This window comes from Meles meles, chromosome 6 (genome assembly GCF_922984935.1).
Source record: "Meles meles chromosome 6, mMelMel3.1 paternal haplotype, whole genome shotgun sequence".
In the NCBI taxonomy this organism is placed as follows: Eukaryota; Metazoa; Chordata; class Mammalia; order Carnivora; family Mustelidae; genus Meles; species Meles meles.
Genome location: NC_060071.1, coordinates 105,729,757 through 106,018,114, shown reverse-complemented (window position 1 = coordinate 106,018,114; position 288,358 = coordinate 105,729,757). Strand labels below are relative to the sequence as shown.

General features: G+C 38.8%; 2 pseudogenes; both read right to left on the bottom strand.

Annotated features, from left to right (window-relative positions):
- Positions 1 to 85,406: 85,406 nt before the first annotated feature.
- Positions 85,407 to 85,570, bottom strand: LOC123945265 (annotated as a pseudogene).
- Positions 85,571 to 226,080: 140,510 nt separating this feature from the next.
- On the bottom strand, positions 226,081 to 229,841 carry LOC123943657 (annotated as a pseudogene).
- Positions 229,842 to 288,358: the final 58,517 nt, after the last annotated feature.

The window sequence follows — 288,358 nt, the reverse complement described above, 5'->3', positions numbered from 1 at the left end:
TGTATCTTCATGTAAGCAGAAAAAGTTAGGAAGCAACCCAGATTCAGCCATATGACCATATTAATGGCAAATCTATCATTTTGAGATGGAGGCTGACATGTTACGTCCCTCAAAATAAAAGCAGCCAAGAAATTGATTTCACGTGCTTAGTAAATGAATGATTAGAGTGGGAAAATTTTATTTGCTGTCATCAGACATTTCTCCTAACACTTCTTTTTAAACTCGAGAATTTTAGGTGAAGGAGCTAGTTCAGTCACATCATGGCCGGCAACACCCAACTATGGGTTGTGGTAAGGAACAGCCTTATTATGACTGTTCTGTCAGTCTTCCGTTTCAAGGGTCAGAGCCTTTTGTTATGCTGCTCTTTATTGATATAGTTACACACATACTTCTATTTTTTAAAATTGGGATTCACCCACTTAGCTACTAAGCAAGCACTGAACTTTGTCCAGCGGGTTCATAACTTGAAGTCAAGCTGTAGGTGATGTTTGTAATTCTAAAAATGCCAACATTTGTCATTGTGAATTATGTTTCCTTTAGGAAATTCCTTTACTAAAGAGAGGCAGTCATTTTTGACACTAATCAGATGCCTCTGTGTTGACCCTCCCGCTGAATGAGACCAGGCTCTCTAGGTTATTAGTATTTAAAAAGAAGTAACCATTCAGTGTAGCGTTTCAGTAAATAATGACCCCCAAGACTCATTAGACATATTCCGCCAATTTTCCCACCCGCAGCAATGATTAACTCTGAAAAACGTGAAGGCGTTTTTCTGTGTCAGCTGAGCAGGGTCCTTAGTTCTTCATTCGCATTTTTCACTTAATCCGATGTCTTTGAATTCCTTTCCTTGTAAGTTCCTATATATAAAGATTAGAAACTGCTTTTGGCTATGCAGAATTACATGCTTTTAGATGAAATCCAATCCTTTGTAAAAGGTTTTGTTCAGAGCAACACTATTTATTCCTTGTTGAATTTGGATGACACAGAGAAGAACATTAGTTAACTGGGAACCGAAATTGTGTTACCCAGTTTAAAAGAGCTGTAGCAATAATTTTGGGAAGGACTAGAAATATTAAACATCGGTGAGTTTATTTAAGCCTTTTAAGGAAAAAAGGAAATACCGGAAGATAATTAAAAGTGCAGGGTTAACTTTTCCTCTGGAATGCCTTTGACTTGCCTGCCTTTTTTATATGTTATATCATAAGGAAGGTTGGGGATTGAAAAAAGAATTTTTGGTATTTAAAGAAGTGATGGGATTTAGTGGCTCTTAGTACTCATCTTTGAGTAAAATAGGTTAAAAAGAAATCTTTAGGAGTGAAAAAGAAAAAAAAATATTTGGATATCATGAGCTATTGGAAATGGTTTTCTTTTGACTATTTTCCAAATATAATAGGTTAAAAACTTGGAAAAACACTGAAAAGTGATTACAGTCTCCCAAATGATTACTCTCTCTGACCACTTATAGACCGGAGGGGAGGCTCCGATCTGAACTTAAGATAATATCCTTAATATTTGGGTGTAGAATTCCAAAGAAACAGAAACATGGAGGTGAGGAGTGGGGTCGAGGATTGGGAATAGAAGAGGTGTCTGCATCTCATTCATGGGGGAAAATACTAAACAAATATATAATTTGTTCACATGGCAGGATTAAAGTTTTGTTACCTGTTAAGTACAGGTAAAAATTCTTAGACAATCTCTCAAAATTGGTTGAATGATCCCTTGAACTTAAAGGTAACAAATTCTTGGGATCTCTGAGTTATACATTTTTACTTTATACCGTCTCAGCAAACAGAAAAGGCAAAAACCCTCCTCCCCAAGGGCCCCGTTTGTTGTTCTGTGTGTCCTTCTCTGCCATTTGCATCTTATTTTCTTCCCAGATGCATTTAGCAGATTTTTGTTTTGGTTCGTGTAAATGAGCTTCATCTCAATTAGCCATGTCCCTCCCATTTCTGAATCCACTCTTAATGGATAACCCTTACTTCCTTGTTTCCCAATCTGCCCTCTTGAAACATTTGCTGCTCCACTGTGTTTAACATTAGCATTGGATGGTTCTCAAGATTCATTCAAAGATGGGAAATGAGGTTTAGTGATTGTTGTTGCTGTTTTTTTTCTTTTTAATTGACTTGGCTGGAAGGCACTCATATACAAAGGATGCCGGGAAAAGAAAATGAGCAGACATTCTAAGGAAGTGAGGTAATTGCACTGGGCACAGGGCAGTTCCGGAAGGTCCCACTCAGAGTGGGCTTCAGTGTTACCACTCTTCCAGTTCCTGCCTGGGTGCCGTGTGATGGAAAGGGCCTTGTAAATATTTAACATCCCTCTCAACGAATAGCTCTCACCCCCAGTGAGTATTATTGACTGATCAACTATTTGCTCCTGGAAGATTCCTTCATGTATTTTTTTCTGTTTTGGAAACTAACCAGAAAAAAAAAAAAAGAAAAAAAAAAAAAGACCAGAACACCATGACTTCATTGGATTGAGACCCAGACTTCTCTGACAAACCTCGTTGAAGAGGAAACCGGAAATGCTTGACTGAAGAATGTCGATGGCTGTTTCATGTGTACCCAACTCATAATATTTATCTGGGGAAAAGCCCCAAAGTCAGGAAAATTGATATCACTAGAAAGAACACAGAACAGTAAGGTCTGAGAAGGCCGGGTCCGGCACTGTCATGACCACCACCACATCTGCAGGTGGTGGGTTCCATGTGCAAGATGGCAGAATGAATGAGTTACCCTGCAGGTTGCAGTTGCCAAAACTTGGTCTGTTCCTTTTTGATGTCACGTGTATTAGGCCTAAAATTTGCTTTGAAATCACAGGAAGAAAGACTCTATATAAACCAAATGGCCATTGTTTTTGTTAATATGATGTCACACCCAGTCCCCAACTCCTCGCAGACAACAATTGAACCAAAGCAATATCTGTCACATGATGCCTGAGGTCAAGTGAGTTCATCTCTCTGCATCTAGCCTGGCATTATGTAAACCACTGAAATAAAGGCAATGAAGTCTAATATTTCTCCGTAGGTACAAACTTAATAGAAACATAATTTGAGGTGAGAGAGCAGAGAGAGGACTTTGTTTGACTTCCTCCAAAGGAGTAGGTTATGCTCAGACACAGAGCCAGTCTCCTGCAAATTCCTCTTTTTTTTTTTCTTGGATGAAGTTAATGGGAGAAGGATTTTGGCCTTCTAGGTTGTTGTGGGCAGGGAAAGCTTGTCCTCACTGGCGCAGGGTGATTTCTGTCTCGTGGTAAGTCTAAAGCTCAGACACAGCAACAGAGTTTACGTGAGTGTATGTTGACATTTTGGTAATGGTAGGGCCAAACAGAGACCATACATTTTGAGCTTCATGAATGTATCCTAGGATTGCTGACATCTCCAAGTTCATATATTTTAGAATTTACAGTGAGAAAGGAAGTTCGCTTGCAAGTCCCCAGCATGATGGAAAATGTACTCAATGGTATGTCCCTCAGTCTTCATGTTGTTCAGTTATCTCTGTAGCAGATATTTATTTAGCATCTGTTATGGGTGAGGCTGTGGCCAGACAGGCACGATCCCTGCCTTCCTGGAGTGTCTATGTTTAGCACTGAAATAGTTATCAATGGATGCATATTTTACTCACACTCTGAATGAAATACTATATTCAGAAGCTGACGATCACTTAACAATAATAATGAGGAGGAGGAGAAAAGAAAGGGAAGGAGGAAGAGAAGAAAAACCAAGAAAATAAAGCATAAGGCAAAACCCAATAACAAACCAAAAAGAAATCCTGTGTTCATCAGTAGCAGAAAGGTCAGCCCAGATCCACAAATCTACCTTGCCACCTTTAGAAATCTTATCAAACACTATTTGTTCAATGGACACTACAGAGTGGGGGCCAGCAAGAGAGGCAAGCCTTGGGTCCATCTGCAGACGTTTGTTATTCTTCTGAGAGTTTCTCCCTGATGCAAAGGTAACTGGGACTCGTGGCTGCCCCAGAGAAAGCAGAGAAGAGGACTCCCATTCATCTTGCAAGGCCAAGTTCAGGCCACACATTCAGTACTGCTTGCCTTGGTAAGATGCCTCCAATGGTGAGGATAAGCCTATTTATCTTAGTTACCTAGTGCCCGTGGTGAGGGTCCTCCTGCTTTCCTCTCTTTCCTGGGTCTGTGCCCAGCAGTCAGGTGGGTAGAGGCCACATACAATGATGGCAGAATGTCCTTTTCTGCCCATGTCTTGCTTCTTGCAGATGCATCTACAAGCAATGCTAGGGACATGGCAGGCCACAAAAAAATGTGTTGTATAAATTAATGAAAATATTTTTCAAGGAGTAGGCCGAGTGCCTTACCAGGCAGGTGGGAAACACAAAGAACAGAATGGCCAGTGTGGTGAGTGGTACTCGAGCTACGGACCAAGCAGGCAACAGGGCCCCACTCCATGGGTAGCAGCAGCTTAGTTCCAATGGAGTACTGCCATGATGGGAACATGGGTCCAGTGTTGTTCAAGCTTCTGATTTTTCAAGAGAAGCCAGAAATCTAGACTTCCGTGTGAAATCTCATTAAAAAAACAAAAAACAAAAAACAAAAATCCAAAAAAAATAAAAACAAAAAATACAAAAAACCCTTATTTTTAAAATGTTGCTATCACTATTTTTTAAAACACGATGAGGACCAAACAAACATCTCTCTGGTCCAGGTGCAACCCTGGTCTGCTAGTTTATGGCTCTAGCAGAGATGAAAACAAAGAGGATTCTGTTGGGTCAAAAGACCCTGTGAAGGTAGTAACTTTGAAAAAAGTTGTTTAGAGTCTGTATTCATGAACTCTTTTGGTTTATATTACTTAGAGAATGTGCTAGAGACCGTGAGGTTCTAGGCAAACTCATTAGGGACTCTCTTTGGCCTCTGCTGCTTTTTCAGAGCAGGTTTCTGGAGTCCTTTCATTAGTTCCAGGTTGCCAAAATTCTCCTCAGGGCTACTGTTTGCAGTTAACCTATCTGAGTTAATACAATGAATTTAAAATACTTTTGTGTGGGCCTTTCTACCTGGTGATCGATGGAGGTACCAAGTTGGCCCAGGCTCTGAGAATGATCACAGCAAACACCAGTACTTGAGCCAAATATATTTAAGGATATGTTTTTGGGGAGGGAGAGAGAACTGAGGCCTGATATCACTCAGGGAACAAGAGAAAATGGACTTTTTTACCCTCAACGCAAAGCAAATTTCCAGGGTGTGACCTGCAAAGAACATCTGTGACCTTCTTTATTTCAAAAATTCTAGGAAGAAGTTATAGTTCTGGCTGCCACCACTGGTCGAGCTGGTCATCAGGAAGCTTGGCCTGCCAGAGAAAAGGGGAGGGACAAGAAAACCCTTTCCCCTCGCCCACCAATTTGTCCACATGCCTCAGAGCCTAGAACTGATTGGCCAAAGAGAACTGATTTTAATGAATTTATTTTTACTAGTCTGTATTAGATAGGGTAGTCTACCTGATGCTGTAACAAATAAAGCCCCAAGCCCCAGTGGTTTACCACAATGAAAATATTGTTTTGCATTGGCAAAGTCTACTGGTTTCTCAGAGGGTGGTTTTTGTGGGACTCTTTTCTAAGCATAGATTCTGGAATCCAGCTCCTTCCCTTCAGGACCTCTGTTGTCCCCTGGGTAGCCTTGAGCCCTTCTCCTGGGATAAGCAAAGAGAGAATAGATTGGCCTGTTTTATAGCCAGGCCTAGGAGTAGCCATCTTTACTTCTGTAATATTTCATTGCCCACAACCTAGTCACATGGGAAGCTGACACATTGCCTGTTGGCCATCTGAGCTAAGGATTGAGGAACATGCCAACATGTTCTTTGCTCCTTCCCTTCATTTCTCCCTCTCTTTCCTTTCATCTCTTCCCCCTTATCTTTTTTCTCTCCCTCTTGCTGATAATGACTGGCCAACTGCAAGAACGGTGAAGCCCAAGTGATAACAGGCTGGTAACCTGGCTTCCTATGAGGTTGGACTTTAAAAATCAGGGAAGCATGATGGTCTCCTTCAGATAGCACATAGCTAATTTGTCTCTAATTAGCTTGCTACTGATTTCTCACTCAGTAGAGCTGTTTTCATAGAACTCATCTCCTTTTCCTCCTTGGTAATTCTATAAACTTATAAGAGCACATAGACTAAGATGTATGCAGACCCTTCCATTTAATATACACAAAGGATCCCTTACTTGATTTCTTCTATTTCCATGATGGAGAAATATCATATTAATTATTCATTCTTTGCACTTTCAAAGTGACTTCCATCAGAGGACATAAGGACACCTCACAAATATTTAAGTTATTAACATTCAGCTGAACTGAGCTTCAAACTTCTTTAGTTTATAGGAGAGAAACTGAGTCACAGAAGAGTTAGGGATTTGTCCATGATCACTCTTTTTTTCTTTTTAAAGATTTTATTTATTTATTTGACAGGCAGAGATCACAAGTAGGCAGAGAGGCAGGCAGAGCGAGAGAGGGGGAAGCAGGCTCCCCGCCGAGCAGAGAGCCCGATGCGGGGCTTGATCCCAGGACCCTGAGATCATGACCTGAGCTGAAGGCAGAGGCTTAACCCACTGAGACACCCAGGCGCCCCTGTCCATGATCATTCTTAAAAGTAATCATTGTTGCCAGAAGTTTCTAAGACTTTTAATCATCTAGTTTCCCAAATGAGATCAGAATTTACATTTAAACCACTTATATTACTCTTGAATAAATTAAAGGATATTTTTATTTTATGGATTTTTAAATATGCATTTTTTTAAAAGATTTTATTTATTTATTTAACAGAGAGTGATCTCAAGTAGGCAGAGAGGCAGGCAGAGAAAGAGGGGGAAAGCAGGTTCCCTGCCGAGCAGAGAGCCCGATGTGGGGCTCGATCCCAGGACACTGGGATCATGACCTGAGCTGAAGGCAGAGGCTTAACCCACTGAGCCACCCAGGTGCTCCTAAATATGCATTTTTGAATCATTGCCTCTAAAATTACAGGTCCTTTCTCCTGATTCAGAAATGGTTGGGTCATATATTTTAAAAGTTCACTCGATCAAAAATAAAATTTTGAAAGCCACAAGGTCATGTTAAATGTCCAAGCACAGAGGTCCCTTTGGTTTGTGAATCTGGCTTCCTGGTGAACCTGTGTTCCTATGAAAAAGCCTAAAAACATGCCTGAACTTTGAGTGCAATTTACAGAGTGTTGGTAAGAGGTGGTGTTCACAGTACAAATAGCTTACGTAGGGAGGCAATGATATTCTAACCAAGTTAAGTGAGAAATGACTATTTAATGCACTGAATTTAGAATTGTTAAATAAAAAAGATAGACTTTTGAGTAGGCTTAAAGTGACACTTTTGGGGAGGGTTTATTGGCCAGATGCAGTGAATCTGAGATCAATTAATTTTGCTTTGAAGTTTGTTCTTGATCCAGATCTTCAATAAGAAGGTAGTTTCCAAATCACTGGTCTGTGAACACTGCTTGTGATTAATTACCCTTTTATAATCTTAGGAATTCTGTTCTTTGCTATATTTTGAATAACTCTGACTCCATGGGGAGTTATATTTTGGCTGGTATATTTGGAACTGCTAATAAACACCTACTTCCTGTTTTTCTTACTACTGTGTATAGCAAATTGTAAAATTACTTCTATTGCTTTTTCTGTTTCTTGTGTGCTTAATCAGCCCTGATTTATGTTTTAGGATAATCTGCATCAAAGAGTCTTTGCCAACACATTTCTCATAGCTTCAAAATGTAAGATACTGTATCTTCCTATTGCAGTACAGACTAGAAGGATGATAGGAGAAAGTATTCCATTTCATCAACACAGAAAAATTGGATTGTAGTATCATGAGTGCCAAATAACTCTTGGAAAGAAGTTAGTGCATTCTTCACTTTATTTTCTTACATATATTTTTGAGGTTAGCAGTTTATGCTTTTAGGAAGACATATGATGGGAGAGAAAGTGTTTTTCTGTTTTCCATTGAGGTGTAATATTTCTTGGTAAGGTCTGAACAGTGCATTCAGTTAAAAATAAGAACTATTTTTATTATTACTCATCTAAGGCTTTTAATTTGCAGAATGCTCTGTTGGCTCATGCTAGCCTGGCCAGCACTGGGACCTCTGGCTTGTGTTGGGTGGGCTGCAGGTTCATGTTGAGGTTCAGGAAGTTGCTGATCTATGATTGGTTGGGGCTTCCCATTAGGACATGAGGCACCTGGAAGGCATTGGCTCTGGGTCTAGCACTGGCCCCAGGAAGAGGTGAGGCTCTTTGCCTTGCATGTCTAGACTGTTACTGAGTGAATGATCCACAGCTATTCATTCTCTTTTGCTGATAGAAAAGCATAGAGTTAATGAGTCACTGGTGCCCTAGAATCTCTATCCTTCTGCTCTTTCACCTGGGCTCCACCCCATGTTCCTGGTGACCCAAGTGACAAAAAGCTTGAAAATGGTAGATATTACTTAGGGACTGTCTACAAATCAGGCACTGCATGGACCATGGAGCAGTACTACCCTTAGAGGTGGACAACTGGGTCCCTGTTCTAGATCCCCTGCTATAGAGGAAGCTGTTAAGACCCTTCTCTGCTTTGCATCTAACCAACGGAGCAAGAGATTTTGGGGGGTTAAGGAGTATCCACCCAGAGCTCACAACCAACTCCTTCACAATCTGGGTACCAGGAACTAGAGAGTTCTTGCCCAATGATTTGATACATCTTCCAGGGCCCATGAATGCCTTGGTCCTCATTCATTCTCCTAAAGGGTGGCTGGTATATATGTGTGTTGGGAGGATGGAGTTTGGACATGAGGAGTGGGGCATCTAGAAATATGCACCCCAGACCCTTATAATGTAGGATGGAGCTGGTGATAGGAAGAGAGGGGGCAGGCCAATATCAGAGGCCTCCATTTATTTTCTTGTCCTGGCCAGGAGATGTTAAGGGAAGGTCTGTTGTGCAGGATTAAAGGGAAGTAGGAGATTAAAAGCCTGCCTGGTGTTCCCCATGTTTCTTTCCTCTCCTTTTACCTTCTTTTAAGTTCTTAATGGAATTCTCACATCATCACTTCTCCCCTCTCCGCAGCTTGCTTCCCAAACCATCCTTCTAACCTCTCTTTACCAAACTCCAGACTCCCACCTTCAAGTACCTCCTTGTCTTCTCTCCCTGGAGGTCCCATCAGCACCTTGACTGCAGCATGTTTAAAACCAGAAGGAAAATCAGAATCTCCCATGACCAGCTTCTGTTTTTGAGATCTTTGCTCTGGCTAGTCAAACAGGCTCCATAATTAGCCAGGCAGCTGTATGCAGAACCAATTTTGACTTCTTGCTCTCCTCTACTGCTCTCATGCAATAGATTCAAAACTAATTAGTTAACTCTAGATGTGAAGTGGAGTACCACCGGGCTGAACCTCTAGCTTGCCTCCCTCCTCACTGCTGCTGCTTCCTGGGTCAGGGGGTGGGGTTGGATTCATGGCTGCTCACCTGCTCACCCAAAGGACCTCTTAGACTCTGCCTTCTCCTGCTCTGCTTTAACTCCCTACACCACCTGGCCAGGCCTGTGTTCCCAGAGGAAAGCAGAAACACTCATATCATTCCCCTGCTCAAAGAATTCTCATTTCCTGATCAAATTTAGCAAAAACTCCTTAGCCAGTTATTTAATTCATTTGTTCCCAGAAATAAATATTTTATATATCATATCAAACCATTATGATCATTAAGATCTAAAATAACACCCAGAAACTGATCTTGTGTTCTCAACTGTAGTGTATATGTTTTTCTTTTCTTTTTTAAATGTATTTTTTATTGTATAATAATTCAGGGCAGACAAGAATTGTGAATAATATGATTTGGCTTTACCAAATCCTAAGACCATGCTGTATTTGTTTCAGACATTTTTTTTAAAATTAAGAAGTATAACTTCACCAATATTGTAAAGGCTTCAGGGTACCCCAGTTCCATCCTCCTTTTGACCCCAGAGACCACCATTACTGTGAAGTCAGTGTTTATTATTACCATATATATATTTCTGCAACATACTTATGTATCCCCAAATATATGTTATTACTTTTCAGGTTTATAAACTTAAAAGTTATAATTTGAAAGCTATAAAAATTGAGCGGTGACTTGTTCTACATATTGGTTGGCAGCCTTATCAATGTTTATTGCATTTAATGACTGTAGGTTATGCCACTGTATGAATATTTCAAATTTATTTAGCCATTTCCCTTTGATGGGCATTTATGTTGTTCCCAATCCTTTGCTCTTTATAAACAGTAAGTACATGCTTTGTTGCACCTACCTCCTTATATCTAAGTGCAGGAGTTTCCAAGGGTTTAAAAGTGGAATTTCAGGGTTACTGGTGTGACCATCTTCAGCTTACTAAAGAGCTCTGCACATTGTATCCATTTATGTTCCTACTGACAAGATAGGAGGGTTCCTGCTTCTCTACCTGCACTTGTGATCATCAGATTTATACAGTTTTGTGAATAGTGTCAGTATGAAATTGGATCTCATTTTTGTCTTAATTTGCATTTCTCTGATTTTCCATAGAAGAGGTTTTCTAGATAAGACACATGAAGTACAAGCATGAAAGACCTGTGAAAGAACCATCCATTTCAGAGTCCAAGAAGAAAGATACTGTAGAATTAAGAGAAAAGACACAGACAGGAAGAATAGATATGCAACACATATCACTAATATACAAAATTAGCACCCAGAACATGTAAAAGAACTCTTGTGAATTTTTAAAAAAGACAACTCTATAGAAAATGCACAAATGTTATGAACAGGCGATATTCAAAAGAATAAATCTCACATTGTCCTGGAACTCAGTACATATTCACTGGTTATAACACGGTGGTCTCAGGAGGAAATGAGGAATGCAGGATTGGGCAGAGTGAGAAGTTGATTTGGGAACTCTGGAGCAGGGGTCCTGAACTGAGGCAAGGGGCTAGGCCTCTGTGTCCTTGCATCCACCAGTTACTGGTTACAGGCCTCCCCAGGGAGGGGCAGTAACCTTTGGTGAGGCAGACCCCTTTGGCAGAGAGACTGTCCAAGGAGACTTTGTCCAAGGAGAAACTCAGCTGTGAGCCATCTGTAGCCTATGTTCGTGGCAGCTGGGGGAATGAGGCAGGATCTGGGTGGGACACAACCACAACATCCACTTCATCCACTGTTAAGATCCAGTGAATTAATCAAAGTATCATGATGAAGAATATTGGCCGAGGAGCCGGAGAGCACAGAACTGAGACCCAGATCCACTACCTATCCAGCTGGGTAACCTTGGGCGAGTTAATTCTTGTTGCTCTCAGTCATGAGATTCTTCCAACAAATATTGAGTATCTGACAGCACCTTCCTTGTGTTGTGGGGTGGTGGGGTAGTTGGGGTAAGTGAATGAAGACTCATTAGGAATTTAACACAACTCCTGGCACATGTTTAATGCTTGATGAACAGTAACTATAATTTATTGTCATTAATAATACTTGCGAGTAGAAGCCTGTGTTTCTTTTGCCCTGTCAGTGTAGTACAGCAAGAAACTTTCTCGGAATGTGCTTCTGTGGCTTTCTGAGATAAATGGAATACTCATGAGGTTAGTGGGATTTATAACAGGCTTATTCTCTGGTCTAAGCTGGTAAGTGCCTTAGCCATTTAATAAAACATTTCCTGGATTCATATTTAAAACTCAACTGACTACCCATTCCTCAAGGCCAATTGTTATGTTTCTCTTCCTATTTTCATATGACTCAATTCCTATAACAACTGGGCAATCTCAGGCAAGAGAAATGATTCAAATGCTCCATCTCCACATTGACCCTATCAGGTCACTATGGTAAATAGCTTTAGACATTAGAAAATTATTTCCTTGTTAGAGTGAGATAGAATCAGATAAATAAATTTCAGAGCCAGAATGGACCATAAGCCTTAAAGATTATTCAGGGTAATGGTTTCCTTTTCTTCTCCTTCCTTCCTTCTTTCCTTCCTTCCTCCCTCCCCCCCCTTCCTTTTCTCTTCTTTCTTTCTTTCTTTCTTTCTTTTTTTTTTTTTTGATTATAAATTATTTTTTTTCCATTTTATTTATTTTTTCAGCGTAACAGTATTCATTCTTTTTGCACAACACCCAGTGCTCCATGCAAAACGTGCCCTCCCCATTACCCACCACCTGTTCCCCCAACCTCCCACCCCTGACCCCTCAAAACCCTCAGGTTGTTTTTCAGAGTCCATAGTCTCTTATGGTTCGCCTCCCCTCCCCAATGTGCATAGCCCGCTCCCCCTCTCCCAATCCCACCTTTCTTTCTTTCTTTCTTTCTTTTTCTTCCTCTTCCTCTCTCTCCCCTTCCTTCCTTCCTTCCTTCCCTCCATCTTTCTCAGTAGTGGGAGTCTACCTCCTCTTGCCCTTTGCCACCTTTTTAATAAATGAAATCTTAGGCAACAGCCAATTATTTGGAGTAAGAAAACAGATCAGCTCTGGTTGGAGTGGGGTTGAGGAGACAAGAATTTGTCCCCTCTTTTGATCCTTGCAGTTCACCTTTTACTATAGCTGTCCCTGATGTATCTCTTGGTCATGGCTAAAAAAATAAAAATAAATAATAAATAATAAGTGAAAAATCACTTGTAGCCCAACAAATTCATTGTAAAGTTGAAGAAATGCCTATTTTCCTCCTCCCTCACTGGCTACTTCTGAATCTCCTTTGCTGAATCCTCCTCTTTTTCCACCTTTGGGGCTTCTCAGGATTCCATTCTTGGACCTCTCCTATTTCTGAAGTCACATTTTGATGATTCTTTCCAATCTCATGGCTTTCAATTTGTTCTGTATGCTACTGGTTCCCACATTTATATCTCCCTCCCTAGACCTCTCTTCTCAACTCCAGACATAGTCCCAATTGTCTAATAGACACCTTTCTTGGATATCTCAGCCCCAAATTAACACATCCCAAATGGGACTTCTGGTCTTCTCATGGAAAGCCTGCTCCTTTTTATTTAATACAACTCTGTCCTTCCAGTTGCTTCATCCTCAAAATCTTAAAGAGTGATCCCTAGCTCCTCTTTTTCTATCATGGTCCACATTGAAAACTTCAGGAAATCCTGTGGTCTCCATGTTCAAAATATATTTTGAATCAGATCACTTCATTGCTAGGAAACTGTCTCGTGCCATCCTCACGTCTCATCTGGATTTTGCAATACTATGGCCTCTTAATGAGAATGATAATATAATTTATCATCTGAATTGGGACACTTTGAAGACTCACAGGGGAGAGACATTAAAAGTTGTACTGAGACACATTGCCTAGGATTGTTTTGGGCAAACAGAAGGTATGGTCACCCTACTCTTTAGATCACACTGTTCTAATCCCTTCTATGGACTTCATTTGATTTAAAGTAAAAGCTGAAGTCCTTCCAAGTTTCTGCACCATCCGCTGCCCTCTGACCTCATTTCCTACTCTTCTCCCCCTCTGTCTTTCTCTCCAGTAGCTTCTTTGCTGTTTTCCTATCATACCAGGCATGCTCCCACCTCAGGATCTTTGTCTTGGCTGTTTCTCTGCCTGGAATGCACTTCTCCTAGACATTTGAATGACTGCATGCCTTAGCTCTTTCACAGGTCTCTTGTCATTGAGGCCTAAACTTATCACGTTCTTTTAAATTATAACCACCCTATTTACTCCCCATTCCTCTTTCTTTGCTTTAGTTTTTTTCATAGTACTCCTCTAACACTGTATATAATTTACTTATATTTATTTTCTCTTTTCAGCCAATAGACTATTAGGGGATTTTTCCCCCCTTGGTTTCTGCTTTACCTCCTGAGCCTAGAACAGGGCCTGGAGTGTAACTGGAAATCGAAAAATTTATTTGTTGATAGCTGAGTGAAGAACGCAAAACCTCAGAAAGTTAAAGAGCCTTGTTCAACCCCTAGACGAGCTTGCGGGAAGTCCAAATCTGGAGCTAGAGTCCTCACCTGCCCATCTCAAGGGGTTTGGTTGGGGCTATAGGACCATGACATGCAGTAAGGGAACAAGGCCGAACTGCTGATCACTCAGCAAGGCTCTGTTATAACAGGGCACTTAATCTTGTTCAGCTGTGGATGTGATTTCTGAAATCTAGCTACTAAAAATGACATTAGAAACAGATCAGAAAAATTCATGAAGAACGAATCCTTAGCAGAAATAATTCTTAGTTCGAAGAGCAGTGAGGTGAAAATAAATGAAATCCTATTTAGAGGTTATTCTGAGAAGGATTTCTGCTTCAATCCTATTGAACTGGAGATTTAAAATAGCACTTTTCATGACTGTCTCAAAAGACAGAATAGTCCTGGGATACTGACTATGTTAATAGAGGAAAATGGCAGGCTAGCGGCTGAGCTCAACAAATGCTTGGAAATCTAGAAATCTCGGTGGTTGTACTTCCATCCTCTATTTCTTTGAAAATATAAATCTTGCCTTCCTGCAAATAGTCGGGTGATGAGTGAGTTGACTTTTCAGTATTAATATGTGAAATGCTGCTGGTAATGTGTGACTTCTTCCATTTCTTATGTCTAAAATGTCCTCCCCATACTCTTTCCTAAGTTCCTTCCAAATAAGAATCCAAAGGTTAGCTATTTCCAATAGTTTGAAATATTTACATATTGCTTTGTATGTTGTATGTGCTTTTAAAATGTTGTTAAACTGGGGCGCCTGGGTGGCTCAGTGGGTTAAAGACTCTGCCTTCAGCTCAGGTCATGATCTCAGGGTTCTGGGATTGAGCCCCACATCCGGCTCTCTGCTCCGCAGGGAGCCTGCTTCCTCCTAACTCTCTGCCTGCCTCTCTACCTAGTTGTGATTTCTCTCTGTCAAATAAATAAAATATTTTAAAAAAATGTTAAACTATTTTCATGAGAGTCTGTCTTGTGTCTCTAGTTAAACTTAAAATCTTCTGAAGGAGAGGAGGGGTCGTTATGTACTTTTTTTTTTTTTTAAGTTTCTCTTAAATAAGGCTATGTATCATATAAGGGCCAGGAAAAGAAGGAGAAAAAACTTAATCCTACTCTCAGTTTTCCTTTTATTACCTATTTAATCTTTCTGTAGTTTAGTTCCCTCCTTTGTAAAATAAGTAATTTTACTCATTTCACAAATTTTATGCTAATAAGAGTAATAAATAAGTATAAAAAATAAATAAAAAATTTTACTCTAATAAGAGTAATAAAACTTCAGTGGGTAGGGCAAAATATGGAGTCAGCAATGGATGTATTTGTATCCATTGCGTTGCCTGTCCTGGATTCTCACTTTTGGGGTAATTGCCCCCTCCTCTGCCTGGCGCCCTCCCATCGGTACCGTGCAATGGCTGCAACACTGTGACAGCAGCCTCCCTACCTCGTGCGGTTGATAAAGGATGCATAGGCACCTGACCAAGGAGACTTTTTTTTTTTAAGATTTTATTCACTTATTTGACAGAGAGACACAGTGAGAGAGGGAACATAAGCAGGGGCAGTGGGAGAGGGAGAAGCACGCTTCCGGCTGAATGGGGAGCCCGATTTGGGGCTCGATCCCAGGACCTGAGCCGAAGGCAGATGCTTAACCAACTGAGCCACACAGGTTCCCCTAAGGAGGCTCTTTAAATACTGGGAATTAAGACCAAGAAATTCCAGTCTCCTATGACCATCCTTTGAATCAGAGAAGAGGCAAACTCAGAAGTTTTGGTGGGTGACATTTTCCCCCACCATTCAGTGGAATCAGAGAGAAAGCAGCTCTATAGCTAAAGAGAGTAAAATTAAAACAAATGAAAGAGGGGCGCCTGGGTGGCTCAGTGGGTTGGGCCTCTGCCTTCGACCCAGGTCATGATCTCAGGGTCCTGGGATGGAGCCCTGCATCAAGCCCTGCATCGGGCTCTCTGCTCAGGGGGGAGCCTGCTTCCCCTTCTCTCTCTGCCTGCCTCTCTGCCTACTTATGATCTCTCTCTCTTTCTCGAATAAATAAGCAAAATCTTTAAAACAAACAAACAAAAAAAACAATGAAAGAGAGGATGTGGGGGGTTACCTGAACTGGAACATTCTCCTTCCTCATTCTTCAGGCCCAGCTGCTTTCCTGCCCCGAGGTCAGTGAGAAGCCCTGCTATCCACATAATCAATTACTATTTATTATTATTTGCTTTATTTAGCTGGTGTTGGTTTCTGTGACAACCAAAAGTTTGCTGGAGAGTACATTATATGTGAAAATGATTTGGAATCAGATGTAATGGATTATTACCAAGAACCTCTTTTTTACCATGTTCCACATGCTCTTTTGATGCTCGAGTCGTGAATGGCAGTAGAAATATACTAAGGTTTTGAAGCAAATCTATGCCTTCACCTCCACTTTCATCCCTAGCAGGCCCTAGCAGCCATCTTGGGTTACCAGTGGCACCAAAGAGCATTTCCTTTGAATTAAATCAAGCTGATACATCTGTGCTGTGGGCCAAGAGAGGAACAGGCATTTCTGCAAAGCTGGAGTCAGGGAAGGAAGAATGTGCATACCCTGGGAATGACCATTGCAACAGAAAGACTCCCTAGAGCACAATTTTTGTGGGAGATGGGGGCAGGGGTAGGGGTAGGGGGGTCCAGGCTCTGGTGGGCTGGAGATCTACCCACCCCTGAAGCTGGGTGATACTACTTCATAGTTTGCTTTCAGAATCACTCCAGGCTAGAACTTGCAGGAAAGCCAGGCTGTGCGTCCTATTGAACACTTGTACATGGCCTGTTTTGGTTTTGCTCCTGCCACTTCATAACGTGACCTCGAAGAGCTAAAATAAAATGAGACCGCTGTGCTGCAGGGTCAGATGCAAAGATTTGTCCATTGAACTCTTTTTTTTTTCTTAAAGATTTTTATTTATTTATTTGACAGAGAGAGAGATCTAAAGTAGGCAGAGATGCAGGCAGAGAGAGAGGAGGAAGCAGGCTCCCCACTGAGCAAAGAGCCCGATGCAGGGCTCGATCCCAGCACCCTGGGATCATGACCTGAGCCGAAGGCAGAGGCTTTAACCCACTGAGCCACCCACGTGCCCCCCATTGAACTCTTTTCCTTTTCATTTCATACTGAACTTTTATAGACTTTCAAAGAGGTCATAACACAAAAGACCCATTCAAGGTTTCTAGTGGAAAAAACTCTGTAGGGAAGTTGGAAACATGCATTTACAAGCATCTTGGCTGTTTGCTAGCTTTGGAGGATGCCGTTTAGAGCACTGCTGAGCCTTTCTCCACACCTCCCACCTGCAAAGTCAAGGGGATGCAGTTTTGAAACACAGGTGAGGTTCGGTGGGGTGAGGTCCGGAGCCGGTGACCAAGAAAGAATTCATGAGATGTCTTCAGTGCAAAATGGTGGTTTTATTAAACTATAGGGACAGGACCCCACCTGCTGCTTGATGCTCCTTGCTGCCCCTGGATTATGACTGGCAACTGAGTATATGCTTTGGGGTGGGGGGAAAGTAAAGATAAGCGAAGTTCCAAAAGGATTTTTATATGCTAAAGAAGAATCGCAAGATACAGGAGGTCTTTCTATAGTCAAACTAAGATTGCTTTTCCCTCCAGCAAGGCATTGACATTAAGACAGTTGGGAGTTTTCTTTTTTTTTTTTAAAGTTGATGGTATTTTTTTTTAAAAGATTTTATTTATTTATTTCACAGTAAGAGATCACAGGTAGGCAGAGAGGCAGTCAGAGAGAGAGGAAGGGAAGCAGGCTCCCCGCTGAGCAGAGAGCCTGATGCAGGGCTCGATCCCAGGACGCTGAGATCATGACCTGAGCAGAGGCTTTAACCCACTGAGCCACCCAGGCGCCCCGGCAGTTGCGAGTTTTCTAGAGGAACATTATTCTCTGCCTGCCTCAAGGATTTGTCAAAGGCTGCAGGTAGTAAGGACATTTAATTTGATCTGCATTTCCTTCTGCCTTTGTTTCCTACACCAAATGAATGAGGTTAATTACAGGCACTGGCATTGGGGATAACTTGGGAGTCAAGACCCTGGTGAGCAACCTTGCCCTCTATGAGGAATATGCCACTGGGCACGGCCAGTGTCACAGATGCACTGAGCAAAACCACATTTCTCCATCATCTGTTCTTTTGCTAAGACCTAAGTGCCTTGTTTACAAGTTGAGCTGGATCTGTCTCCCATCACTAGAAAATGCATAGAGGGTCTTGAAAACCGGTACTGTGATTCTTCTTAGAACGTGGAGAAATGGATATGACGGAAGAATGGGTGGCAGAGTATGGGGTACTCTGACAGGATGACTTAAGCCATCTCCTGCTGAGGGGTGGCCCATTAGCAAAAAAAAAAAAAAAGGAAGGCAAAGCAGAATCCTGGTCAGAGTTAAACTGAATGACCCAGATGAGAGCCACAGGGATGTCCTTAGTTGCAATTTCACTGTGAGAGAGTCCTACCATCTCCTTGGGGTGTGCAGAGGAAATTTGCTCTCCTCCAAACTTAGTTTCACTCCTATCCACACTCAATAATTTTTTTTTTACATATTTTATTTATTTATTTGACAGACAGAGATCACAAGTAGGCAGAGAGGCAGGCAGAGAGAGAGGGGGGAAGCAGACTCCCCACTGAGCAGAGAGCCCGATGCGGGGCTTGATCCCAGTACCCTGGGATCATGACCCGAGCCGAAGTCAGAGGCCTTAACCCACTGAGGCACCCAGGCGCCCCCACACTCAATAATTTTAACAGATTTAAAATATCCTGAAAAACAGATGATCAAGTGGTTTTCTCTCTCCAAACTTCTCTATGGCATGTTCTCTTTTAAATTTTTTTATTACTAATTGTCATTCTATAAGAGTTTCCTACCTGCCAATTTGGAGACACCAAATAGATAAAAATTATACACAATTACATTAAAATTCAGTGACTTATGAGTCACTGAATTTATATATAAATTTATATAATTTATATATAGACCAACCAAAAGAAAAATTTTTTTTGGTTGGTCTATATATAAAACTACAACAGCAGAAAAGGGTATGTACTATTAGCCATTCCCATACAGCATCAAATCCCAAGATAAGTGGTAATGCTCCTGTATTGATTTCTTTGCAAGTAATGAGTTACTACACAGTTAAAGGAGTTAGAACTTTGGGATTAGATTTGGGTGTGGATCCTGGCTCCTCCACAGGAATGTATCATTTTGGGCAATTTAAATAAACTCTTAAAACCTCAGTTTCCTTTTTGGTAAATTGAGAGTAAAACTCACCTTCCAGAGTTGTGATAAAAATGAATGAAATAATAAATATTAAGTACCTGGAGTTCCTATAAGCCAATGACTATTACTACTTCTTACCTTATATTTATTCCCTCTTTTCCTCCAGGTTACATTTGCAGCTAGCACACACTACATCATTTTAATTCCTTCTGGCCCTGCCCCCCATTTATTATTTAACTGATTTTCTCTTCAAAGGAGACATTACAAAACAACAACAGAACTAGTGGAAACTAATCCCTTAGGAATAAGTTGATTAATTACTGCCAATCATTCTCAGTGTTGAGGGCAGTACCTCACTTTGGTAGGTGCTCAAGGTTTTGATTAATTGATTGATTGTACACCAAATGCATTAATTTAAAATTTCAGGCTTTATTTTTGAAGGAGCAGCCGCAGTTGCCAAGCAAGGAATTAAACCTTTCTTTAAAAAAATTTCCACGTCTGAAAGGGTACTGTGATTGATTCCAAAGAACAGAATTAGGGACAGAGTTGGTCCTAACAAAGCAAAATTCAACTCAATTTTAAGAACTTTTTAACAATTAAAATTGAGGGGTGCTTGGGTGTCTCAGTGGGTTAAGCCTCTGCCTTCGGCTCAGGTCATGATCTCAAGGTCCTGGGACGGAGCCCCTCGGTGTGCCCTCTGCTCAGTGGGGAGTCTGCTTCCCCCTCTCCTTCTGCCTGGCTCTCTTCCTACTTGTGATCTCTCTCTCTCTCTCTCTCTGTCAAATAAATAAATAAATAAACCTTAAAAAGAAAACTCACTTAAAAAAAACAATTAAAATTGACCTACATTGGGTATATTAGATAATGAAATGATCTTAAAAAACTCTCTTTCCCTGAGTGCCTCGCTCTACATATGTTATAGCCTATATTGATGTTATTTTTTTATTCATTGAAATCATAAGAAGTTATATTTATGAACCAGGTAATGTGAGTGAACTTTAACCCGTCACTATATACGAAGTCTTGGAATGTCAGGGGGACGTGCCATTCTGGACAACACTGTGAAGGTCTGGTCTTATCCTGGGAGAATATAAGTTGTAGGGAATGTGGATATAAAGTAAGTGAATAAGAATTATGTTCTACCTCTGCTTGTGACTCAGTTTTGAAAGGATCAAGAAGCAAGCATTCAAAATTTAGCTGTATGCTGAATCAGGTAGCTGGGATCCAAAAAGTTGTTTTTTGTTTTGTTTTGTTTTTAACTTGTCCTGGGCATTCTTATTGAATGTTCTCCAGATAATTCACTCAGAACTCTCCTGGGTGACCAATGAAGCCTCTAACATTGGTAGCAAGCTATGGCCAGTTTTATGACATTCTCTGTCCTTCAGATGGACTTAATGAACCCAGTGGAGTCCCATCCTAGGGATGTCCCTGTCTCCAAGATTGAGAGGTAGAATTCATAGAGGGGAAAGAAAAGGCTAAATTGAATTAGCTTTTCTATTTATCTTTAATCTTCCATCTGTTTTAAAACAGAAGCTGAATTAATCAGTCTAATTCAGGTTGGGAAGGAAATTTGAAATCCTAGTGAATTCTGAGAGCTGTGTATCTATTTACTTGGCCCAGCCTAGAACCATCCAGGGAGGTAGTAGAAAGTCTCACCCCTGCAGAGCTCTTTATAGAGGGTCAGTGTAGTAGGCGTGGGGGTGGGCAGGTCAACTCTAAGTTCTTTTGCAATTTGGAAAATCTATGAGAATTTTTAAGACAAGGTGGAATGATTTCTGCTTCTAGAGGTGAGAAAGTTCTGGACTAGAAGATTTTGCGACGTGATTCTGCCTGTAGACCTTCTGTTTGGTGGGACTATTAGAAAACCAGTGAAGTTGTCTGATGAAATCTGCATTTTCTCCAGCACTACTTTCACAAAGAGGTCGACCAGAACTCTTACCTCTTGGCCTAATTTTTAGCTGCTCAGAAGGAAGCTGCAGAAACACCTTGGATTTAATCACAGCAAATGATGTGTTTACCTCAGAACATTTTAAGTTAATGAAAAACCTGGAAAATACCAATTTGGTCATAATGCAAAGTCCAGAAAGCAGTAAATAATTCTGGCACCTTTCTGTGTCTGTGAAACACAAAACTAGCTTTGTTTAATTTTTTTCTATTTTAAATCTATTTTCTGTTTTAAGTCTCAGTGGGATATATTTTCAGCTTTGAAAGGCTCATTAAATCACAGATCCTTAAATTAGGTGCTTTTCAATGGGTTTGAAAAACACAAGCACCCATAAGTTTGGATTCATATTGTCCTGAGTTGTCTGGGTGGACACATTCACATTCAGGGAAAACTGGTCGACCTATGAATCACTACATGGTAAAACCATTTTAGTTTATCAATGTATACTTGACGAAATTTACCCATATCTCCACTGGTTTCTTAATCCATATTTAGTTTATCATCTTCACTGTCCAATTGGCAGATTAAATACTCCATTTACATACTTTGAAAGTACATGAAGTACATTCTTCATGCTAAAAATATTTCTTCCCAGGGCACATGACTTGGGTAAAAGGAAGAAGAGTTTAGGGATTGGCATGGTGCAAGGGTTGTTTGTGGAGGCCAGGCATTTCAGTATAGGTGGTGCAATGTGTTCACTCAGCCAAAATTTACTGAATACCTGCTATGTGCCAATTCCTGTGTTGGACACTCTGGATAGCACCATCTACCTTATGGGCTTAAGAATTTTGTTCATTGCCTGTGATTGTTAAGGATAACATACAAGACCTGGATGAAAGGATGCAAGAAGCCAAGTCACAAGTACTGATTGGATTGGGATTAATCCCAGCATAATCCAAGGAGGATAACCTTGTCCTCTCCTAAGCATGGGCTCCTAGAGTCAGGTTCCCAGGAAGCTTGTTAGTCAAGAAGCCAATGGTAAATCCTTAGATTGGAGGGCCATTCAAGAGTAATTTTTATGTGTTATACCATAAATGCCTTAGCAGAAATTCAGTTCAAGCCAGTGAAACAAAAATAGCAAGTGAATGTAATATGCCAGAAGACTAAAAAATGTTTTTTATCCTATTGCTTACCTTGTAAAAAGGAAAAAGCAATGTATTTACCGAATCAAAAATAGCTAGCATTATTGGGTTCTTATTATACACCAGGAGCTCTACTCAGTATCCCACATACATAACCTCATATAACCTCAACATCAGCTTTATGAAATGAACAGTGGTATTATCTCACCTCTACCATTAGGGAATTGAGGCTCAGAGAAGCTAACTAACGTGTTTGATGTCATGTGGCTATTGAACGGGAGGGAAGCTACTGAATCCTAATCTCCGACTTCAAAGCTGATGCTCTTGACTGGTCATTATTGAAGGTGCATGCAGAGAATCTCAAACCGATTGTTCCTCCTGTCTTCCCCAGCCTAGTACTGACCCTGTTATCATCCTATGCCCGAAACCCAGGAGCCACCTTGAACTCTTTTCTTCCTCTTTTGCCCTTTCCCCTCACCCAACATTATATAAGTCCTGGTCATTTTAATTCTGAGTATTTCTTGCATCTGCCTATATTCATCATTTTTTTTTTCTTTTAACCGGGACAACTAGAGTGATTTCCCAGCCAGCACCTCTCTCTTGCTCTTCCCACCCAGTCCCTATAGGACTGCCAACACCAGACAACAAAGAGGTGCACGCCACATCTCTGCTTAAAAACCCTCTGTGGCTTTCCGACCCCTCATGATCTAGACCCTCTACTCCTTTCTCTCACTGTGTGCTCCAGGGACCTTAAACTTGTTGCTGTTGACTGACCGTGCTGCCTATCCTTTTCTCTAGGACTAAAAGGAACTCCTCACGGTTTCCTGCCCAATTAACTGGCTCTATTGTCTCTCCTGAGAAACCTGCCCTGTCCCTCCCAGACAGAGGATGTTATCTGCTTCCAGTTGTACCTCCTCAGTGTCTGTGTGATACAGGCACCACTTTGAGCTGCAATTTAATGCTGCATGTTTCCCCCCGCTCTACACAGTGAATGTTTCAAGGCGGAGAAATGTAACCTATTAGACAGACATAGTGTATGAGGAGGAGCTGTCCACACCACAAAGACACCAATAACAAGCATCTTAGAGTATTCTAAGTCTCAATGGGAGTCCTGTTCAAGGTCATCAGAAGAGAAGCTTTCCATATAGGAATCCCTGACACTTGGACACCTACTTTGCTAGTGTGATCAGCTCAAATGTCAACACCACCAGCACGGTCCCTCTGTATTTCTCTGCTGGAATGTACTAACTTAGGCTTCCTGCTCCCATCCTCAGCTAAGCTGTCCTCTAAGTTTGCAGGAGGGAAAGTTTTGCCAGATCTGGTATTCCTCCTTACTAACTGGGCATAGTTCCCTTGTCCCTGTATGCACAGAGACATTGCAGGAACACAGTCTCTTTGTCTCCTTCCTAAACAATAGCCTCTCCTCTACCCTTCTCTGTATTTCTTTGCACAGCAGTTTTTGTTTTTGTTTTGTTTTAAATAACTGGAAGCCTGTCATCCATAAGTTTTCTTTGAAGTAATATGTGAAATGGGGCTCTTGCTATTGTAAAGTGATGTGTACCTCATTTGCAGCTGGGTTTTTATTTGAGTTATTACTAAAGCCACTGTCCTCTTCCATGACTCCAAATCCTGGCAGGTGCACAGCCTTTCCACAACTCCCCACTGCCCATGGAAGACATCACAAACAGATCATAGCATTCTTTCCACTAAGCCAGAATGCAGCCTCAGGATCTTTCCTAACCCAGTATCTCAGATAGCTACTACCAATCATTTGGAGTTGACACCTGACGGGAAAACACTTTAATACCTTCAATTCACAGGGTCAATTTGACCTGTGCTCTTATGTTGGCTGTATAGCCTACCTAGTACTTCTTGGAGAAAATGGAACTGGAGAAAATGGACCACAACATGACTTTTATTAATTTTTATCTGGTTCCCATGAAGCTATTAGGTCCTTGTGGATGAAAATCGAAGAATCTGTGAAAATCTTCCTTGGTATAGTATTAAGCACATGAAACCCAGACTCATTTGAAGTTACCAGGCAAGGGGCAGCTGGCATCTGCTCACAAGGAGAGTACCTCCTTAAACAGTCAATGCATTGCATATTCACATTCAGCTCCAAGGGTAGAACTACTGATAAATCTAATGAGATAATGTGCCTATGGTATGGGAAACACAAGAATTTGAAAAGCTGTCGAAGACAGTTTGACTTTTTAAAGGTAAATGAACAAAAGTAAGTGAACAACAATGATCACAGATTTGAATGTTACTTCTGTACCGAAACAAACACAATAATACAAATTACTGAACAAAAATGAAAATTTAAGTCTCAGTTAAAATCTATCAAGATCGTTCAGCAAGCAGACAACTAAATATTATACTTGTTTTCATTTCACTTTTTTGGCCTCAGAATAATCTTAAATGACAAGAAAACCCACAGGCATGTCTGTAAATATTCAGCTGAATGAGGATGAAATTTAGCTTTAACATAATAGCATATGAAAGGCCTACAGAGAGAAGATGAATGTCTAGTAGGAAGGAGGCTGAGCTGGAAGTCGGGGAGATTAGTTTCTTCTGTTCTCTGCCTAGTGCCAGCTGCTGCATGGTGCTGGGCAGATTTTTTAATGTCTCTGACCGCACTCTCTGCATGTATAAAATGGAAATGGTATAATAACCATGTGAACATATAATGCTGAAAAGTACTTCGAAAGTCTGAGTTATAATCAGTGCTCAATCAGTGGGGAACTATGTATCAAATGGACCTATAATAAATAAAAATGCATTGTATTATTTATTTATTTATTTATTTGTATTTATTTGAGAGAGACAGAGTGAGCATGGAAGGGAGAAGTTCAGAGGAAGAAGCAGATCCCCTGCTAAGTAGGGAGCCTGATGCAGGACTCAATCCCAGGACTCCAGGATTATGACCAGAGCTTAATGAAGGCAGTCGCTCAATCAACTGAGCCACTCACGTGCCCCTGCCTTATATTATTTAAACTGTAGAGAGATTGCTTCTGCTTAAGGTAATCTTTTACTGCTCTGATAGATTTGTCACCAAGAGACAGATCAACTGAACAGCAGACTTGAGTTAGAGGGGAGACTGGCTCTGAATAAACGGATCCAAATCTGACATGACCTTCAAGGCAGTTTTGACTACATTTGCTGTAGCTAGCCTGGCTCTGCCCCAAGGGCAGCGAAACTTCATTTACTCTATGTCCAGGCAGAAAGGGGCTGGATCCCTCCAGAAAAATCACCTCTGTGGCAAAGAATGACAAGATGAACCTGGCTCCTAACATGGGAAATCCTTTACTGGTCACACGATTCAGCCTTCAGCAACTGTACCAAAAGCAGCTGTAAATAGATCCAGAGAACTTACCTGTTACCCCTTCGCATCTGAACGGACATACACTCAGAGCAAAACCAGAAATGATTATCAACTGATCCTCAGACCCAAGTAGTACCTCTTATGGGCCAAACAGAGTTCTAACTTTGACAATCCACACTGCAGCTCCAAGGGAAATCAACATCGCCCCTCTTATTTTATAGGCAGAAAACCCAAGGCACCAAGGGATTAAGTAATTTGTATTGGAACGAGATTTTACTAACTCCATAGAAAATTGACCTAAAACTTAAACATGGATAAACCACATCCTTTATTTAAACAATATTTTACAGTCTATGATGAAAGAATACTTAGAGATGGAATTTCCAGATTGGCTGTCCATGAACTCACAGAAATATTATGCAACTTTCCATTCATTCAGCAAACATTTATTCAGTACATACCAAGTGGTAGGCATTGTGATAGGTGCTGGGGATATAAGCTCATAGAAGATCATTACCGGCCCCCAGGGAACTCGGGAGGAGACACACGTGTAAAGAAATACAATAAAATGGTATGGACTTCATGATAGTGACAAAAATCTATACGTGGTCTGGTAGAGGCCTAAAGAGGGGGCAAGTCCTGAAAGATCACTCTTGTTTGTTTTGCCCCAGGGTAGGCTTGGCAACAGAAAGAATGCTACTGAACCCTAAAAGAGTGCAGGTCTTGCCAAATTTAAACCCACAAATAGGCGAACATAATATACATCCAAGTGCTAGAAGTCACGAGGGCATGTACCCAAAGAATGTTATCTTTATGTTTAGTATCTGAACTGAAATTGTATTTAGTTTCCAAATCCTGAAAAACTAGGCTTTCAAGTCTCCTACAATTTGACCTTTAAATAATAATTTCTTGCGAATAGCTATCTTGCCAAAGTAGAGACTTACCACGGGGAGGGCTCGAAATCAACCCAGAGGTTTGACGGTTGGAGTTCCAGGCCCTGCCAAAATTAAACACAGCTTTCGAGCCACTTACACACTCTCTTCTGGAAACATTCCCTTGCATTGACTTTGGCAACACCCCATTTTGCTGGTTTCCTTCTAACTTACCAGCACTCCTTCTCTGTCTTCTTTGCTGACTCACCATCTTCTATCTTGAATGAAGGGGTTTCAGCTCCCTCTTTTTTTTCTCACTATACTCCCTCCCTCGGTAATTGCATATTCTGCCATGACTTCTATCTCGGTGTAAATGTCAATCACTTTCACCTATCTCCAATTTAGATCTTTTCTGTATCTTCAGACATGTATGTCCAACTCCAAACTTGACGTATAACTTGGGCTCCTCAGACAAGACCCACATAGGATGGAAATTCATGGAATTTCCCTTCAAACTCCCTTCCTTCCATGTGTTTTCTACCTTGGGAAGTCTTGTCCACCTAGTTCAGGGGTTCTCTACCCTGACTTCATATTGGAAACATCTGAGGAGCATAGAAAACATACCGGTGTCTGGACCCTTTGCTTAACCAATGAAATCAGAATCTTGGGGATGAGGGTCTTTAGGTGAGTTTAATGAGCAGCCAGGTTCAGAATCACTGGGATTATCCTGACCTCTCTCTTTTCCTTATCCTTTCATGCTCAGTCACCTGCCATTTTCTCTCCTAAATAGCTCTGACTTTATCTACCATTTTCCATCATCAGAGCCACCACCCTAAACTAAGATATCATCATCTCTTGCCTGAAAAAACCTTCTAGTTGTTCTCCTTGCCTTTATTCTTGTTCCCATTCATACCATTATTCACAGCGCAGCCAGGGTAGCTTAAAAAAAAAATCTGATCACATCGTTTTCTCATTTAAAATATTGAACTGGTTTTCTGCTTGCTCTTAGAATAAGCCCCAGGTCCTTATGGCCTTTAGAGATACGGATATAGGGGCTATTGCTTTTTTGTTTTGGTCTGATCGGCAAACTTACCCATCTCCGCTCTTTTTCTTCTTCTTCTTTTAAAGGATTTTATTTATTTATTTGACACAGATAGACACAGTGAGAGAGGGAACACAAGCAGGGGGAGGGGAGTGGGAAAGGGAGAAGCAGGCTTCCTGCCAAGCAGGGAGCCAGACATGGAGCTGGTTTCCAGGACCCTGGGACCAGGACCCAAGCCGAAGGCAGACGCTTAACTACTAAACCACCCAAGTGCCCCTCATCTCCACTCTTTTGATCACATGTCTTCTTGACTACCAGCACACAGGGTGGGCTTATGATCAGAAGTTTCAGGGGTGGGCTCAGTGATTGAAGTTTGCCAGATTAGTAAGGATCCTCCTTCCTTACAATTTTTGGGGCTAGAGTAGAACCCCCTTACCTTGGCTTTGTAGTAAAGAGGTATGGATCTGTGGGGGGTCTTAGCCTACATCTTTCCTCCCCAAACTTGAGTGGCAACCTTGTACTCCTGGCAGCAGAGGGAAATCCTCTCTATGATTAATCCATCATTTGAGTAATCTTTTTTTTTTAAAGATTTTTATTTATTTATTTGATAGAGATCACAAGTAGGCAAAGAGGCAGGCAGAGAGAGAGGAGGAAGCAGACTCCCCGCGGAGCAGAGAGCCCGATGTGGGGCTCGATCCCAGGACCCTGGGATCATGACCTGAGCTGAAGGCAGAGGCTTAACCCACTGAGCCACCCAGGCGCCCCTGAGTAATCTTTTATTTACTGTCAATCTTTCTTGCTCAACTGTTAGCTCCATGAAGGCAATAGCCATGCCATTTCCACTTACTGTGGTATCTTCATTCCCTAGCACACAGGAAATTATCATTCCCTAATGGATGAATGGATGGACGGATGGATGGATGGATGAATGAGTGAGTGAATGCCTAGTCTTGAAGACATGCACTGAAAAAAAAGTCAGCTTAAGGAAAAAGATGTCAAATATAAAGTTTATAGATCCATTTTACTAAATTTCATGGTATTGACTCAAGAAAGGGGTCCTACAGTGGAGGGATGTATGATATGTGAATGCTACTCACCTTGGAACAATCTGAGATTTCTTTAGCATTCTTCCACCAGAAGATGATTCCGTGTCATTTCTAGGCTTCTCTTCCCTAGTGAAGTGAAATTTCTGCCCCAAAGCACCCTGGAATGAGAGAGTTACTGTGGGCTGCTTTATTTTATAATCTGACATCAGAATGATAGGGGAGAGTATGCTTTTTAAGCTCCTTAAAATTCAGTTCTATTGAAAATACCTGTTGAGACACTTCCCTAAAAAAACTGCCAGAGAATGATAAGAGAGGTGGTAGAGTTTAGAAATGTGTTGTGATGTTCTACCCAGAAATATTGTGCAATATGGGGATAAATTTGTTTTCTTTCTTTCTTTCAGAAAGAGATTGTGGGAGTGGGTGGAGACAGAGGGAGACAGAAGGAGAGAATCTCAAGCAGGCTCCATGCCCACTGCAGAGCCCAATGTGGAGCTCTATCCCATGACCCTCAGATGATGACCTGAGCCAAAATCAAGAGTTTCACACTCAACCGACTGAGCCACCCAGGCGTTCCTTAAACAAATTTCTTCTTTAAGAATTTAATCAAAATGTATATCATCCTCTATGATTTTTGCTTCATAACTTAATTCACTAAGATTCTTGATGCTTGGATGTAGCCATTTGATTCAGTGATATTGAGGGGAAATAGTTTGACATAATCTAAAAGTAAACCCTAAAGTGTATCTATTTTAATTATGGATAATACACAAATCAAATTTATCTTATCTTTGAACTTCACTCCATCTCCAACCTGTACTTCCTCAGGTGGGGATTAGGAATGAGATGAAATTAAGGGTGGGTTAATGTCAGGGTTGAAGGTTGGGGGAAGGATGGTAGAGAAATATGGTCTCAAATGGGTGTCAAACAACACAGAAAGAACAATCAAAGTCTTACTACATTTGCCAATCTCAGAAAGGGTCACCCATCACCCTAGGTTAGGAGGCTACTTATTTTCTGAGAATGCATAGGCATCATCTGTATCTCAATATCTTGGTGTATCTCTGAAATGACAGTTGCCATTATCATTTGCTTTTAATTTATAAATAGATGGGCTCACTTAACTGAAGTACTCATTCCATCTTTTCATTTGAAAATCTATAGGATGAACACCATTAAGTTGACTTATTAATTCTATAACCTTATTTGAGTGGGTGTATCTTATCTACTGAGCAAGGTGAAGGTGGGAATCAGAAGAGGATATTTGTAGGACAATAAGATCCCATATTCTTCAGACTTCCCAGAAAACACTTGGTTAAATTTCTAATAATGGTTTTCTCAGTGGTTCATTCTGTGTAGGAACTTCTAATTAAGCTCCTTCAAAATGGAGGTTGGGGAACAGATGATTAGCCTTGATCAATCCCAACAGACTTTGACCTGATTTTAAAATCAAAGCTCATCCATACAGAATAACATATTCTGTATACAAATAAAACAGAAATACAAGATTAAGGGGTGCCTAGTTGGCTGTCTGTTGAGTGTTCAGCTCTTGGTTTCACTCAGGTCATGATCTTATGGGTCATGGGGTGGAGTCCACATAGGGCTCTGTGCTCAGTGAGGAGTCTGCTAGAGGCTTCTCTCCTTCTGCCCCTCCCCCCTGTCTCTCAAATTAATAAATCTTAAAAAAAAAGAAACCCTCAAGCTTGAGGTTAAGGATGGAATAAAAGTCAGCGATCAAAGCAGATCTATTGCAAAATGTTGAAGCATAATGTCAAAGCCCCTCTTTTGCTTAGACCCCTTCAAAAGCCCTGCCAGGGTCCTAGTAATATGTAGATAGAGCTATTTGCTTTTACAAAATGTGTAAAAGTAAAATAACTTAACTTCCATTAATGAAGGCTGCTTTCTCTTTCCACCCTCACCTCTTCCGGTCACATTGCCCTTCCTGTCCAGTGGCACTGGGGTTGCCGCAGGCCTTTAAGAGCACAGACTGCAGAAAAGTTGAGTTGGGGATTCATTTATAAACATCAATGTTTATGTTGGCCTGAGGGATGTATTCACATTGTTTACGGTCATATCCACATAGAACTATTTAACTTCCTGTTTTGGTATAGAAATTGCTACAAGGCTCACCCCTGCCGTTCATCGCTTCCACTCACCAACATGACCCAGAAGTGTAAAGCCAGAGCTCATGTGGTAACGTGGAGTGGGTTAGAACATATGTGGATGCTGGAGGAGAAACATGGTTTGAATTCCATGGATCCAGAAGCCCATCTGTGGAAAATTCTTCTAGTCAGGCAGGCAAAATTGGGACAGAATCATTCCATTCCCATCAAGGTCCCATCAAAACTGAAGATCTTTGCTGCCAGGAATATACTTGATAATAGAATTGATACATTTAAAAATATTTTAGAAATCTTTAGACAGGGAATTTATCAGAAATGCTATGTTTATAGGACACACATATATAACACTGTGATGGACTTTGTAGTACTTTATATCTTGATGACATTGTATGTTTTATGCATTCCAACATATCGTTGAATTACATGGATATAACGGAAAAATATTTACAGTTCTGACTTAAAATGAAATAGTGACACCGAGAGTGATAACATAAAACTTGCAATGTATAATTATTACAAGTTCATTGACTGGTTATTACATTCTGTTCATTCAAAGAGTATTTAAGATTGGTCACTGCACAAGAAAACTCAAGGCCCTGAAATCTTACAGGTCATCTCTGAAAGAAATGGAAGTTTTCCAGAATTTGATAAAAATCCTAAGAATGTAGTATATTTGCCAATAACAATTTGTGGTGCTAAACTATCAGTAACTATCAACAGCTTTTCTAAATTGTTAATAATTAAATATAAATTTTGATCCATGATGTTAAGACAAATAGAATTATCTTCCTCTTCTCTCTAAGGACAGTTATTAAAAAATCATTGGCATCTGAAGGGATGACCAAGAAGCATATAGTCAAAAAATATAGGAAAACTTCTTTAAAGGTGTATCAGGAGTTAATAAAAAAATTTTATTTTTCTGGGTTTTTTTATTCTTGCATTTTGCAGGTTATTAAAATGTGTTAACACGTTGTGCTTTTTTTTTTCTTCATTTGGAATAAATACTGATTTTTACACCAAATTTATTCTTTATCCTTCAGGTATGACTTGGGCCTCATAAGGCCTGAATCCTATTCTGGTAAGGAACATCTCTTCTCTGTTTTTGAAAAGACAGTGACTTCAGATGTTGAAAAGGTGGTTTGACATGAAACGGCTACATCAAAGGGTTAGGTCAAAACACCCTGCTTTGAACAGGGCCCATCTGCTGGTGGAGGATGGAGTACTGCTGGCTCAAGCCTCACACTCACAAATCAGGTCTTGACTGTTATCTGCAAGCGAGGTTATACTTACAGTTACCAGGACATGAGGAACCGAAAGTAGAAGTTATTCATGACACACCTTTCTATGTACGACTGTTATCAGGCTCTGGAGCACACTTTGAACTGATGTTTTAAAATATAATTATCTATGGCTAGTGCAATGGTGGTGCATTGGATTTTTTTCTTTCTTGTTCAAGGTATTGATTTTTTAAATGTAAAACATTTAAAATAGGCCACAGTTTCTGTAACCATGCCTTGGGAGGGTTCTGCCACACTGCTGGCCTTGGTCCTTGGGCCATGAAAGCTGTGCTGAACCTGATATTTTCCTTTCATGTCTAGCATATAGTGGGCCCTCAAATATTAGTTTTTTGCATCTTTCCTTCTTTTACTTTTTTCCATGAGATACTGTTTTTTCTTTTCTTTTTGTTTTGTTTTGTTTTGTTTTTGGTCTGTCAGGTGTGGGGAAGCTTTTATAAAAAGAAAACATACCTAACATATTCCAGTTGTATTACCAAATGATTACCTCAACTAAGCTGTCTAGTGTGACAGAGTCCAGTCTATGACAACATAGTACGTAGGAACTGTCTTTACACCTGGCATAATTTTTCATTGTGTCATACAGGACTGCAACTAACTAATCAACCACAACGAACTAGAACTAAATGTATTTATCAAGATGAAGATTTATGCTTAGCTATGAGATGATACCCTTGAACTCTACTCCTTATTCTGTGGACAGAATAATAGCAACTAACAATAACAACAAAAATAATACTATGTTTTAAACCCTTTCAGGAGGATAGGGCCCTTCCAAATTCATCACTACATGAAATCCTTTTAACAGCTTTGGAAGGTAGGTACAAATTTTACCTAATTTTGGAGAGAACAATGCTGTGTGGGGAATTAAGTGAATGACTCAGGGTTATCTTGGCCAATGAGTGGAGAAGTCAGAACTTCGGTCTAAGACAATATGAACTCTATGACTCCTGAATTTGTATGACATTATACTAATGATGTTCAAGGACAGTACCTGCCTTGTTGACAGCTCCCTGTTGTCCTCTGAAACTCCATCAAGATGGAAGCCATTGCAGAAAAAACTTGGATGTTGTTCAAAATAGTATCACTTCAGGAAGTCTTCCGCCGCCTCTGGGGCTAAAATCAGAAGGAAACAGCAGAAACACCAAAAAGGGCATAAAAACTCTGAAACAAGAAGGAGCTTGGCATTTGGAAGAAAAGGAAAAGAAGACAGTGGGTAGGAATGTGTTACCCTTATGGAAGGCTTCACATAGGATTTTACCTTTTACTCAACATTTAGCATTTCGTATGTGCCAGACCCCTTTACACTCCCATCAGTTCTGTGAGGTAGAGCTCTTTATTAATCACATTATTCAGATGGTAAAGCTGAGGTTAAGCAGCTTGCTAACTTGAACTCGGGCAATCTGGGTCCCGAGTCCACTCCCTGGTGGAAGGGTAGTTTATTACGGAACTTCCAAGTGGGATGTCTCTGGCTGGTTGGGTACAAAGCCTGAAATATAGGGTTGGGGATGGGATTGAAATGGTGTAGGGTGTAATCAATGACCTTACATCGCTTTTGTTGATTTGTTTTGCATGAGCATTTATTTTATTTATTATTTATTTTGTACCATTTAAGGATGATGCTGTTTCTTGCCGGTTATGTTCTCAGTTGAATAAACTTCTGCATGGGTTGCAGCGCTTGGTTTTAAGGCCTCGTGGTCTGCCATGGATTTCCTTGGGACTAGATGTACTGAGATCACAACACACTTCCTCTCATTTATTCTGTTTTAAACATTTTTTAATTAAAAAATACTATGATTTAAGTAGTACTAATTGCTATATTAATAAAATAATATTAAAATACTGTTATTACCAATCACCACTTAATATTAAAATACTGCTATTACCAATCACCATACATAAAATAAAGCAGAGTGTGTACCTTATTTTAAAAACTGATATGCTGTAATTAATGGACAAATCCATATTTAAAACATCTTTATTAAACCTGGTTTCATTCAATTTTGAAGAGAATCTTTCTCCCATCTTATGCTGGATTTGGATATTGTATATAAAAATGGTTCAGGGGTACCTGGGTGGCTCAGCTGGTTAAGCTTCCGATTCTTGGGTTCGGCTCAGTCATGATCTCAGGTCCCAGATGGACAGTGTACTCAGCAGGGAATCTGCTTGAGATGTTCTCTCTCCCTCTTCTTGCGCCGCCCCCCCACTCTCTCTCTAAAATAAATAAAGAAATCTTTAAAAAATGGTTCACAGATATATTTCTGATGTTAGTATACCAAAACATCATGGCAGAATGTTTTCACAATTCTTGCTTTAACTTCATTGGCAAAAAGTACCCATCTTTATTACAAATTAAAAGGGAGACATTCGTTCACTTTTGCCAAGACTCCTTTTGGTTCAGCATTGTGCTAGAAACAGTATGCAAGATCATGAGCAAAAGGTGTTTCTGTCTCTGGAAAAGTTTACCGTCCAGCATAGCATGGGTCATATAAACAACTGACTATAATGTAATGTGTACAGGGCTGTAAAAGGCACAGACGAGATGCACTGGACTCAATGGCCAGAGGAATATACATGTAGTCTATCCCCACATTAGCGTTAGGAAACTCCCCACTAATGCCCAGTTCTTAATTTGCATAAACTAGGATGGCAGCAGTTAACACAGTCACTTGGAATGATTATACATTAACTCTGTCTGCATCTTCAAGGCACTCCTAAATTTATAAAGCAAATATACCTGAAGTTTAAAGATTTGAGTGAGGTATAATGAACTCTCACCACTGTGCTAATGTGTTTTTCCATTTTTCATCCCAGTTATCTGACTTCTTTAGTTATATCGTCTCTTTAATGTCAACTGTTTTGAAACATATGTTCTGTTGTAATTAAGTTCTTGTCCTTCAGATCTAAATAAGATATTTCATATCTTTTAGCTACAGTTTGGGCCTTGAATTAGACTCTTGTTTGGAAAGGATTAACCAAAGAGGAGGCTTTCTTCTTTTCCTACACTTAATCTATTTTTATTTGATTGTGTGACACCTGCAGGGATGCATAGAATTATATAATCTATTAATTGTTACTCATGAGGAAAATTAAAAGCAGATACTATTGAATCAGATGGAATTTTAAAATTCACCTATGGGGGCATAGACTATTTCTTTGCCTGAGATTATTTAAGGGATTGATTTTTTAAAAACATATTTTATTTATTTATTTGACAAAGAGATCACAAGTAGGCAGAGAGGCAGACAGAGAGAGAAGAGGAAGCAGGCTCCCTGCTGAACAGAAAGCCCGATGCAGGGCTTGATCCCAAGACCCTGAGATCATGACCTGAGTGGAAGACAGAGGCTTTAACCCACTGAGCCACCAGGCGCCCCAGGATTGATTTTTTTGTATTAAAATGGAATTACATGCTTAAATTGTTTTCCCTTTTGTCTGTCAGGTGACAGACTTGATTATAAATGAACTCAAGCATTATGAATTATGTGCCGGCTATTTTTCCAACTCTCTTGGTTGTATGTGAAAATGTATGATGTATGTGAAAATAAGATGTTTGCCAGTATGTATGTATGTGAATGTATGTGAAAATGTGGATGTATGTGAAAATAAGATGTTTGCTAGTAACAATAATTTCAGATAGACTTTCTAAGTTTGCCCACTAAACAACAGGCTAAATCAATTGCCTAATTTAAATTTTGAGTCAAAATTCTAGACTAGTTAATGCCTCTTCCTGCTGAAGATTGTCCCAAATACGGTCTATATTGAAACGGTTTGTCATTTTCTGTTTCTATTCTAGTCTCCTTACCTCTTTTAAAAATGGAGCCCTTCCTACCTCTCTCTCCCCATGCCTTAGTAGACTAGGGAAGTGTTTGCTAAGTCTCTGTTTCATATTTAAATTTTTCCTTCTTTCAGAAAGGAGGGGTGCATATTCCAGTTTAATTTTCTCCTGATGAATCTCATCTTTATTGTTTCTAGCTTCACTTTTTAAAAAAATTATTTTTGAAGGTCTTGTCCCAATATCTTTAACCCTACCCATGGATTAAGGACCAATCTTTCTTTCCCCATCCTAATTCTCTCACTATCCATGTCCTGCACCCACAGAATCAGTTCACATTAAGTGTAAGTTTGTGACAAGAGCAATGGCTTTTGAGTTACATGTGGTTCTCAAATAGTTAGGATTTTTTTCCCTAAGTGAGAAAAATCCTAATTTAAATAGATTTGGATTAAAAAAAATCATTGGCTCACATACCTGAAAAGACTAAGAGTGAAAATTTTGACCTGGCAGCATCCAGAAGAGCACAGAATGAATATAGCCAATATACTCCCTAAAGTGCGCCCTAGAAAATTTAGCTAAGCCCTGGCAAATTTAAATTTAAAAAGTTTAAAAAGAATTAAAATTCATTTAATACTAATAACAAACCTTGACTGCAGAGTAATTGAACAATGGTTTAGATTTCCACATTTTTAGACATGTGGCAGGAAATCATATCTGCTATTTGTCTCTCTTTACGGTTACTAATAACAACTTGGGGCAATAAGGAAGGTTCTTGGCAGAATAGGTGATAGGACTCTCTTGCTGACCCCACATTTCTGAGCCTGATACTGGGTGTACCCTTTGGTCTCAGAATTTGGCTCCACTCCAGGGCACACGTGATACTGACCTGGCTCATCTCTGTCCCATGTAGGACAGGCTGTATGGCTCGAAGTTTGGATTCTGGCTATCTGAGTAGGATACAATTGGTTGCCTAATGTGTGTCACGTGACTTACTAGCTGTGTGACTTCACTCTGGGCACTTAACCTCACTGACCTTCAGCTTTCCTACTAAATTTCTACTTCATAGGGTGATCCTAGGCTCTTTCAAGTCAGTGTGAAAGTAGCGTGGCATATAGGCAGTGGTTAGTAAGTGCTTGTCGTTGGAAACTTTCATTGGAAATGGACCAGCTTCCTGCTTGGACTTCTGGCTTTGCCCTTTTAAAATTTTTCCTGTCTCATTTCCTCGTTGCATCTGCTTCATCTGTTCACATTTGGTGATTTTTTTTTCCTTCTCTTTCGAATTTCTTTTCTTGTGGAAAAAATATTCATCATGAGATTTACCCTTTTGACACGTTAAAAAAAAGAGATTTATTTATTTTAGAGAGACAGAGAGAGGGAGAGAACACATGAGTAAGGGGAGGAGCAGAGGGACAGAGAATCCCAAGCAGACTCCTTAATGAGCGCCAAGCCTGACGTGTGGCTCAGTCTCACGGCTGTGATATCATGACCTGAACCGAAATCAAGAGTTGAAAGCTCAACCAGCGGAGCCCCCCAGACGCCACTACCCTCTTAACCATTTTTTAAGTGTGTAATACATTTTTATTGGTTACAGTTGGTGCATTTTTCATTCACTTATTATAACTTGTATTGCATTTATTGAGTGCTCAATGTATGCCTAAGCGTCTTAGACTGTGAATCATGTTGTTCCCTCAACAAGACTATAGGCAGATAGTATTTATGGTTTTCCTTTGACAAATGGGGAAACTGGGGTTTAGAGAGGCTGGGCAGCAGAAGGGGGCAATTTACCATAAAGCTGTGGAGACAGGCCAATCTGACACTCTTGTTCTCATCTAGTGAGTGATTCGGAGATTTCAGTGTGCAGAAGAGTCACCTGCAGTGTATTCAAAGTGCAGCTTCCTGAAGTTCATCCTCAAAGACACTGAGGGGTTGGCTCTGGAGTAGGTGAGAGAAATATGCATTTATGGTAAAACCTCCAGGTGATTCTCCCACAGGTGGTCTGCAAACCACATGTCTACAGGTGAACTTCAGATGACTGAACTCCCTTCCTGTGGTTTTTCACCTCACCCACCTTCTCTGGTGGAAGGAGAGAAATGCTACCCGAGGGTTCTGGCATCTGTCCTGCTGCCAGGAACATGGTTGCCCTCTCCTGGCTTCCTGCTCTCAAAAACAATCCCTTAACTCTTTGAGCACCCAGTTAATCTGAGAGCCCCCTTTGAGCCATTAGCGCTTGAGCATACATTGAGGGTTCAGATAAGTATCTGCTGTACACTATGCATGTAAGAGAAGCTCAAAAAATGTTTCTTGATTGATTACTTATGTATTATGTAACATTCCCTTTGGGCCTTTTCACTTTGCATGTTCCCCTTTCCTCAATTAAGTTGTAATATGCTTAGGAGAAGGTACTAACTTGTCTTCCATTGTCTCTGTATTACCAGAGACCTCTCCACATTTTGTAGATGCTCAGCAAATACTGCTGACTCATTCAGTTATAGTAAAAGATGGGTAATACATGTTTGTTGAGGGGCACCTGGGTGGCCATTCGGATAATCGTCTGCCTTTGGCACAAGTCATAATCCCAGGGTCAGGGACTGAACACTGTGTTGTGCTCCCTGCTCAGTGGGGAGTCTGCTTCTCCCTTTCCCACTCCCCCCACTCATGGTTACGTACATGCATGCTCTCTCTCTCTCTCTCTCAAATAAACACATAAAATCTTTAAAAATAAATACATATCTGTTGAGTTAATTATCCATTCAAAGGTGCTGGTTACCACTATTCTTTCATAGATGATGAGATATTCATGACTGGAAAACTTTTGAACATTTACACTTGGTTTTCCCCCTTAAACATTCAGAAGGGAGGAAAAAAATAACTCAATTTTAGCCTCAGAGGTAAAATATTTAACTACTCAACATTCTTTGTTTTGCATAAAGAAATGTTTAACCAAAATTCCTCAGGTTACAGTCAGATGCCAAAGGTTTAAAAACAAATGTGCACACACAAATATGCAGGCAGGACTTACCTCAAAATTCAATGGCTTGAGGACTATGTTTCTACTTTGATTTCTTCGTAGAAGAAATCTCAATATTTTTCTAAAAAAAAAATTTCCACTTTTTTCTAAAGATTGGATCTGTTCAAATAAATGGTTTTTCCTTGGGCATCAAATTCCTCATCAAAGATAATTGTTGAGATACCCAAAGTCTAATGACAGCACCAGGAGTTCGAGACAGAACTATAAAGTAAAATGCCTGGTATATGACATGGTGACTATAGTAGATAACACTGTATTGTCTAATTGAAATTTGCTGAGAGAGTAGAACTTATAATGTTTTTATGGAAAAAAAGGGTAAATATGTGAGGTGATGGATGTTACTTCATTTGAAGGCAGGGGTGGGGGGCGAATCTTTTCACAGTGCATGTTTCATTCAGAACATCATGTTGTACACTTTAAATATCTTATAATTTTGTAAGTTATACCTGAATAAAACTGAAAAATATACCTGAATAAAACTGAAAAAAAAATAAAAATAAGATAAAATGCCTGCTTTCAAAGATTCTATAGTTTAATTAGAGTGATAGTAAATGTGCATAATAAATAACTGAGAGTAAAAGATTATTGTCTATGTTAAGGACTTCCAGGATTTTAAAGATAATCTGGTTTTAAATCCCTCACATTTTAGATAAAGGGGTTGGAAGAAGAGATACAGAGATGTAGCAAGGTCATAGAGATTGTTAAAGGCATAGCCTGAACCAGAGCCCTGATCCCTTTTCTCCAATCTAATCCAAACCACCATCAAACCTAAACTTCTCAGAAAAAGAAGTTTACATTTCGCTAGAGTATTAGCAACCTGATGAAGGTGGTCAGGACCAAACGGTTTGTCAAACTAGAGGATTATTAGTTATATCAAAGAATAAATATCACAGGATTGCAATCAGGAAGCTAATTAGCATGGGGACAGCAGTGTGGGTCATACAATTTCAAATGGGTGGGCAGACAACAGGGTCTAGAGCAGTGTTGGGTGGGAAAAATAAAATGTGAGCCAAGAATGCAAACCATATGTATAATTGCAAAATTTCTGGTAGCCACAATGAAAAAGTAAGAAGAAATTGGTGAGGTTAATTTCAGTATACTTATCTTCACCTTGTATATTAAAATATTATCATTTCAACATGTAACTAATAGAAGAATAAGGTATTTTACATTTACTTCTGTGTATTAAGTCTTTGAAATCCATCGTGTGCTTTATACTGATAGCAGATCTCAAATATTTAAAAGCCATAAGTGGCTAGTGTTTTCTGTACTAGACAGTGCATGTCTAGAGGATACTCACTGTTGGGAAGGATTGGCAGAATAGAATAATGCTGGGTAGACTGATCTGGTCTGAACCCTCCTAGAGAATGCTTCTCAAACTTTACTATGCATAGAAGTCACCCGGGGATCTAATTAAAATATAGATTCTGATTCACCTTGTCTAGAATTCCGGGGTAGGTCTAGGATTCTGTATTTCTAACAAGCCTTCAAGTGATGCTCATGCTGCTGGTTTGTGATCCAACACTAAGAATAGCCAGATATATTTAGGTGATCAACCCTGGTAGAAAGAAAAAAACCAATGAAGTGGGCCAATCAGAATTTTCTCGGGAGGAGAAATTCCTCACTGAGTTCCTTGCTCATGAAATCGGAACTTGTAGAATACTGCTCTCCCAAAAGAGTAGAGGATGATTTTTCCATCCTTTCTATGGCTTCCTCTCTCATGTGGTTTTGACTGAAACGTGTTGAGGTGCGCTCCCATGAAAGAAGAAAGGACAGTGAAGTGTTAGAAGTTCCTATTTTATACCATAAATGTGATATCTCTTTTAATTCATATAGGTCTCAATTAATGTATTTTAAAATATTTTATGATTTGTTCTATAAAGACCCTGGAATATATTTTGATATATTTATTGCTAGGCATTTTTCCCTAGGCAAAATTTATCATTTTTATTGCTGTAGCAAACAACATTTCAGAAAATTACATATATATTTTCAGTTTGTGGCTGGTGTCTAGAGATGCAGTTAATTTTGATTTTATATCCAGAAATCCCACTAAATTTTCATATAATTCTCATCATTTATATGGAAAATATTTTGGATTTTCCAAACAGTCATGTCATCTATTAAAAACTTTTTTTCTTTCTAAATCCTATTCCCTTATTTCTTTTTTCTTGTCCATATTGTACTATCTAGGTTTTTTCAGTGCATTGCTGAATTGATGAGGTGAGAGTAGGTGTATTTGTATTTGTTTTGAAGCTTTAATATTCACCATTAAGTATGTAGTTTATATTTATTTTTGTAGTTGTCCTTTATCAGTTTAAGAGCATTTTATTCTATTGTTTTTCTTGTTTTGAATCATGAAAAATCTATGCTAAATTTTATCAGATAATTTTTTTGCATCTATTGAATTTGTATGTTTCTTCTCTTCTAAGCTATTAATGTGGTAAATTATACTGATAGATTTCCTAATATTAAACCAACATTTCATGTCTGGAATAAATCCTACTTGGTTATGAAGTATATGTTTTGAATATAGTCTAATATTTGTATACTAGTGTTTTGCTTAGAAGTTTTGTATTTTGGGGTTTTACTAAGATTAACCTGTGATATTCCTTTTTATACACTTTTCTGTTCTGATGTCACAGGTATATAAACCTCATATAATGAGTTGGGGAGTATTGAATCCAAGAGTTAGTAACTTTCAATGGTTTTTGGAAATTCTCAGCTATTGTTTCTTTGAAAGTTGTTTCATCCACATTCTCTCTGTTGTCTTTCTGGAGATGAGACACCTATTAGATTTTCTCACATTATTTTCCATTTTCCCTTCATTTTTCTTTTATGTTTTCCTTCTTTTGGCCTCTCATTTTGTATTTCTTTATATTTATCTCTCAGGTTAGTAGTTATCTCTAGTGTTTTATCATATGCTGTTTCAATTTTGAATAGAGTTTTTACTTCTGTTTTTATAATTTCTATTTGTTCCATTTGTTTCTTTTTCTTTTCTTTTTTTTTTTTCCATTTTATTTATTTTTTCAGCGTAACAGTATTCATTCTTTTTGCACAACACCCAGTGCTCCATGCAAAACGTGCCCTCCCCATTACCCACCACCTGTTCCCCCAACCTCCCACCCCTGACCCTTCAAAACCCTCAGGTTGTTTTTCAGAGTCCATAGTCTCTTATGGTTTGCCTCCCCTCCCCAATGTCCATAGCTTTTTCAAATTCTTTTAAAACTTTAAAAATTATTTCTTCATCCTATTTGCATCTTAATGCCTCTCTTTTATATCTTTAAACATATTAAACACACTTATTTGTTATTTTGTGAGAGTTACTGTATATTTCTGGGTCTGATTTTGGTCTCTGTTGTATCTATTTATTCTTTCCAATATTACTTTTTTTCCTTCTATGTTTTGTATTTTTGAAGCGTTGGGATTTTGTAAGGCCTGGATTGATACTGATTTTCAATAGTGTTTGTTAGTTATATAGGTGTTTCTGCTGATGTGTGACCTCCAAATTAAATTCTCCATTTAAGGTTTTTTTGAACTACATAAGTGGATAAAATTGGTCTGGGAACCAATGTGTGAGAGAGAGCTTATAGTTATGAATTATTCTGGGTGATTTGTGCCCTTCAGCCAATGTCAAATTCCCTTGCTATCTTCTTCCTTGTTACCTTCTACACAAGACAAAGTGTAGATAGTTAGATAGTGTGTAATACAGTGGGCTTACTTCTATTTGTTTTTGTTTTTGTTTTTGTTTTTACACAATAGGCCTATTTCTAGAAGTCCTTTGTAGTCCTTCGGAGTCTCAGCCTCTCTATCTTCAGCACTTCCTAGGCTTCTCCATGTTCCATTCCCATGGTAGCCATTGTCAAGAACTGTGAAGCCCCTGAGAATTTTTTATCCTGCTGTTACTCTAACTTCAAGAAATCAAGTTTCATGGACTCTGGTTCAAGACTTGAGACTCCTGAGTCATGGTGAAAGGAAGTTTATTTTCCTTGCAGTAGGGGTAGCTCAAGTATCAACATTTTGCACTGATTCCCCAAGATTCAGTTCCTACAAGGTGACATGAAGAGGTGTCGGATGAGATCTATACATGCAGGGGGTTGTATTATTAAGTAGCAACCTTGAGCTTAGGGAACCTAAATTTTTATAACAGGTGCTTAAGCATACCTGGTTTTTGAACAAAACCTTTTTCTCAGATTTCTAATCTGTGATATTGTTGGAAATTGAAGTTGAAAAGTTAATTTATAGGACTTAAAAATAAGCCAACTACTTATCTTAAGCTTATTTCTTCCTATGATTTTTTAATTGTCTCCAATATCGGAACTAGAAGCAGTTCCTTTATAGTTCCTTTTTTACTTTTGTATTATGAAATAGAGCTTTCCACTTAAAAAAAGAAAAACTTAACATGCAAAGGAAGATCCTGCTCTTGTGTTGTATACAAAAATGGTTTTCCATACTATGCAGCCATCAAAAGAAATGAAATCCTGCCATTTGCAATGACGTGGATGGAACTAGAGGGTATTAGGCTGAGTGAAATAAGTCAATCGGAGAAAGACAACTATCATATGATCTTCCTGATATGAGGATGTGGAAAGGCAATGTGGAGGGTTTGGGGGTAGGAAAAGAATAAATGAAACAAGATGGGATCGAGAGGGAAACAAACCATAAGAGACTCATAATGTCATAAAACAAACTGAGAGTGCCTTGGGGGAGGGGGTAGGGAGAGGGTGGTGGGCTTATGGACATTGGGGAGGGTATGTGCTATGGTGAATGCTGTGAAGTGTGTAAACCTGGCGATTCACAGACCTGTATCCCTGGGGCTAATAATACTTTATATGTTTATAAAAAAATAAATAAATTTAAAAAATGGTTTTCCACATAAGCATTCATAATCTCTTTCTTGCTGTCGGAACAGAAGAGAAACCTTGTAAGTCCCAGTGAAGAATAACATCTCCATGGATGATGGAGTTAATCTTCAAAAATAAAACTGTATTAGATCAGTCTCTCATTTGAAATGGTTTTCCTCAGTTGATTGGGAATACTTTGGAGTTGCAGATATTGGCAAAAATTTATTTCTATTTCTTTTATGTATGCTTCAAATTCCGATGCAGATTATTTCTCTGGAGCTTTTTGTTATGGCCATTGGTATGTGGCCTGCATGTAGATGCCAAGAAATAAGGGTAGTTTGTCCTCTGTACTTTGCTATCCATAATGTTAGTTATTGGGAGTGAGAGATAGAATGTGCACCATGAGAAGACATTTATGTAAGAATAGAAAATCTTTCAGAGAGAATTTGTCAGAATTGATATTTTCCTACCCAACCTCTGAAGATATCTCTTGTCACTGTTGGTGAGGTAAAAGGATATCTAAGAGGTCACTGCCAGGTGCTTATAGGTCACTCAGACTACAAAGGTTAGTCCAGTTTCTGGATTTCCATACTACTTTGCTTTGTGTGCTAAGAATAGGGCCAATTTCCACATTATAGGTTAAACATCAAAGCCCAGAGCAATAAATTATTTTAGTGTCAAGAATAAAGAATTGGATAAGAATTGCTAAGAATAAAGAGTTGGATAGAAACCTAAGCCAAAGTTTTTCAGAATTTGATGCTTTTGACATGATACAAATTTTTCCCAAATTGTTCCATGGAATCTTTTTTTTTAATGAGATGTCAGTAAGTGTTTTGCTAAATCAGAGTCAAATCATTTAGAAAGTGCTGGATTAAATAAAATTTGGAGTATTTTTCATATACTTTGGATTCTAATCCTTTATTAGTTATGTTTCTTGCAAATACCCTTCATTATTTTAGGCTTGGTCCTTCTGCTTTTAAAAATAGTATTTCTTGGGGTGCCTGGTGGCTCAGCGGGTTAAAGCCTCTGCCTTTGGCTCAGGTCATGATCCCAGGGTCCTGGGATGGGGCTCCGCATCGGGCTCTCTGCTCTGCAGAGAGCCTGCTTCCTCCTCTCTCTCTGCCTGCCTTTCTGCCTAGTTGTGATTTCTCTCTGTCAAATAAATAAAATATTTTAAAAAAATGTATTTCTTGATGAATAGAAGTTTTAAATTAAGGTATAGACTAAGTTATTAATATTTTTTCATTGTTTAAGCTTTGGAGGTTTCGTTTTTGGAATGATTCTCTACTCTAATATAGTCTCATATATTTCTACTAGAAATTCAATGTTTTGTTTTCTACATTTGAGTATGTAATACACCTAGAACTGATTGTATAATATATCTGGAAACATATGTTGTGAGGTAAAGGTGTAATCTATTTTTTTTTTCACATTGATAAATAACTGTTTCTGCACATTTGGTAACCAATTTTCAAGAGTCACTATCAGGGCTAAAATTTCCACACATGTGTGAATCTGTTTCTGGCCTCTCTTCTGTTCTATCTCGTTACTCTGTCTATTTATACATTAATACCAATGCTGTTTATAACTATAAAAAAAAATCAAAAAGTTCAACAGGTAAAGAAACTGGGATATATTCACACAATTGAAAAGTATTCAGCAGTGAAATAAATGAACTAAAGCTATATATGTTAAAATGTCATAAATATAATGTTGAGTCCTCCCAAAAAGAATTATCAAGATAATGTCTAGAGTATTATACCATTTTTAGAAAAGCTAAAAACATACAAATAGAACTACTCATTATTTAAGAATATATGTAAATGTAATAAAAAATTAATAAATACATGGATACAATCTACATTTTAGTATTTTATTCCTTCTAAGAGGGAAGGGGTATGGTGGGGGACAAGCACAGAGGGGGTTCAGTTGTATTTGTAACATTTCTTTCTTAAGCTCCTATGTGGGTACTTGGATTTTGTTATTATTCTTTATACTTTTTTATCTCTATTTTTTTCTAATAAAAAACAATAGAAGATGCCTTTACTGCAGTAGTTCTCAGAGCCTTTAGTTTGCTAATAGGCCTTGTCTTTGTCCCCAAAAGGGGGGGGGGTCTTCTGAGTATTTCCCGAATTTAATTGACCATGGAATCTTCTTTCCCAGGAACACCTATTGATACCTTGGGAATTGGTCTGTTTTATGGATCCCGGATTCAGAATATGTACATTAGCCCAAACTGCTTATAAAGATGAGACGAATCCAAGGTCTAGGCTTTCTTTAGCGTGTCATCAAGTTACAAGAAGTTCTTTGAACCCAGCAGGATATAAAGGGAGGTGTTGTTCATGTGGTTTTTACCTTAGCGTCTTTCTTCAGGTTGCTGGATATTCCTATGGCTTTAATTTGTTGGGCACATCCTTCTCCCATCCCACCCTGTGGGGGCAGTTGGAATGTTTAAAATAGAGAAATCAGCCAAGTATAATTTCCACATGGTCAGAATACAGCTATAACACGGCCTCCTCTTTGTTTCCAGAGAGCAATGCAAATAGCACGCAGGGTAGGGAATGTCTGCTACATGAATAAGGGCCACCAAAGGCATTCACTGGTCAAGAATCAATTGTTACAGAGAACTTATTCTCACACTAACTAATAGAGTGTTTTTATGATGGGCCATCCTCATAAGTAACATTGCTAAACAGAGCGTATCTTCTTTGTAATGGGAGTTATGGTAATGACACTTTGTTTTAATGAGTATTTTTTTAATATTATAAAAATGAGGCTGATTCTTCTTTTCTTCTTCTTCTTCTTCTTCTTCTTCTTCTTCTTCTTCTTCTTCTTCTTTTGCAATAGGAATGCTTTATTTGGCAGACTTTGTATATAAAAAAAGAATGTAAAAATAAAGCAGCTGATTTGACCTGGCAAGCTTCAATTCCAATTCAGCGTACTTTCCCTATTTATAAAGTGCAGTAAAAATGTTAGCCTTTAGAAACTGATATTCCCTGGGTGTGCAAGTGTGGCAAGGCTTTTGTTGTTGTTGTTTTACTGCTCTTTAAAAAAAAAAAAACAAAAAACAAAACCCTCTAGCAAAAGCTCTAATAGGGAGACTCCAAATAAGGGCGAAGGCAATATCTGTATGCAGAGTTTAAAAAGGAACAAATTATCTTAAGATGACTTTTTAAAGACTGTGGCCCCAAATGGTGACGGCAGGCCTTGGGCAGGCTAGTGTATGTGCTGCTATAATCTTGCTTGAGGCTCATAAATCTTGCATTATTTGGATTAAGTGTAGACACTCCAAAATGAATTTAGAGGCAAATGTGGATGTGTTTCTGGGCACAGTCTGGGTGGAGAGAACGCTGTGATCATGTCTCAAAAAATCCTAATCATCTGGTCTTCTAATGAATGGATTAGTTCCTCCCTTCTGCCAATAGAACTTGAGCATCTGAGAACTTTGAAGTGCGGAGGCAACAGCAAAGAAAACAAGAAAGTGTGCATCTGAGGCTGGCTTGATGCTTGGTGATTAAGAGATGAGGACCCCGCGGGTCAGCTCCCCATAGGTACAAACAGATGTTTGCACTGTTTCACAGCTGCTAAATATGATATAAATCCAAAGAATTTTTCTTGTTTTTATAAAGGAAAAAAATACCCAGACAGCAAATTTTTGGTCATTCAGATACTCTTACCAAATGACATCTGGTTTCTGTACTGCTTATTTAAGCAATCCTTAAAAAAAATGTTTGCCAAGGGGAGTAACTCTAAACTTTCAGTCCTTCACCGTACATAACAGTACAGTTTAAATTACAGTGTAGCATGCAGAGTTTATTATAAGCAATGCCGTTTTTTATTTCTTAACCAGCAACTTTTGCTTTTAAGAAAATGGGTTAGATATTATGTAATTAGTTAAGGGAAATCTATGATGAAGTTACATTTAGAATATCTGGGATTCCGATCCTAAGGATGGCAAAGAAAATGAATTAATTGCTTCCATATGTTAGGAATGGTGGCGAGCAAAGTTAAACTATACAGTTAACCTAAAATAAAATGTCCAGCAATACAGCAGGACAGGATTTTGACTTGCATCAAGGTGAGAGAACATGAAAGGCAGAAAGGAAGCAGCGACAGGTTGAAGGTCAAGATGGAAATGAATCTTAATAAAAGACTTGGGCAAATCTTTACAGAGGAACCAGATTTTTACCATCTCTACATCCAGCATGTCTCTGAGTCTATACACAGAAATTATTTCGTTAAATTACGCTCAGTGGCAAGTATGTTTATGTTGACCATTCCCTTCGAAGATGTCTATTTTGAAAGGCCTAATGCCCAAGTTTACAGGCTTGTTTTCTGAATTTTCTTTACCTCAATCTTTGTGATCTATGGTTCTGATGGGGCTTTTATTCAGTGGATCTCCCGGAACTTAGCCCTGAAACGGAAAATGTGATAATTCCATAACAAATTTGGCAATTAGAAAATTTTCTTTACCTCAATCTTTGTGATCTATGGTTCTGATGGGGCTTTTATTCAGTGGATCTCCCGGAACATAGCCCTGAAACGGAAAATGTGATAATTCCATAACAAATTTGGCAATTAGCAGCATTCTTCTTTCTGGGTTTTACATCATTACTTGGCTGATACTTTACCTCCAGTCTGATATTAATAAAGGGTAAGTAAGTTGACAAGCCTGGCTTTGTTGGAGACTCGGCACCCGAAAATTTGCTAGGTTATATCGTATTCAAAAACTAGTCCAAGGGGACTTGCTTAAAGGAAAGATAATATACTACACAGAATTTTCTTTGTGTCCTGTTAAAACGGATTTGTGTTTTGGGTACTAGGTTCTTGCCATGATCGGATAGTGGGTCTACCAGAATGGAATTTGCAGGAGGATAATAATTTCCCCTATTACGTTTTGCGTTCTAAACTTCAGATGCGAGTTTAGACTTGGCGTACGTAATGATCTTCAGTTTCAGCATCGGGTCTAATTCCCCGGTTCATTTACTCCTTCTTTTTCAGTCTCTAGCAGGAATTCGCCTTCCTCTAGATTCATGATGAGGTTTACCCTACCCTAGCATCCATCACTTCTGTGTTTACTAACCTCGAGGGCCTCTCCTGTCATACTTTCTCATATATACCATCTGCGTATGAACGTCCCAGGTGGGGGCTCAAAAAGAGTTTTCATGAAATCATGGCTGAGTGGTCCCTGACTCAGATCGACGTCCCGCTGTGCATGGCTAACTTTCCCACCCCTGTGCCCCCAGTGACAAGTTCTCCTTATCACCCACAGTTTCCTCCTGATGCCAGTGAGATGAAATTTGCCAAGGAAATATGAAGCTCTTCATTCCCTGAGAACTAGGATATTTAGGTTGTGCAAATCCCTGAACCCTAAAATGGATTTAATCAGCCCAATTCACATCATAAATATCATGTTGCAAGGACACACATGTGCTGGAACAGATAGGGAGATTTCATTTTAACTTTCAAATTTGCACAATTATGCCCTGTGGGCCATCAGTTTTTCTTGGACACTCCAGGGACTTCATGCCAAGAGGAATTCTTGAGGGACTCCGTGCCAAGAGGAATTCTTACTCATGCTCAGTAAGTTCATGCTCTTTATTGAGAAGGAAGCCGTTTTCTCTGTTATCAGAGATACCATCTTTGATCTTCTATTGGAACCTCTGAGCCGGTCTCCCCACCCCCCGTTTTCCCCAGACTATTCCAAAGAATGGCCAGGTGATCTTTTGCAAGGTCTACTTCTGTGTCTTCTCTTTTCTCCCTCCCATCCCTCCTGTCCCAACCTCCCTTACTTTGTTGCTTCCCCCCTCCCTCCCTCCTCCTTTCCTTTCTTCATTGCTCCCACTCCCTCTCCCCTTCCAAATAGCCTGTCAATATTTAGTGATTCCCTGTGGAATCTCATCTGAATACGGGAGAATAACTCATATTAGAAATTGCTTTTGAATTAACCTTTTTATTTTGAAATAATTATAGATTCATATGCAGTTGTAAGAAACAATACCCAGAGATCCCCTGTACACTTTACCTTGTTTCTCCAGTGGAAACATTTTGCAGAACTCTCATATAATATCACAATCACTGTTTTGACATTAATACATTCAAGATACAAAATATTTCCATCTCCACATGAGTCCTGCATTTTGCTCTTTTATAGCTATAAACTACTATCTTCCCACATCAACTCTGTCCTTAACCACTGGCAACATTAACTGAGTTTTATAATTCTGTCCTTTTGGGAATATTTCATAAATAGAATCATATACTATTTAACTTTGGGGATTAACAGTTTTTGTCCCCACTCAGCACAATTCTCTGGACATTGATCCAAGTCCTTTCATGTCCTAGTAGTCTGTTCCTTTTTATGACTGCCTGATATTCCATTGGATGGATATACCATAGCTGGTCTAAATATCCACCCAGTGAAGGTTATCTGGGCTGTTTCTGGTTTTTGGCAATTGTGACTAAAGCTGTTATAAACATTCATGCATAGTTTTTTGCATGAACATAAGTTTTTATTTCTTTGGGATAAATGCCTAGGAATACAATTGCCAGGTCATATGGTAATTGTATGTTTAGTTTTTAGGAAACTGCGAACCTTCTTTCCAGGCTGGTTGTACTCTCATCCATTCCCATCAGCAAAGACGTGTAGGTATGCAGTGTGTCTGCATTTTGTGTTGTCACTGTCCCTTATTTGGCCATTCCGATAGATGTGTAGAGGTTATCACTACCTCAACACTCATGTGTAGAGGTTTGAACCTGCATTCCCCTGATGGCTAATGAAGTTGAACATCTTTCTTGTGCTTATTTGCCATTGGCAGCTTCTCCTCAATGAAATGACTATTGATGTTTTTTGCTTGTTTTGTCATTGGATTTATTTTAGCTGTTGAGTTTTCAGAGTTCTTTCCATTTTCTAGACACTAATCCTTTGTTGCATATATGGTTCGCAAATATTTTTTTCCCCAGTTTATAGCTTGTCTTTTCACTCTCTTAACAGGGTGTCAAGCAGAGCAAGTTATCCTTTTTGATGAGTTCAACTCATCCACTTTTCCTTTCATAACTTAAGCTTTTAGGGTGAAGTGTGAGAACCTCACGTTCTGAAGATGTTTTCTCTACAATTTTTCCTAAAAGTTTCAAAGTTTATAAAGTCATAATTTATATAGTTTAAGTTATATACATAACTTGATATGTGTATCTTTTCACCCTATGTATCTCTTATACAACTTAACGCCACCGTCTATGGCTGTCGACATTTTACAAGTTCTAATGAAGTACAGAAACATCACCTCCCTTTACATTGCTTACCCTACCCCATTTACACTGCAACTGCCTTCCAGAGTTCCTCTTTCTTAATTTAAAGCCGCATCCATCAATGTTATAACTTTTGCTTTCATCATCAAACACTATTTAGAAAACTCAAGAGGAAAGACGTCAAGTGTATTTATCAATGTTCTTGCTTACTGTGTTCCAAGGTTCCTATTTTTACTATTTTCTTCCTGCTTAGAGAACTTTCTTCAGTCACTGTCTTAGGGTAGGTGTGCTCACAACAGATTCTCTTCGTTTTCTTTCATCTGAGAATGTCTCAGTAACTGACACAATAATGACTCCTTATACAAACCACTGGGGCGGGGCGTCTGGGTGGCTCAGTGGGTTAAGCCACTGCCTTCGGCTCGGTCATGATCTCAGGGTCCTGGGATCGAGTCCCGCATCGGGCTCTCTGCTCGGCAGGGAGCCTGCTTCCCTCTCTCTTTCTCTCTGCCTGCCTCTCTATCTACTTGTGATCTCTATCAAATAAATAAACAAAACCTTTAAAAAAAAACAAAAAAAAAAAAAACAAACCACTGGGGCTTATCAATGAGACAAAATTAATGGGGCATTTTCAGTCTCAGCGACTGAAGAAACTACTTGCCTACTTACTTAGGACCAGGAAAATGTGTGGTGGGTAAGCAATACAATCTGTGTTGCTCAGATTATGTAACTGGGGAAAACAGAAGACTGATACAACTTTGCAGCTTCATGTGGATTCATAATTTTCGTGTGACTGCTCAAGAATGCATTTTAATTACTAAACATAGATGATGATGACAGAGGGTGGTCTACTGGGAATGGAACCCTGAGCCCCACCATTCCTTATAAGCTATTTTTTTTTTTTTTTTAGAAAGAAGAAAAATTTTATCTTTTTTTTTTTTTTTTTTTAGAAAGAAGAAAAATTTTATCTTTTTTTTTTCCCTTTTTATTAATTTTTTCAGCGTAACAGTATTCATTCTTTTTGCACAACACCCAGTGCTCCATGCAAAACGTGCCCTCCCCATCACCCACCACCTGTTCCCCCAACCTCCCACCCCTGACCCTTCAAAACCCTCAGGTTGTTTTTCAGAGTCCATAGTCTCTTATGGTTCGCCTCCCCTCCCCAATGTCCATAGCCCGCTCCCCCTCTCCCAATCCCACCTCCCCCCAGCAACCCCCAGTTTGTTTTGTGAGATTAAGAGTCATTTATGGTTTGTCTCCCTCCCAATCCCATCTTGTTTCATTTATTCTTCTCCTATCCCCCTACCCCCCCCATGTTGCTTCTCCATGTCCTCATATCAGGGAGATCATATGATAGTTGTCTTTCTCCGATTGACTTATTTCACTAAGCATGATACGCTCTAGTTCCATCCACGTCGTCGCAAATGGCAAGATTTCATTTCTTTTGATGGCTGCATAGTATTCCATTGTGTATATATACCACATCTTCTTGATCCATTCATCTGTTGATGGACATCTAGGTTCTTTCCATAGTCTGGCTATTGTAGACATTGCTGCTATAAACATTCGGGTACACGTGCCCCTTTGGATCACTATGTTTGTATCTTTAGGGTAAATACCCAGTAGTGCAATTGCTGGGTCATAGGGTGGAGAGGATGTGGAGAAAGGGGAACCCTCCTCCACTGTTGGTGGGAATGCAAGCTGGTGCAACCACTCTGGAAAACAGCATGGAGGTTCCTCAAAATGTTGAAAATAGAACTACCCTATGATCCTTATAAGCTATTTGAGGCTATGCCTCTTCAGATAATTAGAGTGGATTGCAAATTAGAGGCCTTTCTGAACCATCATGGATTTTTATCCTTTTCTTTCAAAACCAGATATTTCTTTCCTGTAGATATTAAAGACTATTAACCTATCATTCTGGAAACTGAATTTCTGGAAATACAAACTTTCAAAGACAATGGAAAGATAATCAAAAGGAATGAGCAGTGGTACCAGGAATGCTATGAAGAATTAACTCACATTTAGAAAACTTACTTTGTGTCAGGCATGGGGCTGGGAGTTTTATGTACACACATCATTTTGTTCTCCAAAAAAAAAAAAAATGCTCCTGAAGTTCACACAGTTATGAAGAGATGGATTCTGGGTTTGAATCTGGGTCTGTGTGGCCCTGAAGCACACATGCGGTTTTCTTCCACACTCTCTTACCATCCTCCAGCATTTTGCCCACTTACATATCAAAGGTTATCTTCTCCATGTCCTGTTTCTTGATGACTGGCCAGCTTCAATGGCTTTTGTTGTTACTGTCGGAGTGGGGGATCCCCACTTTACCACCGCAGGGCCAAGTTCTAGACCTATTCAAGATGCCTGTGCATGTACCAATGGCCACTGGACTCGCTTTGTCCCAAATCAAACTCGGTGATTTCTACCAATGAGAAAGCAAACCCTCCTCCTGACTTTCTTCTTGCTGGCAATGGCACCGCCATCTCTCTGTCATCAACAACATTCTTCCTCCCTTCCTATCTCTCTGTTCCCTCCTGCTGGGTCTCATTTTCCCAGATGCTGCTATCTGTAGTGCTCTAGAGCTCCCTAACAGTCCATCCCTCCCACCCTGCTCTCCTCTCTGCATGTCTCTCAGACACTGGGCCAGAGGCGTCCTCAAGTTTGGGATGGATCTCACTCTACTGACTTCAGTAGCTCCCCTCTGCTTTTTGATTTATGCACAAAACTCTCCGTTGGCCTCAAGGCCCACCATAAAATGGTATATATTTTTTTGGCCTAATCTTCAGCCTCGTTCTTACTAAACTGTTTGCATTTCCCTCTATGATCTGTAGTTTCTGCTTGACGCCTCCTCCATGCTATTCCCCTTTCATTTACTTTTCAACGAGGGATTCCATGTCTCCATGAGGGCTCATCTCAAATGCAGTCTCTTTAAAAAACTTTTCCTGATTCTCCTAATGGGGTCATCTTTCATTCCTTTAAAGACAACTCTCTCATAACACCCATCCTACCTTGTCATTGTGTGGCACTCATGAAGGTAAGAACAGTATTGTCCATGTGCCCCTACTTTGCAAGACAGTGCTCTATTCATCATAGGTCTTCAATGTTTGCAGATTTGGGTTTTATAAATGAAACTTTTAGAATTAGGGGTCCTAAAAAAGCTGGTTCTAAATTGTACTATATTACTGTATTAAATTATTATTGTATTATAGATTCTTATTGTTATAGATTATATTATTATTGTTGTGTTGTATTATACTGAAAGGTAGACTCTTACTAAACCCTCCCCTATATTTTGATTCATCTGGATAAAACACATTACTGATCTTGACAAAAAGGATGATAAACACCCATTAAATGCTCTTCTCTCACTTGCCATCAGATGACTGAAACCTGGGGAGGATTAGCTTCTAGAACTAGTATTCTGAGCATAAATCTGTTACGAATAAGATGCCACAAGAATGTTCCACAATTGGGGATGAAAGATAAACAATATTCTTTGAAATGTGTTGGAGTATGTAGATCTATTGTGGATGTGTTATGCCTTAGTAGAGGATGAAATATAGCTGAAAAAAAAATCCCATAAAAAAACTAAGTATTTCAAAAGTTTATAAATAATAAAATCTGTTAAAATGTGTAAGTAACACTTGTCAGTTTTTGAGGCTTAATATGTGTTCCGTTAGATTTGGAAACTTTCAGTCTGAAATCAGAGTGTAAGACTGGCTTTTTGCATTCTTATCAAGGAGGTTTCTGCGTGTTCTCTGTGGAGGCACCATGGATGATGCACATTCTGGGCCAGCAGGTCCTGAGTTCTCTTGTGTACATTTCATTTCACAGAACCATGTCTTTGTGTGTGTGTGTTTTTTGTTTTGTTTTTTGTTTGTTTGTTTTTTTAGAATACAAGAATGTAGGTATGGGGCCTGTATAATTTAGTAATTATACCCAATAAATGAAAATGACATCATGTAACTTGGACTTGGGAGTCTGAAATTGCAGAAAGATGCTGGGGAAGAATGTTCACGGGGAAAATGAGGTTCACTAGTCTTCTGTTGTTGAGCTTGGAGCCTAGATGGCAGTGCTGTGAATATAAAAATCCCCAGCGTTGAAAACAAGCAATGCCCCCACACCTTTTTTAAAGTCCAGCATCTTCTAAATACCCAGTATCCCAGTTATAACTACCACAGTGTAGATTCAAACTTCACTCATTCTCTTTTATTCATTTTATGTTCTCCTGTCCTAGATATTTCCTCCTTCCCATTTGTTAAGATTTACTAATCATAGTTCCATGCTAGAAGATAGGGCTGCAAGGTACCTGGTTAAGATAACAGTTTAGAGTCAGACAACCTGATTTAACCTGGCTCTAAAACTTTCTGTGTTCCCTTGAGCAAATAATTTAATGGGGTTAGGTCCCAGTTTTCTCATATGTAAAATGGGATAGTAATCACATTTATCTCATAGGGTTCTGGTGGGATTATATGAAATAATGTATAAAACTTCCTTTGGCACAGAATAAGTACTCAGTATGTGACAGCTGTTATTATTATCTTTTTCCCCCAAGAGTCATTCATTTATTTGACAAAGAGAGAGAGAGAAAGAGAGTGAACATGCATGTGACTGGGGGTGGAGGGAAGGGCAGAGAGAAAGAATCTCAAGCAGATTCCCACAGAGCCAGTAGATACTGATGTAGGACTTGATCCCATGACCTTGAGATCATGACCTGAGCTGGTGACTCAGATTAAGGTCCCATTTGATCCCATAACTGAGCAATCCGGGTGCTCCACCGTCATTATTATTATTAGCTATCAGCTTTACATTTGTAATTGTAAGAAATTTGGAATTGGAGGTACTTGGGTGGCTTAGTCAGTTAAGCATCCAACTATTGGTTTTGGCTCAGGTCATGATCTCCCAGTCATGAGATCAAGTTCTGGGTCTGGCTCTGAGCTCTGCACAGTGCTCCCACTCTCTCTCCTCTCAATAAAAAAATGTAAAATAAAATAAATATTTTTTTTTTTACATTTTGGAATTAAAAGTCATTGGTTTGGTCTTCAAACCTAAGGATCTTCTTACATGATGTAGTTGGAATGTCCCTAAAATCTGAAAGAATGAAAGTACCACTAAAATGCATGAAAATTTGGCGTACATAGCAGATGGTAGAGACCATATATATGATCTTCACAAAACAGGTTACCGATATTCTGAGCACACAGATACCGCATTCATTTAGCCAATATTGCCTGAGTACCTACGATGTGCTAGCCATGGAGCTGACACTGAGAAGCCCTGGTTTTGTTCACAGTGCATTTACAAACCAAACCCACCCATTTGAATTGTTCCCTTGTTCTCAGATAACAATAGATGAATCTATATGAGGTATCAGCTAACTGGAAATATCAGTAAAGTGTTCTGCATATGTATGATGTTGCTTGGACTTGGAGGTCAAATTTAGAGTCCCCCCGGGCCTATGTCTGCTGGTGGGAGTCTCAGTCACCAAAAAGTGAAGCCCGTGCATATGGTGGCCACTATGAATAAGTCTGGCCCCTTTCCAGAAAGAGGCGTGGGAATTCCCCTGCGGACCTCCTCAGAAATGCATGGTCTCACGCCAGAGTTCCCATGTGTGCATCCTCCCGGGACACATAGGCATGGCTGGGGTGGGATGCGTCGTATGTGCTGAGTGTCTCACGTTGCGCGGAGAAAGGGGATGGTGAAGTGTTCGTTAGCCTGGGCGCAGATGAACAGCCAGCTGCAGTGTCATTGCTGTCACGTGTTAGACTTAATCTCCTTCATCTGTTTTTATTTTGTTTTCACTACATCAGGCACCACAAAGTAAGTTTACTAATTGACTGTCCCACTCTCCGACTCTAAAGGAAGGCACTTGGAAAATGGAAAAGTGGTCATTTGCAGGGGGTGGGGGCGGGGAGCCAGAGAATAATTCGAATCTTGAAACTTCTGCAGTTGGAATAACAATAAAAAGAGCAGAAACGGCTATAAAATAGTCTGTTCTTGGCATTGCTTAATTGGCCTATTTATTTTTCTGTCTCTGAAGCTGTCTTTAGTGACACCTACTGATAAGAGCCAATCGGAACCATGGCCGAATTCCTTCGGGCTGGACCTGCCAACAAACTGCTCAGCCCTCCAGATGTTGCTGCTTTGTGAGAAATGAGAACTCAATAAACCAGGCTCACCCTTTCTCCTGGGGTGAATGCAAAGACAGGCAGATATGGAAAATCACTGCTCAGCACCATGAACAATGCACTCAGATGAGGGGTTGGGCCAGTTCTTATTTGTCTTGGTGGAACAGACAGCCATGGAGCCTAATGCAAGAATTTTAGCTGGCAACAGTTCAAAATGTGACTATACGTTGAAATTGCTCAACAAAAGGAGGCCTTTTAGCTAGGGAAAAGCCCAAGAGTGGGTTTAAACAAATAGCTAGAGGAACTTGTAGGTAGGGTTAAATATGTATCACACATGACTTTATTATGCTGAACATTTCTCCACCTTCTGTGTTTTCAGATTCCATTCTTTTGTGTTATGTAACAAATCAGAGGGTTGCTCGAATAAACAACCTCACAGCACATCCTAACCATCAGTGAATAATAGTCAGGGAGCACTTGTAGTTCTGGGAATAGAACAACATGAACTAAAGTAAATTCGTTCTTGTCCTTCTGACCAGAATGTCCCAATCTCTCTTAGCACAGGACAGACTTGTTACCCTGCTAAGAAGCAGTGAGAAAATATATCACTGTTTTTTTTCCTGAATCAGTTCTTCCACTGGCTATCGGTCCATCCAAACCTTCTAGCTCCACCCATAATCTACGCGCTCCTGCACGCCATAAATGTCCCCAATATAAGGCCGACCTCAATACGTGGGGAGACACCATTTCTCTCATTATGTAATTTCCCGGAAAGCCTTTGACTAGCTTACATATGGCAAGTGTAATGGATACTGATGCATCAAATGTTTACTTGTAATATTTGATTTATTAATTTAATCTCACATATATACTTATAATCATGTTTTATGTATACTGATATATTATTTTAGAATCCATGTTTTGAGCTCACATCTGACGTAACAATTTTTATTTGGACTCTTTACAGGGATCTTGGAGACAGCTGAGATGCAGCTGAGTTTTCATCATCGCTAGAGCTGTTTCTTGAATCGCCCAATAGAGTTTTCTAGACTGTTGCCATCACATCTATTTCATTTTTCCAATCTGAATGTGTAATACTGTACTGCAAATTTTACTCCAGCCATTTGCCTAGGGTTAGGATTAAAAAAAAAAGAAATCACCCCGTGGTTTGCACAACAGAACCACCTAAGCAAACCTTGAGAGTTTCATGAACATGGTAGCCAACACGTGAAATTGTCAACTATCCAGGAATAATGACTAAATCTGTGGGAGTTTTCTTTTTTCTTTTAAAAAAGCTGCTCATATCAGAGAACTTCTCCAAGCTTCCAAAACTTGTGTCGATTCAAACTATTTCAGTTTCTAACTATTTCTAATAAACCTCCATCCGATTATTTGTTGCCCAGAATAAAGTCATTGAGAAAGCATTTCCGTGATATAAGATAATTGGCAAGTACTCCATGTGAGGTGACTCTCTTTTTAAGAGACAATATTTGGGGGAGAAACTGCCTAATAATGAGATATATTCAGGTATATTCAGATATTGCCTTACCTTGTGCCATCTCTTCTTCCTGCCATGTCTACCGCCTTGTCCACAACCCAAATCCCTACTCAGAAGTTGGCAGAAGGAAATGTTACTCAGGATGACTTCATGCTTCACAGAGTTAGGAGACCCCAGTGAAGAAACAATACCATAGATGCTCACTGCCTCATATAGATGGTAGTCTCCATCACAGGGCAGATGTAGAGTGCAAAAAAGAAGCAATGGTGTGGCAATAAAGTGGTAAGCTTCCTAATCTCAAAATTCAATATTTAGATGAATTGCTGAATGAAGTGTTCCTGGTTTCGAGTGGATAAATGTCTGAGTAGGTTATTGGATCTAGGGAAAAATACTATCTTTTTAGTTTAGCACTGGAGGACTTCATGGAGGAAAAGGAATTTGGGGTCTTTTATTTGAGAAGTCTGATTGGGTACCTTATTGTAGAATAGGTCATGTAGGAGGTGGTATTTGTGAATGGATAGGGAAAAGGTCACATGAACTAAGAAGGGGGTTGGTTAAACAAAGCAGAGGCTGTGGAGAGAAGAAAGAAAGCTGATAAATTGGAACTGGTCATTGGTAAGCAAGTCAAACTAATAGAGAGGGAAATGGGAAAATTTATTAGCTTAGAAAAGAAGGGGAAGTGAATTTATAGTGATGCTCAAGAAGAAGGATGGTTACTGTGAAATAATGTGATGTTGACTAAAGGCAAGTGTTTACAGAGACCTGAAGGCCTTTGGATGGTACAGAACAGCCATCCAACTTGGAAAGAGATGATGAGTTAGGATGTCAAGGATTCAGACTAAGGCTCCCCCGCCCCAAGATTTTGACCTGAGGAAAAGCATACAAGGCAATGCTATGAGTGATATTTATGTCATGAAATTAGATTGTGCTTTTCACATACTTGTAATACTAAGTTAATTTGAATTAGATCTATTTAGTTGTAACTACTTTGGAGATTAGATGTTCAAGCACAGAATGTTGTCAGACATCGGCTATTAATCATTTTCTTAGTCATAAGGCACTTGGGAGATACTCAATAAATATTGGCTAAATTTAACTGTATGCCTGGTTCTATACAGCCCCAAATATCATATACAGCAGTCAATATTGGTATTGCTGATTAATGTGTTGAAGTAACTTCTTATTCCCTGCATGTGGATTTTCCGCATATGTAACCACTACTATTACAGATAAGGAAAGCAAGACACAGAGAAGTTGGGCAACTTGCCAAAGTTTACACTACTGATGTGTGGAGTTGGAAAGTGGAACCCAAGTCATTCTAAAGTTGATGTTCTCCAACCTCACCCTGAGTTGCTTCTATAATTCATATTATAGAGATATGTATTATATTGTAACTTATATGGAGAGAAAGACCTTTTTGAAATAAGAACTCAATCAAAATGAGCTTTTACAGAAAGAATTATACAATGTACAAATATTTATTTCTAATTAGGCAAATTATATATTATTCTTATTTTATGTAACAATGTCATCTATTTTCAGGCAAGCAGTTTGATGAAAGGAAGAAGCTGAGGTTTGAAGATTAGGACATAATCCTGGTGTCCTACAAGATAGGAATACATTCCTGTCCCTCTATCACTTACCAGATTAGTAACCCTAGGAAAATACTTAACCTCCAAACTTGTACTTGTAAAATGAACATCATGATATTCACTTACAGCAATAATGATATTTACCTTATAGTAAAAGAAAAAAGGCTAGGTGAAAGATAAAATAAGAAAACAATTTACAGGAATTGATAGATTTAGCCAGGGAGGGAAAAGGAGCATGCAGTAATGATTCTCAGGGTTTGAATGCATATGACTGAGCAAACGTTTGTCCCACTAATGGAAATATAGAGAAACCAGGAGGTAAAGGAGGAATTGGCATACCGAGATTCCAAAAATCCATATAGATGGGACTGCACACCAAGCAGATGAAAATGACTAACAAGCTTTATAGACGTGTCAGAACTACAGATATACCAGCGTAGAGTTGAGGGTTAGATTTACTGGCACAGATGACATCTCTACAGCATGAAGATTTGAAAAAAAGAAAAAAAGAACAAAACCTTGGAGAACACATTCATTTAGAGAATGGAGAAGAAAGAGAAAGGCAAAGAAGCAGTGGTCGGAGTGAAAAAGAAACAATCAGAAGAATGAGCACCATGATTCTAATCTAAACCACTTTAGATTTAAAGAGGCTTGAGTCAGCTATGTCGTGTGGCCGAAGGGTTAAGAAGAATGAGAAAAGTCCAGGGTGCTGGATATTAAAGTCACTGAGGGCAGTGGCCTGGACTAAGATGAAGAGGAAAACCTATTCAGGTGCAAGCAGCACTTTGGAGGATGAGATCCTATTGGGAGATTGGTAGAAATCTGAAATTCATGGAGAAGATGGTATAAATGGCTATATTTCACTAGTGTTTTCCGAGTGGTAGTGAAACCAGATCTGAGGCTCTATGGAGGGAGGTGGGAGTAGTTGGAACAGACTGCAGGTAGAAGCAGCTCTATCTAAGAATTCTGGGAGAAATGATGTTTGCTAAACCAATCAGCCTGAGATAGTGGGACCCACTTTAGGAGAGTGGACAGCTGCTTACTCAGTAGGAACTACACAGGATGCAATGACCAAGTGTGGTAGAGGGTTGAGTACTGAGGAACAGGCCAGGGGAACTATCAGGCTAAGCTTCATAGAACTGATGTTGCAGGAGGAGGTAGTAGTGAAAGGTCACCCAGGACACAGGTATGGATCACAGCTGTGATGGAGGCAGATGCTGGCAAACTAGCCCAGGGCTTGCATTTAGGAAAATGTGCAATGTGACTTGTTCTAATATTAGTCAAATTTTGAGACAGCCTTATTCTGCAAACTCACCTTTCTATCTATGAAGTCTTCCTGTAAATGGAATTTACATGGCACAAGAAATGTAGGGAGGGAACAGTAGTTGTCTATGCTGCTAAAAAATTTTGCTTTTTCTGGGCACAGGATTTAAAATGGCTCTTGAGGAATTTTGGTAGATGACAGGTTAGGGGGTTGTTTGAATAACTTATTTCCTGGTATGATTGCAGAAGGTCTAGCAAAACTTGGAGACAGACAGGATAGAAAGAATGAAGAAAATAGGGTGGGGTGTGGTTATTTCAGGGACGGAGAAGTTAGAGGATGTCATTGGATCTAATAGGTAAGGTAAGAGAATGTAAAGACAGAGCAAGAGTGGAAGATACTTAGGAGTTTGGGAGGGTCATTTCCTTTTTGACAACAGAATAAGATGTTCTACAACAGTTTTTATAATTTGAATATCACTTTTGCAATTTTTGTCCCATATCTCTACTTTTATTTGCTTAATATTTATTTGATGGATCATTTTTCTAATCCTAACTGGTTCCTAAGCCACAATATCCATGGAATCTTGAGTTTGATGTACGATTTACATGTTTTCCTAAAATTCATGGATATCAACCTAGGAATTTTAAAGATGTTTGTGTACGACCTTTGGCAAATTGTGTCTTATCAGGTTGAAGAGAAGTTTGAGATGGTACTTTGGGTCTGAGTGACAGTTCAAACATCTTTGGTAAGAATTAAACTGTTAACATTCCCAACAGAGTCAGTATAGAACCAAGGAGTCTATAAATAAACCTCACATGGATTCCTAAGTCAGCGATCAGAAAAAAGTGGGTTGCTAGAATAAGAAATAGTCCAAGGATCTGCAGGGATAAAAGGGTGTGTTGGGGGGGGGGTGGTCAATTTTATCTGGAGACATTTTTGGAATGGTTTTAGAAGGGTGATGTGAAAACAGAAACCAGATCAGGGTGATCAGAGAGTATAGCACAAAGTAACCAAACAGTAGAATTAGACTCACCCATCCGGGGAGTTGAGTTTTGAAGGTTAGTTTCCAGGGACAGAAATACTGAACTGGAAGTACTCTTGTGAGGATTAAATAAATAATACATAAATTTCTTAGCATAGTGCCTGGTGCGTCATCATCCATAAATGATAGATGATGAAAATGAGGATGATGATAAAGTTACAGTACTTTTTAAGACATTGAAGGACATGAGTACATGTTCTAGAGCCAAGAAAAAAAGGAGCTGGAAAAATTGCTGCCAGGGAAAGAGTAGAGGGTAAAAAGGCCAGCCTCCCCTTGGGAGAAGGAAAGAGATTCACAACTAGAGTAGTAATGGAGGTCAGTATTTCTGGAGATATAAACATCGCCCTTTCTAGAACTACAAGGAAGACAAGGTAAGAGATAAGGTAAGGACTCTGTTGAAACAGTGGTAGGAGCAGCTTGGGGAGACGGTGCCTGAGATAAATCTCTCGACTGAGGTTGGAATGAGATAGAATGAGAGTTTAGCAAAGAAGGAATGGTGCTCGTGTACACTGAACACCCTAGATATGTTCTTTGTGGGGAGTGGTACTAGGCTAGAGTCTTAAAAATATGCCCCTAATTCAGATTTGGTCATTTGAAAGCAGTCTAGTGTGTTAAGACCTTGAAAAGCAAGGATCATAATTTCAAATGTAGGACTGTTTGAAAAGCCACTCACACAAAAATGAACTTATGAGAATAGGTATGTATTTTGGCTCAAATCTCATGGAATTTATGGTTTTAACTTTTATTTTTTAAAGATTTTTGTTTGTTTATTTGAGAGAGAGAGAGTAAGAGAGAGCATGAGAGGGGAGAAGGGCAGGGGGAGAAGCAGACTCCCCATGCCCGACATGGGAGCCCGACATGGGACTCGATCCCGGGACTACCGGGATCATGACCCAAGCTGAAGGCAGTTGCTTAACCAACTGAGCCACCCAGGTACCCTGGTTTTAACTTTTATAAAATACTAAATAACCTTGATGCCTTTAGGAGTACATATATTTGGTGAGGTTGGAGATCTGCATTACATATGCCAGAATCACCCAAACTCACAAAACGTGACTTAACCTCCCCAGAACCTGAGAAGTCTTTATATCACTGGACAAATGTAAACTGGTTCTCCACTCTGTGTTGTCTAGGTGAAAGTTCCCAGGGGCTTGGTTGGATTTCCCAAGTGTCTAAAACTCCTTGAGAGTCAAACCCTGGGGATAGGTTCCTTCAAGGTCATTTGCTACATTTTCATTCCAAAGATTTTCTTGTTCTTGAAAAGGACCAGCCCAAAGGAGGAGCCTCTGATCTGGAGCATCTTTCCCTTTGGCCCAGGCACCCATCACCCCATCATTTTGATTCCTGCTCTGTAACCACAAAGGCAAGTATGATGGATCGATCTCCTTTTGGAACACAATGCAGTTTGCTTGGGAAAACATCCATTTTAGACAAACAGTAAAAGCATCTCGAGTGGGGCCTTGGCTGCTCTCCTGGTGTTACGCTCATGCATATGCCTCTGGTGCTTGGCAGCAACATTTTCTGGTCGCACAGAACAGCAGACGACCTTTTGGGAATACCCATCCCCTGTCCTTGTTGTTCAAAAACATAACTCAGAATTTTAGTTATCAGCCCAAAACAAGATGCAAATTTGACTTTCTAAGTCTCAATTTCTATGTATTGTAAAGAAGGTTTTTTTTTTTTTTTTTTTTTTTAATCTGCTGATCTCTGGGGGGAAGAAGGCTGGGGAGATGATGCAACAGATGTTGTGTAAACAAAGTTCTCTTCTGTTGAAAGATCTATCAACCCACGCAGCAGTTACTGATCCCCTCTGTTGGAAACCATCTCTCTTCTCCTCCCAACTCCTGCTACACTTTATTTCTTGTAATGATAGAGTATTTACCAGATTCTATCTAGTATTGTAATGACTCAAGTGCATGTCTTTGTTTCCCTTCTAGTCTGTAATTTTCACACTGCCACGGACTATATCTTCTTCGACATTGCTTTCCTAACAAATACTATATGAATATTTTTGTAATCAGTCTATGCCCATGTAACCTCTTGTGTTGGTAGACTCATTCTTTCATTCAAACACTGACTGAACATTAATGATTTTTGGTTCCTGAAAATCAGCTAACATTTTTAATCATTGTTCTAAATACTTTATGCTTGTTTAATTCCAAAGTAATAGCCATTATTTTTATCCTCTTTTTAATAAATGAAGAAACAGAAGCATAGAAAGCATAAGCAATTTTCTAAAGGTCGTACAACTTGTAAGGTGGCTGAGCTGGATTCCAACCCACTTGGGGCCAGAACCTATAATCTTAACCACTGGACAGTAGGACCTCTGGGTGTTTTCTCCTGAAATAGGATTGGGTAAGCAAAGATGAAAAACATCTGACCCCTAAATCAAGCATTTCACATTCTGGTAGAAAAGGCAGACCTGTGAAAATGTCATAATTATATGGAGTGGCTGGGTATGCTGATGGTGCCATGTGGAAAGGGTGTAGGAACAGAGGAAAGGCTGCCTCTAGGTACCTTGGGATAGGGCTTAGGTTGATTATGGATTTCCTTCACATAACAGGACCTGTCTTATCATCAAAAATAGCTCTCTTAGAAGGAAGGATACTTAGATTTTTAAAGACTGTCTTCCAGTTTACTCCCTTTATTGGAAAAGAGCAAACTCTTTTCAGTCAGCACACACAACTAATCAACTGCCCATCCAAGACAGGACAGAAAAGGCAAACTGTCAAAATCCTGTCATAAACAAATTTTCTTGAAGGTTCATTTGGAAGTAAAAGCAGCCAGAAAAAAGCCAAAAAATGGAAGTCAAAGAGATGTAAGAAAGCATGGTGCTCTTAAAAGACTCTTTTGAGGGGCACCTGGGTGGCTCAGTGGGTTAAAGCCTCTGCCTTCAGCTCAGGTCATGATCCCGGGGTTCTGGGATCAAACCCCACATCGGGCTTTCTGCTCAGCAGGGAGCCTGTTTTCCTTCCTCTCTCTCTGCCTCTTTCTCTGCCTACTGGTGATCTCTATCTCTGTCAAATAAATAAATAAAATCTTTTTTTAAAAAAAGACTCTTTTAAGATGTAGAAAAATCAGTGAAAAAACAAAAGCATCTAGAACCTCAAATGCTGTACTGGTATGTCTTCGTTTGAAAAAAAAAAAGGAATAAAAATAAGACTCTCCCTTATCTTTGTTCCCTATTTCTTTACCCTATTACTTTAAGCTTCTGATAAGAGAACTGTGAAACCATTAGACTTGGTGGTCTATGCTCTGGACTCCAAATATGGTTGAACGGATTGCTAGTTTTCCCAAAGAATATAAATCCAAGTGCTTATTGTACTTTCCAAAGTTCACCTCTGGCTTTCCCTCTCTAATTTGGTTACTACAGCTGTTATTTGGCCAGGCAGAATATTATAAAAACCAAGTAACTCTAGTGATTTAAGTTATAACCATTTAGGTAAATTTCCTTGATTTCCCATGTCCTAGGTTAATTTTGACCCCCGCCTTATGCTTCTGCTTTTTTCTCTGTCTAGATTTCCCCCTCATTTCCATCCATTTAATTCTTTGTTCCTTATAACACCCGATAAGAATGCCACCTTTCCCACTGAAGTGTGTCCAAGCTAGAGTTCCCAAAGTGGGTTCTGTGGAACATGATTCCCTGAGGAGATTCTTAAAAGCTTAGTTGTATCACCAGAGGAGGTTGAGAAATGCCACATACTATCTCCTTTTAGATCTATGGAATTTTAAATTTATGCCTCAACATTTAATGTTCATTTATTGCATATGTAAGAAATGATTCAATATCTATCATGGACCAATCACACACAGTTCTGGACATTGGAGTTACAATTGTTCCTCATCCTAACTAAGTCTTGACCGTTTACTCAGATTTTATACTTTTAGAAAATAAGGACAGGTCTTATTATGGTTTTACACTCTTATTAATCTAGAGTACAATGGTATGGAACTAATAAAGTCTTGATAAATGATTACTAGTCGGTTCTCTAACCAAATGGGAGTTAACTCTTACCAATGAAAATGTTCTTGAAAAATACTTTTTGAGAGAGCCTACCCTTGACCCCACTTTGCGGTATTTCCAATAACAAAACCCTTCACAGAATGTGTGAAATACATATTTGCACAACAGGACAGGCCCAGATTAATGCCTAACATAAGAAAAATTCCAATTTTCTGATAATTGAGTACCTACCAGAAAAAACAACAACTATAGACAATAGGTGAGAATACCATCATCATCCTCATTTCTGTCCCCACCATGGATGTTTGTCCTCTGTCACTTGTCTAGCTGGTCCTAATCACATGTGCCATGAGTGAGCTCATGACCTGAATCAATCTCATTAAATTCCTAAATAGGGGAGAATATGTTTTCTCTTCTGACCAGCCTTGACTGAGGGGCATCTTAGAGTGAAGACAGTGCAAAAGACAAAGAAAAATGAACCATACCATCTCCCGTCACTGAGATACCTGCCTCGGAATCAGATCAAAGCTCGATGATTCGCACTGCCCAATACAGTCCTTGTTGGGGACTGGGTGTCAGGAACAAAGGAATTATTACACCTTCAGATGCTCATGTACCAACTCCAGGCACAGTTGGGGTTAAGACACAACTGAAAATACTTGGTGAGAATATCCCGTTTGTCCTTAAGGGAACTTGTCAATTATTAAATTAAGTGAAACAGGAGGTTTTTATGGTTTTTCTCCCCTTCTTTAAGTGGGATGTCAGTTATGTTTCTGGAGTTATGCTACCAAATTTGAATGTTTGAGTGCAGCTCTGTCTTTAAGTATTTGTCTAGGATAAAAAAGAGAGAGAGAGAAAGGCCATTTGAGGCTTGGCAGAAACTTCATATACAAAGTACGAGAGAATAAACTATGTCCGAGTTGGACCATGGAGAAGCTGAAAGGATCTACGGAAGACCTTTCAAACTGTTATCATAAATCAGAATTCAGACCACTGAAGAATTACTATAAAAGCTTGATTCAGAGCACACTTGAATTTAGTATTTTCCTTCCTATGGCTTTTCTTGGTATGTCACTTAACACCGTATAAATGGTTCTCTCCTCTCCAAGGGTGGTGCCTGATGTTTCCTATTGCTGTTGAGTGGAGAATTAAAAGCAAAAATGGCTCCACATCTCAAGCACACAGTGACTGGGGAGGAAGAACTTCCTGCTGGTGGGGGGCATTAAGCAGTGGAATGTGCTGCTAAGGATGGAGTCAGGGAAGCTGGCAGCGTGGGGAGACCTGGGATGGGATATATGGAGTTACTGGTCTCCATCACCTGAGCTGCTCTGTCTTCTCCTCAGCCGCACCCGGTCCCCCGTCCTCAGTGAAAACCTCCTAGATGGCCAACCCTAAAGGCCGAGGACAGGAAGCAAGGATGGATGTGGATGTTTCCCCTCTGTTGGTTTTTTCCCCCTTCACCTTGAATAAGCCACTGAGAACGGGAGTCAGGTCCACACTGCAGCACGGAGCCTTGGACCACCTGCATCAGCATTTCCTGACAAGCCTTTAAAATGCATATTCCTAGGCCATATGTCAAACCTTCAGAATAGGAATGTCTGAGGTTGGGCCTGGGAATATGCATTTTAACAGATTTCCCAAGAGATTTTTATACACTGAACTTCTGACTTAGGATTTGACTTATTTGTTCCCTTCGCAATGGCAACTGTCTAGTGCCTTCTAGAAGATGGAGTGGTGGGGCAGGGAGGAGGTGTTGGAGGAAGGGACATAGCAACCGTCTGTCACCAGATGGAGGGCCTGGAGAGTAGCTGTAGAGCAGAGACACTGGTGCCCTGCATGTATACGGTGTTTGGACTACATGGCATTGAGGGTTAAAAAAATCAGAATGCCTTGGGTGCCTGGGTGACTCAGTTGGTTAAGTGTCTGCCTTCAGCTCAGGTCATGATCTCAGCGTCCTGGGATCGAGCCCCGCATCAGGCTCCTTGCTCAGTGGGGAGTCTGCTTTTCCCTCTCTCTCTGTTCCTCCCCACCACTCATGTTATCTCTCTCTCAAATAAGCAAATAAAATCTTAAAAAACAACAACAAAACATCTTAAACAAGTTAAAAAAAAATCAGAATGCCTTTACAGGGGGCCAGTCCTCCTCAGGATCTCCTTGCCTCTGAAGGCACTTGGTCACCCACTCCTGGGGAGGGTAGAAGATTTAATATGAAATGGCCTATTGTTGCCTTGTTTTTAAATCATGAAATATGAACTTATTCATAAAAGCTGGTCCTTAAGAGAATAAGCAGGCTTGTTTCTTTGATTTGTCTCTAGGCCAAGGTTACCTGTACTTATTTTCCCCTGACTTGCTGGAAGGCACCAGTGAAAAAGTATCTAGCAAAGTGTTGGAACGTAGTGCATGCCTTGATAAATAATTTTTGCATGAACAGAAGAGTAATGTGATACAGCTGATGATTTATTTTCAGGCTGTTTTCTCTTATTCCTCCCATCCCCTGTCCCCTTCCGAATGGCAGTTTCCCCCTCCGCAAATGGTGGAGGTGGATTTCTACGATCTGGATCTTTCATTCACCTGTTTTGGGTGGGACAGGTGCAGCCCAGATTTTTCTCCACCTTTGTTTCAAATTCCCCGTAGAATAAAAGCACAGACTTCAGATCTGTCCCTGGGCCTTTATATACTGTTCATTCCTGAATGTTTTCATGTAAACATTTTAATTCGTGGCAAATCTGTTTGTTTGCTGTGCTTGTCAAGTTAATGTAAACTGTAGTCCATTAGGCCTTGAGATGAGTCTACTAAATATTTTCAGATGTTTTTTATTTCCTCAGCTAAGAGCTGGATTTGAACCAGAGCTCAGAGGTGAAAGGGCAGTGCGTAATATACTGAGACATGAAGTTCGACATATGAAATAAAATAATGTAATGTTTTTAATATTTAAGATGAAAAAAGCAGCAATAAAACATTGTGGAAGGAGGAAAACATGAATACCTGTATATTTTAATTTTAAATGCCTGCAGATGTTGAATTTTAATCAGAGCATGTCAGATTCTGACTCTGACAAAGGCAAAAATGTGAGATCTGTTTTCTTGAATTGCTTCCACATTTCATGCTTCAGATTTTTATTACATATAGCACTGCATCATCATATATTTATGTAAGATGCCAGCATCCATTGACTTAGCATGTGCATGATGGCTAACATATAAAACAGTACACGGCAAAGGAAAGACCCCTCTCTCTCTCCCGGCATAGATTCTCCCTGTGACCTTGTGGTAAAGAAAGCATTTAACCCTTCTGGGCTTCAGTTTCCCTAATCTCAAAATAGGAACCACCACTCTTGTTTCTAAGCTCCATGGATGTAGTGAGACTTATTTGAAATAGTAATTGGTCTATACAGTTGTTATAGAACATAACATCATATGTTATGCAGTGTATGTATATATATATTTACTTAGAGAGATTGCAAAAGAAAAGGAAAACGAGTGGACCAACATGTATTCAAATTTCAAGGTAAAGTACTTTCAGACTTGGGGCACCTGGGTGGCTCAGTGGGTTAAAGCCTCTGTCTTCGGCTCAGGTCATGATCCCAGGATCTTGGGATCGAGCCCCACTTCTGGGTCTCTGCTCAGCAGGGAGCCTGCTTCCCTCCCCCTCACCGCCTCCCCCCCTGCCTCTCTGCCTACTTGTGATGTCTGTCTGTCAAATAAATAAATAAACTCTTAAAAAACAAAACAAAACCCATAGTTTAAAAAAAAGTACTTTCAGACTTTATGAACATTTGTGAGAGAAATCCTTTCTACTTCTCTGTGTTTTTGCATCCTATTCGCTAGAGCAGTGTGAGAGCCAAGCACCTTAAATTTCACACTGCAATCCTATATTGAAAACAATGGATCTACATATACATAGTAAAGTCCAAAGAAATATCTGTAAGTCCCCGTTACATTTTTTTTCTGAACAGTTTGAATGTTCTAGGATAAGTAGAGGACAAGTAGTCAATATGGTTAAAGATCTTCAGTATAAGATCTGTCCTAATTCTGCTTTTTGCTGTTAGGGTCTTTCAGGCTAACTTGAATCTACATTCTTGGTCCTTTAAATCTTTCCCCTTCTGGTCTTTTTATCCCTTTGGGCGTCCTTCTGCCTTCCCAGGGGATTTGTGTTGAGTGGTAGGAAATAGCTGGGGGACTTTTGAGAACACTGAAGAGGGTAAGTGTTAAATTTTCCGTGATGTAACCCTTTCTTGTCATTCTTCAATGTTCAGAGAAGTCTGTCGGACACACAAATGTTTGGGGAGAAGGACAAGGGTGGCATTTTCATGTCCAGAGCGGTGTGGTATAAGACATATAAAACATACTCAGAACAAGACAGTTCATCAGCTGAACTAAGTCAGTGGAAACAGGGCTCACAACCAGGAGTGAAGGGGAAAATTTCAGGGTCTCTATCAATCCCCTCTGCTAAATAATCAATAGATTATGTACATTTTTATATATAGCATTTATTTCATTTTAGTTTAAGCAGCTGCATTTATTTGACCCTTCAAATGGCTTGTATTATATTGCATTAGAGAAGGTTTCCGTCCCCGTCCATGGGTTGAAAGGTACTTGAGAGGTAATGGGTCCAAACTGTCAACCCCCATCTAATGATCTCTTCTTCATTCATTTACCTAATACCGACTCTCTGGTCCCTAAACCATAGTAGACATGACATGTAAGAAAAATATATGCTGAGAGCTATTGCAGAAAAGCCACATCTTCCTGCAGATAGGGACCAGAGAATCCTGCTCTCAGGCAGCTCCTAAGCAACCCAGGTGGATCCTTACGCACATCCTTGATCAGTGCACTGTCCCTTTCTCCATAGGGGCTGAATCTCCCATCACTTTTTAAAAATTTCTATAACCATCCCTGCTGCCATATTGCTCTTTTAGGAGTTTGAAAAAATAACCTTTGGTGATTTTATGAGGATCATGAATGTTATGCAGTCACATCATTTGCAGGTGAAAAAAACTCTGAGGTTTAAAGGAGTTACATGGCTGGTTCGGGGGTTAGATTCTGCAGCAGACTCTGCAGGCTCCACGAGTCGAATCTCCTCCCAATCTCCTGTCCATGAAGTCATTCTGACTGAATAAATGTGCCCCGCTTTAAAACACTGACATAGAGAACATCAATTTTATGTCATAGATTAAAGCCTGTTATTGATTTAGAGTTCACACACTCACAAAGGACTACTTCTGTTTACGTTGCCCTGCCTTTCCCAATGGAATTCATTATAAAGGAAAACTTTCAAATGTTTGGGATGGTCTTAGGCTTAAAAGTGCAAAACAAAGACACAGAAGTTAATCATAAAGAAAGAGTCTTAAAATATCTTCTACCTGAAGGACCAATTTTCATATCGTATTTCTGAATTTCATATCACAATTCCTGAAATTCTACTGAAGTTCCTATTATAAGAATTAATATGTTCATAAAGCACGTATCTGGGGACCTCCTCTTCCAGCCAAGATGGAGTATCAGGGGCTAGATTTACTGTCCTTCCTCAAGCAACCAAAAAAATGGACCACAAATAAAGGGCAAGAACACAGCATCATATGCCTGGGGTTCCTTCCTAAATCACTCAGAGCTTTCACCATGTTTGTTCCATTGTCAGTGACAATTACATGCCCTTCTTTTCAACTGATTGTTTCAGTCTCTAAATATTTCTTCAATCAAATTCACCAAGTTTGCTGTGTGACACCCAGGAATCTCTTGGCAGTCAAGCAAAGCTGAAGCAGAGTTGAATTCATCATTAATCTCTGGGTCTGTCAAATTTTAAAAAGACTTCTGGTATCGTCTGCCCATCCTAAAGCTGATGAACAAAAATATACAGAAGCGTCACGTTGAATAATATTACTAACCTTTTTGTGAACAGCGGAAGTGTAGTACAGAAACCCCTTTATCCCCAACACCTTGCTTTTCAGAAATAACTTTATTTCCTAGGATACATAACTTGGGCAAATCTCCATACTCGGTTACTTTCAACTATTAAGAAATATTAGTAGAGCACAGAGCGGCTTGGTCATTCCTTGGAGGAGCTTCATTCATGCTTTTGCTCGGTGGCTACGGCTCTGCTTCGGGCAGCAGAAGTCGTCCAAGACTTTGGCACCAGGCGAAAGAAACAGACCAAGGTAAGCCAACTGCGCAAGAAAGGGCCACGTGAAGAGCTGCCCACTGAGGCTGCGGGGGAACGCGCTCCCTCTACCGGTGGGGAGGAAAAACCTCTTCGCTGCCGCCAGGATTCAGTGCTTCCAAAGACTCGTGGTTACTGGAAAAGCGCTGATCTTCTGATCCAGAAGCTGCCTTTCCAGAGGCTGGGGAGGGAGATGGCCCAGGCTTTCAAAGCTCCAGGATTCAGAGTGCCGCCACTGGAGCGCCTCAGGAGGCTAGTGAAGGGGACCTGGCAGGTGTATATGAAGATCTAAAGTTGTGTGCGTCATGCTGAGTCACCATGATCATGCACACCCAGTTGACTCATCTGATGCGAGAAGAGAGCTTAAGTGAAGGCAGTTTTATGGTGTTTTGTAGTAAATTCTGTAAAATACTTTATGACCTTCTTTTGGTAAGAAACTGTTTACAGTACATTGCATTTGTACTTGTCATTCCACCTTCCATTGCAAAGAAGTGCAAAGAAGTGATCATGCACAAACCTCAGGGATGTGAGCACGGTTGCTCAGTGGGGACAAGTCACTAATATGCAGAAGCAGTGGGTGGTGTTTTTTGCTTTTCACGATGCATGTTTCTATGTGTTAATGACCTGTTGGGTAACTCTCAAAGCACGTGAATTGATAAATGTGCACATGGTCCTTTTCAATAAAACTGGTTATGACATGAGAAAACATAGGAAAAAAATAGTAGTCGAAGAATAATACAACTTGGGTAACTCGTTTCTGAGTTTTGTAACTTTTCGTTTCTGAGTTTCGTAACTTTCACTAACATTTTCGTCTTTGTTCCTTATTTTCTAGACTCCTTTTAGATCTGATCAAAGTTGAGTTGAATTTATAAGGTTGTTATTAAAGAGCTTATCCTCCTCATGAAAATTTGCGTTATTTCTTACTTTGAAATAACCATAGTTAAGAAATTGCAAAGAGAGCACAGAGAGGTCTTTTACCCTTTGCCCAGTTTCCCTCAATGCCCACATCTAATATAAGTAGAGTCCAGTATAAAACCCAGGAATTTAGTATTGAGTGTGAGTGTAGATCTGGGTATTTTATCACATGTGTAGATTTGTGTAATGACCACTACAGTCAAGATACAGAACTATTGCACCATGATAAAGATTTCCTTATGACATCCACTGTCCTCCTCTCCTTCCTCCATCCCAAACCTTGGGCAGCACTAATTTTTTTCCATCTCTGTAATTTTATCACTTTAAATGTTACGTAAATAAAATCATATAGTACATAACCTTTTGAAATTGTCTTTTTTTTCCACTCAGCATGCTGACCTTGAGCTCCATCAGAGTTGTTGCATGTATCAAGAGTTTGTTCCTTTTTATTGCTGAACAGTATTCCCTAATATGGATGTACCACAGTTTAACCATCCATCTACTGAGGATATTTTGACCATTACAAATAAATATGCTATGAGCAGCCATATATAGATTTTTATGCAGACATCTTTTTATTTCTCTGGGATAAATGCTCAGGAGCACAATATCAGCCTTATATGGTACATGCATGTCTAGTTTTTAAAGAAACTTCCCAACTCTTTCCCAAAAGAAATGTATGAGAGATCCACTTTCTCCACATCCTTGTCAGTGTCTGGCATTGTCAATACTTTTAATTTTAGCTGTTCTAATAGATATGTGGTGATATCTCATCATGGTCTTAATTTATATTTCCCTAATGACCGGTAATAAACATCTTTTCATGTGTGTATTCATCATTCATATATCCTCTTCAGTGAAATATCTCTTTCTGTCTTTGCCCATTTTCTAACTGGATTGTTTGCTTTTATATTGTTGAGTTTGAGAGTTCTTTATATAGTCTAGTCCTTTGTCAGCTTTTATTTCCAAATATTTTTTCCTGATCTACAATTTGTCTCTTTATCCCCTTAATGAGGTTATTTTGCAGAACAAAAGACTTTAATTTTGATATAGTTTAATTTACTGATTTTTTTTCTTTAATGGATCATGCTTTTGGTATTTTGTCTAAGAATTCTTTATCAAATCCTCAGTCTGAATGATCTCCCATGTTATCTTTGAAGAGTTTTATGGTTTTACAATTTTATTTAAATCTATTGTCCATTTTGAGTTAATTTTCATGTGACGTCTAAGGTTTAGGTTGGTAATATATGTGGAATTCTACCCCAGCAAACAGAGAATACTACTTGTCTTCAAATGTGTACATCTTTTATAGGAGTCTGAAACCACTGAAAAGCTTCAATAAATCAATATCATGTGGAAAATATTTGTTAAATAAACTGCAGTATAATTAGAAATTAGCAGCAAAAGACTAGCTTCCAACCCCTTTAAGCTTCAAAACTAAATAACAGACAACTGAATAACTCTTCAGAATGGGGGATATAGTCCTTTTCTCTCTTCTTTTTCATAGTTTATCCTTTTCTCTCACGATTTCCCATCCCTTCATGGTCTAGTCAATGGGGTGCAGGCACGATCTTAAATAATGAAAGCTATTGGTAAGAGGCTGTCTGAGTGACAGAGAGTAAAAATTAAGATATCCATTCTTTACAGTTTGCTTAGAACAGTGCTGGCTTGTGTTTATTGTCTCAGAATAATTATTAGTAGCTTCCATTTTCACTTTTAAAAAATGCCCTAGTTAAAGCTAACTACCTCTTTTGGAACCTTTTCCTAGTTCTTCAGAGATTCCTGTCCCTGAAGACTATATTCAATTCTATTTGGGTTGGTTATTTGCAACTACTTCCACAGCTTCTAGGAATCCAATTGTCTGTCTTCAGCTTCCTGACACTCAGACCCTCTGTCCCTCTGGATACTTTTACTTTAAAGGACCCAAGACCAGCCTTTGTTAGCCGGCTCTCACGTGTGATTCACCTGTGGTCCATGAAAAATACTCATACCTCTTTTTTTCCCAACGAACTCAAGGACAATTAGACAAATTCCAAGGCAGCTATCTCTACCTCACTGTGATACGGTTTTTGACACTCAGTGTGTGTTAGTTACTAGTCCTCTGTGTTCCCCAAAGACAAAGAATATACTCAAAGCTGAGTAATCCCATGGGAGTCCATCTTCACGAGACTGGAAGTGAAGAAGGTGGCCTTTCCTAGCTCCTGCTTTGAGGTAGGAGAACTTCAAACACTGAGACAGCTCTCTGCAGTTATCTTCCAGAAAACCCCCTTCCCTGTCCTGACCCCTTCATATTTTCTATGTGAGTCAGAGGTCCTTTGACAAGTGACCTAGAATTGTAAAACTGGTATTTAACCATTTCATTTCTAAAGTCAGAAATTATGGAGGCTTGTCTCCTACTCATCCTGAATCTGTCCTATTAATGCCTCAATCAAAACCAGCACATTGAGACTATCTACCATTTTAGCAACCTGTTACCTACAATACATTTTTTGTGGAAAAAAGATTACTTATTTTAACAAAGTGGGATTATCCTGTGCATATTTCTTTATGATCTGCTTTTTTCAGTTATTATTTCTCCCCCAATATTATTATCTAAATCTATGCCTACTGCTTTCACTCACAAATCAATAGATATTTTCACTTTCCTAAACCATCAATTTGAGTCACCCAATCAATTCAAAGGTAATAACCCCCACTCCACTTTTTTCTCTTTAGCCTCAATGAAGCCCCACAGGGGAACTACAAGGAACACTGTGTCTGTGGCCCATTTCACACAGAGGGTGATTTGAAAAACCTCATCTCATTTCCATTACTGAAATCGTGGAGGTAGTGGCTGTTTTTCCCTTAGCACCCAGCGGAACCAGTTGCTATGCTCTGATTCTCCCAGCTGCTGGCTTGGTACTATCTGAAATATTCAGAGGTGGGACTGGGGAGAGGATTTGGGAAAGAAAGAGAACAATGGGAATCAACCAACAACAGTATATAGCTTTGTCACTGTTAGAAGATTATTTGATATTTTTACTTGGAATAAAACCACACCTGTTTCTATTAAGAAGAAAACTGAGATGTAATTAACAAAATCTTGATCTGATAAGCAATGTTATGGAATTTTTTATTATTTTCTTGCCGAATTGTTCTCTCTCACCACCATCGTCCTTTGTGTGGACTCTGGGTTTTACAAGAATGTATATCAGGTTTCATATTCTAAAACCAAGTTAGAAAGGTGTGCTTTGGAAATTTAAAAATAAAGACTTAAAATTGATGCCAAATCAACCACTGGCAGGAAATGTATTTAGTTACATTTAGTTATGTTAGATCATCTTGCCCACCCCACCCTATCTTGCACACACCCTGAATATCACTTACAGTCCGTGTCCTCATTCTGTCATATTTCCTAGCAACCATTTGGTCCAAAACCATGTGTAAAAAGCACCTCTATGATAAAAAAAAAAAAAAAACCAACTTCTTTTTTTAAAATTTATTTGACAGACAGAGATCACAGTAGGTAGAGAGGCAGGCAGGCAGAGAGAGAGGAAGGGAAGCAGACTCCCTGCTGAGCAGAGAGCCCGATACAGGGCTTGATCCCAGGACCCTGAGATCATGTCCTGAGCCAAAGGCAGAGGCTTTAACCCACTGAGTACCCAGGTGTCCCAAAAACTGAACTTCTAAGTAATTATTCTATCCACTCATTTTATAGCACCAACTCAGGTAGTTCCATACCTGAGTCAGGAACGACTCATGAAGTTTTCTTTCTCTTGGTTCATTAAATCTAGAAACAAAAGTTTGTAAATTCTTGTTAGCTTTCTATCTTCCCAATTCCCCTCTTGAGAGGTTTGTCTCTCATCCTGCTTTCCTTCTTAAAAAAATATTTATTTATCCATTTGAGAGAGAGAGAAAACATGTGCACAGAGGGGAGAGGGGCAGAGGGAGAGACTCTTCAAGCTAACTCTGCTGAGCATGGAGCCTGGCGTGGGGCTTGATCTCAAGACCCGTGATGAGATCATGACCTGAACCGAAACCAAGAGCCAGATGCTTAACCAACTGAGCCACCCAGGCGCTCCCTGTATTCCTTTCTAAAACCAGATTTGCCCCACCTTCAGGGGCTCTCTGAAGACCTTTCTATCAAGCTAGCTTTGCTTATGTAACCTATGTGTATGAGCTGATGAATTATGAAATTATGAGTCAACCCAATGTTTTCACCAACAGCTGATTTGATCTACTTCCAATCATCCTCCTTGTGTGCCTGCTCCACTAAGGGACCGAAGCAAACTGCAAAGTGAAGGGACAGGGAGATTACAGGATCTGATCCCACCCTCTACTGCCAATGGGCAGCAAAGTGTTCTGATCATGAGAAGAGGCTCCTCCACATTAATCTTGTACCAGTGACTTTTTTTTTCGGGGTGTCTTTAGCATTAAATTTGCGTCTGTAGATTACCTAGAAGTAGTATTTCCCTGTCTGAAAGGCCCATGAGCTGTGTTTAGTTCAAATTCCTCAGAAAGCATTTTCTTTTCAATGAATCAAAAATAATTTAGTTTGATCATCCTCTAAAGTAGTTTAGGACCACAGAGTAGGGAAAATACTGAATGCCAGTATATGTGATTTTAACATAGGCCTGTGTTGTTGCTGTTTTTTGTAATTATAATTTTGCAGATCACTGGCTTTCCTCCTTTAAAAGATGTGATTGGTGACCGGTCACATTTCTTTGTACAAAGTTTCATGCTTTTTAAAACTGAGTTTCTTGTAATACTAGTTGCTCGTGACACTCATAGACATTATATTGAAAATTGGCTCTGTGGTCATGTCGTTTTGGAAAATAATTGAAAAAATAGATTAAGTAGGTTTAAAAAGTGTCTTAAATACTAATATTCATTGGATCATGGTGGTTGGTGTATGTGTGGGGATGCTGGGGAGAATGTGTAACAGTTCTCAATTTTTTCTAATTTTTTCTCCAAAAAGCCCCCTGGGGGTTTAGCATGCCATGGACCATACTTTGGGAAACACTATCTTGCATGTGCTCATGTACCAAAAACATGAGAATAAATATGTTCAGGTAAGCGAGAATTACCCTACCTTAATGATGTTAGATTAGAGCATTTGTGAAAGTGCTTGGTGTTAACTTGTTTATATTGTCTATTGTTCTTCTAAGAATTCAAATTTCAAGTGTTTATCACTGTTTCCCTCCATATGTTTGGGTGTGCATTGGACATGTTCCCTTTAAAACAGAGCAGGTGAATGGTTTCCTTCCCCAGAAACAGGCTCTATGTTCCTCTAAAGGGAATGCAGCCCCTCCCCATGTCTCAGGAGCCCTCCTTCAGTAGGCGTGGGCATCAGTACTCCCTTTGATTTAGCCCTCATGCCTGGAAATCTGGTTCAGTAGGTCTGGGATGGAGCCTGGGCATATGCATTTTACAAAACATCTCTGGGTTTTTTTTAATGTGTCCTTCTGTCTGTCTAGATATTTGAAAAATTATTAAGTGACATTAACTGGGTACTCTCAATCCAGTGAAATGTAGGGTTTACACTTTTTTGATGCAGCCAATAAATTTCTATGAAAACGCAATGCAAAGGTATTTACTTAGAAATAGTCATTTTCTTTATCCATTCATCTGTTGATGGACATCTAGGTTCTTTCCATAGTCTGGCTATTGTAGACATTGCTGCTATAAACATTCGGGTACACGTGCCCCTTCGGATCACTATGTTTGTATCTTTAGGGTAAATACCCAGTAGTGCAATTGCTGGGTCATAGGGTAGTTCTATTTTCAACATTTTGAGGAACCTCCATGCTGTTTTCCAGAGTGGTTGGACCAGCTTGCATTCCCACCAACAGTGGAGGAGGGTTCCCCTTTCTCCACATCCTCGCCAGCATCTGTCATTTCCTGACTTGTTAATTTTAGCCATTCTGACTGGTGTGAGGTGATATCTCATTGTGGTTTTGATTTGTATTTCCCTGATGCCGAGTGACGTGGAGCACTTTTTCATGTGTCTGTTGGCCATCTGGATGTCTTCTTTGCAGAAATGTCTGTTCATGTCCTCTGCCCATTTCTTGATTGGATTGTTTGTTCTTTGGGTGTTGAGTTTGCTAAGTTCCTTATAGATTTTGGATACTAGCCCTTTATCTGATATGTCGTTTGCAAATATCTTCTCCCATTCTGTCAGCTGTCTTTTGGTTTTGTTAACTGTGTCCTTTGCTGTGCAAAAGCTTTTGATCTTGATGAAATCCCAATAGTTCATTTTTGCCCTTGCTTCCCTTGCCTTTGCCGTTGTTCCTAGGAAGATGTTGCTGCGGCTGAGGTCGAAGAGGTTGCTGCCTGCATTCTCCTCAAGGATTTTGATGGATTCCTTTCTCACATTGAGGTCCTTCATCCATTTGGAGTCTATTTTCGTGTGTGGTGTAAGGAAGTGGTCCAATTTCATTTTTCTGCATGTGGCTGTCCAGTTTTCCCAGCACCATTTATTGAAGAGGCTGTCTTTTTTCCATTGGACATTCTTTCCTGCTTTGTCGAAGATTAGTTGGCCATAGAGTTGAGGGTCGATTTCTGGGCTCTCTATTCTGTTCCACTGATCTATGTGTCTGTTTTTGTGCCAGTACCATGCTGTCTTGATGATGACAGCTTTGTAATAGAGCTTGAAGTCCGGAATTGTGATGCCACCAACTTTGGCTTTGTTCTTCAATATTCCTTTGGCTATTCGAGGTCTTTTCTGGTTCCATATAAGGAGCGGGCTATGGACATTGGGGAGGGGAGGCGAACCATAAGAGACTATGGACTCTGAAAAACAACCTGAGGGTTTTGAAGGGTCAGGGGTGGGAGGTTGGGGGAACAGGTGGTGGGTAATGGGGAGGGCACGTTTTGCATGGAGCACTGGGTGTTGTGCAAAAAGAATGAATACTGTTACGCTGAAAAAATAAATAAAATGGAAAAAAAAAAAACCCTTCATGAAGACGTAAAAAAAAAAAAAAAGAAAAAAGAAATAGTCATTTTCACCTGTACCCCTGAAACAAATAATCCATTATATGTTAATAATTAAAAAAAAAGAAATGGTCATTTTCCTTTAGATAATTTGTGTTTTTATGGGGAGGGGGTAATTTTCTTTGTCTTAATATTTCTTATTCCCCCTGAACGTTCTCTTCTCTTCCCTGGATCAGTCTGCCGTCTGCCTCTATTCATTTCCCTGTGATTGTGTGTGTGTGTGTGTGTGTGTGTGTGTGTGTGCATGCACACATGCATGTGCGTGCTGCCTTTGTCTCTGTGTGGTTCTGCCTCTCCAGCCGTGTGCATGTGGTGTCTCCATCAGCTCAGCTGGGCTCCTCTCAGCTTCCTGCAGTTTACACAGGTGTCTGGCTCTTGGGGCCAGCGTGGTCTGTTTCCTCCAATCCTCACGGGCTTCCCTGGCATGCATCGCCTCCTCCAGCCCATGCATTCTGTCTGTCTTTCCTCTGTCCCACGAGGACAGGAATGCCAAAGCCTGGGCCAGACAGATGGTCTGAAGCCCTGATAATGGGTGTATCCATGGGGAGCAATCTCCCTAGGAGAGTCCATGGCACTTTCCATAATAAGGACAGACAAAATGATTTGCATTGCTTTAAAAAGTCCTCTTGTCACCCAACCCTATCTCCCCTTCCAACCCTCCCCTTGCCTCCTTTTATGCTTTCCTCATATCCAAACAACTTTCTCCTTCATTCTGTTGCCTTGGGCTTTTTTCTCTATTTTCTCCTCTTCCTCCTCCTTCTTATCTGTCCCCCTCTTCTTTTTACTCCAAGTGTTTTTCCTCTGTGATGAAACCATTCAACTGGAAACGCATTGCTGGGAGAGACCTGAGGATGTCAAATTTACACTGGGATGATTTCTCTGTTCTTCTCCCCAAAGAGTCTAGAGGCAGCCAGGTTTGGAGAGGTCTTTTCCTATGTCAAATGCATCATTTGTATACAAATAACATCAATCTCAGCACGGCTGTTTTAAAAAATTTACTCCTGACAAAGCACAGACATGAATTTGTGCTATGGGGCATTGGATATCACACTAGGAAACGGAGTACTTAGGGAAGAGAATAAAAGTCTCTAAAAATATTTCTAGACAAGGATGCTGCTGAACTCCAGAAGACTTTTATTTGGGGGGACACGCTATGTGAATGAGATGACCTACCTTTTGGAGGGATTGATTCTGGGGTATTGAGCTCAGCTGGGTTTGCTTTGCCCATACAAACGGTCACCCAGACAAATTTAATACACTGCCCTCTCTTATCTCTACATGTTCAAATTCTGCCTATCACTCAAAGATCAATTTAAATAACCCCTCTTCCTCAAAACCTTTCTTGACCCCCCATGCCCTTCACTTAGCTCTCGAATGTTATATTTGTCTTTCTTGCCACAATCATCCCTGTCACCTCTGTCTCATCAGAGTAAATGTAGGCAGCTTATTTGTTCAACCAGACCATGTATGAGACCCTTTGGGGCAAAATCTATGTCAAACATGTCTTTCTCTTCGCCCAAAGCATCAAATAAGATATGTTATACCAAACAAGCACCTTTCAGTCTCCCATTGAATCTACTTGGACAAATTGAATGGAGATGGCACGAGGGTCTTTGGAATCCTTGTGAAGTTTTTGGTTTAGGAACAATTGAGAATTCTAGACCTGAGCAAAGATAACTATAAAGAGAGCAGGTGAAACGTCAGCACATCAAGGCTGACAGCTTCACAGAAGCCTGACGTTCAGGGAAGGCAAATCTCTCGGTGGAAATGTTAAATATCTAAGAGAGACACAAAAATTGGCTCTGGAATCACAGCTCATCTAAAGGAGTGTTTCAGGTTCTCCCCTCCCCCACCAAGGTCAATTCTCTCCTTTCCCTCTTTTCTGCAGATTATTCCCTTGGCCCCCAGGATTTTGGCATACATGATTTTTGTGCCTATTACCCTGAGTTAAAGAACTGCACTTTAGATCTTTTTCCAGGTAAAGTCTTCACCTATGGGGGGCATTTAGTTGTCAAAATTGCAGTTTTGTGGAATTCCAACTCTTAGTTAAATAATATCTTCAAGGTTGCAAAATGTTGCTACTTGCCAATTCTAAAATTTAATGTTACACTTTCCTCACTTGGCTTTTATTTGCTTAGGATTTCAGATGAAGCCTTCCTTTGTGTGTGCTCATGTCTGGAGGGCAGCTCAAGGAGGACTTCCTAATTCCGTCAGGATACTGGCAAGTGCTCTGTTAGGACAACAGGCCCTCAAAGACTTCTCTGCCTCATGGAATTCTGTTGGATGCAGTGCACGCCATATTCTTAGCAATTACAGATAATATTTTTATTTAAACCCTTACCTCTTCTACTGACTGAAACTGTATTGAGAGTGGCTCCCAGATATTTGCTTACGCTCCAAGGGTTTTCACCTGCATAATCTGCAATTCCAATGAATCATTCCAGAACTAAAACTTCCAACTTCAGCGAACATTACTGATGCATGAACATCTAGAAAGAACCTTTAATATTAGATGTTTTGAAAGCTTTTCCGCGAATACTTCTCTGAGAGCAGTGGACCCAAGTAGTGAGTTTTCGAAGAGCAATGTCTGAGGACAAACCACAGGAAGTTGAAAAGTTTAGAGTAGGTCACACACTTGGTTTTACCATCTGAAGCCTAGCCAGTTGGACAGAGGTCAGAGTTTGGCTGGTCGACAGCTGAGAACAGTGATTCAGGATGTAGCACACTGAATCAGGCTATCTGGAGGTGGGACCCAGCAATCTGTGTTCTAACAAGCCCTCCAGGTAGTTCTGATGCAGACTCAAATTGGACAGCCACTGGCGTAGAAGACAAGAGCGCTTACTAACACGCATTTTGAAGGTTCTTTGAAGAGCACTGGGCAGGAACCATTTTGATGAACTTTGAAAGCCTGTCCCGGAGTTCCAGGCCACCTCACTGTGGTCTTTCCCTCAGATTTCCAACTTTGCTGGAGTTGCAAAAGTTAGGTGTTTACATTCCAAGCACTTGATACTGGAGAATACCTGTGTCCGCTCATGACAGAATGAGAGAAAAGCCCCATGAGGAAGATGGTTTTGCTTTTGAGTACCTCCTGAAGTGTGGAGCCCCAGGTTTCCTGGGAGCACACATGGAGAATTGTTGTTTTGTACAAAGGGCAATTCATATGTAGCTCCATTCACTGCTCGTTCAGGCAGAATTTAGATAATTATTCTCAATGTAATACTTAATCATTTCATATATATTAGTGTTCTTTGTTAGATTATAAACTACTGTTATGTGTATGTATGTTGTCCATAGTGTTTGATTTTAGGGCTAAAGTCCATGTACTTACACAGAAGTGCAGAAATAGTAACTTAATGATTATGGTTGGATTGATATTTCTGAAGTCTATAATTTTGTCAGAATGAAGGAAAGCAACATTGGGTCATTTTCTGGTCATGCTATGGGCAGAATTAACCCAGAAGATCGATTAATAGAAAATCTTGAAACAAAAATTTATTTTTTGTTTAAACAACAGAATTTTGAACATAAACATTTTTATACTATATTTATTCAGATTTTTAAAACATTTAATCATTGAATAGTTGGCATTTCACCTGGTGACATTTCTTTAGCTTAGCAGTCAACCCTTCTACATGGGTTTGAATCCCAATTCCACTATTAATTGGCTGGGTCGACTTGGATAGGTTTTTTTACTCCACATTTAGTGTCTTTACACATCACATGGGAAAATAACAATAACCCTTTCATAGGATTGTTGGGATGTTGGAACAGAATAATGCTTTAAAGGAACTCAGTATAGCTTCTGCTCAATCGATACTTGCTGGACAGTTATTGAAAGAACTCCCATTAAAACCATATTCTTTTGGGGCGCCTGGGTGGCTCAGTGGGTTAAAGCCTCTGCCTTCGGCTCAGGTCATGATCCCAGGGTCCTGGGATCGAGCCCCACATTGGGTTCTCTGCTCCGCGGGGAGCCTCCTTCTTCCTCTCTCTCTCTGCCTGCCTAGTTGTGATTTCTCTCTGTCAGATAAGTAAAATATTAAAAAAAAACCCCATATTCTTTTGTTGATTACTCTAAGTGTAATTAACATTGACTATATTACAAAATCATGTTCGGAAGACTGGTTCTGTGTCTTTTTTCCATTTAACCATCTACTATTACATTTGCTTCAGTTACTTTTTATATACTTCCCTAAGTGTTTCACATCTGGGCCTTGGAATGTGTATATGATGTGTTTTTCAGGTAAAAACATCAATTATCTGAGCAATGTGTGCAGCGCCCTACGCTCCCCGCACTTACATTCTATTCTGAGTTCCCAAATTAAGTAAACATATTGTGATATTATTACAGCTTCCTCTGAGTTATTGCTTTCTTATATTAATAATAATCTTTTGGGGATTGTGACCCAGGTTTTTCACAAAGCACCCATTTTGGAGATGTTTTAGGTACTAAGTTTGCCTTAAAAATTTTCCAGTCTGTGTCTTCACTTTAAAAATGAAAATTAGCTAACAGACTGTCATGAGACCTTTCCCTCTTCTATAACTGTTCTCACTCTCTCCACACCTGACGTTAGGCACATGTGCCTGAGAATGACCCTTGGTTTCTTCTATGACTCATTGTTAATCATTATAAGGAATAGCTCCATCAGTTCATAAATTTGAAGTAAACTCAATTTCCCACACAGTCTGTCAAATGATCATCAGCAAGCTGTTTGGGATGATTCATAAGCTCTCAAACTCCTATTATTTGGAAGAGATTGGGGGTATATTGACAAACACATTTGCACATCTAGGTTTATTCAAACAACCTCTAGCCTCCAGAATATATAAGTCACATTCTGAGGGCATCTAGTTCACAAACTAAATATTTAAAATCCAAGTCCATCAAGTAAATGCACTTTATCTACATCTCATGTTGCAATGAGAGCGTGAAATAGAAAGACTCTTCCTCAGTATAAGGTCAGTAGATCCTCCTAGGAATCTATTGAAACCAAGATCACTTTGTTAGGGGTTGCTATAAAATATATACAAATCCACCAAACAAAGGCATATTAAATCACAGGGAGTTGACTAATTTAAAAAATTCATAGCCTCCTTTCCCTGTGAGGCAGAAACCATTTACCCAAGCAATTCTTGACTATCCCTATATATTTATTTTGTCTAGAAGAACTTTAAGATTATATTATAATTTTTTTAAAATATGATTTTTATTGTAACTGTGCATCTCGACATTTGTCCTGTCTTGCCTCAGGTGGGTTCAATTAGCAATAATCGCGCCTCGGATAAACCTCATTGGCTACGATACTGCCACTGCGCAAAGCTTCCTCAGGTGGGTTCAGAAAGACTTTAGCATGTAGGTTGTTTTTGCCCTCATGTATGGGACCTTAACATTATGCTTTTGTGGGGTTTTTGGGTAATATCTTAAGTTTATTTATTTTCTTCCTGAAATAAAACACAATCATGCTGACCATATTAAGATGTGGTTCAAGTTAATCTGGTAAAAACTCAATCTTTTCTCCCCTTACAATTTTTTTTTGAGATTTATTTATTTATTTGAGATAGAGATAGAAATAGAGAGAGAGAGAGAGAGAGAGAGAGCGCATGAGGCAGAGGGAGAGGCAAAGGGAAAGAAGCAGATGCAGGGCTCAACCTCAGGGCCCTGGGATCGTGACCTGAGCCAAAAATGGAGAGTTGGATGCTTAACCGACCGAGCTAACCAGGTGTCCCTCTGCTTAAAATTTTTTTAAACCAATGTCATACATGCCCACAGAAATAAGAGTATAGAAGAGTATAGAAACAATGTTCTATGACTCTCAGGTTTGCTTCTAGAGACATTCACTTTTATTCTTCAGAGTCTATTTTAAGGCATAATTTACATATAGTAAAATGCACCCGGCTTAAGTATAGTTTGATCAGTTTCAACAAATACCGCAGTCATACAACTGTCATTGCAGTCAGGATACAGAACATTCCCATCACCCCAAAAAGTTCCCTTGTGCTCTTTTGCAATCATTTCCCTCCTCTGCCCCCATTCCTGGCAACCAATCACACATCTCCTATCATTCTTTGTTCTGTTCCAAAATTTCATATAATAGGACCCTATATAGTATGTAGTCTTTCGTGTCTGGATTCTTTTGCTCTGCATAAGGATTTCAAGAATCATCCATGCCACTGTGTCTATCAGAAGTTACTGATTTTTATTGCTGAGTAAGTATCCCAGCATGTAGATACGCCACAATTTGTGTATCCATTCAGTGGTTGATGGACATTTGCATTGTTTCTAGTGTTTGATATTATGAACAAACCTCCTATGAATGTTCTTGTACAAATGGTTCTGTGGGTATGTTCTAATTTCTCTTGGATAGACAACTACACATTGGATTTCCAGCTCATACAGTAAATGAATGCCTAACTTCAAAGTTTTCCAAAGCAGTTATACATTTGACACTCCCACCAGAAATACATGAGAACATCAGTTCTTCTCACATCTTTGTTAACACTTGGCCTGGTAGACATTGATTTGATACCTCCTAGGGTGTGTAGTAGTACCTCATGGTTTTTAATTAGCATTTTAAAAAAAGATCTTATTTATTTATTTGACAGACAGAGATCACAAGTAGGCAGAGACGCAGGCAGAGAGAGAGAGAAGGAAGCAGGCTCCCTGCCAATGCGGGGCTTGATCCCAGGACCCGAGATCATGACCTGAGCCGAAGGCAGAGGCTTTAACCCACAGAGCCACCCAGGCACAACTTAATTTGCATTTTCTTAATGACCAATGATGTTGAACATCTTTTCATGTGCCTATTTGTCACTCATCTATCCTTTTCAATGAAATGTCTATTCACATTTTTAAAAATCAAGCCTATTTTTATTAGGTTGTCTTCTCAGTATTGAATCCTAAGAGCTATTCATATATTCTGGATAGAAACCTGATATACATCTTGACATATTTTTGTCAATATTTTTTCTTAGTCCATGGCTTGTCTTTTCATTCCCTTGCCATCATCTTTTGAAGAAATCTTTCATGTTGATTTCTATTCTCTGTTTTTTTCCCCCCTCTGATGGATTGTGCTTCTCTCTGTTGTATCAATAAAAATCTTTGTTGTAAGATCACAAAGATTTTCTCCTTTTTTTCCCCTGGGAATTGTTAATTTTAGCTCTTAACTTTATTTGATGATTCATTTAAGCTACTTTTTGTGTATGCTGGTGGAAAGCATCAAATTATTTTTCTATATAATTGTTTCAGTACTGTTTATGGAACAATTCTCTTTTGCCCATGGAGTAATCTAAAATCTTTGTTGAAAATCAGTTGACTTGATACATGAGAATCTATGTTTCTGGGCTCTCCTCTGCTTCATCTTTCTCTATGTCTCCCTTTATGCCAATACCACGATGTCTTCATTACTGTAGTTTTCCTTTCCAGAAGTTCCATTTTTCCTTTTTCTGTATTTCCTGTTGTTCTTCACATGACGTCCAGCTCTCCTCTACCTTCTTGAACAAATGGGACATATTTATAACAGCTCTTCAATTCCTATAGCTCCATAATAAAATTTCTGTTCTTTCTGGGTCTTTTTTGATCGATTGCTTTTTCTCCTGATTATGAGTCATATTTTACTCATTTTTTGCATGCATGGTAATTTTTGGATTGGATGCCAAACATAATGAACTTTTCATTCTTGGTTGCTGCATTTTGTGATATTTCTTTAAATAGTTGATTTTGTTTATGCACATAGCTTATTATTAATTATTTGGAATTCATTGGATTATTATGAGCCTTTTGAGGATTTGTTGAGTCCAGAGAAGGTTTTAGTGTAGGGCTCATCGAGTCCCATTACGCCTTCTGAGGGTTTTACCTGTTGCTCATGTATTACAAGATCTATCCTTTCCAGCAGGTAGAATTGGAATTATTTTCATTTCTGTCTGAACCTCAGGAATCGTGCTGCTTATTCCTTTTAGTAGTTCTTTCCTCTGTCCTAACACCTGGAGAATAAGCACTTAACCTGTTCTTTTAAGTATTTCCCTAAACCTAAATAATTATTATACAACTTTCCCTTAATATATCAAGATAGAATATTATCTGTTGGTTAAAAAAAAAAGTCTAGATAAGCCAAAGTTCCCTGTTCTTTGTCCTACTCTAGAGAAGTAACTATTTTATTTTATTTTTTATTTTATTTTTTTAGATTTTTATTTATTTATTTATTTGACAGAGAGAGATCACAGGTAGGCAGAGAGGCAGACAGAGAGAGAGGAGGAAGCAGGCTCCCTGCTGAGCAGAGAGCCTGATGTGGGGTTCTATCCCAGGACCCTGAGATCATGACCTGAGCCGAAGGCAGAGGCTTAACCCACTGAGCCTCCCAGGTGCCCCAGCTATTTTATTTTAATTTCTTTAGTGGTTACTTCCATTCCTCTAAATGATATATCTCTGTTTCTTGACTTAACAACATTAGACATGTGCTGTTGACTACTTGCTATGATAGATATGGATTTGGTCCTTTTATACTAACTCTATCTTCCCCTTCTCTCTCTTGATAATAGACTTATATCACAATTTTTAATTCCTTCATTTTACTTCAGTCTGTGTTTTTATTTATTTATTTGAGAGAGAGAGAGAGCGTGTGAGCTGGAGGCAGAGGGAGAGGGAAAGAGAATCTGAAGCAGACTCCCCACTGAGCACAGAGCCCGACTTGGGGTTTGGGGGTTGGAGGAGACTTGATCCCACCACCATGAGATTATGACCTGAGTTGAAGCCAAGAGTCAGCTGCTTAACCAACTGAACCACGCAGATGCCACTTGTCCTATCTATCACTGACATTAATGCTCAACTACCCCATATTTAGGAATGGAATGTTGTCACCCTTATCCTTCCTACAAACCCTTCCACATTTCACTTCTATCTTCTCTCCAGTATATTTTGGAATTGTCAAAACTGATAATTACACTCTGTTTTGTAAGCATAATTCTTTTCTATGCCTCACTGAAAACTCAGAACTTCAGATAAGTTGTTTTTATATAAGTTTTATTCACCACAGAGCCACTATTATCAGATGGTTTTACTTTTGTCTTGGATGTTTTTCAGTGTCATGGCTCCTGCTTCTCAAAGGAGACTATTCTTAGCATCAGATTCTCTCTGAAAGTTTCCTGGATATTGTCTTTAATGTTGGCATTTTGAAAATGCCAGGTAGTAAACCTAAATGTAGATCTTTTCTGTTTTATCTTAGAACTTGGTGAATCATCTTACTTTGATGCCAGGCCCTTTAGCGCTGAGAAATTCAGTAATATTATTCCTTTTATAAGTTCCTCTTCTTTGAGTTCCTTGCTCTTTTTTTTTTTTCTTTCTTTTTTTCTGGATTGGTTTTCTATATATCTGAATTGAACTTCAATGTCATCTCTCTACTCCTTGCATATTTCCTGCATTTTTATCTTTTACTTCTGCTTTTTGGAGATATATTCAACTTTATCTTATAACTTGAAATTATTTTATTTCAGCATTCATCTTGTTAAACTTTAAATGGTCTTGGGGCACCTGGGTGGCTCAGTCAGTTGAGTGCTCAGCTCAGGTCATGATCTCAGGGTCTTGAGATCAAGTGCCAGGTGGGGCCACATGGTCAATGAGGAATTTGCTTGAGATTCTCTCTCTTTCCCTCTCTTGCATCTGAGTGCATGTGTCTCTCTCTAAAATAAATAAATAAAAACTTTAAAAGGTCTTAAATTTTCTGATTGTTGTTACTTGTACACTTTTTCAATTTTCCTCTAAGAATGTTAATTAAAGTTAGATTTCTCTAATTATCTGCATTTCTCCACTTCTCGAGAGTTCACATCTATTTTTAACTCTTGGTCTTTCTCTTTGATGTTACAGATTCTCCTCAAATTTCTGGTGATACTCGGTTATCCATGCTGGAAGCTCTGTGGCTATGGATGGTTATCAACCAGCAGGCTTTGCTGTAGTGTCAGTGAAGGTCACTGGTCATTGCCCTAGAGAACTTATATGTGGGACTGAGGACTTTATGCTAATTTTTGGTAGTTCTTTTTATCAGTTTGCATTATACCTTTTTTTTTTAAAGATTTTATTTATTTATTTGACAGAGAGAGATCACAAGTAGGCAGAGAAGCAGGCAGAGAGAGAGGGGGAAGCAGGCTCCCTGCTGCAGCAGACAGTCCAATGTGGGGCTCGATCCCAGGACCCTGAGATCATGACCTGAGCTGAAGGCAGAGGCTTAACCCACTGAGCCACTCAGGTGCTCCTGCATTATACCTTTAAAGATTATACTTAAAAATATGCTTCTTGGCTCCTATTTTGGAACAGTAATAACCCTCCCCCTTTTTATCATTCCCCATACTTACCAATGAGTTTTTAAATTTCACATTGTAAATTTGATCTGTAACTCCATTTAAAGAATGATTCCTTATCAGCTTTTTCTATAATTTGAACCAAAGATTTATGTTGTTTATATATAGTAGTACAACCACATAAATTTATTTATTTATGTTACTTACCACATAGGCAGGGAGCATGCTAGTATTTTATTTCTCTCTCTGTGGGTCCAAAGTTATGTCCATTTAACCAAATATTAAATATCCAAGTCCAAAGTATGGCTTTTTTTTTTTTTTGTATTCCACTGAATGTTCACAATTAATTAAAAAAATGTAATTTGTTTCATAATTGAACCAGGACTTTCTTTTATAGTTGCATTTTTTTCCCCTTGGATTTGTAGTTGCCATTCTTTTTTTCCTTTTGGAAGAAGAACCATATGCTTTGTTCACCATGAACTAAGATTAACCAAGTCTTCAGTTTTTCTATCTTTTGCTTGGAATCCATTTCTCCTTTCTTCTTGACAATAAATTATTTGGAATTGTGAAAAATTTTGTTTTTTATTTTAAGAATGAATTTGCTACAAACTATGATTTATTGGCAAAATGTCTTCTAAGAAAATCTTAAACCATATTTCTTAATTTGCAAGAAAATCAGCAATTTATATACTATTTAGATGAATTATAATAAGATCCATGAGGACCCAATTGGTGGATTAATTATTGTATGTATAAATATACAGGATTGGTGAGCAAATTCAATTTTTAAGGACAAAATAGTCTAACAAGTGTTGTTTTCAATAACAAATATACACAGTTCTAAGGTCATAGGTTAGTCCACGGGGGAGGATTATTTGAAAATCATTGGAAATTCTTTTTCCCTCCTCGTAAACAGACTAGATAAAAACTAAATTCCTTGATGACAAGATACAAATAAGCCTAAATTAAATTATACAGAAACTTCACCCATTTGGTTATGGCTCTTTGTTCCTCTGTCAGCTTTTCAACTTTCTCCTTCATCTTTAAAACAGGATTGTGTCAATAATCTTTTTTGCATTCTTAGTTCTAGTTTAAATACCATTTTGCCTCATGACATATGATTTTACCAGTAATTTTAAACAAGGCTGAATCAAAATATTTGGAGTTTATAATTTCCTGTTTATTTGGAGTCAACCGTTCTAATTTAGAATAATTGCTTTCAAGGCCCGTGGTCCAACTGTCATTCTGGATTTCAAGTTATTGGTCTTCTTGGATTTTAAGCTATCTTTTTTCTTATTATTAACTCTCAGTTTACTGCACAGTGTTCTTAGGTAACCCCTTTGATCTTCCTTGTATTCTCATATATCTGAAAACATCTTTATTTTGCCCTCATTTGCAATTTATAGTCAGACCTGGTGTAGAATATTAGGTTAAAAAAATAAGAGTTTAGTCATTTTTATTTTTTATGCATTGTTAATAATTTTGGTTCCATTTCACTGTTGTAAGAGAATATAATACATAATTTCTCCTTTTAGGAATTAAGGTTTTCTTTTCAATATGCTGTAGTGTTGATTTTTTTGCACATGTTAACTGAACACATGAAAAGAAAGTGTATTTTCTGTTAATTGGGTATTGAGCTTAATAAATATTTATTATAGAACCCTTTAAAATTATATAATTCAATCATTTACATTCTTACTCATTTTTGCCTATTTGATTCATCAGGAAGTATGTTAATTAGACAAACATGTATTACTATTTTTTCTTATGTATTACTTAGCATATTAATACTAATAACATATTCTTATTGAGAAATGTACTCTTTGTTAATACAAAATGACATAATTTGCCCTCTTAAAAGTGTTTTGACTTGAATTGTACTTCATCGGATGTAAATATTGAGATCCGTTATATTTTATTTTATTTTTTTAAAGATTTTATTTATTTATTTGACAGACAGAGATCAGAAGTAGGCAGAGAAGCAGGCGGAGAAAGAGGAGGAAGCAGGCTCCCTGCTGAGCAGAGAGCCCCATGCGGGACTCGATGCGGGATCTGATCCCAGGACACTGGGATCATGACCTGAGCTGAAGGCAGAGGCTTTAACCCACTGAGCCACCAGGCGCCCCGAGATCTGTTATATTTTAGTTTGCAGTAGCTGTGTATGTCTTTATTCATCAAGTTGATTTACAGATTTCTCAAACTGCTCTGTATATTTCTCTCTAGACTTTATAAACTCTAAGTTGGCATTTTGTCCCATTCTGGGTGTTAACTTTTTTAAAAGACAGTTGACCCATATTGTCATAATGGTATTTGTTCTTACTTCTGTTACCTTATTTCATACTTCTGTTTGCTGTCCCTTGATTTTCCCTTGTCATCAGTATTTTCCATGCCAATTTTATTTATTTTTAATTACTTAAGTTTTTATGTCTTATTTTGATTCATCTAGAATTGAGCTTTAACAACCAAGAATCAAATGGCACACATGACTTTAATATATACCTTGTGGGGAAAATATCTTCTTTTATTTGTTTTAAACCTCCTCTATCCCATCTCTTAGTTTGATTAAATTTATGATTGAAATCATTTGATCATGTTAAATATTGCTTTTAGTATGACAGATACCACCTCAATTAGTTTTATACATAAATGCTTTCTATGTCACCAGAAGTCATTTAATATCTATTTTTATATTTTCTGATTCTTTACTCATTTTTTGATATGAACTTAAAAGAAAAATAAACTATATGAATGTATAAAATACACCATGTGAATGGAAAATCTCTTTATGTTGCTAAATGATCTTGGGTCAGAACCCTTCTTTTCAAATGTTGCTACTCCATGGTCTTCTAGCATTTAATGTCAAGGAAAAGGTCTAATTTTTTTTATAGATAAGTTTTTTTCTATTTTAAAGATCTTTAGATTATTTTTCTTTGAAATATAAAATTTTTACCAACATCTAGGTTTGTTTTCTTTTCATTAAATTTGTCTGACTCATGGTGAGATATTTTAATTTGGATAATTAGATCTTTCTCACTTCAGTAAAATTTTCTTCTTTTATATTTTTGATTATTAAATCTGTTCCATTTGTCTAATGCACTGGTTAGATCTCCTTTGTCAGTTTTCTGTCCATAATCTTCATTCTTGTTGATTTAACTCCTTGTCGTTTTCTTTCCATTCAGGGGGATTTCTTAGTCCTGCCTTCTATATCATAGATTTTTCATTTGTAGGGTTAATTCTGATTTTGATGCTTCTCTATTCATTTTAATGCTAATACTAAATTTATTTCTATTTATTTAAAGTTTTATATTGTCATGCAGCTTTAAAAATATTTTTCTGTGCTTCCTAATCACCTTCTTTTTCATTTCAGTCTGTTGTCTTCTCATCTTATCTCTCATTTTACAGATTTCACATGTTCCTGGATTTCCTTGAGAATATAAAGTAGATTTTATTCAAACCTGACTTGAGTTATTGGTCGTTATTTTCAAATCTTACTTCTTCAAAATATCTTATATTTATATTATTGTTTTGAGGTTAATATATCTAGGACTAGATGCTATCCAAAGTTGGAATTTGCCCCCAAAAGAGAACTGGTGAGGTCTTCTTGATTCCCTCACTAATGTTAGCATGCTTCTTGGATTTTTCTCTTCTATCTTAAACTGAGGTTCTGGTAAATGTGAGCTTGTATCTCTAGTTCAGTGATTCAATAGACTTAAGGGAATGAGAAGAAAATCAGAAGCATAGATTGACCCAGAATGTGTGGTTTCTTCTCTGTAGTTGGTGAAATCTGCTTTGTCAACTCTTGATACCTAAATTTCCCTCTCTTCCATTTCAACCATGGGTGGAATTGTGTTTGTCTTCTTCTGGATACTCATTCCTCTTCTACTGGGGAGAAGTTGAGTCTAGGAGAAGAGACTCTCCTTTGTTTTCTAGAAAATCTGTTTTTGACCTTGGACTATCTCCCAGTGCTACTTTGAACACTATTGATTGGTAGTGATAAAGGTGGTTCTGATTGGTTATTTCTTAATCTGTCCTATAACTATGTTAACATGGTATTTGTCATCCAAAACAGGATACTTATGAGAATGAAAGAGGCTCAGTTATAATTAAGGTGGGAAAATGTGGTGAACCCAGGCTGTCTTAGTCAACCTGGGCATGCAGTCATCCTACCTGTAACCTATCACTGTCTTTAGTAAGTACCCACTCAAATTAAGATTAGTGAAGGCTCTGTGAAGTTACTCTCTGTAACTTCTATAAATCAACTTAATAATTTCTAATAAAAATAACAATGGTAGTAATAAACATCTGTTTATTGAGTACTTGTTATTATGATAATTATTTTAGGGGTCTAAGGAAAATTCATATCTGCATATAAATTTTGAACACTTCTTTTCAAATTCCTAGGAACCTTCCACCATCGTTCCCCAGCTTTCAAGATTTATTGACATTCTTGGAGGAGAGAAGAGAGAAGCCCCTGATGGCCTCTTCCTGGACTCTGTTTCCCTCTTCACCTCACCTTCGTTCTGCACAGATGTCCTTTGGTTATCTCAACTGTGTATCTTTCATTCTTAAAGAGTTAGTTAAACTTTTTGAGAGAAAGAATCTTTCTAAGTCTTTGGCATTCCTCACAGCTTTCAATTTGGTGCTCTCCCCGACACCTCCTCATGCTAATTTTTTCCTGAATGGTGTCTGTAAGTCTGTAGGTGGGTAGGTTTTCTCAGAACATTTTTAACCTTCCTCATCTTAGTTGTCATTAGAACTTAACTTTTCATCCAAGATTGTTGTTATATTTGGATTTTATTCAAATTTTAATTCCATATTTCATCTCAAGAAGTAGATTAAACAATTGGCTTTGGTTATATAGTTTTCATTTCTTTCACCAAAGTCAAATTCAAAGTATCTTAAGAAAAACTGTAAATCTGAACAGAGTATTTGTGATGACATAATTTTATATAATAGGAATTATTCTTGAATAGCTGAATTATAAGCTGAGAAGAGCTATTCAGTTATTATTAGGCCATATAGACATACTTAGCAGTCCATTAATTTGGTGAATTCCTAGATCTGTCTTCTTTGCTTTCTTTTGGCATTTGTACAACTAAAATTTGAATGATGATTAAATTAGATTGATTAGAGTTTCTACTGGAAAAGAAGTTTACTGGTTTTAGCCATTTCTTTCTGTGAGGAAGGATGTGCATATGTTATTTGTATCACTTTAAAGATGGAAATTGGGAAGCAGAATTTTTTTTTTAAAGATTTTATTTTTTTTTATTTATTTGACAGATAGAGATCACAAGTAGGGAGAGAGGCAGGCAGAGAGAGAGAGAGGAGGAAGCAGGCTCCCTACCAAGCAGAGAGCCCGACGTGGGGCTCAATCCCAGGACCCTGGGATCATGACCTGAGCGAAAGGCAGAGGCTTTAACCCACTGAGCCACCCAGGCGCCCCTGGGAAGCAGAATTTTAAAACACTTAGCAAGTCTTGGCCTTTGGAATTGATTTTGACCTGGGAACTAGAGAAAAATCCAGTACTCCCAGTTCAGCACACCATTTATTCAGACTTTACCCAATAATACATCATTTGTGAACTGATCAGAATTGGTCTGGTTATGTGTTGTTACATTTCTTCAGTAGAAGAGAAAAGAGAAGAGAAGGTGGTCTCTGTCTTACGGATTATAAGTTCCTCAAAGACAATATAAATGAATCTTAAACTCCTTTGCATTCTTTTTTCTACTTATTTAGCACCTAGCACAATTCCCTGGGCATGGCCCATCCTTACTATGAGTTTAAGTTGAACTGAATTTTCATAATTTATTTTGGCAGATTTGTGACATAATCTTTGTAAGAATGCTGGAAAAGTTTCTCATCCCAAGTGCTTTCTTACTTCAGGTTCAGTTCATGCTTAGCTTTTTCTTTTTCACAAAATCATCACATTTAATTTTAAGATTTCCTCTGATGGAAGCAGAAAAAATCAACTACTTGTTTACTTTAAAGTGCATATCTTTTTTTCTTTTAACTTATGTAACTTTCTGAACCTAGTTTTCTGAAAAGATATGTTGACAATGGAATATTTTCTATAGGTTTTTTTTTCAGCGTAACAGTATTCATTGTTTTTGCACAACACCCAGTGCTCCATGCAATACGTGCCCTCCCTATTACCCACCACCTGGTTCTCCCAACCTCTCACCCCCGCCCCTTCAAAACCCTCAGGTTGTTTTTCAGAGTCCATAGTCTCTTATGGTTCGCCTCCCCTTCCAATTTCCCTCAACTTCCTTCTCCTCTCCATCTCCCAATGTTATAGGGTTTTTTTAAAAAAAGATTTTATTTATTTATTTGACAGACTGAGAACACAAATAGGCAGAGAGGCAGGCAGAGAGAGAGGAAGAGAAGCAGGCCTCCTGCTGAGCAGAGAGCCCCATGCGGAGCTCTATCCCAGGACCCTGGGATCATGACCTGAGCTGAAAGCAGAGGCTTTAACCCACTGAGCCACCCAGGCGCCCCTCTATAGGGTTTTGTTCAGTTAACAGTTCTGTCGGAAATTTCTTACCTACAACCATTATCATGCTTAGGCCTTCCTTTTCTTCTTGTGCGAATGGGCTCAGTTGCCAATGAAGGAAATGGAAAGATATCATTTGCAAAGCCTGCACACTCATTGTTTGATAGGCTTCATGTTGTGAACGTCTTAGAATTGCATTTCCATGCTAAAACAGCAACATTAGTTTTGTTCTTTCTAACATCTGGGACACTGTAGTTACCACCTAAAAAAGAAAGTGCATGGAATTCCTAGGACAATATTTAACATTTCCAGAGGGAGAGAAAAGATACAGATAAGAAGTTTGGGCAGATCATCTGTAGTCTAAGTCTTTCATTGGATTAGGTTTTGGGATGCTTGGGGAGTAAGTTTTTGTCTGAACCTAGTGCAGTTTACATAGTTACTCAGACATACTCACTAGTTTGCAGATGTTGTACTGCTGTCCTTAGGCAATTTTCACCATGTGTTTTAAAATCCCTATACAAATCCCTAAATTAGGATTAGGGATGATGATGATGGAATTATGGATGATGGTATTATTATGGCTATGCAAATACAATGTAAAAATACTGTTTCTGGGTTGCATATTGTATTATTCTGAATTGACATATATATTTTACTTTGAAAGTCTCCAAAAACATCTTCAACATTGTGTTATAAGGTAAGCACCACAGGTCTTAGAATCAGAAGCTTGACTTTAAGTATGGGAACTGTAGAATTTTGGGCAAGTTTTGATCGTTATCAGTTTCTTCTCTTATTTACCAGAAAGAATTAATAATGTAAGAAATTAATAATATAAGAAAAAAATGAAATAATGTATGGTTAAAAAATATAGACCACAATGCCACATACAGTAAGATGTTTGGCAGATATGGGCATTTATTGTCATGTCTTATTATTATACTCTTCTTCAGGTTCAAAGCCTCTACATTTTCCTTTCTCTATTGTTTTGGACTATAACTATACTTATTGCTATTAGACTCAGAAGCAAATTCAGGAAAAGGTGATTTATTAGACTGATTATAAGATCTTTGAATTTGAGATTCTCTTATCCCCGAGGTACAAACAGTGACAGTCGTATGAATAAAATGTGCCCATGATGGTACATTTGTCCTAGATCAGATCCATGCTTCTTTGTTTTTCTCAAGATAATATAAATGACCCAATGGCAAAATTCTCCTTGAAGTCCATCAGATATAGGACATAAGGAACATAACTTAGAATCACGGCCCTGTGCCCACTTTACTGGGTTCCCTCTCAACTGTACTAGACAGGGTTATTTGTTGTAAGATTCTACCCATCTACTTGAGAGAGAGAGAGAGAGAGAGAGCAAGAAGAGAGAACACGACCCAGGGGGGAGTGCTGGAAGGAAAGGGAAAAGCAGGCTTCCTCTGAGCAGGGAGCCTGACCCAGGGCCCAATACCAGGATCCTGGGATCGTGACTGAGCCAAAGGCTGACACTTAGCCAACTGAGTCACCCAAGAGCCCTAGCACTAGATGGGTGGAGGTGGGGGGCTGTGTTTAATAAAAGATACAGGGATCTTCACACATTTTCTTTACAGAATTGACTTCCTAAGGGAAAGCCATTCAAGTGTACTGACAATTGAAGTTGGGAACAGTTAATTCTAGACAGCATTTCTACAAGGTTCTGACAAGGTGGAATCATCAGGATCCAAAACTTTGTTTACATATCAGCACAGGCCCCTCCCATTTACAGCTTTTACCTATTTGAAAATGGTAACTATATTTGAAATAAATATTTCTGTCCCACCATGAAGGTTCTATTTCTGTACTCTGTTAGATGAGACTGACTTTGTTTGGCATGGCCATTAAAAATGTGATATTACTAATAGACTTCAACTCATACTCTCTTGGTTGGAAATGGTCCTTTCCCAAATGGTGTATTTATGGCACAAAGTAGGCATTCAGTAAATGTTCACTAAATGAATACATGGGCAAGTTAGTTATGACTGAAGCTGATCTTCATGTTTCGTGGAGAATGGTTGCTATTTCATATTTTCCTTCTGCGGAGACATCTTCCAGCTAATCATTTTCTGGGTTTTCTTTGCTTGTTTCTACTTCTTCAGGAAATATTGGCTCCTGCTCACATACTCATTGCCCCAGTGCCCTATCATATGCAGTTCCCTCAGCAGAAGGGATTGCAGTCCAGCCTCCAGAAGCAATGTCCAAGGAACACTGTTTGTGTGTGTTCTGAGGATGGAAATGATTATCATAAAAGACGTAAGAAGGATTATGTCAGGAATTCTCTCCAGATATGCACATTTAGCAAGCCATCCTGTTTTGCATTACAGAATCACATTATGTTCTGCAGCTCCTCTGTGGCTGTTTGGTGTTGGTCATGGATTTGTGAGAGATCGGGGTCAAAGTCAGTAATGTTTACAAACACAGGAGGAATGTCAGCAAGAGATGGCCAAATCCAAATATGATCTTTATGATTCTCTAAGTGGCTAGTTATTTGACCTGTAAACAGAAAGCATGGTTTCTGGCTATGCAAGGTGTTCCCTACACTCAGAGCTTTAACTAGTGTAATCAAATCAAATCATTCATCTGCACTTCAAGTGCTGGCAGACTGTCCTCTTCCCAGTGCCAGGGTTTCTGCCTAATACATGGTATACTTTTCTATGGACTAAATCTTAAAAGGAGCCACAGGAGTCTGTAAACAGCTATGAGTTCATGATGAATTAAGAGCCTGGAAATAACTGCAAGCCATTTGAACTGAGCTAGTGAGGTTTTCACACAGGTTCAGATTTGAGATCCAGTGATTAGTTAAAAAAAAAAAAAGGCAATGTTATTCAGAAGCAGATAACATATCTTGATAACTCAGTTCCTTTCTGAGGGTGCCATACTCAGGTAGCTTGCACTGTTGAATTTCTCTTCCTGTCTTCAGACAAGGCACCTCTTATGGTTCTCATGTGGAAGTTTTGTGGCAATTACCACTTGCCAAGTGGTGCAACAAGGCATGAGACAGAGTGGTGGTCTTGTTGGGAGTGGAGGATGGAACTAAGTGCCTTCCATCTTATACTTGGCCAAAGGGTAGTTTGAGGATGAGTCTGTAGCTCTGTGGGGGATTTATGGGCATGCTCTCAAGCCTGTCCTCAAAGAAGCAAGATGCCCTTTTTATTGAGATCACTTCTGCTGTTTCTGATCTGAGTTTTATTTTAGAATCTGGAAGGGGAGCCCGAGGAGGGATCTCGATTACATTGCATACTTCCTGTCTCTCTTCCAGAAAGGAATAACGTGCAATAGTTTTGGCATTAAAGAACTGAATTTTGAGTAAAATGACTGTAACTCAACCTCTGTAGCACCACTAAAAAGTTAAACTAAGATTCCCTTTGGGAAGAAGACTGACATAGATGTGACCCTGGACAAAAAGCTTCTGGAAGAATTCACATCTATAACAGGGTCCTAAGACCTGTGTCCAAAGTGGGCTCTGAGTTTTATGACTTAGAACTTGGGAGTGAATGTCCTATAGTTGGAGGTGTGTTGTTGAATGAACTGGTGCCATCTCAAGAAGCTTCCTTAAATGTTCTGTGAGTGTTCTGTATTAGCCCTTAAGCCATTTCTGACTGCTTCTGACAACTGCTACTCATGGGGGAGGGGGCAGGGAGAGAAGCAATGTGTCTGAGAAGAATGAAGGACGTAGCAGCTGTATCCTGGATAAGGGTGGGTTCAGTCTGAAGACTGTAGCAATTATGTTCCACTCTTTTCCATGTGGATTTCTGTATCACTTTGACTTAAGCCAAAAGAAAAAAAAATTAAGGAATGGAATAAAATTACCACATGCAAAAGTTTCCAACTTGTGGAAGGAAGACACCAGATCAATGTGTACTTCAGAAAGTCATTCCTAGACAGGCAGAGACGTGATAAGATCCAAGTCAAAGAGATCATCTAGAGTGCACCAGTGACTTAGAAAACACAGTTTTATTTTATAGGGTCTTTGGGAAAGAACCCATAGAGAATGATTAGTGGAAGTCTTTGGAGTGGGGAGAAGAGTAAGCACAGTGTGATTTAACTCCTGGAGTTCACATTTCTCTGCCTCTTCTCTCTTGAAAGGTTGTACAACTCTCAGTGATTTCTCTGTTATAGTAGTTTCTCAGCCACTCTGGGTACAGACTACTGGGGAGCAGGAGACCCTTGTGCCCCCACCTTTAGTAGCAGGTGAGGCTACTTGCCCTGGAGAAAGAAGTGCCTTTAATTTTCAAGAGGCAATATTAAAATATAAAAATTAATGGAAATCCCAACAATGTTTTATCTGAAGACTTCTTTGTGTTGGCAACAGAGTTTGGAAACTCCACCAAAAGGGGACCATGGTGATGGGTCTTGCCCGAGAGTAATACATATGTAGTCAGATTCTTGGAGAGGCACAAATAAGAAATCGGAGATGGACAAAGTGGTGTTAAAACCGCTGCTGAGTTATATATTTTGGTTGACATTTTAGCTATTTTTAGTGGTTTGGGGTGTTGGAAAAATGTTTGGTATTTGTAAATAATGTTTTTGATTTCTAACAGTTTTCAAGTCATTTTTACTGTACTATATACTAGGGCCTGAAAACACCCATATTATGTTTCACTAACTCAAGTACCTGGAATAACTGTGGTGGGTGAAGCTTGTGCTCTGAAATCCCCAAGAAGCTATATTTGAGAAATTTTCTCTTCCTAGTTATTACAACTAATTTTCCCATCAAATCCTAGAGGACTGCTTTGAACCACTCCAACACTGAAGGCAGAAATGTATTTTAACTCATTCGCACTGGTGCTAATCTCAGTGATTTATGAGGTCTTTAAAGCTTTAATTCTCTGTCTGTTAGGAGTCTTCCTTGGTAGTAAGTTGACAGTTTAAATTAGTGTTTAGACATGGCTTTCATAATGTCAGTTTTGTTTTGTCTCAGCAGCGTCTTGGAATTCCTTCCATTGTACCTCAAGTGACTCATGGCAATAAATGACTTCCTTCTCTTTTGTTCTTAATCAAGAAAGAATGGAATGAACCACATAATGTTTGTAAAAGAGCAACTTTAATTAGTTCTCAGCTGTAGCCAGAGATGCTTGTCTTGTCTTTTTAGCATATAAATGTAAGACTACATGATGTGTTCAGGTGGACAAATACTGTTTTCCTAAAAAAAACCTCGTTCCCTTCCAAAAAAATGAAGGTCAATTATAGTAGCAACATTTTTAAGCTCCCTCTTCATACTGGCAAGGGAGAGACACCAAGTAGTTTCCAAGTGTTTGGGATAACTTTCTGGAGTTGAATGAGTAAACCACCAAATGAAAGAAGGTCTCCTGAAAGGGGTTTCCCGGCTCACCCTAAGGCCTTTCTATCCTTTGGGGAATAGTGCCAAGATATACCCAAGGCTAGGGATGTCTTTCCTGCCAAGCTGTCAAACTATCCTCCTGAGTTTTGAATATAAGGGTAAACCCCAGATCCTTGGGGGTCCGAGTTTGTTTACTCTCAACAGCGTTTGGCTTCCTAAGAAAAATGGTGAAAGAAAGTATAAAATTCCATTAAAAAAAACCCTCAAGTATTCTTGGACATCAAACAACTCTTACAACACAGCCCTTTGATGAGTTCAGTGTAAATGAATCAGAAACAGATGGATAGTGTTTATGCTCAAATGCACATGCAGTTAAAAATTCGGAGGGAAATTAGTTTAGTGAGCTATGTTTGGGTCATTTCCAGCATCCAAGAATTTAGAAAGTCACTTCTCATGAGTAAAGATGTGGAAGAAATGGTTGAGCACCCCTTGACTGAAAAATGGGCACGTTCAGCAGCCCATGCTGTGCTGTGTATCATAAACACGGTAGCAGAGGGCACAAATCTTGGGAAAGCTCCAGGCCAGGAAGGATTGGGGCTACTGATGTGGTAACAGTTTCTGTATCTTATTACCAGCTGTCAGTACCTGTGCAAGAAAGTTCCACACTTAACAAACATAGCCTACCAAATTTTTTGGGTTAGTACAGTCATTGGATACTTTTTGTAAACCATACTTTGTGCTTAGACCATGGGAACTCATTGGCTCTGTACCCCATCCTCCCACCCCTTGGTACAACCAAAGTTTTCCTTTCACTTTGATGAGAGTGGAAACCACCAGTCATGTTATAGATGTGGGATATTGTCACATACATAGTTTCTGGTTATACCAAAAGAACATATATGAACTGTAAAAATATCCCCATTTGGATATAATGTGGTCCTAAAGCCTTCAACATTTCTCATTCCTAGCAGGACCAGAAGTATATTGAATTTTTGAATTCTGTCACTTTATCCCAAATGAATGCCATTGTTTATTGAGGAAGAAGGAGCAAAGTATAGAGACTACTGTAACCTGATACATCAGATTTCTTTATTTTAGGGGCTTGTCTCATAGGCCAGGTCTGATTATTGCTTTAGTGGTCCTTATAGTGATAAGATGCTGGCTGTGAGAATTCTAGAAACCTCCTTGGTGTCTCTTAACACTAATAGCACTAACAATGTCATTTCATTTTAATTCACTTGCTAAAAATCCTAAATATCTATTTTTATATGAATAACACATCACAAGATGCTGAGGGTAATGCAAAAAGTTAAATAACACAAGCCTTGTGCCTTCAAAGAACCTAAAATTGAAGTTACAAGGTACACTCAATAAAATAATAGCACTAGAGGTATCACAGTGAAATAATATTTCATTGCTAAACTAGTGAGCAATGATAAGCCATTTTGAGGGATTTAAGGTGGGCCTAAACAGTGTGACATAGGGAAAGGTCATGAGATACTTGAACCTTGCTGGAAAGGGAGAACCTTGTATTTACTGGACCTCTTCTAAGAAGGGTACAGTATGTGGTTGAAATACTCTGATAGTCCCTTTAGTTTGAGGACTTGGAAGGAGAGTTAAAAATCCCAGCTCTAGCAGGAATCCATCAAAATCCTAGAGGAGAACATAGGTAGCACCTCTTTGATCTCGGCTGCAGCAACTTCTTTTTAGATATATCTCCAAAGGCATGGGAAACAAAAGCAAAAAGGAACTATTGGGACTTCATTGAGCTAAAAAGCTTTCACACAGCAAAGGAAAGAATCAACAAGTAACCTACAGAATGGGAGAAGGTATTTGCAAATGACATATTAGATAAGGCTAGTATCCAAAATCTATAAAGAACTTATCAAACGCAACACTCAACAAATGAATAATTCATCAAGAAATGGGCAGAAGACATGAACAGACATCTCTCCAAAGAAGACATACAAATGGCCAACAGACACATGAAAAAAATGCTCCACATACCTGGTATCAGGGAAATACAAATCAAAACCACAATGAGATCTCAACTCACACCAGTCAGAATGGTTAAAATTAGCAAGTCAGGAAAAAAATAAATATTGGCAAGGATGCAGAGAAAGGGGAACCCTCTTACATGGTTGGTGGGAATGCAAGCTGGTACAGCCATTCTGGAAAACAACAGTACAGAGGTTCCCCCAAGAAGTTAAAAATAGAGCTACCCTATGACCCAGCAATTGCACTACTAGGTATTTACTCCAAAGATGTAGATGTAGTGATCTGAAGGGGCAACAGCACCCCAATGTTTTTAGCAGCCATGTGCACAATAGCCGAACTGTGGAAAGAGCTGAGATGTTCATCGACAGATGAATGGATAAAGAAGATGTGGTGTATATATACAAAATGGAATATTACTCAACCATCAGAAAGGGTGAAGACTTACCATTTTCATTGACATGGATGAAACTGGAGGGTATTATGCTAAGCAAAATAAGTCAATCAGAGAAAGACAATCATCATATGGTTTCACTCATATGTGGAATATAAGAAACAGTGCAGAGGATCATAGGGGAAGGGAGGAAAAACTGAATGGTAAATCATTAGAGGGGGAGAAAAACCATGAGAAACTCTTAACTATAGGAAACAAACTGAGGGTTGTTGGAGGGGAGAGGGGTGGGGTAATTGGGTGATGGGTGCTAAGGAGGGTACATGATGTGATAAGAACTGAGTGTTATATGCAACTGATGAATTATTGAACTCTACATCTGAAACTAATGATGTACTATATATTGGCTAATTACATTTAAACTTAAAATTTTTTTTTAAAAAGGTAAAAAAAAAAAAATCCCAGCTCTACCATGAACTACTTGTGTGACTCTGTCCAAATTACTTGTCCTTTGCTGACATTCTCATCACTGAGATGGTAATTAATACTAAGATAGGTATTACTATCTTTCTGTCTATCTATTTTCCTACTTAGCATTTATTTTTTCAGTAGCTCTTGGAGAGTTTATAATGTGCCAGGCACTATGAAGAGAAATGAACTATGGTGCCGTACCTGGCACATGGTAGGTCTGGTGGGTTTTGAATATGGGAAAAAAAAGGTAAGTTGATGTTAAATGACATAATTTTTTAACTTTGGTTCATGTAATTATTTGCATAGCTCTTGTCTAAAATGTTTTAAAACCAAATGTCAGACAAATATCTTTCTCTCCTATCATGTATGGTAAATTCAAACACTGCTTTCTTTTTCTCCCTCTTCTCTCTCAGACCTTAGTCTGAAATAAGAGAAATAGGTTGTGTTGCTAGCTGTAATAGCTTTGTTTTCACTCACAGTCTTTGTTCTTCTCTTCTTAAAACAACCGTGGTATAAATATAGCTTTATAGGATGTCTGCTCACTCTTTTTCTTGCTGCTCTGCACTGGACTCAGCGTATGAACTTGGGAATACTACATCTCTCTATGTGTCAATGTCTTCATCTGTAAAGTAGACTAATAATACTGACTACTACATAAAGCACTCAGAGAACCTCATGAAAGATACAAAGTCATTACTACATGCTCATGAAGCTGATTGCTCATGGTCACATTGACCTATGGATATTTATGGAATTTTCTTCTCTTAATAACCTTTTATATTTCATTAGTTTGATTGCTGTGAGACATCTTCTGCCTTGCATTATTGAAGGCATTGGGCACAGCCCAAAGAACAATTACACCTCTGGGAAGCAAGAGGGGAGTGTGGGAAGCATGAGAGAGATAAAGAAATCATGAATCTTCTGAAGACAACCTATTTCTTATACTGTAGAAAGAAAATGTCTTTCATTGCATGGGGCCAAAAACGATCTAAGCAGACAAGTTAAACCAAGCATCTGAATGTTTAGAAAGGGCCTATAGATCAATCATGTTCATTTTGACCTGTTTGAGCCAATCAAATAGCTAGTCATAAGCGTATGCCAGATTTCTATGAGAATCAAAGACCTAGGCCATTTTCGGGTGACTTCATGCCAGAGAAGCCAAAATCTCAAGGTATTTAACTTCAAGAGACATAGAATTCTGTGTAACAGGGCAAGAATTGAAGTGAGAGAAGGGGGGAGACTAAAAAAAGAGAACCCTGTTACAACTTCCCCCATCACAGAATTAGACAAATCACACCAGCATGACATACCCTCAGAGAGAAAGACTGTCAAAGCAAAGGCTAGATAAAATACAGATGGTAGGGATGGCTCCACCTGCACTCTCCTTCCCGACTTCTCTGCGTAGAAAGCTTGCCCAATGCTTTTAGCACCACAGAAGCAACACTAAAGCGGGAGAATAGTCTCATTTTTCTTCCTTTCTCTTGCACGTAGCTGCTCCTCTAGGTGATGTCTAGAAACTATGTAAAGATCACTTGGAAGGATGCCAAATTATTAACCCTACCTGAACACTCACATGTCACAGGTGCAACCCCATTGCTTTGCGGTTTGAGACCCTCAGCACAGTGGGAATAAAGTGTGAGGGGAGGAGGTGAATACTTGCCTCCCTGGCCACCTGACAGAGATCCTTCACGGTGGAGATGGGGTCCATTTCTCCTGTAAATCCTTAGCATCTGGCACCATTTAGGTGCTTAATAAATGGGAATCAAGTGAGTGGAGCCTTGACTCAGAGGGAAGGTATAAACCAGGGCAAATAGAAGAGCAGGTGTGGCCAATGAGCATGTACCTGAAGTGAGACGCTCCAAGCTTCAAGCAGTCAAGATGTCAATTTTCAGGGCACCTGGGTGGCTCAGTGAGTTAAAGCCTCTGCCTTTGGTCCTGGGTCCTGGGATCCAGCCCTGCATTGGGCTCTCTGCTCAGCGGGGAGCCTGCTTCCCCCTCTCTCTCTGCCTGCCTCTCTGCCTACTTGTGATCTCTGTCTGTCAAATGAATAAATAAAATCTTAAAAAAAAAATGTAAATCCTCATGAACTCTCAGAGTCTCCTACCAGAAAGAACTACCATCTGGATTTATTGTCCCCAGAGGTCAATGTCCCTTATCAATGTCCCTTATTAAGAGGAGATACAAAGAGAGGAGGGTAATGCAAAATTACTATTTGATTTAATTTTATTTTTAGTGCCATTAAAAAATATTGATGTATATGTATAGATATCGATACCTGGGTAGAGACAGATTTAGATATAGATGTGGATGTATCTCCTGATGCGGTAGGAAGTCCACTGCATCGGAGTCTGCATGGAAACCACACAGCCCTCGGGGGCATTTAGTTTCTCTGGGACTCTGCTCACTGTTCTATAAAATGAGAGGCAAGATGCATTCCTTTTCTCAAATTCTACGTTCCTACTTGGGTTTAGTTAACATTTAATAGTTTTTTCCCATCTTAATTTCTATAACTTATTTTCATTAGCATGTAGGGGGTGGATTCACATTTGATGTATTTCTCTCTTAAAATCCCATATATTTTTTTCACATGCACAGGGCTATAATGCAAGTAGAAGAAGCAAGTTTTAAGGATCCTTATTAATATCTGCACTTCTAATTTATGCTCTTCTGGGATATGCATTTTTACATATTTAAACATTAAATTAGGTTTCCACATGTAAGCCAGAAAAATGTCAATTTCTCAACCTCACATCATGAATGTTTTCAAGCATATAGAGGAGTGAAAAGAATTCAGATTTTAAAAAGACATTTTCTTTCCTTTTTTTTAAAAGGATTTTATTTATTTATTTGTGTGTGTGTGTGTGTGTGTGAGAGAGAGAGAGAGAGAGAGTGAACACAAGCAGAAGGAGTTGCAGGCAGAGGGAGAAGCTGGGTCCCCTCTGAGCATGGAACCCAATGCCAGACTGAATCCCAGGGCCCTGGGATCATGACCTGAGCTGAATTCAGATGTGTAACTGACTGAGACATCCAGGTGTCTCCCAAAACATTTTGTTTCCAAATGACTTATGTCAGCCTCTTAAAGGATGAGACGTAAATACTAAAAGAATGATCAACCTTTATCTTGGCTTTAAAAGTATGTCCGGCTGAGGGCTGATTTAGCTAGTTAGGTTAAAAATGGTTCAGTAAAATATATGTTATATCTTAGTACTTGCAATTGTATTATTATCAGAACTAATGGCCACATGTGGACAATAAACTTCCCATGGAAGAACTGGTGGATTTCCTGGCAATTATATTGACTTCAGTTCTAACAACAGGGTTTTTATGTTTCCAATGAATAAAAAATTATTAGGAGCATATTTCTAAAATGGGCAGATTTTTTTTTCTACCTGTTATAGATTAAGATATAATGCTGCCTAGCACAGTGGTTGCAAAATTTTATTTTTAGTTCCAGAATCCTTTCTTTAGTTAAATACGTGAGGCCCAATTTTAGAGAAAGATTTAATCATGGTTGTGGTGTGGTACATAAACAACGAATCTTGGAACACTGAAAAAATAAAATAAAGTTAAAAAAAAAAAGCATCACCAAACAATGTAAAAAAAAAAAAGACAGTAGACTACTCTGTGAAATATGTTTGTGTACATTCCTGATTTGCAGTTATATCGCTGGTCTCTGAACTTTATTGATCCAGCCATATTAGAACTTTTTCTTATGTTTTTGTATGTACAATGTAAAAGAGACACAAAAAAGGAATTTAACAAGATAAAGGTGAAATAAACAACTTTATTTCTAAAATTAATAACACAAAAATCTTTCCTCATCAAAGCTTATATTAATATGTTCTAGTTTCTTAGTTTATAAATGACGGTGATGGTGGTGCTTCTAACCATTATTAGCTAATATCCTTAGTGATTTTATATTATTAGTGCAAGGTTCAACTTCAACAAGAGTAACTGAATTTATAGTTTCAAATCCTGTCCTTCATAATTACAGACAACTTCTGGAAAGTTTTTTTTTTTTAATTTTGTTGTCAATTCATAACTGAAGGAAAGTGGCCCATCTCTAATTGTACATAGTTGCATTACTGGGGATATTTCAACTTGGGACTGCATTTTAAGAATAAGTTTAATCCTCTTGCCCATTTTGTGAGTTAGACAATATAATCTATACATTCACTTACCTGGGCATAGTGGTTAAGTCTTAATAGACTGAAAGCACACCCATAACTAAGAGCTATGCAGGCAGCCTCTCTGTGTTTTGGGCTCGCTAAGTCATCTGTTTATGGCGCATGGCCTCCTGATGCATAGAATACGGGCACCAGCATCAACCCATATACTGAAAATGATTGCAGATTGCATAAAGGAGATACAAATACAAGCAGAAGTTCTAATAGGTTCTTTTATGCCATGATCCCTCACAACTCTTCTAGGCTTGGCTTTCAAAACCGTTCACCAAACTTTGTTGTGGTAACGAAGTGTGATTTGTAGAAAATATTACACTGACTCCTTCCCCCCCAGCCCCACCCCAGATGCCCACATCCTTGAGGATGGACATTCCTAGACCGGCCTGACATCGGTAAATATCCAGCTTCCACGTTCACTCTCTTCATGTCGGACCACAGTGGTGGCGATTGTAAGGCAGTCGTGGGCAGCCCTTCTTCATGGTGCCTGATGCCCTTTAACCCACATTGGATCTCATAGATCAGACAAAAGAGGCATGAAGGAGGGTGGGCAGGTTGTCAGCCTGAGTAAAACAAAGAAGATGTTTACTTGCTTCCGGGAAGAGGTGAAACTAATGTCTTTGACTACTGCTTAATCAACAGTTTACCAGATAAATAAGAGATTTTTATTTAGAAATTGGGGCTTGCGACTGGGCCAGAGTCATGCCGTATGTGTTTCCTTTTCCTTGCAATACACATTTCTTTTCTGCCACTTACTCTGTACAGGTTGTTGGCGTTTGGCTTCCGCTGGAGACAGTTACCTCAGCAACTTCTTTTTTTTTTTTTTTTCATTTTATTTATTTTTTTCAGCGTAACAGTATTCATTCTTTTTGCACAACACCCAGTGCTCCATGCAAAACGTGCCCTCCCTATTACCCACCACCTGTTCCCCCAACCTCCCACCCCTGACCCTTCAAAACCCTCAGGTTGTTTTTCAGAGTCCATAGTCTCTTATGGTTCGCCTCCCCTCCCCAATGTCCATAGCCCCCTCCCCCTCTCCCAGTCCCACCTCCCTCCAGCAAACCCCAGTTTGTTTTGTGAGATTAAGAGTCATTTATGGTTTGTCTCCCTCCCAATCCCATCTTGTTTCAAGCTGGTGCAACCACTCTGGAAAACAGCATGGAGGTTCCTCAAAATGTTGAAAATAGAACTACCCTATGACCCAGCAATTGCACTACTGGGTATTTACCCTAAAGATACAAACATAGTGATCCGAAGGGGCACGTGTACCCGAATGTTTATAGCAGCAATGTCTACAATAGCCAGACTATGGAAAGAACCTAGATGTCCATCAACAGATGAATGGATAAAGAAGATGTGGTATATATACACAATGGAATACTATGCAGCCATCAAAAGAAATAAGTCAATCGGAGAAAGACAACTATCAGCAACTTCTTAACATTTGGTTTCGTAAACCTTTTTGTGCTAGCCTGGGAACAAAAATGGAGTCATTAGCAGTTACAGAATTTCTTTTGTTCCACACCCCCCCATGTAGTTGGCATGGGTGTGATTCCACCACCATACTCTAACATGAGAAATGGCATACTCCGACCAAATTTTTCCAAATCAAATTAGTTATGTTTATAGCTCCCATCCTGCCATACTAGAAAACATAAATCTATCACTGCCTGGGAGTGCTATGTGTCCTGGAGAAATCTTGGGAGTTGTATGTGGTTCCAAGTATTTGTGAAGGGCCTGTAGATAGGCTCATTACCCAAGCCTGTGCAGTTCCATAAAACTGGATGTCTCTGCTGGGGCAAGAGACAGGTGTTGGAGCCCCCAAACTTCTTATGAAGACTGAGTGGGACTGAAGCCCTTGATATTCTCACAGCCACAACCACCGCATCATCCCTTTCCAACGCAAAGTAGAAATAAAGTTCACAAAATTAGTACACCACAACTAGTGCAGTGGGGCCATATTGAGATGCCTGCACAGGGCTTGCCATGATTCTTTTCCTGCCAAACAGGTTCTTGGGGATTTCCAGTGCAGGTGCTGCCACTGTCACAAGTTCCCTGCTGTGTCACCAAAGCTTTAGAGTCACTGTGTGCCAGGCAAGGGTCTCCCACTTCCCAAAACATCACAGAGGCTTGCCCTCACCTTTTCTGGAAGCCTCCTCACTGTCAGTTCTTGAAGAAGACATTGAAGGACAAATCTGAGTGATAAATGCTTGGTTGTTCCTATCCTCCCCATCTCCTCTGACAGCCAAAACAGTTATTAGAACAAACCTTGCCTCCCCTCAGAGAGAGTCCTTTCCCAGGAGCCTCCAGGTTTCCTCACACTAGTCAGGCCCTACCGGGCCCACCCCTCAGTGGGCCAGGCCTGCATGGACTTGTTTGCATTCCTGTGGCAAACACAGCTGGTGAGGTGTAGGGAGGGACACCTGATCCATACACCTTTAATAGCTAGAATTAATTACTCGTGCATTCTTATGTTTGTTGGTATATCTTTACTGTTTTCAGATATTGTTCTTGTCTCAGGTTGGTATTGTTAGAGTCTGACAAAGAATGGTAAATTAACAACAACAAAAAATTAAAACTCTTATTTTAATTACTCCCAGACCCTTTTTTTGCACAACTGGCTGGCTGGTTGACTGATTCAATGTAAATGTCCAGAAGGGTGGGACTGTTTATAACCATAGAAACAAATATAGGACTTTCAACCTAAGCTATGCTGGTTGGATAAACAAACATCAGGACTAGACAGCTGATACCTATGGTCTTTTGTCACTGTATTTCTATAGGATCCCCTGACACAGCTCCAAAGTCCTCATCCAGCTAGCAGATTGCTTCCTTTGTCAGGCCATCATATTCATATTATTTAGAATTTTTTGAGCACTTTATAGCCCATTTTAAATAGATGGGCTAATGTCAAAATCAATTATTTTTATAACTCAAGCCTTGAGAAGTGAAACATTATTTATTATAGTAACTATGAAACAGATGTTGTAATATATGTCCTAATTCAATAAAATATCAGCTCAAGCAGTCATTTTATGATTTTCCCAAGAACACTGGGTTCCATTTGATGGGTCTGGTTCAAAACAAAAATTCACGCAAGGCATGTCAGTAAGTTTGGGTTAGCACACAGGAGAGATTGAGATCCAAAAGAGAAATGGGAAAAGAAAACATCAATTTGGGGGAAATCTCCCTTCTTCTTTGTGAGCAGATGTTCCAGAAAGACAAAAGGGGCCTGGGCTGCATGTTCTGGGGCAGCCCCGGAACAGGCGATGGGTCAGGGGAGGCACGTGGGAGGTGACAGAAGGTCTGGCACAGCTCTGCGTGGCTGGAACAGAGACGCCAGATCTAGCACGAACAGGGGGGTGGGGAAAAACAAGGCTTGCTAGGGGAGACTGTCAGCATGGTTTTCGGCATAAGGAGTGAAGTAATGTATGAGGTATGAAGGCTACTCATTTCTTCTCAACATATGTCACTCTGCTGCTTTCTCTTAAATTATCTTCAAGTTAGCTTCAGCAAGGCTGATCGTTGGGGGTTGTGTCTTGTAGAACCGCCCCTTTTGCGTTTCAAAAGTCATCATCATCTCCCTGAGATTTAAGAGACCTCACTTTGTCTCCAGCTGAGTGGAAGAAAAAGAGTATGGATGTGCTACAAACCAAATGTGCCAGCATTTTAAGGCAGGCCTATGTTAAAAAAAAAAAAAAAAAAAAAAAGGTTTACAGAAAAGGGGACAAAGGGCCAAAAGCTTCTAAAGTTGTCTTTTTTCTGTTATACCTGTAAGTTCCCTGATTAATTACAGGTGATTCCATTCTGTTTTACAAAATGTTTCTGAAGACTTGCATATGTGTATGGACTTATACATAATATGAAAGAATCTATAAAATATCACAAATTCACAATTAAACCTGAGCATTTCTTTAAAATCAGAGCTAATCTTTGATGATGTACTTGGTGTACTTGCAACATTTCATACCTCTGATCTTTGAACGTCTTGCGTTAAATAAACTTCTAATTGGAGGTTAATGTGTTCGGGTTTGGATTACCTAATAATTATACCTAGTAATTATTTTCTTTGTTTCAGTGCTATGAGTTTATCAGAACTATGCTTCTTATTTCTAATAGCAACATCTTTATAAAACTATAATGGAAACATTATAAAATATATATTTTTGAATCATACAAACTGCTTTGGATACAAATGAAGTAATAATGCCAACATTAAATTGTTCTCTGGCAGGAAGCTATACAGATGATGGCTTGAGATATATTAGATCATTAGCTGCTACTCTAAAGTCTAAATCTGGTGTGTAAAAATCAGTTGTAGAGTCAGCACATAATTTCTTAAACTGCTGATTTTGTGAAAGTAACATTGCCAAATTTGGGGAATGCCTGTGTGTTTAGGGGACCTATCTTTTGCACTTTTATCTATCTTTAGAAATCACTGTTCACACAAATGAGAAAATAATAAGATGACCGACCCCCCTCCCGGCAGCATAGCTAGAGAAATTCCATTTCATAAAGAAATTCTGTTATTTAAATACTAATATTAAGGCACCTAACCTTTAATGATGCCTCTGTTTTCTATTGTGGTTTAGCAATATGTTGTTCTTACTAATTAAATCCCTAGTTAGAAGATTGAATTCCCATATAAGCTACATACCTTACAAACTCCCACCCCACACCCTATTTTTAAGTTCAACAAATATTTATTGAACTCCTACTTCTCCAGGCATTGTGTACATAGATAATTAGACAATAGCCCAGAACATTCTGGCCTTCCCTCAAGGAGCTTCCTTAGGCTACCAGTTTCAAAGGTTTTAAATACCACAAATATGCTCAATGGAAAAATCACATTGAATCCATTTAATCTTTGGTGATTCAGAAGATACTTCTAGATCTTTCAGTAACCAAGGTCATATTACGAACACAATTCATAATGGAATAATCTAAACCTTGACATTCTAGTTACTAGCTTTTGATCCAGTAATGTGCAGCTAAGAGTATATTGTTGTTAGACACTACATTTTAGTAACTGAGAGTATTAGAGCACAATGAACACTTGAAGACAATGACGTTCATGAGCTGTTCAAGGGAAAAGAAAGGCAGCCTTCTTCTGGTATAAACAGGAAACAGTCTGTTTCCACTAGTTTAGAATTTATTGAATGCTTACGGTACAAAGCTAGATAACCCACTTGGTTAAGTGACCCCCTTGCTTCCACAGAAGCAAACATAATGTTTGTTTTACACGAGGGTGTCCTCTTCCTCACAGTAGAGAAGCTACTCTAAGAATAGCAAGTTACCATTAACTGAGCACCTATTTTGCCTATGCAGCATTCCAGCATCTAACATAAATTATCCCTGATCCTTACAACAGTATTACAAAGTAGGTTTTATTATTCCACTTTTTAGAAATCAATTGAGAGAGGGTATGTCAAGCTTCCTTCAAGTCTCTCCAATATTAAGTGATAGAGTCAGAATTTGAACCCAGGCCAACATGATTCTAAAACAGTTATTTGCGATTTAAAAGGCAAACAACATATTGTCCCATGTAGATTCCACTTCAAGAGTGCCTCTTTTTCTAGCAAGGCTGTAATGCAGAGAGATAATATAGGGCTCAAGAGGACTGAGGGCTTCCCTCAAAAGACCCTGTGGCTATAGGAAGTGATTCTGTCCAAGAAAGGAAATGTGACAGTGGATTCCTTTCCACTTGGCAACATGAATGTGTTGGAGACTATGCCAGAAGGATAACTGCTTCTTGATCTTGTAGTTTCCCCAAAGTCAGAGCTTGAAAAGATGGCAGCCCGAGGCATCAAAGGTGAGATTTTGACTGGTGTAGAGACTGTAGTTAAATGGAAGAGGAACAGAAAGAGTAACTGAGGTTGCAACCATATGCATAACATAGGTAGATGTTTCTGCTGGTTCATATCAAGTTTTTTCTCTTCAAGAGCATGGAATTTTCTTTTTTAACTACCATGTTTAAATGTTAGAGGATACAGGAAAGTTACTTCTTTTAATGTAACACTTGGGATTAATTGAACTTTTACTATGACTTTATGGATAAGATGCTTGTCCCATTTCCTGATATTCCCAGGAGTCCTGGGAAAGAAGCAGGACAAGCCACCTAGCAGCATTCCATGATCCAGGCTCATTACACATCACTAGTAAGTCTTTACTACAAATTATTACTTTACTACACATCACTAATTGTTTACCAAATACCAATTGACTACACATTATTAATGCATATTTGCTGGTTACTAATAGATGTCACACTGCTAATTAGATTTGTATCTGTTAATAAGATGTCATCTGAAGCCTAATGTTCCTTGGAGATTTTGGTACACTTGGATTAAGAACCTAATTTCAAAGCCTATGAAAATCAAGAGCATCACTGCCTTGAACTGCAGGTGGTATCTGTAAATTCCCAGAGAATTTATTTTTTCATGATCCTCTGTCTTTTCACACTTGGGTCTGTGAAGTCTGTAATCTTGCACAGAAGATTAAAAGCGCAATTTTTGTAGATCTGACAAAAACCAAGGAAGACTATATTTCTGATTATCTTTGTGATAACTAAATACTTAAGTATTTATATATATACATAAGTGAGTCCATAACAATATATATCTTAAGTTACATAAATGAACTGGGGCTAAAAAAGATTTAGTGCATGAGGCATATATGTTAAGTAATGATAAATGGGAAAAGAATTGTAACACAGCCATGGGATAGAAGGTGGAGAAGTTATAAATCTTCATTTAAAGTCTTAGTTGGATAGTTTGTATGCCAATACATAGAACTGGGCAAGGCAGAACCATCTATAGAAATTTCCATCTATAGAAATTAAAGGAAATCCAGGAAAAAACTTGGGGGGGCAGTATATCTCAGGATAAATATATACTTAGGAGGCAGAAAAAGCTTTCAGATAGAAAATGTCTATATTAATCTGCTACCAAAAGAAACTTGAGAAAGCAAGACAGTAAATAAGTAGGAAACAACCAAGATAGGTTATAATTCCTAACTATATTATATGGGATCACATATAATCCAAAACATGTTTTAGAATCCATTGCAGATTATTTTACAGTAAATGATAAAGATCCAAAAGGCAGATAATTTTCCAGAGATCACGTTGGAAGGCAGAAAGGACAGCAAGTAACATTTTGGGAAAATAACCAGAAATGTATGAAGTTCAGGACTCTGAGCAAAAGAAGATTAAAAGTCAGCAAATCAATGAGGTCGCAGTTCATTATATGTATTTGTCATCATATTCCATGTTCATTCTTTCATTGATTTAATTGGTGTTCAGAATTCTTGTTAGAGGTATTTGTTAAAGACACTTGCTTTCCCAGTCATAAGCAAGAGTGGATGGTTTGAAGTCCTGAAATGGGAAGAGTCTAAGAATTTTCTATATTTGAGAGTCAATTTTATTATATAGTTAAAAATTTTAAATATAATAATGTTAATAAATCCCAAGTGACAGCTTGATAAAATTGTATATAAAACTTAAGAACTTTATTTGTTGTAGTGCAGATATATTGGAAATGAATTACAGTTTTTGCTTTTAATTTGCCTTCACTTTTGAAAGATGATTTCTCTGGGTGCTCAATTGCAGGTTGGCAGCTTTCTTTCCTTCAGCTCTCCAAACATGTGTCTTGCCTCCAGGGTTTTTGCTGAGAAGTGATCTTCAATTCTTGTTTTTGTACCTCTGAAGGTAAGGTGTCTCTTTCCTCCAACTACTTTTAAGACTTTTCTCTTTATTTATTATTCTCAGAGGTTTGCCTATCATGTGCCTAATTGTGATTTTCTTTGTATTTACCTGTTTGGGGTTCTCGGAGTTCTTGAATTTCTATAGGTAGATTATTGGCCATTATCTCTTCAAATAATGCTACTGCTTTGTTCTCTTTCTCCTCACTTATAAAGTTCAAACTACATGTACACTAGATTGTTTTACTGTATCTCACATGTCTCTTTCACTCTGTTCCATAGTTTTCTATCCTTTTTCTAACCTTGAGTTTGAATGTATATCTATTGACCTTCCTCTGCTGTGTCTCGACTGCTCTAGACTTCATCCACTAAGTTTTTAATCTCAGATATTGTGTTTTTCAGTTATAGAAGATCTATCTGGTTTTACAGATTCCAATTCTCTGCTAAAATTAGTAATTTTTTTCAAACTTTCTGTCCGTATTTCTCTATATTTTATTTAACATAATTCTTGTAATTCTTTCAGGTCTTACCTGTTAAATCCAACATTTGAATCATCTGTAAGTCTGTTCCTCTTGATTATTTTTGTTCTTGATTACCGTTCTTACGCTTCTTCACATGTCCCGTTTTTTGTTTTTTAAAATTTTATGTCATCTTTGTATAGAAATGAGTTGTAGAGATTGAAGTTTATATTCTTTTCTCCTCAGTATAGGGTTTCCTTTCTAGATCTAATCAAAAAGTGAGTTGGGCTAGAGCTGGATTGCAGCTTCAATTAAACTCAACCTACCTCTGGTCTCAAATGTCTCAAGGAAGAAACCTTGTTTTGACTGAGAACCTGGCAGGTTTCCATACCATCTCCCCATCCCAAAAAGCTGTGTGAGTCAATGTCTCTGTGGTAGCTTTGAACGGCTTTCTTTAGCCTTCTTTAGCTTTCTTTAGCCTTCTGGTCCATGATCTGGCAAATATTTCAAATGTCTCAAGGAGAAGACCAGCTCCATTTTTAATGAAGTCCCTCTTCTTCATGTAGTACTTTACCAAATATTGGTAGATGAAAAAGGATTATAATCTGCCTTTTAGGTACTCTCCAGCATCCCACACAGATGTGGATTCAGCAAATGAACTCTGGAGGAAAATGGCCACCAGGTTTTTGAGCTCCTGAAGTTTCCAATTGGATACAATCGTCTTACACAACCATCAAATCCTTGTTGGTTTCTCTTTTACTCTCAAATTTAATCTTCAGTTTTCAGTCACGATTTGCAAACACCCCCAGGTAGTTAAGTAGCCGCAATAACCTGCTTGCTTGGAAGGGCTGGCTACTCTGATTGAGCTCATTCAGTTCTCCTTGTATCACATCACTCCAATGTCTTAAAATATATATACACATATATGTATGAATTATATAAATATACTTACAATAAAAATATATGTGTAAAAATTATACACACACAGTTTGTTCTCATTATTTGAGGTAGTTATGTTCTATAAGGTCACCACAATCACTGAATTAGCAAAGATTGAATCATTGTCCCTAGGAGAAAGGCAGGATTAGATTATTTAATATATACCATTACTTCAGTAACTGAATTCACGGCAAACAGTGTAATAACTCATACCTGGACAAAGGCGAGATGTGTTATCTAACACATCTATTTTTTTCATCGGGTGCATCACAGCGTTTGTGAACTTAGCACTTCAGCCCACGATTGGAGGCCATTTTTAAAAAGCAAAATCACTAACAAAAGCCCCCAAATACAAAAAACATGGCACTAAATAGACCATGAAAAGGACACTTATGTACAGGATGAGAGAAGAAACCAGAAGCAGAATGTTGTTGCCTTATTTGATCTCAGCTGGGAATATGCATGAGGGGCTACTCAAATTTTTTGCCATTCTGTACATATGCATGTCACAAATGACTACAAAAACACTGTGAACTTTGATTTAGCATTACAAATAAATTTTTGTGGATAAGTGAATTTTCAAATAAGGAATCTGTGAATAATGAGGGTTGACTTACATAAATATAGAATATACTTTAAATTCTATGTATATATAAACACATGTTATATATATTTTAAAACATATTAAGCTCTAGGTGTGTAAATATATATATTATATATATATATATATATACACACACACACATATGCTTTTTAAAAAATTATCTGGCTCTTTTAGTCGTTACAGAGAGAATGGGGTTCTATTGCTTCTTAGTCCATCTTACTTAGAAAGAGAAGCCCTCAACCACCATTTTAAAATATTTTGAAAAATAATGATAGCATTATTTTCTGCTAAAAACATTTGTTGCTAAAGCCCTCAGGAACTAGCTGCAAAATTTAGGTTTGGTGACAAGCAAAGAACAATTTTTGATACTCTGAATGATTTCTTCTTATTAAGAGTATCACCTCACCTGTCCAGTTCCATTTTGACTCAGTTAAATTTTGTCTTCACTGGTTCACTTTTAACAAGGATGGTGAACTCTCCATATCTATTGGCAGACAGATATTAAAATGGATAATGTCAGCATGGATCTTCCTGTAATTTGTAAGAACATTCCATGGTGGCTGTTGGGGAGTTTCTTATAAAATACGGATCTCTGAACTAGGTGAATGTCCTAACATCTGGTTCACTGAAGAGAATGGAGAGCAAGCTCCTGGCCAAATAGGAAACATATGGAAGAAAGAACAATCTGGGAGTATGGAAGGACTTGGGGTAAAAAGGCAGGGAGCCAGAGAAGAAATTGTTCAGTGCTTTCTGAATTAGTCTTCATCTTGGCTTTACCTCCTTCTTATATGTCTGGATCTGTGTCGGTTTTCAGAGAGCATGGAAATGGGGGTGAAGCTAGGGAAACAGAGATCATACAGCGATTCATATAGGTAAAGTGAATAAGAAAAATCCTCACTGAGAGAAGCCACAGAAGCAACTTTTGAGAACAGTGCTATAAGGGGTCCCCAGGCAGAGATCTCAGGGGAAATTTCATTATAAGACCAATGCCAGAGATCTTGCAGGCCTAAGGACAGAGAGAGGGTTTTTTCCCCTTCCCTAATGACATTATGAGTAGCCTTGGAAAAAGATTCTTCCAGACACAGAAGCCTACAGAAATCAGTCACCACATGTAAGATCTAATAGTAATGCTTTTTGAGCTAGTTTCCTATTAATAAATCCTCCTTATTCAGCCCTATGGTAAACTAGGAAGACGTGGACCATGCAATAGGGCCTGTTTTTCCTTTTTGCTTTTCAGGATTGCTGAGTAGGGACTCATGCAAGTGAAGAGTGAACCATATTCCCTCCCCCTACATAAAGTTACTTAGAAGTGCTTTGACCAGGTATCTCTTCTAGCATGAAAAAAGCATCTGGTATAGCACTGTAACTGTGCCTAAATTGTTCCCTTTCAAGTGTCTTTATAAGGCAGAGCAGACAGGAGAGGAGAATCATTTCAAGATGATGAAATGGCTATGAGCCCACAACTAGAGGGCAAATGGTTTTCCATTAATTAGATGAAGAAATAATAACATTCTATAATAATATATGAAATCTGTTTACAAACACTATAAAATTTCACACACACATATGTGCATATATGTGTGTGTGTGTGTGTGTGTGTGTGTGTGTGTAAGGACAACAGCTTCTTTAGATATGCCTCATGGCTTAGAACCTACAGGAAGGCCTTCCTCAGGAAGAAATAAAGGTCTACAGATAGACCCCAAAAGGTGCTGCTATTTTGTGATTTTGGGGAATCAGTGAGATGAAGGTTCCACAGCATTACTTAGAAATGTTACGGTAGCCTGGAAACACAGCAAACTCATAGAATAGCCCAGGCAGTGGGGGTCCAAAATTATTCAGTATGTCAAAAGAAATGAAAACAGGCATCTTCACAAAAAACTGTGTAGGAATGTTCATAGCAGCATTACTTGAAATAGCCAAAAACAACCTAATGCCCACAAACTAATGATTGGATAAACAAACATGGTATGTCCTTATAATGACATATTATTCAGCCCTAAATAGGAATGGACCACTGATTCATGCTATAACATGGATGAATTTTGAAAATGTTATGCTAAGTGAAAGAAGCCAGCCACAGAAGGCCACATATAATTCCTTTTATATAAAATATCCAGAATAGGCACAACTATAGAAACATAAAATAGATTAGTTATTGCCAGAAGCTAGAGTAAGGTAGGAAGGAATGGGGAGTGAGTGTTAATGAGTACAAGGTTTCTTTTTGGGGTGATGAAAGTGTTCCCAAATTTCCCATGGTAATAGTTACACAACCCTGTGAATATACTAAAAACTGTTGAATTATATAATTACACTTGGTAAATTGTGTGATATATACAAATAAGTTGTTATTTAAATTCAATTAATAATTTTTGAAAGTTTTTTTTTTAAGGAAATATCCCATATGCCCAAGAAGGATTAATGACTGTGCATGGAATCAGGGAATCTTAAATTCAGAAAAGAATTTAGAGGCCATCTATTCTGACCTCCAACACCACTGTGTGCTCTGAAGAAAATCACAGGCCCATGTGGACAGATGCTATAGGTTTCATTCTCATTTGGGGTCCTCAGTGCTGTCTATCAATTATTTGGTCTTTCTTTGACATTGCCTATAGCTATGCTAATCCTTTATGACAGTCTCCACAAGACACACACAGACTTCATTCCTCTTACTCTGAGCCATTCATCTCTTCACTGGAAATATGTTGCCACCAACCATATTTATCTCACTGACCAGTCCTTAGCCTCTCCATATCCAAATACATTTCCTCTCATCTCTGTGAGAGAAGCCCTTCTGTTCAAGATCAAAGGCCATTCTCTTTCTTGACTTCCCATCTCCTCTGGTCTCCTGACACTCCCCATCTCCTCACTTCTCCCACCACCTCATGGTCTAGACACTTCAAACCATTTGCTTCCCTGATAAGCCATGCTCTTCCTACCCCCATGACTTTTGCATATCCAACCCCCCTGTTCGTCCGTGACTTATTGAACAACAGGATTCACACAATACTCCTACTTACCCCTCAAATAGGCTCAAACATCATCTGCTCCTTAAAATCTTCTTTGGTTCCATTCTGTCTTCTCCTACTCCCAGCACAGCATCAGTTTTTCTCTCTACTAGTTAAACTTGGTGGATGTTCTTTTAATTGCACAGATTATACTAAATTGTCATTATTGGTTTGTTTACATGTCGGTCTCCTTAAAAGTGAGCTCGGTGAGGGAGGAAACACTCCTTCCTCTCTCTGTCTCCCAGCATCTACATGACTGGTACACGACGGATGCTTGTTGAAACAGTTGCAGGAATCTTCATGACATCACCCTAATTGATGGTTATTTAGTTCTGACCTGAATGTTTTTGGTTACAGGGCACTCACTCCTTTTTAAAGCAGCCCGTTCCATGTGTGGGACACTGTAATAATTAGTAAAGTCTTCCTTATATTGAGTGCAAATATTCTTCACTTTGAAGTCCACTCATTGATCCTAGCTCTGTCTTGTAGAACACATAGATCAAACAGTTCCCTCTTTAACACAATCGCTCTATCAAACTGTTGCCTATCACTTTCATATGCCTTTCTCTTCCCTCCCAATCCTCTGCACACACAGAGTAAAGGAATTTTGTCTTCTTCAGGCTAAAAGTCTCCACTTCCTTGAGGCATTCCTTGTGTAAGTGGCCTCTGAATCTCCCATAGTCCTACTCGACCTCTACTTGGTCAATGTCCTTATTGAAATGGCTCCCAGAACTGCTCCCTGGAAATGGTCTAAACAGAGGCAAGAGAGCAGGACTAGAAATTCACTCCATCAAAAGCCTTGTCTCTGTTCATGCAGCCCACATTATTTTGTGAACATGTCACACCGCTGTAGTAGACTCAAACTCTCAGGCTTCTCCAGATGATCTGTGCCATGATCCAACTCCCCCTCCAACGCCAACTCAATTGTGCAAGAATTTACTTGGAGTGGTGATAGGTGAGATAAAGGAAGAAACTGTAGAGCTTTGGATTCTTGGATTAGAGGTTAGAGAGGTACGACTTACAGGAGAAGAAAAAGGGGACACGAATGGGAAGCTGATGTTTTTGCAGCCATCTTATCATTTCATTAAAGCCTCATACGTGGTACATTTCTATTTGGGCAGGGATTCGTGTGATTCATCCCTGTATCCCTGCTACCAGGACAGTGCCTGGCGCACAATGGATGTAACCAAGAGTAAACATTGATGAACCAGTGGATACAATCCATGGACTGCTGCATGTACAGGCCACAGGAACACTGAAGCCTGGTAATATATTATTCACAGTGGGAATAAAGAGAATCCATTTGTAAGTACATGTTGTGCTAGGTGAGCATGGGTGCAAAGGCATAGGTGTTTGGTTATAGCAATGATTTTTATATGATGGTCTGAGGATAGGTTCTCACAGATTGGTGTTAATTTGAGTAAGCTGGGTCCCAAACCCCCATCCCATCATGGACAAGAACAACTCTACTTTTAATTGTTTTGTATACCTGGTTTTCACACAAATTGTCTTTTGAAACCATGGCTCTTCAGCTAAAAAAGTCATGTTACATTGCTAGGTTTTGAAATTGATGCAAGAAAAGATTAACATTTAGGTTAAAATTTACAGTAAAAGTCACAATGTTCATCTCTGTCATATCTGAGCATGTAAGTATCTGGCTGCTGCTTGTATACTTCTAGGGACAGAGAGCTCAGTGCTTTACGAGCTAGTCTGCTGATCAGGTCCCCCCACTAAGGGAACCACAATGGGGACAAAGAATAAAGTAGGTTTTTGTTTTGTTTTGTTTTGTTTTTTTCTGAGCTCTACTGTGAGACTTCTGGGCAGACCCTGGTAGATGAGACCCTCTTTTGAAAAGACAAAAATCTCATCTCCGTGGAAAGTTCTCACTCCTCAGCCTCAAGAACTACTTGCTCCTACATAGATATTCCTAGACTACTTCCCAACCTTGTTTGGCTTTGCCTACATTATCTGGATTTCTTGCCTAAATCCTTTTCTTTCTCAAACCCACTTCTTCACTAACTGCATCAAGAGTAGCAAATTATTTTAGGATGCTGAAGTGCTTGTGAACCTGTAACCCTAACCAGGTGAAGAAACATGGGGTGAAGTAGGAGAACACTGACACAAGAAGCTTCTAGAAGACTTGCTGATCTAGTCAATGAAAAAGGCACTCGCCCACTCCCACAAAGAGAAGGCACAGGTGTAGCTTTTGAGAAAGGAACTGAGAGAGAGTGTATTACATAAAAGTTGTCTTACTCCATATATCATCAAGCATTGTTTCTCTTCTAATATGAGTTTGGGTTAGAGAAGACAGAGATTGAGAACCGGAGGGCTCTCCTGCTATCTCTATGGTAGGTCAGCTTGAAACCTGGTGCCTGTGTAAGGAAAGGGGAAAAAAATGCGTCTTCCAGATGTACCAGAACCCCTTTCTGTAGGGGAAAGTCTTAAATTCCTGCACTTTCAGACCTCCCCCAAAGGATCGCAAGCTTGAAAGAAGACATTTTTAAAGATACTAATTCATGGTTTGAGTTTCTCTGCACAGCGGCAAGTCTGTGACAGATAGTGTTTTGCTCCATGTCCAAGCTACATCTACTCAAATGAAAATTTGCTTGAGCACATCTCAGGCCCAAACGACCCAAACGTACAAACCATGAGCTTCAAATGGCACCAGGGTAAATACTGAATGTTTTCATAGTCTTTGTCCAAAATAAACATTTGAAAAATCCCAGAGGTTTTAGTTTCCTGAAGTAAAGAAAAATCATATTTCCAGCTGTCATTGGAAAATATCACACAAAATCCCACGTTTTTATCTTCCCAAATATTTTTACAATTACTAAATACTTAAAGGACTATTTTCATTTGTTTTTATGTTGGTGAGCTGTTCACACACAGAAAGCAATTACGTCAGGAGTCCTAAGGTATTAACACAGATCACATAAAGCTGAAAAAGAGGCTTCCTTACTTGACTCTCCTGGTTGGGGGGTGAAGTCAGAGTCTGATATAATTGCCCATGTGGTTAGTGAACGTGCCAAAGCACAGTCTTTTGTCCTCACTATTGAGACTGTTTTATAAACACATGGTGATCAGCATATGCTGACTTCCAGAAATATTAACTGTAAAATTGGCAGCAAACTGCAGCATTTGCAAAAATCCATATGTTCATTAAATTATTTTATTTGTGTGTGTGTGGGGGGGGGATGTTTATCTGTATTTGAAAGCAGTTTCTGTACTTCTCTTCTCCAGACCTCTGGGCTCCTTTAGAATTTTAATTGAAAAGAGGTCATCGAATGTCGTTACTAAAATTCATGTGTATAAGTCATGATTTTAGAACATCTCCCGAAGTGTGTAAGAAATACACTAGTTGAGCTTCAAAACTTTTTTTCCTAGTTCAGCCCTACTTGCCCAACTTGTAAAACACCCAAGAACTATGGTATATTATTGTCTTTAATGACTAGAACAATGTGTCCATTTTTGTAGATATAACTCAGACCATCTTTCAGGATTTGGCACTATGAAGTCATAGAAGGGGAAAAGACCCAAAGGGGTTATCTAGTACCAATATTTGCCTTCAGATCCTCTAGGACCACCCCAGTGAAATGAAAACGTACTTTATTTTTAAAGCTTTCGTCCTTGACAACGATTTATCATTTAGCCACCCCAATTGCTAGGAGGGAGATAGACAGATTTTTTTCTTTCACAGATTTCTTCACACTGATTAGCTAATTTCAAAAACCCTTTGCACAGTGTGTGGTGCTGCCGTTTCCATTTTATGGATGGAGACACTGAGACATAGGAGTTAAGTGGCCTGCCACAAGCCTCATTAGAGATATGAGTCACAGTTGGGAGTGAGAACACAGAGCCACAGCCTCATTCCTGAGCTGTTTCCTCAACTCTACATTTTGCTTTAACACATCAAACAGCTAAAGCAAAAACAGCTCCATTTGAGTGACTGAACAATGGGGATCGGATGTGCACGAGCCAATGGCCACCGTGGAGACTTCGACCGCCCGCAGAGCAGTGTCCTTCTGAGCTCGGGCAGACGTCATGCTTCCACTTGCCTCATTTCTTAATTTCACCAAAGAAAAATGAAGGGCAGTTATAGAGAAAAAGGATACACTTTGCCTCACTTTCATTCCAGATAGGAAGAAGTGAGATTCAGGTACCACCGAAAAGCAAATTCCTCCGCTGGTCTGCAGTAAGCAGTGCACATGAAACTGGCTGGCTCTGTCACTATTGTTCTCGTATCGGTACCACTGGACGGCTCTAATGAATACCAGAAACAGCACAGGAAACATCCTTTAATTATTCCTCGTGGGTTTAGACACAACGTAGCTTACTGAAAACAAAGTAAACTGCAAGTCTTTGAACTTGAACGTTATCTTTGTCCTTTGGCTTGCTAAGGTTTTGTGTTATCAGACATGATAATTTGTTTTCAGTGATACCCTTGATGAAATTAATTGAGTTTTAGACTAGCATACATTTCCTCTTGCTGATACTTTCACTCTTGGCAAGGTCTTATCTGGGCAGTTAGTGCTGTTCTCGTCTGGTTCTGTCTGCTGAGATTCAATTGCTGCAGGATTGTTGTTGTTTTAAACAAAGATGTTTACTTTTGTTATTAATGTAATATTCAGTTCACTTCTCCTTTTTATCTTCCCATAACGCACAGACCAACTCCCTTTTTTTGATGGAGATGACGGTTTGGACTTCGCTGCTAAGTTTCCTTAGAAACACCCTAGCAGACCTTTCCAAATATATCATCATCAGAAAGGGGAAAGCCATTTCAGACACTCCTATCTGTACACTTGGCTTGAATTCAGTCAATATCTAACTTCTAGCTCCTAAACATTTTCTTTTATTTTTTTTCAACTGTATTAATTTTTTTTTCACACATCAAACTTACATATGTTCATTAGAAAAGAACTTGGGAATGAAAGTAAGATCTTCCCAACTACACCCTAATGTCACCCAGTTTTGAATCATGCTGTGCATTGAACACCCTTTCTGAAAACATTTTGCACATATGACCATATACAGAATAGCTGGATAGATTAGGTAAATGATAGATTTTATACTAATGGAATAATTTACTCTTCATATTTACTATTCATGTTGTACTGTAATTAGCTTTTTTCACATATCAATTTGTCGTGGACATCTTCCCAAATATGTCTTCTTTTAATTAGTGCCTTATCCATACAGATTAAGCTCTTACCCGTATTTTTGCTATTACAAAACAATACGAGCCTCTTTGGGATTGAGGTGTAAGGTGGGAGTCCACACTTAATATTTCAAAATGGTATGTTTATTAAATAATCCATTTTCCATGATAATATGAAAGAGAATTTTGACCATTTAATAAATGATATATATTTCTCCAAGGTACTACTGTTGGAACCACCCGCCATTGTTTACTGTTAAGCTGAGGTTGTCCCATAGCCTATGCATGAACTACTATAATTACTGTGATAACTGTAGTGGGAATCTGTTATTTTTAGTGCCTGGTACATTTCGAACAACCTTTTGACAGTTTTCTGTTTCCCACAATGTGAGTCCTACATGCCCAACGCAGAGCTCTTGTATTTCCCAGACTCCCTCTCAGATGGGAAGCGGACATCGAATCTAGATTTCCTCAACCCAAAGCAACACAAGAGTTGGAGGCGGGAGTGAGCAACATGAGGCAGAAGCCCCATGACCAAGAGTTTGAAGGCCCGGCAGGTTTGTTGACAGAAGCACCTGGAATTTTTGCTGGAGACTGTGGTGATCTGTAGGCAGCAGCAGAGGTTCTGACCGGAGTCCCCCGGCTACGCTTTTCTTATCTGTGTAACAACCCATCTGGTTCTCTGGCCCTCCTGGAGTTTCTGTGAGTTGCCTAATGGTTTCTATAAATCTTTCTTTACTTAAATTATTCGGAGTGGACTCCGTTCTGAATGAATCAATGAGTGTTAGGGGAAATGATTGCGTAATATACCCTCAAGGAAATGAGGATCTGAGATTGGTTAACTAAACTAAATAAGCATGATATTTATGTATCTCTCTCTCACACACACACGGAAGTGCCCAAATTCCCATGTAACCATCACCCAAGCCAAGGAACAGAACTTTGCCAGTACCTGGAGAAACACGGTCCTCTTATCTCTTTTCCAAAGAATCCTTCTTCTGACTTCTAATAACAAAGATAAGTTTGCCTTTTTCAACTTTAAATAAATGAACCCACACACTGTGCGTTCCAGTTTTACCAGCTTCTTTTCCTCAACATTATATTAGTGAAATCCATCCATGTTGTATATGGGCCACAGTTATTTTCGACGCCGCCTGGCACCCTTTTGTATCTCTATATCACAATTTTTTTTTTTCTGTCCATTATAACGTTGATGGACATTTGGGTGGGTTTCAGTATTTGACTATTATGAAAAGTGCCACTACGAGCTTTTTTATGTCTTTGGCGCACATTTACACTCCTTTCTTTCGGATGTGTGTGTGTATGGAAGCAGTTGCTACTGCATTGAGTATGCTTATTTTCAGCATTAGGAAATAATACCAAAGAGTTTTCCAAAGTGTACCAATTTAGACTTTTACCAGAAATGTATTAAAGTTCTTATTAGTCACATTTTTCTGACAGTTACCAAGCATAAGTCTTTTAAACTTGACAGTCTTTAAAATTTTAGTCATTTTAGTTGTCTTTTCTTACTAATTAGTAAGATACAATGTGGTGCCAAGTTCTTCTCCCACTCTGGGAGTTAGTTGCCTTTTCACTCTGAAATGGTGTTTTTTGATGAGCAGAGTTTCTTAATTATAATGTAATCTGATTTGCAGTTGGGTTTGAAGAAAGTAAGGATCAGGTTGCTAGGACAAGGTGGGGCACTGGCAGTCCATGACAAGCAGAGGTGGAATGACTCTTTATGTGTTAGCAGTGACCACACAGAAAGAAGTTCAAAGTCTGGACAAACTGGGTAGCTGCTGACATTGAAAATTCTGAAGGTCATGAGGAATGCAAGGGCTGTAGGGGTGAAATGGCCGTTTGCAACCATGTCAGAGGGCTTACAAAAAGAAATAAGCTCAAGATTTTAAAACTTTGGCTAAAATCTCTGTCAAAAAGTCAGAAGCATTCTATACTTCTCTCTTTTACCTTGTGTTCACAGGACTGTCCTAGCCAAAAGATCTAAGCATCTGATTCCATAGACCAATGAGTTATACTGCAGATTGAATTCAAAGAACTCACATGAATTTGTGAAATCATAACTGGAAAAAGTTATGAATGTCTGGGAAAGACGTGGGCCCTGAGAGTTGGAATTGGAATGTTTGAGAGGATTTAAATGATTTAATGAAGTAGCCAACCCCTAAACACCTAAATCACACAGAGCCTGTCTTGCCAGCAGAGGCACTCCAAACATTGTATCTAATGAGACTGATTTGCTTGAAAACCATTACAAGCTCATCTAGTGTAGTGACTTCGCAGACGGTGGTAGGCCAGTTTTTCTCATGGTCACTTCTGTCTTTCATTGACATTAAACCTACATCTAGAGTCAGATGTCAGATAAACCTAGGAGAAGAAAGCTTATGCACCTAAATAATTGCAAGTATTCTTTAAAAACCAGCAATACATTACTTGTTAATAAAAAATAAAATAAAATAAATCTTACCGTGTTAATCCACTGGGCATGGCTCCCCTCAGGCAGGACCTCTGACCTGAAATGCCATCATAGATAGTCTTCCATTAGAATAGCCCTATGAAGTCTTTTTTTTTTTTAAAGATTTTATTTATTTGATATATAGAGATGGATTACAAGCAGAGAGAGACGGGGAAGCAGGCTCCCTGCTGAGCAGAGAGCCCAATGTGGGGCTCGATCCCAGGACCCTAAGATCACGACCTGAGCTGAAGGCAGAGGCTCAACCCACTGAGCCACCCAGGCACCCCCCTATGAAGTCTTGTATGGCCTAGCCTCTGCCTGTATTTGCCTCCTCAATTCGTGCCACTTCCATCTTTAGTCTTTCGGCGCTAGTCAATTGTCCTTTACATACGCCACTCCCTCCAACTGCCCCGGAACCTCACCTATAACCTGGTAAATTTCACTCTTCTTTCAAATATTGGCATGCTCAGCAGTCTTTCTTCATTCCCTGTTCTCCTCCCCATGCCTACGTCAGGTTCCTTGGTGGTATATTCTCACTGAACCAAATGCCTTGCTTTCACAGCATTTATTTCTGGATGCAACTAAACCCTAGGTGGGTTTTTTGTGTGTGTGTGATTATTTCCCATAAGAGATTTTAAATTTATTAGAGGGCACAGACCATGTTTGTTGTTACTCATCATCATATCTTCAGCACTTAGCATACTCTCTGGGTACATAGTAGACACTCAGGAAATATTTACTGATTGAATGAACAAAGAAACAAGAACAAAGAAAAAAATCTCTGTTTATTCTCACAAATAGAGGTAATGACTACATCATCACGACATTTTGCAAGGTCTGAGAGTATTAACGGCATACTGAAAAGCAAGCAGAGAAGCCCATGAGCCTGTGAAGAACAAAGGATCAACAGTGGAGTGATAAGAGAAAGAAGAAAAATGTGTGATAGGAGCCTTGGAAGAGAATGCATTAAGAAGCATAGTGTAGGTAATAGTGCAAAAAAAAAAAAAAAAGTGAGTAACCAAGAGGTTACTTGTAAAAGGGTCAGTGAATTTGTAGGAGTGGTACATGGAGATAAAGTGCAGGCCTGCACAGAATTCACAGTCTTGGTGATAGAATCTCTGTGATGAGTATTTATTTGGATTTAAATAAAAAGAAAAAAAATGACACAAATGCTATTATTGTGAAAGTACTCTGAAACTACCTAAGCAGATAGATAGTATTGGTTATGTTTTTACTAATCTCAAAAGTATCAGCGAGTTCAAATAAAATGGGTGAAGGTTTCAGCAGGCCATACACCTGCCCTCCATTCTGTTTAGAAGCAGGTATAACAAATACATTCTTGGTCCATCTTGCAAATGATTTCATGTTTAGAAGATAGAACACAGAATAATTGGAATTATTATCCAATTTCTGACTGTGGTCAGAATTTTTTAGTAAGGGACTGTAAGTGAAGCCAGTTGAAAGGAAAGAGTACTTAAAGGTCTGATTTGACCGCTTGATGAGATCTTACCAATAGTGCATTTTATTTTATTTTATATTGATTGATTGATTTTTTGTTTGTCTATTACTAGGTTTTTTGTTTTGTTTTGTTTTTTATTATGTTCAGTTAGCCAACATATAGTACATCATTAGTTTTTGATGTAGAGTTCGACAATTCATTAGTTGCGTATAACACCCAGTGCTCATCACATGTGCCCTCCTTAATACCCATCACCTAGTTGATTAGTTCATTTTTAAAAATTATTTTATTTATTTCTTTTTTTTTTTTTTTTTTTTAAAGATTTTATTTATTTAAATCCCTGCCAAGCAGAGAGCCCGATGCGGGACTCGATCCCAGGACCCTGAGATCATGACCTGAGCCGAAGGCAGCGGCTTAAACCACTGAGCCACCCAGGCGCCCCTTATTTATTTCTTATTTTTTTTTATAAACATATAATGTATTTTTATCCCCAGGGGTACAGGTCTGTGAATCGCCAGGTTTACACACTTCACAGCACTCACCATAGCACATACCCTCCCCAATGTCCATAACCCCCCTCCCCCTCTCCCAACCACCCCTCCCTCCAGCAACCCTCAGTTTGTTTTGTGACATTAAGAGTCACTTATGGTTTGTCTCCCTCCCAATCCCATCTTGTTTCATTTATTCTTCTCCTATCCCCCTAACCCCCCATGTTGCATCTCCACGTCCTCATATCAGAGAGATCATATGATAGTTGTCTTTCTCCTGATTAGTTCATTTTAAAAGAACAAGTTTAATAATATAAGGTTTAGGCATTATAAAAAATTTTTTATAATACATAATATGTATACATATAATATATAATTCTCTTATTTTAACCCCACCATAATTCTGTGAGATAGGAATCAGCTTTCCCATTTTAAAAGAAAGGAAATTTCAAATCAGGGAGATGAAGTAAGTAACTATTGACAACAGAGCTTGTCAGGGGTAGAGTTTCTGAGAAGCAGCAGATGGAAGAGCAGCACGAAAGACGATCTTAGACCAGCAAGAACATGTGCACTCAAGGTCAAGATGGATACAATGAATAGCTTTATTATTAATAATCAAATGATAATTAATGCTAATTTTACAGCTTCATCAAGGATATTCTTATGTTGTTTCAGGATAAATCCTGAGAGTCAAAACACTTATTTGACACTGACCATTTCAGTACCATTTGTGTTTGTTATCAACGATTCCCATAAAAGAGCTCAATAATGAGCTGATGCTGACATCAGCTGAATATAAGCAAAACCACAGGTTGAATCCCATTAGTAGGTTCACCCAATGGTTAGGTGAAGTATAATTGTGCTGGTGACATATTAACCTAGTCTTCATGTTTGCAACTAAATCTCCATTTGCTATGTTTCTGTATTGTTGGAAAAGTGGCCGTGCAGTGCTTATTTTCACTGACTCTTCTAGCAGCCACTCATCAAGATCAACTCTATAGAGTTTCACTAGTGGCTCAGCTATCGTGTGCCCTTACTTCTGCAGCCAATGTCATGTGGTAATGTAGCTTTTGAAATGCCGCAGTGGCTTTTTCATTTTTGGTTAGAAAAGTTGCAAATGAAGTAAATGATTAATGTATATAAAAACAGGAAGGACAGCTTTTATTATATTTTTATTTATTGTGTCCACTTGTACTTAGAGTAGAGGTGTCCCTTACATGAGTCAAGGGAACTTTGCAATATGTCAGTTTCATCTTTTTCAACGTCTTTGAGACATAGATGAAACAAGCATGGGTTGAGAAGGTAAGTCTTCTAATTTTCCTTACTTAATTCAACAGTCTATCATTAAATATGAATTTATTTGTAATATAATGTATTCCATTAAAAAATACAATTGTCAAATGTTTTATAGAAGATTTCTAAATTGAGAAAAATTTCACAGACAATTCAAAAGTATTATTACTAACCAAAACAGCAAAGTTTATTTATTTTCATCTGTTTCCACATGAAACAAGGAAAAACTTGAGTGTTTTATTGGATGATAATGAGGTTACAGAGATTATAGCAGACAAAAATCAAAGAAGCATCATAAAAATGTAGTAGAAACACTGAGAAAAAAAACTGAGCTAATCTCTGAAAATGCACATATTATACATGGAACAACTACTTTAGAAAATTCTAGAAAACAAAAGAATATAAAAGCATATATTCCATTGCTGTTAGAGTGATGACATCATTGTGCCATGTAGCCTCTGATAAACTGCTGTGCACTCATGAGAGAATGAAAACCAAAAAAAAGCAAATAACATCTTAGTGATTTTAGGAAAATAGATGACCTTGTGTAATCCCGAAAGGGTACTGGGGACCCAGATCACACCTTGAGAACCAGTGCTTAAACTCTAGATCACTGAGTTTCCCATTGACTTGGGACAAAATTTTAGAATACTTTAGAATCCCTAGTATTGTTCCTTCTGGCGACTCTCAACAAAGGCATGCACTCTCTGGAGATGGCTTTATGAAGTAAGGAAATAATCTGTCTCACGTGTCTTAGAAGATTTGGGACAGTCAGAATAGTGTTTCAAAAATAGAGCTACTAAATTATCCTCCAAAAATACCACTATTCTCCTTCAGGCTTTGGATAAAAGCTGATCATCAGTGGTTTCTGGGGAGCATGTAGCATTCCAGGTATCACATGCTATAAGTTAAGGGCAGACACTGAAATTTTGTAATTTGGGTGATGGGCATTATCGTGTTATGACATCTGTGAGACCAGGCTTTGCTTAGTGTCTGTCAGCTGAGGGAGTCACTAACTACTTTATCTGGGCTGCAGATACAGCAAACTGGGAAAAATGAAGATACAGTAAATCACTTAAAACAAATATACTGGGAGATTACAAAGAATAATAAGCAAGCCTAAAGCATCAAAACATATAAAAGCAGGAACTAACTAGAGTAGAAGAGCATGGGGCAAGAATTAAGCAGATTAAAAGAAAAACTAAATGGCTAATCAAGTCCCAAGTTCAACAGCCCTCATGGAGGAACTCAAGATTCTTTTAAGGTAAAGTTGTGGGCACTGAAGTTTTCGTAGGCAGTTTCTGTTAACTAACAGGGTTTTAAACTTATATATGAATGTATTTAAAAGGGAATTGCCTCTCTAATGCATATGGCGTCCCACCATTCCCTTCCCATTATCTTTTCTACTGCCCAGCTTCCATATTTGCTTACCTGTCTTCTCCTGTCATCCCAGAGCCACAACAATCAGGAAAGCTCAGCAAGACCTTCTCCAGAGGTTCACTTAACCTAGCATCTGTTTGATATTTACTTGGGGAGATTATTTAAAATGTAAATTCCTAGGGTAGAATTTGGGTGGATTTTTTCCCCCCTTTTAGCTAGCAACTTTGCCTGCTATTCTTCTGCTGGTGGCCAATGAACCACACTTTTAAGAAACACTGGTATCCTTCGTGTGCATCTTTGCCTTGAGCTCTGTAGTCCCAAACTCTTGTCTATGGAGAATCAATGGCTATCAAAATCATATGCCTGTTTTTCAATAATAAATACAGAAAGATTTCATGCCTAACTTCCTACTCTCTCTTCTGAATGCTCCTTCTGAATGATGCTGCCATTTTGTCTGGCTTCAAAATCAACCTCAATTCTTTGTGGTAGTTTTATTTCTATTTCAACATTTTTAGACTGTGAGTTTCTTTGACTTAGGTCAACAAAAATTAATTCTAAAACAAATCTCTTACATTTTCAACTTTCCTGAAATCCCATGTAAACCACATTGCTTTCAAAAGCTTCAAAAAACAGTGATGAAAAATTTAACTCTACAGCAAATATTGATGTTGGATAATCAGTATTTTTCTCATTGAATGTAGTGGGCACAATTCAAGGTACACACCTGTTCCAGAGTGTGCAGGATAAAAATAAGAAATCCCTATCTCTAAGATGGACACAGACACATTTTCTACCCTCAGTTGCTGGACAGTTATTTTCAAAGGTAAAATATTTATAGTTTGTTTGCAGTTCTTGCTTATATAAGATAATTTGCAAATTTTCAAGGTTACCTTTAGCTGAAAACTCCTGGAACTGTCAGTAACTCATTTTTGATATAAACAGTTTTCACAGCTATAATTTTATGCAAAATTTTAAATGGTGTAGAGCATTAATTCCTTTCATTAACATTATGTCTTCATTTAAATTTAATTTTCAAGAGAGCTAATGAGCTGATACGCAACATCCAACTGGAAAAAAAAAAAAAACAACACCCAAGTTTCTTAAATAGAATTTGTTTTAAGACTGTTTTAAAATACTTTTCCAATTACGGTTACATAAGCCATAAACTTTGTATTTCTACTTATTAAAAAACACGTGGTTTTAGAAGTATTCCACATTTCATTTCATCTGAATATATTGATTATCTAATTTTAAAATAGCTAATAACAACTTCTCACTGAGCATTTGGGCTGGAACCTTATGAACACTGGCAATGACAATGGCATTCCCCTAACAAGAAGGACCACTTGTTACAAAGCCTGAGGCTGTTCTGAAGCCAAGCTAGGGAACGAAGGATAGAGTGGGATTTTTTTGCTGATACCATAATGAATTCAGTCTTAAAAATTGAATTCTACTGAAATAGCTCTGTAACACAAAGAGAAAAGGTCTAATAAGCCATTGAAAATAAGATCTGGAGCTCAGAAACAAGTCTGGACTGGATATCTTTATTTAGGGATTGGGCTGGAGATGATTATTATGTACAGCCTGTTCACACCTACACCAATACCTCCCACTGCTCTGTCATGCCCCAAGGCGACAAATCTATAAACACACCTCTTACTAATTTTCACAGCCTCATTTAAAAATAACTATTTTTATCAAATTCCAAAATGTGTTTGCTCATTGGAAGTGAAAGTTTAAGAGAAGATGTCATGATGGAAGGCAAGGCTCAGATGTGTGGTAAGCCAAAGCAATATGTGAGCTGAAGTCATAGGGGAAGAAACTGATTGAGTAGAGAAAGCCAATGGATGCAGGACAGAAACAAGGGACTTCATCAAATGTGGTTGACCTGTGTCAACAGAGGCATGACAGCATGAAAATGATGAACCCAACAACACAGTTTCCGTGAGTCACTTTGGCTCCAGAACGATAGTCCAGTTTCAGTGACAGTGCCCAGCTCTGAAACACCTCATGTTTTGGACTTCTGTAGAGTTTATCCTTCTAACGATTTCCAATTCATCTTTATGATAAACTCTTCTTATTTCTGTAAATAAGAGAGTTCTCTGTTAACAGTAATCAAATATACTTGACTGAAAATGGCTATCAGCATTTGGAATTCAAGAAAACAGGATTTAGTATTGATTTTCTACTTATTTGCTTGCGAGTCTGGGCATATAAAGTAATCTCTTTGAGCCTCAGTTTTATCACCTGTAAAGGATTGTTATTTTTGAGAATTATTGATGTAATATGTGCAAATCACTTACCACAATATTTTGCATAAGCCAGATCCTCAATGGATACTAGCTTCTTCCTCCATCTCTTTGCTAACTGAGAAGAGAAAAAGGTAAGGACAAGCTCCACATCAGATGTTATCTAGGAAATGCAAATTAAAACAACAATGAGATAGCACTACAGAAATTTTAAAATGACCAAAATCTAGAGGCCTGACAATACCCCATGCTGATCAAGATGTGAAGCAATAGTAACTCTCATTCACTGCTGGTGGGAATACAAAATGGTGCAGCCAGTTTGGAAGACAGTTTGGCAGCTTCTTACAAAACAGATAGACTCTTACCTTATCACCCAACAATCATACTTCTTTGTGTTTGCCCAAAGGAAGCAAAAACTTATATTTACTCAGAAACCTGCTCACGGATGTTTATAGGAGCTTTATTCATAACTGCCAAAACTTGTAAGCAACCAAGATGTCCTTCAGCAAATGAATGGACAAATAAATTGTGGTACATTCAGGTAGTGGAATATTAACTGCTATTATAAAGAACTGAGCTATCCAATGTCCACAATAGCCCAACTATGGAAAGAACCTAGATGTCCATCAACAGATGAATGGATAAAGATGTTGTTGTGTGTGTGTGTGTGTGTGTGTGTGTGTGTGTATATATATATACACACACACACACATAATGGAATACTATGCAGCCATATATATATATATATATATATATATATATACGTATATATATATATATATATATACACACACACACACACATAATGGAATACTATGCAGCCATCAGAAGAAACAAAATCTTCCCATTTGCAATGACGTGGATGGAACTAAAGGGTTTATGCTAAGCAAAATAAGTCAATCAGAGAAAGACAATTATCACATGATCTCTCTGATGTAAGGAATTTGAAAAGCAGGGTAGGGAGTCATGGGGGGTAGGAAGGGATAAAAACAAACAAGATGGGATTGGGAGGGAGACAAACCATAAGAGACTCTTAATCTCACAAAACAAACTGAAGGTTGCTGGGGGGAGGTAGAGAGAAGGTAGCTGGGTGATGGACATTGGGAAGGGTATGTGCTATGGTGAGTGCTGTGAAATGTGTAAGCCTGATGATTCACAGACCTGTACCCCTGGGGCTAATAATACATTATATGTTAATTTTACAAAAAGGAACTGAGTTATCAAGCTAGGAAAAGATGAAGAGAAACCTTAAATGTATTACTAAGTCAAAGAAGCCCATCTGAAAAGCTACATACTATATGGTTCCAGTTATATCAAATTCTGAAAAAGGCAAAACTATGGAGACAGAAAAAGATCAGTGGTTGCTGGGAGTTGGGAGTGGGGAAGAGATGAATAAATGAAGCAAGTAGAATTTTTAGGGCAATGAAAATACTCTGTATGATACTAAAGTGGACAAATATATCAGTATATATTTGTCCAAACTCATTGAATGTACAACACCAAGAATAAATCAACATATAAACTATATAAACATATAAACTATGTACTTTGGGCGATAATGATGTGTCCATGTAGGTTCATCAGTTGTAACAAAGGGACCCAGGTGAGGGATGTGGTAATAGGAGAGGCTGTGGGAGCTGGGAGCATGTGGGGAATCTCTGTACCTTCCTCTCAATTTTGCTATGAACCTGAAACTGCCTACAAAAATCATCTTTTAAAAAAAGGTAAAGATAGAGGGGCACCTGGGTGGCTCAGTGGGTTAAAGCCTCTGCCTTCGGCTCAGGTCATGATTCCAGGGTTCTGGGATGGAGTCCCACGTTGGGCTCTCTCCTCAGCAGGGAGCCTGCTCCCCCCTCTCTTTGCCTGCCTCCTCTGCCTACTTGTGATCTCTCTCTGTCAAATAAATAAATAAAATATTTTTAAAAATTTTTAAAAAAAGGTAAAGATAGAACTCCAAGCATTATATTTCTGATATACAACATTTTCATTTCAAGCATTTCTATTATAAGACATAAAATTTCCATTGGCTGTGGTTTAGTCATTCACTCAACAAATGCTGTTTAGCATTTACTGTGTACGAGGTACTTGGAGGATCAGACTGAAAAAGACCTAGTCATTGCCTTTCAGGGACTTTCCCATCTAGTAAGGCAGATGTAAGAGAAAAGGGATGGGTGTTATAGGAGAGTTAGACCAAATGTATGGAAATAAGGAAGAGAACAGTTATTTTCAACTGACAGGACAAGAGGAAGTCTTTGTGGATTAGAAGACATTTGACTAGAGCATTGAAAGATTAGTGGGATTTGGAAGCACCAGGAAAGAGTGAGAAACAGTTAAGCTGGGAGAAAAAGCAAGAAGAAATCCTCAGGCAAGTGCCAGGATGACAGGTAGACTACTGACCAGTGTTTCAAATGTGTGAGAAATTTGGGGCCAGTATGTCAAGGGAACAAAAAGAACAAGAAATTGTTTCCAACATTCAGAGCCTCCCATGAGTTTTACATAATTCCCAGAGGGAGGAAATCAGAGACAGTTCCCTGAATTGTTCAACAGTGGTGGGTATGAATGTGTGTGTGCTCTTCTTATAAAAAACTATAAAATTAAACATCCAATTATTAGTTAGTGAATGGCCACTTGCAACTGCACAAATGTAAACAGATTCAGTTGTTTGACACTGGCCATTCTTGACTACTTGATGTCAGCAAATGGCTTATTTATTTATTTATTTATTTTTAAAGATTTTATTTATTTATTTGAGAGAGAGAGAGAGAGAGAGAGAGAGCGCACACATAACTAAGGGGAAGGGCAGAGGTAGAGGGAGAAACAGACTATCCCTTGAGCAAAGAGCCCAGTGCCATTCTCAATCCCAGGACCCTAGGACCTTGACCTGAGCTGAAGGCAGATGCTTAACTGACTGAGCCACCCAAGTGCCCCAGCACATGGTTGATCGACTGAAAATATTAGGGCCTTCCTTCTGCAAACCCACACACCAAGCAGTCAAGTCAGTTATTGCTAATGAGCACCCCTACTGGAAATTTTATTGTTTGACCTCTGAGCAAATACATTATTGGGGAGTAAAAATTAATTTAGACTCAGGGATTTTTTTTAAATATACCCAGCAATACTCTGCTAAGTAGTGCAGAAAGAAACTGAACAAATTTTCCCTACCCTTAGGAGTTTAGAAATACAAAGTATGTAATATTAATATTCATGTATTTATCAACCAACTCAAAATGTGCAAGTGATGACCTAAAATTTAGAAAGAACATGGATAAATTCTTACTAATGAAGTTTCCCTACGAAGTCTCTGTAGTTTTTTGCTATGGGGAAGGGTTAGCCCAGAGGTGTATTGTGACAGTCAGGTTTACCCTCAATCTGTAATTACTGCTATCTGCCAGAGACTCTTTCCTGATGAGAGATGGTGATGATGATAATGATGACGATAATAAACAAACTGGAAAACAGGGATTTGACTGTTACTCCCAAAACTGAGTAGAGCTTAGGGTTAATATGTTTTGAGGCACAAGGAAATCCTTTTCAATCAAGGTGCCTCTGGGGGCTCATTAGATGAAGTTCATTAGTTAAAACAGTCAGATATAGCACTCTGCACTGAAATGTATTATGCTTCAACATGTTCTTCACCTCCTCCCACCTCACTCTGCTTAAACCAGCACAGTCTTGCATGTATATTTCTTTTTAACTTTCTAAGTGTAAACTGTAACATACATCCCGAAGAATGTAGAATATACAAGCTCTTCTTATGCTTCTTCCTCCTCACAAAGCTGTCCTTCACACTTTAGCTAGCCATTTATCTTCTGTGAGAGTATTTCCTCCCTAAACAAGATTGCTAGAATGATTTGAACTTTATGGAAATGGCATCCCACTTCAAGTCTTTCCATGTTTCTGGATGCTCTCATTTTGTTATAAGCAGATGTGGTTCATTCATTTCCATTGTGTTCACGTATCAAAATAAATGATCTATCCTATTAGAGTTGGACATGGGATTGTTTCCAGTTTGGGGCTATTACCAGCAAATGCTGCTGTGAAGATTCTTGTCTGGAGACTCTGGCCTGTGCTTACATTTCTCTGGAGGCTATACCTATGTATGGAATTGCTGAGTCACAGAGTACATACAGTATATTCAACTCTATTAGATAATGCCAAGTTAAATTTCAAAGTGATTGTACCAATGGGCTCTCCTATGATCAGTGAATAAGAATTTTATTTGTTCCAGGGGCACCTGGGTGGCTCAGTCGGTTAAGCATCTACCTTCAGCTCAGGTCATGACTCAAGGTCTTGGGATCAAGCCTCCTGTTGGGCTCCCTGCTCAGCGGGGAGTCTGCTTCTCTTTCTGCCCCACTCCCCTTGCACTCTCTCTCTCTCTCAAATAAATACAATATTTTAAAAATAGAAAAGAATTTTATTTCCTCCGTATCCTCACACTTGGTATTCTCAGACTTTCATTGCTGCGAATCTGATGGCTGTGTGGTGGTATTCCATTGGGGTGTTAACATGCCTTTTCCTGATAAGCAATGAAGTTGAGCACCTTTTCACATGTTTATTTGCCATCTGAATTTTTTCCTTTGTAATGTGCCTATTCCACTCTTTTCTACATTTTATTAGCTTGTTTCTCTTTCTTGAATCCGTCTGTAGCAGTTCTTTGTATATTCTGGACACTAGTCCTTTGGCAGGCATATGTGATGCATGTAGCTTCTTGCACTGATCACTCATTTTTTACTCGTTTAATGACACCTTTTGGTGGACAGAAACTTCTTGATTTAAAGTAGCCAAATTTATTAATATTTCCATTGTTATCAATATTCTTAATATATTATTTAAGAAATCCTTCCTCAACTCTTCAAAAGAGAAGATATTCTCCTACACTATAGTATACTATAATGGCTGAATGGTTTTGACTTTTTCATTGGTCTTATCTTATTTCAGCTCATTTTTATGTTTTGTAAGTCTCATTTCAACCTTTTATAATCAATATCCAATGATCTTGGCATTGATTATTGGAGTCTCTCTGCATTAAACAATGATACTACTTCACCCATATCACCTTACATAATCTTTAAAATTTTGGAACCGGTATGCTTTTGTTTCCAGCTGGTAATACCTGCAGCTCTTCTATAGAATACTGTCTTTGACTACTGGAGAGCATTCTGCCTATACTTTGAGAGCCTTGGAAGTGTCTAGAAATTCACATGTCCCCAGGGTAGCCCCTAACTAGTGACCAGGGATGCCAGAGTATGAAAGCCCAGATCTTTTGTCTTTTGGGGTACAATCCTAAGGCATCACTGATAGTGTTGTGTTCCCTTTGGAGCCATGCACATTCTTTTGGACACAAAACTTCACCTCAGTGTGTACTTCTGGGAAAATAGACCTAAGATAATGTCCTTTTCTCAGCGATCTTCTGAATGACTCAAGTCTAATATCTAGAGCAGATGAGGGAGACTGGTCTGGAGATACAGTGAAGATTGAGCCAACAGGACTTGTTGATGGTTGGTGTAGAAACTATGTGATAGAATGAGACAAGTCAAGGAGGATGGCAAACTTTGTGACTTGAGCAAGTGAAAACAGAAATGCCGGTAACAGAGATGAGGAAACACGGAGGAAGGAGCAGATTTTAGGGGGGAAACCAAGAATTTGATTTTGGATATGATGAATTTGGAATGTCTGTTAGACACACAAGTAGAGCTGTTGAGTGGACAGTTGGTCCTATGCGTCTGGAGCACAGGGGAGAGGGCAAGACTAGAACTATAAATTTGGGAGTTGTCAATTTATAGATGATATTTAAATCCACCAGGCTGGGTGAGATTACTTAGAAAAGGATTCTTGGAGCACTTCAACAGTTATAATTTAGGGGAAGAGGAGGAAGGTCTCTCATATGAACCACGTCACCCTCCAGCGCAGAAACAAAACCTAGATTTTGGGAGAAGAATGGTCTATGAAACTTTCTAACTCGTTAATATGAAACAAGATCTATGGGGTACTGTGGTCTGAAGTTACATTTTATGATGTATTTTATGTATTATGTATTTTATCAGTGTATTTATAATTAAGTTAGATAATCACAAAAGCATTAAATTCTAGTTGGTGCACTCTTTGATTCTTTTCTTCACTCTTATTGACTATAAAAATTTGGTCTTTGTAGGGGAAGATAGGGCTAGATTAGGATAAGCTTCTAACAGTTGTTGAGGTCATGATATTTAAAACATCATGCTAGGTCTAGAGTGCAGATGGGCCAGATGGACCATTGTGTTTCCTCTCCCCAAGTGATTTAATGGCATCAGAATTGCTAAAAATATCTCCCAGAGGGCCATCAGTTGCAGATTTTTTTCAACTGCTTTCAGAAGACTTGCAGAGCACAAATAAAGGATTTATTGATTTTTGGTCACCTTCTGAAGTGCAATAATTTGGTACTTTTCCCACCTCCCTTCTTAATATTGCCTTTTAACCAAGAAAAAAAAAAGGGACTTTTGATGAGCTTGGGTGGTGTACTATAAATGTGAAATAAGGGTGAGATAATTGAGGTGGGAAGTGGGAAAAATTTTACGCTTCCAGGCAACCCTGAAACAATACCGGTATTTGTGTTCTTGTAACAAATTCCTATAGTTACATACTGCAGTGATTTAAGCTGGGGTGGGCCCAGAGGGATTCCGCAGTAATCAACTTTCATCTTGTTGAGGGTTTACTTGTTCCCTGCTTGCTTACCCTCAGCTGCAATCCATGAAGCTGTGTGGTACAATAGAGGGAAAAGCACCTGGGGCAGTTTGTTCCGACAAACACGGGGGCCAAGAGAACTTGCCACTTCACTTTCACTCAGTGGTAGAATTTGTTGGGAAATTTTAGAAGCTGGATGAATAATAAAAAGAAGGGATGCTGGTGAAATCAGGGGCAGGGGTGGTGGTGAGAGGCATGGGTGGGTGCAACAGTATGTGAGGTATGAGTGAAGGCTACAAGATGGGAGGGGACAATAGGTCAAAGGAACCATGAGAAAAGATTGCTCTGCAAGTTGAAGGTGGCTCGGAGGACCAAAAGCACTTTTAAAAAATATGCAGGCTGATGATTAACGCTCACCGCATTTCACTAAAATTTTTACAGAGCTGTCCAAATGTTTCAACACCTGTTTCACATGAGGCAAAATCCTCTTGTAAACAACAGTGAGTCATTACCCAAGGCCTGTGAGAAAGGTGCTCTTGGGTATATCCACATTTTCTCCGAGTTCCCTTTGATGGACGGTGACTGAAAATATAGCATAACCTTCTTTGCCCCAGAAATGTCTGCTGAAAAAGGGGAAATTCTAGGGGAAAAAGAAAAGGACATGTATTATATACCTAAGCATATAAATAAATTCATCCCTTATGTATTTATGTAGGTGGAAAACATGATAATTACATTTCCAAATGGTTTTGGAAACCCCCGCAAATGTATACTTAAAAAGTCATAGCAGTGAACGGAGACTGGATGGCTCATTAGTTGTGAGATAAAGAGTTATCCCCTTTGGATCTCCTTTTCCAAGAAGGATGAGGCCAGAAGCAATTTGATTGAATAGCGAACAGACAGACATGCTTTGCGAATAGGTGAGATCACAAAACCCATATTGCAAGCTTTAGGATCATTATTCATTTATTCACTCATTCAGTCTATTTTATGACAGATATGTTTATACAATAAAAACTGGAAATACTAACACTGTTAGGCTGAAAATAAACAAAAAAAAAACCTGGAAATACTAAAAGAAACAAAACATCGCTTGTAGTCAAATAGCCCGTCATATAGGGAAAGAAAGATAAGTGACCCTAAATTATAGCACAATGTCATAAAAGCTATGATGGAGAATTTGTAGATGACTATGGAGAGAGAATATAAACTGGGATAATAATAATGCCTAACTTTCTAATAGCTCTTAATGATTTGGACAGAAAGCATCTTCATTGAGATCATGTTAGTTGGCCCATCTGTTTAATCAAAATGACAACTCAGGGGCACTTGGGTGGCTCAGTCAGTCAAGTCACTCCTGTTTTAGGCTCTAGCAGGTCTGCTCAAGATTCTCTTTCCCTCTCCCTATCCTTCCCCCTCTGTGTAGGAGGGTGTGTGTGCTTGCTCTCTCTTTCAAATCAATAAAATCTTTTAAAAAGTGACAACTTAGTAAAAATATTTATTAATTTAAAAAATAGTGACAGTGTTGTACTATTGATTAATTTTGCAATCCTTTATGAATTTTTAGGATTTTGGTCCATTTTCGGTGATTTTTAGTATACCTTCTAAATTTCTTAATTTTAGTTGATTCCCCTAAGAAGTTAGCTTCATGGGGCGCCTGGGTGGCTCAGGGGGTTAAAGCCTCTGCCTTCGGCTCAGGTCATGATCTCAGGGTCCTGGGATCAAGCCCCACATCGGGCTCTCTGCTCGGCAGAGAGTTGTTTCTTCCTCTCTCTCTCTGCCTGCCTCTCTGCCTACTTGTGATCTCTGTCTGTCAAACAAATTAAAAAAAAAAAAAAAAGATAGGTTTCACAATATTTAAAAAAAAAAGAAGTTAGCTTCATGAGGGCAGGCATTCTTTTTGTTTAAACTTTCATCTCCCATGCCTATTTCTGTACCTGACACAGAGGGAGGTTTTCAGTACATATTAATAAAGAAATGAATGATGAATTCAGTGTGAACAATTTATAGCTTCTAAAACATGGGACTCCCTTAATGTGCAGCAGTAGCGGAAGGTCACGTCCTCCAATACAGCTGTCCCTGGCGCACATTCTTCCCTTCCATCTGAGATATTTGTGATGCAGCACTTTTGGAATCTTTGTAGGACACCCCAGAAATTCAGTTCTAAGCCCCAGACAACCCATTTTCAGGACCTTAAAACATCCAATGTTTCCATTAGTCCTATGAATAGGACATGCCCTGCACAATACTGTTTTTTAAAGAGATCTCTTGAAATGGTATGATTATGGTAATATCAACTATCTCCAGGGAAGGGAACTGGGTGTTTGGGGGACATCTTGAAGAAAAAGTTGAAGGTGGCTCGGAGGACCAAAAGCACTTTAAAAAAATATTTTTTATGTTTTTTTTTTCTATTTTATACTCTTTTGAATAGTTTGAAGATTGTACAATGTGATTCTTTCCTGAATGGGAGAAGATATTTGCAAACGACATATCAGATAAAGGGCTAGTATCCAAAATCTATAAGGAACTTAGCAAACTCAACACCCAAAGAACAAACAATCCAATCAAGAAATGGGCAGAGGACATGAACAGACATTTCTGCAAAGAAGACATCCAGATGGCCAACAGACACATGAAAAAGTGCTCCACGTCACTCGGCATCAGGGAAATACAAATCAAAACCACAATGAGATATCACCTCACACCAGTCAGAATGGCTAAAATTAACAAGTCAGGAAATGACAGATGCTGGCGAGGATGTGGAGAAAGGGGAACCCTCCTCCACTGTTGGTGGGAATGCAAGCTGGTCCAACCACTCTGGAAAACAGCATGGAGGTTCCTCAAAATGTTGAAAATAGAACTACCCTATGACCCAGCAATTGCACTACTGGGTATTTACCCTAAAGATACAAACATAGTGATCCGACGGGGCACGTGTACCCGAATGTTTATAGCAGCAATGTCTACAATAGCCAGACTATGGAAAGAACCTAGATGTCCATCAACAGATGAATGGATCAAGAAGATGTGGTATATATACACAATGGAATACTATGCAGCCATCAAAAGAAATGAAATCTTGCCATTTGCGACGACGTGGATGGAACTAGAGCGTATCATGCTTAGTGAAATAAGTCAATCGGAGAAAGACAACTATCATATGATCTCCCTGATATGAGGACATGGAGAAGCAACATGGGGGGGTAGGGGGATAGGAGAAGAATAAATGAAACAAGATGGGATTGGGAGGGAGACAAACCATAAATGACTCTTAATCTCACAAAACAAACTGGGGGTTGCTGGGGGGAGGTGGGATTGGGAGAGGGGGAGCGGGCTATGGACATTGGGGAGGGGAGGCGAACCATAAGAGACTATGGACTCTGAAAAACAACCTGAGGGTTTTGAAGGGTCAGGGGTGGGAGGTTGGGGGAACAGGTGGTGGGTGATGGGGAGGGCACGTTTTGCATGGAGCACTGGGTGTTGTGCAAAAAGAATGAATACTGTTACGCTGAAAAAATTAATAAAAAGGGAAAAAAAAAAAAGAGAAACTGTCAATTGTAATCTCCAGGGCAACCATTAAGAAAATAATTAAAGAATTTAGTAAAATTGAAAGTGAGGCAATTAAAAAAAAAAAAAAACAACGTGTTTTTCTTTTAAAACATATATGTAATGTAAACACTGTGAACTTTTGCTAAATTTGTCTTGTCTTTTAGGGAATTCCATCAGATAATCCATATATGCATTGAATACTAGATTTGACTGAGATCATTTTAAGCTAATGTATCTTTCTTAAACAGTACTCTTGTTTAAAATAAAATAATATAATCATCACACAAAGAGGTTTTTAAGAGATTTGAACATAATACAATTTCCTCCTTTTGGAGCGATAATTTGGGGAGAAACTCACCTTGTATTTGACCACATGGTATATAAAATATGTGACAATTACAGATTAATCTGTGGCAATTGTAGATCAATCATTAATCTTAAACATGCAAATATCCTGATTTGGCCCTAGGAAGAGTTGAACCAGACCATAAAATGCCCCTACCATGATAATAATAAAAACAGTCAGATGGGGTGCCCAGGTGGCGCTGTTGGTTAAGAGTCCCTGTCCCTGTTGGGCTCCCTGCTCAGTGGGGAGTCTGCTTTTCCCTCCCTACCTACCCCTCCTCCCCACTTGTGAGTACACTCTTTTGCTTACACTCTCTCAAATAAAAATAAAATCTTTTTTAAAAAAACAGTCAGATAATATGGCCAACTGATTTTCAGTCAATTCTCTGAATCGGCATGATGAACATGACAAAGAACACTGTTTCAAATGTCACTTTTTATTGCCTTGATTATACACCATAGTCAGGTATTCAAAATCTGTATGGAATACAGCCATTTAAACGACTATGAAAGCTTTATTAAGACATATTTTTATCTTTTAATAGTGGTTTCTCCTTCCTAAAAATATTTTAGGATGTAGTTAATGGATTAGATGGCTTATAGCAATTTTAAAATTTTAATGCCCAGTTCATCAAGAAATAACAAAATACACAATGACAACTGTGATCCCAGCTCAACAAGATATTCTCCTCATGACTATATGCACTCTGCTATTTCCTTGGCTTTCCTCCCCTATGGTTCATATAGGGAGCGTGTTTGATAGTAGTGACGTACCAGCTTCTTAACGAGATTTTGTTCTCAGAACTGGTCAAAGTGTGTGATGCCCTGTTTTGGTTTGAAAGTGAATGACATTCAAATACAGTTGCCTATTGATAGAGAAAGCCTTAGCTACAGAAGAATTATTGTGTCCAATTACTGACTCAAATAAAGAAAAATAGAGAGCAAATGAAAAGTCACCTTAAAATGTGATTCAGACAAAGAATAATAAACAGTGTCATTATCCTCCTTTTAAAGAAATACACAAATGTGTTCAATATGTCTCTATTAGCACAATATAGTTTCAGATTTCAGATATACTTTCTAGTGTTATGGGGCAGATGCCAAGCTCTCAATGAATTTATCCCCAAGAATCATATTTTTGTGTGTTTTTACTCCACTGTGTCCTCAGAAAACATCAACAGATTTCAAACCCCACTAATCCATTGGAAAATTGCTTAGGGCAAAGCCATTACTGAAGCTCTCAAGGAGGCAAAGCTCACTAGCTCATTGCCAAAGGCTCCTCTTCTATGTTTATCTTAGAGTAGCAGCTGTCCCAACAGGCACGCCATTCTACACATGGGAAGGAAGTGGCAGCTGTGGTTCCAATATTTCCAAACTGCCGCTGAGGGATTTGTAAACACCAGCATGCGTATGGTACCATATACTGATTCTTAAAAATGAGACTTAAATCTGATGCAGTAGAGTATTTGAGATTTTATTTATTGGCGATGTTAATTTACAAGGATGGTTTACTATCTACTTGTGCAGGTTTGGCTCTGGGGGTGTTGAACTTGGAAAACTGGAAAAAAATAATAACCCTAGAGTGACTGGAGTAGGAGAGGGACAGTAACGTTAGAAGAGCCTTGGACATCATGTTAAAGACTTTGAACTTTGTCTAAGGGCAATGGAGAGCCCAAGGGACAGATCTGGGTTTTAGGATTTCCCAGGATTCCATGAGGAGAGTTGATTAGAGTCCCTCGACAATACTCTGAGGCCTTGAATTGACTTAGTGTGGGCAAGTCCTCAGCCCTCACTACTCATCAAATTTGCATCTCACCAAAGCCCATCACAGATGAGCTGAGTGAAAAGTAAAAAGAGATATCCCAAAAGACATACTCTTAGTTAGCATCGTTCCCACATTACAAATGCCCTATAGATGCCAACACTGGACAAGTCTGTTAGTACTTTCATTTTATTTATTTGTTTATTTATTTTTAAATTTTAGCTAGTTAATACACAGTGCAATATTGGTTTCAGGAGCAGAATTCAGTGATTCATCATTTACATACAACCCCCAGTGCTTATCATAATTAGCACTCCTCGTATCCATCACTCATCTAGCCCATCCCCCAACTACATCCCTTCATCACCCCTCAGTTTGTTCCCTATTATTAAGTGTCTCTTATGGTATCATTTTGATTTATTATTTTTGTAGTTAATAAACTGCATGATAAATTGTACCGCGAACTGACTACAGAAATCTCAGTTGAAAAGAGTTCCCTGATTCAAAGAAAACAATCCCATTTGGGCCGGATTTACGTCTCAGGAGCCTAGAGTTCTATGAAATGCAATTTGTGCAGTATATCTCACAGTGTTTAATATAATTCATTGACATTATACCTTCTATTTATAATTTTATGTATGGTGTAGGAATTCTCTAGTACAAGTTTCCTTGATGAGAAGTTTAAAATAGTTCAAGATAACTCATTCTGAGGAAGGAGGATAGTTGGGATTTCTTACTGAACAGCCAATGCCCAACTAGGAGGAAAATGAAATAAAGTCAAAATACTAGCCACATAGCATGTGAGATTTAAAATACACCATAAAATTTTATTTATTTTTACAACTTCGGTTTTAATTTTTTTAGCTTTATTGGGGTAGAATTGACATATAAACTTCTAATATAAAGTATACAACACAACGATATACACATACATTGGAAAAGATTCCCAACACTAAGTTAATTAGTGCATGTACTACCTCAGATACTTACCTTTTCTTTTTTCTTTTTGGTGAGAATACTTGAAGTTCTTCTCTCTTTAGCAAATTTCAATTGTACAATATAGTATAATGGACTAGAGCTACACTGTTATACACTGGATCCTCTAACATTATTTATCTTATAATTGAAAGTTTGTAGCCTTTAACTGCCCTCTCTCTATGTCGCTCACTTCCTAGCCCCCAGCAACCATCATTCTGTTCTGTTTCTACGAATTCAACTTCTTTTTTTTTAAGATTCTATATATACGTGATACCATGCTGTATTTGTCTTTCTCTGGCTTACTTCACTTAGCACAATGTTACCTCCAAGTTCATCCATGTTGTTGTAATGGCAGGATTTTCTGCTTTTTTATGTATATACCACGTCTTCTTTTTCCATTCATCTGTCATGGACACTTAGGCTATTTTCATACCTTGGATATTGTGAAATATGCTGTAATGAACATGGGAGTGCAGATACCTCTTTGACATATGATTTCATTTCATTAAGATATATACCCAGATGCGGGATTGCTGGACCATATGGCTAGTCCTATTTTTGATTTCATGAAGAGTCTCCATACTGCTTTCTGTGGTGAGAGCTGTGCTAGTTTACATTCCACCAACGGTGTGTGGCTGTTTCCTTTCTCCACATCCTCACCAATATTTGTTAATCTCTTGTATTCTTGATAATAGGTATCCTAGCTGGTGAAAAGCAATACCTTGTTGCAGTTTTGATTTGCATTTCCTTGGTCCTTAGTGATGCTGACCACCTTTCCATGTGCTTGGCCATCAGTATGTCTTCTTTGGAAAAACAGATTTTTTTAATTGGGCTATTTGTTTTTATTTTTTATATCTTTGCCATTGAGTTATAAAAATATAATTTTGGATTTTGACTCCTTATCAAATATGTGCTCTGCAAATATTTTCTATAAGTCCATTGGTTGTCTTTTCATCTTGATGATTTCCTCTGCTGTGTGGAAGCTTTTTAGTTTGATGTAGTCCTTGTTTATTTTTGCTCATGCTGTCTCTTTCCTTACCTTATAAAATGCCATGTAAGTGGAATTACAGAATATATAGCCTCTGCGCCTGACCCCATTCATTGAGCATAATGCATTTAAGATTCACCAATGTGGTCGCATGGATCAGTAGTTTGTCTACTTTCGTTACAAAGTAATGATCCATTGTATAGAGGTACCACAGGATGTTTATCTATTATTTGTGTGAAAGATGTTTTGTTGTTTACAGTTTGGGGCACACAAATAAAGATTCTATAGATTGTGTACAAGTCAGGATATGTAAGTGTTAGAGAGAGTCCATACAATCCCTAGTCATCTGCCCATGCAGATAGTCACCAAGGTATCCTTTATCCCATCTGGCCTTTGTCCACCCAGCTTATGCCCCCTCCGGGTCCAGCAATTCTCTTTGTATATTTAGTACTGCTCTTGGGAAGATGGTCAACATTCTGATGCTTCCAGGTCACACTGAAAACTCTACCTATGCATTGGGGACTGACCATTTCTTCTCTGCATTCTAAATGTCCATCTCTGGCTTCCTCCAGGAAATGAGATTCGAGCTCTTCTCCTTTTGGATTTCATGAACCTCTTTGTGGATTTTTACTACTTCCTCGGGGCTTGATAACAAGACACATGCTCTATACTACAGTATCAACACTTTCATAGCTTTCTTTCTATTGTTCTTCTTCTTAGCAAGCACATACCCCTGTGTAGGCGTGCAGGTGTGTCTGTATGTGTGTGTATGTTTGTGTAAACCTCACTCTTTATTTTTTTTCCCAAATCATCTATGTCATGATTCATTTCAGTTTTTTCTAAAAGCCTAAGCAATTGAAAGATAAAAGTCAGAAAAAGACTACTTTGTCTCTCATATCCAGTCTCTGAGGCAATAATCACAGAAGAGTCTAAATGCTTTATAAGGGAGAAAGGCAAATGTTAATATTTAAAATACATTATGTCACCATAATATTTTGTCCCCCCCCCCCCACCTTATCTGATTTCTTGCCAGTTCTACAACCCACTAGTCATATGATCTTAGGAAAGTTACTAATTTCTCTGCACCTGAGTTTCCACATCTAAAAATGGATATAGTAATCATGAGTTATTATAGGAAATAAATGCAAAAAATTATGTAAAATGCTTAGGATACTATTTGGCACCTTGTATTATTAACTATTGGTATAATTATTATCATTCATAAAACAATTACGTGGCTAAAATGGAAGAAGGAAGCTGTATATTTCTACTTGTGGACAAATCATAATTTGAGGTCTGGGAGAAATAGTAGACATCTCCTAGTCCAGCTCTATAATTAATAACATGTCAAGTAAAAGTCAAAGGAGTGACTTGCTGAAGAGACTCTTATTGCAAAGGGAGGACTAGAATCCAGCTCTCTTGATTCCTGGAGAATGTCATATATATATGTTCCTGTGAGAGAAAGCACACTTAGAAGCTACCCATGCATCGTTTTCCCATTATAACTAAGGGTAGACACTAATTCACATTACTCCTAACTAAACCATTAACCATCTTGGTAACAAGCAGGCTATTCAGTCAGGGGCAGTGGTGAAGGGCTGGTTTCCTCCCATCACCATCTGTCCCAGATGAGAATAGTGTGTCTGATAATATTTTAATATTTTTCTCTGTGTCTTGATCATGGTGCTTATTCTCTTTGGTTCTTAGCTTCTTTGACTGTACGCCACAGGAGATGAACTAAGTAGTATCTCCCCAATTATATTGTACATAACACCCACTTCAGAAAAAAAGCAGATTCCCAAAGTTTGCATCTCTGGGATGGAGCCTGGGAGTCTGCATTGTCACCAAATTTCCTGAATAATTCTTAAGCACTTGGAGGTTTGGAATGAATGGCCCAGAGGGTTTCTAAATCTCTAACATGCTTCAATTCTAAATTAAATTCCCAGACCTCACACCCTACTTTGAGTTTAACCCATATAATGTCATATCCAAAAAAGATCATTGATACAGCATAGGATACACACTTATTTCTCTAATGTTGTACTCAAAATATCTTTTTAAACTGAGTATTTCTAACTTCCCTAATGGTCATTTAATCTAATTTTTTCTATGTGAATGTGGAAATATCTCCAGTTAGAATAAGTCACCGCACTGTTTCTCTAACTTTTGAGATTCACCAGAACGTTTCTATAACATTATCTTTGGGGGGCCACAAATATATAGATTGTGTTTCAGGTGACTCGTGTTTGAATGAGGTCTTTCTGGTACTCCTAGTAATAGATCCCTATGGACAGGCCTCTTAGACATGCTTGGCTTCCCATATCCCCCATGAAGCTCCACCGGTGGTGAGACTCCTAAGTCACAGGCACTCCAGAATGTAAAAAGCCACCTTTAGGTTTAGTCAGTGTTAGCTTGGAAGTGTGACTGATATTTTCTGACACAAGCTTTCCTCTCAGGAGGGCAAAGGGCCAGCTAATTTTTCTCTTAGTTTAAATGTCGAGCTGGAATCCGAAGACAGGGCACTGTGAACTGCAGCACACCTACATATCAGAAAAATGGCCGAAACTGTTCATTTCAATGCCAGGTGGCAGGAACCTCAGTTCTAGAAAAAAATCAAGGCATAACTGATTATGTAATAATCTTGGAAAGCAGATATTTGACTTGAGATCATTGATTTTGACCTTAATGTCATTCCTCTGAAAAAATAAAAATAAAACATTTGCTTCAGATGAAGATGTGTTGTTTGGAGCATAAGGAATTGCTAGTGCTCTGCAGTGCAGAGCCATGTTTTTGAGAAGCTTTCTCAGAATAGGCATGAATTGGTTTGCTTTCAGAGTCTATACAGAGATATTTTTTAGGATTCATCTTTAATTATATTCCCTCTAAAAGTAGTGCATGGCAACCTGCTAACCTGCTATTATATCACTTCTGTCTTGATGTTTGTATTTTTCCTGTGATCTGAAGCTAAAAGTAATTTCTAATTTGCGGACAATTATTGAGGACTGCAATCTTTTAACTTTAGAGTTATTGCTGTGAAGATTCATTTGACTGACTACAGTTTGTTATCCAGGTGCTGACTTTACAGAACGTTGTCCTTGTTTTAAGAATAAGCTTTGATATGAATTACTATCTACAAACTGTCTAAAGGAATAAACATCACACTTACCTACATTCAATTAAGTGTATAGATATCTCCAGAGCTATGACATCTTGGGATATTATAAAATTATTCATGATCTTTAAACTTAAAGAATCATTCTCTACAATCAGAAAAGAATTTTCCCTTTGGCCTTTTCCTTCTCTGTGTGTACTATTGTAAAATAGCATTATCTCTCAGAATGAGGGGACATAATGAGTGGAGAGTAGAAAAATATCTCAAAGCAAATCTTGGTAAGCTTAGAGTTGTTCTTGGCAAATATCAGGTGTTTTCCTCATATGTGTTGATATAAGTTTAGAATTGTAATTATTCCTTTTTGGTTTTTAATAAGACTTAAAAAAAAAAAAAAGCCTAGCCAAAAGTAAGGATGAAGAGTGGCAAACATAAGTACCATCACTGGCTCTATGATTTTTATTTTTTATTTTTTATTTTTTGGCCAAGGAGTCTAGGTGAGCTCTTCTTTACATTTGGTTAATCACCTTAAGTTGGCTGCTCTCCCCCAAAGCTATTAATTACTTCAAGATACCTAATTTGCCTTTTTTTCTTTCTAAAATTTATGATCATAAAATTAATGAACCTCTCAATTCTATGTTATGCATTGACTTATTCAGCAATGAAACATGACACTGTGTTGGGATTAAATTTTTGGGTTCTTTCCAATAACTGAAACACTAGATTTCTAGAAAATTTGTTGTAGCATGTCCAAGCCAATTCAAGATTCAATGGCTCAACATGCAAATTACCCATCTGTGTAATGTGCAACTCTAGTTAAATCTTCTTATCTTTTTCAACATCGGTGACTCCTCATTCATTTCTGTTCATCAACCAGTTCTAGGGTAGGTATCATGAAACAGGCTCTTAAAAAAAATTCTGGAACAAATTTACCATGGAAACTGAGTTTCAGCATCTTGTTGTTCATTTTCCCTTTTAACAGAATTAACTCAGAAATGTCCATCTTGCCTTATGTGTGTATGTGTAGATTGAGCTGATCATCATTTTGAGCTCTAGACTTCAAAATTATTAACCATGCAAGCTTTATCACACGAATACCCTAAAAGTACCACATGATGAGGACTATAGTAAACTATCATGGTGCTTACCAAATGCTTTGAAAAACTTGGAAGAAGGGGTTAGAGATAGATAAGCAAGTCATATCTTCTAAATTCTTTTTATTAATTAATTGCTTAGAATAGAATTCTGCAATTCGTGTCTGTAAAGTCTTTGTAATTGCCAATGCTCTTTCAAAGAGTTTAGGAATGTTTATGTAGAGATTCTCTTACCAGTCAACCTATGTTGCAACAGAAAAGAAAACTATATATAAAAGTTTGTAAGAATTTATAAAAGGAAAATTGAACTATGTATGTACATCTGATATACTTACATGTACGTGTAATTTTAAGATACATTTCTGAAGGGTTCATGGATATTTTGAAGCTCTTCAAAAGAATGCAGAATAAGAATGTAGCCAAAAATAAAAAGATTTATACACTTATCTGTATAGAAATGAAAACTGTTATATGCCAAACAATATGTGAGCCAAATTAAACAGCATAAGAAACTATATTTGGATGTTTAGAAAAATTATTTGAATTATGTGTCAAACACAAGTATAATACCCTACAGATTTAAAGGGCTCTTAGAAATCAGTTGGAGATTTTGAAGGGGCGGGGGTGGGAGGTTGGGGGAACCAGGTGGTGGGTAATAGGGAGGGCGTATTGCATGGAGCACTGGGTGTTGTGCAAAAACAATGAATACTGTTATGCTGAATAAATAAATAAAATATTAAAAAAAAGAAAGAAATCAGTTGGAGAAAGAGAATACTTCCAATGAAAAACTGAGGAAATGAATTTTCAGAATCCAGTAGACACAAAAATTATGTGAACGTAGACAAAACTCTGAAAGCCTGAACTCTTGTAGAAAATGGCCTATTTTGTATTTGAGTCATATTGAAAGTTAAGGAAAAGTGACTTGGAGAATCAGAGAAATGGAGTAGGTCCTTTTCTTCTGGGCTCCTATAAGTCTTTTTTTTTTTTTTTTTAACACATAATGTATTATTTGCCCCAGGGGTACAGGTCTGTGAATCATCAGGTTTACACATTTCACAGCACTCACCACATAGCACATACCTTCCCCAATGTCCATAATTGGGTTCTTATAAGTCTTTTATCCATCTTGGCACCATATTTTGTTTTGTTTTATAAAATATTGACTTCAGTACCATTAGTTGAAAATATCATCACATTTTCACTGACTTTTCTTGGCGTCTTCATCAAAACTCAATTGACTGATGGCTATCTGCATGGACAGATGACTGAGGATTGAGTGGACCCTCTCTAACACTTAAACATCTTCAACTGGCTGCACCTTGGAGATAATCAGGTAAAACCCTGAACTAGTTGAAATTGGGTCTCTGTCACCTTGACAGAATTTAGATTCAATATAAAAAACAATATAAAAAATTTAATTGGCTCGGTAGGTTAAACATCTGTCTTTGGCTCAGGTCACGATCCTGGAGTCCTGGGATCAAGTCCTGCATCGGGCTCCCTGCTCATCGGGAAGCATGTTTTTGCCCCTCCCCTTGCTCATTTCTCTGACAAATAAATAAAATCTTTAAAAAGAATAAAAAATTTTAAAAAATAAAATTTTATTTTCTGCATACTTGAGTTTGTGAAATGATATTTGTACCTAATAATATAGCAATAATTCCAACTTCTAAGAGATGGCAACTAGCTTTGGGATATAGCATGGTTTTATTCTTCCATTTGTAGGCTTCTATCATTTTGATGAAAGGAAAATATACCTATAAGTCTCTGTCATATATACATAGAATAATCAGAGATCTATTATATGCTAACAGTGACACTGGCCATTAAATAATAACAGTTGCATCTGTAGGAGCTAAAAATAGTTGGGAAACCTCCATATGAGCTCAAACAAGATGCTGTTTCTGTTTTTAGTCCTGGATACTCTGACTACAGCACTAAACAACTTACTCAGAACTGAGCAATTTGTGAACGACAAGGGGGTATTATAAGGAGATGAGAGGTATACTCTGCCATCACTTGATTTTAGGCTTTTAGCCTCCAGAATTGTAAGACAATAAATTTCTGATGTTTAAGCTGGCCAATTTGTGGCAGGTTGTTACAACAACCTCAGAAAAAGAATACAGAAATATACTTGAGGAGAAAACTTAACAAAACATTTGACTCAATCAACAGGAAGCCAGGAATAAACTCCTCAGTGCAACAGTGTATACTTCCTTAACACTTTGTGCAAGTAAAAAGATATTCCTGGTCCAGCCATATCCAAAGTTACTAGAACCTCTGGCCTCTTAGGAAGTAAGAACACCTTCAATACTCAAGGTCGAGGGAAAGAGTTCAATTTGGAAAGACGTTGCTCTTTTCTTTAATCCTTAAGGGAAAATGGTTTGATTCTCTATTCCTATTCATCTCTAAAGAACCCATAAAACCGCTGCTGAAATAATATACTCACAGTATCAGTACAGACATTTACATATAAGAAAAGTTCAAAGTTCTGTAGAAGTCTTTGATACCCCTTTAAAATTCCCCTTTCCAGTTTAGAGTAATGAAGTGGATCTTTTTTAAAGACAAGGCAAAAGTATGTGCACATTACACTTTATATTAAGCAAATAAACTTAACAAGTTGTGAATTTACCATCTAGTGATTTGAAGACTATCAAGCAAACGAAATTACCTATCTAAGATTAAATAGAGGGTTACATTTAAAAAATAACTTAATATTTTAAAAATTATACTAATTAAAAATTTTAAAATTGCACTACTATCATCCCAGTAAGACTCAGATATTTATTTTCTAGAAACTGACTGGGGTGTTGGATGCCATATATATGTAAGCACCATTTATATTTGTATCTATATCTATATCTATCTATCTATATATATATATCTATATCTACTGGTTGTCCAAGAAAATTTCTGCTTCTCACTAATAAAGTAAACATTCAAAGGCCCTCAAACATTACAACTACTAACAGAAAATGAATATATAGAAGTTCTTGGGGAAAGTCCAGATTATACTTAAAAAAAAAAAAGGGAAAGAGAAGCCAGTATAAATTTTTGCAATAGCATAGTACTGCATAGTAGGCACTAATTTTCTTAATCTTTCATTATAAACTTTATTTGAAGGAAGTGTTTTATTTCAAACCACGTAAGTGGAATGAGAACAAAGGGCTTTCTTCTTGGGGAGGGGAGGCGAACCATAAGAGACTATGGACTCTGAAAAACAACCTGAGGGTTTTGAAGGGTCAGGGGTGGGAGGTTGGGGGAACAGGTGGTGGGTGATGGGGAGGGCACGTTTTGCATGGAGCACTGGGTGTTGTGCAAAAAGAATGAATACTGTTACGCTGAAAAAATAAATAAATAAAAAAAAAAAAGGATCCAGATATACAAAAAAAAAAAAAAAAAAAAGAGTACCTCACATTTATTATTGACACAAGCCTTCCAACGGCATTATATCATTTGGTTTTGCAACAAACCTTATGAGATTAAGTATGGAGTCTGCCAGATCTGTAGAAAAAGAAACAGACTCAGAGATTGTGCCGTTGGTAAAATCACCTAGCTAGGAAGTAGGAAAGTTAGACTTCCACTCAGGTTTCTAATCCCACATCCTGTGCTTTCACTTTTCTTCCAGGACATACGGAAGCCTGTCTTTCACACCACATCTTTCAGGGTAGTTTGTCAACTGGGTTTATGTTACAATAAAATATAACTTTCCTGCATGATTCCTTGATCTTGAACTGTTGTAACTGATCAAGGCCTATTTGTTGCCAGAGTATAAATGGTGGCAAATAATACACTTTGATCTCATTACACATGATCTATTTCCAAGCTTCAGTTCCTGTGCTGTGTACTTGTAATATTAAAGTGGTAGGAAAACAGTTTGCTCTACTTATTTTCTTGCTCAGCTAGAGCATCCACGAAGAAGCAACTGAATTACAGTTGAATTTATATTTATAAATGTTATCACCAGGAAATTGTTGGAGTTGATGTTATCTTTTCTGTAATTACAAAAGAAATATCCATTCCACTGGAAGTTACCACAGTATGGGAGTAATTGCTATGCTATTACAGAATAGTTGCATGATATGATTCGTCTTTTCATCCAAACTATAAATTATGTACTAAACATAATGTAATTTATAATGAAAAACTTAACATGGTTTAAAGTAGCTACCAAATTCGAGTGGAGTTCTGTGGTCGTTGCAAAGTAATTACATAATTATTTAAGCCTCACAAACTTAGAAATTACAAAGTACTTATGAAAAGCATTACCATGAGAAGTTAAATGGAACTTAAAATAGTTACTAACCCAATTTGGGTAATGTTTTTTATTGTGCTAAATGGGCAATCCCATCATTATCTTTTTCTGAGATACCATCTAATGTATTTTAACAAATGCTTCTCATTTGTCTTTATTCTTAGAATCCTAGACTCTCAATGTTGGAAGAAAACATTTAGACCAGTTCTCTACACAAACCATGAGGCTCGTTTACAGCATTCTGAACAAGAAGTTATCAGGTTGCTTCTTGAAGCAAGGCAACCCAGGACTCCGTAAATTAATAAATGAAGTCAATGAATCAGTTAGGATTTTTTTGTTCCATGTGACAGGAGACTCAACTTACATTCGGTTAAGGAAAAGAAGAACACTTACAAGTTCAGGTAACTGAAAAGCCCAAGGTTACTGGTTTCGAGTTTGGGTCAATCTAGGTGTTAAAATAATGCTCTAAGTCTTCAGTCTTCTTTTAAATATCTGCTTGACTGTGTGTGTTCTTAGAGAGGCTCTCTCCCTGTTGTGGCATGATGTCTGTCAGAAGGTTCAGATGCAACCTACCAGCTCCAGAATTCCCGCAGAGAGAATTTCATTCCCAGTAATTCCACCAAAGACCTGGAATGTTCTGATTGGGATGTTCTGTATCACATATTCTCCCCTAAATCAATCACTATGTACAGGTGTTCATGGGTCACATGGACACCCCTGGAGCCAGAGGGCAGGGTCATTCTCAAAGGAATACTGTAATGCTGGTAATGAAAGAAGAAAGAATGAATGCGAGGCAGAGAAACACAACAGATGTCCATGACAGGCGAGATTTATTATCCTTCCCCTAATAGAGATATTTCTCTTCCTTCCCTTTTGGAGTGGAGGACCTCTGGGAGATGTTTTCTGGTGAAAATAAAATGGATCCGGTCAACAAATTGGCCCAAGCTGGAAGCTGACATCCGTACTGTTGGCATTTACCACGAGCACACCAGAAGGGTAATTACAAGTTTACAGAAGCTCTTCTTTTATTTTTCATCCAAAATGCAGCTTCTCTGGACACAATGTTCTTTAGCCTCAATCCACAGAGCATTGATTCACCAGCACCAATCTTTCAAAAGTACTTAAATTTTTCTTCTGTCTTCTTTTTATTTTTTTAAAATTCTTTTTAAAGATTTTATTTATTTGACAGAGAGAGATCACAAGTAGGCAGAGAGGCAGGCAGAGAGAGAGAGAGAGAGGAAGCAGGCTCTCTGCCCAGCAGAGAGCCCAATGCGGGACTCGATCCCAGGACCCTGAGATCATGACCTGAGCTGAAGGCAGAGGCTTACCCCACTGAGCCACCCAGGCGCCCCTGTCTTCTTTTTAAATAGTAGCCATGCATGACTCAAGATCTCTGCCGACACCATTCATTGTCCACAGGAGGCTCTGGTGAACCACAAAGCCCTGCTATACATATGGATGACCTTAGAATCACAGGGTGGGAGAGAAGGAGCATCTTACACTCATGTGGATGAAGGAGTGACTGTGATGCTGGAGAAGTCGCTACTCCACTCAGTTGGAGTGGGCATCTTTTATCCCTTCCAGCCGCCAAGATCTACACCTCATCCCAACGGGCAATTTTCCACCTTATGGGTTTGGTGGGAGGGACACACTTCTGTCCTCACGGAAGCTAAAAATGCCCCCAAACTCACTTTCCCACCCAGTCCGCCTTGCAGCTCGCATGAGGGCATGTGACTTAGGTTCCACCAATCAAATGCACTGACTCCAGACTTTGACCAGAGGGCTAAAGATGCAAAGAGGCAAGGTCAACCCAAAGATGGATCTTTTTTGGCAGTGGAAGCCATTGCTGTGAGATCAAGTTCTCAGAGCAAGGAAACAGCAGCGCCAGCAGCTGTGCTCAGTGCCTGGGGTCATCTATCTGCATTCATAGCTCAAGTGCGTATCTAGGGTCAGTGGCAGGGGCTCCAGGGCTATCCTCCCTGGACCTACTTTGTGGTGGGACTTTGGTATTACTCCCAAGGGCAGCACTTCTGAACCTGGATTTTCAGCACTCCCACAGTTTCTATGGACTCCCTAATGTTTTGTGTGTGTGTGTGTGTATGTGTGTGTGTTTACATAAGGCAGAATCAGTATCTGTTGCTTGCCTCCAAAAGCGCATGCTAATATAAAAGTGTTCATCTCATGCAGTCTAGATTTTCTAATATAGTGGTTGTTGCATGTGGACAGCATAGCGGAATCTTGTAACTCCCAGACTGGGTGTGAGATACATAACTAATCTCATTTGTAGTCTTCTTCACTGTACTCGCTTTGGTAGCGCATATACTAAAATTGCAGTCTTCTTAACTGTGAAATGAAGGGAATGATAGCTGCTTTCTAAGACGGCTGCAGATTAAAGCACTTTACAGCTTTGGGGTTTACCCTTACAAAGGAAAACAAAATAAGCATATCTCTGGAACATAATAAAGTGTCACTAGGACATTTTAAACTTCATAAAGAATCTTAGTAGTGTAGAGGCATGACCTCTGAATGATTAGACACATTTACTTTCCTAGAGACATAAAATGAGGGATTTATATTTAACAACTGAAATTCTGTCATAAAGAACATTTAAGGATTTTTAAATTTTATAATTTTCTAACCTCTTTAAATAAGTTCATCAGTAATAGTGGCGGGATAAAGGATGGAGGAAAGCTCTGCTTGGTGGGGAAGTGACTTACAGGTGTTTCTGAGGTATGGCTCTTGGGGGAGGGGGTAGTGAAGGGAGTAGGGAGTGCCCTCCACTGGGTTAACTTACAGTTTCAATCTCTATAAAAATATAAAGCCTAGGTTGTGATTCCCATCACTTACACTTTATTGTGCCTATTAGGTCTGATCAGAGGTTGATGTAAAGGTAGGGAACTGAAGAGCATAGCATTTTAATACTGAGAGAGAGGGCTCTTCACAGCTGAATGGGGGGGGAGGGGAATAACACCAGAGAAGTGCCTGGGCCACCCCGAGATGGGAAGAGTGAATTTTCCATCATACCTTTAGCCTCCTGAAAATTAGTGATTGACTCCTGGTTTGCTATGGAATTTTACTGCAAAACCAAAAACGTATGTGCTTATTTTCCTTTTGGACTATAATTATGACAGAAAATGCTCCCCCGGCTTTTGCAGGCATACACCCTCCCCAATACACATACGATTGTACCAGAAATTGGAGATGACAGCCATGGTGGAAGGATTGAGAAAGAAGAGAGAGGGGAAAAGCCCATGTTACTAAGTTAATAACCAGAAGAACATCTAAATAGGGGCAGTTCCCTTGCAATACCACATACTATTTCTTAAACAGAGTCAGTCTGTGGTTTGTAATCAAGTGTCTGAATTCTGAATTTATAGGCCCCAGGATGGTAAGTGTGGTTATATGGTATTTAGCAATTTTGTGTGGTGTTGTGCTAAATATGGAAAAGTCAGAAAAGTATTTCGGTGCTTTTCCTTTGAGTCTACTCTGAAAGTTGGGTTGGGTGATGCTAAAAACAAAAACAAAAAAAAAAAAAAACACCAGCCTGGCAAGGGGCGATCAGGTTTATCTGCTTTGGAAGTTTAATTTTGTTTGAGACACATCTTTTTAGAAGATATCTAAATTAACTTCTTCCTTCTGGCTCATGAAATTGTAGCCATTTCTCAAAATCCTGAAATACCCACAATGTGGAGATGAATTTCTGCTCAGTATAACAAAGAGGATGTCGTGATGTTTACGATCTGCTCAAGGGTCCGAGATGAGGTCTCCGGCCATCATTCTCGGAGGTCTTAAGCACAGGATGAAGGCTCACTAGCCAGAGCCTTGGGCTCTAAATTCACATCCAAATGTGTTTGAGGGCCAGAACATATAGTGGGTAGAAACTGGAGCCTGACAGTCTAGGGTTCAAAGATTTGCTCTGTAACTTGCTGATACGGAATTTGGGGGGGGGGGGGGGCGGCGAGGCAGTGACTTAGAACAGCCCTCCTAAACCCAAGATTTGTCAATGGTGAGGTTATAGATTTGAAATAAAATTAAAATGTTCACACTCTCTATACCAAATCCCAGTCTTTCAGGGTCTGGGGTGGTTTAGAAACTCCACAGCCACTGATATTTTGCACTTAAATCTTTTACTTCATTTAGGAAAATTATACAGAATGTTCAATGTATGTTCTCCAGAGTCACACCTCCTTTTTGGCCCCAGATTATATTAATGGACATGCAATTTCCCACCATTTCCACTACAGTTGATTCCAAAAGTCTTTTGACTATCTTTAAAACATATTTAAACATATTTAAAACATCAAAAGAAATGAAATCTTGCCATTTGCGACAACGTGGATGGAACTGCAGGGTATCATGCTTAGTGAAATAAGTCAATCGGAGAAAGACAACTGTCATATGATCTCCCTGATATGAGGACGTGGAGATGCAACATGGGGGCTTAGGGGGATAGGAGAAGAATAAATGAAAGAAGATGGGATTGGGAGGGAGACAAACCATAAGTGACTCTTAATTTCACAAAACAAACTGAGGGTTGCTGGGGGGAGGGGGAGTTGGGAGAGGGGGAGGGGGGTTCTGGACATTGGGGAGGGTATGTGCTATGGTGAGTGCTGTGAAGTGTGTAAACCTGGCGATTCACAGACCTGTACCCCTGGGGATAAAAATACATTATATGTTTATAAAAAAACATCTTAGAAGTAAAAAGATTTGTTGGTATTGAGTATATTAGATGATTGCACCTTGTGTTCTAAAAGCATTTCCTTCCAAAATGTCTTAAGTCTATATGTCTATGTAATATGTATATATGTTTATATATAATATGTCTATATGTCTCTAAGTCTATGTCATAAGAACAATATCAACTTGGGTCTCAGACTGGAGTTTGAGTAACCACTGGCTCTGCTACCAGCTCACCTATCTGCTGCCCCTGCTGGGCAAGTCATTTAGTTTTCTAATCTTTAAAATGAAGATAACAACGCTTACCTCCAACAAAAGCTGTTAGATTAGAGATTATGAAGCAGTGATAGAAGAGTCTAGCCCACGGCAGACATTCCAAAAATTATAACAAAACAGAAATGGCAACATGATTATTGTAGGAGTGCAGTCACTTAACCACTTTGCAGAAAAAAAATAATTGTTTAGATGTGTACGTTATGGTACGTGTTTTAGGACATCTGTTTTATCTCCATACAGGAAAATCGACTACAAACCGTTGAGACTTTCTTAGATGGTTATTTCCTAGGAGAGCCTTCCATTTCTGGTTCATGCATTCATTCAATGATCCAACAGCACTATTAAATATACTCATCACTGCAACTTATTTGGATTGTCCTCAGGTAATGAACCTCACTCAGCGTTGCCAAGTTGGCGTACTCCCTCTTCACCCAGCCGGAACTCCTGAGAACAACTGAAATGCTGGTCAGGTGCTCTGACTATAGAAAGATACAAATCACTGTAGCGTAAAACAACATTAGATCTGTCCTTGTGATGTGATGTTGACCGTGGCCCTTTCCCTTCCTCCGAAGTTCCTGGCCTTGGCACACTCATCTTTAATCCCGAGGACGGTAGCAAAGTTGGACGTTCTTCTCCCAGAGGTTTCTTGTTTCTGTGGCTGCTGGCTGCCTAGTGTCCTGCCTCCTTGGTTCCAGGGGATGCTGCGCAGCTGCAGCCCATCCTCAACCCTGTGCCTGCCTCTCTTTCTTGGGTGACACACAGCCCTCTCATTCCCCAGGGCAGGGTCTTTATGTGGTTTTCTCCCTTGTGTTCACCATTATGATCATGATCATCATTTTCCTTTGCTGGTCAGACAGTCAGACCTGGTTTCCTTTGTGCTCACTCCTTTATACATCGCCCATGGCCTCTCTCTAGCACACATCATTGTGTTACCCATTGGTTGATTAGCTGCCACATTTCATGACAGTTTCCTAAAGGATGTGAGTGGGATACGTGCAAAAGTTTTAAAAAGCAAACATGTGAGAAAATAATGAATTTGGCCTAGAGAGAATGAAGCAGCTTTCACAAAGGAGCTAAGATTTGACAGATGAATAAGAACGCCACAAAGAGAAGGAATGAAATTTCAGGCAGAAGGAATGAAAAAATCAAAGGCACAAAAGCATGAAAATCCATAAGGTCAGGAAAGCATGTTCATTGTGAGCGATGTGTACAACTGTGGTGGAGTATAACCAGAGATGAGATGGGAAAGGGAAGTTGGGGCCAAACCACATAGGCCAGCCTATGCAGCTCATACTCATGCTGTTGACAACAGGAAGTCACCAGAAATGTTAGACATGGCAGTGACATGATAGACCTGCACTTTAAAGACTAATGTTTTAGCACTGTGGGGGCCAGTGAGAAAGAAGGGAGTCTAGAGATGGAGAAATTAGTCAAGAGCTATTTGAAAATTGCAAGTTAGTAAGAAAGAGCTTGAACTATGGGTGCAAAGGAAAAAGAGGAGGCAGGTGAATCAAGAGATACTCCAAAGGAGAAAGAGGATGAGAAAACTAATTGAAATTGAAAATATATAAAAGCCAAAGATAATTCCGAGATGACATTTTTAATTCCTGTGCTCTCTTCTGATAGATGATAGATAGATGATAGATAAAAGTAGATATGTAGAAGTAGACAGGTAGAGGAATATATCTATGTGTATCTTATATATTTATATGTCTATATCTATAATAGATACAGAGATCTTCAGCTTACTTTCACCAGCACCCTTTCTAAAAATCTGAACACCTGCATATAATGTGCTATCATGATAACAAAGCACACAGTACTCACACAATACACTAGAAGAGCTTCAAGGAGCTCATCATTTTCTCAGAAGAGCTTGGGCATCTGGAATAAGTTACAGGGAGGTTATGGAATTTTCTTCCCTGGAGGTCTTTTACAACAAACTAGATACCCATCTGTCCACGATGGCTTAGGTGTGGTCCTCTCTGAAGCCTGGGAGGGTGACCTATTGAGTTCTTGTGATCTCTTCCAGGCCTACAGTTCTATGCTTCTACATCATTTTATGGCTTAACACCAAAGTTTATTATTCATTTGATAAAATAAATAATAAGATGAAACTTGGAATTTTTTTGTGGACACTGTCACAGAATATATTCTGGAAATTTTAAAAATTAACTAGTGAGTTCACTAAATAAATTATGAATAATGTTATAGGTTGGGATTTCCCAATGTGTGTTTGATGGAACTAGTGTTGCAATACTTCTGCTTCAAAAATGGGAAATGATGGAGATTCACAGTATGTATTAGCCTACCGAAGTCCTGAGATGTTCTATATAGGAAAGAAGCTTTTCTGATTTTCACCTAGAGTGACTCCAAACTTTTAGAAGAAGAAAAAAGAGAGAGGTATGTATCTTATGTATCTATATCTCTATATGGCTATCAATATCTGTCTATCATTTACCTAGTTTTTAACTTCATTTGAAATTGGGGTTTGATAAAACCCATTTTGCTAAATATTATTCTGACCTATTCTTCCTATCATAAGAATATCTGGGCTGGGTATATGACCAGCAACATTTAGCCTTATCCAAAGATGATCTTCGGTTAATCTGGCAATTGAGTTACCTTAAAATTATAGTTGGCTTCCCTATAAAGTGGGGATAATAACAGTTATCTCATAAGGTTGTTAAGAGGATTAAATAAAATGAAATGTGTAAAGCACCTGGCACAAGGCCTGGTACCCGGTAAATACCCCATAAATGTTAGCTTCCTACCTTCTGCTTATCCACTAAGTTCTGGTATCTAGTATATCTTACAAGTGAATTAAATCGTTCAGGTACAGAAGGTCAAGTGATTGTTCCTCAATACTCACAACTATATGGAGATAGGTATTATGTGCACGAGGATCACTCTGCAAAAGTAAGAATATTTTTTTCTTTTTTTTAAAGATTTTATTTATTTACTTGACAGAGATCACAAGTAGGCAGAGAGGCAGGCAGAGAGAGAGGGGGAAGCAGGCTCCCTGCTGAGCAGAGAGCCCGATGTGGGGCTCAATCCCATGACCCTGAGATCATGACCTGAGCTGAAGGCAGAGGCTTTAACCCACTGAGTAGGTGGGTGCCCCAAAAGTAAGAATATTTCTAAAAATGGTGGCATCATGGGTGGTTTGGTTCATTTTTTAAAAACTTCATGGGCTTTATTTTTCAGAGCAGTTTTAGGTTTACAGAAAAACTAAGCAAAAAGTATAGAGTTCCCACTCACCCCTTTCCCCACACACATACAGCTTCTCTTGCCATTCACATTCTACACCAGGTTGGTACATTTGTTACAATCAACGAACCAACAATGACAGATCATTATCAATCAAAGTCCCTAGTTTACATCAGGGTTCACCGGCGATGTCATGCATTCTGTAGGTTTTGACGAATGTATAACGACATATATTCACCCTTACAGTATCCTACAAAGTAGTTTCACTGCCTTAAAAATTCCCTGTGCTCTACCTATTCATTCTTCCTTTCTCCCAAGCCCCTGGCAACCACTGGTCTTTCTACCTAATGTAGTAGGTAAATTTTTCAAATTGGCTTTCTTCATTTAGTGATATCCTGAACCGTCTTTTAAGGGTCTTCCAACTGATTAAGTCAAACCCACCCAAGATGATCTCCCTTTTGATTAACATAAAGTCAACCAATTAGGGACTTAGACACATCTGCCTTTAAGGTTCTCCTGTACCTTTTTTTAAACAGTCTTACTAGAATATATCTTTTACTAGAATAATATCTTTTAAATGTAAGAAAATAAGTTGAAAATGGACAAGGAAATAGAAGAAATGAGCCAAAGAAAACCTTAAAAATGGATATTGGGAGTTAGGGACCCGACTAGAGTAGCCCAGCCATACCTATTTCACGTTCTCCCATATGCTGAGTCCCATCTCTTGGCAGACAATTTCAAGTCCTCCTACTCTGTAGTTTCCTACCTGGCTTCTCTCCCTGGGCTTCTGCCTTTTTCTTCTGAGAGCTCAAACCCCTTTTTTTCAAGGTTCCCTGTGGTCCTAGGACAGAACAATCCTAGTGAGAAAAGCCACGAAATAGCTCCTGTTTATTTAGTACTTACTATGTGTCCAGCACCATACTAAGCATTCTACATATATTATTTCATTTAATCTTCCTATCAATGCCACAAGATAGGTATATATCTCTGCATTTTGGAGATGTGCAAATTGGGCTTAACAGGGCACAGGTAAGAACTCTCAGAACCAAGATTCAAGTCCACGATGGCCTCTTTCAAACTCTATTACAAATCACTGCTTTATGCTATGAATGGTAACCTAAGTGCTACAGATCAGTGATTGCCCAGTGTTAATCCTGCCTTTAATGATGGAGTTTTCAAAATGAAACAAGATGGGATCAGGAGGGAGACAAACCATAAGAGACTCTTAATCTCAGGAAACAAACTGAGGGTTGTTGGGGGTGGGTGGGGTAGGGATAGGGTGGCTGGATTATGGACATTGGGGAGGGTATGTGCTATGGTGAGTGCTGTGAAATGTGTAAGCCTGATGATTTCACAGACCTGTACCCCTAAAACAAATAATACATTATCTGTTAACAAAAAAAATGATGGATTTTTCACTAATATGCACCGTCCTGACTATTTCTTGTTGGTCAATCACACTCCAGTGTCCCAGATGTGGGAGTCAACCAAGCAAGGGGCCAGCTTCTGCCCTGTCCCTGAAGTGATCACTGCTACATTCCTGACCTATCCTCTGCCACAGGGTTTTCGAACCGTCAAGGAAAAAAGTGGAGGAAGTTTGTGGGCTTCACAGTTCTATTTCTTAGAACAAAACTGGTTATTCTAAATTGAGCAAAATAGCAGTAAGTTGGCTTCCAATTTTTATGGAAATCTGACTTTTGGTAAAGATTTTTAATTGAAAAAAAAAGAAGCTAAGACAAGATTGCGATAAAAAACAAAGTACTTCACTAAGGACATCAAGTTCTACCACAAGGTATACTGACCAACAGAGCCCACAAAACAATGTCACACAAATTTAACATAAAACACAATTTTAGGGGTGCCCAGGTGGCTCAGTTAATTAAACATCTGACTTTTGATTTTGGTTCAGGTTATGGCCTCAGGATTGTGAGATCAAACCCTGCATCAGGCTCTGTGCTTGGCTGGGAGTCTACTTGAGATTCTCTCTTCCTCTACTCTGCCCCCTGCTGCTCCCCCACCCCAATGCAATCAATCAATCAGTCGATAAAATCTTTAAAAAATTTTACATTGCAATTTTCAGAATTTGAATTTTTAAATAATGGCTCTTTGAAAAATCAGCTTTTCAAGGTTTAATTTCAATAAAATTCACTGATTTTAACTTAACAGTTCGGAATTTTGATGAATGTAATCAGTCATGTACCCACTACTACACTCAAGATAAAGAATATTTCCATCAGGCCAAAAGTCCCCTCTATTTCTGCACCTGTGCATTAGGCCTCTCTCTTTACCTTCGGGCCCAGGCAACCACTGATTAGCTTCTAATGCCTATAGTTTTTCCTTCTGTATAGTTTCACATGAGTGAATTCATATAGTATATGCTATTTTGTGTAAGGCTTCTTTCATACAGCGTAACGCATTTGAAATTCATACATGCTGTTGAATATATCAGTAGTTCATTCCTTTTTGCTGTGAAATGGTGTTGTATTGCGTAGGCATACCACAGTGCATTTATTCACCTATTGGTAGAATATTGAACCTATTGAGTAGTGTTCTGTTTGTGGCTTTAATGAAAAAAGCTGCTACGAACATTTACATATAAGCCTTTGTAGGGAACCTATATTTTCATTTTTCTTGGGTAAATGCTTATAAGTATAATTCCTGAGCCATATGGTTAGTCTATATTTAGCTTTAACTTTATAAAGTTAACTGTTTTACATACTGGTTGCAACATTTTGCATTCTCGCTACAATGTATGAAAGTTCCAGTTGCTCAGCATACTTGTTAGCCCTTGGTATTATCAGTCTTTTAATTCTAGCCATTCAGTTGGGTATGGAGTAGAATCTCTTGATTACTACTCATTTTGAATATGTACTTATTTACAGTCATATGTTGTCATTGTGAAGTGTCTTAACATCTTTTGCTCAGTTTTTCATTGGGTTGTTTATGTTTTTGCCTATTGAGTTGTAAGTGTTCCTTATATATTTTGAGTACGAATCCTTTATCAGATATATATTCTGCAAATATTGTTTTCCACTGTGTGACTCCTCTTTTTATTTCCTTAACAGTGTCCTTTAAAGAGCAAAATGATTTATTCTAGTGTCCAGATTATGAAGTTTTTTTTCCTGGTTCATGCTCTTTATGTCCTATATATAGTCTTTGACGAACTCAGCGTTACAAAGATTTTCTCCTATGTCATCTCCTGGAAGTTTTATGGTTTCAGCACTTAGGTTTAGGTCTGTGATATACATATAGTGTGAGGTAAAGTTTCTAAGTTGATATTTTCCATATAGATATCTGGTTGTTTCAGCACCATTTGTTGAAAAGACTATCTCCATTGAATTATCTTATCACTTTTATTGAATGTCAATTGACCATACATGTGTCAGTCTACTTCTGAGCTCCCTATTCTATTACATTGATCTATATGTCTATATCACACTGTCTTAATCTCTGTAGCATCACAGTAAGACTTGAAATCAGACAGTATAAATACTTCAACTTTTTTTCTATCCTTTCAAGAGTGTTTAGATTGCTTTATGTCCTTTGAATTTTCATGCAAATTTTAGAATCAGCTTCTCCTGTCAAGAACAGGACAGGGTTGTCCAGTCTCAGCACTGTTATTTAACATAATACTGGAAGCCCTAGCCACAGCAATCAGACAACAAAAAGAAATAAAAGCCATCCAAATCATCATTATCTGAACTTTCATTATCTGAAGATGACATTGTACTCTATACAGAAAAATCAAGACTCTACCATAAAACTCTTAGAACTGATAAATGAATTCAGTAAAGTTTCAGGATACAAAATCAACATACAGAAATCTGTTGCATTTCTATACACCAATAATGAAGCATCAGAAAGAGAAATTAAGGAGTCAATCCCATTTACAATTGCACCAGAATAAGATACCTAGGAATAAACCTAACCAAAGAGGTGAGAGACATACCTTCTGAAAACTATAAAACAGTAATGAAAGAAATTGAAGATGACACAAAGAAATGAAAAAAATATTCTATGCTCATGGACTGGAAGAATGAAATATTGTTAAAATGTCTGTACTACTCAAAGCAGTCTACACATTTAATTCAATCCCCACCAAAATACCAACAGCATTTTTCAGAGAGCTAGAAAAAACAATCCTAAAATTTGTATGGAAGCGCAGAAGACCCCAAATAGCCAAAGCAACCTTGAAAAAGAAAAACAAAGCTGGAGGCATCACAGTTCCAGACTTGAAGATATATTACAAAGCTGTAATGATCAAAACATTATGGTACTGATGCAAAAATAGCCATATAAATCAATGCAACAGAACAGAAAACCCAGTAATGAACCCACAATAATATGGTCAATTAATATGGTCAATTAATCTTCAACAAAGCAGAGAACAATATCCAATGGGAAAAAGACAGTCTGTTTAACAAATGGTGTTGGAAAAACTGGACAGTAACATGCAAAAGAATGAATCTGGACCATTCTCCTATACGACACACAAAAATAAATTCAAAATGGGTTAAGACCTAAATATGTGACCTGAAATAATTTCTTTTACATCAGCCATCACAACATTTTTCTAGATACGTCTGCAGAGGCAATGGAAACAAAGGCAAAAATGAACTATGGGGACTTCATCACAATAAAAATCTTCTGCACAGTGAAGAAAGCAATTAACAAAACTAAAAGGCAACCTATGGGATGGAGAAGATATATGCAAATTAAATATCTCATAAAAGGTTAGTATCTAAAATCTACAAGTAACTTAAACTCAACATCCAAAAAAATGAATAATCCAATTAAAAAATGGTCAAAAGGCATGAATAGACATTTTTCCAAAGAAGCCATACAAATAGGCAACAGACACATGAAAAGATGCTCAACATCACTGATCATTAGGGAAATACAAATCAAAACTACAACAAGATATCACATCACAACTGTCAGAATAGCAAAAATCATTAACACAAGAAACAATAGGTGTTGGTAAGGATGTGGAGAAAGGGGAACCCTCTTGCACTGTTGGTTGGAATGCAAACTATTGCAGCCATTCTGGAAAACAGTATGAAGGTTCTTCAAAGAGTTGAAAGTAGAACCCTATGATCCAGCAACTGCACAACTAGGTGTTTACCCAAAGAATAAAAAAATACTCAAAGGGATTCATGTACCCCAATGTTTATAGCAGCATTATCTACAAAAGCCAAATTATGGAAAGAGTCCAAGTGTCCATTGAATGATGAATAGATAGGTCTGGCATATATACACAATGGAATATTACTCAGCCATCAACAAGAATGATCTCTTGCCTTTTGCAACAACATGGATAGAGGTAGAATATATTATGTTTAGTGAAGTAAGTCAGTCAAAGATAATGATAATTTGTGTTTCCCCCAATAAATCTTTCTGGTTTTTTTTTTTTTTTTTTTTTCCCCCTTTTATTAATTTTTTCAGCGTAACAGTATTCATTCTTTTTGCACAACACCCAGTGCTCCATGCAAAACGTGCCCTCCCCATCACCCACCACCTGTTCCCCCAACCTCCCACCCCTGACCCTTCAAAACCCTCAGGTTGTTTTTCAGAGTCCATAGTCTCTTATGGTTCGCCTCCCCTCCCCAATGTCCATAGCCCGCTCCCCCTCTCCCAATCCCACCTCCCCCCAGCAACCCCCAGTTTGTTTTGTGAGATTAAGAGTCATTTATGGTTTGTCTCCCTCCCAATCCCATCTTGTTTCATTTATTCTTCTCCTATCCCCCTCCCCCCCCATGTTGCTTCTCCATGTCCTCATATCAGGGAGATCATATGATAGTTGTCTTTCTCCGATTGACTTATTTCACTAAGCATGATACGCTCTAGTTCCATCCACGTCGTCGCAAATGGCAAGATTTCATTTCTTTTGATGGCTGCATAGTATTCCATTGTGTATATATACCACATCTTCTTGATCCATTCATCTGTTGATGGACATCTAGGTTCTTTCCATAGTCTGGCTATTGTAGACATTGCTGCTATAAACATTCGGGTACACGTGCCCCTTCGGATCACTATGTTTGTATCTTTAGGGTAAATACCCAGTAGTGCAATTGCTGGGTCATAGGGTAGTTCTATTTTCAACATTTTGAGGAACCTCCATGCTGTTTTCCAGAGTGGTTGGACCAGCTTGCATTCCCACCAACAGTGGAGGAGGGTTCCCCTTTCTCCACATCCTCGCCAGCATCTGTCATTTCCTGACTTGTTAATTTTAGCCATTCTGACTGGTGTGAGGTGATATCTCATTGTGGTTTTGATTTGTATTTCCCTGATGCCGAGTGACGTGGAGCACTTTTTCATGTGTCTGTTGGCCATCTGGATGTCTTCTTTGCAGAAATGTCTGTTCATGTCCTCTGCCCATTTCTTGATTGGATTGTTTGTTCTTTGGATGTTGAGTTTGCTAAGTTCCTTATAGATTTTGGATACTAGCCCTTTATCTGATATGTCGTTTGCAAATATCTTCTCCCATTCTGTCAGCTGTCTTTTGGTTTTGTTAACTGTTTCCTTTGCTGTGCAAAAGCTTTTGATCTTGATGAAATCCCAATAGTTCATTTTTGCCCTTGCTTCCCTTGCCTTTGCCGTTGTTCCTAGGAAGATGTTGCTGCGGCTGAGGTCGAAGAGGTTGCTGCCTGCGTTCTCCTCAAGGATTTTGATGGATTCCTTTCTCACATTGAGGTCCTTCATCCATTTGGAGTCTATTTTCGTGTGTGGTGTAAGGAAGTGGTCCAATTTCATTTTTCTGCATGTGGCTGTCCAATTTTCCCAGCACCATTTATTGAAGAGGCTGTCTTTTTTCCATTGGACATTCTTTCCTGCTTTGTCGAAGATTAGTTGACCATAGAGTTGAGGGTCGATTTCTGGGCTCTCTATTCTGTTCCACTGGTCTATGTGTCTGTTTTTGTGCCAGTACCATGCTGTCTTGATGATGACAGCTTTGTAATAGAGCTTGAAGTCCGGAATTGTGATGCCACCAACTTTGGCTTTGTTCTTCAATATTCCTTTGGCTATTCGAGGTCTTTTCTGGTTCCATATAAATTTGAGGATTATTTGTTCCATTTCTTTGAAAAAAATGGATGGTATTTTGATAGGGATTGCATTAAATGTGTAGATTGCTTTAGGTAGCATAGACATTTTCACAATATTTATTCTTCCAATCCAGGAGCATGGAACATTTTTCCATTTTTTTGTGTCTTCCTCAATTTCTTTCATGAGTACTTTATAATTTTCTGTGTATAGATTCTTAGTCTCTTTGGTTAGGTTTATTCCTAGGTATCTTATAGTTTTGGGTACAATTGTGAATGGGATTGACTCCTTAATTTCTCTTTCTTCAGTCTTGTTGTTGGTGTACAGAAATGCAACTGATTTCTGTGCATTGATTTTATATCCTGACACTTTACTGAATTCCTGTACAAGTTCTAGCAGTTTTGGAGTGGAGTCTTTTGGGTTTTCCACATATAGTATCATATCATCTGCGAAGAGTGATAGTTTGACTTCTTCTTTACCAATTTGGATGCCTTTAATTTCTTTTTGTTGTCTGATTGCTGAGGCTAGGACTTCTAATACTATGTTGAATAGCAGTGGTGATAATGGACATCCCTGCCGTGTTCCTGACCTTAATGGAAAAGCTTTCAGTTTTTCTCCATTGAGAATGATATTTGCAGTGGGTTTTTCATAGATGGCTTTGATAATATTGAGGTATGTGCCCTCTATCCCTACACTTTGAAGAGTTTTGATCAGGAAGGGATGCTGTACTTTGTCAAATGCTTTTTCAGCATCTATTGAGAGTATCATATGGTTCTTGTTCTTTCTTTTATTAATGTGTTCTATCACATTGATTGATTTGCGGATGTTGAACCAACCCTGCAGCCCTGGAATAAATCCCACTTGATCGTGGTGAATAATCCTTTTAATGTACTGTTGAATCCTATTGGCTAGTATTTTGGCGAGAATTTTTGCGTCTGTGTTCATCAAGGATATTGGTCTGTAGTTCTCTTTTTTGGTGGGATCCTTGTCTGGTTTTGGGATCAAGGTGATGCTGGCCTCATAGAATGAGTTTGGAAGTTTTCCTTCCATTTCTATTTTTTGGAACAGTTTCAGGAGAATAGGAATGAGTTCTTCTTTAAATGTTTGGTAGAATTCCCCTGGGAAGCCATCTGGCCCTGGGCTTTTGTTTGTTTGGAGGTTTTTGATGACTGTTTCAATCTCCTTACTGGTTATGGGCCTGTTCAGGTTTTCTATTTCTTCCTGGTTCAGTTGTGGTAGTTTATATGTCTCTAGGAATGCATCCATTTCTTCCAGATTGGCCAATTTGTTGGCGTAGAGTTGCTCATAGTATGTTCTTATAATTGTCTGTATTTCTTTGGTGTTAGTTGTGATCTCTCCTCTTTCATTCATGATTTTATTGATTTGGGTCCTTTCTCTTTTCTTTTTGATGAGTCTGGCCAGGGGTTTATCAATCCTATTGATTCTTTCAAAGAACCAGCTCCTAGTTTCATTGATTTTTTCTATTGTTTTTTTGGTTTCTATTTCATTGATTTCTGCTCTGATCTTTATGATTTCTCTTCTCCTGCTGGGTTTAGGGTTTCTTTCTTGTTCTTTCTCCAGCTCCTTTACGCGTAGGGTTAGGTTGTGTACTTGAGACCTTTCTTGTTTCTTGAGAAAGGCTTGTACCGCTATATATTTTCCTCTCAGGACTGCCTTTGCTGTGTCCCACAGATTTTGAACTGTTGTGTTTTCATTATCATTTGTTTCCATGAATTTTTTCAATTCTTCTTTAATTTCCTGGTTGACCCATTCATTCTTTAGAAGGATGCTGTTTAGTCTCCATGTATTTGGGTTCTTTCCAGCTTTCGTCTTGTGATTGAGTTCTAGCTTCAGAGCATTGTGGTCTGAAAATATGCAGGGAATAATCCTAATCTTTTGATACCGGTTGAGACCTGATTTGTGACCCAGGATGTGATCTATTCTGGAGAAGGTTCCATGTGCACTAGAGAAGAATGTGTATTCTGTTGCTTTGGGATGAAATGTTCTGAATATATCTGTGATGTCCATCTGGTCCAGTGTGTCATTTAAGGCCTTTATTTCCTTGTTGATCTTTTGCTTGGATGATCTGTCCATTTCAGTGAGGGGAGTGTTCAAGTCCCCTACTATTATTGTATTATTATTGATGTGTTTCTTTGATTTTGTTATTAATTGGTTGATATAGTTGGCTGCTCCCACGTTAGGGGCATAGATATTTAAAATTGTTAGATCTTCTTGTTGGACAGACCCTTTGAGTAGGATATAGTGTCCTTCCTCATCTCTTATTATAGTCTTTGGCTTAAAATCTAATTGATCTGATATAAGGATTGCCACCCCAGCTTTCTTCTGATGCCCATTAGCATGGTAAATTGTTTTCCACCCCCTCACTTTAAATCTGGAGGTGTCTTCGCGTCTAAAATGAGTTTCTTGTAGGCAACATACTGATGGGTTTTGTTTTTTTATCCATTCTGATACCCTGTGTCTTTTGATTGGGGCATTTAGCCCATTAACATTCAGGGTAACTATTGAGAGATATGAATTTAGTGCCATTAGTAGCCTGTAAGGTGACTGTTACTGTATATTGTCTCTGTACCTTTCTGATCTACTACTTTTAGGCTCTCTCTTTGCTTAGAGGACCCCTTTCAATATTTCCTGGAGACCTGGTTTGGTGTTTGCAAATTCTTTCAGTTTTTGTTTGTCCTGGAAGATTTTGATCTCTCCTTCTATTTTCAATGATAGCCTAGCTGGATAGAGTATTCTTGGCTGCATGTTTTTCTCGTTGAGTGCTCTGAATATATCATGCCAGCTCTTCCTGGCCTGCCAGGTCTCTGTGGATAAGTCTGCCGCCAATCTAATATTTTTACCATTGTATGTTACTGATTTCTTTTCTCGGGCTGCTTTCAGGATTTTTTCTTTGTCACTAAGACTTGTAAATTTTACTATTAGGTGACGGGGTGTGGACCTATTCTTGTTGACTTTGAGGGGGGTTCTCTGCATCTCCTGGATTTTAATGCTTGTTCCCTTTGCCATATTAGGGAAATTCTCTCCAATGATTCTCTCCAATAGACCCTCTGCTCCCCTCTCTGTTTCTTCTTCTTCTGGAATCCCAATTATTCTAATGTTGTTTCGTCTTATGGTGTCACTTATCTCTCGAATTCTCCCCTCATGGTCCAGTAGCTGTTTGTCCCTCTTTTGCTCGGCTTCCTTATTCTCTGTCATTTGGTCTTCTATATCACTAATTCTTTCTTCTGCCTCATTTATCCTAGCAGTGAGAGCCTCCATTTTTGATTGCACCTCATTAATAGCTTTTTTGATTTCAACTTGGTTAGACTTTAGTTCTTTAATTTCTCCAGAAAGGGCTTTAATATCTCCAGAGAGGGTTTCTCTAATATCTTCCATGCCTTTTTCGAGCCCGGCTAGAATGTTCAGAATCGTCATTCTGAACTCTTGATCTGACATAGTACCAATGTCTGTGTTGATTAGGTCCCTAGCCTTCGGTACTGTCTCTTGTTCTTTTGTTTGTGGTGATTTTTTCCGCCTTGTCATTTTGTCCAGATAAGAGGATATGAAGGAGCAAATAAACTACTAATAGGGTGGCAAAGACCCCAGAAAAATGCGCTGTAACCAAATCAGAAGAGACCCCAAATTGGGGGGGGGGGGGAAGGGGATAAAAAACAGGTTCTGAAAAAAAAAAGAAAAAAAAAAAAAAAAAGAAAAAAATTTAAAAAATAAAACAAATAAAAAAATATAAAAAAGAAAGAAAAAATATATTTATTTAGATGAACTAGTCAAAAAACGTTAAAAAAGAAAAGGGTAAAAGTTTTTAAAAAAATTTAGCAGAAGAAGAAAAAAGAAAAAAGAAAAAAAAATTGAAAAAAGAAAAAAAAAAAAATTGAAAAAAGAAAAAAAAATTGAAGTAGCCGCAAGACTAAAGAATCATGGGGAGAAAGCCATGAGTTCCATGCTTTGCTTTCTCCTCCTCTGGAATTGCTCTGCTGTCTTAGGAATTGAATCTGCTTTCTCCTTGATAGATGAACTTCGTCCTGGCTGGATATTTTGTTGATCTTCTGGGGGAGGGGCCTGTTGTAGTGACTCTCAAGTGTCTTTGCCCGAGGCGGGATTGCACCGCCCTTACCGGCGGCCGGACTAAGTAATCGGCTCGGGTTCGCTTTTGGGAGCTTCTGTTCCCTGAACGCTTTCCGTAGAGTTCCGGAGGACGGGAATGAAAATGGCGGCCTCCCAGTCTCCGGCCCGGAGGAGCCGAGAGCCTGGGGCCCCACTCCTCAGTGCGCCCCCAGAGGACAGCACCCAATCACTCCCGTATCCCCAGCCTCTAGCCGCGCTCCGAGCTCACCCAGCCTGCGACCAGTTCAAGGTAACCCCGAGCTGAGAGTTCAGTCCTCGGCTCTGTCTTGGCAGCCGGCTTCTCCGTTCTAATAGCTGCGAGCTCTCCGACACTCCGACACCCCCGATCCTTCTGTGACCCTGCGGGGCCTGGGGCCACGCTGGCCCCGCGTGGGCTTCACCCCGGTTTAGCCCCTGGAGCAATGTCCCTCAGTGGAACAGACTTTTAAAAGTCCTGATTTTGTGCTCCGTTCCTCCGCCGCTTGCCGGGAGCCGGCCCCTCCCCCCGCGGTCTATCTTCCCGTCGTTTTAGATTCACTTCTCCGCCAGTCCTACCTTTCAGAAAGTGGTTGATTTTCTGTTTCTAGAGTTGCTGTTCTTCTTCTCTTCGCTCTCCCGTTGGATTTGTAGGTGTTTGCTATGTTTAGATAAGCTATCGAGCTGATCTCCTGTTACCTGATGTAGTCTCAGCCTGCTACTTCTCCGCCATCTTCAATCTTTCTGGTTTTTAACCAATATACGAATCTTCTCAAATAAGCTTTTAGATATATTGATTTTCTCTGTTGCTTGGGTAGTTTCATTTTTCTTAAATGTTATTAGTTTCTGTATTTAATTTTTACTTCTTTCCACTTAATTACTGATGTTCTCCTGTTTCTAGTTTCTCCAGGTGGAAGATTTGATCATTGACTTTACAACTTTCTCTCTGTAATAATATAGTTTTTAAATGCTATACATTTTTCTTTTAAGTGTACTATTTTAAATCAATCTCATAATTTAATACATAATGCATAAGTTGTTGTGTTTTCTTTTTCATTTATATAAAACTCTTCTATAATTTTTACAATTTCTCTTGTGATATATTCCTTGAGCCATAAATTTTCAGTTTAGTTAAGTGCTGTTTAATTTTTAACTATTTATTGATTTTCCAGAAAGATTTTCCATAATTGATTTCTAGTTTAATGTCACTGTTATCAGAAAAAAGTACTCTGAAATACTTAGGATACTTAAAACCTTTTAAAAATTTTGAAATTTATTTTGTGACACAGAATACTGTCTGTTTTTGTTACTGTCCCACATACACTTGATAAAATTATATATGATGCTGTTGTTGGGAGGAGTGTTGTATAAATGATCATAGAAATGCATCTGTTTTAGTCTGGGCCGCCATAACAAAATATCACAGACTGGGTGGTTTGTAAATAGCAGGAACTTATTGCTTATAGTTCTAGAAGCTGGAAAGATCAGGGTGCCAGCATGGTTGAATGAAGACCCTCTTTTCGACTGTAGACTTCTTATGATATTCCCACATGCAAAAAGGGACTGGGGGGTTCTGTGGAATTTCTCCTCTAAGAGCACTAATCCTGTTCATGAGAGCTCTACTTCATGTCCTTATGACCTCCCAAACTCCCCATCTCCTAATACCATCACATTTGGGGTAGATTTCACATATGAATTTTAGAAGGGACACAAACATTCAGACCATAGCAACTTCCTAATGATGTCATCTTCCCATTTCTCAAAAATATCCTAGTCTTCTAAAGTGAGCACAGGTCTGGTACTGGAACAATTGCAACTTCTGGTTTCTCAGCTGATGTTCTGAATTAGAATTCTTCTTGTACCACTCTGTCCCAATTTCCTTACTCATAAAATGGAAATTAAAATAATGTGGCTTCCTAGGCCAACTATAAATCGAAATAACATACTGGGGGCAGGGGGTGGGTGGGTATGTGGAGGGAAAAGAAAGATATATCTTCATCTTTTTTTAAAGTCGAGATATTTTATAGAAAATCTGTATGCACTTGTCAGTTAGTGTGGCCTCCCCTTCCCCACCATGTTCCAATTTTTAAACAGATATTGAGATCTCAATTTTTTCCAAAATTAAAAAAGTCTAGAGCTACCTCTCTATGTTATTAGAAACATCCATGAGGAGTCTTTTCCTTTTCTCCCCACCCTCCAAGTAATTTGTTAGTATCATTAAGTTAATTGGTACATTACATTGTAATAGAATGACTTGGGTTGCTTGTGGCCATGCTCTTGCCACATCCCTGAATGTCCTATTTATTATTGGTTTTCAAATTAAAAATTGTATCATAGATCACTAGTTTCTTAAGCATTGATAGCTTGCTTTCCTCCAAGTAAAAAAAAAAAAAATTTCACCATCTTTTCTGAAAAGCCATGATTCATTGTTCAGACCCAATATTCTAAATTTAAAAGCCATAGCATACGGTTCTGTAGGAGGGAGACAGGGTACACTAAAGTGCTGACTCATCATTGAGCAAGCACCACTCTAAGCCCTAAAACTGGTCCAAATTATGATCTTGTTCAGAATGAACCCCTATCACAGAGAATGAAGTTGCTGAGCAGGCAGAAATACAGGCTGCATGCCACTGCCATCTCCAATGCTTTGAACTGGTAACAGGGTGATTTGGACTAAAATTCAGCTCCAACCAATCTAAAACCCAATCAAAGCCACTATAGATTCCTCTACAGTGGGTGGAGGAAGGCATCCTCCATTCCCTGACTTAAAATCATACAGTCTTGCTAGGATCTGTGACTTAAGAGAATGGGAAAAATGTCACACTATGTCAGGAGCAAGGACTCTAACGAAGGACGCACATCTTGGAAAGGAGTGGATCCAAAGATGTGAACATGTGGACAGACATTTCTTGGGGAAATACAGATATTTCTGGGGGATCCAGAAGAGTGGAACCACTGGGAAGGCAGGTGGGTGCCCAGACTTCACCCGCTTTCACTGCCTTGCTGCCTTGCTCTCATCCAAGGGCTTCTATTGCTCTAGGAAATAAATGGAGAATATAGCTGGTAATGTGGCTATACCCTGGACCTCCTTCCATCAGTAGTGTTCCTGGGAATACAGGCGAAGGAGCACTTCATTTTGTGGAAGTCAGAAGCAACACAAAGTTGGCAAAGGCTGAAGTGTGCGTTGAGCCCTGTTTAAGAACTGGGACAATTCAAAGAAGGCTTAGCTTCTGTGCTCAAATACCTTATCTTCCCACAAGAAGATAAGGAAAACCCATTTGAAACAAGAGTGAAAAAGTAAGGTTATACATAATTTAGTGCTAAATCATCACTCCATTAATCACATTCCATTTCATTTAATTTGCACACCTTGCCTCACATAAATACCTCTCTAGGGTCAGAAATTCTCTTCATTCCTCTTACGGCTTATGTGAAGGCTACTTGAAGACAGGGGTCCATGTCTCTCACTTGCCTTTACCATTATGCCCTGAGCCTGATATATATAATATTCTACTTATTATTATATATTTTTAAGTGGTTAAGAGTAATAAGAAAAAGATATTAATAGAGATGAAGTAGTCACAAAATTCAATTTAAAAATCTTAATCTTGAAACTAGGATTTGGCACACAGGAGGTTTGCAATATGTATGCTGTGGCTGAATGAAAGGATTGAAGAGATAAATAAAATATTCCCAGGGAGAAAATAACATCAGCAGAGAGGCTTGAGAATGACATTGATGAATCTGAGAGAGATTAGTCAAACTAGAGCTAAAGTTGGATCACATGAAATAACAGGAAGTAAGGATCACTAGGATGGACAAATTATGGGTCTGGAAAACTCAGCAGAGAAGCTTGGGTATGATGTCCTAGAAAACAGGGAGTCTTTGAAGGTTTGGAGACCACTGAACTGTGGAACAAGAGTGTCTGAGGAAGATGAACAGCCGTGGCCAGAGGACAAGTTAGTGAAGAAGAGGGGGCCTCACTGAGTCTAGCTGTGAACCCATGAGAGCCATCCAGGTGTGAAGTGATGGCTGGGACGGGCAGGGGCTGGGGGGAGGTGTTGGAAAGGAAGGGGTGTGGATAAGAGGCATTTCAGAGGAAGACTCAGCAGGATTTAATAAACACTTTTCAGTAGATCAAAATCTCTGGGCTTACCACGTCTGCAACAGAAGAGATAAGAAAATGACTAACACTTGTAGAAGAAGCAAAAGATAGAAGGCTTAGGGAATGGAAGCCAGGCCTGGGGGTCAGCAACCCATGACCTGGCCAGTGCACTTGTTAATTCATTCCTTAAAATCAGAAGGTAGCCTAACCATTCCAACTTGCTAGCCTCTTGCCTTCTGCTGTTGTATAAGGTCTAAGATGCAAAGAGAAAAGAAACCCTAGTCCTTGTCAGTAGCACCCTTTTGGGAACTTTCTGGAAGCTGCCAATCTCTCAAGGCAGAATTCTCCTGAACTTGCCAAACTCTTCTCACCTTGCCATCTTTCCTCTGAGGCCAAGATCACCCTGAGACAAGCACCCAAGAATGCCTTTACCTGCTGGAAGATTTGGGTCCCTGAACAACAGGAGCAGGTGAGAACAGCTCTCAGTTCTTATTTCAGCACACGCTCAGTGTGAAGCATGAACTCACTGAGTTGTAGAAATCCACTTCAGCATACCTACAAAAGAAAGCACAGTAGAATTAAATTAAAGCAGAAAGTGAACTACAAAAGCCTCATCCATTATGCATTTTCTTTGACATTTTCTATTTGTGAGAATCTCTGTTAGGTGGAGATAGTGCATTTGCTGTAGATTCTGCCATCTGAGGGTCTCATTAATGCTCCCAGCATGCCTTTATCTGTTCAAGAGGAAAGAGTGACTTCCATGAAAAGATAGTGGTATAGCCATGCAGCATTCAGCGGAAATGATGCCATGGAATGATGTGCACAATAAAACTCATGATAAAATGTCATCTGCTTCAAAAAAGAAATGCTAATTGCATAACATGACAAAGCTGTTAAGTTATGTTACAGTGGCAATTATATATTGCAGTATATAAATATATCAAAACAACCAACACATTATACACCGTAAACTTATATAATGTTATACGCAAATTATATCTAAGTAAAAATAAATACAAAAAACCCCACAAAAAACCTTGATCCACATGGACAAAGCTCAAAAACAAAACAGACAGGTTACAAAAGGATATATATGTCAAAATTTTATTACATAGTCAAAAAAATCTTGGAAGGAACACTTTTTTGTTGTTGTTGTTAGGGACCCATTAATGCATAAGAAAATTGAAAAGCTTGTATCTGGAAGCAGGGGAGAAAGATGGGGTATGGGAATACAGAATGGAGTGTACACGGGGCTTCAGCTATACTGGAATGATTCATTTCTTGAGCTGGGTTGGGTACATGGGTATTCATTACATCATTCCTTTTGCCTTTCTATACCTGGAAATATTTAACCACGTATTTTCTTTAAGCCTTCAGCTCTTTCCTGGGAAGAAAGGTGGAAGTCCAGGCTGGAGCTGCAACAGGTTTCCAAACAGGAGCTTTCCACCACCTAGAAGCCTCCTCTCATTGTTTTCCCTCCTTAGTGCAGGAGAGACCCACTTCTACGGCAAGGAGACAAAAACAGAGAGAGGAGATGCTGGCATGAAGCCGTGAGTTATTAAAAGGATAAATACCTTTCATTCAACCCTTACTAGTAAACTTTTAAAAGTCCGTACATTTTTATTTTTGCTGGACCAGAGTTCCATTCCAGGAGGAGGGGCATCGTTTCTTCGCATTCCTGAGCAGGGGAAGGGGTTTCCTCCATTACAATGCTTAAGAGGGCAAACATGTGAGAGTCACCCAAAATGCTCAAATGCCTATGCCTTGCTGGCCCACAGAAAGGGGATTAGTAAAGCACCATTAACCCCACAGTGAAAACACATCAGTTTAGGGTTTTCTTTCATCCTAAACCCAGTTTATAAACACAGCCTTATCACAAGGAAATGTTTATCTGCATGTGTTATAAGTAGGTTCCCAAAAAGCAACAGTAGCTTATGAAATTGAATATGATGGAAAATCTATCTGCTCCTTCCAGCAAAAACGACACAGTAGACAGGCCAGAATGTGGTTTAGTTTAAGCGTCTTCATTGTAGTTTATTTAGAAGCTTTATTAAGAAGTTAAGGAGAGCCAGAGGTTTGAGCCCAAGAATCTCCTACTTTTCCAATTACTTACACCAAATTTCTAAAGCAAGTCAAAAGATTGAACTTTTTAATGGCTTTCCAGCGCCAAGAGTTAAGACACATTCCAGTAATTTACGATCATTTATCTGAGAAGTGGTTGATGACAAAGGAAACTTAATTACAACTTTCTTCTCCTCCCACTTCCAACCACCCAAGAGGTCCTTGAGCTTCTGACTGTTTTTATTTACACTAAACTTCCTGAGGCTAATTTGACTAAATACCTTAACTAATCGCGACTTTCCTAAAAGCTTTCCTTCAAGGGTTAATAATGTTTGTCTCTCGCTATCATCATTTCTCACTGGAGGGTCACATTTGTTATGCATAATTACTAATGAAATGATGAAACAAATGGAGAAACAGTGCAGACTGTCACTCCCAAAGGGCCAATGTGCAAATTTAACTGTCTCAGTTCTCCAACATCGTGCGTGTAAATCTGTTCAGTATGTGCCATATAACATTCCTGACAATGCCAGGATCACAACTAAAGAGACTGGAAAGCAACATGTAACTTAACATCTATTCTTATCCCTTGTGTGTGGGTCGGGGTAGGGGCAGGTCAATAATGTAACTGTACAGTATTTTCTAAACCAGAGCCTGGAGCCTCTGGGCTTTGAACAGTTGATTAAAATCAGAAAGACAAGAATATTTGGTTAGAACTCTCCTGGAGTTTTTGGGATATGTGGTTTCCATGGATAACTGAGGGTCGAAGCAGGGAGATCCAAATATACACACCAGGACTCTCATGTGGAGAAAGAGAACTTTTTTTATTTTCTCTAACTGACAACTCTTCTCTTGATCTCCTCTGTCTTCCTAGGACAGACAACTTATCCTATTCCTTTCAAGTTTATACGGTCTGATCTAATGCTGTGCAGCCAGACCTGAGCATTACTATCTCAGCTACTATCGACTTGTCCCATCTGGTTTATATATTAGCCATCTAGGGCATCTATACCCCTTTCCCTTTCTCCTGTCTTTCTCCTTGGAGTTAATCTAATATTCCAGCTGAGTTTTACATTGTCCTGGCATTGAGAGGGAGCATCTAGTCCTGAGTGGTCCCTGGTTTGGGTTTCTCATCTCACTTGGTCTTTGAGTATCAACTCTCTCCTTGCCATGTCTGCTGTGGTATGACTTTTACCTGAGAGTGTCAGCTGGAATCCACAGACTTCTCCATTCCTTCTGCTTTGTTACAGAGCTCTTGCCTCCTATCCTGAACTAAGCCCTCTCTGATTCAGTATTTGCTTATCCTTCTGTATCCTGCCTTTCTCCTGAGAATTCTCAGTTACTTTCTCTGTGCTATACAGTGTATGGATGGGGCTCTGGAGACTGCCCAGACCTACCTCCAGAGCACCTCCCTGAGAACTTACCATTTTATTGCTTTAATCCCACGGGCTGGATTTCTCTGAATGACTTGTAGGCTAACAAAGATAATCGAGCATATTTCCCAATACTTACTTTCAGATTCCTTCCAAACCTATCTGGGAATTATCTTCCTGCTACTATTCCAGGTTGTCGATCTATAAAAGGAAGGAGAGAATTAGCAATACTTTAAATAAAGGATAATAGTTTGAAGGAGGATTATCCAGAACAAAGAATAATGAAGGTTTTATTCATTCACTTACTTATTTATCTGTTCATTTATAAATTTTGACCATGCTAAACACTGCACTGATTATGTAAGTGTAACCAAGACATGGTCCATGCTTTTGAGGAATTCCTAGTCTAGCTGGGAGCAGGCATGTTAGCAGGTATTTTCAGAGCATACTGGAGACATACAAATGTAAACATCTATCTGTACAGAATGGCAGGGTTGTATAGGAATTCAGAAAAGTTTTCTTAGAAAACCTGATGCTTCCCTTAAGTCTTGAGGGATGATTGGGCTATCATCAACAGGGGGATGGAGATTTTTGGCAGTGGAAACAATAGGAATAAAAATATGGGGCATGAAACAGCATTAGAGATTATAATTATATTATTATAATATATAATATTATAATACATATAATATATAAAATTAATTTATAATTAAATTATAATATGGTAGAATTTTTATAGCTGGAGCAAAGATGGTGAAGTGAGGGAAAAGTCAGAAAAGAGATCAGGAAATTAAGGAGTGTGGGGGTTTTATCGCAAGAACTGGAAAAACCATTGAGTCTTTGAATAAAAGGAGAGATATGAATTCTTACCTTGTAAATATTATTCTTTCCATAGTGTAGAAAGTGGACTTGAGTATGTCAAGATAGAAGTTAGGGAGGCCAGACAGGAAATGATGAGAATATGAATAAAGGGAGCAATGGTGAGGGGAAAAAGTAGAGAAAGGCAATGAGAAATATTTAGTAGTTAGAACTGAGAAGACTTGATTAATTACTGATAGGAGAGAAAGAATTTGGCAATGATTGGAAGTTTGCTGGGAGGATAATGGTAGAATTTGAGTAGATAAAGAATATAATATGGGGAATAGACTTTATCAAGCAAGTTGTTTAATAGAGTTTTGAGCGTACTAAATTTAGGGAGCTTTTTTTTTTTTTTAAAGATTTTTTAATCTATTTATTTGACTGAGAGATAGAGAGCACAAGCAGAGGAAACAGTAGAAGGAGAGGGAGAAACAGGCTCCCTTCAGAGCTGGGAGCCTGATATGGGGCTTGATCCCAGGACCCTGGGATCATGAACTGAGCCAAATGCAGCCACCCAGGTGTCCCAGTTTAGGGAGCTTTTGAGATATCCAGATGGAGATATTTAATTGGTAATTAAAAAAAAATCAGGAACTAAGTGTCAAGGTTTGTGCTAATTGTATAGATTTGGAAGTTATAAACATAGAGATTGCATAATGACAGTGTCAGACTTCACATACTTGAAAGTATGCATTTATTTTACACTAATAATTTTATTGGACATAGAATTCTAAATGGAAATTATTTTCTTTTATGGGTCTGAAGTATTGATTGATGTTTAGTATATAGGCTTTTTGATGAAATATCTGATTTCTATTTTAATCTTATTTCCTTTTATTTCTCTCTCATCTCTGGGAGAGCACTAGCAGTGGAAAAGAAAGAACAAGGATTAAAACTTAGCAATATCAGCATTTTAGGAGTTAAGAAGAAGATACATAATCTTATAAAACAATCTAGGAAAAGAACTTGAAGAACCAGGAAGTGTCAAGTCTTTAAAGGGAAAGGTTGAGAACTTTTAAAGAAGGAACTAATCAACAGTGTCAAATTCCAAAAAGATCAAGTAAAATAAGCCAAGAATGGATCCTTTAGATTTGGCAACCTGTGGGTCATAGGTGACATTCACTAGAATCGTTTTAGTGGAGTATGGGGTTGGAAACTGAAACAGGGACTTCCAACTCAAAATGGCAGACTGAGTACACACATCTATCTCCCTTGCCACTCAACTGAGAGGACTGGAAGAATTACAAAGAAGTCTAACCCCAATAACAGTACAGAGTAAAAAAAGGGGTCATCAGTGTACCAAAAATTTTGACAAATCTCTGGAAAGCAAAATGTAAACAGGCTTTTTACTTTGTGACTAAGCAGAACCTAGTAAGCTAACAGCCAGAACATGCACAGAAAACCCAAAGAAGCTGCTCTTCCTATGGGACCTGGAAAGTTCTGAGTCTGGAGTCAGAAGATCAATTACAACTCAAATCCAGAAAGAGACTTGAAAGATGCTGTTAATGGACATGAGCAAAAATGTAGAAATGTGTGAGGGACTGGCTTTTGAGGTGTTGGAACAAGTTGGATAGAACACAGTTTTCAAATAGGCCAAATTTATAGATGTGAAAATTCTGGTCAGAGAAGCAATATGCTAGTTAGAGCAACTTGGTATGGTGTAATCGTTTGCATGGTTACAGGACTGAAACCCAGATGCAGGTATGGTCCTTGACTTAAGAGGCTAGAATACCATAGTTTCCTCCGAATAATGCAGAAAATGGAAACCAAAGATGCAGGGAGGGGATTTGGTGGACTACTTACTTACCCTCCCTTTAATACATCCTCCCAGAAGGCATAGGAGATTATTCTTTCACCAAGACATTGAGAAATACATAGGTGAAGGAAGTGCCAGCCTCTTTGAAAAGTGTTAGTGTAGCTATTCTCTACAGGCTGAAAGGCTGGTGGGAGATACTTAGTAAAATTTTACTTAGTAAAAATGGGTTTTGGACTTCCATAGGTGGCCTGGACTTTTACCCTGCTCACCAATTAGCTTTCTAGCTTCATAGATGATGGTAGAAGACATGAGACTCCTGAATTAAAGACAAGACTTCTTAATTGATGGTATAGCAGGCAGCATGAACATGTGCAGTAGTTCTCCCTGCCCCCAAGTTCCTCAGGGGTGTTTCAGAGGGGCCCAAATGGATATGTGAACACGAAATGGGTTGTATTACAAGAGAGGAATGCTGGGATGAAGGAACCTGAATTTAAATAATGAGCAGTAAGCCTGTCTGCCCTTCGATGGAATAGAGATGCTACTTCTATCTTCTAAAGATGTAAACAAACATGTCCTTTGCTCCAACAGAGACGCTATTTCCATCTTCTAAGGCCATGCAGAAATTCAAGAGAGGCATGGAGAATTATCACTTAATATCCATCTGTATTCTCTACCATGTCTTAACTTCTGGTAAAATTTCCCATTAATATGTCACTCTATTGGCCCCTCTGATTAATCTGAATGACAGATGCTGGGATCAAATCTGTTCAGTTTGTCCCATACAGCATTTCACTGATGCTATCAGTAGGACTCCAAAGCAGTAGTAAAGGGCCAACACACAATATTGACATCAAGAATTCTGGATCTACTAGCTGAATGAATCCTGTCAACCATCAGAGTCTACCTTAGAGAGCCAGGCAGTTTTCTCCATAAGTTTCTGTATTTACCTTTCCACTAGGCTTGAAGAATTGTACAGCAGGTACAGCAGCATCTTCAGCAATCACACACTTTGCCTTGGCCCATATATAGGAATCAAGGGCAATTCTATCATCTACAACAGCCCAGGCCATTATGTTGAAACTTCCCAGAATATCTTCTACAGCCAACGTAGTGTCATTAATCACTTCAGCTAAAGTCAAGGACAAATTTTTATCACCTTTTCTAATTGGGTAACTCCTGTTATATAGATACCTGCCCCCACAACATGTACATAAATAATGGGTTGGTGATCCTCTGGGAAGCTCCCCTTGATTAACCAAGGGTAGCCTCATTGGGGGGAAGATATTTATGGCTACCTAAGGACTATATGATCCACCAATGGTGTTTCCTTAAATGCTTAAAGATCTTTTAAGATATCCCTAAGAAAGTTACCAGTCATTTTGTTTTGGAGCAAGAAGCAAAGCAATGCCTAACTTCATGAGAAGTTATTCCCAAAGACATATAATCTGCTCTCAGAAAGTATTGTGAATGATGTGGGGGCCCTCGCAAGTGGGACATACATCAAATTTAGATATAAGTTGAATTCTTTGTGATGAAAGCTCTTGGGGTGATTCTGAAAGACAGACTTCATTAATGTCCAGGCCTCTCCTAGAAATAACCAGGTTAAAAGTGTGTCTTTTCCAGGTGCCAGGATCATTGCTCTCCCTCTACTGCCACAAAGTTATTCTCTTTTCAAAAGTAGCCACAATTACAGTGTTTTTCCAGTCATCATCTCCTTGTACCCAGGCTTTCTAACTTGAAAGCTCAGATTCAAAATGGATAAGAACAAGTTTTTATTGTTCTTTATAAAAACAATATAAAATATAAAAACTCTGTAAGTTTTTATAGAACTTACAGAGATGAACTTAGGGGCATTCAGCAAGCAGAATACTCAACCAAGTGTTATGCAATAGGATCGAGTTAGTCCAATAAGAGAACCCGGGTGGTTGACTCAGAAACAAGCTTAAATCTGGGGCATCTGGGTGGCTCAGTCAGTTAAGTGTCCAACTCTTGATTTCAGCTCAGATCATGATGTCAGGGTGCTGTGATCAAGTCCCACATCATGCTCTGCTCTCAACAGGGAGTCTGCTTGAAATTCTCTCTCTCCTTCTCCTTCTGCCCCCTGACCCCAATAAATAGATAAATCTTTATTTAAAAAAAGAAAAATTGAAACTTAAACCCACCAAGCCATCTTTTAACTGCACTGCCACCTACAGGGTATACCAGCTAGTTTGGAGTCACCACTGAGTCATCATGACCCAGCAAAGGTTAGTGCAAAATACCCAATTTCCCTAAGAGGTTGATATAACCTACCACTCCCTTTGTCTCAGTCATTACCTAGAAAGAGGCTGAGAGAAGATGATCCCTTTCTGGGGAAGGTGGCATTCAGTGCTGAAATTGTCTTACTAAGGTATGTATCCAGGGAAAAAGTGAGGAAGACAGAAAAAGAAATGTTTTTTTAAGTAGAGTTGTTAAAGAGGCTGTTTTAACTTTGTCAATACTAGATGCATGTAGATAGTAGAAAGCATGGGAAGACCCATCATATACCTTGACCACAAGCCCATTGATGAGTGGTTTCTTTTATTAAAAGTATACTGTTGCTGTCAGGCTGCAAACTGTCTGAATATCTGAAAATGTGACACTCATTAGTTTTGAGAGTCACAATGTTATGTTGGAAATTGGCTAATCAGCTGGACAGCAATACTGTACCCTGAAAACTTTTCAATAGGGATAAGGCACCACTAGTAGTTGCGAGAGTAGGTCAAAAGTCCAGTGTGGTCAGTCTCCCAGGAATAAGCAGGGGACAACTGCATGAACCTGTGGCAAGGGACATAATTTCAGCAATCTAGAGTCCCTTAGTTTTTCCTAGTCTAGAATGACAGATGAGTTGTTATATCAGTATAATGATGGATTGCCAACGGCCACACTATGGACAGTAACGTTTCCATCAGCAATCTCCTCAGAGAACAGGCCTCAATAATGGGCATCTATTTAAGTGACACGGATGGTTTGATGAACAGTTGTGATTTTTTTACCCCCACCATCTGTAATCCCAAAGAAATGAGTCTCTGATATGCCACTATGTTGTTTTCCAAACAGCAGACCAAACAGCTAGGTCACTGGCAGCAATTCAAGAGACAGTAAAAATATAACAAGCTTCATCAAAGAGAATATTGGGCATAGTTATGAAAATGGCCTTTGAGATTTCCCCATTGAGCAAAGTGACCACATCTATTTTTAGTTCTACAAAGTTGGAACAGAGTTGAAATAGCTACTGCAATCCAGTGAACACAATCAAGTTTCAATTTAGCCAAATCATCAGTGAATTAGGCCAAGGTATTTAGGGATAACATGCTAGATCTAGGACCCAATAGATGTAGCATTAGCTACATTTGGTTGCTCCACTGGGACAAGCTAATTACATCTGACTTTTCCTTTTGGGAGAGATAATAATTTGCCCTCACTTGAATACACTGACTTTTTATTTGCTTTCTCTGGTCACTGTCCTAAAGGACCACTATTCCAAGATTCACTGAATGCTCTATCCTCAGTGATTTTAACCTACAGAGCACTGCTTCTGACCAAGGAACTCATTTTACAGTGAAAATTTTAAGGCAGAATATCTTAATAGCAGCATTATTGACATTTTAGACAAGATAATTCTTTGTTTCAGAAGGTTGTCCTTGGCACTGTAAGATGTTTAGCATCATCCTTGCCCCTCACCCACTAGATACCACTAGTACTGCCCCCACACAAGTCATGACCATCTAAAATGTCTCCAGACATTGCTAAACCACCCCTGCTTGAGAACCAATGATTTATGGCAGTGTATTGTAAACCTCAGACAAAGAAGAGTTGGCTTTATAGAACAGTTGGGTAGCCTATTTTAGAGTCAGTTACAGCATCATCTTGGAGACAATAATACAACCTTGGTAGGCTGGAATGGTATTTTTTAAGATGTGGTTTATTCTCTGAATCAGTACCCTATAAAAATGGTGATTCTCCCACAACCAGAATACATTGGTCTGGGAACCAAAGTACGAAAGATGGCTCTCATCTCTCATTATTATATTGAATGATTCACTTAAAATTTTTTGCTCTACCATCCCCACAACAGTGACTCTGTTATGTTAGAAACCTTGGTACCAAAGGAATTATTCCACAAGGATACACAATAATCATCTCAAAGGATTGAAAACTGAGATCATCATACCATGCTCTTTTGCTAAGGGGGAAAATATTCTGAAAAGGTGGAGTTTTGAATCTTATCTGATTCAAACTGAGCCTGCTCATGGAGGATTTTTGCCATAAAACAGTGGCAAGGCGGTGTAGAACAAAATCGTCTGGGTTATCTTTTAACATTGCCATGCCCAGGAAAGTTAATGGGAGAATTCCATATCTGGTTATGAAGTCTATCTTGTACAAAATTAATCATCCCTCCCCCACTGTTGGGCAATTAGAAAATCTTGAATACTTTAAAAGTGGTTTTAAGGCATCAGAGAGCTACTAAATCATCCAGGACTTGAGAAGAAGAAAACCCTTTGAGGTGAGTCAAGAAATTTCGTGCCATTTTTTTCAATGCATTTGCTAAAGTCTAAGCAATGAACTGGAAAGTTTGAGAAACTGACTAAAAAGTAGCTATCAAGAGTCATGGAAGCTGAGTATATCTTTAGTTGTCTCACAGGGACGGAGAGTCAAATATTGGAGATCAAGATTACTATGGCAACCAGATTGTGAGGCTGGAAATCCTAGAGGGAAGGAAAACACATTAAAACGAGTCAGGCCTTCTACTTCATTATAAGTTGCACACGCCTAGAGGTGGAGATTATGAGCAGGAAGTGGAAGCTAAGAGTCCCAGACGTTAAGCAGAACTCTCAGTAGTTTCACAGTTCTGAGGAGATTGAAATTGGAGGTCAGGGCCCACTGAAGTAGCGCTCTCTGATAAACATCAAAAGCTTTGGGAAGTCCCCCCAAAAACTGCACCCTAGAGATAAAGCTACACTAGAATACATCAAACCTTATAATAACTGCACTTTAGCCTTAAATCAGATCAGTTCTTGACTGGATTAAGTGATTTACTTCTATTGTAACTACTTGCAGAAAGCTCAAAAAAACCTTTGGAGAAAAATAACATCACATAGATCTTATAGCATATTCTATACAATATCTTGTATCTTGTATACAATATCTTGTAGCATATTCTTTACAATATCCAACATTCAATAAAAAATTATCAAGAAGCAGAATCAAGCAGGAAAAAATGAGAAATCAATCCACAGGGGATCTAGATAGTAAAGGATGAGATATAGATGTTAAAGGAACTGCAATTAATATATACTAGAAGATAAAAGGCAAAATACAAACTCTGGCCAGTGAATTGTATCTAAAGAAAAATCAAATGAAATACAAGTGAAATTAAAAATATAATAGATGCCTTTGCTTCCCTTGCCTTTGCCGATGTTCCTAGGAAGATGTTGCTGCGGCTGAGGTCAAAGAGGTTGCTGCCTGCGTTCTCCTCAAGGATTTTGATGGATTCCTTTCTCACATTGAGGTCCTTCATCCATTTTGAGTCTATTTTCATGTGTGGTGTAAGGAAGTGGTCCAATTTCATTTTTCTGCATGTGGCTGTCCAATTTTCCCAGCACCATTTATTGAAGAGGCTGTCTTTTTTCCATTGGACATTCTTTCCTGCTTTGTCGAAGATCAGTTGACCATAGAGTTGAGGGTCTATTTCTGGGCTCTCTATTCTGTTCCACTGATCTATGTGTCTGTTTTTGTGCCAGTACCATGCTGTCTTGATGATGACAGCTTTGTAATAGAGCTTGAAGTCCAGAATTGTGATGCCACCAACTTTGGCTTTCTTTTTTTAATATTCCTTTGGCTATTTGAGGTCTTTTCTGGTTCCATATAAATTTTAGGATTATTGGGATTTCATCAAGATCAAAAGCTTTTGCACAGCAAAGGAAACAGTTAACAAAACCAAAAGACAACTGACAGAATGGGAGAAGATATTTGCAAACGACATATCAGATAAAGGGCTAGTATCCAAAATCTATAAGGAACTTAGCAAACTCAACACCCAAAGAACAAACAATCCAATCAAGAAATGGGCAGAGGACATGAACAGACATTTCTGCAAAGAAGACATCCAGATGGCCAACAGACACATGAAAAAGTGCTCCACATCACCCGGCATCAGGGAAATACAAATCAAAACCATAATGAGATATCACCTCACACCAGTCAGAATGGCTAAAATTAACAAGTCAGGAAATGACAGATGCTGGTGAGGATGCGGAGAAAGGGGAACCCTCCTCCACTGTTGGTGGGAATGCAAGCTGGTCCAACCACTCTGGAAAACAGCATGGAGGTTCCTCAAAATGTTGAAAATAGAACTACCCTATGACCCAGCAATTGCACTACTGGGTATTTACCCTAAAGATACAAATGCAGTGATCCGAAGGGGCACGTGTACCCGAATGTTTATAGCAGCAATGTCTACAATAGTCAAACTATGGAAAGAACCTAGATGTCCATCAACAGATGAATGGATCAAGAAGATGTGGTATATATACACAATGGAATACTATGCAGCCATCAAAAGAAATGAAATCTTGCCATTTGCGACGATATGGATGGAACTAGAGGGTATCATGCTTAGTGAAATAAGTCAATCGGAGAAAGACAACTATCATATGATCGCCCTGATATGAGGACATGGAGATGCAACATGGGGGGGTAGGGGGATAGGAGAAGAATAAATGAAACAAGATGGGATTGGGGGGGAGAAAAACCACAAATGACTCTTAATCTCACAAAACAAACTGGGGGTTGCTGGGGGGAGGTGGGGTTGGGAGAGGGGGAGGGGGTTATGGACATTGGGAGGGTATGTGCTATCGTGAGTGCTGTGAAGTGTGTAAACCTGGCGATTCACAGACCTGTACCCCTGGGGATAAAAATACATTATATGTTTATAAAAAAAAAATTGGAAGGGGAGGTGAACCATAAGAGACTATGGACTCTGAAAAACAACCTGAGGGTTTTGAAGGGTTGGGGGTGGGAGGTTAGGGGAACAGGTGGTGGATAATAGGGAGGGCACGTATTGCATGGAGCACTGGGTGTGATGCAAAAACAATGAATACTGTTACGCTGAAAAAATAAATAAATTTAAAAAAATATATAATAGATGGGTACAAAAGCATGTTAAATACAGAAAAAAAAAGAGAAGTACTGATCCTTGGCTAGATTATTAAAAATTATCCAGTTAGGGCAGAAAAAAGAATGGAAAATATGGGACATGGCAAAAAGATCTAACCTTGTGAAACTGGAGTCATGGAAAAAGAAAGAGAAAGTATGGCAGAAGAAATATTGAATTAAACAGGGGTAGAGAATTTTCCAAAATGGACATAAGCCAGAGATTCAAGAATGCTTAAGGACACAAGTATGACAAACACAAAGGAAATCACACCTAGGTAAATTATAGTAAAACTGCTAAAAAAATAACAAAGACGAGAATGTCTTGTTTGAAGACAAGAAAATCTTCAAAGCAGCCAAAGGGGGGAGGGGGTGTTGTAGATCAAAAATAATAGAAAGGTTAGAGACCAGAAGACAAAGAGATAACATCTTTTAAAAAGTTGAATAGCCACCATCCTAGAACTATAATGAAAATATCCTTCAAAATTGAAGGTGAATGGGCAAAGACATTAACAGACACTTCACTAATGCAGATGTATATATGGCAAATAAGCATATGAAAATATGCTCTGCATCATATGTTATCAGGGAAAGGCAAATTAAAACAATGAGATACTACCACACACCTATTAGAATGACAAATTCAGAACATTGACAACACCAAATGCTGGTGAAGATGTGGAAAAACAGGGACTCTCATTCATGGCTGGCAGGAATGTAAAATGGTACAGACACTTAAGGAGAATTTGGCTGCTTCTTACAGTACCAAACATACCCTTGCTATACAATTCAGCAATCACACTCCTTATATTTACCCAAAGAAGCAGAAAACATACGTTCACACAAAACCCACACACTGATGTTTATAGAAACGTCATTCATAATTGCCAAAAACAGAAAGCAACCAAGATGTCCTTCAGTAGGTGAACGGACAGATTATTTGTGGTATATCCAGATAATGGATAATACAACACCAAAAAGAAATGAGCTACAAGCCATGAAGCTTGAATGTAAGGAAGAACCTTAAATTCATATTACTAATGGAAAGAAGCCAATCTGAAAAGCCTATATTAACATTAATTCCAACTATAGAACATTCTGGGAAAGGCAAAACTATGAAGACACTAAAAAGACCTAGTGGTTGCTAGGGGGTTAGGGGGAGGGGAAGGAATGTATAAATGGAGAATATAATATTTTCAGGGTAGTAAATAGTCTGTATGAGAGCATAATGATGGATACATGTCATTATACATTTGTCCAAATCCATAGAATGTATACCAAGGGGGGACCACATTGTAAACTATGGATTTTGGATGATAATAATGTACCAGTGTAGGTTCATCAATTATAACAAATGTACTGCTCTGGTGCATTGATAATGAGGGAAACTATCTATGTGTAAGGGCAGGGGTATATGGGAAATCTCCGAACCTTTCCTTCTAAAGCTACTCTAAAAATATAATATCTAAAAAAATAAAATTAATTAAGTGAAATTTAAATTTAAAAAATTAAAGGTGAGGGGCACCTGGGTGGCTCAGTGGGTTAAGCCTCTGCCTTCAGCTCGGGTCATGATCTCAGGGTCCTGGGATCGAGCCCCACATTGGGCTCTCTGCTCAGCGGGGAGCCTGCTTCCTCCTCTCTCTCTGCCTGCCTCTCTGCTTATTCATGATCTCTCTCTGTCAAATAAATAAATAAAACTTTTAAAAAAATTAAAGGTGAAATAAAGGTAGTTTCAGAAACAAAACCTATGAGAATTCATCACCAGCCAACTCGAACTCTAAGAAATAATTAAATGATTTTTTTGAGCAAAGAAATTTAATATCAGGAAAAAAGCATGGAAATGTAGGAAAAAATAAAGATCAAGGAATAGAGTAATTATGTTGGTAGATCTAATTGAATATTTACTCTTGCAAACCATGACCAGCTATCAGAGATAAAATAAAATAATTAAAAAATGCTTCTTTAACCCTAAACTGCAAGGAAAAAAGTTTATAGACTAAATAAGACAAATAGAAAATAAATAGTAATATGGTAGTATAAAGTCAAATATATGAGTAATTAAGTGTAAATAACTCAATAATCCAAGTAAAACATAAAGATTTTAAGACTGAAAGAAAACAATAGAACCCAAGAACAGGCTACTTAAAGATGTACCTTAAGTATAAGGAGAGACAAAAATTGGAAGGAAAGGAATGAGGAAAATACAGATACAATATCAATATTAACCAAAAGAAAACTGCTATAGCCATACAAAGTCGACTTGGCCAAGAAGCATGACTCATTTATAGAAAACGGTCAGTCTATAAGAAAGATATAACAATTCTAAATTTGTACCGAAAATCATAGCTTCAAAATACATAAAGCAAAATTTCCTAAGATTAAATGGAGAAGTAGACACATCCACAATCGGAGTAGGCTACTTCAGTGTATCTCTCCTAGTAACCAAGAGAATTGAGAATCAAAATTGGTGAAGATATGAAAATCTGAACAAGTTTGACCTGACACATAGAGGACACCATACTCAACAGATGGGGGATACACATTCTTTTCAAGCACACATGGGCTATTTACCTACGGTGGCCATTCTGGACCACAAAACAAGTCTTCACCTATTTTGAAAATGGAAATCAATGGAATATATTCTCTATCCTAGAATCAAGTTAGAAATCAGTAATAGCAGGAGAATTAGAAATACCCAAATGTTTGGAAATTAAGCAATACACTTACAAATAATCTGTGAATGAAAGAATTCTTTGTGGAAATTAGAAAATAATTTTGAGATAAATGGTTACAGAAATACTGCACACCAAAACTTGTGGTATCGGAACAACTAAAGGTGATCCTTGTGTTCTTTGCATGTGTTCATCTTATAGATCCTATAAACATTAAAAACATAAAGCAATTTTATTATAAACAACTGCATGGTAGTCAATTAGAAAATTCTGAGTAAATGCACAATTTGCTAGGGAGAAAAAGTTACAAAAATTAACTCAAGAAGAGTTTTAAAAAAAATCTGAATAGTTCTATATGTATTCAAGAAATTGAATCTGTAATTTAAAACTTTTCAGAAGGAAAACTCCAGGCCCAGATGTCATCCCTAGTGAATTCTTCTAACATTTAGGGAAGAAATAGCACCAGTCTCCAAAGATTAGAAAACTTAATGAAGAATTACAATTCGAGGTAAGCAAGACCATCCCAGCCTCTGCACTTTTAGGTATGAAGGTATGATTTAACCTGAAAGAGTGCCTGAAAGCGAAGAGAACATGGAATGAGTAATAGAATAAGGAAATTATAAACACGATCAATAGCTCTTTAACCAGCTGCAGACCTGTGGATTTTAACATTTACTCATATTTTTCCTTATTATATTTATATTCATATTCATATTTTTAAAAATAATTTTTCTCTTCTCTTTTCCCCCAGTTAGTTTATACAGAGTATATTGGTGGTAGTTTACCTGGTTATTTACAGGTTATGGGATATATATGCAGGATCATAATAAAACAGGAGCAAGGACATGGTCCAGAAATGTTAGACTGGTTGCTGAACACAGCAGCTAAGGAACCATGGTGAAGGATAGATGGATAGAAAGCAGACAGTGGCCCAAACCCTGGCTCTCTGACTGTTGGACTTAGATTTTCCCAATCCTGTGAAATACCCATCATGCTTATAAATTGCCCTCTCCCAAAGGTCATGAAGCCCTGGGAGGTGGAGGAAGTCCAATGTGATTATTTGTGCTAACATGATCATCATTGGTATAATGAAGGACATTTGCAAAAAAAGAGTTGCAGGTGGTATATGCAGTAACAAAAGAATGAAGCACAGAGTGAGCTCTCTTGGATCACTGAGGATCACACCCAGAGGCAATGCGTCTGAGTAATTCCTTCTGAACACAGCATGGCTCAGTGCTATTCCTGGATCTAGGCCTACTAAATATGTTGGGGTTTGATAGTGATCAAGATTACACATCAACAGATAGTTGAATGAACAAATGGATTAACATCATATGTTAAGTATGAGCCCAAGAATGTGTTTGAAAACAGCTGCTATGAGAAGTATTGGAACAGAGTCATGATAATAGACCAGCACATTCTGGTCCCCAGGACAGAGAGTCAGCCATTCGATGAACTTAATAAAAGGTTGTGTTTTTTGATATTGCTGCTCCAACAAGCTCAAATCCCCCAAGAGCAAACAGAGGAGCTAAAGAATGAGGTTCTAATCGAGCCCTCACTAAATCAAGAGGGAAGTCCAAGCCCAAGAAAGATGGGCCAATTACCGACTCAGAGATGTGGGCGGTTCTCCTCATGCTGCTGAGAGTTCCATTATTTTTTTGGCTCAGTACAAACAAAAAAAAAAAAACAAACCCACAGTACTTCTGGTCACCTGTCATAAGCAGGAGATTCTTATCTTAACACGAGATGATTTTCATGTACTTGGAAGATCCCCATCTTGTTACAAAACATTATGAAATAACAATAGATAGCACATTTTTTTTCTCCTAAGAAGCTAAAGGACTTTGACATATATCTTATTTAATCCTAAACAGCTCCTTGGAGTTATGGGAAGGAGGGGGTTAAATATATTTTGCCTACGGAATACCCAAAACTTGCACAAAAATTGAATGTCGAAAATGGTCAAAAATAGGATGCAGTGCCTCTAGTTTTCAGCCCAATGGCTTGTTTTAGACTTAGCCTTTCTTTCATGACTTTCTGTACCCAGTTCTACCTATAAGAAGTTCTCCTTAGAACCTATACTTCTATTCAGTCAACAAAAATTTGTTGACATTTGCTATGCACCTAAGTGTCAGGAGGGTATGGCAGATGTTGTGTTGATAGGCAACGTCCATTCCATCCTTCCGTGATGAATGGTATCAAAGCAGTTTGTGGAATTGCTGGTAGTTTAGCTTGAAGGGTAGATCAGATAGGTCTGAAGGGATATCCTATCCCTCATGACAGTGACTGGTTTAGAAGTAAGCATGTGACCAGAGAGACTTTCTGGAGGCTTCTGAGTGAGTAAGTGCTTTCTCACTCTCAAGAAAGAGCAACAGGAAAGCAGACACTCCCCTGCTGATTACTACTGGCAGCCATCCCACAGCCCCAAGAGAAACTGCTTTAGGATTAAACTGACACTGTAGACAGCAATGTGGAAGATGAAAAGACGCTAAGTCCTTGATGATATCATTGAACTTCTGGATCTACTAAAGCTGAAGCCCACCCCTACTTCTGATTTTCCTCACATATGTAAGCTGAAGAATAACCTTATTGTATAAGCTAGTTTGAATTGGTTTTCCTATTGCCTCTAGCCTTCTAATTGCCTATAGACTTTGCACTACCTATTGCCTATAGCCTTTGCATTCTAATACAAAAGGACTCAGAAAGACCTATCCTCACATGCAAAAAGAACCTTCTCCAGTTCCAGAGCCTCCTTTCCAGTCTTCATTCTACCCATCCAGAACGTGGTGTTCACAGACCCAACAACCCCGGACACAGCTTCATTTCTAAGCCCACATTCTCCTCAACCACCTTCTCCTCGCAAATTTCAGTGGTTGCGGTATGAGCCACTAAATATTCAGGTTTATGAAGGGATCCATCCTTATTTATAAACTCCGTATTGGGTTGACCTGGGCATGTCCAGGGTCAGGGTCATGGGTTGGGATGGGTTAGCCCCAGCTATATATCTCTTATTGCCATTTCCAGATGTCTTCCTGGTATTTTGTCCTTAAGGGAAAAGAGGAAGAAGGCATTGTGTTCTCTGTCATCACTTTCCTGCCCCACATAGTGATTTTCACTCCCCTTGATCTTCCCAGTCTTCAGTGTGCACAGAACTACTCCCTAAGCTCCCCTGTGTACAGGTTTCTCTCACCTGATGGTCTTCAGGGCAAACCTAAAAGAGCTGAGCTCCTAAAGGAAGACTTCTTACCCTACAACAAAGGATCCAGTGTAACTGAAACTGCTCGCTGAGCAGGGGTTGTTTGTGCTATACTGAGCCCCACAGGTCAGGGTCTGAGAACTGGGAAGGTGGGTGTCAGAGCAGAAGGCCAGGGAAGAGCAGACTCTTGGTGATTTCAAGAAACCCATTCAGGGACTAGCTACGGGGTAGAATCCCCGATAGCTTCACCATGGGGGTGGAGGAGCATTGATATGGAGTCATAATGACTGAATTCACTTGTCCCAACTTAACTAGCTTTGTGGCCTTTGACAAGATCCTTCACTTCTCTGAGCTTCCTGTAGGATGGGGCCAATGATTGCTGCCTCTTGGGAGTGTTTTGAAGACAACAGAGACAAAGTACTTAGTGCACACCTTCTTTCATGGCATCTTTCAGGATTCTTAACACTCTTTTTCCTTTGTGTGAAATTTGAAAGCAGGAGAGTGCTCTGCCCAGGGGAGGAAGTTGGGGCTTGGCGCCAGGATGCTATCTGATTTGGAAGCACTTGCCCCAAGGCAAAAGCATAGGTGAGGAATCTAACAATTCAGTTCAAGACCCAACTCTATCACGGGGTGAGTGAGCACCCCATTCATCATTTCTATGATTTCCCTCCTTCTTGCATATAACATAACAGTGTTGGACTAAGTAAGCTCTGAGGTCCCTTCTGGGTCTCAGGGTTTGGGGAGGAGGAATTGGCCACTATGGGCATGGCAGGCAAGGCCCGTAAGAGGATATGCATCTATCCTCCCACAGCTCCTCTGCTGGCCCCTGTGCGTACTCCTTGCAGTTTCTCAGCCCTCTGCCTCCAGCCACAGAGTACGGTGCACCATCTCCCACCCTTCTATCCCACACTCCTTCCAGAAGACAAATGGTAGTGCCTTGACTACCCCTTTTAAATTAACCAAGCATCATGTTTGATCACATGTTTACACAATTCTTTCAGGGGTGTTTCTTAATGATACCTTCCCTTTCAGTCTATCAGTTCCAAGTTAGGAATCACATATTGCTTTAGGACTTTTTGCTGCAGGATTCTACGCCAGAATTCAAACAATCTTGTGACAGTCCTTTGAACTCACTCCTGGTGACATTCTCCCCAAGTCTGATCTTCACTGTCTTCATGGAAACTGCTTTTCTGTTTGGGCTCACCAGAACGCAGATGTCTTTCTCAGCTTCACCTTAAGCAGTTCAAATGGTTTCTTGATAACCTTGTCATGGTCTCCATAATCTCTCTTTTCAAGAGGGTATCTTTCTCACTGGTTGTCTGTTTGAGGTCCCATGTTTTGCTTTTGTAACAGACTCCAAAACCGGGCTCTCTCTTTCCAAGAGAACTGCATGCTTGGAAGTTGAGTGAGAATGTGGAACTCTGGCCATGCGTGCTGAGAACTCCCAGGTGATGTGTGCTAAAAATGCAGATTTCTGACCTCAGGCATGGTGCCAAAAAGAAGTTTTAATGTCCAAGTGTTTTATGCTTCAAAGATAGGCCTTTGCGGTTGTTGGTTTAAACCTGCATACTACACAGGAAGCAATCTGATATCCCACTGACTGGAACCCGTAAGGTAATCCAAAATTGCTTAGATCGAGGCCAACAATTTGCTGAAGATTTGATACTCTCTAGAGATTATTGCCCAAAATAGGTGAGTAGACTCACAAGTTGCTCCACCAGTTCCACACATTATAGGCCAAATTTAAGAATTTAAGTATTAAGATAACTAAGGAATTTAAGTATTAGGATAACCAAGAATAAAGTATTTGGATCAGTTTTATACTCAATGTTTTCTGGCATTCCACAGCTTTTCAAAAATTTCTGAATCATCATTTTTAAAAGCTGGATGTAGTCTTTTTATCATTTTGTTAACTGCAAAGCAAAGAGATTTCTCCACTAGGAGGGGAGTTCTCCTGTCCTGGTCAAATTAAGGTGCAATGTTGCCTTTATGGTCCCCTTTCTAGGAGATACTTCAATTTCACATGGTTGTGTAATCCAATTTAGATACTCTTTTAAAATATCATTTAGTTCAATAAACACTTCTTCGAAATCTGCATATGTGAGGCACTAAAGATGACACTAAGATGAATGACATTATGTATCTTCTCTGGGGCTTACAGCTTAAAGATGCATGTATAGGGAAAAAGGTATAGATAGATAAAAATATCGATATATAGATAGATAATGTGCAGGGAAAAGTGGTCAAGGAGGACATTAAAGACCCCAGGAGAATCTTACCAAATCTTATTGAGGAAGTGGTGTTGGAGCTGAACCCTGACAGATGGGAAGCATTGCCACAATTAGAGGTGATGGGAGAGTGTTTCGCCTGAAGAGAATACCTGAGCCCTGGTTCAGGAAGAAGAGGAACGTAGTAGACACAGGTGAGAGACAGAACATGGTCTGCACAGGGTCCATGGGACACAGCTTCAGTGGAGACGGAGAGGCCCGCTGAATGTGAATGCCTATCTGAGAGGCTGGCAGTGGTTTCCATTGTAGCTGGGTGCTCTGGGATTGCTCAAAGGAATCACTCACCAACATTGTATAAATAACCTCAGAAGGTTATTTATCAAATTGCCCATGAGAGAAGCAACTCCCTGGAAAATCAGTATCTACTGCATACCAGCATCTGCAATTCAGAGAACCTGCTCTTAAGACATTCCCTTTAGGCTCAGACTGGGAGCCATTTTGTTCCTTTGTTTTCTTTGTCCCTGACTGATTATGTTAGCCTTGTCTCTTCCAAGCAGGAGTCGCTCAGGCTGGTTCCAGCAGCAGATTCCAGTTGCTCTGAAGGTTAACGACCTGTATCATTGAGATGCCCTCCTGAGTGCCTCCAGGGGAATTCTGTGCTGGCCACATACCTCTACATCTTAAATCATGCCATCCCCAATGTGTCCTCCACACCTGATGAAAATCTTTCTATCTCTTTTTACGTGATGCAAAAAGACCCAGACAAGAGAAAGTTAATTTTATCTATCTAGGGGAATTGGAAGCACCAGCGAGATTGGTGGCATGCTCTAAAAGGCACACTCCAGTGGCAGTGAGGTTTATGGATGATAGAATGGGTCAGGGCTGTTAGGAGGATTTTATAATGCTCCAGGCAAGAGGTAACAAGACCTGAATTAAAGCACTGAGACTTAAAAGGAGGAGCAGATACTGGCGGTGTTTTGGAGATAGGATCAAAAGGGTTTGGCAACTGATTGAAGATGCCCGGACAGGGAGGCAGAAACGCTGAAGCGGCTTCCAAAGGTGTGAGGCTAAGTTAATAGGAGGATGATAATACCATTACACCAGGAAGGGAAACCCAGGAAGAGTGGTAATTCAGGCGCTAAGGGGGGTAACTTATTTTGGAAATAACAAGAATATGCTTGGCTTCTATTCACTGAATAGTTATAATTAGGGCGACTATATAATTTTACCATCTAAACTGGGACACTGTTGAGAGAGAGAGGGGATTCTTTCATAATTGCACCAGGACAACAGGTCTAAACCAAGATTGTTCCAAGTACATCCAGATGTTTGGACTCCCTATTTATAATACCTTTCAATGCTCACCCAGTTGGGGACGAGTGTTAATGAAGCTGGCTCACAGTTCATTGAACTTAGGACCTCAGAATTAGGGGATAGCCTAGAAATCCATATCATGTGGCCTGCCAGCACTCCCAGCAAGTCCTCTACCCTTCATTCCTCAAGTCCAGCCTCTGTGGAAACAGTTCCCAGACACTGAGGACCCACTATGACATTCAGAAGCCCACTCTGGTTTTGGACAGTGCTAAGTGTTCTTCTTTATTATCCTTAGTTGAAAGGGGCTTTCCTATAAATTCTGTATGTTGGTTCTAATACAGTTCTAATAATGACATCACCAATATTAGAATAGTTAGCATTTATTGAGCACCTACAAGGGCCAGCCTCACATGGATCACTTTTCAAGCTCTCCAAAACTTCTAGGTGCAAGGAAGCATCCTCATTTCACTGATGAGACAAGAGACACTGAGAATGTTACCTGTCAAAGACACACGGCTAGTAAGTGGTAGAGTTCCATCTCTCTGGCCCCAAAGCCCATATTCTTTCCACAATTACAGATATTTGCACACTGTAGACTAAGTACAATCTCTCTTCCATACATCATCTCTTGTGATATTTGAAAATAATGGTTTCTTCTCCTGGTAACCTTGATTCATATTCCATCCTCCCCCCATCTGCTATGCCAATAGAGTCCAGTTTTTTTGTTTAAAAATTTCTGGATCCCTCACTTCCAGCAAGTTTCAATTTAGTAATGTGCCTCTAAAAATGTGATGGTCAGGATCAAACCCAACATTTTAGGTGTGTCCCAACTAGCACAGAAAATGCCAAGCCTCCTACTCGTTTTGTTCTGGGCACAAGGCTTCAGTACAAGGTGCAGCTTGTGAAGGTCATTCTTTCTATCCATCGCCATCTGCCCTTCAGTTATCAATAGTGCATCATATGCTTGTTAAGTTTTCAGGTGTTTATTTTTTAAAAGATTTTATTTTTTTATTTAAGAGAGAGCATGAGGGGGTGGTGAGAGGGAAAAGCAGGCTTCCCACTGAACAGGGAGCACGATGTGGGGCTCGATCCCACAGTCCTGGGATCATGACTCGAGCTGAAGTCAGCCACCCAACCGACTGAGCCCCCCAGGTGCCCCAGGTTGTCAGGTATTTACAATGGCAGCTTGATATAATCCACTGCTAATTCTAAATGCCGGTTTTGCTGACGGTGGGGGCAGTAGTCTTGTTCTTGCTTGTCAGCACCTCCTTCTACTAACAATGTCCAGATTTCTTTGCCCACTCAGCCTTTATGCTAAAGGTGAGTCAGACTCTAACACTGGGTTTTAGCAGCGAACTCACAGTCTAGACTTTTCTAATCATTTTCCAACCCCCCCGCCTTAGTGAATGGCATAGTGATGGGCATAGTGAGCTTTATCAGTTAGCTACTGCTCTGGTAATGTCATGTAACAAATTATGCCAAGACTTGATAGCTTATAAACACAGGCATTTGTGTTTCTTGCTCATATTTCTGTAGGTGGCTGAGATTCGGCTAATGAAGGCTAGGCTTGGATGGTGTTGGCTCTAAATGGATGGTCCTATGACACAAAAAGAAGCTTGGGCATACTTATACAGTTGCCCTTGCTCCCTTGCTGCACCTCTCCCTTCTGCCATGCCTTGAATGTAAAGTTTGTTTGTGCAAAGAAGGCAGAAGACGTATGGAGAAACCCTGGACAGAATCACTCACTTGGAGACAACATCATCCAAGCCTAGTCTTTATCAGCCAAATCTCAGCCACCTGCAGAAATGTAAACAAGAAACAAATGTATAAACCGCTGAGTTTCTGAATAATTTGTCACATCGTTTTATTAGAGCAATAGCTAACAGGCATAGTCCTCTAGTCCAGGTTTCTCCATGTATTTTTCATCTTCCTTGCACAAATTTTACATTAAAGGCATGTTCTTCTCATGGCAAAAGACAGAACTGCAGCCAGAAGGCAAGCCCAGCTGTGTGAGGACACCCAAGCCTCTTCTACCTATTCATTAGTGTCATATTCACCAAACAAATCATGCCAACGCCATGGCCAAGGGAAATGGAGTAGTATACTTTGCCTATTTTGAGGTTTTCTATTTACAGAAAAAGGTGCATGTATAATATTGTAATGAGAGAGTGAAGATTTGTGACCAAGAAATAGCTCAATGGACTGCAACGATAGTCAAGGCCTGTGAACCTCTCTTCCTGGACTTCCATTTGAGTGCTTCCAGAGGCAAACCATATTTCCAGTGAACTGGGTGCTATGATGAAATGAGCCTTAAGTCTGGGACCACCACTCAGAGCCAGAATTGAGCCACCTAGAGAAAGGAGAGCCCATAGGTGGAGCCTCTTCACAGGAGTTGAGCCCTCGATCACGCTGCACCCGAAGTCAGAGCTACCTGTTGAACATTCTTTAGTTACATGAGCCAATATATTACTTGTTTTGTTTCAGCCAGTTGAGTTGGGCTTTCTGTCACTCACAAATAAAAGAGGCCTAACAACTATAGTGAATGAGTAAAATTGTCCTCACAAGTGAGCTCTAGCACATGATTATTAAGCCTGTAACTACGCTAGCCCGGATTTTTATGGCTCAGCCTTCCAGCCCATTCATCACTGCTGCAACACTGCCTAGGTTGAGTGATGGTATACAATGCATGAAACTGGAAGGCCATTTCTTCTTGCTCCCTTCAAAGTCTTTTGAAACCTTTCTGGTCCTTAGTACACTAAACTGATTTTTAATGATATTTTACCCTATTAGAAAGCCCTTCTTACCTCACTTCACTTAAAATATTTCGTCATGTGGGGGCACCCGTGTGGCTCAGTCGTTTGAGCACTCAACTCTTGATTTTGGCTCAGGTCATGATCTCGGGGTTGTGGGATCTAGCCCTGTGTGGGGCTCTGTGCTGAGCTGGGAGTCTGCTTGGAATTCTCTCTCTTTCCCTCTGTTCCTCCACACACACATACACACTCTCTCTCTAAAATGTTAAATAAGTCTAAAAAAAAACCCCAACAATAAAAAAACAAATATTTCTTCATGTAGGGCAACTTGGCAGCTCAGTTAAGCAACTGACTCTTGATTTCAGCTCAGGTCATGAACTCAGGGTGGTAGGATCAAGCCCCAATTGGGCTCCTTGCAGGGTGTGGAGCCTGCTAAAGATCCTCTCTGCCCCTCCCCCCACCTCTCTCTCTTTCTCTTTCTCAAAAACAAAAAATTCTTCATGTAAAAATATGGATTTAAACTGAATTTTAAATGCTAGGATAAAAACTCAAAAGAAGACAGAGTTTGTATTTTTCAGACAAAAAATAAAAAGAGAGAGAAATGTTTTATAATTATATTGTATCCCTGTTCAGTGCAACTGAGTATTTTACTCTATATAAGGTAGAAACAACATAGTGTGGTAGGAAGGATCCTCAGTTTTCGAAGCCAACAGCTTTGTCCAGGCTCATCACAACAGTCTCTCTGAGATTCAGTTTCTCCATCTGTTATAAAAGGAACAGTTTCTGTCTTGTGTGATTTACAAGATTGTTACAATAATCATTTGAGATAATGAGTAAGAATGGTATATTTTTATTATACTCCTTATAATAAAATCAGTACCTAAATGTAACTAGTTTAGAGAGAAACCACTTAGTTCGAGCTACTAGAAGGTAGTTCATGATGCCTTATGCCTTGTAGCTAGACGATTCCTATGACAATATCAACAATGGAAGTGAAGGGGGCCAGATTTTCTAGTGCATTCTTAGAAACAAGAAAGCTTTTCCCAGAAGCTCCCAATCAAGCCTCCCTTTATGATGCATTGGCCAGAGGTGGCTCATATGTCTACAAATTTATAAACCAAACACTGGCAAGGGGAATAGAACAACTGAGATTGGTTTAGACCCACTTTGCATTCAGTACCTTGGGCAAGACAGGGCATACATAAACAAGATCAAGATGTTTATTTTACAAGAGGGGACTGTGGCACTGAGGTTGGAATCCAACAGCATTTGCTATAGTCCTTACCAAACTCCATTATAAATCGCTGGTTTCCCAGTCTGAACCCATGACTCTCTAACCTCTGGGCAAGAGGGGCAAAGTCTTGCTGTCCATCCCCACCATCCCTTACAATTTCTGAGACCCAACAGGAACTAAATAAGCACTTACTGAATTTTGTTATCAGATTTTAAATCCATTTCAGCTCTAAGGCTCTGTGAACATGTTTCAGAGGTAGACTGAAACAGTTTCTGTGCTTTTTCTGTGCTGGGCAGAGACCTGGAGTAGAGGAAGAAACAGTCCATGGTATGTCTAAAGCTCTCATTGGCCTTCTGTGATTCTTTGATTTTTAGAATGATTTCATGTCCCTGCCCCCTTTACATTATTATCTAAAACCTTTAGAACTAATTAGAAGTGGGAGGATCAAAGATGATATATTTTAAATTTGCTTCCCGCCTCACCCACTTAAAGTAAAGAATCCTGCATAGCCCATTAAGTTGGAGGTACTTGCTGACAGGAAGGAAACCATCTGGTGAACAACTTCTGTTAATTATGTTGGAACATACTAACGAGAATAAAGAACAGCCTTTAATGACCTTCCCCTTGGTGGCAGAATCCACTGCCGAGTAGACAGTCATGGCTTGGAGCCAAAAGTTAATGGTTAGTATTGGCACCAAACACTCAGGCTCACTAGTACTTAATAATCTCCCCTCCGTGGAGAAAGTATTTCAGGCATTCACAGCATAAATCCTCCTAGCACCTGCATGTAACTGAGCTCCAAAATAGTCATTTAGGGCATTATTTGGAATCCCTTAGTAAATGTGAATCTGGGTGTTACCTTCTCTGTATCTTTCTTTGCATTTGGACACATTGGATGAGGCCCACAAGATTTGCATTTTGTTTCCACCAATAACAATATTTAAATGTACTTGTCAGAGCACTGAATCAATTATTTCATATCCCAGAGGGATAAAGATACACAAAAATAATTATCCTCATTATGACCTAGATGAGTTAATCATTAATAGTAATATTATTTCTCATTCCACTTTACCCTTGGAAATCTAGGCAGCCCTCTGTCATCCATGCAAAAAGGCAGAGTTAAAGTTTCCTCAGCATTTTATCATGACTGAGCTACGGGTGTTGAAACATCAGTTATCTTTGTTTCATCCATTGTTACAGTTTGAGAATTGTGCTTACATACTGTGATAAGATTAAGTAAAATTTAAAATAATATGATTAAAATTTTAAAATTTTAGTATTAATAATTTTTTTAAAAAACACTTAAAAAGAAAACAGGAGTAGGAAAATAAATTCAAATCACCCAGAGACTAGTATACAAATTTACATGTCCTGAAATTGTATCTGTTACTAGAACTGGACAAACATGGCTATGGTCTTCCTAGTATCCAACCAGAAGACGGAAACAAATACTTCAATAGGGCACTTATTGAGCTCAGGAAAACGTTTTAAAAACATCCCAAGTGTAAGAGTTTTCTAGTATTAAAAATACTTTTAGCTGACTATATCCTCTAGTGAATTTACCATACATATGCATTAAGAAAAAAGAAAGAATCCTAGAAATTGCTGCTTCAAATCAGGTGGGAAATGTTATTCTATTCGAAATCTTTTTTTTTTTTTTCTCATTTTATTTATTTTTTCAGCGTAACAGTATTCATTCTTTTTGCACAACACCCAGTGCTCCATGCAAAACGTGCCCTCCCCATTACCCACCACCTGTTCCCCCAACCTCCCACCCCTGACCCTTCAAAACCCTCAGGTTGCCCCAACCTCCCACCCCTGACCCTTCAAAACCCTCAGGTTGTTTTTCAGAGTCCATAGTCTCTTATGGTTCGCTTCCCCTCCCCAATGTCCATAGCCCGCTCCCCCTCCCCCAATCCCACCTCCCCGCAGCAACCCCCAGTTTGTTTTGTGAGCGAGATCTTAAATAAAAGTTCTGTAACTAGGAACTGTCAACATTTAACTCCTAAATTATAACAAATCTATAAAGAATATGGATCTGTAATATATTAAAGTTTAATAACCTCAGTTATTAGCCAAGAAACTGCTTGCTATATAATTTCTTGATGTACATTTAAGGCTTTTCATATGTACACTGAGAATATAATTTTTATAAAGGCAGGTATGTCCAAGAGTTTGCACAGAAGTAACAAAATAAAAGTTGTTTGTGCCTAAATCATCCCATCTGTGCCTCTTGGACAATACTCAATCCTCTTTGTAACCACATGCATCAAGCAATTGGCTAAATATCCTTGTAGACAGGATGTCTCCTATTTGCATTTGAAGTACTCTTCTGTTTAAAATATAAATGCAATTAATTTGCATTATTTATTTAATCTGTCTCTGTACACTAATGTCCGCAAACTGAAAATAAATGTTAGCTCATTATCAACATACCTCAGAATATTTTTGTAGTCAATGAATTTAAATGATTGAAAAAAAACACAAAACACCCTCAACTTTCTTTGAAGCTTTGGCACTTCCCCACCTCCTACTATCCTCTGCACAGCCCACCACTATCTTTGAAGTTGGCTCATCTGGTAACAGACTTACTGCAAGTTGCAGAGCACACCTACCACTCAGAGTTAGATGTTGTTCATGTGACGGATTTAATCAGTCCCTTGGTCTCTCAGACACGCAGCTGTTGGTGAATTCTTCTTTGCTAGTGTAATATTCTAAGTGTCTTAAGTTAAAATTAAAGCTGCCATTAAATTTTCATCTTGTTCTTCAAGAAGACCATTTTCTGGAAGTAACATGTATATACATTTTTAAGAGGCAGTGCCAAAGAGATATTTTATACTATGTCAAATCTTTAGTGTTTAGAAAAAATGGCTCAATTTAATAGAAGAGTGAGTAAATAGTCCAAGTTGTTGGATCTGGGTAAAAGCAGGTCACATAGAATTATTGGTAGAAAACAAAAATATGACCCACCTCTTTGGCAGTTCTATGCTACAGATGCTGCCTTTAAGAAGACAGCATTAAAATACAGAAAAACATGTGGGATTTATAGAAAGTCTGTCCATGTCAGATTGTCTGGCCCCTGCAAATCAAAGTGTTACTTCTGAAACATGTCATTTACCAGTCCTTCAGCAAAATAAACAACCTTTAGAAAAGTCCCCACAGAACCAAAGAGGTATAGAGTTGGATGTCATTACGGTCAGGAGAGAACAGGACTTCAGATATCCCCAAATTTTGCTAGAGAAGACAAAAGAGGAAAGGGAACTAAAATTGACTATCAGGTGGAAAAAGGCTTTGAAACAACAAATGAACTTTTGACAACCAACCCCAAGTATACATCCTGGAGGAGATGCTGGGTGTGATTGAGAAGACAGAAGGTACCCATAAATAGTAGAATACTTAACCCGTTCTGTGAAAAAAAAAAAAGAAAAAAAGAAAAAAAAGAAAGAAAACTCCAGGGATCAGGGAAACAATCTAAAGATCAATGTTTTGCTGTAGTCATTTTCGGCTCTCCTACAAATTCTGTATCTGGGTTTATAGCAAGAACCATTTTAAAAATTTCTACTGTGGGTGAACAAAGTATGTCAAATGTTTAAACTCATTTTAGTGGAAGCTAAAGTACAAAAAAAAAGACATACCTTAAACTTCTATTTTTCCTTACAAAAGAATCCTAGTGAGCTGGTGGTATTCCTTATGATCCAATATTCAGGAAGAGTTGGGACCAGTGTCAATCTTGGGAGATTCCACACTTTACTACTTCCTGGCTATGTTATCCTGACTGAGCAAGTTTCCCTGATGCTTGAGATTTCTCATATGTCAAATGAGATGGTACCTCCTTCACATTGTTTAAGGAGTAAATGTGAAGTATGTTGGGGCACCTGGGTGGCTCAGTAGGTTAAGCCACTGCCTTCGGCTCAGGTCATGATCTCAGGGTCCTGGGATCGAGTCCCACATCGGGCTCTCTGCTCAGCAGAAGCCTGCTTCCCTTCCTCTCTCTGCCTGCCTCTCTGCCTACTTGTGATCTCTGTCTGTCAAATAAATAAATAAAATCTTTTAAAAAAAAGGTGAAGTATGTTGAGCTTTAGCAAAGCGTATGCCACATAATAAGTGCTCAATAAAGTGCATCTTGTATCAGTAGAGAAAATACCCTAGAACTCTACATCCTAATTAAGTGGTATGAAATTATCTCATGTAAGGCAGCAAAGTATTATGTTAGGAACATCCTAGAAGAAGACATAGATTTAAATGCAGGATAGATTTGGAAGACAAGATTATTCTACATGATAACAAATTCCATACCTTCTTTGAAAAGACTGGGATTTAGTTGCAATTGTTTAAGGAACAGAACACAATAGTCATGAGGTTCTGTAAGCCAATGAAGAAATTAATTCATACATGTAAATATGAGCCTCTCTTTGAAAAATGTATTATGATTTTTTTTTTGAATGACCTCTAGTAACTTGGGAATGAAAAAGCCATGATTCCATTTTGTTCAATCATTTTAAAAGGATGTGTAAAGGCTTTTATCTTGGTTTAGCAATTATTGTATTCCCCTCAGAGGGTGGAAATTTGACTCCCATATCTACAAACTTACTTTGTTACAGGCAAATTGCTTAATCTCCTTATCAATCATCTTCCACACATAAAATAGACACTAACATTTACCTACCTCACAGGGTGTTGTGGGTCTTTATTAAAGAATGTTCAGGAGATTAAGATCCTGAGATGAAAGGAACTGTCAAATAGACTTATCATTTATTTTCACATGATGTGTTATGGGACAAGACTTTGAGATGCTATTCCTGTGGCAAAGGCCAATAAAGATATGCAGATCTATGCATCTGATTGCTAACAAATAGTCTAGAAAGTGATTCTCTTTGTGAATGATATAAGAGGTTGCATCAGATTCTAATTTTAGCATGTTTCCTTTCTAAGGAAACGTTTCCTTTCCTTCTCCAACCACATAAGTTAGCTAGTGATGAAGAGAAATAAAATATCCCTCCCACATCACGGCATTCTACACTTGGTCTTTACTGGGCGCTCAATCACAAGGGCTCCAATGACATTCAGAGTTCATTCTTTTTAAGGTCAAGTTAAGGAGAAGTATCTCTGAGGATAAGGAATTAGAAGTTAACAATAGGAACAGGAGTTAAGGCATTGGTTTGTATTCGCCTCTTCTTTTTTTTTTTTTCATCTAATTTCCTTCCCTTTAGTAAAATCTTTTGCATCAATAATTCTTTCCCTTTAGAAAAAAATGCCTCAAATCTTATCATTCAATGTGAAATTCTAGTACCCACAGACATAGGGATGAGGAAACACCCAGTTACACAGTGACTGTTTCCCCCTTACCTTTTCAATGGCTAGGACAATTTCGAAAGACTATTGCACCATTTGATGACACTTGGGAAGCAGTCTAGACTCCTGAAGAAAGCAGAGAGAAGGCCAAAGGATTTCTAACCAAGTTGTCTACCCCGCAGACTTAAAGACTTGTCTAATCACATGCCTGGCCTGCTCAAAACCACCTTCCCATGGCCCCCCACAGTCTGCAGATAAAGGCTGTGATTTAGGGGCTCTTTAAAAACTATCACCAATCTTTATTACAGTCTTATTGCCTATTGCCCTCTTTACTCCAAACCCTCAGCCCAATGTGCTTTTCCCAACCTCAAACTATTTCTTCTGAATTGAACTCAGAAATTATCTCTCCCATCATCTCAGAAAGCCAGTGACAATCTTCTGTGTTCTCATAGTATTCATGTGCATTTGTGTAGCTGTTGCATTCATATATATGTGAATATATATAAATATATGGAATATATTAAATAATATATAATATACTTAAGTTATTTTACTCTATTACTTAAATTTAAATTATTTAAATTATACATTTTTATTATATCTTCATTTTGTTTAAACTTTTTATAATTATATATTATTTCTGTAATTTATGTCTTGTCCACATATTTATATCATTTTATGTAAATAATTAAACATATTAGGTGTTATTTAACTATATCTATATATTTGCATAAGTATTCATGCTTTACTTCTATTTTTCACTATTTACTTAGCATTTTATTCATATATTTATATTATTTATATTTAGAGTATGCTCAATTAAAATATTAAATTTTAAATAAATATAATTCTTAGATATACTGTCTGCCTCAAGCACTAGGTTTGCATAAGCTCCTCTAGAAGAATTTAGAATGAGATTCAGACTCAGCTAACCATAATAACAACTACTTTTACAGAGCACTCACTCCATGCCAGACACTGGGGTCAGTGATTTGTGTACATTATCAAATTTAATCTACACAAGCATCTAATGAGATTGGTGCTATTATTATCTATATTTATACACAAAGAAATATAAACATCAACACGAGATAACTAGATCTTAGGACTAAATGCTTACTTAGGCTTTAGACCCAGGTTTGGTCTTGACTCTGGAGACCTGGGCCATTGGCCACTTGGTGAGGGGACACAGTATAGTGGCTACACATTACAGTAGTTAGAAAAAGGGCTTGGGAGTCAAATGACCCAGGTGCAAATTTCTATTCCATTATCTCATAGTGGTGTGGTTCTAGAATATTCTTCCTGCCTTTCACAGGCATATTGTATGAAAGTGATCGAGATGTAGAGCAAGTGCTGAGAGGGAAAGGGAAACATTGTCAGCAGTTAGTGGCAGAAAACTTCGACTGCAAAAAGTTGACATCTATACTTCCCTGGTGACGAAACTAGAAAGAACACTGGCTATGGATTCAACCTGAATTTCTCCCATACGTCCATCAGGTTCTTGCTACCCAAGAACAGTCACTATTACCATCACCTGGAAGCTTATGATAAATGCAGAATCTCAAGTCCCACCCCAGACTACAGAACCAAAATCTGCATGTGGACAAGATTCTCGGGTAATTCTTATATATAAGGAAGCTTGAGAAACACAGGTCTTCATCATTCTCACTTTCTGCCCAATATCATTAATCATGGTTCTAAAGACTTGTGCTCATTTTCCGTTGTTGTTCCAACAACTCATTTTTAAGAGAGATGTGAGAATTATAAGAGAAATGTGGGGGTGAGGTGGCAGGTAAACCAAGAATCAGATTCTAGTATCAGGCTTGTTACAAATAAGCTGTGAGACCTCAGGCAAATGACTGTCTCTGAAACTGAAATTTTCCCTCTACAACAAGTGTTTTTGGAGAAAGGAGATGGGAAAGATGGAAATTAGCATATATTATTCTAAGATAATTTTTGGATTCAAATATTCATTAAATATATACTAAAGTAGGGGCGCCTGGGTGGCTCAGTGGGTTAAAGCCTCTGCCTTCAGATCAGGTCATGATCCTGGGGTCCTAGGATTGGGCCCCGCATCAGGCTCTCTGCTCAGCAGGGAGCCTGCTTCTCCCTCCCTCTCTCTCTACCTGCCTCTCTGCCTACTTGTGATCTCTGTCTGTCAAAAAAAAAAAAAAAATCCTTAAAAAAAAAAGTATGTATTAAAGTAAAACACAGACCTGATTAACAATTGTGAGGATTATGTCTCTTTCTTAACCACTGCTGTATTTTTAGCATATATTAGTTGCTCAAGAAATAAATGAACCAAGAATGAATAAATGTTCACTCTTACACTCTTGGAAATTTTCCCCAAAGCTAGCAGCACCTTATGTACTCCTATTATAAATTTTACATATATTAATTGACATAAAACAATGTAACAAATTTTCTCTCTATAAAAGCACTTATAAAGTATTTATTACCTTGCCAACCAATAACCTTTCTGCAAATTTTCTTCTGTAGTTATGGTAGGTATATGTCTTTCAAGTAGCTAAGGTCATAGGGAACATATATTGGAAATCTGCTTATTTCCTAATTATATCAGAGCACTGGTACATGGTCGGCTTTCAATAGAAATTTGGGATTGTATGCAGCTTTCATAATTATTTTAGGACTGCATTAATATTACTTCAAGTTAATGTATCCCAACTTTCAAAACAAGGTCCATAATGTTGAACATCTTTGTGGTATCTCATTTTCTTTTCTTACTTAAAAAAAAATTAGAATGAACATATTTGAGAATGCATATTGGTGGGTCTGGTCAGTGACATTCCCTTGAAATTCATTAGAGTGGATTGCCTAGAAGCAAGGGTAGGAGCATCTTTATGGTTCTTGTTACATATTGCTAAATTTTCTTTCTAGTTTCAAAATTCTAGGATCCATAGAGAATCTCACATTCTCAAGGGGCTGCAGCAAAGACTAGAAGTCAGCAGCCAGGTACTGGTGCCACCACGGTCCTTGAAAATGGCAAAGCAGACATTCCCACATTCTTTTCTTTCATGGATGATTAAAACAAAATGGAAACCTTGTGCTAGAAATTGGCTTACAGCATCCAATGGAAGAAATATCGTGTTACACAAATGACCAGAGACTAGTTGAATAAACAAGATAAACTCAGAGTTGCATTCTTTCCCAGAATCTGAGAGTAGCACTTTGGAGCATGGATTCACAATTCTGGTTCTAGCCTATTTTTAAAATATCAAAGAGAAGGACCAGATGTCACAATGAATTAATATCCTAGACTTTTAAATCTGGAGACATAGGTTCAAATTCTCCCTGGTCGAAAGAAAATATGAGTTTTCTGGCTTCTCGGAGATCCCTTGTGGATATTTCATTCACCCCCAAATTTGACAGTTTGACAGGATGATCCCTGAGTCTTCTTTTTCATTGTGACCCGAGGGCTGGACGCGCAGATGAAGCGAGGCAGGTGCCATAACGAAGCTGAGGAAGAGTCCACTCCCCCTCCCATCTCCTCACCACACATTCCTCCTGGAATTCCTATCTACTCTTCAGCATTTCCCCTTTAAGAGGCACTGAATTACACAGCTGTTGTTGAAGAAAAGCAGGAAATAAAGGAGGAGGAGCTCTGGCTCCTAGACTGACTTAGTGATGGAAAGTTGAAGGCCATCAAAGTGCAGCTGCAGAATCCATTGGCATGGCCACAGTCCTGCTGCAGCCCATCCAAGTGGATCTACTGGAAGAAGTCCCCCAACATGTTTCCCCTCAGTGACATACACCTCCATTCTCTGTTCAGGTCAGTTGCTGAGATCTCATCACAGAGACTGTGGCAATGACATTAACAGTCTTACACACCATTGCCATTCCTTCTGGAAGTTCTTCCTGCCAGGTCCAGGTTACATACCCCTTCTTTGTGCCCTCGTGACCTCCTTCTCACCATCACAGCACTTGTCTCACTTCTAATCATGCTGTACTTGTTGGATCCCCCCGCCAGTCTCTAGACGCCATGGGAACAGAGCATGTACCTACCCAAGTCTCTGGTGTATGCCCCCTGTCCGGCAGAGTACATGTCCATGTCTAAATAGCATCCTCTGACTCGGGTCTCTAAACACCCCAGTAGGATGTTCTGAATCACCTTAGAAATCCTCTGAGACATCTTTCTGAAAAGAAGAGTGGTGGCTGAAGAGGCTTTCTGATGGCATCTGCTTCCTTACCAGCTGCGAGCATCAGAGCAAGTGAACTCGATTTCCCCCAGAAACTCCACATAGATCCTCACAGGAGAAGTGTCCCTGGTGTGCTGATAGGAAATGACAGGTGACCTTTCTCAAAAAGACAAGGGAACAGAAAGAAGGATCATCCTTTATTTGACTGATGTCAATATGCAGCCCGGACAATTTTGCACTTCAGGAAAACCTGGACTGAGGAATTTGGGGTCAAAAAACAAAACAAAACAAAACAAAGCAAAAACCTAAAACCATTTACAAACTCACTTTATATCTGCTTTTCTTTCTAGTTACGTTGCGTTTCAGTGTAAGGTGTGCTTAAACAGACTTAAAAAGACAGAGGAGAGCATTCTTTCACATGTCTCCCTCCTGACAGTGTTCCCATGGGAACCTTGAGTGGAAAAAAGCCTGGCTTTCGAAATAGGTGGGCTGTCCACTTCTCTTTGACACAGATGCCCTGCTTTTATTTGCACTCAGCTATATCAAAGTATGAGCATGTTTCAAAAAAAAAAAAAAACAAAAACATGTCTTTTAAGGCATAGTAAAGACAATTGAAACATTCATTCCCTCCCTCCAGAAACCTAGGAATGAATTCCTCACCATTGAGGAAAAGTCCAGAAAAGAGCCACCCAGGGAAGAGAAGGGAACCAGAGAGCTGGTCAAGTCAGACCTAGAAAAAACCAGCCTCCCAGCCCCCAATCTGTAGTCACTGGGAAATCCCAGAGAATCTGTCTCTTTTTCTTACATTTTTTTCCCGAAAAATAGAATTCAGAGTTCCTTCTCAGAGTCTCATTACACCCTGATATCTGGGATCATTGCATACCACCTCTCTCGAGCTTGGGTGCTAAATTCTTCCCAGAGTTGAGTTTTTAAAGAAAACAGGTTTCAAACTGTCAGTAACAGAGGAGAGAAGGCCAAATCGCTCTCATGCTTGAACCCCTGGGCCAATTTGTTTGTAATTGGATTGGTATGTAGCAAAGATAGAGCTGTCTGGGGGAAATGCTCCACACCACCTCCTCCCCTTCGGAGGGGATATTTCTCCTCATGCTGCTCCTCAGTCAGGTGCCAGCCCCCAGTGGGGGAGAGGCAGAGAGACCCTGATCACAGAAGAGAAGGGCCAATTGTGTGTACCCACAGAAGGGAGACTGCCTCATGGAAGGAGGCTGGACCCTTCACCAAAACAAACAGGGTCTGTGTCCAAAGTCAGGGACTGTGGGCCAAGGAGGAAGCTTGGATGAGACAAGGGGAGGAGGAGACAGAGCTAGAGAGGGCTCCAACAAGAGACTAACAGCAGCCCTTGCCAGAAACCTAAGAAAACTTTTCTTTTTTTAAATAAAATGAAGTTGCTATCACTTCCATTGCCTCCTTAGCTGAGCCTCCACGGTCCAACTGTCAGCCAGTCCTAGAAGTTCTACCTCACGCCCTGCATCAATGACAGAGACAGAAAAAGTGGACTTGGGGAGAAATAGATCTGGGTTCCAAACTTGATTTTGCTACTTCCTATTTATGGGATTTTAGGCAAGATATTTAACACAGTGGAACCTCAGTTTTCTGACCTGTAAAATGAAAATAACTCCTACCAGAAGGCTGACTGAACAGGGGCACCTGGATGGCTCAGTCTGTTAAGCGTCTGCCTTCAGTTCAGGTCATGATCTCAGAGTCCTGGAACTAAGTCCAGGATTGGGCTCCCTGCTCAGTGCAGAGTCTACTTCTCCCTCTACCCTTACCCCCTGCTTGTGATTTCTATAAGTAAGTAAATAAATAAAATCTTCTTAAAAAAAGGGATCTTGAAGAGCTATATTGCATACTATTCATTGTTGATCAACATTCTCCTCACCCCTTATATAGGTTCCCCTTTCTCTCAGGTGCTAGATGCTGGGAGCCACATGTCCCAGAACTTCTTCTCTACCAGTGTTCTGGATGACATGTTTAATACTAAAACTCATTCTTGGGGGTACCCATAAGGCAGAAGAGAGCAAGAGGCCCCCTCCTTCCCTCAGCTCTGGTGGGGTGAGAGTGAGCTTCAGCAGATGTGACCAGTGCAGCAGCTGGTGGTCTCTCTCACTGCTAGGCCCCAGTTTCAGGGTTATGGGCCAGTTGTAATTTCCCACAGCTCCCTGGTAGCCTATGGTAGCACAACCTGAAATTTAGGAGTTGATCACCTTACTTTCTTGACTCCAGGCTTTTCCACAATCTAATAAGCACTTGTATTGGGTTTCTACTACTGTGTGACAAATTACTACAACCTTAGCAGCTCGAAATAACATCTATTTATTACTTCACAACTCTATAGGTCAGAGGTCAGGTGAGCTAAATAGGGTTCTAGGTCACAGTCTCACTATGTTGTGGACAAAGAATTTCATCCCACCTCTCTTGAACTTGAATGCTAAAATTTCTTCCCAGAGTTGGGTTTTTAAAGAAAACAGGTTTAAAACTGTTAGCAAGAGAGGAGAGAAGGCCACATTGCTCTCATGCTTGAACCCCTGGGCCTAAAAACAAGGTGTCAGCTGCTGACAGGGATCTTATCTAGAAGCTCTGGAAAGAATCTACTTCTAGGCTCATTCAAGATGTTGGCAGAGTTCATCTCCTTGTAGTTTTAGGACGTAGGTTCCCAATTCCTTTCTGGCTGTCAGAAGCATCTCTCAGCTGCTTAAGGCCACCTGCCTCTCTCCCTGTGTAGCCTCCTCCATCTTCAAACCAGCAATGGTGGCTTGAGTCCTTCTCTCATCATGGCAACCAGAGCAGGAGTCATCACACCCAATCCCCTCACACTTGGACTCTGACTCTCTTTTCTCTTCTCAGACAGAGGAAGCTCCCTCATTTTGAGGGCTTGAGTGATTAGATCAGGCCCACCCCAGTAATCCCTCTCTGTGGGCCAGAAGAAGCACCCAAAGAGTGCTAAGGAAGGATGGAACACGGTCAGATTTATATTTTCACACAACCAATATTTATTGAGAACTTTACAATGAAGGTAGAAAAATCTACCTTGGTCCTGGGAATATTGTCATATAACAACAAAATCACAGGAGTGATCATCAGCATGTTCATAGCTCCCAGGATTAGGGTAGAACATCACTATGGAGAGCATTTTAGAAATTCTGCCTACTCTAGCACCCAATTCCTTCTACTAAATCACATTCTTCCTGAAAAACCTAGAGGGGTTTTTGTTTTACTGTGCTGAACCATGAGGGATCTGAGATCACAGTCTGTAAACAAACTCAGAAATGAAGAAAACAACACTTCAGATTATAATACTCTGACCCAAGGAACCTTGAGGACTCTTGCCCAACAAATATCTGTTCAACAAACAAGTATCTAACATCTTCCATTTTCTGGTGCGTGCGACATTTGAGGGAATAAAAATAGAGTAAGAAACCTTACCCTTATGATCTATTGGGCAAAATAGATACATGAATAGAGACTTTCAATGTAACATGTCATCAGAGATGATAAGAGAGATTAGGTTCAAAGCTGAGTATCACTCGTTTACTCAAGAAATATTGCTCTGACATCTACTCGGGGTCAGGCATTGGCCTAAATGCCAGTGACTTAAAGGCCAATGAGGCATATTACGGCCCTAGAGAATCTCAAAGCCAGTGGAAGAGTCAGGTATGCAGTATTATTGCCAGACAGCACATTTATTCTCAGAGATCACAATAAACTGCTGTGTTTTAATAATAGCTGCAATTTTTGAATTCTTAGTAGTCACTAACCCTGACTCAAATGAGGCAAGGCATGGGTTGGGGGGCAGAGGGCAGGGAGAGGAGGAAGCACGGGATGTGTACCTGAATTTTACAGAGGAGTCTAAAAATGAGTTACTTTTCTAGGATAAGATGGATCTGGGTTTGCAACCCACATGGACACTATTCTAATACCTCTCTGAAAGGATAATGTTGAATGTCTAATGTTTGTGTTCTGCCCAGATCCCTCAGGATCCCTTTCCATCACTTTTGTGCTGCTTGCCCCAATCACCCCTTACTCTCATGGGCTTTCATTCCCACAGTCAGAACCTGCCTTCTTTCTTGGGGAACTATCCTTGGAGTCTCCTGTGCCCACCTCAAATGGGGAGAGCATCTGGGAGCACATGTTCATGTTCCTTGGGTGGTCCTTGACCAGTAAAGGATGGAAGTGAGAGCATGAAAACACTAGGTTCCTTGGCTTGGTCAGAAAAACTCTGAGACTTGATTTATAGAGTTCCTGAGCAAATTCCACCCTTGGTGGGACTTCGTGACAGCACACTTCCCAGCTCCCTGCCCTCTTCTCCCCACCCATGCCTTGCCTGATTTCCTTTGGGAATTTCCTTACAAATATTGACACACAGGTCTGAGAGTCTGCCCTGAGACATCCATGCTCTGACATTTCCCCCGCACCACCATGGGAACCAAGGGAAGGGGTAATGAACTCGGTTTGGGCCAGTTGGTAAGACTTGCCGGTTATGACAGATAAGCAGAGGCCTGCCAAGGTGGCAAGTGGGAAGAAGAGAATTCCAGGCAGAGAAAACTGCACACACAAAACCACAGAGACAGGAAGATGAGGGCAAGTCAGAGGAGAGATTGAAAACTTGGACATGCTGGAGCAGAAGTTGGGCCTGCCAGGAGTTGGAGCTCTCGGGCCAGGAGAAGCACTTAAGACTGCTAAGAAAGGATGGACCGTGATCAGATTTACATTTTCACACAATGAGTCTTTATTGAGGACTCAGAATGAAGGTAGAAATCCTGCCTTGGTACTGGGAATATCACAGTCAAGACCAACCTCATCCGTGTCCCTCATGGAGTTACAGAATAATCATTTTCTGTCCAACACAGCAACCACCAAATACATGTGCCTAATTAAATTTCAATTTAGCTTCCCAGTCACATTAGCCACATTTCAAGTGCTCAGTAGCTGCATGTGGCTATCCTACTAGATGGCGCAGGTGCAGAACACTGCAGAAGGTTCTATCAGACCACTGCAGGAAGTTCTGTTGGACGGTGCTAGTCTAACCACATGAGAGAATAGCTATGAGTCTTCCACCTAATTTTTAATTCATATGTGGCTATCTCCTATTAAGTCTTTTTCTGTTTTAAGCCTCTCCTTGTGCTCTTGCATTTTATACAGAAGACTGAGGATTCTTTTGATTGCACAACCGAGCCTCTGCACAACCACCTGCATTTGGCAATCAAATCATAGTCGTGGTTGTCAAAAGACCAGGATTGCAGAAATCCCTTTGAAAATGCACGTGGTCCTTTTATGTGCTGGATGAGGGAGATATGCTCACACCTGCCTGAAGAACCCAAGCCGTGGAGTCTGCCGGCCTCCAACTGTTCACCGTGTTCATTCTGAATGCCTGTGGCTCAAAGCCCGTCATCTAAAAGGCAAAACAATATTCAGGAAAGAAGTTTAACCTGAATTCCTCACCTAGCATTCTACCATTTCCAGGGCCACAGAAATGAAAGTAAAACAGCCACTAGCAGCGGTAATCCCTGAAATCTGTCATGGGATTTTAAAATGGATTTTTTTTTTCTTAATTTTACCTGATAAACTAATAGGAACTGGAATTTTCGCTGAAGAGTTGTTTCTCTCTACTACATCTGTGTTCTTACAAGAGCCAATGAACAACAAAGTGTGTCATGATAGTCTAGAATACATTCATCAAAAACATAAAAACTGGACTATGTAATCAAAGATTTTAATCAAAATGTCACTAAAAAGAAGTTTAAACCTAACCATTCGGAAGTGTGAAGTACAAATCCTAACGAGTGTGGCCCTCAAAAATGAAATTCTCCCTAAAGAGGCAATTTCATATCCAACTGAAAAATTTCATATTCACTTCCCCCTAGAGGCAATTCATTCTTGAGAGGATACAGTTTTCAGACTCTAAACAAACATTGCTGACCCTATGGAAGCTCTTCTTTTTATTACAACGATTAGAAGGGTTAAATGTAAGAGAAGAGAGTACTACTTTTTAAATAACAAAATATCAACTTTGTTGACTGTGATACCTGCATCAAAAGCTTCACACAGTCAGCTTTATAGGATTTTTAGTAGTCTTGATTTATAATAAACTGGTGAACACTAGTAGACCAGTATCTAAAAGTCTGGAGGACCTCTGGGGACTAGGAGCTAAGTAGCAAAGAGACCATATTATTTCCAGGGGAGAGAAGGTATCATCGCGATAAATAAGATGGCTTTTACATGGCGTTTGCTTTTTTTTTTTTCCTTCTTTGTTTTTATTTAGCACTCTGCTAATTCTTTTGCCTTGGCACCTGCAGGCAAAAGGGTACAGGATATTCCCCTTCTCCCCTTTGTCTAATTCCACCAGCCTAAGGAAGCAATAATGACCAAGCTCTTGGAGTTTTCCAGTTGATTATAGAGAAAGGCATTGTACTCTCCGGTATATTCTTGCAGCCCTGCCACCAGATGAAAGGAAAAGCATAAAAGCACTAGCAAGGCTGGAACTCTGCTTTTCCTGCTGTAACATGCCATCAAATGCGGATGGGGCCCTCCACTGATGTCGGCATTCTGTTGTTCACGTTCGCAGAGTTCAGCTGAGGATGTCTGCGATCAACAGGTGGCCTTGCTAATGGAACAGATTCACTCATTGTTTGTGTGTTTAATGAATCATTGAGGTACTGATCAGCAGTGAGCAATAGAAGCTGTTCAAACAGAAAAGAAGCCCAGCCGTGAGCTGGTGTCGCCACCACGCTCCTTTGAAGCACGGCTGGCCCCACGGGCTGTGAGGGAGGCTTGGGGTTTACTCCCTATGGTTCCCAGAAAAGCTGGTAGCGAGGAGAGGGTGTTATTTCTAATTGGATGATGAAAGTCAGCTCAGGGGACAGAGACCAAAGGGCCAAGTGTAAAAAGGGGAGGAAGTGAAAACATCTGAATCAAAGGTTGAGGTAAAAACCAAGAGACAGGTGTTTGCAGTGAACCGCGCAATAACCCTCATCTTGCCTCCCTCCCCAGGTCCTCAGGAAGCAACCAAGTGGGGAAGGACCGAAAGAAGTAAGAAAAAGCAAGGCTTAGGATTCGGATGCTGGTTTCCTTACAAAGAGTTCATGGTAGCAGTGGGAATTCTCTCTCTTCTAAGGAGGCAAGTGTGACCCTTCTTTATGAGATTCCCACAGGTTTCACCAGGGCCTTTCCTGTGAGTGGATTCTGACTGAAAGTATGCCAGAATTGCATTTACCAGGCTGTATATGTCTTTTTTTTCTTCTCCACAAATAAGACTTTATATTTGTCACCATTAAAAGTCTGAATTTTAAGCAGATTCTTGGACTAGTGGCTCATATCCATCAGCTCTTTTAACTGTACCCCTGTCTCATCCCAGAAGTTTTTCCAGACCTATTGCCTTCACCATGAAACAACACGAGTTTTCCCATTTCAAACTTGGGCTTCTTCAGCATTTTTTACTTTTCTAATGAACCCATCATGAACCCACTCTTTTTTTATCTATTTCCCAGTGCTGACTGGAATCAGTTTATGGACAACATCTTTAAAGTCATTTGTCTGTATGTCTTGAGTAATGATTTCCATCATCTTCTGGATTTGGTGGACCTGTAGATGCCAGGTGTGAGAGGCCTTCCACATCTAAGCGTTATTGTTTTGTTTTTGTTTTTGTTTTTCCAGTAAAACCAACACAGAACAAAGCATATAACTCCCAGTAGTCTTGATATCAACATGAGCTTCAGTCATGATCTGCCCTTTTTTTTTTTTTTTTACCACAGAGCACATTTTTTATGGCTAAGATCCACGTCATACAAGTTGGGCAGGCAGTTTTGACTTGAATACCCTCAGTGGTTAGTTTGGATTTTCTAATGCAGTTTCATCATTCTGCAGAGCAGCAGGCCTCACTTTTTTTTTTTTTTAATATTTTATTTATTTAACAGAGAGAAATCACAACTAGGCAGAGAGGCAGGCAGAGAGAGAGGAGGAAGCAGGCTCCCTGCGGAGCAGAGAGCCCGACGTGGGGCTCGATCCCAGGACCCTGAGATCATGACCTGAGCCGAAGGCAGTGGCTTAATCCACTGAGCCACCCAGGCGCCCCAGGCCTCACTTTTTGATCCTTAAGGCAGTCAGATGAAATATTGGTTTCTTGAGGCCTTGAGACTAGCACTTTTCCGTGTCTACTGTATCAAACACAACTGGTGCTTTTCCATCCTACCGGTCTTCCTCAGGAAGGGGACCAACCACTTTCTTCTTGGTTTCCTTTTGCTACCTTTTATGGGAAGCTCTTTTTTTTTTTTTTTTTTTTTAAGATAGGAGACATATGAAAGCTATGACAGAGTGTGGTTTGGTGAGGAGAGACCTGTGCTATGGGTTAAGTTAATGTGTGTCTTCGTTTCAACTCTGCCACTATCTCTGGAATACCACTGGTCATATCCTTCCTATGGCAGAGACTCACTACCTAGTCTCCAAACCTGGTCCTTTTCCTCTTGGACACACAGCTAAACCCAGGTTCTAGCCTTCCTCATAGCCAGATGTGCCCCCCATGACAGGCTCCAACCAATGGTATGTCCACCAAGGTGTGCAATTAGACCTGGATCATAATCCTTGTAGATGATCCTCCATGCTCTCTTTTCCCTTGTCTTCAGCTGGATACTGATACCTAGGGTTGACCTGGAAGTTTACAGAGCCTCTGTCAAGCTTGGACTCCCTTCCACCCTCAGGGTAGCTGGAGTGTCCAGGCTGGACACCTCAGCTCTTGAGTAAGCTCCTCCATTTACCTTAGTGCCCAGTACAAACATTATCTGCTTCCTCATGTGCCATAAAACTGAAGAGTAAAGAGATTCCCATGGACTCTGAAGTTTCTTCCTGCCCTACCATCTTTGATTCAAAGCCATCACCTCATGTATACTTTCATCTACCCTAGACAAAGTCAGGGAGAGCACTCTTCCTGTCTCTTCAAGATCTGGAGGAAAGAGTGAGACTTTTCTCTGTTATATTCTCCATCAAGTATAGAGATAAAGGAGGAATACAGAGAAAGAAAATAGAAAGTCTGTCAGAGTCTGCCAGTTAGTTAGAGGGAGAGAATCAGGAGGAAGTCTAGAAGACCCTAGAATGGTGGAGACTCAAGCCAGAGAATGAGGGTGTAATTTGCCATTACAGCTAGATGGTGGCAGATCTTTGGGCTATAAAACCTGAATGAGGGCCAGAGTAGTGACAACAAGCTTCTATTCTACCACCACATCTCTCGCTGTGGGTTTGTGCTTAATCAAGCCAGCCTCAAATCCTTTTAGAACTGAAGATCTTGACTATCCCAAAATGAATTTCCATCCACATGTCCTCTTCAGTAAAGCCTTCTTTTCGACACAGAGGAGAATGTGAAAGCTATTGCTCCCTTAGGCAATGTCATTGCTATTTGAAAAACCAAGATGTATATATACACACATGTGTCCTGTGTGCACATAACTTACAATACAATTTTCTGATTCTGAATGTTTGTGTGTACAGTGGAATGCTAACTCTTCCTGGATATAGACACTACACCATATGTCCCTATAGTGGGAATGTGTCCCAATCTTAGAGTAAATGGGTTGCATTTGGTTTATGGCATTAAATAGTCAAACTAAGTACTTGCTATTGAGAAAATGCATAACTAAGCTACACAGATGTTTATAAGCCCCCATTTTTTTACAAGGTGAATGAAGAATAATTCCACATTTTTATGACTTCTTTAATCTTTGAAACATTTATATAGTGTTTATTATGTAACAAGCAAAAAGTAATGAATATTACTCTAAATGTTTTTACAGATGCTAGTTTACTTAATTCCCTATTAAAAATGGGACAATCAGAGGGCACCTGGGCGACTCAAGCATCTGCCTTTGGCTCAGGTCATGATCCTGGGGTCCTGGGACAGAGCCCTGTGTTAGTCTGCCTGCTCAGCAGGGAGTCTGCTTATTTCTCTCCCTATATCTTCCCCTCTGCTCAGGCTCTTTCTCTCTCTCTCTCTCTCCTCCTCTTTCTCTCTCTCAAATAAATAAATAAATAAAATCTTTTTTAAAAAAAAAATAAAGGAAGACATTCAGGAATCCCACTTGAGAATTCAGGAAGAAATTGGTGCAAAGCGGCAAAGATCGTGGGACAGAAGATCTTGCTTCCACATCATAGCATGACCAGGTTTGGCTGGAAGAGATGCAGTGATAGAATCGCACCTCCCTAGGCTCTGCTTCCTCATTTTGAAGTAAGAAGCGCAAGCTAGATGACCTCCAGTGTCTAATACAATTCTTGGACCATTTTTAATACACTCTCCTCCTGGCCCCCTCCTGACTTCCATGGCTCCTCATGATCTGATGTCTGACAAACTTCCCAAACTTTCCATCTCGTATCCTAGCCTCACTCAGCTCCAGGTCCATGGGCCTCTCTTTTTTGTTCCCAAAACACTGAGCTCCTTCCCAGCTTAGAGCCTTTCCACAAGTAGTTCCTGTTCCTGGAAGCTCTTTCCCTGCATTGTCTGGTTGACTCTTTTTTGTCATGCAAGTTACTGATTAAATTCTTCAGCGAACCTGTCCCCAACCTTTCAGCCTAAACTGTTCCCAAACCCAACACTAACTTCCCATCAATCATTCCGATTTACTATCACCTGTCACCATCTGATATTTTCTTGTTTATTTATTTGCTTCTTTGTTTATAGTCTTTCTCCTCTCACTAGGAATAAACCCTTGTGAGAGTGAGACATTATCTGTCTTATTTGTCATTGTATCTCCATTGCCTGCATGAGAGCACAGTAGCCACATACCCAGCAAGCCTAGGGTTTGCAATAGAGGCAAAAACGGAGCCTAAGACCTAGAGCCATAGGATTCCTGAGAGTTCACATCCAGGAGCAGATGGATCCTTTAGGGCTACACTTACTTCCCCTTTGTTAACCAGTTCAGTGGTTTCAGAGCAAAGGTCTGGGTGACCATGCACAGACCCACATCCTTTTTCTCCTCCCAGCCTTCTACCTCTCAGAGACAAGCATGAGTCTTCAAGGACATCCTGTGCAGTTATATTACCTGCCTCACAAGCAGTAAATAGCATATCTACCTGAGGACATCTGAGCAGCTCTGGTTCTGCAGGTGGGGGGGCTTTGGGATCTGAGGGAGGGAGGTCAAGACTAGTGGCCAGTGAGACTTAGACAACCTGGATGCTGAGCCCTAAGTACTGCTCTGCAGTGGCAAGAAAGGTCTCAACTGAAGCCAATCCGATGCTAGCTGCCGCCCTACGCAAGGGTATGTTTTCTCTCCTCATAGAAGAACCAGGTACCAAACCAGACATAGTGAGTAATCTATCTTGGGTCTCTGACCAGACAGAGAAAATCCTCTGAGGTTTAAGGAAGCCATGGAGTTTCTGGGAGGGACAGCTGGAGAAGCTGCTCCTTCCCACTCAAAAGGGAGAAGTGATGCTCAACTCACAGCTGGAGGCAGGGTCCCCACCCAGGTGAATCACCTGGGCTAAAGTAGAATGAAGAGGACTAACACTGGTGAAGTCACAGGGCAATGGCAGTGTTGCTACCTGGATTTCAGAAGTAGGGGCTGGGCCCTGTGTGTGAAGAATCATCTCAACACACCCATGACCCAGGGATAGAGTCCACACGATCGTTTTTACGGTTGATTGCCTTTGACGTCTCCTTCTTCTCACCGACAAGTTTCAGAACTTCCGGATCTGTCAGGAGACACCCTTGCACTTAGCTTCCTCCACTCACTCTTTGGGACCTCCTACCTCAAATACCATGTGTAATGACAACTCAGGACTAGTGATTTTCTATCCTATCATAAAAAGATTACAGGGTTGGACATCTCAGCTCTTCCTTGCCCCAGCATTTCGTCAAGAAGTTCTTCCTTAAGAATTACTCACATATTATCTCTTGCTGCAGTGTTAGCTCATTTCTTTGCTTCAAACCTACTGTGGAGAAGCAAAATAATGAGTATCCATATTCTTCATGACTTTTGAAAACAGTGACATCAACCCTTAGCTTTCTCTCTTTCTACTGAATTTCATGAAAGGCCATGTTCCTACCACAATAATATGTCTGGTAATTCTTTTCTAGACTTAATTCTCTGCATCAGTTTAAAAATGCAGAAGTCAGAATTGCCCATACTGATCTCATGAGGTCCTTGGCAAGTCTTGGAACGAGGAAAGATTTCTTCCCAACTTGTGATGTCGAATTTCTGTCATTTTTTGATCTGGAAATATACTGCTGAATCATATTCAGCTTGCATCTGGAGCTCAGGTTGCTTCTTGTCACCTATACTCACCCAGTCCTTTCCTTAACAGCATTGCCTGTGTCTTTTTGCTGTTGTTGTTCCTAGGTGCATGACTGAGGTCCCAACCTTATCCTCTTTCTGTTGACCTCCCAAACTTCCCAAGTTTATTTACATTTTTAATTCTGTCACTGGAATTCTTGGAAAAATCATCCAGCTGAGAACAGAGGGTTACACAACACCTGACAAAATGATCCTGGTTCCAAGAGGATACTGATGTGACAAGCCTGGACTCCCTCTTAAGTTCACAGTGAGCCTTTGATGACCAGGATTTGTTTCACTGTCCCTGCCGGGATGTACTCACCCCATATTAGTATCAGTCTGGTCTTCAACTCCCAATAAGTTGTTGGAATCCATTCTCAGCTTCTCTTATTCCTCTGACTTATTTTCACACATACGCAAACCACCATTTTGTTCTGCATGTCTAGATATATTTTTTTGCTTCTTTTTGTTATAAGTATGTACCCAATTCTTTTTTTTTTTAAGATTTATTTAATTATTTGAGTGAGTGAGAGAGAAAGCACAAGTGAGGATAGGAGCAGAGGGAGAAGCAGACTCGCCGCTGAGCAGGGAGCCCAACGTGGAGCTCAATCCCAGGACCTTGGGATCATGACCTGAGCTGAAGGCAGACACGTAACCAACTGAGTCACCCAGGTGCCCCACCCAATTCTTTTTTAAACATCCTTAACGGCACCTGATTTCTGTCCCTAGGTTTAGGGCCCTCATCCCAACTTTATCCTCTTTCTGATAATTGGCTTCCCACATTTACCAAGTTTACTTACATTTTTCTTTCTCTTTCCTGGGAAGTTTTGACAGACTCAGCCAGGGAAGATGGCCTGACATAGTCAGTTTACATTTGTAGTTTCCACAAAATTATTACAGTGTTTCCTTTTGCTCTCAAAAGTATTTTGATTTGGATAGTAAATTATATGATCGTCCTACTGATAGGACAGGCTGACTTTCTACTATCCTTTCAGACTGACTCTGTATATGTGCTGCCGAAGCGAGCACCAGACTGACTCTGAACCCCCTGAGGGCACCTTAACTTGCTACACATTGTCCTCCCTCTGGGACTAGTTTTTGTGGTCTAGAAAATGAGCATCTGGCTTCTCGCAGGGGGGTTGTAGCACTACCTGGGACTTTCGGTTGATCTTTTCACCATGAGGGTCTATGAGGGTTAGATGTTCGTTGCTCTGAATCTATGTAGCATTGTGTCATGAAGTCGCAGTGTCGTGGAGCAATTAAAAACTGGAGCTTTGGAGCTGAACTGCTTAAATTCAAATCCTGGCTCTGTCGCTTTGCTTTATTCCACTTAATTGAGGCATATAAACCCATGAAGAGTTTCTTTATCAAGAGAGTTCTGAAACGGAGTATTGACACATGCACAGACCCACTCACTAAGTTGTATTTGTGATCCAGTGTTTGTTGACTTCCTAGGTCACAGGATCTAAAAACATGGATAAGTCACGAGTGACTCAGCTCCAGGCCAGCCTGCTCATACGACTCTAGTTCATGGGACAGTAAGCTTGGCCAAATCTCTCTAGCATTAGAACTTCCCCTCTACGAGATAACCCACCAACCCTTCTTGTCTAAATGCCCAATAAAGGTTGAATTATGTCATTTATTCATTCACGAAGCACATGTTCTCATGTTCTTTCAGGCACACAGAGCTAAGAGCTGCAGGGGATCTAAAGAAAATGTCTATGCCTAACTTCAAGTAGTTTTTATTGAACTGGGGATAATAGAAGGATGCACACAAAAACTAAATGGCCATGCAAACCCTGGACCCAGAAAGGCTACAAAGAAATATAATGATTAAATGTCAAATGAGGAGGACCTCATAAGATCTAAGAGTTCCGAAAAGACATAGATCACCTAGACATGAAGACACTAAGAGAATTAAGCCTAGAATAAGATAGAAGTAATGGATTGGGAAGAAAAATATAAATGTTAGATATGCACTGAATTTCAGAATCAGATTAATATTTGGCATCAGTTTCAGCCTTGACTTCTAGAAGGCCACCTAGCTGAATGTCTACTTCAATATCATTTTTTAATATTCCAGAACTTGTAAATGATCAGCGATCCTGTGATTGTGATTGTAAAATGTCAGTGATCCTGTGATTACAATTATATCTCATGAGCATAACAACACTAGGAATAACTGAAACATGACATTTTGGATTAATTTTTTTGATAGAGTTGCCAACTTCTTATTTTGCTAAGTACATTAGGAAGAACAACACTATTATTTCATAAAAGGATATTGCAACACCAAAAAAGTAAATAAGATACAATCAGACAATCTTAATATCTCAATAATAACTTCAATTATGGGTCTATATTCTAAATTATTATTAAAGTAACAAACAAATTACCTTATTTGCTTTATTTGCTAATATAGTACCAGTCAGCTGAAATACAAAAATATATTTATTATTGTAAAAGTAAAATGCTTTATTGAATAATCATGATTATAATAGTTACTAATTTATTTTAAAAATTAGTAACTTTTTAATAGGTACCTATAAAATAACATTTTCACAGCTAACACAAATGTTAAAAGAAAATACATTTGCTAGATAAGTTAGGAAGAATGTTATCTTTTTCAAATGCACACATTTATAAAAATTTAAATGATAGTACAAGACAAAATAATGGTGATTATGTTTATTTAATCCTATCCTTTATGTAGTTGTTTACAGCCCTACTGAAAAATTTTTTTCTTAAATTATATTTTGTTTTTCACAAAAAGTTAGTAATGCTATTAAATATGCTGAATTTGTATCTCATACAGCAGATATTTAGATGAGCAGAAACTAACAGAAATCTTATTTTTAATTTGACAGCATTTAGGATGAATGATAAATTCAACTAGGTTTCTGCTTTACCAGTTTCCTGAAGGATCTCTGAATCTTAAACAGTGATCACAGTGAACTTAACTGAAGAAATATTTATAGAAGGGAAAAATCAGGAAAGAAAGTTATCATGTAATGATCATTTTCAAGGAAAAAAATAGGAAGAGGCCATGGATGATTTACACTATTCATATGCATGCTCAGAAAGTAATTCTAGCTCAGAATAATAGAACAGAATAACCAGTGACCAGCAGAAAGATGGTGAGCCACGGTGATCAATTTTCTGTAGCCAAGGACAAACCCCTTGACTCAAAAGAGATTTGAGAACAACATGGTATTTATGCAAGGTATACAAACAAGATGGAACAGCAGCTAATGCATTTTTTTTAAAAAGCCTTTTGAAAAAGTCTTAACCCTTTACAGAGAGCAGTGCCAACACAGCAGGACTTAGGACCACCGGGGTCAACTGCAGGGAAGGAGTTTGTGTGCAGAAGCCTGCTGAAGAGGTAGCAGATATGGAGGAACCTGGAGAAGGCAATAATGCTTCAGTGTATTTTTCAAAAATTCCCCATCATTTCACACCAGGGTGTACTGAAAGTGAGAACAGAAATCCAGAAGGAGATTCTGAAAAGGTCTTGTTATCTGGCGATCAAATTACTTTGTCCCACTGACACATTTCTATATCCAAATTTTAAAGACTTTTTTTTTTCTCAAATGATGAGAGAAAGCAGAAAGAACATGCAAAATTCTAGAAACAAACAATTTAAATGTAAGTGAAAAATCTTAAATTAGCTTTCAAAATGGTCAGAAATTTAGCTCTTCAAGTATTTTTTTCATTCAATAATTGTTTATTGAGTACCTCTGCAGCACCAAATCTGGAACCATACTACATGGGTTCAAATCCCAGCTGGCTCACTTGTTGGCTGTATGACCTTGAGTTAGTTATTTAAATGTCTCTCAGTTTCCTCAGCTATCTAATGGGATTAATCATAATACACACTCTTTTTTTTTTGGCTTTTTGAATTTTATTTAAAGAACATTAAAAAAAAAACAGAGAAAGAAAGAATATCCACCATTAAGTACAAGAGAAATCAAATACAATGCAGTAAAGACTATCCAACTAAAACCAGATTTGATCATGAAATCAATGAACAATTTTGGCTTTATTTCAAAGGGTACACTCCACTCATTGTCTGTAGGACAATATAACCCACTTGTCTTGAATATTCAGTGAGTTAATATTTATAAAGTGCTGGGAATAGTACCTGGCAGATAACAAACATGATGTAGTACTTGTTGAGTTAAAATGAGATATACCAGGCATAACCATAGCTAGTAAATAAGACACCCTTTTCAAGATTATCTCAAATAAATTACATGATTACCATCAACCAAATTTTCAGTTCCAGGAGTTGAAGAAGACATAATTTGTTATACCTGTTAATTAGTTTTAGAGGAAGGAAAGCTTAATTATTTGGCAGTAACACTGCTATGAGCCAGATTATCCAAAAGTATCTTGCTTCTTCATCAACCTTAGCTGAAATAAGTGAAAGATGAATACATGCAGATTGAATTAAATTAGATTGAACAGAAGAGGAATGAGTTTGGAAGATGGAACTATGTGGTACCATAGATGCTAGTGGAAGAAAAATCTAGAAGAAAAGCATATGATTATATCATGCATTTCAGCAAAGTTAAGGATACAAGCTAAGAAAGGGACAATAATTCAATGGATTGGGAGACCCAGGTGCCCTTCAGTTTCAGCAGAAGTTTTGGGGAATCCAGATTACCAGAAGTTAAGGAGAGTGTTCTCTGGGGAACACTAAAGGCAAAAGTAAGAAAATATGGAGTATGGCACCTGGAGATACTAGCAGGGTTTAAAAAAAATCCTTAATATATGGGAAACCCACATGATTAGAAGAAAGTCACTAGAGGAGTCTTGAAAGTGTATAGAAAATAAAGTATAACTGATGAAGAAGATTCCAGAGGATGCTGAAAGGGGATGAGGCTAAGAACACTGACAGACAATTGTTAGGTGGAAAGCGAATGCGACGAAGCTCAAGTCAGATGTCCTTGATTTTCCTGGTAAAGAAATAGTAAGACTATAGCAGTCTCTCTGGGGACTTAAGGAAAATTGAAAAGTTTAGAACTGTTACTATGAAGAATATGATATGCCATCAACTGGACATGAATACAGTGTTATCCAGTTAACGCTGAACACCCAACTGAGATGCCATAGTAGGGATCTGTGGGGAAGCCAAGCACTCCCTCCAATAATAACCCATTTTCCAGAATGGTGAAAGGGCATGTGGAGATCATAGACTTGGAAGAACCAAGTCTATAGAGGGCAGATCTTCTCATGGAAGGATCTTGCCTGGCTGCCCCTGGCTAGAAACAATGAAGTTTCACAATGAAGTGAAGACAGAAATGGGTAAGAAGTACAGGTTTTGGAACTGGAGGGTCTACTGAGGACAAGGAGCAGCTTCATGCACATAAGGTAGATTATCAGAAAGGCATTCAAGAAATATAAAATCCTGGAGGTGGCAGAGAGAAGAGAGCCAAGAATTAAGCCTTGAAAAATGTGCAAAGGGACAGGAAGAAGGGAAGCTAGTAAAGTAGAGAGAATAGCCAGAGAGAGACAGAAAAACAGAACATGACCATGTTATGGAAATCAAAAAGGAAGAACATTTCAAGTAGAAAGAAGATTTATACCATATACTTATACATAATAACTCTAATGAATATGTAATGCCAGATAATAATGATTTTTAAATGCTAGTTATAAGCTAAGCACAGTGCTAACAGTTTTATAGGCATTGTCCTACTAAATTTTCTCAGCAACCTAAAGAGGCCAGTATTATTATAATGGACACTTTACAGCTGAAGAAAATGAGACAGAGCTGTGCAAAACCACTTATCCAAGGTCATACTACATGAGCTCCTAACCCTGACCCTGACCAGCTTTCTACTTTAATAACCAAACATTATGTCAGAAGCAGTTTCTATATTATTATAATCATTTTGCAAATATACTATCATGCACATGGTTGATCTCTAGTACATTTCAGGGCAATTAACATAGAATTCAAGAAGGACTGAGACCAAGAAGTTATCATCAGATTTGTGCATTAAGAGATGGCAGAGCAGATAAGTGTGATGTGCAGATCACATTGGTGGGAGAAAGGACTGGGAAGAAAAAAAGGAAGCACAAAAGGTGGGGTCAGGGTCTTGGGGATTGGAGTTTGGCACAAATGGGTTCAAATCCAGGCTGAGTCACTTAGTTGTGTGATCTTGGACAAATTATTTCATATTAACTAAGCTTTATTGTCCTTAAAAGGAAAATGATAATAGTACCTACCTTATAGGGTTGTTCTTAAAATCAAACACAATCCCTGTAGAGAGTTGTTCAGGACTTTGCTCATAGTACTCATTCAAAAATGTTTTTATTGCTCAAATTGCATGGTTGATTGTACTGTGATCTGCTAAGTTTCTCTGTAAACTCGTCTTCTACTTAGATATTTATGATACAGCCATGTTTTGGTGATCCTCTTACTACCTCTCTGCTCTCTGGTTTCTTGAATTCATGTAGTCTATTTCAGAGCACATTTGTATATTCCAGTTCTTTTTCTCAGACAAGAATTTGTGAGACTGTACAACAAATTCTGTTATCCACTCTAGGTAGGGAATAATGTGTCCTGATAAAACAAATAGTTGGCTTTACAGAGCACTATTATATGTACCATATGTGGATAATCATTTGTATAATTAGCATATAATAATATAAAATAATATGACACATTACCTAAAACTGCCCTCCTCATAATGTAAACACTCTTTAGTGATTAAAAAAGTCAACTTGGGATTTTTATTGTCCTCATTATCTACACATCATCATTATCAGCATTTATTTTCATCTTCCTATAGATAAGCAGAATACCAGATACCCTCCTTGTAACAGAACATCTGACCTCTGTGACTATAAATATGTATAATCAACACTTACATGTACATTGTATTTAAAAAGACCAAGTTCCAAGAACACTAAAATTATGACAGGGGGATCAACCAATGCACATTCAGGATCAATATTTGGGATTAAGGAAACACCCAGAGTCACCAAAAACTTTTGGAGTTCAGCATCAACATTCTAGGTTGTTCCTCCAGATCAGAGAAGTATGAATTCAGCTAGGCATGGTGAAAACAAAGGACAGCCTAAAAATTAAGCACATCTGTTATGCTCATTGATATATCAGAATTTAACTTTGAGAACTAGAGGCTGTTTTAGATAAATTCCATTGGAAAACAGTGTGGAGATTCCTTAAGAAATTAAAAATAGAGCTTCTCTATGACCCTGCAATTACGCTACTCGGTATTTACTCCAAAGATACAGATGTAGTGAAAAGAAGGGCCATCTGTACCCCAATGTTCATAGCAGCAATGGCCACGGTCGCCAAACTGTGGAAATAGTTGAGATGCTCTTCAAAGGACAAATGGATAAAGAAGATATGGTCCTTATATACAATGGAGTATTATGCCTCCATCAGAAAGGATGAATACCCAACTTTTATATCAACATGGATGGTATTGGAGGAGATTATGCTGAGTAAAATAAGTCAAGCAGAGAGAGTCAATTATCATGTGGTTTCACTTACTTGTGGAGCATAAGGAGTAACATGGAGGACATTGGGAGATGGAGAGGAGAAGTGAGTTGGGAGAAATTGGAGGGGGGAGACAAACCGTGAGAGACTGTGGACTCTGAGAAACAAACTGAGGGTTTTAGAGGGGGGGTGTGGGGGGTTGGGTGAGCCTGGTAGTGGGTATTAAGGAGGGCATGTATTGCATGGAGCACTGGGTGTGGTGCATGAACAATGAATTCTGGAACACTGAAAAGAAATAAAATAAAATAAAATAAAAAGTAAAAAAAAAAATCCTTATTTAAGGACCTCTAAACAGAGCACCAAATTCTGTCCTCAGATTCTTAAGCAAAACTGGGTCTGAAATCAATATAGGCACTGTTAGAAAGGATTTGAGGATTGAATCAGAGAATAGGATTTGGCTCCTAGGACACAAACCATGCTACTAATCCCGGAGAAAGGATTTGCCAGTTTAAAGGATTATAAATTTTTGAAAAGCATATTCTGTTGATAATACTTTTCATTTCCGGCAAATCAAATTACTGAAGGATATTTTTATTGTGCATAGAATTAGACAATGTTTTCATTGTTGTTGTTTTAATTTCTTTGGTATAAAATGATACCAAATTTCAAAATAATTCGATATGAAATTTCATAGCCCCAAATGGTGACACATTTGAAGACCCAAACAAATGTTAAATAAAGCTTACCAGGAAACTGGAAGACAATTACATCTAAAAGAAAATCCCCTTGATTTCTAGCACTGACATATATGAGAGTATGGAAATATCTATAGTTTTACATGATGATAGCACAGTGAGATCTGGACAAGGACGGACAAACCCAGCAGGCTTATTTGGTGTCCTATCTCCCATCCTGTCCTCTTCCCACCCTGGACTCCTTTTACTGTAGTGAAACAAAAGGCTGTAAATAACACTGAAAGATCGTGTTTTAGTAAAAGGAAAGCTCATTGGTTCTTGAACTTCCTTAACAGAACTGGCCCTCTAGAAACTATTCGTTAGACTCAAAAGAGAAAGCAAGCAAGCAAGCAAAACATCTAAGGTCATATAACACTTTGGTCTCCAATATTCTCAGTGCCTCCCTCTGTGCACAGACCTCGCTTTGAAGTTACTACAGCCATAGGCCTAGAAAATCCACTCACTGGAGACCATGTCTAATTCTTTGTTCTAAAAGTCACCCAGATGGTTTTCTTCAGAGATATTCTTAAGAGCAGCAGCATATTTTATTTATACCAGCTCAGCATAGGACCATCCCTATAATATAGCAGTAAAAATATGGTCCTGTGGGATTTTTCTTATTCTGAATTTTCTGCTGTCATTCAGACAAAGGGTCCACCATTTCTGAAAAAGGAAAGGCAGGATGGGTGTGGGGAAAGAGACTGCCTGAAGTCACAGCATAATGCTATTAGCCTGAGTTCTCCCATGACGGAGCCTTCACTGGGAAAGACAATTACATGCCAAAGGCTGATAACCTCATGAGGCAGTAACTTTCTGAGAACTCCTTAGTATTACTATGTCCAGGTTATTAATTTGATTGCTTTTCAGAAAAGTAGCCACACTTCAGGGGTCCTCTCAGAACCTAGTCAACCCTTCCAAGGTTTGCCCATCTTTAACAAGCTGGGTCTTTTCAGCAATCATCTAACCACATGATTTCCTTAATTCTTAGCCAGTTGCACAATGACAAAGATAAATGAGGCTTTTTCCAGTTGCTTCTAAAATAAGTTTAAGGCTAAATTAATATGAATGGAAATACTTTTTGTCTGGGTTAAGGGTAGAGGGAAAAAACTGCATGTGTTGGATTTGCTGACACCTGCTAATATGTACACTGTGTATCCCACGTTGAGGACATACGAGTGACAGAGATGGAATAATGAACTCAGGAACCCAAAACTCCTGAAGTGGTGAAATGCCACCAAATTCATTCAGTTTCAGCAGGAGCTAGAAAACTCCAAATTCCAAAGATAGACTTAGTTATAAAAGAGATCTTTGGGGACTCTAATACCATCACTTGTTCAATGAAATATGACAACTATGTTATTTCTAAAAACAAGGGTTGAAATAATGTTGGAATATCTCCAATCTATTAATTTATGTGCTCTCCAGCTCTCATTTGTAGTAGGAATAAAATGGGTGATGGGAGAGCTTGAGAGTCTGAGAACAGCAAAATTTTAATGACTGCAGAGGAAAAACATCTTACTCAAAACTGAACCAAAAGTGGGATCTTCATACTGTAATAATTGGTACCTAACAGAAAAAGACTGTTCTCTCCTTGTTAAACTAATATCTCATCATGTATCATTAACTCTTTCTTGAGATAACTTAGAGTTACTAGATACCGTTTGATGAAGTGATACCTGTGTTTAGAATACTAGACATTAAAGACAAAGAAACAAAAAACTTGACTTCTTATTCTGTCACAGGACCTCATAATCTAATGGAGGTAAATAGCTCACACAGATCTAAGAACACGCAAGCTCTCAGAGATGACCATTCCGAATGAAAACACACAACAGAGGGACAAAGTCCCTGAAGGCAAGTGGAAAACAATAAGAACAAGTAAGGTCAGTCAGGGATAACTTTTCCAAGGAAACTTGAGATTTGAGGCAAATTTGAGAGGATAACATGGCTGGATGGATAAGAGAAGGGAAGATATTTCAGCAAAAATGAATACCTTGAAGCACAATTCATTTTATTGTTCTTTTCCTTCAACCTTATGCGATCCAATCTTCTCCTCCTAACATAAAAGAAGAGTAGATATCACTTCTACGGTTAAGTTATAAAGACCAGTTCGAGATGATTTTGTAGGAAGACTCTCAACTCACCTCCTTCATGAAACACACCAAATTATACCTATTAATAGAATAATTTCTCCTGAAGAATAATTGAGGGCTGATTCAAAAACTACTGAACAACCAAAGACAGAGAGAATGGCAAGAGAACAGTAAGAGAGATGGAGACATAGTAACAAAGAAAGCCCCCCCCCCCCCACACACACACACTGGAAAGAGAAGTAAGGAGGGATAGTACTGAGGGGCCAGGAACAGATCCCTCTGTCCTTGGGCACAGAAAAACAAAACAAACAACAAATAAAAAACCTTTTAATTTCAAAAAGCAATTAGCATATAAAAGAGACAACTCTAAAACCCTGCTAAGTAGCAGAGGAGCTGTGGGAAAGTTCTCTAGGTCAGAGGGACTGGAGAACAACAAGGTTAATATTTCCACCCACCCTTGGAAGCCTGGACAGGAGTGCAGGCCAGTCCCGTTTTCTGGGTGGGCTTGTGACTTTAGCAAGCCCAGGGTCCACAGGTCCACACTAGCCCTAGATACAGTGGGACACAGAGAAAAGCTATGGTTTAGAGGGGCTGAGGAACTGTGGGAATGCTCTCTCTCCCTCCACTTCAAGGGTCCAGAGCAGGACACGTCTCATGGTGAGCTTGGGACCTCAGCAAGTGCAAAGTCCATAAGCCCACACCAGCCACCCCGTGGTGCTGAGGAACAGAAAACAACTGTGAGGTTTTCCCCCCTTTTTTATTCTTTAATTGGTACTGTTTTATTTTACTTTTTAAAAAACTTTTTAGAATTTGCCTTTTTTTAAAATTTTTGTTCTGTTCTTTCCTTCTTTTTTTAATTCTTTTTTCTCTTTTCTCCTTTTATATTGTTTTTCTTTTTTATTTTACTATCATTTTTTTCTTTATTCTCTCTGTAAAAAGCCACAGTTCAAAAGAGTAACTAGCATACACTGTCACTGTCCAGCCAGCCAGCAGCAAAAGTCACCAACCACACAGTCTACATAGAGGCCGCTGTATGCAAGTCCACTCCTTCAACTTTAGAAGTACTAGTTTCTCCTGATCCATAGAAACAAACACAGAAAGTCAAGCAAAATATGAAGATAGAGGAATATGTTCCAAAAGGAAGAACGAGGCAAGACCTCAATAAAATAAGTAAATGAAACAGAGATAAGCAATATGCCTGACAAAGAATTTAAAGTAATGATTGTAAAGATACTCACTGGGCTGGAGAAAAAAAATGGAAGAACTCAGTGATACCTTCAATAACAAGATAGAAAATATTAAAAAAGAACCAATCAGAGCTGAAGAATACAACAACTGAAATAAAAAACCCACTAGAGGAAATCAACAGTAGATTAGAGGATACAAAAGAATATATCAGTGATCTGGAAGACAGGGTAATGGAAAGGACACACCTGGACACCAAAAAGAGAAAGAATTTTTAAAAATTAGGGCAAATTAAAAGATCTCTTGGACAACATCAAGCAAACAAAGACACATTAAAGGGGATCCCAAAAGAGAAAGAAAAAAGTGTAGAAAACTTATTTGAAGAAATAATAACTGAAAACTTCCCTAACCTAAGGAAATAGATAGCCATGTCCAAGAAGCACAAAGTGCCAAACAAAGTGAACCCAAGGAGCTCCATACCACAACATGTAATAATTAAAAGACAAAGATTAAAGATAAAGAAAGACTCCTAAAAGCAGCAAGAAACAAAAAGTTATCTATAAGGGGAAAATATGTAAGATGATCAGCTGGTTTTTCAGCAGAAAATTTGCAGTCCAGAAGTGGCATGACATATTCAAAGTGCTGAAAGGAAAAAAACCTACAACCACGAATACTCTAACTGGCAAGATTATCATTCAGATTGAAGGAGAGATAAAGAGCTTCCCAAATAGAAGAGAAAGGAATTTATCACCACTAAACCAGCCTTAAGAGTAATGTTAAAGAGACCTCTTCAAGTGGAAAAGAAATGGAAATTAATAATTAGATGTAGGAAAAATATTAATAAAAAGATGTAAAATATGACAACATATACATAAAATGTGGAGAAAGAGTAAAAAGGGAAGAGGAGAAAAAGAAAAAGAAAAACCTTTTTTTTTAGAAAGTATTTTTTTTTAAGATTTTATTTATTTATTTGACAGATCACAAGTAGGCAGAGAGGCAGGCAGAGAGAGAGGGAAAAGCAGGCTCCCCACTGAGCAGAGAGCCCAATGTGGGGCTCAATCCCAGGACCCTGAGATCATGACCAGAGCTGAAGGCAGAGGTTTTAACCCACTGAGCCACCGAGGTACCCCGATTTTTCTTTTTCTTTTTTTTTTTAAAGGATGTATTTGAACTTAAATGACCAACAAATTAAAACGAATTGCTATCTACTTGAGATGTTGTATATGAATCTCATGGTAACCACAAACCCAAAACCTAGATAGATACACAAAAAATAAAGAGAAAGAAAGCCAAACAAAACACTATATAAACTCATCAATTATAAAGAAAGAGAGCAAGAGAAGAAGAAAGGAACAAAAAAAAAAAACTACAAAAAAGACCAGAAAGCATTTTTTTAATGGCAATAAGTGTGTACCTATCAATAATTATTTTATGCAAAAATGGCTTAAATGCTCTAATCAGAAGACATAGAATGGTGGAATAGATTTAAAAAAAAACAAAAACAAAAAACAAGACCCATCTATATGCTGCCTATAAGAGACTAACTTCAGACCTAAAGATGCATATGGAATGAAAGTGAAATAACGGAAAAACATTCACTATACAAATGGTAGAAATCGAAGTGGGGAAAAAAGCCACAGTAGACATATTTATATCAGAAAAATAGACCTCAAAACAAAACCTGTAATAAGAGACACAAAAGAGCATTACATAATGATAAAAGAATCAATACAACAAGAGGATAGAACAATAATAAATATCTATATACCAACACACCCAACATTGGAGCACCAAAATATACAAAGCAGATATTAACAGTCATAAAGAGAGAAATTGATGGTAATGCAATAATAGGAGGGCACACTCCACTTAACACCAACTGATAGATCATCTGGACAGAAAATCAATAGTCAAACAGTGGCTTTAAATGGCACATTGGACCTGGTGGACATAACAGATAAATACAAAACATTCCATCCAAAAACAACATAACACACATTCTTTTCAGGTGCTCATGGAACATTCTCCAGAATAGATCACATATTAGAACATAAAACAAGCCTCATTAAATTTAGGAAGATTGAAATCAAATCATGCATCTTTTCTGACCACAACAGTATAAAACTAGAAATAGATCACAAGAAAAAAAATCTAGAAAACCCACAAACATGTGGAGACTAAACAACATGATACTAAAAAAACAAAGGGTCAATGAAGCAATAAAAGAAGAAATAAAAAAATACATGGAGACAAATGAAAATGAAAGCACAATTGTCCAAAATCTCTGGAACACAATGAAAGCAGTTCTAAAAGGAAAGTTTATAGCAATACAGGCCTACCTCAAGAAACAAGAAAAAACTCAAACAAACAACTTAACCATATACTTAAAGGAACTATAAAAAGGAGAACAAACAAAACCTAAGATGAATAGAAGAAAGGAAATAATAAAGTTTGGAGCAGAAATAAATGACAAGAAAGAAAGAGAGAAAGAGGGAGGGATGGAGGGGAGGGAGAGATAGAGGAAGAAAGGAAGGAAAAAAAAAAATCAATGAAACCAAGAGCTGGTTCTCTTAAAAGATAAACAAAATTGACAAACCCCTAGCCAGACTCATGCAGAAAAAATGAGAAAGGATCCAAATAAATAAAATCAGAAATGAGAGAGAAGTAAAAATTGACACTACAGAAATGCAAAAGACCACAAGAGAGTATCATGAAAAATTATATGGCAACAAACTGGACAACCTAGAAGAAATGGATAAATTCCTAGAAACATACAATATTCCAAAACTGAACCAGAAAGAAATGGAAAATCTGAATAGGCTGATTGCAAATAATGAAACTGAATTAAGTAATCAAAAACTACCAAGAAGAAAAGTCCAGGACCAGATGGATTCACAAGTAAATTCTACTAGATATTTAACAAAGAGTTAATATCTATGCTTCTCTAAATATTCTAAAAACTAGAAGAAGAAGACGAAAAGCTTCCAAATACATTCTACAAGGTTAGCATTACCCTAATACCAAAACCAGACAAAGACACCACAGAAAAAGAAAACTATAGGTCAATATCCTTGATGATCATAGATGCAAAATCCTCAGCAAAATATTAACAAACTGCATATAACAATACATTAAAAAGACCATTCACCATGATCATATGGGATTCACTTCTAGGATGCAAGTATAGTTCAATATTTGCAAATCAATCAACATCATACAGCACATCAACAAAACAAAGGATAAAAATCATATGATCATCTCAACAGACTCAGAAAAAGAACTGACAAGATTCAACATCCCTTCATGACAAAAATTCTCAACAAAGTGGGGTTAGAAGGAACATAACACAATAAAGCCCACATATTAAAAAAAACTCAGAGCTAACATTATCCTCAATGGTGAAAAACTGATAACTTTCTCTAAGATCAAGAAAAAGGCAAGGATGTTCTATCCTTGCCACTTTTATTCAACATGTTACTAGAAGTCCACAGCAATCAAACAAGAAAAAGAAATAAGAGGCATCCATATTGGGAAAGAAGTTGTTAAACTGTCAATATTTGTAGATAACATGGTACCACACATAGAAAATTGTAAAGATTCCACAAGAAAACCTCCTAGGAATAATAAATGAATTCAGTAAAATGGCAGGATACAAAATTAGTACCCAGAAATCAAGAGCATTTCTATGCACTAACAGTGAAGTTGCAGAAAAAGAAATTTAAAAAACAACACTATTTATAATTGCACCAAAAAGAATAAAATACCTGGAAATAACCAAGAAGCAAAAGACCGGTACTCTGAAAACCATAACACACTGATGAATGAAATTGAAGATGATACAAACAAATGGGAAGATGTTCCATGTTCATGAATTGGAAGGATTAATATTATCAAAATATCCATAGTACCCAAAGCAATCTACAGATTCAATGCAATTCCTATCAAAATACCAACATTTTTCACAAAACTAGGATAAATAATCCTAAAACTTGTATGGAACCCACAGAAAACCCTGAATAGTAAAGGCAGTTCTGAGAAAGAAGAATGAAGCTGGAGGTCTCAGAATTCCAGATTTCAAGATATACTACAAAGTTGTAAAAATCAAAACAGTATCGTACTGGCACAAAAATAGACCCATAGATTAAGAGAACAGGATAGAGACCTCAGAAGTAAACCCATATGTACACGGTCAGTTAATCTATGACAAAGGAGGCAAGAATATACAATGGGGAAAAGATAGTCTTTTCAATAAATGGTACTGGGAAAACTGGACAGCTACCTGTAAAAGAATGAATCTGGACTGCTTTCTAACACCATACACAGAAATAAATCAAAATAGATAACAGACCTAAATGTGAGACCCAAAAACCACAAAAATCCTAGAAGAATACATAGGCAATAATTTCTCTGACATCAGTCATAGCAACATTTATCAAGATACGTCTTCTGAGGCAAGGACACAAAAGCAAAAATAAACTATTGGCATTGACTACATCAAAATAAAAAGCTTTTGAACAGGTGTGCCTGGCTTGCTCACTTGATAGAGCATATGACTCTTGATCTTGGGGTCTTGAGTTCAAGCCGCACATTGGGCATAGAGCTCACACACACACACACACACACACACACACACACACACACAGCTTTTGCATAATAAGGAAATCAACAATAAAAGAAAAAGACAACCTACTGAATAGAAGATATTTGCAAATGATATACCCAATAAAGGGTAAATATCAAAATATTTAAAGAACTTATACACCTCAACACCAAAAAAAAAAAAAAAAAGAAAGAAAAGAAAAAAACAATCTGATTAAAAAATGGGCAGAGGACCTGAACAGATATTTTTCCAAAGAAGACATACAGTTAGCCAACAGAAACATGAAGAGATACTCAACATCACTAATCATCAGGGAAATGCAAATCAAAACAACAATGAAATACCTGTTAGAATGGCTAAAATCAAGGAAAAACAACAAGAGTTAACAAAAGGAACCCTCATGCACAATTAGTGGGAATTGGTACAGCCCTGTGGAAAACAATATGGAGGTTCCTGGAAAAATTAAAAATAGAAATGTCAGGGGCGCCTGGGTGGCTCAGTGGGTTAAAGCCTCTGCCTTCAGCTCAGGTCATGATCCCAGAGTCCCAGGATCGAGCCCCACATAGGGCTCTCTGCTCTGCAGGGAGACTGCTTCCCCCTCTCTCTCTGCCTGCCTCTCTGCCTACTTGTGATCTCTGTCTGTCAAATAAATAAAGAAAATCTTTAAAAAAAATTCTTTAAAAAAAAATAGAAATGTCATATGGTCCAATAATTCTACCATTGGATATTTACCCAGAGAAAACAAAAACCCTGACTTGAAAAGATATATGCACCCCTATGTTTACTGCAACATCATTTACAATAACCAAGACATGGAAGCAACATAAGTATCCATCAGTAGATAAATGGATAAGGACACTGTGCTATATAAACACAATGGAATATTACACAGTCAAAAAAAGGACTAGACTGTCCCCTTGGGGACAACATAGATGGACCTAGAGGGTGTTACACTAAGTGAAATAAGTCAGACTGAGAAAGACAAATACCATAAGATTCTACTCATAAATGGACTTTAAAAATAAACAAACAAAAAGCAGAATCAGAACCAAAAATACAGAGAACTAATGGTTACAAGAGGGGAGGGGAGAGGGTTGGGCAAAATGGGTGAATGGGAGAGGGAGATACAGACCTCCAATTATGGAATGAGTAAATCATGGAAATAAAAAGGAGAGCATACTGAATATAGTCAATTATATTGTAATACGATACAATATAATACAATTATATTGTAATACGATATTATGGGACAGATGATAGCTATACTTGTGGTGAACATAACACGATGTATAAACACCAAATCTCTTAAGTTGTACAATTGAAACTAATGTAATATTGTGTGTCAACCATACTCAACTGGGTGGCTCAGTTGGTTAAGTGGCTGCCTTCGGCTCAGGTCATGATCCCAGCATCCTGGAATTGAGTCCCACATCAGGCTCCTTGCATTGACGGGGAGCCTCTGTCTGCCTGTGCTCACTCGCACTCTCTCTCCCTCTTTCTCTCTGACAAATAAATAAGTAAAATCTTAAAAAAAAAAAAAAATAATAATAATAATAATAAATAAAGACCATGTTGTTTGTTAGATACCGCAAAGCATTTTTGTTGTTGTTAGCAACAAGCAAATCAAATCAGATCAAACTCTCCAAATTCAATTTACACTCTTTTATAATGGTTAGAAGATAAACATGGGTTTTGGGGTGGGGGGAGGTAATCTTTCTCTTTCTTATTATCTCATCTTTCTTTGATCTCTAGAAAGTGCTTTCAATACTCATCATGATGATTTTTTCAATAAATTTTTTAATACATCAAAATACCCCACAAGTCAAAAAATCTTCAGGTTGCTGATCCACCTTCAATCAAGACTAATCCTTTTGGCTTTCTTCTTAACCAATTGCTTAAAATTTAATCAGTTACTTCCATAAATGCTCATATTCAATTTGATGTTCCTGTTATTTATGTGTCCGAGACTATACATTAATAATGAATACCATGTATTGGGCACTTTATACTCTCCAGGCCCTGGCCTAGGCACCTTACATTCGTTAATTCATTTAATCCTTATAGCAACACTAAACAGTCTTTCCAAATTCCCAATAGATACTAATCTTTAGGAAACAAGAAATCAGAATTCCCAGAAATTTTCGTGAATTCCTGACATCATTAATTATTCTATATTTTAGTGGTATTTACCAAGAAAAAGTTTTTAGTAGTGGTTTCTGTTTTATTTTTCTTTGTCTTAGTAGTTTTGACAAACTTATAAAGAACTATACCCTATAGTGAATATTCAGAAACCAGAAAATGCCAGCAAAAATTACTGGGTGATGCTGGAAAAACCTAACATTCAGATCTTCTAGCAAAATTAATAGCACTACACAGAATCGTATGTGGAAAAAATCTGATTTAAGGACTTATTTTGCTTCCAAATGTATTATTTCCTAAAATACTTGGGATTTGTATGAAGTATACAAATTTGTTGATAAATATTTTATTCACAAGAATGACTGTTAGTCACAAAGAAGGCCACAAACAAGCTCTTATAACATGCTTCATTAGATTTCTATTCCTGTGTAACAAATCACCATAAACTTAACAGATTAAAACAACACAAATTTCTATTTATCTCATAGTATCTGTAGGTTAGGTCCCTGGGGCTCAAATCGAAAGCCACAGTTCTCATCAGGGGACTCAATGTCCTCTCGAAGCTCACTGATTATTGAAAGAATTTATTTCTTTGTGGTTTTAGGACTGATGTCCCCATTTTCCTGCTGGCTGTCAGCTAGAGACCATTCTCAGCTACTAGAGACCACCCACCATTCCTTGCCTGTGACCCTAGGGGCAATTTGAAACCTGGATGTTTTTCTTTCTCCCAGTCCAGCCGGAGTGCTATCTCTGCTTTCTTCTTCTGTGACCAGCCAGAGAAAACTCTCTGCTTTTAAAGCACTCACGTGATTAGGTAAGATCCAAGTGGATAATCTCCCTATCTTAAAGTCAACACATTTAAGGCCTTACTTACATCTCCAAAATCCCCTCACAATAGCACTTAGGTAAGTGTCTGAATCACTGGGAGAAGGTGTGTATATACCAGAGACCTGGAAACTTGGGAGCTATATAAGAATTTTGCCCACCACACCTGACCATAGCCACAGGATGTCTATGCTGACCACCTATGTCATTGAATTTTCTAGTAGCCACATTAAAAATGGAAATGAGACCAGGCCAAATTAATGTTAGTAATATGTTTAACCCAATATATTCAAAATATTATCATTTCAGTATGTAATCTAAATAAAAATTATTGAGATATTTTGCATTCTTTTTTCCATATTAAGTCTTTAAAATCTGATTTGTATTTTATACTTACAGCATATCTCAGTGCAGACTAATCTCAGTTGAAGTACTCAAAAGTCATACATGCTGTACTGGACTGAGCAGAATTTGATTATGGTAGTTTTTCTCCTACATGGTTCTGGTCCCGTTCTGGAAATGTCTAACTTGACTTTCACTGTGATAGCAGTTCCTGCTCTTGCTCTCAATGTGATATCACTGACTGTCTTAAAGCCTATAATATTTCTATGTTTTTTATTATTAAGCTTAATTTTCATAAAAGAATTATAATAGTTTGTACTATTTCCCAATTTCTCAACTGATTTTTCGTGGATTGTAAGATTCAAGAAAACATATATTCCCTGGGAAATTCTAGGAAGGAATTCCCACATAGAGATACTACTATAAGATATACACTATAGAAAGTAAAACTGAGGCTCAAAGCAGTTAAGTTATTGCCCCAAATCACATAGCTAGTGTAACTGTCTGATCACAGTCTTGGTTACAGTACAATATTGTTGATTCTTGTGTGACCAGAAGGACAAGCCCTCCTTCCCTTAACTCTCCATTCCCACTATGTTAGAGATTGATTCTTGTCTAAGACCTTACTCAGAGGCATATTTGGAGGCAGTATATTCATACTTCAGTTAGCTCCTTTAATGTGCAGAGGAACATCCAGAGCTAAATTTAGAGGTGAGGGCTGGAGACTGAAGAATTACTCTGCTTGAGAACATAGAGGTAAACCCATACATTTAACAGTCAGGAAATTTTCTGACAAACATACCAAGACAATTCAATAGGGAAAGCATCGTTTACCCAACAAATGGTGCTGGACAACTGAATATCTACATGCAAAAGAATAGTTAGATCCTTATCTCACGCTATATATGAAAGTTAACTCAAAAGGGATCAAGGGCTTAAATAAAAAAGCCAAAACTATAAAATTCTTAGAAGAAAACATAGGTATAAGTATTCATAAGCTTGGATTCAGCAATGGTTTCTTAGGAATGACACTAAAATCAAAGCAAACAAAGAAAAACAAAATAAATTGGGCTTTAAGAAAATTAAAAACTTTGGGGCTTCAAAAAAACCACTTCGGGGCTTCAAAGGACACTGCCAAGGAGGGGAAATGAGAACCCATAAAACAGAAGAAAATATTTGTAAATCATATTTCTGATATAGATCTAATATAAATACTATTACAACTTGACAGTAAAAAGACAGTACGATTTTTTAAATGGGTGAAAGACTTAAATAGATATTTTTCAAAGAGGACATACAAATTCCAATAAGCACCTGAAAATATACTCTACATTACTAGTCATTAGGCAAATGGAAATCAAAACCTTAATGGGATACCACTTCACATGTACTAGGATGACTATAATAGTAAAAGTAACATGTCAAAACAAAATATGTGTTAATAATGTGGAAAGGTTGAAACTTTCATACCTTGCCAGTGGGAATGTAAAATGGTATGACCACTTTGGAAGACAGTTTAGCACTTTCTCATAAAGTTAAACATAGGGCGCCTGGGTGGCTCAGTGGGTTAAGCCTCTGACTTCAACTGGGGTCATGATCTCGGAGTCCTGGTATCGAGCCCTGAGTCGGGCTCTCTGCTCAGCAGGAGCCTGCTTGTGATCTCTGTCTGTCAAAAAATAAATTAAGTCTTCAAAAAAAAAAAAGTTAAACATAGACTTGCCCTTTAACCCAGAAATTCCACTTCTAAGGATATACCCAAGAGAATTAAAAATATAAGTTCATACAAAAACTTTTGCACAAATGCTCATAGCATCATAATTCACAACAGTCAAACATTGAAAACAAACCTAATATTCATCAGCCGGTGAATGGGCAAACCAATAGGCCTAGTCATACAATGGAATATTATTCAATCATAAAAAGGAAAGACCTACAGATGCATACTACAGCATGGACTGAAAACATTGTGCTACGTGAAAGAAGCCAGACTATAAGACTATATGTTGTATGATTCCATTTATATGAAATGCCCAGAATAGGTAATCCATAAGGACAAAATAATAGATTAATGGTTGCTAGGGCCTGGAGGTTAGGGGCAGAGGAATGAGAATTGCTTAACGAATATAGGTCTTCATCTGGGGCTATGAAAATCTTTTAAAATTAAGCAATGATGATTATTGCATGACTTTGTGAATATACTAAAAAAACATGGAATTTTTCACTTTAAAATACTTGATGCACTTGATGGTATGGAATTATATCTCAATGTGATAAATATCTCAATTTTAAAATAACAGAGACCATAAAAGAACTTGGCTTTTGTTCTGGAGAAGGAGAAAGAAAAGGAAGCAGCCGCAGGAAGAGAAAGAAATAGCCCCGAGGGCAGCATGACTAGAGACTGAGCCTGATGTGCTGACAGGGACAAGGATAATTTTAAGATTAAGGATACCCAGTGTTCAGTGTTAAGATGCTGCAATATTAAATCCTTTCTATGTTACCACCACCTCAGCAAGGTCTGATAAATACATAGACTTCGTATAAATGTTTATTTGTTTGTTCGCTTGGCTCTTTCCCTGTGTGAAAGAGATGTGAAATCAAGTAAAAGCTCTGGGTTCCGAGTGTAGGTCAATACATCATGGAATGGGAATATAATATAGCAGATGATCCATCTATAAACCAAGCTAACACGGGAGCCTCTGGAGTGTGGAGCCGGAGGTGGGCATGGGAATGTCAGCCCTTGGAAATTTGTAGAAAACTCTGGGAACATACTTGACTTCCTACAAACATGGAATGGAATTGCTAAACAATACTATGTAAATCTTAAGGGCAAGAATGACTCCAAAGGACATATGAGTAATCAGTAAAACTCAGTTTAAAGAAGATCAGTATTGCTTCTTTTACAGGAGATTTAGACCAGGTCTGCCCTCATGAGGACTGTGTGTATTTCAAATCTCTAGCCTTAGTTTCTCGGTTTCTATACAATCAGAAGTTTGGTGTAGATCCTTTTCCATGCCAAAATCCTTATACCCTGGAAAATTAAAAATAAGCAGCTCAAGTTTTCAGTCCAAAGCTTTCTGAGTTAAAAAAATTTTTTTCACTGACGATTTACCCTCAAATCAATAAAACCTCAACTAAGTCATTCAGGAAAATCACAAAGAGGCAGGCAAGTACTTGCCAACAGATATAAAGCAAAACTCTTTTTCAGCTGAACATGTAGAGACAAAGAGAACATCCTCCAGACCGACAATTCCTAAAAATTCAAGGTCCAAGTCCATATTGTATATTTAGATATGATTTTAAATTTAGAGTAATCTAATTTGCAAAATAGAGAAGAGTAACTTTTCACATAAGGGGCTTTCTTTTCTGCTTTGGTTTTCTTTTCTGCTTGGCAACTCTTCTCTACCTGAACAATGATACCCACCAACAGCCTTTTTCCTACAATACTTTCATGTAATCCAAGATAAATCCAAGATAAATCAAGTGATGTCTTTATTATTATACTCAAAAATCTTTAAAATCCATGAAGAATGTATATAGTGGTCAAGAATGAGATTTTCAGGGGTGCCTGGGTGGCTCAGTGGGTTAAAGCCTCTGCCTTTGGCTCAGGTCATGATCGCAGAGTCCTGGGATGGAGCCCCACATCGGGCTCTCTGCTCAGCAGGGAGCCTGCTTCCTTTCTGCTCTCTCTGCCTGCCTCTCTGCTACTTGTGATCTCTGTCTGTCAAATAAATAAATAAAATCTTAAAAAAAAAAAAAAGAATGAGATTCTCAGACCAGAAAGGCCTTCTTTCATCCAGAATGTAAAGTCTGTGAGGGCAGGAGATATGTCTTATTCATCATTACATCCCCAAAACCTGGAATAATACCTGACACAAATCAATTGTTTAATAACCATTCAAATAAATGAATGGTTGAAATACCAGCTCTACCAATGTGTTGTAGTTCAGTGAACCTCTGTTTCCTCATCTGCAGAATGGAGATAATTATGTTTCACTCAAAGAACTTTGAACAGTGTGACATATACAATGAGCTTAGCATAAGGACTGGCACACAGCACTCAATCCATGGTACCTCTTGTTGTTATTTTTCTATCTGTCTTTGAGGTTTTTCTTGATACATATTAGGAAAATATTTTAATAAAGTGAGTGGCTTGTCACATGAATCCAACTACCAGAGCCTCACAAGGATAAAGTAATTTTAACTCAAATTAAAAGCCAACCCATATTCAGACAGAATAGTTTTAATGGGGGAGCCACTCTTTGCTTAAGAGATCTAAGACTGAAGGAACAAAAATAATATTTCTAATTCTGATCTCACTCAGGGCCTCATAAAGTACTACAGGAAGAAAAAGTATTATCTCTGTTTTCACCTCCTACTACTGCCCTGGCTCCAAAAGCACCCACCAGACCCTGTTCCCATCTTTATGACTACTTTAGAAACTTCAATGAAAAATCAGAGGTAGTCATGGGAAATCTATGAATGGAGAAGTCTCACTGCCATAATTCAAACCACAGAATGTCTGATTGTTCAGGTTTGCAAATTAGCAAGTGAACAAACCAATTTAAAGAAATAAGGACGGTACCACAAGAAACACACTCCTCTTATTTATCTCGACAAGGCATGGTTCCATTTTAATGATTTATGTTAATGTTTTATTGTACAGTGTTTATGCCCTGAAGTACATTTTATAAGACAAATGAAGTCTTAGTAATCCCAGACATCTTCTCCAGTATTCTCTTATTATGGCTTTGCTGAGAACTCATGCGGGGGAGACCACCAACCACTGTGTGAGTTACGAAGTTTGCAAATCAATGAAATAAAAATTCAGTCAAATTCTACAGTAGTGAGGGGTCCACAGGCAGTTCCAGTGGGATTCTGTTTTCACACAAAAATGGTTTATTGGTCTTCATCATAATGAGAGATGAGCAAACTCTGCTGTATTTAGGGTTCATCAAACATCAAACCATTTTTTTCAAGTGTTTTGGGTTTGCCAAAATCCAAAACACGTTTTGCCCTCAGCATTTTTCCCTTCATTTTCAAACCCCTGTGTATTTTAAGGGAAATTTAATCCTTATGTTTCTGACTCATTTACACTTAACATGTGAACATGTTTCATAAGACTTATTTGACGTCTATGAAGCCTTGTAAGTCTTCTAAAGCCCTTTTTTCGTAGCAGCAGGAAACTGTATGTTGCAAAGACATGTGAACTTGAATCCCCAATGAGTGGAATTGGTTTGGAACTCAAGATTTGTTAAGACACCATGTTAAATTGAGTTAAACTTGGTAAAAATCCGTTTTGTCTCCTATAATTACTATCCTATACTTTTGCACATGACTTTTAACAATGAAATTTCTGACGCCACAAAACTCATTCTTGACATTCCCATGATATATACCATAAGCTGGATTTCCATAAAGGAGGAAGGAGCTGAGGCCATTTATTATCTGTGGCCAGTGGAGTACAGTTTAAATTCTAGACTTTCTAGCTCCTAGTTTCCTAGCTTCCTTGGAAGCTCTTGTCTCCCAACTGTTCAAACTAAAAGGCTCCTCCACAGTCCTTGTCTTCATCCTCCTCGACCTCCCCCAGTCTCACAAAGGGCTTGTGTGGTGCATGAGGAAGCCCATGCACACTGGAATGCTACTAGACTTGAGTTCAAATCCCAGCACAATCACTTCTTGAAAGGCGTGTGGGGTGGTGGGCAAGCGTTGTCTGGACAAAGACCCTTTCTTACCCTAGAGATTCAGAAAATGAAACTAGAATAGCAATCAATGCATAGAGTTTAAGTCTAGATAGTTGGCAGTATTGCAGGTGAGGAAATGGAGAGACTTCAGTTCCTTCCTTATTCTTATGTTCGGCCCTTTCGGGATCTCTTCAACCTTAAGCAGCTGCTTCCAACAGCAGTGGGACCCAGATGGGTCTAGAAGCTTGGTATAAATGGGGCATTCAGAGCCATTTCTGGATTCCTTCTAGAGAAAATATCAACTGTGTGTCTCCTGATGTTTCTTGAGGACAAAAATGATGTGGAGAGATTAGTGGTAAAACACAAGGATTTGAGAGTTAATCAAACTTAGACCTGTATCTTGCCTCTGCCACTTCTTAGTTGCTTAATGCTTGGCAAGTTAACTATATCTCTGAGCTCTGTTTTCTAACTTCAAATGGAGATTTAAAGATATACTTACAAAGTGGATGGACAAATGAAATGGGATCAAATATGGTAAGTGCTTAGTGAGCCCATGTTGGAAGCACCATGAATAGCAGTAGTATTTGTTGCTATTACCGTTGCTTTTGTCCTTGTTTTCAAGGCAGCTCCTATAGATTTCTGAGATCTACAGTCCCTCTCTCCACTATTTACAACCCCTTTCACCATACTAATATTTGCATAGGACTGAATATCCAGGAAAAGGATTTGGTTCTATTTATTTTTTGGTCATCACTACTGGATCTTTTCAGGGTCAATTAAATAAAGGTGTCTCCTTCCTCTTTGCCTACATGATCCATCTTGAGGAAAGACATTGGGATAATTGGGGTTTTGTTTGTCTGTTTGTTTTCAAGATTTTTTAAAGGTAATCTCTACACACAACATGGGGTTCAAACCCACAACCCTAAGATCAAGAGTCACGTGCTGGGGCACCTGGGTGGCTCAGTTGTTTAAGCGACTGCCTTTGGCTCAGGTCATGATTCCAGAGGTCCTGAGATCAAGCCCCACATCGGGATCCCTGCTCAGCAAAGAGTCTGCTTTTCCCTCTCCCCCTGCCTGCTGGTCTGCCTACTTGTCCTCTTTCTGTCTGTCAAATAAATAAAATTTTTAAATAAAAAAATAGTCACCTGCTCCACCAACTGAGCCATCCAGGTGCCTCCAGTATTGAGATCATCTTTAACCTAACTTCTAAGCAGTGGACTTCTGTACCATCTTTGTAGTCTCAACAGGTTGAACCCAAATATATTTGCCTTTCCTTTGAGGTTGTCTTCCTTTTTCTTCATTACAACAGATTCCTCCTTTCTATTCACTCTTCTATAAGCAGACACATTCATTGATGGCCTTCTTTCTGCCTTCATGCCCTTCTATAGCATTTCCTTCTGGTATTTGTGGAGTACTTTCTCATTTCTGATCTCCTGCAAGACATATCTGTGGTTTAACCTGTAAGCTGTCCTCAAAGCTAATCCCTCTATCTTCCTCCACAGATTAATAATATGACTCTACCACCTTCCCAGACACTCATGCCCAAACTCCGGAGTCACTCTGGTTTCTCCCTTACCATAGTCCCTCACATTTAATAGCTCTGTTCATTCTACCTCCACAACAAATGTATTTATCCATCCTCTTCTCTCCATGTTCATCACTAACACTTGGGGTTAATCCACTATTCCCTGAGGCCTGTACCAACTGTAACGCTTTTCATCTTTCTACTCTTCATCTCCTACAGTCCATTCACCAGGTGATAGAATTATCTTCTTAAAATGAACATCTGGAAATACCTGGGTGGTTCAGTCTGGTTAAGTGTCTGCCATCAGCTCAGGTCATGATCCCACTGGGATCAAGATCCACATCAGGCTTCCTGCTCAGTGGGGAGATTTCTTCTCCCTCTACCTGCTGCTCCCCCTGCTTTTGATCTCTCTTTCCCTCTCTCTCGTTCTGACTAATAAATAAAATCTTTAAGAAAGAAAAAATATGAACATCTGATCTTGTCACTTTTTTGCCTGAAGACTTGCCATGGCCTTCTAATGTTATTAAGGTCCTGAAAAGGTCCACATAATCTAGCATATCCTGTTGCACTCTCTCTAGCTCATCATGCACCAAACATACCCACCCTTTCAATTTTTCAAAGCTGTTGTTCTCCTTTCCACATGCGGGTCTTCCCTCTGTTGATAACAAGGCTCTCCCCTTCTCCCTCAATTGGATTGATTCTTGTTCTTTCTTCTTGTCAAAGCTAAAACATCACTTCTTCTGAAAAGCCTTTCCTAACCTTCCTCTTACACCCTCATAGCACCCAAAATTCTTTGTGACACTTAGCACAAGCATCACTGAATAATTTGGGGAAGACTATTTGTTCACTAGCTCCTAGTTGTATCATAAGCCTAAACTCCAACAGGGTCTGTGTCTCTTGCTCACTACTAAATCCTCATTGCTAACAGGAATGCCTCAGTTCGGTTTGCTCTTAATAAAAATGTCTTCAATGGATTAACCGCTCCCACCTCTGTGCATTCCTGCCCCATGTCACTTCCCATGTGAGTTACTGTTTGCACAGCCGAAATTTCTGCTAGACTCAAAGTCCTTCAGTGGTGTAGTTAAGGTACTTGATCTGGTTCAGGATTAGCTCATAAGTTTTCTGTGGAAAAGCACCACATTTTCTATTTCTTCTGTTTTCACCACAAATTTGCCATTCCTAATGTTATAAATCACTGTAAATACTAAATCACACAATATTATAAATACTTTCTGGCTGATAACTCATACTCTTCCTGGACAACTGTATTCATCTTCAGGATTCATCCTTTCTACAATATCCAGTTCTTGCCAAAGCCATGGTAATATATAGTTGATAGATTCATATATATATACAGTTACATATATTTAGTTGTATAGTTACATATGAATATATGTATTGTTAGATTTCTCTATCAGTTGAGTGGCAACATGAAATCATTGTTGTTAAAATTCAGTAATTGTTTTAAGTTTTTGTTAAGTAAGTTCATGCTTTTGATGAATCGTATTAATTCTAAGATACAGCCCAATTGCTACTGGTTGGATGAAGGCCACCTACATTAAGGAAGGCAATTTCTTTTACTCAGTCTTTTGTTAATCCTACCTAGACACATCCTCACAAACACACCCAGGCCATGTTGACCAACTATCTGGGCATCTTACCATCCAGTCAAGTTGAACATAAAATTAACCACCATACTTTGGGTTTTCTAAATTCTTCTGCTTTTTTTTTCTAAGAATTTTTTAAAGTTTAAAAAATTAAAGTCTTCCCTCAATCCCTAGACTAGATTCAATCCCCTTATTCTTTATTCCTATAGTCCCCTATCCATTTTTATCCATAACATTCCTCATCCTTGTCATGAACCACATGTTTAATATTAGTAATTCCACTTACCTCGGGTTCCATGAGTGCACTGACTATATCACTTGCTTTCTGCCATAGCCCTAGGTCGCAGAACTATGCCTGACCCAGAAGAGACACTTGATAAACGTTTGTTGAATTGAACTGATTATGTTCTAGTTCCTCGGTTTTCTGACCTTTAAGCAATTATCTTCCAGGTCTGCATCCATGTTGCACTATATCCCAAGTATAAATGATGGCAGTCCTCTTCCCATCTGTTTTCTGCTGAGAAGGGGCACCATGACTAGAATTTGGGTTTGGGAGAAATCCACACTAAGCTTTGGGTTTAGCAGAAATCCATACTAAGTCAAACAATCAAAATTCTCTATCTGTGGCTCATTCTTCCAACATACAATAGTGGTTTCAGCAGCATACAACCCAGCCTGTCATCGTCTACCCACACTACCCTCAGAGAGGAAATTCCTCCACCTAAGGAGCAGGCAGATTAGGTGACTCTGGCTACAGTTATTTGCCAATTCAATGTTGTCTCTCCTGATAAACTTATTATCAAATGAGATAGAAAAAAACAACAAAGGAAATCCTGACACAATGTTTAGATAAAACAAAACCTGGGATTTTCCTTCCTAAAGTAATTGCAAAATAAATGTTCCATATTTAAACTTAAAACATTATGACTTCCCCCCCCCCAGTCTTACTATAGTTAAACCATAGCTACTTGTCCATCTATAGTAAGAGATAAAAATCCTAGCAATACCCTAGTTTACATTTTTAAAAGGAAAAACTATGACAGCAATTACCAAGAAAATGCTGGCCTAAATTTTAAGGTGTCACACACACAAATGTAGCCACTCATTATTTTCTCCTTCAGTATAATAGAAAAGAAATGAGCCAGCCTGACTCGATCTCTTATTAGCAAGTAGATTTAGCCATCAACTCATTGATGGGTAAAAATAAATGATAATTTCTTCTTCCCTACCTCCCACAAACAAAGTTATATAAATTAAATGAGATATCATATGTAAACATACTTTATAATTATGAGATGCTCTGTATGTTAAGCTAATAACAATGCCACACTATACCAGTATTTTTTTCCCCAAGTTTTAAATTCAAATTAGTTAACAGATAATGTAGTATGGGTTTCAGGAGTAGAATTTAGTGATTCATCACCTACATACAACACCCAGTGCTCATCACAAATGCCTTCCTTAATACCTATCACCCATTTAGCCCATCCCCCCCCACCTCCTCTCCAGCAACCCTCAGTTTGTTCTCTATCATTAAGTCTTTTATGGTTTGCCAGTATACTTAATTTTTAAATAAAGGTTTTCTTAAAACAAAAGAATTTCCCAGTAAGATATGATTTATCAATAGTACTTTTAAATAGTTTGTTCAGCTTTCATACTTAGCTTTTTTCCAACAACTTCTTTTCCTGACTACATTAGGTTATCATGTACTTTATGGGTAAGAAACAAGTAATTTGTTGAGTGAACAAAAAGATTCCTTCATCTTTTCAGATTTCAGGCAGGTGGTTACTTGGTAAACCAACACCTTCAGTTAATTTCTTGGCCAATGTACATATAGGCAACTGCAATTTTCAGGAAGAGCTTTAAATCTCAGGGAAGTCAAAGAATCATATTTAAGTTAAAGATGCTGCAATGTGAACCACCAGTCACAATGTTAAAGAAAAGGCAGTGTTGGCACCATGTTCAAACTTCTTAGTGAGGCTCCCATCTTAGAAAAGGATCTCTTCATGGTTTATTTCCACCAGGGCATCAGAGACAGCAGCCTGTTCCCACCATCTGGGTATAATAAATGAAGAATTTGAGTCATAAAAATTTCTACCCAATTTAAGATGCACGGTATTGCTTTTCTCAAACTAACTGCCCCTGGCAGTCCTAGTTAATACTTCCGTTCAAAAAACAAAACAAAAAACAAAAAACAAGAAACACCAAAACCTTAAAAACCTCTTACACTGACATTTAAAATAATTGGGAAACAATGCTAAGGTTTAATCTCATTTACATCAAACCTGTGTGATATGATTGTGAGATATGATTGTGTAAACGTCCTCCAACACTTCCCCACTTATGGCAGACCTGCTGAAAAGCAGTGTAGAGGGTAGAAATCAGTCTCCCCGGGGAAAACAAATGATGAGACAATGTGCATTTTAGATTTATCTCCTTAGCAGGGTCTAACCCACAGCAACAGCAAATTCAACAAAGAGAACCGGATTCTACCAAGTCATGAGCAAACAGAGTCAAGAGCAAAATGTGATTTTTTTTTTAATTGCTATTCCAAAGTTTGAATCTTTGTCAAGCAATGCCCCACAATTTATTTCCAGCTCATGGGAAAATATTTTGTCCTTAACTATTTGACTACCACACACTCTCCAAGATACTGGTGTGAACCAAGAGTAGAAGCCTTAAAGTTGACAAAAATGTATTTTTCCAAAATTAACCACAAATTGTCTTTGATTAACAGACTCTTTTGGAAAAGGAGGAGGAGGGAGAAGAGGACAAAAGAAATCAGAATGAGAAAGAAGTATCTCTTCTACCTCTCCTTAGTAGAAATTTAATTTCTTATACAGATTTTATTAAGACAAATAAAATTTCAAACTTTCTAAATTTAAAAACATGAACAAAATCATGAATCAATGAAAAAATCTTAAACTGACTTTGTAAGAATGTAAAACTTCTGTATATCAAAAACAAATAGAAATAAGTTGGCCAAATGTGACCAAGATTTACTTTCACTACTGTACAAAGAGCTCATACATACACATTCATTCCTATACAGATAGGAACATCAAAAACATCCCCTCGAAACTGAACAAGGGGTACAGACTATCACAGATGGAGAAATCCAAAGCAAAGAAATGTATGAAGAAAGATCAACCATGCTAGTAAGCAAATAATTATAAATTTAAGAGAAAATGCTATGCTTTATCTATTAAGCTGATGAATATTTTAAAGTGATAATTACAGTGAATTTTCAGTGAGATAGAAACTCTTCAGCATTGCCAGGGAGACAGTAAATTATTCTAAGTTTTCTGAAATAATTTGACTTTAAACATTAAGAGGTTTAAAAACCCAGTCTTTAACCTAATATATTCATTTCTAGGGTTCTATTCTTAAAAAAAAAAAAAAAAAAGTCAAAGAACTTCACAAAAATTTATGTTTAAAAAATGCTTGCAGTTTTTATATACTAGTGGAAAATTGTAAATATCCAAATTATAGCAATAAATAGAATTCACATTATGATATATGATGTCACTGGTAGTGGGTATTAGGAGGGCACATATTGCATGGAGCACTGGGTGTTACACATAAACAATGAATCTAGGAACACTACATCAAAAACTAATGATGGGAGGTCCTGGGTGGCTCAGTGGGTTAAAGCCTCTGCCTTCGGCTCAGGTCATGATCCCAGGGTCCTGAGATCGAGCCCCCTATCAGGCTCTCTGCTCAACAGGGAGCCTGCTTCCCCCTCTCTCTCTCTGCCTACCTCTCCATCTAGTTGTGATCTCTGTCTGTCAAATAAATAAATAAAATCTTAAAAAAAAAAACACCAAAAACTAATGATGTACTGTATGGTGACTAACATAGCATAATAAAAAAAAAAAAATGTTTTTAAAAGTAAGTGACAACAATGAAAATGCTATCCGATGGACTTAATGAAAAAATAGGACACAAAACTACATATGTACTATGACCACATTTTGGTTAAAATACACACATAGAAACAAAGACAGGAAGGAAATGCAAGAAAATATCAACAGAGCATACTGGAGCACTATATTTTCTTCTCTGTACCTGTGTAGTTCTATATGTTTTATAAAAACATATTATTTCATAATTTAAAAAAATGCTGATTTTGGAATAATAGATGCACTATTGATACATTTTTGTCTGATGGGTCAGTAAGATATGAACTTGGCTTCGGAAGGGAGTCATTAAATACAGAAAAAAAATATTTCTAATTTTGAAATTCAGAGCTCAAATTCAACCAGCTCCATTAAGCCTTCCATGAAAACTCCCTTAAGTATTCTGACCCAAAGAAATCTCTCTCTTTAAAAATTCACACTTTGTTTACATGCATCTTTTTATTTAATATCTTATAAATATCCCCAGTATTGATAGCCTGTCCTAAGACCCTTAGATGTGTTAACTGTTATTATTCCCATTTTATAGCTGAGAATGATGAAGCAGAGAGCAGTTAAGTGACTTGCCCAGAATCACACAACTAATAAGTGGTAGAATGAGAATTCAAATCCAGTTAGTGTGACTTCTATACTATTTTTCTCCACCACATTTTTATGTGTGTTGCGTCTCCTCAGTGACAGCACATTTGCTTTAGAGTTGCTTTAGGGGTAAGCATAAGACCTTCCTTAAACTTCTCTACCTATCTTCATCAAAACTCAGGATGGTGCTGTGGATTAAGGATGCTGGCCATAAGGAAAGCAAACAAGTCCAATATGTTTACATATGTACTGAAATCTCCAGGGAGAGTACTTTAGAGATTAATATTATTGATTTTCAAGGCTTGTTCTAGACATAGATATCTACAAGACAAACTAGAGCTGATCTATACAACCATGTGTTCCAATCTTAAGTTCTCTGTTACAGCAACATAGAGAGGAATTAAAAAAATTAAGATTTATTTACTTATTTGAGAAAGAGAGAGAAAGCACACATGCATGCGCAAGTAGGGGAGAGAGGCAGAGGGAGGCGAAGAGAAGCAGACTCCCTGCTCAGCATGCAGCCTAACCTGCAACTCGATCTCAGGACTCTGAGATGATGACCTGAGCCCAAATCAAGAGTTGGGCCACTCGGGTGCCCCAAAACTAACAACAATATTTTTTAACTAAAAACATCAAGTTGTGGTTATGAACAACCTTTCACATAAATCCATTTATTACCTGTGGAATTCTTTCGGACAAATGCAATTCAAAGGTAGAAAATGGGGAAGGAAGAAATGAAAGACTCCTTTTGCATTCTTGCCAAATAAACAAGTGGTTTATAAACTTGGCTTCTAAAGGGAGTCAGTGAGTACAAAGCATAGTTACCATGCTACCTGCTGCCTCAGCCAACTTGGTAGTAAAACATGTTTAATAGCATGTAATGTGATGCAAATTGGGGGGGGGGGCAAAGAGAACAGAAAATGTAATGTGTCATCCAAGTGAAATTACTAGGGAATTTTGGGTTTGTAGGTTACCCAAACTGGATTTTGGCCAAGTGATTGAAGATCTCTAAGTGGGTAGAAAAAGTTGCTGGACGTTTTACTGACCAGGACAGATTAAGACTCCATGTTACAGCTTAGTTGAAAGCCAAACCTTCCAACAGTGGCCCCAACACTAAAGCCAGCCCAGTCCTGGTTCAGAAGAAAGAGTGCCAACATGTTGAATCATCAAATTCTTTCCTAGAGCAGATATTTCTTGGATGTCTCCCATGCAGTTTCATCAAGGCAATGATCCTATTTCATTTATAAGCATACAGCCCAAAGAGATGTCTACATGAATACTCAGAGAAGGCTTCAAAGGAAGACCCAAGAATATTTTTTAAGTTTCAAGGTGCTGAAGGCAATAAAGGAAAACACTAGGCTTTTAGGGCTGGAGTGCTGAAAACAACACAGCATGTTTCTTATAGATTGCTCTGGCCACATATACCATTTCTAGTGACTGTCGCCATGGTTCTTATACCCCATGTCTCTTTCTTATTTTAAAAAGCTGTTGTACTGTGTGCTAATGGAAACTCTGGCAGTACCATCAATGAGAAAACTTCATAAGTTTTGGTAACTTCTGGAAGTTTACATCTATTAGATCCTATCTGTCTTTCTAATTCCCGAGTGTATAACTAGCATTGTGCCTGAAGTTGGTGGGTGCACATGAATGTTGTTAAGTTCCCAATTCCTTTTATTACAACTTGGACCTGGTGTGGTCAAAAACCCTAAGCCCATTTTATGCAGTCCTTCCCTGCATGAGATGATACCCCTATTGAAGAGGATTTTGGTAGAGCATCTTCTGCTCCAGGGATTTACTGCAGCAGCCAAAATCCAACTCAAATATCTATCTGCAGAAAGAATCTTCCAGTTGTCCAGCAATTTGCCTCTTTCTGTTGAACTATAACTACCTCCTCACAGCTAAGATTCTCAAAATCCTTTGTGTGTGGCTCTCCTCCCATTGCTCAGACTGTTGTATTTCTCCAGGGTGTTTATATCTGCAGGGGACAGTGAACGACTTCCTTATCCGTCACAGTGCATTGCCATCATATTTTAATTGTCTTCAAGGTGTTTAAAGACTCCTGATGAGAATTTGGAAAACCTGGTTTCCAGTACTGAATGAAGGAAAACATGTAACCTTTGTCTCATTTCCAAATAAGTGATAAAGATCTCTCTCCCAAATAGTTCACAGTGGTAAGGACCAGCATCTTTAATATAATTATAAAGCATATACAAGCACATGGAATTATGCACATGAAAACATAAATACATACAGGCAAATGCCAACAATCTAAAAAATATTAGTTGAATCTTAGTATGGAGTTAAACTTATGGTCAACTAAAATTTACCTGCAAATGGCCACGTCATTCATATTCAAATTAAAAGAGCCTTTTAGTGCCACTCAAAACAATTAAAGGTATTGCCCTAAAAAGATAAACACTGTAATAGGTCTTTGAAGTAGGAACTGGTTCAGCTGCCTTTCTCCTCCACTGCAGTGCCTTCAAAATCATCAAAGCAATGTTCTTAAAGTGTGAATGTCTTACAAGTAGCTCCTAATGGATTCACCCTTCACTCTGTTTCTCACTAATCAGAGGTAACCTGACTTTTACATTCCTAATTATGCCTCTTTCAAAGAGCATTAAAGCTAATATTGGTCTTAAATGGTCCTAAATGCATCTCTGCTTTTGACCTGGACTGCTCTGACCACATACATCCTGATATTAGAGCAATCCCAAAGACAGTATGTCCCAAGGGCACTAGTCGGTAGGATTTTTTTTCCCAGGGTCACTTCCCTTTCTTTTCCCTTCACCACCTGCAGGATGTTCTCTAAGTGGTGGATTTCCTTAGACCCCCTCCCAGAAGAAGTCAAAGTTTTTCAAAGGCTCACTCTTGTCTGAAAGAGTTATTTTCAAATTTAATGCACTTAAAACAAAAACAAAAACACAAAAACCAAGGCTTTATGGGATATTGTTGAAAATGAAGACCCCCTAGGCCCCAAGATCCCCGATATTTTAATCCAGTTGGAGTGAGTCTGGGAACGAGCATTTTAAATTAGCAGGCTAACCTGTCCAGGTGTAGTTGATCTGCCTTTTGAAAAGTACTGCCCTATAGATTAATGTCCATTCCAGGCCCAAATAACTTTCCAGGCTTATCTCCCACATTAATTCCCAAATCCCATCCTTAATGTATGCGTGGCACACACGCACGTACATGCACACACACACATGCGCACACACAGATATTAGGCCTTAGATGTACAGCCTCACCTTTGTGCTCTTCTTTTTCTCTTAGCTTTGAATGTTCTTCTCTATTTCCTGTCACGTGAGGTCTATGTGTTCAAGGTCTTACCCACACACCAGCTCTGAAGCCAGTCCTAATACCTCAATTAGAATTCCCTTCTTAAAGTTTCTGGCACACCCAGTTTAAATGTCATTTGACCCTTAGCAACATATTCCTTGCACTACATTTATTTTTAAACCTATCTGTGTTCATTATTAAACTATAAAATACTTGGTAAATATCATATCTCATTTATCTTTTTAGTCCTAGCAGAGGGCTCTGAATATAATAATTGCAGAGTCAATGTTTATAAAAGTAAACTTACTTTACTTAGGTCTACTAGATGTATTTAAGGTTAGTTTGTTAAGATTTTTGCTGTCTTCCCTTGGAACATTAAAGCAGAAATCATCTCTGAGGTAGATATAATACAAAACTCAACTAGCCAAAACTACAAGTTTCCATGTCTGCATTTCGAAAGGACTGCTTACCTTGTTTTGCAAACTTTGGGTTCCAGAATCTTACCCATAATAGACAAGCTGTAAATACAAGTATCTAAGTATAAAAATATTTAGGATTGTGTTTTAATGAGGAACTTACAAAGATAACAAAATATTGACATAAAAATTAAATGATCCTTGGGGCACCTGGGTGGCTCAGTTGGGCGTCTGACTCTTGCTCATGATCTCAGAGTTGTGGGATCAAGCCTTGCATCAGGCTCTGCACTCAGTGTGCAGAGTCTGCTTGGGATCTTTCCCTCGGCCCCTCCCCATACTCACAAGCTCTCTCTAACTAAATAAATAAATAAAATCTTTTTAAAAAATTGAATGACCCAATAATTAGAAAACTTTTTATACTCATCAAATTGCAAAAAATTAAAAGGAGTAATATTGTGTATTATTTGAGATGGGGAGCTGAGCACCCCCACATATGGTGGGAGCATAAACTAGAACAAGGGTCTTGGAGAAGAATGATAGCTACCATTGAAATGTGAAGTGTAAGAATTCACTGACCCAGTCATTCTACCATTTTGTATCTTCCCCAAAGAAATTCACATACAAATACAGAGAAAAATGCACAAAAACATTCATTGCATCATTGATTGTAATAACAAAAATTCTATCAATAAGGGAAGGGTAAACAAATATCATCATGGTCATGCTACAGGACATTATGCAGTAATTAATTATGAGATGCATCTATACAGACAGATATGAAGGACCTTTAATGTATATTCTTCAGTTTAAAGCAAAAGTTGCTGTGCCTTATTGTAGGAGACTCTTTCTTTTTTGAAAGCTGATCATGTCAATAAGAAAGTCAATAAGATGCTATATATATTTAATTGCAGTTGCAAATGCAAATTTTTAAAAAATGTAATTATATCCCTTTAGTGTCTTCTTCTTTTATGCCTTTTTTATGTGTAAAAAGACACGGAGGAACATATTGACACACAGGAACATATCGCAAACTGGTGACATGGGTTCCCCCTCCTAAGGTGATGACTGAAATTAGCACAGTAAGCGTAGGGAGATGGGGGACAGCCAAGAGACTTCTCCTTTATTTGTATTGTCTGAAGGTATTTTAAATGAGCTCGTGTTCATTGCAAAAGTATTTTACATAAATGACTTGTGCTGTGAAACGGCAATTACATTCTACTACATATTTTGTATGATAGAAAACTATATTATATGGTTAGCTTGTTATACAGACGCTATATGGTTAGCATCAAGCTGTAGTTTCGAAAGGATGTGCAGAGGTTCCAATTCCAACTGCCAATTCCCTTTCACAAAAGACTGACACAGACACTTAAGTAGCCTGTTGGAAACAGAAATCTGTTTGCCATGGTAACGCTCAGTTTCTTCCTGTTTCCATGGTTTCCATGGGTCCTCTTCACAATGTCCTGGAGCCTGTATGCTACACCTGCTCTGTGTTGTCATTCTCCTATCCCAGGACCAAGGACAAATTACAGAAGTCTTTACTTTCTTCATCTACATAAATATTAAGCAGGGGTCTCCAGAGAAATAAACCAAAAGCCTATATGTATATATATATATATATATAGAGAGAGAGAGAGAGAGAGAGAGAGAGATTTATTATGAGTGAATGACTTACATGATTCAGAAGGCTGAAATGTCCATAATTCTGCTAGAAGTCCAGGAAAACCAATGGTATCATTTTAGTCTAAACCCAAAGGCCTGAGAACCAAAGGAACCGATGGTATTAAGTCCTAGTCTGATCCTGAAGGTCCCAGAACCAGGAGCACCAAGGTCTTAGGACAGGAGAAGATGTATGTGTCAGCTCAAGCAGAGAACAAATTCTCCCTTCTATTCTACTCAGGGCCTCACGTATTAGACAACACCCCTCTGCATTGGTACACTTCTTTAGTCAGCATACAGACCGAAACGCTGATCAATCTCATCCAGAAACACCCTCATAAACACACTGAGATGTAATGTTTGACCAGTTCTGTGGGTTTCCCTTACCCTAGCCAAGCTGACACATATCACAACACAGCATTGCCCACCGCTTTGCCAATTAACCAGGTATGGCTGCAGAACACCACACTTCTCTGTCTCTCACGAACATGAGCAGAAGGCACAGCTTCTGACTGGTATGTTCTCTGCATCCCAGGAGAGGGGAATAGGTTTAATTCCCTAGTCCTGTGAAGGTCACTACGAGTGGGAGCTCAAGCCAAGTGGATTTTGCTCTCCCTTTGTTCCTACCTCTCAAAAGAAACCAAGAAATGAAGATATTCCTTATTTTTGTGAGACTGATGCTTATATCATTTTGGAAAGTCCTCCCTAGGAAAGCGAATGAAAGGTTACAAGTAAAAATTGCGAGGGTCCCCCACCCACGGCCAAGATCCTTAGAAGTGACATGTTAAGTGTATAGTCCTCAGTCTTAAGCTTCATTAGCCTCTGGGTAAATCCCCTTGCTTGAGGCACCATACATGTACATGTGCACCTGGGGCGGTATAAATATGCCCCATCCACCATCATGTGACTCACAGAGCACTCTGCATCCTTTAGTAAACGTGAACGACCTGGGATGATGGGGATTAGGAAATTCCCTAAGAACAGTGGCAAATCGGGGTATATGAACACACATTACACCCTAAATTGCCCATGTACACCCTTTAGGCCATGGATCAAGGAAACTAAATCCTTTTATAATACTGAAAGCAAAAACAGTGAAACATGCAGTGCCTTTCAAGGACCCACAAATTTTATGTATGCAGATAGTTCCCATTTTCTGATAAAACTGATTCAAACAAAAGAGTTCTATTATTTGTAAGAGTTTATCGATACAAACTTTATATTTGGTAAGTTACCTGTCGAAAAGGAAATTGTTTCCCTTACAATGATGGTGTGATGACTGGAGTTCACACCATTGCCAGGGCCTCATGCTCTTGGAGATCACACACCGACATTCCCCGAAAAATGCACAGACTACAGAAATAGCACTTTGGATTTGCCCTTCTAGGCATCCAACTTGAGCCACAGTAACCTGAGCAAGATGTGCCCACAGTGACCACTGACTGAATACAAATAGGTCCATTAGGTGACACACCTCAAAATATTCATAAGCTCTAGCTTACGAATAAGGTCTAGCAGACCAGTGGGCTACTCAGCACGGGTACCCAAAAAAGGAGAATTCCCTATGTTCCTGTACTTCCAAACCTCACCCTATACCACCCTACCCCACCCCACCTCTTGACAGTGTCTGCTTTGCTGTCATGTCCACTGCTTCCTTGAGGTATATCCAATCAACTTCTATCTCCTTTGGCCTGACTTGAGTGAATCCTTTCACTGCCCCTGCCACCAGCCTCCACCTGATCGAGTCATCCTCCATGACCACAGTCAATGGAAGCTGGATCCAACATGTAACAGGACAGTGTTTTTCCCTGTTCCTCCACTCTGCCTTCCTCAATGTTAGCTTCCCTCTAAAACTCCAGGTTTTCCCCTTGAGATTTAAAAAACAAAAACAAAAAAAAATCCTGCTAAGTTCTAGGACTCACATTCTCATCACAGCACTGAATGATAATATCCTCAGAAGTCCTTGGACTCAATCTCTTTGGCCCACATTGTCACGTGCCCGACCACATACTATCCCTGCCACCGAGGAGCAGATAAGATAAGGTGACTGGCTTAAGGAATCAGCTTATCCTTTGGGCTCAGGGTAGGATGATAATTCTCATGGATGAGAACAAGGTGGAAATACCTTCCTTAAAAGGAAAATTTTGATGCCTGTTGGCAGAAAGGGGAAGAAAAGAGGTTGGGCTAGACCAGTATCAGCACCAAAAAATGTCTACTACACCTGCTAAGTGTTAGTCCCAGGTAGGTATGAGAACCTAAAACTTTAATATACCATTTGTTCATGAGCATTTAGCTAAAAATAACAAACGAAGTTGTTAGTCCCTCATTCTTCTTCCAGTCCCTGGACAAGAGGGAAATTTTTTACCATTATTTACAGTTTAGAAAATCTTACTAAGAAATGTCATATTTAATTGCTATGTATATGGATTTTCTCCTCTATGAGAAGACCATGGTGACCTAATGACCATAGAATCTAAAATCTTCTCACAAAGCAAAGACAATTTATGCAAGAGGAAAATGGACAACAAAAACAATGATGAGATAATAGACCTTAATATTCTCTCCACTCTTTTTTTTTAAGGACTTTTTTTTAAAATTTATTTATTTGACAGACAGATCACAAGTAGGCAGAGAGGCAGGCAGAGAGAGAGAAGGAAGCAGGCTCTCTGCCGAGCAGAGAGCCCGATGCAGGGCTCGATCCCAGGACCCTGGGATCATGACCTGAGACGAAGGCAGAGGCTTTAACCCACTGAGCCGCCCAGGTGCCCCCTCTCCACTCTTCATAGAGATTTCTAAGTCAGTCTGACTGTTTACACCCATGCCTGCCTTCATAGTATATATCTTCTGAATTTTCTTATATAAATATTTTTTATCCTTTTATCAAGATTTATTGAATTGCCAAAACCACATTTGGAATTGCTCAAACATTGTGAAGAATTGAAATGTGTTCAGCCTTAATACATCTGAGTTCAAGATTGTTATGTTCTTTGCCAATAACGTACCCCAAATCTGAAACCAAGATAGAATATTGTGTCATCTATCAGGGAACCAGGTATTGGTCTGAATTTTCACGACACTTTACAGCAATGGCAAAAAAAAAAAAAAAAGTTTCAACATGAACTAAAAACAAAAAAGTCAAAGGAATTTCCTTTTTCATAGGTTCACAAAATTCTTACTTGGAATATTCTTTGTGGTGGTGGTTGGTTTGCCAACGAAATGCTGTTCACCTTGTATTTAAGCAAAAAGGTGAAAAAATGTGTTGGAATGGGACAGAAAAAAATTGAGTTCTAGTCTAAGTTAGACTCTGTGACTTTGGGCAAGTCACTTTACATCTCTGGGCTGCACAGTGTACAGCTTGGCAGACATATCTTTAGAGGTTCCCGATCCTGAACTTATTAGAATTTTGTGAAATGAACAAACTAAGTAGGGAGCTCAGTTTACCTAACTATCTAAAATGGAACATTACCATCCATTTCCCTCCTAGGAAATTGATATCAGGTGAAAGAGATAGGAAGTTCGTAAGACAATTCTGGGTTTCACAAACAAATTTCCACGTACCTCTTTAATTTGTGATTACCTTAAGCAAGCAATTCCCTTTACACTTTTATTCAAACATAACAAGCTGTGTTTGAAAATGCCGGTATACACCATTTATTACGCTCTCCAACCCAAACACGAAAACATTTGTACTTATGTTATGACTTCACCTGGTGGCTTTCATTTTCCCCAACATAAAGACAGGGTGAAGCAAAGTAATAGAAAAATAGAAAACATCTTTGTCGGAAAATGAGATTGCAGCTGTGTAACTGGAGCACACAACCATAAATCAGAATGTCAAATCCAAAACACATGACTGTTTGCAAGTTCTCCATGTGCGCTCTAATGTGATTACAGCCTGGTTGCTATTATGATTTAAAACAAAGTCTTTCATGCTAGAAACAAAATGCGGAATGTGAGCTGCCTGGGGGAGAGAGCTGCAAGCGAACTAGAGAACTAGGGACATACCCCTTGCTGTCAGAGAGGTGGGCTACAGTATTTCAAGTGCTGGTTTGTCAGGTGTGAGAGAGCAAGAGGATACAAGAGGAACCTTGGCAGAGGTCTTAACATGAGGGACAAATTAGCCAGCAGTGTTCAGCTCAGCTTGACAATCTGAAATTAGCTGCTCTCCCCCCCCCATCTTTTTTTTTCCTCCTGAGCAGAATCCTGAAGCCAAATACGAAGATTACAGAAGTCATTCTTTCCTGCCTATCACATAAACAAATGGCCCAGCTGTTATTGCTAAGATTCCAGTTTTAAACTTGGACTTTCTTGTATAAACTTCAATGTAATGGTATTTAAAGTGTCATAGGCAATAAGCATCTAATCCTACTCAATAAATTGTAGGCTCATTGCATGAACTCCTAGAGCTGTTAAAGACAGCTGTGCTTTTTTTGTAATTTAAGTCATTTCCAAATTGGGCAAGTCTCCAGGTGTATTTTCAGACAAACAATGTGTACTAGAAAAGTGATGTTCTGAGTCTTTCAGCAATGGAATAAACACAAGAGAGTAAAAACTGAGATGTAAGACGGTACAAACATTCCCGATCACCCCAGGAGGGCAGGCATCAAGGTAGGGGAGCTGGGAAACTGGTTCTTATTTCCTTGGACTATTAGAATATGAGCCAGAACCTTTTCCCCCAAGGACCTTCTTAGATCCCAACTACTTTTGTAACTGTTTGTTGGGCCAATGCCCTAAATGGGTACCAGGATGGACAATAAGAATTTAGTATTTCTCAAAATAGAATCATCAACTCCCAAAGCAATGACATAACCCTGAAATAGAAAAAACTCCTCCCATAGCTGATATTTAAAGGTTTCAGGAGAAAACGGTTTCCACCCTGTGATGTCATTGAAATAAATCATCATGAGACCAAAGAATAAGAAGGCATTTTAAGAGGTCATTTCATCCAGAGTACTGTCTCTTAAGAGGACCCACAATAAAGGCATTTAAAGAAGATTAATTGGTAATTATTTTAGATTCAAATCATCATTAAGCATTAAATGAATCCTCTTCTAGGACTTAAGAGCTCTGAGTGGGCCGGGCAGGGAGCGTGCTTTTCTGTATCTACCCCAAGTTGAGTATTCTACAATCAACTGATGGACCTGAGTAGGGGGATGACCAAGTTCTTTACCATGTTTAATGATAGAGAGTGGCCCTCAGAGAGGCCATCACAAATGTCTGCCTCCTGGATCTGATTCCAGAGCAGGGGAATATTGTTACTGTTTCACTTTGGTGGTTGTGTTATCACCAGGAGTTGTTATGCGCCAATAGGATATTCTTACCTACATTTGTTCTACTCTCTTGTAAGGTACTGTGCATTATCTTCTGGGCTAACCACATATGATGTCTACCTCACTGTCAGCAACGTAGAGAAAACAGAGAGAAGCTCAGGGAAAACATAAATCACAGATCTAGAGCCCACAGTGCAGTTCCCCTGAGTCCTTCTGTGGTGGGTTGAACTTCATCACAGACAAACTAAGCCTGAAATGAATCAACACCTCTTTCAGTTACTGGAACATAACACAAGCTCACAGGTGGAGAGAATTTCAGGCAATGACTCGGGATTACTTTTGGCCTAGGTAGACAGCTAGACAGCTACAACTAGTCCCAAAACTCTTAGAAATGATCTTCTGGATCCCTGCCCCAACACAACCCCCAAAATGACAGTTCTACGTGCAAAGAAAATTCCTACTGAAACTTGTAAGTCTAGACTTAATAATTAGAACTTCCCTTCATGCAGGGATCCTGATGGTATTCCTACTGTCTCCCTTTGAGAAAGACATGTCACCTCAGTGGAAAACTTCACCTCAGGCAAAAGCAGTGGCCCACTGAGCACACCAACCCCTTAGGCTTGTTCAGTTTTGAGGAGAAACAAAGATCTAACCGAAAAATGTATACATTCAAGATTTAACCAAAAAAATGTCTAGAAACAACTAATCTCTCGGTGTCACTTCAAACAAGTATAGCATACCAGACACATGGTATTTATCAAACAATTTAGTCTCTCAACTAGCCAACCTATTGGGTCCCATTTCTATCACTTAAAAAGTCTCTAAAAACCTACAAAAATACCGTCAAAATGACAAAATGATAGTATTCGGAATTGTGTTCCTAAAGCAATTTACCCAATACCACAGGTAGCATTTCTCAATATGTGCATAATTAAAATGCTCTTTAATTTTCATGAAAGTATCTTGAAAGAAAGGACAAGCCCTATAGAATGGAATGGTGGGTAGATTTTTTTAAGCTAAAAGCCAGAGAATGAAATTATTGAAACCATCTTCTGTTCTACTTTAATTTTCACCAGCTTTTTGCTAGTTTACTTTAACAAGTAATGTTTGATTGAATTCAGGCCTGCTTTTGTTTACAAAATGAACCAGAGCCAGCAAGTCCTGGCCTGGTTAATTTGCACATCCACTGCCTTGGTCTCCTCCCCTTTAAACAAAAATCTGGAGTTTGTGATTTATTGTTGATTTGGTTAGTTCAAATTATTTTGATGGCTAAAATCTACCTTCTGCCCCATCCTTGAGATTCTCACCAAAAGTACCCAATCTACAACTCCTATACAAGGCAGAAATGACCCCATCACAAAAAAATGCAAAACCCATCTTCTTAACTTCAGATGCCAACAAAAGAAACTGAGAATAAAAATTCACAGATGGAAGAAGGGAGAAAGCAGTATCCATAAATCAGTAGCTTTAGAAACCAAACTGTTCCATTCAGAAGAAAAATATCAGGAGAGCAAAGCAAAGTGGTCTCTTTGAGTCTTTGAGAGTCATCATTATATGCCAGTCAGGTAAACCAGTGGCTCTCAAATACAGCAGAACATCAGAATCATCACAAAAACCCTGTTCCTAAGTCTCCTCCTCTAGAAATTCTGACTTTAAAAGTCCATGGTAGAAGGCGAAAGATTTATACGATCTGAAGAGAAACCAGAGTATGAATACTGTTACGCTGAAAAAATAAATAAAATGGGAAAAAAAAAAAAAAGTCCATGGTAGAATCTATATGTTCAAAAATACCTCCAAATGGTTCTGGAAGCTTTGAAACAGGGTATAGTCTTTATGCATGTTTAATGTCGCCTTGCCCAGCCAGTCTCATCTGCTCCTCTGCTTGAATTCTCTACTCCAGATCTGAAAGTCTCTTCTTGCTCTAGGCTGTGAAACTGGTGTATTTTTCCTCATATAGTCGGGTGAGCGTAAATATGTAGAGAGAATAATGCCGTGCCTCCTTTGTCACTCATGTACAAAATCCACACCCACACACTACTGTTGGGGTGTGCTCCCGAAGATCACTATCTAATGTTAAAAATGATTTCTCACGACTGTGAACTCTGAGAAACAAACTGAGGGTTTTGGAGGGGAGGAGGGTGTGGGTTGGGTGAGCCTGGTAGTGGGTATTGCATGGAGCACTGAGTGTGGTGCACAAACAATGAATCTTGCAACACTGAAAAAATAATCAAATAAAATAAAAAAAAAAAATCTCTCACATGCCCACTGTCCATCCATAACATTCCATTTCCATTCAAACTTCCATTTTCTTAACAGCAAGGCAAAGCTCATTCCCAGTCTCCTTTACCTCCATGGGATATGCTGCCTTTCTTCTAGTCCATCTACTTTCCTTCATATTGCTCATTTAAAAGTAATCTCATTTGAAATAAAAAGGGAATTTACCTAATACTACAAGTATTGAGGGAATGACTATTAGCTCTTAGAGGGAAGGAACCATACCCATTTCGCTTATCTCTGTATCTCCTACACATTGCCTAGCATATGGCACATGGCAAATGTTCAGTAAATACCCAATGAAGGGTGTCTGGGTTGCTCTGTCAGTTAAGCATCTGCCTTTGGCTCAGGTCATGAACCCAGGGTTCTGGGACCAAGTCCCACATCCGGTTCCCTGCTCCACAGAGAGTCTGCTTCTCCCTCTGGCCCTCCTCCCATTCACTCTCTCAATCTCTCTCTCTCAAATAAATAACATCTTGAAAAAAAAAAGTTTTATTAAATATTTATTGAAAATACAAATGAGATCCAAGATTAAGGTTTTTCCTAGAGACTACTTAAATAATCTGTAATTTTTCAGACAGCATCATCTGGAATATTAAAATCCTAGAGGTGGAAGGGCTGATAAGGATACTGAGTTCATGTGAAGTTATGGTTTTTCTGAGGTCAACAGCACATGCATGGCAACTCTCAGATTAGCAGAGTCCAGTGTTTGTTATTTTCATGGTTCTGTTTTGTTTTTTAGTACTCATCTATGAAATAATTAACAATGCTTCCCACATCATAGGATAAAAGGAGGTAAAATGTAATGAGAAGATACCTAAAAATGCTTACAAGTGTTCCTGATGCATTGCAAGCACTTAATAAATCTAAGCTTTTGTTAGTTTATCATATCATCTTCCCTTTCCAAGTCTAATATCTATGCCTGATATCTAAATCTTCCATAATCTGCCTCAATTTTGTCAGTCCAATTGGGTTTCCCATTATTGCTCTTATAACGCAATTCTGACACTAACTACCCAGAGTTAGGTCAAATTTCACAGGTGGAGGGCACAGTCCTCTACAAGACTCCTCCCATTTCAGACTCCAGTCATAAACTCTGGAGTTCTCAGGCTACCTGCACTTCTAACCAACTGGCTACAAGCTTGGGTGTTCCCACTACCCTCTCAGGTTTAATAATTCACTAGTATGACTCATAGAACTTAGGAAAGGACTATACTTATGATTATGGTTTCACCTGTAAGATGCAAGTTAGTTCCAACCAACTGAAAAGACACACAGGGTGGGGTCTAGGAGGGTCCCAAATGCAAAGCTTCCATTTCCTCAGAACTTGTCACCCTCCCAGCATATCGATGTGTATCACCAACCAGGAAGCTTACTCAAGCCCCAGGTGTCCATAGCTTTTGTTGGGGTTTCATTGTATAGGTACCACTGACTGAGTCATTAGCCATGTGATTGGGTTCAATTTCCAGTACTCCTCCCCTCCCCAAAGGTCAGGCTGATACCACATGTGTCAAGCCTCAGTGCTCTCTAATCACACAGTTGGTCCTCCCAAATTAGCTAGCCCCACCCTGAGTCATCTCCTTAGCATAAACTCAGGCATAGAACTGGGTTCCACTACAAATAACAAAGGCACTCATCAGGAAATTCCAAGGATTTAGAGGTTATCTTCCAGGGACCAAATTCTTTATTAGATGATAGGTCTCTACTCCAATGTGACCGGTTTTTTTCATTGTCCTCAGACTATGATCAATTAATTCTAGGTCCTTCTGTTGAACACATCTTAGTTCTTTGTTTTTGTTACACTCATCATACTCATAATTGCTTTTCTTTGTCTTCTTCATTAGACTGTAAGATCTGTAAGGGCAACCATCATGTCTGTCTTATTCATTACACTTGGCCAATCCCTTACATTTTTCCAAGGACATAGTTAATATACTTAAATTTTGGTTGGCTGGTGAACTCCATCTTCATGTCTTTCTTCACAAGTACAGAAAGAACATTTGCAAACATGAAGTTAGCACCAGGGCCACTGAGGCTGCAGTAAGAGCGGGTACAAATTGCAAAATAGGATAAACAAGGAAATCTACCAGCCATTGAAAAAAACATTCAAAGGAGATTTGAAACATACACCACTTCATATTCTATTGTGGCTACAAGAGAAGCTGTGAAAAATGTGAGAGAACAAGCACAGAAATAAGAGAATTTCTGTATTCTTTACACTGAAGGTGCTGATGGCGGTTACAGCAGAGGAGAGATGTTAATTGATTTTCTTCTTTACTCAACTTCTCATTGCATTTCATTCATCTTTAGTAAGCAATCATCCTCTAAATAAGCAAAATGTTTCAAGCTCACTTTCACCTAGAATATGTGGTAATGGTATCTGCAGGCAGAATTCTATCACAATTGCCACACAAAAATCCTTCTCCCTAGCCGCATCATCACCAAAAAGATCTTTTTAAAATGGATGCAGTTTTAATTTGTAATGGAAAGTACAACCACCCTCCTAGTTCAGTCATAAAAGTAAGACTGAAAGTGAGCCTCTGAATATTTTAATCCACCCTCTTACAATAAACATTAGTAGAATTGAAGTGAATTAAAATCTGTTCCCTCAGTTTCATTGGTCTAAGTCTTGCTTCTCAACAATTGCTGGTTGTAAACTCAATGGTAGGAAGTATCTTTTATGGAATGAAAGGCTTATGGAATATCATAGCTGGAAGCAATCTGTATGGGCAGAAAGCAGACAGCCACTGAGGACAAGTAACTTGCTCAACTTTCCATACCAAAGTTAACAGCAGAGATCTCCCATCTCCTGACTCCCTACTCTATATTTCTTCTCAATCATATTATACTAATATTTCTTTTCTATGCTTCAGAGTTTATGACAATGCTCAGCAAACAATAAATGCTTAGCAAATTATGCTGATTTTGATTTAAAGAGGATTTGTCTAACACATTCTCAGGCATGATTCTCATTAATTACATACTTTCCTCTCATATATTTAGTCCTACTTTTGTACCCACACAGATTACACATGGTCATTCACACAGAGCCAACCTGCTGAGAACCTGGTATGTCTGTATTTCATCTGCCATCCTTCTTCAATCTCTTCCCTATGTATGCACTTAAAGGTAAAAGTACAGCTCCACATAGCATATCTTTTATGGCTTATCACCACCCCATCTCAGAAGGTAGACTTGTTCTGGTTCCAGTTTTCAAGGCAATCAATAATGTTGTAAATGGTTTGGAAACTTGACTTGTGGGGGTGGGGGAAAGCTCACATTACTCAAGGACATTCAAATTTTTTCCTTGGTCTCACTAGTCTCCAAAAGATTATATCTAGCAATTACTCTGTTCATTTGCCTTTTAAACCAGAATGACTTACATACATTGGTCCCTAAAATGTGCATTAAATAAATGTAAATAAGACATGTGATTTGAATTTTTCACATTAAATTATAATGCAATGTGTTTTAAAATCCATATTCCACATTTGAAGTAACTTTGAATAGTGCTTCAATTTAGGTGGCTAATGAATGAATATTGGAATTCACACAGGAGTCAATAGACACATTTGGAAAAGACAAATCACTTCAGATCTTTCCTGCTTGAAGTTCTTCATTGGCTTCCCACTGCAATTAGAATAAATCAAACTCACTTAACAGTAGCCTTCATGTCCCATATGACCTTGTTCTACTTTTTCCTCGAGCTTCTTTTAGTTTCCTCAGATTTTAGCTTTTTCAGACCTTTTGCATATGCTGTTCCTTCTGCTTAAAATATTCATAGTCCTTCCACGACTCTCCCCACCTATAAATCATACCTCCTCGTGTCCATGCCCTTTTGCAATTAGACTTTGCTGCTCCTCCACCATCGAGTGGTGGAGGCCATTTTTTTCTCCTCTAAATCTGGACTAGACTGTACTAATACAATGCAATGGACCCAACATTCTGGAACTTCTGAAACCAGGTCTTAAGTGGTGTCATAGCTTCCAAATTTGTTTTTAGAATCATGTTGCTATGTAAAGAGGTTCAAGCTATCCTGCTGAAGAAAGAAGGCACATGCAGAGAGAGATCTCCTGGAGAATAAGAATATGTAGAAAGAGATGCCCTGTAAAGAAAAACCAAGATATCTTCATTGATAGCCAGCATCAAGACTCAGACTGTCTTGGGTTCTTCAGCCCCATGGCTGGCACTGTATAGAGCAAAAGGATCATCCTAGCTGAACCCCGCCAAATACCTGACTTACAAAATTGGAAGCTATAAATGGTTATTGCCATTTCAAATTTATCTGATTTTAAAAGTTTTACTCGCAGTAAAATTCTTTGTTTGTTTGTTTAAATTCTATGGACTTCAGTACATACATAGATTCTTGAAACCAGCACACAAATGAACTCAGCATAATTCTAACATCCTGAAGTATTTCCTAGTACTGTGCCCCAGTAGTCCTAATTCCATGCCTACCAAACCCTAGCAATTACTGATCTGGTCTCTGAACCTATAGTTTTGCTTTTATCGGAATATCACATAGATGAAATCATATAGTATCCAATATAGTATTCAACACTGGTTTCTTTCAATTAGCTTAACACATTTAAGATTCATTCATGTTGTAGATATCAGTAGGATGTTACTTATTGTTGCCGAGTAGTACCCTACTTCATGAATTTAGCACACATTCAAGTATTTTGAGGTTGTTTCCCATTTGGGGTGATTTTGAATAATGATATTTTAGGCACTTGTGTGGAAGTTTCTGTTTGAAAATAAATTTTAATTTTGGGGGGATAAATAGCTAGCAATGGGATTGCTAAGTGATGTTTAACTTGTAAGAAATTGCCAGAGTGACTATACCATCTTGTATTCCCACCAGCAATATGTGAGACTTTCAGCTGCCCAAACTCCTTTTCAGCACTTGTTATTTTCAGTATTTTAAAAATATTTTATTTATTTATTTATTTGACAGATAGAGAGCACAGGCAGAGGGAGCAGCACCCAGAAGGGGAGGAAAAAACAGGCTTCCCGCTGAGCAGGAAGCGCAAAGCTGGACACAATTGCAAGACCCTGGGATCATGAGCTGAGCTGAAGGCAGATGCTTAACTGACTGAGGCACCCAGGTGCCCTATTTTCAGTATTTTTATTTTGGTCATTCTAACAGGTATGTAATGGAAACTCATTGTTATTTTATTTTGCATTTCCCTAATGACTAATAATGTTAAGCATATTTCATGTACTTATGTTCTATCTGCATATTAGCTCAATCCATTTGCCTCCACTTTTATTGAATTATTTTTTATTGCCGTGTTTTACAAACTCTTCACATTTTTTGTATACTTGTATGCAAAGGGCAGAATAATACATACTTGCAAGCAATTTAAAAGGCAATTTAAAAACTAACAAAATTTTTCTCACTTGCTGAGTGTTGCTGGGGAAAGGGGGTATGTGGAGAGGATGCTGGGCAATGGACATTGGGGAGGGTATGTGATATGGTGAGTGCTGTGAAGTGTGAAGTAGGCCTGACGATTCACAAAACTGTACCCCTGGGGCAAATAATACATTATATGTTAATAAAAATAATTCATCAGAAAAAATTTTTTTCCCACTTAAGTTACTTTCTCTCCTGTTTGATCACTACTGGAAGTAAGTATTGGACAGCGGCTAGCATATAGATAGATATATATATAGATAATATAAAATCTTAATATATTTTAAAGCATATTTAAAATATATATAAAATATATATGTATATATGAGCTATATACATGAGCTAGATAGATATTTATCATTGTGCTTCCTGCCTTCCAGATATTTCCCCACATTCTTTGCCAATTCTTCAAATTCTTTTATTTTCTTATACTCATGAGATTTTAATGTCCTTGCTTAAAGAATTGAGCCCCCCATTGTTCCTTCCTCATCTTTATGCTTGATCCTGGCTACCCTAGAAAAGTCTTATACCTTCTATACACCATTGTTCCTGGGAATCCTTCTGGTCCCTGCTCTCAAACTCTGTTAAACTTCATTTTGCCTGCAGTTCTCTGATGTGATTCATTGCTTTAAATCGAGTTTTTGTTTTTTCATTCATTACCCTTGGACTAGATGTTTTGGAACTTTCCTTACATCCTGGGCCCACCCCAGCGCTCATCTCAGACTTTGATTCTAATTCCCCTTTAATTAGAGCCCTCAAAGTGCAGAAAAACCACACCCACTCCAATACCAGTCCCTGCTAGTAGAATTTCAACTTGGGCCCAGTCCCTGCTTGCCTGGGAAGAAAGGTCTCACACCTCACTTGTTCGAAACATAACATGAAACTCAGCAGTGTGAGACCATCATGGAATAATTCATGTAATCATGCTGACTTTGTTGATTACATTACAATTTAATCCATCGTGGAAAAGATCTCTGATTTTATCCATTATTAGAATGAAATTTTTCTGCCTTCCTAAAGGAGTACATGAAATATCATTTAACTTCTTTCTGGAATCATTTTAACATCAATTGTCCACTGGATTCTTGTAGAATGAGAACTCTAGATCTTAGTAAATGGAGAAAGACCATTTCTCTCCTAAAGAGGCCAAGATTGCTGTAGTTTTTCTGTTTTATTGGTGGGGGTAGTGTATTTGTTTGAATTCTTTTTTTCTACTTATTGTAGTTTTGATGTTTTCTCCTTTTCTAATGCAGCTTTTCATTTCCTCTTGAAGGAAGTACCTTTTTTGGATATTGCTTCTAGTTTTCTCTAAACATTATTTAGGAAGAAAAACACCTGTGATTCACTTAACACCTCTTATTCTTTCTTTTGACTTCTCACACATATCTATGGTTTTCATTTTTGCAATGATTATGAAATTAGTTTTACACAATATAAATTAATTAAAATAAAAATTTTAAACGAATTTAAAATTGTACTTATGTCATGAAAAAGTTGTGAATATTAAACACATGAAACATGTTGGAGCATGCTTCACACCTAGGAAGAGCTCAGGAAACATTAGCTGCTGTGGCTTTTGTTTTCTGGCTGGTCCCAGAGATGGTATGATGCTGCATTTGCAGCTGCTGTTAGACATCTCTTCTTGGATGTTCTACTGGTGCCTCAAATTGCAGACTTGAGTTCACTGTTTCCTCTACCTCCCCCCAAACTTCTTCTTCTTCTTCCTGTGTTTTTAAATTCTGCCCATAACACCATTTCACTATCACATTTTTAAAAGATTTTATTTATTTATTTGCCAAAGAGAGATTGAGAGAGAGCACAAGCAGGGGAGAGTAGCAGGCAGAGGGAGAAGCAGGCTCCCCCCGGAGCAAGGAGCCCCAGGCAGGAATCTATCCCAGGATCTTGGGACCAAGACCTGAGCCAAAGGCAGATGCTTAACTGACTGAGCCACCCAGGTGTTCCACAGACTTGAATTTTTAAAAACACCTTTGATTTTTCTCTCTTCTGTGTCTCCCAACCTGAACAATTCCTAAGTCCTTTTTATTCTATTTCATGAAATCTCTTAAGACTTTACTTTTCTCTCTGTACCCTTGTTCAGAATCTTATTACTGCTCATCTGGACTAAGGCCATAATCTCTGGACTAATGCAATAGTCCAATAACTGCCTTTGATTTCCAGCCTCCGCAATATATTCCTACACTTAGATTAATTTTCCTAAAGAACATGTACGATAATGTCTCTCTCCTAGTCTGAACTTTTTTGACTCCCCAGTGTGTTCTGGTTTAAGCCTTTCCACTCTCCAGCTCCAGTCAACCACTGCAATCTGCCTCAGCAATCTCTTCATGCTTTGTACCCTCCAGGCAAATTATTTAAATTATACTAAAATAAAAATAGTAGTATTCTAATTGAAGGTCTATGACTTTTTTCTTTCTATATTTAAATCAAGAGATGTATGAGCGGGCTTTGATCACCTCTATCTGGACTTCTAAGTGGTCTCCTTTGTTGACTTTTAACAGATTCTTGGCTTTATTCTGGATGGATGAGATTGTCAAATAGCTAAGTTCATTATAGGTGAAGTTTCCTGCCATTAAAAAAAAGTATCACGTACACACACACATACACTTGCACACACCACAAATGCATAATAAGGAACACTTTGGTATTTTAACAACATTAATTCTTTACCTCAAATGCAGTAGATACCAGAGAAATACTTTTCCATTTCCCTTTACATTGGACATATTTGCAACTTGAGAACAAGAGCCAGTGTTGGTTTTCAGACAGAATCCATTTAATTAATCATACTATTTGAACAGCTGGGGAAGCCATGTATTTATGTAAGAGCTTAACATTCTTTCAAAAATTGTCAAGTATGAATCAAAATAATATTATTTCACTTTTTAATGATACACTATTTATCTTTAGATTTTATTCACACTTAACTTTATAAATCAATAGCTCCAGTCTCTAAGACACATTGTTACCTATGTTTAAAGGCTTTTTAAAAGCACTATCATATGCATAGGGCTAAGCTTCTATTTACCACAGGGACTCGTTTTGGAAGTGTGAGACTTTCAAAGTTTTGTTTCCAAATTTGACAGGCGCTGGGTAAAGTAGAGAAGAAATAGCTTGATAATATTGTGTTTTCCCCTTGGTAGTCACCAACAGAAAGGTAAACTTTTCTTATTAAAAAAAGGTAGCTTTTCTCATTCAATGCAACAATATGAATTCTACATGCACAAACGTGGGTAGAAGACATAATAAAATTGGATTGTTGCTTAAATCTATCAAGAACACAATTTTATTTTTTAAAAATTTTTAAAAGATTTATATATTTATTGTAGAGATGGGGGTGGTTGCAGACTCCATGCTGTGCACAGAGCCCTATGTGGGGCTTGATCTCACGGCCCTGAGGTCATGACCTGAGCCAAAACCAAGAGTCAGATGCTTAACCAGCTCCCCAAGAACACAATTTTGAAGAAAAATATTAATTAAAATGTGAAATAGTAGCAAAAATATGTAGGAAAACTTCATAAAACTAGTTTTAATACTGGATTCTAGCTTCTGTTCTTAAAGGCAAGGCTAATTTGAAAGAGAAACTTTGTATTTTGCCTGAGATGATCTGATAGAAAACTTTAGGGGTATGCACAATTATTTAAAGGGAAGTCACTTATCGATAGCGGTCCGTAAGGGCCAGCCGAGTGGTCAGGGTCCCTGAGAGTCACACTGAGGGCCTTGGAACTGTGTTTTAATTCAAAAGTTTGTAAAGGGACAAAAGCTCCCTAAGACTAAACGAGAGGATAAAGAGAATGATAGGCAACTGGAACATAGCATGGTCAATTTTAATTTTCTTTTGAGTTCTATCATTTTGAGTTCTATCATTATAGGACAGAATTGTTTATGGTTAGCAATTTACATAGCTAACGGCATTTGACTTTGACAGTTAGGATTCCAGTGGAGCCAAGGCATATCTCCCCAAGGCATAAAATAGGAAAGTGGCTGCTGCAGGCTGGTGCTCAGAGAAACTCTAGAATTTTTTACACACTAAATCAGCCTTGAAAGTCTGATGAGGCATTAACCAAGGTCCACATACCCACATACCTCCCCACATACCTTTCAGGCTGCCTTTGTCTTTTTATGCAGTCTCTACTTCTTCTCCCCTTTAATTTGAATGCCCTTCTCTGTGCAGGAAAGAGCAGAGTGTGTGTTATTGTGTTCTCTGTTCTAAAACATCATAGGTGTGGTCCTGGCTCCTACCGCCGTCTGAGACTGCACTGAGGACTGGACCAGAGAAACTTATCTCAGAAGACTAAAAGCCAGTCTTCACCCTCTAGAAATTTAATAATACAAGAGAGGAGATGCAGATACACCCAAACGTAGGGACTTCAGGAAAAAAACATTGAATTCATATGTGAAATTGTCAGAGGCAGCTCAGCGAACCTTAATATTATTCATTCATTTATTCACTTTTTCGTTCATTCCTTCTTTTGTTCATTCTACATTTATTAGATATTGCTACTTGTTCCTAGGCACTGGAGACAGAAGAGCGAACAAGACTCAACCTGTCTCTGCCCTTGTGGAGCTCTCAAAATAGTGGAGTAGAAAGACAATCAAATAAAACCTAAGTACAAAATTGAAACCGGAATGTGAAGAGCATGATAATATGAAGGCCCACCGTAATCGACATGACACAGTCGTGCAGGGAAGACTTTCATGAGAAGACAGACACTGAGCAGGAATAAGTTGTGTGATGGTCAGGGAATGGTTTCCATGTAGGAGGAGGGAGCATGGTAAGAAGCACGAGAAGAAGCCAGTGTGTCAGGCACGGAGAAAGTATGGGGGATATGCTGGGAACTGAGACGTGATGGGGAGAATTCAGAGTCTGCACAACTGTAGGCCTCATTGATGAGTTTCATTTTGAGTAGAAAGCAAAGTAGCAAATACCCAAATGATTACCCAAAAGCACCATTTCCACTCCGGACGGAAGCAAGATAGACCTGCATAGTCTAGAATCCAATATGGTTGGGAATTGCAAAGGCACACCCACTCTCTCAGTGTACATTAATTGCTGGGGACAGCAATATTAAGAGATGGCTTCTTGAAAAGTGGCCAAACCACCACTTGGTTAAAACAGGGAAGTTTTGACTAGCTCCACTAATAAATAATGAACCCAATATCCTTTGCCTGGCCTTCACTCTTTCACATAAATTCAATATGTTAATGCATCTGTAACAAATTAAGTGTCTCTTAAAAGTCCCTTAAAAGTCTCCAAATCTTTTAAAATTTAGAGTGCCTATGGAAAACAAATAAGCAAAATCCTTGACCTTTTCTCTATTCATAAGTAAGATCAATGGACTATGCCAAGAACCGAGAAAACATTTTATTCCCAGATTTTTTAAAGAACTTACTTTTATGAACCCAAAGCGACATTGAAAATCTCTTTCAAAAGACTAGCTTGCTTGGTTAGCTTTTGATAATGAAGTCAAGAGAGTACTAATATATACCAGTCGCATTGCAGAATAACCTAATCTCCAAAATGCACACTGACATTTGACATATGTAGCCTAGACAGCCCTGGGAATCGAAGAGGAGCAATTTAAAGTTGTTTATTCTTACATAATGGAAAAGGAGGGAGGGGAAGAATTTCTATTTCCCATTAGTCAGTGTCACATGTCCTTTCTGTATTGCTGGTGAGTATTTTCTATAATAACCCATTAACCCGATCTGTAGCAACCAATAAAGTACCTGAGAGCATGCATAGAAATCCAAACAGAATCTTGGAATAGAGAGATAACAAGAGGAGAGTCTTTTGTAAGCATGTTTAAAATAACATTTCATTTCATTTATTTTATTTTATTTTACTTTGGGGGAAAAAAGGGAAGAATGGGGAAGGAAATGCTATTACAGGGCTACCACAAGGAGTCAGCAATTTCTGAGTTTTTCAATTAAGTTGCCAATTTTCAGGCTATTACACTGCTCCCTGAATCAAAAGGATTAACAATTTTCCTCTTAGCAATTAGAAAGGTAGAATTTTACCATGGAAGCACATGGGGGAAGACTGTACAAGAAGTTAGAATTAACTAAATCTCTACCCAGGACCACCCAAGAGGAGCTAAATGAGGGGTTACTTTCAAGTGGGGCTGGGATCAAAGATTGAGGGAGATTAGAACCAATAGGAGGTTAAAGAAAAACATCTGGTCCTTTGCAGTAATCACCAATAGCGAGGTGGATCTTCCTTGGGGCGGGGGAGGAGGGTAAGAACAGCGGATCTGACCACCGACCCAACAATGGGCCACAGCA